The sequence below is a fragment of the Lutra lutra genome, chromosome 6 (assembly GCF_902655055.1).
Source record: "Lutra lutra chromosome 6, mLutLut1.2, whole genome shotgun sequence".
Lineage (NCBI taxonomy): Eukaryota > Metazoa > Chordata > Mammalia > Carnivora > Mustelidae > Lutra > Lutra lutra.
In genome coordinates this window covers 69983681-70227473 of record NC_062283.1, presented here as the reverse complement: position 1 = coordinate 70227473, position 243793 = coordinate 69983681, and the positions used below count along the sequence as shown (strand labels likewise).

Here is a 243793-nt window from a genome sequence, read left to right as displayed (position 1 = left end):
GGGAAAATATAGAGTTCTTAAGCTTGAATTTTTGACATTAAAACTTTTCCCATTTGATACCCATAGTCATCACCCACAAATAGTTTTGTATCATCTGCAAGGTACTGGTGAAGCAAGGGCTTCATTTTTATCTGTTACCATTTTATTTTCTTCTTACATTTATTATAGTGTATCTATTTAGAAGGTCTTGACTAAGAATCAGACTAAGAAACTGAAAATGTCTTAAACACAAATGTGATCTCAAAAGAGTCTGGAAATAGGTGGGCCCAGTGTTCATTCAATTTTTCATTGCTTTTTATCTTAAAACATGTAATGGAGTAAAATGCTAAACAGGCAGGAATTTTAAAGCCAAAATTGGAGACACAAAGAAAATTTGAGCTCATGAAAAGCTCAAAGCTCAAAACTCAAAGCCTAAGTCCAGTGACAGCCATCATCCCCATCTAACTCATTGATTCTGCTTTGCTATGGGGGGTTCTCCCAGGGAGAAGCTTCAAAACCACAGACAGGGCAGGGAGCTCTTCTGAATGTGGTGGTCTTCATGATTAGAATAGACTAGTGAGATCTAGTTATTTCACACATGTTAAAGCGATTTAATTGGATCAACTTTTCACAGTTCTAGAGACCAGGGAAGAACAATCTGATAAGTTCAACTGATTTACCTAATGACATATGTTTAGTTAAATAGGAAAACCCAAGTTCAAGTTCATAAGGACAATTTTAATTTCCAAACTAAAGCTTAGTATGCTGCCCAAACCTTATTCAGTCTTAGATGGCTGTTGGTAACCCCTTTGAAAAATAGGTAGCATATTTCATATATTCTGAGAAATACCTAGTACAGCGTAAATATTTATTTAAGGAATATTATGATTCCAATGGATAATAATGGACTTAAAACATTGCCATTGCCCCTAAGAACTTCATTAAAATTTAAAAAATTGAGAAATGATTAGATATGGAATGCCGTCTCCGTAGTTCAGGGATTGTTTCTCTCCTATGTTTGGTTATTGTTTGTTTTTGACAGGGGGTGGGGGCTACTTAATATTCAAATTGAGAGTGCTAAATAAAATATGTCTCTCCTAGAACCATTCTAGTTAGATATTCCAGTCCAAAGGGAGGAATGGAAACAAAAAAACAAAAAACAAACAAAAAAACCCCCCAAACAACAACAACAACAACAACAAACAAAGGGAGGTCCACTGAAAACTCTACCTAGTTAAAGGCAGCTTAATGTTAATGTTAAGGTCAAGGTCAAGGTTATGGACTTTAAGGTCAGACAAATACGGCTTTTTATCCCACTTCTACTCTGTCCTATCTGTGCAAACCCAAGAAATTTTTAAACTTTGCAGGCCTCAGTTTTCTCATCTATAAAATAGATAATGCCAATAATTACTTTATTGTGTCTTAAGAGAATAGAGTGAGATAATTAATACTCATGAACCATTTCTCAGTGTGTAGTACATGAACACTATTCATTAAGCGTGGGTTAAGAGGACATGCCTTATGTCTGTTTTACAACAGCTATGATTGTGTCAATTCAAAATGCTCAGTAGAAAACAGGACCCTTCTGAATTATACATGTTTTTCAAGGGAGGGAAATTAAACTGATATACATAAATATAAAATTTAAATAGCATATCTTTAAAACCCTAATTGCAGACTCTCTTTTCCTTAATGATTAGCTTTTAAACAGGAACCCTAATTTAGGCTCCCAAAGCAGTTCACCTCTCTCTTCTCAGGCAGGGAATGGCACTGCACACATGCTTGCTGGGTCGTGTTGCCGCGCGCCCAGTCTCTCCGCTGTCTGCTACCAACATTCTGAGGCCGGTGGTTTGAACTAACCTCCTTCTCTAAAGCCAATCTTTAAAATAGGAAAGTAAATACTATATGATTTTAAATTACATTGTTAAATGTATTTTCACTACTACTAAATTATACTATTTAACACATTTAATACTTAAGTATATCATATATTGTTGTTACAATTAGTAATATGTAATAAATTATGTTTTAATAATAATGAAAATATTTTAAAATTCAATAATTTTAATTTAAATATTTAAATATTAATTTAAAAATTCAATAACAGTTTAAGAATAACAAGAATTTTTTTTTTAAAGATTTTATTTATTGTCAGAGAGAGAGGGAGAGAGAGCAAGCATAGGCAGACAGAATGACAGGCAGAGGCAGAGGGAGAAGCAGGCTCCTGCTGAGCAAGGAGCCCGATGCGGGACTCGATCCCAGGACGCTGGAATCATGACCTGAGCCAAAGGCAGCTGCTTAACCAACTGAGCCACCCAGGCGTCCCAAGAATAACAATAATTTAAATAGATATCAATTATTCTCAATGTAAAATTATATTATTATAAATCCCCATTTTGGAAGGGCTTTGCAATAATTTTGCATTGTCAAATTTCTTTCTTTGTAGCAAAGGTCACAATTGGACCCTTTGTCTGACATATGGGTTATAATATTTGCAAATGCAGGTCAGATGACTTAAGGAGGAACTGTAGATCCTTGCTATCTGTGAAGTCATGTTTGCTAGTTCTTCATCCTCTCTGAGTTTAAATAGTGTGTCTATCAGCAGAATAGCCATGAAGAACTTCAAGAAAGCACTTTGCTCTCAGCTGTAATCTTTACTCGTAAGTGATCAAAATACTCTCATTGAAAATAGGTGAAGAGATTGAGAAACATTTTTTATTATATATTGTTAAAGAAAATGTTTGTACAAATATTTGTAATTTGTGAGCAGATAACCTCTTTTATATTAGCAAAGGCTCATTCACCATTCCAATTAAAATTACAATTTTATATCTCACTTAATAATAAATAAAATTATATAGAGTTTACATAATGCTATAGTATCTAAAATAGCAACTTGCAAACTTAGCCCTCAATCCCTGCAAACCTGTGCTTTTTTTCTCGTTGGAATTTATTACCATGTAATGACTTAGCACGTGTTTGAGCTGTGAACATCTGCTTTGTCCATCTCTGGCCGTCATCCAAATAAGGACAGGGATTTCTATCTGTTTGGTTCACTGTTGTCTTCATAGTGTCTTACAGGATCTTTGGTGAATAGTAGGTACTCAGTAACCATTGAGTATTCGTTCAACAAATCATTATGGCTAATTTAACTGGAACAACCTGAGTATATTAAGCGACAAGATTCTTAAACATGGAGAAATTGATTAAGAACTTACTACTGGGTAGATATTAGAATTTTGTGATTGAATCCATTATCTGCATTTACAGACAGGATCATTGAGATAGGAGGACCACAGGACTTCCCAAGGTCACTTAGCTCACAGGTGGAGCCTGGACTGGACATCAGCATAGCTGGTATGTGTTCTAACTACTGCACTATTTCCAGAAGACAGAAAGGGTGAGAGCTTTGACTTTAGCTACATGTGTTGGGGGAAAGAGAAATAAAAGGTACTGGAACCTATTACCAAGGCTACCCCCTCATAAACCCTTCATGCACATTGAAGGTCAAGAACCATTTCCTGCTATCCCAGGAACCTCTCTTTACCATTGCAATAATTTTTGAAGCAATGAAATCTTAAAGATTTCTGTTCTTCTCTTTTCTGAGTGAACTCTGATGTATTCTTGGGAAGATGTTTTTAAGTCTGAAGCAAAGTTAACTGATTTTGTGCTGACTACTTAGTCATAAACAGAATAATACAAGGGATGTAATTAGTGCCCCCCCCGGTTTATTGTTTTCTCAATATCTGGAAAAAGACCAATGTTGGAGTTTCTCTCACGTCACTTAGTAATTACAACTATGATCACATATTTCCTAAAATATGTGACTTTATTAGAAAAAGGAAGTTGTGGGATTTGGCTCTTCTGGGTCAAAGTCCCAGCCTTCCACTTCTGTTCCCCCCTCCCCTGCCCCCATCTCCCATCAGTTCCCTGCTTCTGTACTCTCCATGGGTGTTTCCCCAGACCTCTGCCCACTATCTGTACGTGGGCAATTGCTCTTTTCTCTGTTCCAGATTTCCTGGGTTGGGGGGGGGGCAGGGGGTGGGGTAAGGTTTTGAGCCTATAGCAATTCTAGCCCCAGAGGGTGGTGGCTAGGGTGGTGGCTGGTGGTGGAGTGTGTGGGGAGGTCTGCAGGGTCATTGGTGATGCCTGTGATAAGTGACTCCTGGGCCTCTGCGCCCCCACAGGAAGGAGAAACTGCAGTTAGGACAAAGGTCACAGCACTCCTGAGGGAGGAGAAGTGTGAAAATCTTCTGTTGGCTCTGGCTCCTTGACATCTGGAGGCTGGGAGAAGAAAACATTTTAGGAGCCTGACTTTGCATTTGAAGAACTCTGCACTCTATTTCTAAAGCGGTTTCACTCCATGGTTGGCTTTAGGTAAAATGTCTAAGTGGTCATCCAATATCTGGTCTCAATCACTGAAAATACTGTCCAGGAAGACCCAATGTCTTTTAACCTACAATCAGATTAAAAGTTTCAAAAATGCAAACATTTGAGAGAATTAAATAAAAAGCAATGTTTTTATTAAGAACAAGGGTTAAGGCACTGGGTGCCTGGAAGGAGTGGTGGTAAGCTAGACAGCAGGGTCAGGACAAACCTTAGGAGTGTCAGCACTCTGAACACTTATGTGAGCCCTGGGGCCTGGTGCCTGGGACTGGAGGATGTCCAGCCAGCAGTTACTGCATGGTGGGAACCAGGAGTCCAAGAGCATATTATTTATGAAAATACAAACTAAGAGATGTCTGTCTGACGTTTATGGAACCCCAGACTCTGGGCAGAAATTCAATAAATGGGAAGCAAGTCACAAATTTAAGGAGAAATCCAGGAAAAGTTGACTCCACGGGATCCCCATCTACAGAATGAGGGTGCCCTAAACTCTAGCCAATGGTAGGACTGAGAGCCCAACTTGGTGACACAGGTGAGTCAGCTGTTGAGAGTTCACCTGGGAGAAGTTGGAGGCCATGGACACAGGGAGTCAGGAGGCAGACAAGGGAGGGTGCTGTGAAATGCTTAGGAAGAAGCCTCTGAAGACTGTGGTGGAAGTGATCACTCCTGTTGTAGTGGACAGCTCATAGGCGATATGTGGAATAGAGAAAGTATCAAGAAACAGGTTTTCTTAAAAAACAAACAAAAAATCAAAAAACCAAAACACCACTCAGAGAAAAATACTTTAGTATTTCTATCCTTTATTTTTCTGTTTTATTTTTCATAGTTGAGCCAATCTCCAAATACATAATACAGTTTTATGCACGTTTTTCTGCCTAATATTATGGTGTAAATTCCCTCAAACCATTAAAAACTCTTCATTGGGCTGATATTTAGAATGTTCTTCTCTCTAGATTACTTCATCGTAAGAATACAGTATATAATACATATAATATACAAAATATGTGCTCATCAACTGTGTGTGTTACTGGTAAGGCTTCTGGTCAACAGAAGGCTATTGGGAATTACGTTTTTGTAGAGTTCAAAGTTACATGCAGATTTTTGACTGCAGCGGGCTTGGCGTGCCCCAACTCTCATGCTGTTCAAGGGTCAACTCTCCTTGTAGAAATCTAGCCTGTTTATTTATTTACTTATTTATTTAAGAGAGAGTGAGTACAAGCAGGGGGAGTGGCAGGCAGAGGCAGAGGGAGAAGCAGGCTTCCTGCACGGAGCTGGGAGCACCATCCCAGGACTCTGGGGTCATGACCTGAGCCGAAGGTAGACACTTAACTTACTGAGCCACCCAGGCGCCCCGAGATGATATTTAGTGATTATTCAATAGCTCATACAAAGAAAAAGCAACCACTTAAAACCTGCCTTCTAGAACTTCTGGCTTCTGAAAAAGCTCCAGACGTGGAAGCGCCGCAGGGGAAAGGCTCTGAACCACAATCGTAACAGTAACAACAGTCATGAAATCCCTGGAGCACTTCAAGGTAAATAAATACTTGAGAAGAGTCCAAAAAAAGACCCCAAATTATACCTTTACATTGTGCTTTTTATCTTTCATTATACCAAGTGGAAGGCACGCACTGATGGATGCCTTTTCCATCTTCCAGTCTCAGGGAAAGAATGCAGAGAACAAGAATGTTGGGGGCGTGGGGGAAGAATGTCCAGCAGTCCGCTTTTGCATTTCCCCAACCACCAAGGTTCCAGGCTGAAATAAAATTTTAACTTAATAATAGTGTAGTGAAAAAAAAAAAAATAGTGTAGTGAGACCAAACTGCAGACCAGAAACTGAACTTTGTGCTTTTAGCTTCCATTCCTCTAGGCTGGAACCTTGGCCTTTGAAACTCAAAAGCTAATTATTTAATATTTTCCTTCTTTGCCTACTGTAGCATCATCCCATCCCTGAGACATAAAGATGAGAAACACTGAGGGCAAGAGATAAGAGCACATGACAGTGAGAGACAATGCCCTCTTGCCCCCTTGATACCATCAAATGTCCCACCAGAGAAATAGTTATTGCCCTGGCGATGACCAATATATATCTTTTGGCCAAGTTCAAGGTTCAGTTTATGTGCTATGGCAGACCATGATCAGGTTCTAGTGGGTCTGATAAGCAGTAAGAGATGATGGCAGAGATATGTACATGAGGAAGAATTCGCTTGTATGACAAATTCTTCAGGCCTTGAAGGTTGGCACGGCCCCTCTTTAGTCTGCTAGTACAAAAGGGCGTTGTTTGGGGCTCGTTTTGATGACTATAAAGTTTCATTTTCCTGGAGTTATATGATACTGATGGAGTTCAACTGAGTCTGAGGATGTACATTCTGTATTTTCAATAACTATAATCTTAGATATATTTGATCATATCCAATCTATACTGTTGCTAATGAATTGTAAAGCTCATTCTGATAAAGAAATAGCAGAGAAGTTTGTTCTTAATGAAATTCCTCACAGTTAATATATCATGGTAACTAAACTTTGAATTGTATTGTTTGAGGTCTGGTGTTATTTAATGAAACTATGGTAACTAAGATTTCTGCCTTTCAGGGGTGCCTGGCTGGCTTAGTGGGTATAGAGCATGTGACTTTTTTTTTTTTTAAAGATTTTATTTATTTATTTGAGAGAGAGACAGTGAGAGAGAGCATGAGTGAGGAGAAGGTCAGAGAGAGAAGCAGACTCCCCATGGAGCTGGGAGCCCGATGCGGGACTCGATCCCGGGACTCCTAGGATCATGACCTGAGCCGAAGGCAGTCGTCCAACCAACTGAGCCACCCAGGCGTCCCGAGCATGTGACTTTTTGATCTTGGGGTTGTGAGTTCGAGCCTCATGTTGGGGTAGAGGTTACTTAAAAAAAAATTATAAAATTTCTGCCTTGGGGCGCCAGGGTGGCTCAGTGGGTTAAAGCCTTTGCCTTCAGCTCAGGTCATGATCTCAGGGTCCTGGGATGGATCCCCTCAACGGGCTCTCTGCTCAGTAGGGAGCCTGCTTCCTCCTTTCGCTCTCTGTCTGCCTCTCTGCCTACTTGTGAACTCTGTCTGTCAAATGAATAAATAAAATCTTTAAAAAAAAATTCTGCCTTTTAGAACCATGCAAATGATGACTGCCTCTTTGGTGGCAGATTAGAAATTTCCAAAGGTAGTGCAACAGTCTCTTCCATCCTACCTGTTCTTCTCAGACTTTGCTATTTTCACATCCAGAGGTGGGGCCTGTTTCCCTGTCCTCGAGTCAGGGCAGTTTTGTGACTCTGGCAACCAATAAAATGCAACAAAAGTAACTGTGATTTCTCAAACTGAGTCATTAAGGACAATGACTAAGCTTAACACTGGAACACTTCTTCCAAAGCTTGAAGCCACCATATAAGTTCTCCAATCATCTGAAGACCATCATGCTGGGAAGAAGCTCAAACAAGCCCATGTGGAGAAACCATGAGGAGGAAATGCATGAATTCATTGGCCCAGTATTATATTTTTGGTCTGTTAGGTTGTTTCCAATTTTTTGATATAATTAATTCTGTAACAATATCTTAGAACACAGTGCATTTTTCATGAGTGCAACTACGTGCCAGTTAAATTCCAAAAAACAGAAACAGCACAATATCTTGAAATTGGAAGGATATTTCTTTTTCACATTCCACCAATAAAGCTACAATAAGAAAGTGCTTAGCAGTCCATTTTGTTAGTGAAGTTATATACATTATTTGTGCCAAAAAGGCAAAAGACATTGGTAGCACAACGAAGGAGATAAATTTCATCCTGTAGGCAAGGTCATTTATTCTGATTTAAATGTATATTTTGTAGAAAGATGGCCATATTCCTCTGACCGAGAAATTGGAGAGTTGTCTATTCTTTAACCTACAATCCTAAAAATACAGAAAATGAGCAAAGATTAGGTGGACAATGGGAAAGTTTTTCATGAAACCAAGCTTTAGGGGTCGATTTTGGGGTCGATACCATTTGTCTTTATGTTGTACACCAGTTTCGTTAACATTTGCTAGAAGATGCTCAGCTCAGAAAACAAAACAAAACAAAACAAAACACACAAAAAACCCATGCCTGTATTGCTCACATGAGACCTCATTCCAATAAGGAAAGCTGAAGTTCCATTAGTACAATTTATTTAAGACCACATGGAAGTTTATTTGATACTTAAGTCATAAAAAAGGACACCAACACAAAACTATCTGGCCTGAAAGAGTTAATCCTCAGCCACCTAAAAAGTAGCTCTCCAGAATGACTCACTTCTGTAACTTGCAGATTTCAAATCCTTAACTTTATCTGGATGCAAGGCTAATTGAAATTTGTACAATATTTCCTTTTCCAGACAGCTACGCTTGCGCATGTATCAGGTCTGTGGTGGCTAGTTTCAGCTCTCTGTCTCAATAGACTTGATAAGGCGGTATATTGGTTAATATGTAGCAAAGTTCTCAAAGTACTCTAGCAAACTTCCTTGTCTGTAACGTACCCTTGGAGTATTTGTCTATTAATTTTGGCTTTGTTTGCTTTTTCATTTTGAAAGATGTATTGGTCTCAAAGGGTTCTGTTTTTCCCCTCTGCAGCATCGTTTGTTTTTCGGATGGGTCTTCATTATAATGGTGCCACTGTCTGCTACAGCAGAGATGGTCAAAAACCCAGTTGCCTGCTGAGCTGAACCAAGCCCAGAGAAGTGAAGCTGTGGACGGTCCGAAGAGCTCCAGTTTCAGGCGGTGCCAAGTGTCACAAACTTGCTGAAATGCAGTTTGCCTTTTCTACATCGTTTACTTCCCATGCGAAGCTCACTGCTAGGATCTAACCTTTAGATGCTTTCTGAGTAAAAGGAAACTCAGTATGAAATAGCTCTTATGTGACTATTACACGGTATCTAGGATTTAAAGGTCTAGAGTAAATGGTTTAAATGTTATTTTAAAAGGCAAAGATATTCTCACATGTCAAAAAAAAAAAAATACACCCAAAACTCCAACCTCCACCAGCCACTCTTTCAACAGAAACTTAAAGAACTTGATACAGTGGGATGGAGAAAATGAGAAGAATGGTCATCTAAAAATCGCCATCGGTGAAGTGATGAAGAACATTTGCTGGCTGATTCTGAAACTTATCAGTGTTGCGACTCTTGGCGGCATATGGATTTCTCTGATACATTGTACAGTTTTAAACTACTGCCTAAAGTCATGTGTAACTGACCTGGTAAGTTCAGCTGCTCTAATATTTCTCTTTGCAGGAACTGGATTGTGTAGAATTCAGCTTGTTAAAAATGAGTGGATGATTTTCTCATGAGACGTGGTAGCACCGCAAGAAAGATTTTTTTTTCCCCCCAAAATAAGTTAGGAATGTTTTTAATTACAGAAGTTAGGGAGGGCTATTTTGTTTCTTTAAGTTATCTGCTCATAGATTTCCTTTTTTTCCCTGTGGGGGAGGGGGCATAAGAATTGGCTTAAAGAGGCTTACATGCGGTAAACTGTGCACGTTTTTAAAATATCAATTTAAACTTGTCTATTTCCAAACCATTTGTTTTTATTGAAGCAAGAAATAGGGTTGGCCATAGGGCCATACCTCCTAGTTGCAGACGGCAGTAGCGTTTATGGTGGGGATGGAGGGCTGTATGGGGAGGTGGATGCCCAAGGGAGCAGATGCAGATAAAACAACGTTTTATTTGAAAAGCAAGACTTGTTTTTAAGTTCCTTTACTTCTACCTGTGCATTTGTAATTTTTTTCAATAATGAGTTTTCTGGATATTCTTCCCCTATAAAATGTTCCATATCTTTCAGTTATTGGGATGTGGTTGTGCTTCAAATAGCCCCTGAATCAATTGTAAAAAAAATATATATATATATATATTTTCTAGCCACGGAAAGATGTACTCTTCTTATCTAGAGACAAAGGAAATAGCTTGATAGCTTATGAGCTACTTATAGTCCTACTTTTTCCAATAATAAAAGTACTCCTTGTTATGCTAAAGTGTTGGGGGTAGAAGTCCCGGGCGGATAAAAGGGCTAATTATCTGTGTTACACTCTTCTGGCTTAATTTAAATTACAGATTAAAACACTAGTTAAGCTTTCTTTTCTTTTCTTTCTTTTTTTTTTTTAAAGATTTTATTTATTTGTTTTACAGACAGAGATCACAAGTAGGCAGAGAGGCAGACAGAGAGAGAGAGGGGGGAAGCAGGCTCCCCGCTGAGCAGAGAGCCCGATGTGGGGCTCTATCCCAGGACCCTGAGATCATGACCTGAGCTGAAGGCAGAGGCTTTAACCCACTGAGCCACCCAGGTGCCCCTACTTAAGCTTTCTATGGATAGTAGCAGTTTTTTAAAAAGTTTGGTATTTTATATAAATCACTGTTGAAGATCTTATTGCCATTAAGGTGGGATTGTATGCATTAGGCTTTGAGAGTCATAATCCAAACTTAAACATGGAAAAAAAGACTATAATATGTATTCTTTTTTTTTTTTTTAAATTTGACAGACAGAGACCACAAGTAGGCAGAAAGGCAGGCAGAGACAGAGGAGGGGGGAAGCAGGCTCCCCGCTGAGCAGAGAGCTGGATGTGGGGCTCGATCCCAGAAGCCTGAGACCATGACCCGAGCCAAAGGCAGAGAGGCTCAACCCACTGAGCCACCCAGGCGCCCCATTTGTATTCTTTATTGAATAATTTAAAAATTTCCCTGATTAGAATATATATTCGCTGCAAAATATTTATGAGATACAGAAGTAGAGAAGAAAAATAAAAATGCATTTTCTCTTCAAATATGTATATAATTTTACATACAGTTGTGCATCTGTCTTTTTCACCTAACATGACCTTGTAAGTTTTTCCTACACCCTGACGTTTTTATGGAAATGGGATCTTCAGTATATTTAAAATATTCCCATCCTATAAATGTCCACCACAATTTGTTAGTTTCCCCTTACTGTCAAAGCTGATGTTGGTTGTTTCCATTACTGTAGTCTCCGTTTTGTTTTGTTTCATTTTTTAGTTATGTTTAGTTTTGTCTTATCTTTGTGTGGGCTCTTGGGTTTCAGGCAGTAGGAACAGACATTCTGTTCCTTTGTTGCACTGCCTTCCGCTCACCACCCACAGACACAGGCCCCGCCGATGTGGTGGCCACTGGGACAGACATGGTCTGCCAATTTGCCGAGCGCCTCTCATCAATGTTCTCCATCTGGGCCTCCCACACAGGGCCTGGAGGGACAAAAGCTAGGTCAATGAACAGTGGATATAGCCATGGATCAAGGGAAGCATATGTAAAGTGCTCGAGTTTATGATACTGTTCGCATTGTTCATGTGTGCCATTCTTTGAAGCCCGGACGTTCGCTGCGAAGGTCATCTTTGATTTCACTGGGTGGTTCTTGACCCTGAGGCATCTTTGCTTTTTAAAAAGAAACACAGAGTCTTATACAAAGGAAAGTTTAGAATTGCTGTCCTAATGTACACAGATCATAGTTCTATGCTGAGCATGAACAATTTATATCATTTGAGGGATCTGTAGGTATTAGTTGAATGTAGTAACTGACTTAATATTTTTGAGTTATATGTGCCTGTGCTGCAGAGAACAAAAAAGAATGAAGGTTCTTCAGAACACTAGTATGGTGGCAGCCTTCGTGAAAAAGAGACAAATGACATCAACAGTCAAATAGTTTATGGGAATGCTTCTTGCCAGCTTTGTGTAGATTCACAGGGCACAGCAGCATATTAATGGCTTTGTTTAATCATAATTTTCTGATCTTCTTCAGCAATAAAACCTTTTTTTTTTTTTTTTTTTGAGTAGCAAGTCCCAACGACTCAGGAACTAGAGTTGAGAAATGTTCTGTTAGAAGCATCAATTCAATTCAATGCAAGGCATTAGAAACTAGAGTTCAGAGGTTATCCTGTTTTTGAAAAAAGAACAAGGGGCACCTGGGTGGCTCAGTGGGTTAAGCTTCTGCCTTCGGCTCAGGTCATGATCTCAGGGTCCTGGGCTCTCTGCTCCGCAGGAAGCCTGCTTCCTCCTCTCTCTCTGCCTGCCTCTCTGCCTACTTGTGATCTCTCTGTCAAATAAATAAATAAAAACCTTTAAAAATAAATAAATAAATAAATAAAATTAAAAAAAGAACAAGCATCAATATCTTTCTTGTATATCTATATATAACTTTATACCAAGATAATAGAACAGAACCAGAATCCAAAAATGCCACAAAATATCCAGGAATTAGCATAGTTTTTACTGGCGTAGGGGTGGGCAGATCAGTAAGAGGGAATACAGTGTGGGAGGGAAGCTGTGCACAGAAGGAAGTGTGGAATATGACAAAGACGGCAGTTCCAACCAAAGTGGGGCTGTTCGTTTACCATAAAAGATAACACCTTCCTTCAGTAGGTGAGTGAATAAACAAACTGTGGTACATCCAGACAGTGAACTATTATTCAGAGCTGAAAAGACATGAGCTTTCGAGCCATAAGAAGACATGGAGTGAACCTTAAAGACATACACTAAGTGAAAAAGCTGACCTGAAAAGACCCCATACTGGATGAGTCCAAACACATGACATTTTAGGAAAGGCACAACGATGGAGATGATGAAGAGATAGATCAGTGGTTGCCAGGAGCGGGTTTGTATGTGGTGGGGAGATGCATAGGGAGAGCACAGAGGATTGTTAGAAACGGTGAAAATACTCTGTACAATATCACGATGGATACATGTCAGTATACATTTGTCCAAACCCACAGAATATACAACTGTGAGTGCGCCCTAAGGTAAACTACGGACTTCAGAAGATTATTATTGTGTCCACGTAGATCTATCCTTGGTAAAAACTACCATTCTGGTGACTGATGTGGATAATGAGGGTGGCTATGCCTGTGTGGGGTCTGACAATGAAGTCTGTTTTTTTAGTATATGTGCTGCCGAAGCGAGCACATGTTTTTTTTTTTTTTTTAAAGATTTTATTTATTTATTTGAGGGAGAGAGAGCAGAAGGAGGGGCAGAGGGGCAGAGGGAGAGAGAGAGAGAGGGAAGCAAACTCCCCACTGAGCGCAGAACCTAATGGAGAGCTCAGTCTCATGACCCTGAGATCATGACCTGAATCAAAACCAAGAGTTGAACGCTTAACCGACTGAGCCACCCAGGCACCCCAAAAATAAAGTTTTTTTCTTTTAAGTTCAGGCAAATTTTAAAAAACCTAACTCCTTAACAATACTATCAGATTCACATAGATTCCAGGAGTTGTTAAAAATACTGCAATTTAGATAAAACAACAGAAACGAAACAAAACGAAATAAGACTTCACCCCATAGAGACGTTGGAATAAATTAGAAGTGAATATTCCTACAGTCTTGGAGTGGCAATGCCTTAAGAAGACTGTTTCAAAAATACAGAATCCCTACAAGAAATTATAAATAATTTAACTACTTAGAAACTTAAAATATTGGACAATAAACAGAGCACAAGAAAAAGCCCCCAAAATGGGAAAAATATTACATAGGATGAACAGAATTTTAACCAAACCTTATATATAAAAAAGTATTTAAATTAAGTTTAGGGGCACCTGGATGGCTCAGTTGGCTAAGCGGCTGCCTTCACCCCCTCACTGGCTCCCTGCTCAGCGGGGAGTCTGCTTCTCCCTCTCCTTCTGATGGTCCCCCTGCTTGTACTCTCTCACTCTCTCTGTCAAATAAATAAAATCTTAAAGAAAAATAAAACAAGTTTAGAACATGAAGCCCTACTTCACAAAATAAAAAGCAGAAATGGCTAACACCTATTGATAAGTATGCAGCCTCACAGAATTGCAGAATGACTGACTTTGCTTTTATCAAATTGGCAAAGATAAAAACATTCATAGTCGGCAAAGGTGGGATAAACCAGTGCTCTCATGCTCATCAAGAAATATATCTGAAGAGATTATTGCATCACTCAGCAGAGATAAGTTTGGGAAAGTTGTTTGCACCTCATATTACTAATAGATGCCCAGTGCCTGGCACTGTACTCTAATAGTACATTATTTAGTTGAATCCTCACAGAACTTTATGCACTAAATACTATCTTATTTATGTGTCAGATGAGAATACTTCAATGTCACATCAGGCGCAATCGTCCTATATGGGACTAAAATGCAGACCATATTGCTCTGTTTCATTTCCTAGGGTAGGAAGTAAAGAAATGAAAGCAGTTCCGGCTGAGGTGGGGTGGCGGGAGAGACAAACTTGTGCCAAGTGGCAGAAATGGTTAAGAAGATTTAGGATCCAGGGCTGGGATTGTGGGTTTCAAGCAGCTCATTGGAGGAGGTGGTGCTACGGTAAACTGAGGAGGAGTCTCACTGCAAAGGGAGGACTGTGGATTTGGTGCAGATCATAGGGAGCATCGTACTTTGGTTAAGAGGACAGGGTCTGGAGACAACTCTCAGCCTTCTTTACATTTTAACTCTTGAGCCCTTCACTAAACCTCCCTGGTCTCAGCTGTACAAAGGGGTTAGTAATAATACATACCTACTAGTGCCGTTGAGAGGTTGAATAAGATTTAGTGTAAAACATCTGGTAACCTGTCGGAACATAGGATCACTCGCTGAATGGTAGCTCTAATAATGTTGAGGATGACGGTTGACAGCATCTTCTTCATCACCCCATAGACCTGACTCCTGAAGCTACCTTGCTCAAGGCCCTGTGGTGGCTCTCTCTTCAGCCTGTTAAATTTAGTCTTGAGAGCTGCCAATGAAAGGACTCAGGACTGTTACAATGTGACTTTATGGTCACCAAGAAACAGCTCTGTTGGCCCGCTGTTCAAAATGAAATGCAGAAACTACCCAGCAACCTCTGTTTTGTTTTTGTGAGCTAACGGATTTTTGAAGGGATCTGAAAAAATTTAATTGCAAATTCCCTCTTAGACTTCATTGTATATGATTGTGGTTCAATCATATAAAGGGGAATCAAAAGCTTTTTTTTGAATGAAATCCTGGAAACAAAGAATTATTATGCCCATGGCTGCAAAATTAATCTAAAAGATTCAGTTCTGACTCTCTGAGTATTTCTTATCAAAAATCAAAACACATGAAGCATCCTTCTTTCTGTACAAATGTAATTAGGGAATGGAGGCAAGAGCAATCTTCATTCCCACATCAAATGGCAGGGGAAAAAGCCACTTTGGTTCTTTGGTTCCTGTGACTGATTACTTCCTAAGTGAAACCCCAGAGTGCAAGGCCATTGGAGGAGGCTTTCAAGAGACAGGGCTTCTGGAGCATTCCTATGTAATAGGCCATTTTGAGTTCATGGGTTTATTCCTTATGTATGTACTTATTGAAGACCTTTTATCCCTCTGGACTGTTCCAAGTACAGAGTGAAGGCCGAAATGAATGGCTCTTACCTTGAAGGGGAGAGAATGCTCAGTGAACTTAGTGTTCAACGGATCTTCTCTTCCCTCTGAAAAGCAAGGGCTATTCAGAAGCCCTCAAGAGAGGCTTCAACCACCTGGAGTGGGGTGTGCCTGGATGGCTCAGTCGGTTAAGCATCTGTCTCTTGGTTTCCACTTGGGTCCTGATCTCAAGAATCATGATCTCATGGGTCATAGGATCCAGCCCCACGCCCTGCACCAGGCTCCCTGCTGGGTGGGGAGTATTCATCAAGATTCTTTCCTTCTGTGCCTTCCTCTGCTTGCTTGCGCCCTCTCTCTCTGAAGTAAATAAATAAATCTTAAAAAACAAAAATGAAACTAAACACCTCCAGGGCTCCTTTGGATTTTCTATCATCTCCTGGAACACATCTTGCTTATAGTGCTGGGTCAGCCAAGGTCAGATGGCATGCTCCTGGCTGGATTAATCATCTCTTCAATTCAATGTTTCAAATCCTGCGACTTTTCAGGGGATATTCCAAGCAGTACCAATTAGAGGTACTAGGAGTATTCACTTAGTTATCCTCTACTCATATTTCTAAGTTAGTCAGTGAGGGATGCTGACAATTAGATCTATCCATAGAACACTATTGACACATACCTGATCATCATAGACCCAATATTGTCATCCTTTGTAAGCCTTTCAGTTTATCAAGGACTCTACTCACGTAACAACCGGGAGAGGATGGACAATTTATAAGATTTTCCCCCTTCGTTCCTATTTCTTTTATATTCTTCCAGCACAAAAAGTTCTTAAAATTTATGAAAATATGAGGAAAAAAACCAGAGTAATCTGATGTTTTACTATATGTGAAATTCTGAATTTATATTTTTTCACTATTCTTAGACTGCTTAAAAAAAAACAAAACCTGACCATAATTCGTCTTTAACCCCCGAATCCTTTGACTTGATGAATTGACTAAAGTCACAGGCTTACTTCATATAGTGTGAGAGAATATGTCCATGGTCCTTAACCACTCCTTACGGCCCCCCTGCTCTGCCTTGATAATTTCTGCAGAATTCTCAGGCATTCCATCTTATAATGTGCATTGACATTTTACCAGATTTCATGACTGATTTAATGACTTTAAAACATTGTACTTTATAGTTAGAAAACACTATTCCAGGAAGCTTTTTTTTTTTTTTTTTTTAAAATAGCTATGGTAGTTGTACTGGACACAAGATTGATAGCTGGTGTTTCTGATCTCCTTCTTCACTTCAGGGCCGACAGCTTGACGTTGGCGCGCCGTACAATCTGAGTGAACCGGTGAGTAAGCACTTCCACTGTCAGGAAGTTTATGGTGTTTGCCTTGATAAGAATGGGACCATGGTCAGGTTTTATTACAATAAGAATAATTCCTAAGTAGAGTCTCATTTCTTTGTCCTTGATGGAGGAAGTTCAACTGAAAATAGCAAGAAGTCTAAATTACAGAATATTCAAAAGATGAACCCAGGCACAGCGTGTCTAGGAAGAAGGAACACACAGGACTAAGCCAACTCCATGACTTTGATTCTACTTGGCTGTGTGGCTTGGGGCAAATTACTTAATATTTCTGAGACTTCGTTTTATTACCTGTTGTCTCAGAGGGTTGGATGAGATGGTGTCCAGTGTTTCTCCTAACAATTACATTTATGGTTTTATTACTGGTTTGCACCTGTATCCACTTACTCAACTACTGTATAGTGACTCAAAATGAACACACTTCTCCAACTGTGGACTTCTTCCGGTTTTGGTATGCTGCCTTCTGGTTGAGTCCCCAGTTTTGAGTTTTGCTTGTTGTGCGAGGACATGGCCAGGACCCATGATATGCTCGATGCCATGGTATCCAGGACTTTCTCTGCTGCCAGCTACCCAGGGGACGGGGTGCTCCTTGAAGTTTGGGTGATCTCTGGGTTCTAGGCCTGCCCATGCCACCTCTGCTCAGCAACCTCGCTGCCTTGCAGGGAGTCACCCCAAGCCCTACTCTGCCTGGAAATAGGAGAAGTCTGCTTAGGATTGCAAAGGTCCACAGGTTCCTGGGTAGATACATTTTGTTACTATGTGGCACTAATCAGGTGGCAAGAAAAAGTCACCTTTCTCTAGTCACCATTTTCTCTTATTATGTCTCTTGCAGTGCATCCAAGGATGTCATTTCTGGAACTCTGTAGAGCAGGAAAACTGTGCTTTAAAATGTGTAAGTATTAATTATATTTTTGTTTTGGTACTAATATCACTTTCCAGAGAAAAGTTATCTAAGAGGATTCCCATTTGAATTTCCATTGGCTTTCACGGAGTTTGCATGACTCTAAAGGAAAAGTATGATAGCCTGACTGGTACATAAAAATGTGGAAAAATTGAGATAAATGCTATTAATGCAACTGGAGACCCGGGGAAGTGAATGCAAACTGTGGAACACAGGAATACCCATAATTGCTCTAAACTATAATGGCCTTTTAGTAGAATGTCAGGCACTTGTCAAATTCCCTAGTCTTGTGCTTCTCAAATGTTGAAGTTCAGTTATCTAAGGATCTTGATAAAATGCTCATTCTGATTCTGAAGACCTGGGGCGGGACACGAGATTCTGTACTTGTAACAAGCTCCCAGGTGATGTGATGCTTGTAGTTCCTGAATGACACTTTGGCCAGCAATGCCCTAGGTGGTGTTGGGAGTTTCTCTGTAGGTAACATGGCAGCATTCTAATCCAGAGGTCACAAACCCCTTTGTTTACTCCATGCTATATAGAAAATACATCCCCAAATGCTTTATTTTTAATTTTTAATTAATCCCAGCTTTGCCACTTAGTGTGTAACTGGTTAAGGAACTTCACCTCTTGGTACTTTACTTTCCCCCTCAATACGTTAGGATAATAATAGAATCTCCCTCTTGTATTGTGCCTGATACACTGTCATTACTCTGATATAGTGAATAAGAATTTTGTCTTTTAAGAGTGGATTCCTTTGTTCAGGTTGTTCAGGTCTGAGGTTGAATCATGGTGATTTGGGGTAATCCTAATATTGTTTCCTATTAACAAGTGAAACTCTATTGTTGAGATTTAAATAAAGACATTAACTTCTCCTTCCAAATGGTGCTCATAGCTTTTCTTGTATGGTCTTGTGCTCAGGTCTCTGGAACAGGCTTAGGCTTACTCTCACATTTGTGACTATGTGCCCCATAAAATGGGAGTTACCAAAAAGTGGAGTGGGCATTTTCTGGATTTGGGAACTATAACACATTTAAGAATTCTTTTACCTTTCTTTGGTGCCATTTTTTATGAATTCCAATGGAAATCATCCTTTGGTCTGTGTTTGCTGTCTTTTGCTCTGACCTGTAAGCCCATCAGAAGGGGTCTCTCTTTCTTGTTCCCACTGTCTGTTTCTCAGAACACCGTGAGAGGCACACAGTAGGTGCTCAGACAGCACTTGCCAGGTTACTGAGTGGGAAGAACCATCTGATGCTGGCGACAGTCCAGGCAGTACAGTCGACACCAGAGCAGCCAGTCCAGACAGGGGCAGGGGCACCTTTGCTAGCCAGAGCTGTTGGTGGTTTCCATGTCAGCTTCTGTCTCCACTGGGCATCTGCCAATACCTCTTCATTTTCTTACCCCGACCACCGCAGATCACCTCTTGGTCAACTGGGATTTTCTAGTAGACATCAAACTGCATCATTTTTCTGGAGATGCAAACAGAAGGGGAGAGGGAAAATTTAAGCCCAACATGGGCTCCATCTCACAATGCTGAGATCATGACCTGAGCCAAGTTCAGGAGTCTGTTGCTTAACCAATGGCTCCCTGCAAACATAATTTTTACAGCTGTTCATACAGTGGCTTGCCTGGACTGAAGGCCCAGCTCTGGGCTCCTTGATTTTGATTGTTTTTATTGGTTATTTGTCAGTGGTGGGGCAAGAAATTAATTTGAAAAAGTGTCATTAAAATTATTTACAGACTTAAGGATTGTAAGTAATTTCACTTTTCTTTTTTCCTGTGCAGAATGAAACCTATGCCCCTGTTTGCGAGGTGAGTTGGCAAGCACAAAACAGATGTCATCAAACCCCATGTCTTTATCTCTTAGATTTAAAAAGCTATTAAAATAAGAATGAAGAAGCCACCTAAGCCTTCATAATAAATCACAGTAGTCTATCATTTAATATGTATATTAAAAAAGAACACTGTATTTACAATTTTCTTCCTTCTTCAACAAACTCCTTGAAAACATTTTAAAGCACAGCTTTTAAGATATTTTATTATTGTTTTTTCCCTACTATGATAATAAGTGTCTTCCTGCGGACTCTGGCTGCTCAGGTCTCTTTTCTCAGCTCCCCTCCCTCTGCTGGCTCCTCCCCTGCACTGGATTTTCTCCTCTTTTTCAGAAAGACCTTAGGGATTTTGATTTTTTTTCCTACTTGATCTTCTTCAACTGTTCTGGATTCTATGGTCCTCAGAATTAGTTTTAGATCAACCAGAGAGGTTTATGGAGAAAATATATTATTTCTCAGTTTAAAGCCCATGTTGTATTCTATTTAAATGTCCTTGAAACGAAAGGACAGAACTATTTTATTCTGCCTGGGAAAGGAATATAACTTACCATCCATTAGTAAAACAAAAAAGTTTCTTTCTACTAGAGAATAAAAATAAACAACACAAAATGTTACATTGGATTATTTTCTCAATAATCTGTGCTTTCTCTGTGCCTGAGTGATATTCCCCTGGGAGTAGATGGGGGGGGGGCTTGGGGGGGAGGCAGAATTTACTCCATATGTAAAAAAAACAATTGTAAGTCTTTCCTAATTGAAATTTAAAAAAATCAAAAACTGCCCGAGAAGCTTTTTATGTGGTTAAAGTAACATTGCCACCCTCCCCCACCAAAACCATCCCTCAGAAGATAGTGCTAAGAAAGTCAGGGATGATTCAAGCCTCTCAAGCTCAGAAGCAGCCTGAGATTGGATTGCTAATGCGGTAGTTTCCTGGTGATCAGTGTGCTGCCTGCCGTCTGTGTGTATATGACATAAAGCTTTTCTCTCTATTATAACTCACATTATTATTCTGTTCTTTTCTTTGTATACTGGGCTGTTTTACACTTTAAATAAAGTAGAACTGAACAGCAATACATGCTATAGAGGTACAGAGATTGAGATAGATCTATGGAGACTAGATGTTTGAACTCAGGTTCTGAGTTCTGAGTTCTGTAGGTGTGGGTTCTGAACTCAGAACCCATACCTGCAGGAGGAAATCAACTCTTCAACCATTAATGCTTCAACCTAGGAAGCTGGGAATTTCTGCACACATTCTTTGGAGGAAATAGTGTTGGAAGAGTTAGCAAACTATAACTTGGAAAATGATGTCAGCCAGTGAGATGGCTTATCCCTGCTAATTGAAAATGCAAATTAGATCATATTGTTCCTAAAAACCTTTCTATGGCTTTGCATTGCTGTTGAGAAAGCTTATGAACTACCCTTTGCTGGGCCCCATCTTGCACCCCCTGTCCCTTGTTCTCTGCCTGCCACACGGGCTTTTCCCTCTTTAGAATATAGAGGGAACATTCCTGCCTCCTAGCTTTTGTCCTTAAGACCTTTTATGAGTCCAGATGCTTGCAGTCACTCAGGTCCTGCTCCAGGATCCTCTCTGCATGGTTCTTCCTGAGTACCCTGAGAAGACAAATTCTCCTTCCTGCCTGGTCATGCCTTATGCCTTTACCTTGCTTTATTGTCTTCATAGCACTTCTTGTTACCAGAATGTATTTTATTTATTTATTTTTTTAACTCATTGTCTGTCTTCTTCTTCTTCTTCTTTTAAGATTTTATTTATTTATTTGACAGAGAGAGAGACAACAAGAGCAGGAACACAAGCAAGGGGAGTGGGAGAGGGAGAAGAGGCTTCCTGCAGAGCAGGGAGCCTGATGTGGGGCTCGATCCCAGGACCCTGGGATCATAGAACTGAGCTGAAGGCAGACAATTAACAACTGATCCACCCAGGCACCCCATGTCTGTCTTCTTCTAAGAGAATGTAAATTCCATGAAGGTGGGGAACTTATCAGTCTTGCTTACTGCTAGATCCTTAAAGCCTATACCAGTGCTTGGCACACACACAAAGTATGTACTCAATAAGCATTTTTTGAATGAATGAATGAATGAATGAATGAATGAATAGTTTTTAAGGAAAGGAAGCCACAATTCATGTGGAGAGGCTGTATTAGGGGCATCCCAGGATGGGGGTGGGCATGTCCTCCTTGGGTTACAGGAGTAAGAAAAGCCATTGCCAGCATGTGTACCTGCCTGATAAATATGGGGTGGAGGGGTGCCTGGATGTTCAGTGGGTTAAAGCCTCTGCCTTCAGCTCGGGTCATGATCCCAGAGTCCTGGGATCGAGCCCCTCCTCGGGCTCTCTGCTCAGCTGGGAGCCTGCTTCCTCCTCTCTCTCTGCCTGCCTCTCTGCCTACTTGTGATCTCTGTCTGTCAAATAAATAAATAAAATCTTAAAAAAAAATACAGGGTGGAGCTAGAGGGATGAAACTTGGTTTTACTACTATGGGAGAAATTGGAGTGTGGACTATAATAGAGACAGCAGACTGATGTAGCCCTTGGGAAGCATGAACTTGGCTTCTGCAATGGGAATGGTAGCTCAGTGGCCTGGGATACACTGTAAACATGCCTCGTCCAGGGGCTCTGGGCTCAGATTCTCTGATTTCCTTAAATCTGACCACCTTTAGATTCTCTCTAGGCAATTTGAGCACTGGACAATGTCATTCTAAGCCCAATGTTAGATGAGAGAGAGGGAGAGGGAGAGAATCTAATTTATAGTGTTGCCTCCACTTGATATAACATTTAAACTTCTTAGAATACAAACTTCCAGTTTTAATATTAACAAGTTCTGGTGAACTTGTTAGCTAACTTATTAGCTAATAGCTAATAATACTGCATTCAATGCCTGAATGTTGCCAAGAAAGTAGATCTTAAATGTCCTCACACAAAAAAAGAAATGGTAATTACGTGATGGGATGGAGATGTTAGCTAATGCTATAGTGGTAATCATTTTGCAATATATAAATGTATCAAATCAACATGTTGTATACCTTAAACTTACACAATTTGTATGTTAATTATATCTCAATAAAACTGAAAAAAATACAAGCTTCACAGAGTAACAAAATAGTTAAACACTTACATAGATCCGAATTTTATTATATATTTTCCTCTGAAAAGATGCAGGAAAAATAAACCCACAATTTACTGGATAGTCAGGACTAGCAATATTTTCAAATAAACTCTATTCTATTTCCTTTCTTCTTCCTTGGTTTTACTGCTTGGAAAAAAATTCCAGTTACATGATAATTTTGTTGCCACTTGGTATATTTATTCAACAAGCATTTTATTGGAGCCTGCAAAAAGAATGTGAAAAGTATACTAAGCCCTTAAGTTAAATAATCCTGAGCCCAGACTGAGGTATTTAAATTAATCCTTAACTAAGCAAACCCGAGTTTATCAGTCTGAACTTCCCTTGAGTGAATAGGTCAAACATTGTGCAGCTAGTATTTGCAAATTACTTGGGATGTTTAGGGCGAATGTATTGTGTCATGGTTTCCACTATCTCCATGAGAAACAATAGCATGTTGTCCTAGGTATTATAAATGCAAACTGAATGAAAGCAGGAAGATGGATCATGATTGTGTTATGGTCTTAAATTTGTGCCTTTTCTCCAAAAGTTTTATCTTTTCTTTTTCCTTTCCTTCTTTCCTTTTCCTTTTTCCTTTCCTTCTCCTTCCTTCCTTCCTTCCTTCCTTCCTTCCCTCCTTCCTTCTTTCTAACGAATGATAATGCATCTGTTAAGAGTTGCAGGAAGTTTATGTCTGGGTCATGAAAATGTTTACTCTTTTAAGTTAATGAAGTAAAATGCTAATCATTACTAGATTTTCGTAGACCTTAAAATGTAACATTAGTATTAAGATATTCATTAAAATGTCCAAATTACTATGAAATTTAGTAAGTTTTTAATTTCTGAAGCAAAGCATGAGTATATAAAATAAATAGACATCATTTTAGGCTAGAGTTTTTCGGGTTATTAACTCACTAAACCTTTGACCAAGATGGCAAACATTTAATTGCATTGTTGAACTCAGCGCCTTCTGACATTGTGGGATGTCACTCATTAGAGGATCATGAAATCAACTTAGTGAATAAAGAGTCACGACAAACAAAATGAAAGAACAGACTAGAACAGAACATGTATGATTGCATCACAGGTATGGGATTTTTTTAATGGGATGAACTTGTTCTAAAATTAGATGTAGCGATGATTGCACAGTTCCGTGAATATATTAAAAAACACTGAATTCTGTACTTTAAATGGGTGAATTTTATAGCATACAAAATATGCCTCAGTAAAAGTGTTAAAAAAAGGGGGAAAAAAGTAAGTACTGTTTCCAGATTTTTTTCCCCCCAACATGTATGTGTGTAATATGTTGTTTGTTAAATGTCTTTTGGAATTTGGGACGTGGTTGGAAAAGTTTGAAAGATGTTCTTCTAATCCCACTAGCAAATGGAAACTTAAAGGATTGCCGTTGAAAGAATTGATAGAAAGGTACACTTATATACCAGGCACTTGAATGTCACGATGTAGTTGAAATGTATCAGCAAAAGCAGGAGGAAGGCTACACTGACTGGGTTGGTACATGTCTCTACAGCGAGAATCCTGCGAGGTCGGCTGCAGCAGTGCTAAAGGTGCATTTGAGGAAGAAGTGCTAGGTAAGCGGTCATATGCAATGATTATTCAAAATACCGGATACCACTCTAGGGACATATGTAAGGAGAATGGGCCATCTCTTCAAATGTTTAGACTTCTACATCTCAGCCTTAGAAAAAATTATAAATAATATGATATGATATGATATGATGTGATTTCAAATGTGGAAGCCATTGTGATAGAAACTCAGGAAGACTCTTCTTCTAGGGGAAAATAGGGGGAACACAGCACCTGACTGAGGTTTAGAATTTGAGGTTCTGCCCTCAGTTCGGTAAGTGAAATCACTTCTATCCTAATGAAAGAAACGACTATGGATCCTAAGCAGATTGATGTCAGGAAATGCCACTATTTTAATGAACCCAAAACACAAGAATATTTTATTTAATGTGCATTTAATTGTTCGGCTACCAGGTAGTCAATAGAGTAGCTACAACATGCATAGATCCCTACAAGGCTCCGGGAAATTCACTGAATGTATAGAAGCTACACTTCTTGCTTTTAGATTTTGAGTAAGTAGGGTACTAAGCTGTATGTGTCCAGCTCCCTCTGTCTGATTTCAGAGCAGGTTGGGTGTGTCTAAATGGCTTTGTCCTAGTGTGTTAATTCTCTAGTGGTTTCTGAAGGACCAACTCTTTGATAAGTCACAACCTCGGTGTTACTAGTTTTCTCTTCCAGAATTTCCAGGATCTTCCTCCCAGTAAGAGATAGATAGCTCTTTTCAGATAGGGAAATGATTGATTATTCCATAAATTGTAGTCTTTGTTTCAAAGGCTTGCTCCTTGCTCTTGGTGGCCAGTAGAAATTGGGAGGATCTTGCCTTGCTGTCCTGATTTGCTTCTGTCCTTTAGACAGAAGCACCTTGACATTTCTGTGCAGAGATATATCACTATGTTACATTCTTTTCCTACTGTGCAGTGGGAGTTAGATATGGATAAAATTTGTGTTCTGTGGCTTCCAAACTGTGTACCGAGTTACCCCAGTGCATTTTATCTACCTCATAGGAAGGCATGGGGCATTTTGAACATTCAAGGGAAACAGGATAGTTGACATTTTCTGGACATCCTTGGAACTACCAGTTGGAGGTAGTTTATGGTATAAACAATGAAATGCAGTACATTCCTTTCTATAGCAATCTTTGCAATGCTGAGTTTTCTTTTTTTTTTTTTTTTAAGATTTTATTTATGTGACAGAGAGAGATCACAAGTAGGCAGAGAGGCAGGCAGAGAGGGCGGGGGAAGCAGGCTCCCCGCTGAGCAGAGAACCCTGATGTGGGGCTCGATCCCAGGACCCTGAGATTGTGACCTGAGCCAAAGGCAGAGGCTTAACCCACTGAGCCACCCAGGCGCCCCAATGTTGAGTTTTCTGATGATTGCTGTGATAAAAAGCAAAGACCATAAAAAACTCAGTCTGGAACAGGAAATGTTGATGATGGTGCCCAGTCTGATTATAATATTGAGAAATTGTGCCGTCCCCAATAGGAGGAAAATCAGCTACGTTTCTGTTTGCTAATAATGAACAGTCTGTAAAGGAAATTAACAAAGCAATTCCATTTACAATAACATCAATAAACATAAAATACTTAGGAACTAACTTAACCAAGCAGGTGATAAACTTATAAAATAAAAATTATAAAACATTTCTGAAACAAATTAAAGAAGACATAAATAGACATCCCATATTCATGGATTGAAAGAAAATACAGTTAATATGTCAATGCTTAAAGCAAAGCAACTTACAGATTTAATGTAATCCCTATCAAAATCCCAGTATCTTTTGCAGAAATAGATCCTTTTGAAAATTCATATAGAATCTCCAAAGACCCCCAAATCTTAAAAAGAAGAACAAGGTGGGGGCACCTGGGTGGCTCAGTCATTAAGCAGCTGCCTTCAGCTCAGGTCATGATCCCAGGGTCCTGGGATCGAGCCCTGAATCAGGCTCTCTGCTCAGCGGGGAGCCTGCTTCTCCCTCTCCCATTCCTCCTGCTTGTGTTTCCAGTCTTGCTGTGTCTCTCTCTGTCAAATAAATAAATAAATAAAATCTTAAAAAAAAAAAAAAGAAGAAGAAGAACAAGCTGCATTACCCACGCTTCCTGATTTTAAATGTATCGCAGTAATAGAGATAGACATTTAGACAAATGGACTAGAACAAAGACCAGAAATGAATCCTGTATAGATGGTCAAATGACTTCTGACAACGGTGCCAAGACTTTTCAATGGGGAAAAGACAATTTTTTTCAAGAAATGGTGCTGGAAAAACTGGAGATCCATGTGCAAAAGAATGATGTTGGACCTTATAGAATATCATATGAAAAAATTAACTCAAAATGGATTAATGACTTAAATACAAGACCTAAAACTATAAAATTCCTAGAAGAAAAAATAGAGCAAAAGCTTTTCAACGTTGGATTTTTCAATGACTTCTTGGACATGACACCAAAGGCACAGGCAATGAAAGACGAAATGGACTGGACTTCATGAAATTTAAAAAATATATACATCATCAGACACTACCAACAGAGCAAAAAGGCAACAATGGAATGGAAAAAATATTTGCAAATCATATATCTGATAAGGGGTTAATATCCAGAATATATAGAAACTCCTAAAATTGAACAACCAAGCAAACCAAACAATCCAATTAAAAAATGGGCAAAGGATCTGAATAATTTCTCCAAAGAATATATATGAATGGTCAATAAGCACATGAAATGATATTTAACATCACTAAATGATTAGGGAAATCCAAATCCAAACTAGAACTAAATACCACCTCACATTCATTAGACTTGCTACCCTTAAAAAAAAAAACAACCCAGAAAAATAAAAGTTTAGATGAGGATGTGAAGCAGTTGGAATCCTTGCCCACCATTAGTGGGAATGTAAAATTATACAGCCTCTGTGGTAAACAGCATGGCGGTTGTTCAAAAAATTAAAGACAGAATTACCATAGAATCTTGCAATTCCACCTGTATGTACATACTCAAAGTGGGATCTTGAAATGATATTTATACACTGATATACACCTCTCATTGAATTCACAATAGCTAACACATGAAAGCAATCCAAGGGTCCATTGACAGATGAATGGATAAGGAAAATTTGATGTATACATACATACAATGGAATGTTCTTCAACCTTACAAAGAAAGAAAATTGACACCTGCTACCATGTGGATGAACCTTGAGGATATTATGTTAAGTGAAATCAGCCTGTCACAAAAAGACAAATATTGTTTGATGCCACGTACATGATGTATTAGAGTAGTCAAAGTCATAGAGACAGAAAGTAGAATGGTGTTTGCCAGGGATTACAAGGAGGCAGAATGGGGAGTTAATGTTTAATGAAGAGTTTCAGTTTTGCAAGATGAAAAGCGTTCTGGATATGAATGGTGGTGACCATTGCACAACAATGTAAATGTACTCAGAACCATGAACATACTTAAAAATGGTTAAGATAGTAAATTTTATGTCATGTGTATTTTACCACAATTAAAAACTGGGGGGGGGGGGAGCAAGCTGAAGCATAGTATCGGTCACAATTTTGGAAGATAGAAAAAGTAGAGTAAAATAACTTCATCCCAGTGGAACATACCATTCCAAATTCTTGCCTTTTGTTCATGGCCCGGAAGTAGCAACAATAAGTGTGTGTTGCCAGTTGTAACACTGATGTAGGAAAGACTTTAAGGTTTGAAGCCAATGGCCAAGAAAGAATTCTTGAGGCATCTATGGTGCAAAAAGGTGGTTTTGTTAAAGCACAGGGATAGGACCTATGGGTAGAAAGAGCTGAGGGGTGGTGACTTATATATTTTCAAGTGGGGAGGGGTCTCGGGATAGCATAAGTCTCTCCTGAATTTTGGAAGCAAATTTTTCAGGACCTTGAGGAGGGTTAACTACTGTTGGGAAAAGGTAATTTATTACTGTCCACTAAAACCTTAGTTATGAGACCCTCCAGATATAGATCAGTGGGTCATATGCTTGGAGGATGAGTGCCAACATGTATCTTGGGGAGTAGAGATAAAGGAAGTTTCTAAAAGAATTTTTATACTTAAAGAAGATCTTCAGGTACCTGGAGTCCGGCTAAGACTGCCTTTTGCTCTTACCAAAGTGTCAGTATTGAGGCAGTTGAATCCCTAGAGGAATGTTACTCTGCCTCTTTCAAGGACTTGCCAATGGCCTATAAGTATTAAGGAAGTTTAATAATTTTTCTTCTGCCTTTGTTTCCCACATCAAGATTACTGATCTTAGAAGTCACAAAATATTTTATAATATAGAACAACTGAATATAGAATCATTTGAAGTAGAATTACTTGAACATATAAAAATAATTTATTGGGAGGCATCTGGGTGGCTCATTGCATAAGCCTCTGCTTTCAGCTCAGGTCATGATCCCAGGGTCCTGGGACTGAGCCCTGAATCCTACATTGGGCTCCCTGCTCAGCAGGGAGACTGCTTCTCCTTTCCCACTCCCTCTGCTTATTCTCTGTCTCTTTCTCTGTTAAACAAATAAATAAAATCTTAAAAAAATAATAATTTATTGACAAGATGAGCAACAGCAACAGGATTGTAGTGTAAAGTTTAACAAACGTCTTGGGATACATGTTCTGGAACAATGGATGGTTCTGATAGGTACCATCCACGCCCTTGGCACCTAGCAAGGAAGGTGTATTGTAAGAGAAAACTACAATATTCCATGTTGCTTACCTGTAAAAAAATGAAAGTAGTGAATTCCATGGGAAAACAAGATGCCAGACTGTCTAACTGATTTTTAAAAATAAACCAACTGAGTATGTGCATCATTTATTATTCTGGTAAGTTATTGTGGCAATATGTAGTTGTGACCAGAGACTCTTGAGAGCCCGACATGAAACAGACACCTATCTCCTGACTTGACAGACAGAGGGACTTGGTGAATGAAGTCCTGTTTTCTCCCTCAGAAAATGCCAATTTCCCCACCGCACCCTTTGCTTCTTCCATTGGAAGCCACCGTGTGACCTTACGATGGAAACCTGCCAACATCTCTGGAGTAAAATACATCATTCAGTGGAAATATGCACAACTTCCTGGAAGCTGGACTTATACTGAGGTATGAAAAGTTGCCTACGTACATGCACATAGATTTTTTTTTTTCAAATTACTAGAAGTTCCCAATTGCTACAGATTATTATAGGCATAAAGACATTCTAGAGAAGATTCAAGTATAAGATGAGTGGTTGGATTAGATGCACTCCTCTGTGGTCTTGAGCCACACGGTGCAGAGGGAATTCTATAAATGCTGATTACTAATCTCTCCCTGACATAGGCTGTGTCCAAGCTCTCATACGTGGTGGAGCCCCTGCACCCCTTCACTGAGTATGTTTTCCGAGTGGTCTGGATCTTCACAGCCCAGCTACAGCTGTATTCTCCACCAAGTCCCAGTTACAGGACTCATCCTTATGGAGGTATGGTGTGTCTCTATTGCTCATGAAATAAGGAGACGATTCCAAAGCTTAAGTTTAGTTTGTTTCTATTTTAAATAATGAAATAAATTATTCCTTCATCCGTTGACCCATCCAGTAATTGAGTACCTAACCATGTACCCCTTAGTGTTCTAGGGACTCAGCATGGCTCTGTGATCAGTACCACACTCCCTAGTCTTGTGAAGCTCACCTTTTGGTGGAGAAGACATGCTCTAAGCAGTTAACATAATATAATAACAAAAGTATATTGTAAGTGGGAAAGTGCTGCTCTGTACAATGGTAAGAAGGGCATTTTGAACAGGATCTGTCCATTAGGGGCTTGCAAATGGGGCACAAGGGTGACAGATGGTCAGGTCACAGTATTAAATAAAGTAGCAGAATAAGCCTCAATAAGCCATTAACAGTTAAGGACAGTTTGAAAGCAGAGAAGTAATTGTTTCACATGCTTCTGAAAAAGATAGTTGTGAGAGAATGAGACTGGGAAGCCAGGCGTACAGTAGCCAACCTGGAGGTTAGGATAATACTTGGACATTTTATCAGCCAGGATATTAAAAAAACATTGCATCTATCTTGGAGTGTTTCTGATTTTTTTCTTTTGAAGATGTGACTTCCACACCAGGTAAAGGGGTCAAACCTAGAGCATTTTAGGGGAATGCATGTCTGGACATTGCAGGAGTGTCCTGTGGTGCCCTTCCCCTCGAGGTTAGCTGACTGGACCTGTGTGGATGTACTCCAGGCCAGGTGTTAGGTGTCCTGACTGCTCAGTTCTGGAGATGCGGCAGTGAGCACAGAGCCTCACACTGAGCTAGGCTGTGGACCACTGAACTAGGCTGTGGACCTACGCACAGCTAGACAGCTGAGAAGCTGGTGATGGCATTTTCCCCTTTCCCTGATTTACGGTCCTTACTACTTATCAGATTGTAGGCTGTGTGTGGCCACCTCTCCTGATTACTCCCTGACCATCCTCCAAAGCTTGAGTCAGACACTGGCTAGAACAATATTTGAAATGTTCCAGATTGGAGTGGAATACATGGATCTTTCTTTGTTCAAAGCAATGCCTCATGTATTCCAATAGTGCCAGGAGATTTTCTGATTCTGGAGAGGTAATATGATCCAGGGCCCATGGCTAGTCAAATCAAAATAATAAGAAGGCAAATTTTGCTTTCTGGTTCCGAGCCTTTCTTCTGGATTCACAAGCCCTCATGTCCTCCAGGTATTCTAGACCTACACTGGGTGACATTTCCGTGGATAGATCTCATTCCTCAATTCCTTCTCACTTTTCTTTCTTTCTTTCTTTCTTTCTTTCTTTCTTTCTTTCTTTCTTTCTTTCTTTCTTTCTTTTTTTTTTTTTTAAAGATTTTATTTATTTATTTGACAGACAGATATCACAAGTAGGCAGAGAGGCAGGCGGGGGGTGGGGAAGCAGGCTCCCTGCTGAGCAGAGAGCCCAATGTGGGGCCTGATCCCAGGACCCTGAGATCACGACCTGAGCTGAAGGCAGAGGCTTTAACCCACTGAGCCACCCAGGTGCCCCTCTTCTCACTTTTCTAGCCACATTAAAACGTATAGTTACCTGTTTTGTGATCCACGCCTCATGGCCCTCTTCTCCTTTCATGATGGGAAATGTATGATTTAGGTAGTATTATTACCTTTTAATTGAGGCCCTTATGAAAATAATTTCTTAACCAAGTAGAATGGTTAATAAGCAAGGAATATCTTGCCCACCCTGACTGGCCTTTCGGGGAGGACTTTTGTGGGAGAGATTCGGACATTAATCACAGCTCACCTTGTGGGTGGCATCCAACTTGCTCAAAGTGGAGTGGATAGTATCCGAGCATTGACCCTAATGAATTGGGTTTTTTGACATCTTGATTTCAATTAGTGAAAGATGATTCATACCCGTTGGTTCGCCAAGGTGACTGAGTGCAGGGAGCCGAGAAGTGGACACAATGATGTTTGTGTTTGCCAAAGATTGGTCTGAGAGTTAAGGAGGAATCATACTGGAGAAAGGTTGACAGATCAATAAATGGCCTTTTTTTTTTTTTTTTTAAGATCTTATTTATTTATTTGACACAAAGAGGGATAGTGAGACAGAGAGCACAAACTGGGGAAATGGCTGGCAGAGGGAGAGGGAGAAGCAGGCTCCCCACTGAGCAGGGAGCCCTACCCTCTGGCTCCATCCCTGGATGCTGGGATCACCATCTGAGCTGAGGCAGAGCTTTTAACTAAAGACTGAGCCCCCTAGGTGCCCCTAAACAGGCCTTTTAAAAACTCATCCAATGTGAAGGCTGCACTGTCTTATTTCTACCAACTCTCCTGAGTCAGGTGTGGCCGACGGAGACTGTTTGCCAACAGTGCTCAAGGGAGGGAAGTCTACACAAGAAAGAAGTGACATCAGAGTGTGTCTTTCTACAGGAAGAGGAAATGAAAGGGTGTGGTTTCAGGGGTCTGCAGAGCTGATGTCTGCAAGAGGGAGGCACACTGTTTTGATTCAGGCTTATCTGAGCCCATATCTTCAGCTGTGACTGGTCAGGCTTTAGCCAGCACTCCAGTGAGTGAAAAGGCCCACGATTTAGATTTACTTCCTTCAACTCCTGTTAATCATTGACTCCTGTTTTGTTATAGATTCTCTTCTTGTTAAGAACTGGGTCCCACCCCACAGTTTCAACTTGCTCAGATCTCTGCAGACTTCAGATAACTTTGTTCTAGACCATTTATCCTCTTTGCATCCTTGCCCCTTCATAAATTAAATGCAAAGGAAATAACGTTCGGTAGAGGCCCTTAGGAAGGTAGCCAACTGGTCTCATTTAGGGAACAAGAGTTGCAGCTCCTAGCTGTAGTACCACCTTCTATCCCTTATTTTAAATATTAATAAAAATATTTAATTTACACTTCAAAAGATAAGAGTCTTTCTCCCGTGCTATTTACATTTTTTTGGTTGTACAGTTTCCTGCTCACCATGTCACCATTACCTCTTCTAGTTCCTGAGACTGCGCCTTCCATTAGAAATATTGAGAGCTCGAGTCCAGACACCGTGGAAGTCAGTTGGGCTCCACCCCAATTCCCAGGAGGACCTATTTTGGGTTATAACTTAAGGCTGACCAGCAAAAATCAACAATTAGATTCAGGGACACAGAGAACCAGTTTTCAGTTTTACTCCACTCTACCAAATACCACCTACAGGTAAGAACGAAGTAAGGCAAGGAAGACGGAGCCAGCATGGCTGTGGGCATGATCATTATTTAAGAAATATGGCCCCAAAGTCATTTAAATGTATTTGGAAAACTCTCATTGACTTTGTGCTGTTGGGTTGACGTTACTGTAATTTTCCTCAAGTTTGTATGTTTGTTGGACTACAGTGTCCTAAGCAAAAACATTCTGAAGTATTTCTTTTGTATTCAGAGGGTCCTTACAAATAGGCACGCATAAAGACATCACGAACACCATAAATACCATTTCTTCATTTAACCCGACAGGAAAAAAATAAAGAGGTGAAATTCTGTTAGTGGTGTTTTTTCATTAACCATTGGGGGATTATTTTATTATTGTTAGCTTTTCCAGCATTTACTAAGGCCTCTTTAAATTAGGGTAGGAATGGGGGTCATGCAGATAGCAGAGTTCAGTTTTTGACCCCTGTGACCCTGAGCTGTTCTCTGCGGAACGCAAACAAGGTCGTGATTGATGGTTATCTCAGAGCTGAGCCCTGGGACTGGGTAACTAGATACATACATTGCCACATTGTTCTTTAAATAGAAATATTATTGCTCCTTCTCTTTTTATCTCATGTTCACACCATGCCATGTGAAACACATCTCTCTAAATTGTTTTTGGAATAGGTTTTCCATTGCTGCTGTAAATGAAGTTGGTGAGGGGCCGGAAGCGGAATCTAGTATTTCCACTTTATCCTCAGCAGGTACAGCCTCGAGTGCCCCTTCTGTTACTCGGGAACTGGGGGTGTGGCAAGGGTGGGTTCCGATCTCAGAGTCCTGGCTCATCTGGTTTGTCCTAAGAACCCTATCTCTTCTCCCCAAATCAATACTGTCTTTTGGGACTTGGTAAGCTCCAATTTTAAATGAATCCCATTGAGTAGTTGACCAAATAGAAGTTATTGGACCCAAAGGTTTTAAATGAGCATGTAGGAATTTCAGAATTTGAATGAAAAATATAGGGATAAGAAAATGGCCTCATACGAATCCTTAGTTTCAGATGAAATCACTCATGATTATGACTTACCTTGAGTGCTTAGGGATATGTGTCATCTTTCTGCCCCTCCCCCATTTTGTACTATGTATCATCAATGAATACATATCAGGTACCTTTTTCTTCCATTCTCCGTTAGGTTTTTAAATGTATCTGGTCTTAATAATTTAAGTTTTACCATTTTAAATATTCAATCTACCAAGTTAGCTTTTGTTATTATTTTGTAAGTACTATTTTTTTTCACTTTGGCATATGAATGAGTGCCTGAGAGATTGAATACTTACTGTTTGATGTGTGGGAAAAATAATAAATGAAAATGCTTTCTAAGAAGCACTGGAAATATTCTGGAGACACAAGTAGGAGCCTTGAACAACACAGACAGATTCAGAATTCTAGGAATCTGTTTTCTATTTTCACCAGAATTCCTATTTGCTGAATGGATGGCCCTTGCCCCAATCTGCACACGTCTTTGGTATTGAGTGTCTGCTATCACCAGCCTTTGGTTTTTTGGCTGTTCCAGGACTCTAGGAAAGGAGAGGCATTTTTGTTATGCAAGAAGCATCCGAAGGACGAGTTAAATATAGAGCAGGTTTAAGGCTGTTGTTCCTGCAATTATTGCATAACTTTAATTAATTGCCCTTCATGGACTCACCCTGCACCAGTCTCCAGCTGAGTGGGACGTCAAGCAGAGTTCTGCAGTCCTCAGATTTCATTGCTCTAAGGACTTTTCTCCGGCCTCAAAGGGAGAGATAATTGAAGACCAAAAAGAGACAACTGATGTCTGTCTGGTGTTATGCAATAGCCCAGTCTGGCTGGGGCTGGACCACCTCCCTGGAGCACTCACATTCTCAGGGCTGTGGATAATGAGCTGAGCTCCGGGTGGCCCAACGACGTTGAGAATGGTGATCCCTTATGTGGTCTGATTTTGTCAGCGTTTAGGGACACATACATATAAAGCCTACTTGATTGACCCTATACTGCCTGCCCCCCGTCATGGAATGATGTGATTTATGCTGCAGTTGAAATGCCCCTGGTGCCTTCAGAGAAAAATCTGACCAGTCTCTTTTGAGCATTAGTTGCCTTGCTTTGAAGGGTGGTAATGATTTTTTTGTGTGTCAATGTGCATGTGGTTGGTCTGCCTATAAATCATGTTATTATTTTAGTTCAAGAAGAGGAACAGTGGCTCTTTTTATCCAGAAAATCTTCTGTAAGAAAGAGATCTTTAAAACATTTAGTAGATGAAGCCCATTGCCTTCAGTCAGAGGCTATACACCATAATATTACAGGTCAGTATGATTGAAAGAAATGTTTCCTTCATGAGAAAAAAAAAAAAAAGACCCAGACTGACTTCTATTTTGATCTCCTTATTGAAAATTAAAGAAATAAATTTTCTGTCACATAAAGTTCTTTTTGGTTGTGATATTGTAACACACATGTGTTTGCATGGCTCTTCTAGGAATATCCGTTAATGGTCACCAGCAAGTTGTCTATTTCTCAGAAGGGACTCTCATATGGATGAAAGGGGTTGCCAACATGTCTGATGTGTCTGACCTGAGAATTTTTTACAGAGGCTCAGGATTAATTTCTTCCATCTCCGTAGACTGGCTTTATCAGAAAATGTTTTTCATCATGGATGAACTGGTTAGTCTGAGGATTTAATGTGAATAATTAGATATTGACACTCACATGCATATCTTGATGTATCTACAGGGAAACATAGTTCTTTCACTCAGAAAATACTCAGTGAGTATTTACTGGGTTTTAGACATTAGGTTGGCACTGAGTCCTAGATCTGGTCTATAGGAAGGTCTGGACTTTGCCTAAGATGAGTCCTGACCTACTGTTAAATCATCTTTATTTGTGATTTTTCAAAGCCACAAGTTTATTGCATTAATGATAATTCATTTTTCATAAGAGTGGTACCTGTGCTATCACCAGGTAAGACCACCGATCATGAGGAAAATCAGCTGTAGGCATTTTAAATTATATAATAAACATGGGTAACTTCAGTAGTCTCAGAAAGTACCATATTACTGAAATCTTTGAGAAGACAGTCCTGATGTGTTTTAACGTTCCTTCTTTCAAAGGGACAGGCTTATTACAATCACCATGACTGGAAGTCTATAAACTTGGATACAGCTTAAATTTTAAAAATAGTTGAGGAGTGTCTGGCCAGCTCAGTCAGTAGAGCTTATGACTCCTGATCTCAGGGTTTTAAGTTTAGGCCCCATGTTGGGTGTAGAAATTATTAAAAAAAAAAAAAAGAAAAAGAAAAAGAAAAAAAAATCTTTAAAAAATTTGATTGGTTCCACAAACCAGGAAAACAGGTATTTGTATTTCATTGATATAAACAGGATGCACATCTGTTAGGATATAAGATATAAAACAGACTTTTATGAGGTTTTTTTTTTTATACTTTGAAAAGTGATCAGTGACTAGCACAATTCTAAGCACAGAACAGGTGCTCAGGAAATACATGTGCTTAGGGAGGGGATGGAGGGGTGGGGGACGCATTAAAAAAGAAATACTTGCTCGCCAAACTGAATACAGACAGACACTGATCTACAGATACATGCTTGATTCTCTAGGTGTATGTCTGTGATTTAGGAAACTGCTTGAACGTTGAGGAAATTACTCCTCCCTCAATTACTGCACCTCAGAAAATTGTGGCTGATTCGTACAATGGGTAAGTGTTAGCCTTATGAGTTCTCTTCCTTGGCAAGAATCTTTGGGAAACTTGCTTGATAATGAAACATCATAGAACCAGAGAAGGCAATCTATGTATCTTATTTCAAATGTAATTAAATCTAGGCAAAGTTTGGATTTGAGAGAGAGAGAGTGCAGAAGCTGGGGAGAGAGGCAGAGGGAGAGGGAGAAGCAGACTCCTCTTGAGCAGGGAGCCTCACACTGGGCTTGATCCCAAGACCTTGGGATCATGACCTGAGCCAAAGGTAGCCACTTAAGTGGCTGAGCCACCTAGGTACCCCAGCGAATTGATCTTAAAAGAAAAAAAAAAAGGTTGCTCATTATTGATCTGAAATCAAATTCTCTATTCACATTCACTCATAATTTACTGGGTACTTATTTTGTCTTACTTTGTCTTAATTTGTCTTGTTACTTAAGTTTGAATGAATCACTGATTCGAGAATATGTTTTACAAACACCATGTTGTAGGGTGAGTCCTTTGGACTCCCTGAATCTTGTTTTTCTCATTTGTAAAAGTGTAAGATCCTATGAGATGGAATTTGCTGCTGGCATTAACCCCAAATGATTTGTTGTATAAATAAACTTCACCCACTAAATAAATAATAATAAAAAAATATTATATATAATAAACATAATAAAGGTAATAAACTTCACCCACTAAATCAGTCATGTAAAATGCATCTCAGTGAGGTCTTTGGTGGCTCTTTTTTCCATTAGATAAAATTGATTTGTGCTTAGATTTTAAACTGTGACTAGAAATGATGATGATAATATTAATTGGTAATTCTAAGTGTATTACTTCCAAAAATTCATTTAATTCTTGTTCAACCCTATGAGCTAGGCACTTTTATTATCTCAGTTTTATGGCTAGGAAGGCACAGGTTAGTAATTGCCCAAGACCACACAGCTCTTTTGTGATGAAGCCAGTATTTAACCTCTAGGACGTCTTCTGATCATCTCCTTATACACTAATAGAGTTTCTGTAAGATTTAGCATATAACTTTTAGCAACACTTTGTATGTAGTATCCCTAAGGAATTCCAGATGTGTGAAATCACTTATTCTCCTGGCATTAGAAGTGGTTTCCTTTATGCTGTTATTTGCACCATTGAATTATTCACTCATTGAGTTTGTACTTACTCTAAACCTCTTTCTTTCTTCCCCACCCTGCTTCTTCTCCTTCTCACCCTGCCCTTTCCCCCACCCACCCACCCCAGCTCTGTGTGCCTTCCCTCTCCAAAGTGGCAATGAGGGTTGAAGACCAGCCTTCTCTCTGCTTTGGCGCAAGGGTTATAATCTTCACCCCAAATCTTCTTCCTCTTGTCTACTCTGAAGTCCATCTATGTTCCCTTAATAGCTTTGAAGTTGGAAAACTAAAGCAAACAATTAAGAGCCAAGTTCTTTCTGCTTTTTGCCTGCTATAACCCTCTCTTAAGGAAAAGGACATAGCTTCACATCTCAACATAAAATTTATATTTCAGTATGTTATTTTAGCACAGGGGTGGAGCATATTGCTAAAGATTTGGAGTAGTCATGGAGGAGAACAGGGATGGACTGAATAGGACAAGGAAAATAATTTGACAGTTGTGATGGGAGGTTGTAATCCTGTCAGTTCCAGGGTTGTGAGAAGAGAGATTTACTAAGAAGAAGTATACTTTTTTTTTTTTTTGAGAGAGAGAGGGGGATGGGGTGAGGCAAAGGGACGGGGGAGAGAGAGACTCTTAAGCAGTCTCCATGCCCGATGTGGAGCCCAATGTGGGGCTTGATCTCATGACCCTGAGATCTTGACCTGAGCCAGAATTAAGAGTCAGACGCTTAACTGACTGAGCCACCCAGGTGCCCCAGCAGAAGTGTACTTTTGTTAACATCTGTTTCCATTATCACAAATTCTAAATTAGCTTCAACCAAATTAATAGTTTTATGTTTTCTTAAAATATTATTTACAGATTTGGTTTATCAATGAAATATTTTGGTGATATTTTCTGTTTCATTATTAATAATGCACCTGCACCATTATCATGAGATTCGGCTCCAAATTAGGTAGTTTTTTTTTGTTTTGTTTTGTTTTGTTTTTAATTCTTCCACTGGCTGCTTCAAGCACCTGGGTGGTCCATCCCAGCTGTTTTGCTGTCTTGTGGGGTATTTCTTCATGATTTATAAAATGGTAGCTCTATTGCCCCACTTAATTGTAAATATTAAATGAGGAACGTAGCCCACTATAAAATGCAAGGTAATTTTGCTAGATATTTATAGCAAAATAATAACTGGTTTTGAAAAATGGGTTAAACGTTTTTGCTTTCTCTTATTTTATCCTTCACAGTGCTTGGGGAAAATGTATAGAAAGAATTAGGTTTCAGAATATGTGCATTTTGGAGAAAAGTGTTTTACAATAAGTGACATGTTTAGCCATGTCATTTTTATATACTATGCTTTCCTTTGAAAGCAGGCTTCATTAGAAAATCTTGAAGACCCTTTCTGTTCTTAAATTCTGATTCCTGATAAAGTCATGTATCTAATTGGAAGACAAAGCATTGTAAGCAAGGCTGAAATTTTCCAGTGTTCCAGCTTCTAACTTAATTGAATAGTGCATATCTTTAGTAAGTACCTTTACCCTTGTGCACCTTGGGACACCCTAGGCTTAGCAACTAGTGAGATAAATGGTTCTAATCACATCACAGGACAAAGCAGGGGGCTGAGGTTACTCATCTGCACTTGCATTGGATCACATCAGGCTTCTTTTGATCCCATGTCAGGTATGTCTTTTATCTCCTGAAAGACGGCATTTATAGGGTAGCCCTCCCCGTGCCATCTGGTCGGGACTCAGAAGCCCTACGTATTGTGGAGAGTTGCACGTTGAAGGACTTTGCAGTGAAGCCCCAGTCCAAACGAATCATTTACTTCAATGACACCACTCATGTCTTCATGTCGACGTTTCTGGACGGCTCCGCTTCCCACCTTGTCCTAGCTCATGTCTCCTTTGCTGATGTGAAGAGCTTTGCATGTGAAAACTACGACTTCCTTGTCACAGATGACAAGGCCGTTTTCCAGCAGGACTCTCTCTCTTTTAATGAGTTCATCGTGGGATGTGACCTGAGCCACATAGAAGAGTTTGGATTTGGTAACCTGGTCATCTCTGGCTCCTATGCTCAGCCACATCCCCTGCCGGGCCGCCCACAACAGCTCTCCGTGCTCTTTGGCTCCCACCAGGCCCTGGTTCAGTGGAAGCCCCCTGCCCTCGCCATAGGAGCCAGTGAGTGCCCCTCCCCAGCATTGCTGGAAGGAGGAAAAGTTTGAATTGCTTGACATTGTGACTCACTTTTGAGAACCTGTATGTGACTGATTATTCAGTCATCAACCAGAAGTGCTATTTAGGTCCAGAAAAAGTGCTTATATATTTGTTCTGCGTTTATTGGTTTCACACTAGGAGGATGTCTATATTTCTTGTGTATATCCCAACACAGTAGTTGCAACATTTATTGAATGTCTTCCAGGAGGCAGGCACTAACATTCTGGTCTGAGTGAATATGTTAGCCAGAGGGATAGAGCAGATGGATTAAGATTTGTATCCATCCAGACCTTGCATGAATTGGAACAACTTCCTAAAACTCTGTGAACTTGAACTTCCATCTCCAGACAGGTGGTGTGTGTGGAAGGTAGGCAGGTGGGCTTTGGAGCCAGCCTGCATGGATTCAACGGCTGGTCTTGTCCTTTTTTAGTAGAATAATCCATGGGCACATTACCTAAATGTTCCATGCATTGGTTTTCACTCCTAGAAAATGGGAGCGTTAATTCTATCTTTCATTGGGATTGTCACACAGATTAAATTAAGGTGCGTCAGTAGACCACGTAGCATGGTATCTAGCATAGAGGTCAGCAAACTTTTTCTCTAAAGGAAGGACTAGATAGTACATATGCTCAGCTCTGTGGACCATATGGTCTCTGTCATAGCTACTCAAGTCTGTCATTGAGTGTGTAAACAGCCCTAGATAATATGTAAATGAGGAACTGTGGCTGTTCCAGTACAATTTTATAGACAAAAACAGGCAGATTTGGCCTGTGGGCTGTCGTTTGCCAACTTCTGGTCCTAGAGTATTTAGCAAACATGGGCCATTTTTGACTTGAAGACAAAGCTAATTATGCCCGTTTGCTGTATATTTGCACTACTCTAGAGACAATTTTTGTTGTTGCTGTTTGGTTTTGTACAGATTGGGCTTCTAGGAGGAAGATGCTATGCAAACATTGAGAATTATATTAGAGATTCATCATTAAAAATTTGTTTATTAGGAGCATGACTACACTGGGGGTGTTATTTGACACCCCTCTGATTTTTTGCAGCCACACATCTAGCTTTGACTGAGCTTTGACTCTGATTTGTTGGAAATGGTGTCCCCTTCGAGGGAGCCCATACTATGGTGTGGCTGGAGCGGACAGTGTCCCAGTCGTATCATCAGACCAACCTAGCGGGGTAGCATGTTTTACTGGCCTGTTACCCTTCCACTCAAGATGAAGCTGTAGATGAAGTCACTGGTAACCCTTTGTTTGCTCTTGCCTGTTGCATCCTTGTGAGTATTATTGTTTAACTCTTCTGATTAGGCCCCTCTGCCTGGCAGAACTGGATTTATGAGGTGAAAGTATCAACCCAAGACTTTCCTGAAATCACTCATGTTTTCTCGAACATCAGTGGGACCACACTTCATGTGCTCAAGCTGCAGAGTGCTACGAAATATGAGGTTTCTGTGAGAGCCAGTTCTCCCAAGGGGCCAGGCCCTTGGTCAGAGCCCTCGGTGGGTACAACCCTGGTGCCAGGTGAGAACATGTTCTGGATTCAGGAAGTAATACTGACAATGTAGGTTTATTCCCTGTGTCCTTAAGACTCATCAACTCCAGTGTGGTAAAGCAACTGGAATAAGGATGCATGGATCTCTTGATTTTGTGTTTATTATCTGGATGAGGAAGGCAAATACAGCATTGTGTGATATTTAATTTATGTTTCTAAATTATTATCTCATCCTTTTCAAGATATTTTTAAGGAAATGATATAATTTTCTTCTTCTTTATGGCTTTCTTCTTTCTTATGGTTTAAGAAGCAATAATACCCCTTGAACTCTGAAGGTCATGGGGAGAGAAGTTGAGGGGTAGTGAAATATGCTGAACTCCACCCTGTTGGCTGAAAGAACATGGAAAGAGAATTATGCCATTTATACTGCTGTTGTTATCACAATGACTTCTGGGTGCTCTGCGTGGAAACATGGCAACCAGCAGCCAAAGGGGGAGGGGAAATTGTGCCATGACCATGACATTGCTATAGAGGCAACATTGCCACACAGTTCTCTTCACATTCAATTTCAATTATTTATGTAAAAATCAGAAAATATATTTAACATGACAGATAATTCTGTTAAAAAATGTAATCACTCATATCCTTCCACTGTATTTTTCGAAGTCGATAGTCTTTTACTTTATAAAGAAAATCTTAGGGTATGAGATGTGTGCCTTAAAATGTGTGTTTTCTGTGATATTTCTTTTAATTTCCTTTTCACCAAACAGCTTCAGAACCACCATTTATCATGGCTGTGAGAGAAGATGGTCTTTGGAGTAAACCACTGAATAGCTTTGGCCCAGGAAAATTCTTATCCTCTGATATAGGAAATGTATCAGGTAAACACCAAATCCTTGCTCACTTGGATGTCAGATTTCTACATATAAGGCCTCCTAAGCTCTTCAGTATGTTCAAAGAACTGAGTGTTTTGGTATTAGGTCAATAATGAAAGGAAAAAACATGGACTGAACTACATAGCCAGTGATGCCATTAAGAAAATGTCAGTTCATCCCATCTCATGGATGTTATTTATTATTTCATAAAATGTGAGGCTATTTATTGATTTATGCCCATTTCAGTATGGCTTTGATATAGTTCTCCTGTATTTGAACCTCTCAATGTTATCTCGAGGTAACAGCCTATCTATTTTCACTAAAACAGCTTGCTTAAGTACTTTACTATGTTTGCTATAAGACTGAAGCAAGGAATGGTTGTGTGAAGTTCTGAGTGAAGTAGAAGAAAAAATTCCTTGACAAAGAGGTCTACTAAATAATAAGTGGGTAATTTTGCCTAGAAGATCTTAGGATGAAGGAAAGTCTTCATTGTGAGATGATGACCAGTGAGCTTGTCTGCAGATGACATCTCTCTAATCGTGGGCATTATTTGTTCTATTTGCTGGGCCACTCAAAGTAAAACATTTCTGACCAGTAGAGGACAGTTGTCATAGCAGAAAGAATGATGCGTTGGAGTTGTCTTGAATCTGGGCTCCTACTCTTTTCATCTGGGAGGCCTCTGGCAGAACAGATGATCTCACTGAGTCTCAGGTTTATCAAGTCGAAAATGGGGATAATTCCTACTTCATATCTTTGTTTTTAGATTTAAGTGAGATATGTTAAGTGCCCAGAACCATGTTTGGCAAAGAGGAGGGGCTCAGTGAATATCAGTTCCTCTCCCTAGTCCTGGGGGTTGAGATTTTGAAAGAACACTATTGAAACATGGCTCACAGATCCCTGAAGTTCTAATGAGTATCATGTTAGTGTGTGCCTTAACATTATATGGAGGTGTATGTGTGATTTGTTGACTCACCGCGTTTATGCTGGCATGCACGAGAAATAACCGCTACCAAATCACTTTGTTTTGAGACATGGATTGGTATAACAACAGCCTCTACTACAGCGACATGAAAGGTGATGTTTACGTGTGGCTGCTGAATGGGACGGATATCTCAGAAAATTATCACATATCCAACATTGCAGGAGCAGGGGCTTTAGCTTTTGATTGGCTGGGTCAGTTTCTCTACTGGGCTGGAAAAACATACGTGGTAAGTTAAAGCTCAGCATTCTGGATGCTCTAGCACAATACTTATCCTCCAGTGACTTACATGTCATTTTCATGATTTTTTTTTTCATATTTGTATACCACCTGTGCTATTATTTATTTAATGTTCATCTTACTCAAATTTACTCACTTTTTAATTAAAAGGGATTATATGTAAAGGAAGCTTTCAATTACTATTTGGTACACTTGTTATGTATTTTTAATAATATCTTAAGTATATGAAAATGTTCATCTGTGGGTCAGTGTCCTGGAGGAAGGTGACACACTCCAAAGGCATGATTAAAGGAAACCCAATGAAGGGACTGTTTTCAAAGGTGTGGAGAGGGTTAAGGAAAATGAACAGAGGATGGTGAGGCATGTCCCCGGCTAGTAAGTGTGGGAAGATATAAGCGCCTTCAGGCATGTGGGGGCTGGAGGGGAAGAATCTGGTGAAGGCTGGAGCTACAGAAGCTGCTGACCTGAGAGCCAGCCACTGTCAGGAGGTATGGTCTGCCAAAGAGCGACCTGGGGGTAGAAGGACCCCAGTCCTTCTTTCCTTCTGCCTTCCGATCTTCTGCCGGTGCTTCCATTGGCCGAATGTCCTTGGAAGCCAGAGAATGAGTCCAGCTGATGCAGTCTACAGCACCAGCTCCTGGGGACACAGAGTCGGGCAGAGTAGGTGGGAAGTGTAGCTGGATGCAGAATGAAGACATCCTGCACATCGATGTAGTAGTCCACTTTGAAGAGACAGATGGTTAATGATGAGAATACTGGTCTGACCGATCAAGAAATATGGTACTGGAATCATTTTCTAATCCATTCATTTATTCATTCAACAATGATTTATCTATTACCAATGTGTTGAGAGCCATGAGGATAGGCATGGTAGGGAATATAAAGTGAATAGTAGACATGGACCTGCTTTAAAAAATTTAACCTTATGTGATACAATTCACATACAATCATAGTCACCCTTTTATTGTACAAAATACACTGTTTTTTAGTATGTTCAGTGTTGTGAAAACCATCACTACTTGCCGTTGTTCTTTTGATGAGAACAAATACATATATACAATAATAGAAGAAGTATACAAAGTGATGTTTAGAGACAAAGCAATGTGGTATAGTCTGTAAGCGCCAATGTTATGTGGGTGGAATGGAGTTGAGTGGAGTAAATCTGAGAATGCTCCCTGGAATGTATTAATTTAAAAATAGTTTTGAAGGAAGAAGTAGAAGAGTGGATGTAAAAACAGCTTTCAAGTATTTGCTCTGTCTCTTACAAATTGCTTAATTCCAGGAAAAATTACTGCTTTGAAACCAGTTAACTTGCGATAGAAATCCCTTATAATGTTAGGGTTACAAAAGCTAATATTTTGAAGATAAAAGCACACACCACCTGACACATAGTAGGTACACAGTAATGGCCATAACTACTATCAGGGAAATATATTGATAGACATGAGCAAGGAGAGAGGGCATCATTTATCAGGATGTGTACATCTTCTCAAGACTCCAATCAAATGCATTCTGATCTAGCAGTGTTTCAGTTGTCTGGTTGTATGATTAGGAAGAATAAGAATTTAAGGAAGAATTTTAACTCAAAATCAATTTGCTCCCCTTTTTCCTAGGGTCATGAAAAGAGATGAGCTCCACAAGGGTGTTCCTCATGACTAGTATGTTCCCAAGGGTTTGCACATTACCCAGCACATAGTGCTAATAAATATTTGTGATTGGATGAATGTAGCAATTTACTAATGATTGCAATAAACTACTCAGAAATAACCATGTCATGTGAAAATTATTAACCAATCATCTAATTATGTTTTATAGATACAAAGGCAGTCTCTGTTGACAGGGCACACAGACGTTGTGACTCATGTGAAGTTGTTGGTGAATGACATGGTAGTGGATTCAGTTGGAGGTTATCTCTATTGGACCACACTATACTCAGTGGAAAGCACCAGGCTAAATGGAGAAAGTTCCCTTGTACTACAGACACAGTCTTGGATTTCTGGGAGAAAGGTGATAAATTAAAAATAGGATCTGATCACTTACTAATATTCAGTAGTGCTACTGTGTAATTAGGACAATAGTTCAGGTAGAATCTGAAAGGAAATACTGAGATGTTGGTATAACCAAAATTTCTCTAAGTCTCATTTACTTGTCATAATGGATTAAATAAATTAAAATACAGTATGGAGAATTTTGTAATTTGCTTTATCTTGAATGGACTGACACTTAAAAGCATTTTAATTTCTGACTGTTTTTAGAGACCTCAGGAATTGTACTGAATATTTTAGAGCTTCTTGTTGGATAATAATTAGATGTTTTATTATTTTCCATCATTTTTGGGTACAGATTGCTTAGATATTTTGTTATAGTCAATCAATTTTGGGTACTGACTGCTATAAAAACTGTGTGGCTCCTAGGCAAATTATTTGACTTCTCTTTGTTTCCTTATTTGAAAAATGGGAATATTAGCAATTGTCCTACCTCTTAGAGTTATTGGGGTCTTGGGGAGTAGGGAGGGAAAAAAATGGAACAAGATGGGATCAGGAGGGAGACAAACCATAAGAGACTCTTAATCTCACAAAACAAACTGAGGGTTGTTGGGGGCGTGAGGGGTAGGGGTAAGGTGACTGGGTTATGGACATTGGGGAGGATAGGTGCTATGGTGAGTGCTGTGAAATGTGTAAGACGGATGATTCACAGACCTGTACCCCTGAAGAAAATAATACATTATATGTTAGTTTAAAAAAAGAGAAAAAGGGAAAAAAAAGATTAAATGAGATAATTAATGGGAGATACTGAGAATAGTTCCAGGGACAGGGTAACCACTCCATAGTTAAGTCCTTATCACTGTAACTAAATCTGAAAAATACACCTAATATAGGAATGTATCTAAACACATGTTACTTTCATTCTCTTGATCTTCAACTTCTAGAAGCAATACCTATTTTCTCAAGACCCTGTAGCTATTCATCTAACTATTTGACTTTTGTGTTTCCTGATCATGTTTACTATAGGAATTTAGAAATCACAGAAAAGCATGAAAAAGAAATAAAGCGTTCATACTATTTCGACCTAGGATATTCCTTAAAATTTTTCTTATTTTTAATCTTTTTTTCCTGCCAGTAGAGATAAAATACACACAATATAGACATACCAGATCATTTGTAAACACATTGTGAGTCACATGATCTCAATTCCAGCCTACGTGGACTGTAACTCCTAGAGTATTTAGAAGACCTTATTTGCATGTACAGATTATAAAACAGATATTTAAAAGAAATAAAGATTTATACACATATCCAGAGATTAGTCATTTCTGTCAAATCGTGAAAACATCCCTTAATTCTACTTTGGAGTCACTTGAGTCTGAATACAGGAGAGTATATTTTTTATGCCTCAATAATAGGTGAGAGGACAAAGCACTTTTATTTTTGTAAAGGCATATGAAAGATAATATTATCTCAGGAGTAACTTTCTGTCTATTCCTGGGACTTTGTCAGTAATGTCCCCCCACTGCTGCAATCTGGTCATTTGAGACATATTCACACAGGAAAGTTCTAAAATGGCTCTGGGGACTTTTCTGAAAAGGAGTGAGAAATTAGATTACTCAGCATGTTTGGGGAAACACACCATTCCTTAATCCCCACTCCAGATCCTCTCATTGGCTGGTGAATGTTGTTGCTTGTACAAATCTGTGTTCTGGGTCCATGGTTTGATGTCTTACTCATCTGCTTCCATTAATGCTAGTGGGTTTTTGAAGGTAACACATTTATACAGAGCAAAACTCTCCATTTCACTGTCATTCCTTCATACGTTACTCATAGATTTATCATGGAGTCATGAGATACTCTGCAATCAACAGATACAATAAAATAGACAATTACTTAGAGAAAGAATGGATATTTATATGATTCAAAGAGAGAATGCTGTGAGATATTCATCTAAAGTGATACCCTTTGCCACATTTGATGGATTGGGCCGGCTCCTAGTGTGTAGTACATTTTCCCACAGGATTAAACCTCCAGCTTTTAGTTTCGATCACAGGGATTATTCCCAAGCCATGGACATTATTAAATATAACAATGGTTACCAAAGACAAGTGGAACATCCTCTGGCTCTGTTTAAATATGGGCCCAAATGATTGATACCAAGGAATGGGGTAATGACCCAAAACCTGAATTTTACTTACAGCTCAAATCCTTTGTTGTATTCCAGAACAGGGAGTTGTAGAATATTCCTTTTCAAGAAATAAAAGAGACTTCCTAATTTGGAAAATTCGTGGGCATGTCATTATAAATAACCAAATAGGATTAACCTGATTTCACTCCAACTGAAACAATAGTCAATACATTTCTTTTAGCCTGAGGCAAGGACATGATACAACTCCGCAAAAGCTGGGGATTGCTCGAATAGTAGTTTTTTTATTTTTTTAATTTTTAATTTTTACTTTTTTTAAATGTATTTATTTATTTATTTGACAGATAGAGATCACAAGTAGGCAGAGAGGCAAGCAGAAAGAGGGGGAAGCAGGCTCCCTGCTGAGCAGAGAGCCCGATGTGGGGCTTGATCTCAGGACCCTGGGACCATGACCCAAGCTGAAGGCAGAGGTTTAACCCACTGAGCCACCCAGGTGCCCCTTTTTATTTGTTTTTATCTTGTGGGAAAGTAGGTTGAGTTTCCTTGAAGACAGAAGGCTGTTGTGTATGATAGCTGGGGTTCCTTGCAGTCATGTGCCTTGGTAGCAGGTCTTGGGGAACCTGTCAGCAAGGATTTTTAGTTCTTCGATACCTTGCTGTATTCTTTTTTTACATTTCTCCCTGGCTCATCATCTTTGTTTTTCTGCTTCAGCGTCTTGTTAAAGACATAGTCGTCAACTTTAATCCTTGATCCCTCTTAGTCCCTAGGTCTGTTCTAGAACTCGTCCATCATTCTGAGGTCAGGCGCCTGGCAATCTCAGCTTGTTTGAAAAATACTTCTAACACCAAAGAAAGAAAAAGAGTTCCCTTGGGTTGTAACTTCTGTCCATGCAGTCTATTTCATAGGAGAAGCAGTCTTTCTTCAGGCCTCACCTAGACAACTGAACATAAAATTAAGACAGGCACTATAACAAGAAGACGAGGGAAGTTTAGTAAGCAGTGGTTTTCAGATGTGAACTGGAAATAGAACTTCATATATACACGACTCTATTAAATTATAACACATAAAACCCCTGTGTATATTATATTTTTTAAATGTGACAGGATGTTTTGGTTGTAATGAACAGAAAATATAATTTAAAATGGCTTAAGACTTTGATTCTCAAGCTTGGTGACATATTAGAATTATCTGGAGAATTTGAAAACACACTGGAAATGCAGTTCTATCTCCAGAGGTTATAATTTAATGGGAGGCACTCTGGGAATTGAGGGGGCATTTAAGAACTCAGCAGGTGATTCTAATGTACATCCATGTTTGAGAACAACAGATTTAAATGAAAATGAAATTCATTGGCTTATTTGGCTGGGGTCCAAAGTTATGGCTAGCTTTAGGTAAAGCCTAACACAGTGACTCAAAATTCCTGATTCAGTAGGACCTGAAGTGTGGCTGAGAATTTATGATAAGTTTCCAAGTGATGCTGATGTTGTGGGTCCAAGAATCATACTTTGAGAACCACCAGTGCTGAATTTATAGAAGTCTCTGCATTTTGAGGGTTTTTAGGAAACTAGTGTCTATATCCAAATTGCATAGAACGAGGCACACTCATGTAATTTTTATATTCAATGAAAGGTAAAAATTACTGAGTTTATTATTCCAAAGAGGATGTTAAAGAGAAAGCTATAGTTTAAGTATGACTTATTCGCAAAGGTATCCTCCAAACATGTATTTGATTCATTTTCTCACCTTGTTTTCTATTTAGGTAATTGCTCTAACTTTAGACCTTAGCGATGGGCTCCTGTATTGGTTGGTTCAAGACAGTCAATGTATTCACCTGTATGCAGCTGTTCTTCGGGGGCAGAGGTAAATAATCTCCTTGAAAACAATTGGTTCAGAATGAGAACGAACTTACTTGACCTCAGTTATGTGATAATACACAAGAATTCATTTATTCTACCAATAAACATTTATGAATTATCCACTATTTTTGCAGGCGTTGTGCTTGTGGGGAAAGATAGGTTTGTAAACAAATACAGTGGAATATGGTGAATCCTATGATGGGGCAGAAAGAGAGTACAGTGGAGACACTGAGAAGGATGCTTCTTGAGAGCCCAGAAATGGATGGAAGTGTTTTTTCATTTTCTTAACAAGGCAGAGTGTATATGATAGAGTTAGGCAGAAATTATCTGGTTTTCAAAGGGTTTATACCATTTTACATCCCCCCCTCCCCGCCAGAGATGTATGAAAGTTCTGGTTCTTCCACATCCTCCCAAAAGTCGGCTTTGACAATCTTTTGTTTTATTTAAGATTTTATTTATTTATTTGACAGAGAGAGGGAGATCACTAGTAGGCAGAGAGGCAGGCAGAGAGAGGAGGAAGCAGGGTCCCCTCAATCCCAGGACCCTGAGATCATGACCTCAGCTGAAAGCAGAGGCTTAACCCACTGAGCCACCCAGGCACCCTTTGGCAATCTTTTAAATTTCACCATTCACTGTGGTATGTAGCAGTATATCATTTAATTTACAGCTGATAATGACAATAACAGTTTTGACTACTTTTTAGTTTGTTATTGACTATTTATATATCATCTTTTTATTAACATATAATGTATTATTTGTTTCAGGGGTATACAGGTCTGGGAATCATCAGTCTTACACAATTCACAGCACTCACCATAGCACATACCCTCCCCAATATCCATCCCCCAGTAACCCCATTACTCCCACCCACCTCCCCCTCCAGCAACCCTCAGTTTGTTTCCTGAGATTCAGAGTCTCTTATGATTTGTCTTCCTCTCTGGTTTCATCTTGTTTCATTTTTCCCTCCCTTCCCCTATGGTCCTCTGTCTTGTTTCATGATGTGGCCATTCAAATATTTTTCTCACTAATTGACTATATAGCTTTTCATTTTTGAGATGCAGGAGATATTTATGTGTTCTGTATGTAAGTCCTTTGTTAAATATATGTGTTGTGAATATTTTCTCCCAGTATTTGACTTATCTATATATTTGTTGGTAGTGTGTTTTGGTGAGCAGGAGTTTTAATTTTTACTTACTCAATTTATCAATTATTTTATGGTTTGTGTTTTCAGTGACCTCTGTAAGAAATCTTTGTCTATCCCAAGGTTGTGAAGGTTTTTTATAATGCTTTTTAAATTGTTTTAGCTTCCGTATTTAAATATATGACCCATCCAAAATTGTTTTTTAGATATGACTTTTAGATACTGGTTTTTAGATGTTTCTTTTTTATTTGAATATCCAATTGTTCTAGTACCATTTGTTTTTCTTCGTTAGAAAGGGAGAGCAAGAGTAGGGGGAGGGGCAGAGGGAATGGGAGAAATTTTTTTAAAGACTTTATTTATTTAAAAGGTTTATTTATTTGTCAGAGAGAGAGAGAGAGAGAGAGAGCATTCACACAACAGGGGGAGGGGCAGGCAGAGGGAGAGGAAGAAGCAGGCTCCCTGCTGAACATGGATCCCCCCCTCAACATGGGACTCAATCCCAGGACCCTGGGATCATGACTTGAGCCCAGGGCAGAAACCTAACTGACTGAGCCACCCAGGCTCATCCCTTAAAGACTTTATTTATCTCTTTGAGAAAGAAAGAGCACACAAGCAAGGAGGTCAGGAGGAGCAGAGGGAGAGCTAGAAACACACTTTGCTGAACCGGGAGCTCTACTCAGGGCTCTATCCCAGGACACTGAGATACCCTGAGATCATAACCTGAGCCAAGGCAGATGCTTAACCGACTGAACCATGCAGGTGCCCCAGAGAGAAAGAGAATCTTAAGCAAGCTCCGTGCCCAGTGTGGACCTGACACAGGGCTCTATCTCATGACCCTGAGATCATGACCTGAGCCACAATCAAGAGGCAGATGCTTAACCAACTGAGCTACCTGGGTGCCCCTTCGGTACCATTTGTTAAAAGGATTTGCCTTTCATTATTTAATTTTTTTGGTGCCCTTGTTCAAAATTATTTGACTGAGTATATTTGGGTCTATTTTTGGACTCTATTCTGTTCCTTTGATAATTTGTCTAGTCTCATGTGGATACTATATTTTCTTGATTACTATAAATTAAAAAAAAACAAAGTTAATATTAAGTCCTTAATTTGTTTTTCTTTTTTAATATTTTTGTTTTGGCTATTCTTCATCCTTTGCCTTTCCAAACAAATTTAAAAATCATCTCACTAATTTCTAAAATAAAGCCTGTTGGAATTTTTTAAAAAGATTTTATTATTTATTTATTTAGAATGCATACAAGCAGGGGGAGAGGCAGAAGGAGAGGGAGTGAATCTTAAGCAGACTCTGGACTGAGCACAGAGCCCGGTATGGGGCTTGATCTCAAACTCTGAAATCATGACCTAAGCCCAAACCAACAGTCGGTTGTTTAACCAACTGAGCCACCCAGGTGCCTCTAGCCTGCTAGTATTTTAAATCTCTTATCAGTTTAGGGACAATGGACATCAAAAATATTGAGTCTTCCAGTCAATGAAAATGATGCCTCTCACCATTTATTTAGGTTTTCTTTAATTTCTTTCAGCAGTGTTTTATAGTTTTCAGTGTAGAAGTGTAGAAGTTTTGTGCATCTTTCATTAATTAATCCTTAAGTATCTGATTTTTTTGTGCTTTGTAAGTGGTGTTTTTATAAAAATTGCGTTTTCTAAATTCTTATTGCTAGTATAGAGAAATTCAATTGATTTTTGTATATTGACTTTGTACCTTTATTCATTGCTAAATTCACTATTCTGGTTTCATGTAGAAAGCTTTAGTAAGGGTTATAGTAGTCTTTTCAAATGAATTAGGAAGCATTCCCTCTGCCTCAATTTTCTGAATGTTTCTATAGCATTGATATTAATTCCTCTTTAAGTTTTGATAGCATCCACCAATAAATTCATCTGGGCCTGGAGTTCTCTTTGTGGAAAATTGTTTGATTATAAATTTAATATATTTTAAGAATATAGGGTTATTTAAATTTTTATTTCCTCTTGAATCAATTTTGATAATTCATGTCTGTTAAGGAATTTATCCATTTTGAATGAGTTGTTAAATTAAATTTAGTAATAGTCCCATGTTATCACTTTAATGTCTATAAGGTCTGTAGTGATGTCCTCCTATAGCTCTGATATTTGTACTATTTTTTCTTGATCACTCTGCTTAAGGGTTTATCAAATTTATCAATCTTTTTAAAGAACTATCTTCTAGTTATGTTGATTTTTCTCTATGTTTTTCCCTTTTTCTATTTCACTCCTTTCCAGTATTATTTTTCTATTTTCTCTTTTACTTATTTTAGGTATAACTTCCTCTTATACTTCCAGTTTTTTAAGATGAAAGGAGAAGTCATTGTGTTCAAATCATTCCACTAATATTTTTATAATATTGACATTTAAAGCTGTGAGTTTGTTTTAAAGACCATGTTAGTTGTATTCTATAAATTTTAGTATGCTGTATTTCATTATCATTGATTTCAAAATATTTTCTAATTTCCCTTATTAGTTTTCTCTGACCCATGTATTTTTAAAATGTATGTTGCTTAGTTTTCAGGTATTTTGGGATTATTTAGGTATTATTTCTATTAATTTCTAATTTAATGTCATTGTGGCCAAAGAACATACTCCATATAATTTCAGTCTTTTGACATTTATTTAGGCTTATTTTATGGCCCACCATTGGGTATGTCATGGTGAATGTTCCATGTGTACTAAAGAAGAATATTTATTCCACTTTTGTTTGGTATAGTAGTCTATAACTGTCAAGTACATAAACTGGTTGACAGCATAGTTAAAATATTTGTGTCTACTTGTATTATTTGTCACTGAGAAAGAGGTGTTACAGTCTTCAACTATGTAGATTTGCCTGTAGTTCTCTTTAAGTTGATGTGTCTGGGTGCTTTGTGTTTATATTGTTATTTATATACTTGATTATATTGCCTTTTATCACGATAAAATACCCTCATTAATCTATAGTATTACTCTTCATCTTAGGGAACGCCTTTTCTGATAACCGCTATAGCTCAGCAGCTTTCTTAAGCTTAGTGCTTATACGGTACATCTCTATCCATCCCTTTACTTTCATTCAGCTTTTGTCTTTATGTTTAAAATACGTTTTTTGTAAACAACATATAGGCTTTTGTTTTCTTATGCAGTCTGATGATTTCTGTCTTTTAATTGGATGTTGGTTCATTTACATTTAATATAATTATTGATATAATTGGGTTAAAATTTATCATCTTGATGTTTGACTTCCCTTTGTCTCATTAGTTCTTTGCTGCATCTATTTATTTCCATTTTTGAGGGTGAATAAAATCATTTTTAGTATTGCATTTTATCTCCTCTCATGACATTTTAATTATGTCTACTTATTTTTTTTTAAGTTGCTTTAGGGAATACAATATTCATTTTTTACTGAAACCTTCAATTTATCATAGTCAATATTCAAAATAATTTTATTTCATGAATTAAAAATTTTAAGACAAGGGGTCCTTGGTGGCTCAGTTGGTTGAGCATCAGACTCTTGATCTCAGCTCAGGTCTTGATCCCAGGGTTGTGAGTTCAAGCCCTGCACTGGACTCCACACTGGGCATGGAACCTAGTTAAAAAAAAAAAAAATTATGACTGGGGTGCCTGGGTGGCTCAGTGGGTTAAAGCCTCTGCCTTGGCTCAGGTCATGATCCCAGGGTCCTGGGATCAAGCCCCGCATCGGGCTCTCTGCTCGCGGGGAGCCTACTTCCTCCTCTCTCTCTGCCTCTCTGCCTACTTGTGATCTCTGTCTGTCAAATAAATAAATAAAATCTTAAAAAAAATTATGACAATGTATTGTAATTATTATCCTTTGTGTGTTTGCTGTCATATATTTTACTTTTACCCCAGCATAAATCCATGTTTGTTACTATTTTTAGTTTAAACAACCAACAGTGGGGAACCTGGGTGGCTCACTCAGTTGAATGACTTTTAATTTTGGCTCAGGTCATTAGATTGAACCCTGTATGAGGTTCTGTGCTGGGCATGGAGTCTTTTTGAAATTCTCTCTCTCTCTGTCTGTTCTCTGTCTCCCTGTCTTGAAAGAAAATTGATAAACAGCCAACAGTTTTTTAACTTCAAGGGAGCAGTTATAGATCTCAAATTTAAATAAAGGATGTTAAATCATTAGAGAACAGCATTTAGAGAGATAATTTAGAAATCTTCTTTTTCCATAGCTGAAGAAACACCCAGAGATGTGCAAATTTGCATAACTAGATGGTCAGTAAAGGGTTAAAGTAAAACAAAAGATAATGCTTTGGGGCAGAGATTTTTTAATGGGAATTAAACTTTTTCTTATTTATTTTTTCTTTTCTTTCATTTTTTTAAAGATTTTATTCATTTATTTGACAGAGTGAGATCACAAGTAAGCAGAGAGGCAGTCAGATAGAGAGGGGAAAGCAGGCTCCCCGCCCAGCAGAGAACCTGGATGTGGGGCTTGCTGGGATCATGACCCGAGCCAAAGGCAGAGGTTTAACCCATTGAGCCACCCAGGCGCCCCTCTTTTTTTCTTTTTTTTCATTTTTATTAGGTTTTTAATTTTAATTCCAGTATAGTTAACATATTAATGTTATATTAGTTTCAGGTGTGCAATACAGTGATGTAACAATTTTATCATGGTGATAAGCATACTCTTTAATCCCTATCACCTATGTCACCCATCCCCCCACACACTTCCTGTCTGGTAACCATCAGTTTGTTCTCTACAGTTAGGAGTCTGTTCCTTGGTTTGTCTCTCTCACTTTCTCTTTTTTCCCTTTGTTCATTTGTTTTAATTCTTAAATTCCTTAATATGAATGAGATTATATGGTATTTGTCTTTTTCTGACTGACTTATTTTGCTTAGCATTATACTTTCTAGGTCTATCCATGTTGTTGCAAGATTTAATTCCTTTTATGGCTGAATAATATTGCATGATATATGTATCTTCTTTATCCATTCATCTATTGATGGATGCTTGGACTGTTTTCATAATTTGGCTATTGTAAATAATGCTGCAGTAAACATAGGGATGCACATATCCTTTTGAATTAGTGTTTTTCTATTCTTTGGGTAAATACCCAGTAGTGCGATTATTGGATCTTAGAGTAGTTCTATTTTTAATTTTTTGAGGAAACTCCATATGCTTTCCATAGTGGCTGCACTAGTTTGCATTTCCATTAACAGTGCCTGAGGGTTCCTTTTTTCCAATGTCCTTGCCAACACTTGTTGTTGCTTGTGTTTTTTATTTTAGCCATCTGATAAGTGTGAAGTGATATCTCATTGTAGTTTTGATCTGTGTGTCTCTGGTAAGTGATGTTGAGCACCTTTTCATGTGTCTGTTGGCTGTATGTATGTCTTCTTTGGAGAAATGTCTGTTCATGTCTTCTGCCTATTTTTTAACTAGATTATTTGTGTTTTAGGTATTGAGTTGTATCAGCTTTTTATATGTTTTAGATACTAACCCTCAATTAGGTAAATAATTAGATTATTTGCAAATATCTTCTCCCATTCAGTAGGTTGTCTTTTAGTTTTGTTGATTATTTCCTTCACTGTGCAGAAGCTTTTTATTTTGATGTAGTCCCAATAATTTATTTTTGCTTTTATTTCCCTTGCCTCAGGAGACATATCTAGAAAAATGTTGCTATGGCCAATGTCAGAGAAATTACTGCTTGTGCTCTTTTCTAGGATTTTTATGGTTTTATGTCTCACATTTAGGTCTTTAATCCACTGTGAATTTGTGTATGGTGTAAGAAAGTGGTCTAGTTTCATTCTTTTGCATGTACCTGTTCTAGGGTAGAGTTTTCTAATATTGGGTTCTTGGATCCCAGGGAGTTTGGAGGGCTTCAGAATGTGTATGAGTACTCTGAACTTGAGGATCCATGCTTTTCATCAATTTTCAGGGAGCCTAATCTTTTTTTTTTTTTAAAGATTTTATTTATTATTTATTTGACAGAGAGAGATCACAAGTAGACAGAGAGGCAGGCAGGCAGAGAGAGAGAGAGAGGGAAGCAGGCTCCCCGTCGAGCAGAGAGCCCGATGTGGGACTCGATCCCAGAACCCTGAGATCATGACCTGAGCCGAAGGCAGCGGCTTAACCCACTGAGCCACCCAGGCGCCCCAGGGAGCCTAATCTTAAAAAGGCTAAGAACTCCTGCTACATGAAGACAATGACAAGACTACTTTTAGATTAAAAGATTCATTTTTTTTGGTTACTGGAAAAAACTCTTAATCATAGAGACAATGAAAAAGGAATATACACATCTGAATATGTATACAAACATATAGTGTGTATAAGCAAATACACAACAATCTGAGTAACCAAGTTTTTCATATCTACTATGGCATTCAGCTTTGGCTTTTTTCCTGCCTGTGAGCCACAGAAAACTGGTTGTTCCTTTCCTTGGAAATGTAAGGTACTGGTAATCTGATTGCCAAAAGAATCTAAGATCATATATTTAAAGTGATAGTGTCCTGAAGGATTATGATTCATTCTGTGTCTGTATATCCTGGAGGGCTGGTTAGCTGGTGTTTGATGAGAGCCCAGCTCCTCGAGCATCCAGAGAATTGATATCACTGAACAGGTAGAGAAAGGAGGTTTCTCCTTTAAAAATACATTTCCTCATCTAAAGGTTAATAATGTTTCTGTGTATGCCTTCACAATCAAGTGCAGCAGTGCTTGGCCATGGATAGGGACTTTTGCCCTCCAAGTAAATCTTGCCTTTTTTAATCATATCAGGAAATAAAATTGTACAGAAAGAGAGGGATTCCAGAATGTCTTACAAGTAAAGAATTTTTTCTTATATATATTGCCTAGATTCCTTCTTCTACATTTTAAGTTCCTTTTCTTTAGTTTAGCTCAGCACTAATAAAAATATAATATGAACCACATATGTAACAGTAAATTTCCTGGTTGACTCATTGAAAAAAGTAAAAAGATACAGGTAAATTATTAATTCATATTAGTTCTTGAATATCCAGAGTGCATTTTACATATACAGCACTTCTCAACTCGTACATTAAGTTTTCATAGGAAATACTTGATCTGTGTTGAGATTTTATAAAATTTACAGTTGAAAAAGTTGGTTTATATGCCCAAGTTTTTCAAATACTTAAAATTTTTCTAATAAATCAAACATATGATTAATAATATATGAGTCAAATATTAGTTTTAAAACTTAACCTAAATTAATTGAAGTTAAGTAACATGAAAAATTCAGTTCCTCTGTCATATTCAGTATTCAGTAGTCACATGTGGTTTGTGGCTAGTACGTTGGGCAGTCACAGCTCTGGCTTGTAGTAAAGATCAGATGAGCTGTTGGCTGCGACTCAGTATATTCTGAACTCACCAACCGTAGTGGAGCTACTCTTGAAATTGCTCTTCCCTCTCCTATGTCCATCCATTCCCTTCAGTTTATAAAAGAATGAATCAGTTACAAGTATAACAACATATCTGACTTGGAAGTTCAAGAGGGTGCCTCTATCAAAAGTTCAGATGTATTTAGTTATGTCAGGACTGATTACGTTACTCCAAAGGAGCCAACGCCCTTGCTGTTCCCTTTGTCTGATATGTTCCCAGACTCAGTTCCTTTGGTTAACTGGTATTCCGTCTGCATGGCTCAGTTTAAACATTGTTCTTTAAGAAACACTTTTTCTGACCAGACCCTAGTAGGTCTCCTTGTTCAGGAACCCACTCCACCTTTCTTCTTACAGTGCTGTTCATCAGGGCTGTTGTTTGATCATCTTCTACCAGACTGCCTTTTCTGCTAGCCTGTGCATGCTGTGAGGGCGGGGATTGTATTTGTTTTATTTACCACTGCATTCTTGGTGACTAACACAGAACCAGGCACAGAACATTTGTTGCATGGATGAGTAAATGAATGAACCTTCAGCCTAGTAGCCTCAGCTGACCTCCATACACAACTTCATAGTATCATGGAAGATTTTGTCTTTTTATGACTTTCCTGTTGAGCTTTGATTTAAATCCAGCTTCACTTATTGCTGAAGACTGAAGGGTTTAAAATTTCAGGTGGAAGGAAGCCCCATACTGACCTCCTGAAAGTGAAGAGGTTTTGCTGATGTCGTGCTGTGAACATTGGAGGTCAAGAATTTCCTGGTTAGCTCAGGAGATTTTTACAGGGGAGGAGACGTCAGCTGGATATGAGGGGCAATCTAAGCCGGTAGCAACTGAGGGATATCTAGTCTCACCTGACAGGGAAATCTGTCCTGGGGATTATTTTGGAAATGTTGAAACAAAGAACCTGGTGAGCAAAACTAACACAAATGAGTTCACAGGATACAGGCTGCAGCAGCTCTGTGGGTGGTCCAGAGGAGGCTGGCCTCTTTAGACCCCGTGCATCCCACTTGGTGAGGTTCCTTCCATTTGGAATTTGGTTTTATGTATCACACAAGGTTGCTGGAAAGTTCTAATGAGAAATAAAAGTAACAAGGTGTAAAATTAGACTAGTGGGTGAAAGTCCAAAAAACGAATCAGATACTGTTTTCATAACTGTGTAGGTATAAATAGAGTATTTTACTAGAAAAAGAATGATGAGAATAGTCCTTGTGAATATACTTCTTTATAAGGTTCCCAATTTCCAGCTATGGTCCCCTTAGGTAGTTTCAGTTTTGTCAGGGAGGTATTGTGAAATTTACAGATCAAAATTTGTATGTATTTTGATTTTAAACACCATACTTCAATACTTTCTAAAGAAGGGCATGTCAATGCTAAAAAGCTTTAGAAAAATCATTAAAAGAAAAAAACGTCATTGAAAGGCTAAACATCATTGAGATAGTTTTTATTTATTGAGTACTAGGCAACTGGAGTAATTTGAGAAACCATCAAGCAGATTTTTAAAATAAAAATTGTAAAATTCTGTCATTAAGAAAAAAATTGTAAAATCAGTTTAAGTAATAGTCTGTTAACTTGAATCCCCCAGTCTGAAAAGGAGCATTTTGAATAAGCTGAAGAGCTTAATGAGTATCACTGAAGAACAATTGTGAATAGTATAAAGTGAAGGACCAAACATGCTAGAATGATGAATGGCAAATAAGGAAGGCAACTAACCAACTATAGGAAGGAGGCATGGCACAATGAGGAAAAAGCAGTCAATATTGAGGGTACTTCCAAGAATAGAAAGTATGTTAAAACCTGTGTATCATCTTGCCATTGCAATATCACTTTAAGAAGAAAAGTCCTAGAAAATTTGCTTTAGGTATACTTGAACAAAAATGCAAAAAAATCAATTTTCTATGGAACTAAAGATAGCAATGATTATTGTTGGAAAGTATTTCCTTTTTGTTTTTGTATACACAAACACACACTCTCACAAACACATATTCTCTCCCATAAGGCATGTACCAGCCTTTTCCCTTCATTTTAGGTACACATGCTAATTGGTTTCATGTCTTGGCAGCTCTGGGGAGACCAACATCACAGAATTTGCCGCCTGGAGTACCTCGGAAATTTCCCAGAACACACTGATGTACTATAGTGGTCGGCTCTTCTGGATCAATGGCTTTAAGATTATCACAGCTCAGGAAATAGGTCAGAGAGCCAGTGTTTCGGTTTTGGAACCAGCCCCATTTAATCAGTTCACAATTATTCAGAGTTCCCTCAAGCCTCTGCCAGGTACAAGATTTTATTCCTGCTTACGCACTCCCCTCTAAATTTTTTATTAAATAAATGTTTAGGTTGGGTTTTTTTTTCTTAAGAATTATGTCTTTTTTTAAAAAAAAGGTTTTATTTATTTATTTGAGGAAAAGACAGTGAGAGAGAGCATGAGAGGGGAGAAGGTCAGAGGGAGAAGCAGACTCCCCATGGAGCCGGGAGCCTTACTTGGGACTTGATCCTGCGACTCTGGGATCATGACCTGAGCCGAAGGCAGTTGCTCAACCAACCGAGCCACCTAGGTGCCCAAGAATTATGTCTTAAAAAGAAAAAGGCTTTAGTAGTTTCCATTGGTCAATTCACTCTTAACCAAATTTGCAGCATGTAACAGGTAAAGAATATTTTCAGGATATATTAAAGGAAAGGAAATTTCATTTTGGTACCAATTATTAGTAACTTCCATTATTTTTCCATGTTTTCTATGATGATTGAGAATCTTAAATTCTTTTCCCCTCTATTCTTTCTTTCATCCCATAGGCAACTTTTCCATTACCCCCAAGGTTATCCCAGATTCTGTTCAAGAGTCTTCATTTAGGATCAAAGGAAATGCTTCAAGTTTCCAAATCCTGTGGAATGCTCCCCCAGCAGTGGACTGGGGTGTAATTTTCTACAGTGTGGAATTCAGTTCTCTATCTAAGGTATAGTGTGGGTTCTAGTAGCTTCCAGTTCTTAAGCAGTCTGTACCATTTGCATCAGCCCTGCCTGCGCTGATTTGTGCTTCTTCCATTTAGCCAAGCCCGTCTATTTCCTTTGTTGTTCCCATACATTTGGTTATTTTTCCTGAGAGCCCTTGTTTATAGCCAGTCTCTGACCATTTTGGGGTTAGTGGTAACAGCTTGTTTGTTAGATACATTTTAACTGGTCTGTGTGGAACCACATGGAACTGACCAACATTAGCATTTCCAAAATTGCAGGTTTTGACTTTACATGTGAACCAGAGTTTGGGGATTTTAGTTAATTAGGAATAAAGGATTTTATGATTCTCTCACTAAGAAAATAATGTGTTTTTTTTTTTTTTTCTTATATTTTAGTTCCTGGCTAGTGAACAACAGTTTTCACCTGTATTTACTGTGGAAGGTCTGGAGCCTTTTGCCTTCTTTAATCTCTCTGTCACTCCTTATACGTACTGGGGAAAAGGCCCCAAAACATCTCTGTCACTTCGAGCACCAGAAACAGGTACATGGGTCAAAATCTCGTTTACAAAAGGCAGAACCTCACTTTCTATGACCTAGAATAAATAACTACTAATTTAAAAAAAAAGACCCTTTTAATGACTTTGGAGATTAGAATAGCACCATTAAAATAAATCTGAATAATTTATTCCAAAAGCACATATCAAAGATTTCTTAGATACTGCTTTACTTGTTTATCATAATATATCTGACGCAGAAATTTCAGGAAATTTGTGAAACACCTGATAAGGAAAATGGGCATATAACAGCAGAGACAGTTTCATGGAAGGCAGGCTTGCCGGTAGAAGTTCTCATGGATGGTAGCTTAGAGTCTTCCAAAGATGAATAACTGATTTGTCTAAATTTAATGTTTCTCTTTGGTATATATTTTAAAAAGAATACTAGTCATATCTTTATATGTGTATTGCTATAAAATATGCAAAGCACATTTATATGTATCACTCCTTTATTAAACATTTGTTGCATACCTATCATGTGTCAGAAACATCATTTCATCCTTTCGTTTGACCCTCACCCTGCTCTGAGGAAGGTAGGACAGGTGTTATTATCTCATTTATGCAAATGAGAAACCAGAATCCCTGTGGCTCCCCAATGTTGCATAGCTAGTTAAGTGGCAGGGCTGGGACTTAATCCAGACTTTTTGCTGTTGTTTGATCAAATCTCCTTTCGGTCATTTCTGCAAATGTGGTCAATGATAGTATCCTATTGATTTATTTAATATCAGCGTATTAGCACAGGACCTGGCAGGTAGTGAGAGCTCAGTAAGCATAGACATCCATTCACCATTGTGGGTTTTTGGTTTTTTTTTTTTTTAAGATTTTATTTATTTATTTGACAGACAGAGATCACAACTAGGCAGAGAGACAGGCAGAGAGAGAAGGGGAAGCAGGTTCCCTGCCAAACAGAGAGCCCGATGTAGGGCTCGATCCCAGGACTCTGAGACCATGACCTGAGCCGAAGGCTGAGGCCCAACCCATTGAGCCACCCAGGTGCCCCACCACTGTGGTTTTTTAACTGCAAAGATTCTTTAAATGATATTTATCCATAAGTCTCATAACAGGAACATAGTGGAGCCTGGGCAGGTTCTGGAGCAGTTAGCATTTGGATCCAGGTATGCTCTCTTTGAGATTGTCTTGGGATATCAACTTTGGTCGAATTCTTCTGTGGAAATGGCTTTGTCTGCCTCTGTCAGGGGATGCACAGGGGCTAGGGTCATCAGCACTCTGCTGGATGTTGGGGGCAATAAAATAAAAAAAAAAAAAAGAAAAGATCTGGCCTTTGCTTTCAGGAAATTTACAGTATAGTTGGGAAATTATTCAAATTGACAAATATTTATTAAGCACTTACTGTGTGCCAGTCTTATACTAGATTTGAGGGGATTTTTTTTTAAAGAGCGTGATATTGTGATTTTTCTTTTTTTAAAGATTTTATTTATTTATTTGACAGACAGAGATCACAAATAGGCAGGGAGGCAGGCAGAGAGAGAGGGGGAAGCAGGCTCCCTGCTGAGCAGAGTGAGCCAGATGCGGGGCTCGATCCCAGGACCCCGAGACCACGACCCGAGCTGAAGGCAGAGGCCTTAACCCACTGAGCCACCCAGGCACCCTAGATTTGAGGGGATTTAACAAAGAATAAGAAAAGATGCTTTCTCTGATGGAGCACGTAACACAGTTGAGATCAACACATGCTTCCAATGATAATAGAAATGAGACCGTGAAAATTGAGTTGCAATGGCACAGAGCAAATAGACAAGATGGAAAGGTTCATCTGTATCAAGCTTCATCTATACCATCTCCTAAGAAGGAGAGCGCAGTGCTCATGGACTGGTATGGTCACTGAAGGCCTTTGGGGATGGGGAATTCTAGCTGGGCTCTGCAAGATGATGCAAGAAAATGTATCCCATGTGAGCACAGTGTAAGCAGGCCTGGAGACTGCATAATGATGTGAGTGTCAAACATTGAGAAGTGATGTGATTGGAGTGGAGAGTGGAAGGGGACCTTGTAGAGGAGTCGGAAGACAGAAGACAGGCATCTTAGATGAAATGACAAAGGCATCAGGCAGGGGAATTTCTCTTGATTAAGAGGAAGATAAATTCATTGAAGGAGTGGGAGAGACTAAATTTCTTGGTTTGACTCTAGGATTAATGGTAACCCCAAACCGTACTCTTGGGGGTATTCCCTACTGCTGGGGAGGATTCAAGGTGAGAGTGCCTGGATCCGTCATATACTTCATGTTACATCCTGAACTGGCTAAAGGCTGGACCGAGTTCCTGCCTTGCTTCCTGGGACTGCCATTTCCACCACCAGCTGAATCACTGTGTCAAGATGAGAGTAAATATTGCATTTTATAAGGAGAATCAGCCACCCTCCAGATGAGGGTGATGAGGCACAGATGAGAAAGATGGACCTAAGTGCTGGCAAGACGGATTTGGGTTGAAGATAAAGATTTGATGAAATATCGGGATAGGTTCGTGAAGAAATCTGTGGAATATTCTCTCCTGAAGATCTTTAAGAACAAGACAGATGCACTCCAGTGGTCCGGAATGAGAAGTACTTATTACTAAGCTTCTCCACACCCTCACCATGAATGGTAAAAAGTCAACCTTTCATTCTTGTCTACCTTATCTGTGTCTCTGCTTTGCAGTTCCGTCAGCACCACAGAACCCCAGGGTATTTGTATTACCAAGTGGAAAGTACCATAACCAGAATGAAGTTGTGGTGGAATTTCGATGGAATAAGCCTAAGCACGAAAACGGTGTGTTAACAAGATTTGAAATTTTCTATCAAATATCCAACCAGACAGACACAAATGAAACATTTGAAGACTGGATCACTGTCAACACAACTCCCTCAGAGATGTCTTTTCAGCTTGAAGGCATGAGTCCTGGGTACACTGTTGCCTTCCAGGTATGAATAAAAACAGGGAAATGAGGGTCTTAAGATTGATTAAAGGACTAAGTTAGGAATTCGGCCACTCTGTCAATAATTTGGGGTCCACTGTGATCATGGAATCAAGTGGGTAATGAGGACACAGAGGGGAGAGGGGACAGCTAGGGTAAAGGACATCTTGACAACTTTCTGGCTTTCAGATTCAGAACAGACCATTATTTCTTTTGTGATCACTATAGGCCATGGACCACAGTAGATAACTTTTATATTCCTTATCTCATTTGATCCTCTTATGGTCTGTGAAGAAAAATCCAGGTCTCTGGGTGTATTGGTGAGTTACTAATGCTGTGTGGCTAGGAAGTGGTGTGCTATAGTCCAGCTTCTAGAGTCCTTTCCACCGGATGATTCACTATTGTGAGTCCTCTGGATGTCCCAACTTGGAGCTACCCATGGAAATAGAAACTGAGGGTCTAGGTGGTTGACATCTCAAAGTTACTTTTTGGCTGCTGATAGAGGAGAAAGTGAGAGAGAAAAGGAGGCAAGAATAAAAAGCTACCCCCACCTCATTTTTGTCTTTTAACTCTCATATGAGATAGTTTTCTACTTACAGTAGATGGCTTGATGATTTTCATATCTTCATTAAATAGAAAGTTGGTGACAATGTTGTACATATTTAGAGCCATTTTCCATTACTTCTTGGGGAACGTAATGCTTTGGGAAATGTTTTAGAGATCTGAGCTTCCTGAGGATCTAGTTTCTTTTTGTAAAGTCCTAATTTAATAATTATTTTGTTAACAAATTAGGTCTACATAGACAAATCAAAAAAGTTGTACATAAAAGTTAAAGATAACACATATTCCCACTGGTTAAGATTTATGTGTGTTCTGGTTAAAGAAATATCCTGGTTAAGTGTATCTGTCTGTTACACAGAGCTTCAGATCTCAGCCACCACAAAACCACGCAAAGTGATATGCATGGGTATGCATGAGTTTCACTTAACATGGCCTTGTGCAAAAGTGAAGATAGCTTGGTATATGTGTGTAGCATCATACACATGTATACAGAGAGTAGTATGTATAATATGGTAAAAGATATTTAACACTAGAAATATATAAAAACAATCTAATGCTTTGTTGATTGAAAGGGCACTTGAGGATCTTCCCTTTGGGTCCATCATTATGGACGTCAGTTTTCTTTACAGGCTATTGTGCATATGCAAGGTTTGGAAGGGGAAGTAATTTACTACACAAGAAAGACGTGTAATAAAAACTGTTTTTAAAAAGCTTTGGTACTAGGATGCAGGGTGGCACAGTGGGAAGAAACTATAAAGCCCTCAGAAGACTTGGTTTTTATGTCAGTTTTTGCACGTGTCATTGTGGATGAGTTACTTAGGTTTAACTGAGATTTTGTCTGGTTTCTGCTCTTAGTAGTTGTGAGGCTCGAAAGAGATAATGTATGTAAAGTGGTTTGAGATGCACAATTTATTTTCAAATGTAAGTTTTAATTATTATTTCTATTATTTATTTATATTTCTATTCATATATTTATATTTATCCTATTTATTACTATTATTTTCTTATTATTTTCCTTTTCTAAATCTCCTTTTTAAAAAGTATAGTAAATTTATTTAAAGCTTCTAGTTGTTTATTTCACAGTAAGTGGAAATTTGCCATAATATGCATAGTTTTATTTCTGTTAAATGTTCTACAGAAAATTTTGAAAATAGCTAAAACTTTTCTTAGAAATTCAAATCTTTTGCAGTGGAGATTTGTGCCATTACTTCATACTTTTTTTTTTTTTTGAAGATTTTATTTATTTGACAGAGAGAGGGAGAGATACCACAAGTAGGCAGAGGCAGCAGGCAGGGAGAGAGGGGGGCAGACTCCCTGGGGAGCAGAGAGCCGGGGCTCAATCCCAGGACCCTGAGATCATGATCCGGGTTGAAAGCAGAAACTTAACCCACTGAGCCACCTAGGTGCTCCTACTTCATACTTTTTTAGACAAAAAGATCAATTACAATAAAAAACAAACCACCAACATGAATGTGAGGCAATATTTACCTCTTAGTGATTTATTGCTTTATACTTGAATGGAAGTAACTATTTGAAACTATTCAGTCAGAAAAAGAAAAATGCCATATGATTTCACTCATGTGGAATTTAAAAACACAACAGACAAACATAGGGGAAAGGGGAAGAAAAGGAGAGGGAGGCAAACCATAAGAAACTCTTAACTCTAGAGGACAGACTGAGGGTTGCTGGAGGGGAGGTGGTTGGCGATGGGCTAAATGGGTAATGGGCACTAAGGAGGATAATTGTGATGAGTGCTGGGTGTTGTATGTAAGTGATGGGTCACTAAATTCTACTACTGAAAAATATTACACTGTACGTTAACTATCTGGAATTTATTTTATATTATTTATTTATTTCTATTTTAATTTAATTTTATTTTTTCAGTGTTCCAAGATTCATTGTTTATGCACCACACCCAGTGCTCCATGCAATATGTGCCTTCCTTAATACCCACCACCAGGCTCACCCAACCCCCCATCCCCCTCTCCTCCAAAAACTTCAGTTTGTTTCTCAGAGTCCACAGTCTCTCATGGTTTATCTCGAAATAACTGGAATTTAAATAAAAACTTGAAAAAAAAAACTATTCATAATCAGAATTATGAAGTGAAATCTTCAGTAATATCAGTTTCAGAATGGAATTATTATCATTGAGGACACCACTGAATGCCATTTTCTTGGTATCTTTTTCTTTCTTTAGGTTCGAGTCTTCACATCCAAAGGACCTGGACCATTTTCTGACATAGTAAAGTCCAAAACAGCAGGTATTTATTACCAAACACTGTGCAAAAAACAGCTAGTGTTTTAACAACATTCTTGACCCTGGGTATGCTCAGGATATGAATACTGTCTCTGAGCTGAAGTTAAAGTCAAATAATCAATTTTTATCATCCATGAACATGTTTAAATAAGCCTAAGCATAGGGTGCCTGGGCAGTGTTGACCAAGACTGGAACAGTAGATGACCCCAGAGGAGACCCATGGATTTCAGAATAGTCTGCTTGTGAATCAAGAGATTTTGCCAAACCAAAGATTTTTTTTCCTTATACATATTCTAAGTGTTTTGTTTCTTGTTTTCAGAAATCAACCCATTTCCATACCTTGTAACTCTTTTTGACAGCAAGATAGTTTTATTAGATATGGATCAAAATCAAATTGTATGGACATTTTCAACAGAAAGAGACATCAGTAGCATGGGCTACACAGCTGATGACGGAATGGGGTATTATGCTCAAGGAGACTCACTTTACCTTCTGAACATGCACAACATGTCCACTTCTGAGGTATCTCACTATGTAAACTATTCTGGAAGGAAAGACATGGATAATTTGCATACCACACTACCCTGTAACTAAAATGGCTGGTCAGTGGTTGAGCCATTAAGATTAGAATGGTTGATAAGGACAGATGTTGTCTAATTATTTAGCCACAGATAAACAGAGATTAGATTTTGGGCAAATGTCATTCAGGATTAATCTAGCAAATAGTTATTTGGTTTAAGGCACTGTGTTAAGTTCCTGGGATAGAGGGGTAAAAAAAAAATCACAGTCCTTGAACAAATCCAGTCTGGTATGAGTCTGACACTAGGAAGATAGTACTGTATAGTAATTAATGTGTGAGCTTTGGGATCTGAAATTTAGAATTTAACTGGCTTCCCCACTTACTAGATCTGGCCATCAGCAAGTTATTTAACTACTGATTATGTGGTATCTGGTCATATGGCTCCTGCGAAGATTAAATGAGATAATCTAGGGGAGGCTTGAGCACAATGCTGGGAATGTGGTGGCATTCACTGGATATAGCAGGCAGACGGAAGACAGCATCATACCAGGCTGAGAGTAGGATGTGGTGGTATTACAGAAAATGGGTGATCAGTGCAGGTTGGAGAGGTGGTGGTATAATGGAAAGACATGTGAGTACAAAGAAGATGATACAGGTGAAGGTGGGAAAAGATGAGGGGGTAGTAAGTGTAAAGACAGGGAAACAACAGAGCCATACCATATTTAGGAGGCTGTAAATAGAGTGAGCTTGGAATGGAGATGGGGGTGAAGGTGAGTGAAGGACAGGTGGGAAAGCTGGAGAAGTAGACAGGAGCCTCAATATGATGGGCCTCTTCTACTGTGCTAAGGTGTGGAGTGCCAATCCTGAAGACCACATCAAGCCATTAAAGAAACTTAGTGGGTCATTCACATGATCAAGTTATGTTACAGAAAGACCTATTAGTGATGTCAATAATGATTTAGAAAAAATTATGTCTTAGACAACAACTAGGAGGCCATTACTGAAACCCGGACAGGAAATGGTAGGCAGGAAATGAGAGGCAGTGAGATGAGAAAGGAGAGAACAACTTTGGGACATATTTTAAATGGGATTTATTCACGATGGGCAGTCATGATAGGAGGAAGTCCTGAATGAATCACATTTGTCAGAATTGCTCCTCAGGTGAGTGTTGGAAATCCATAAAAATATAGTAGGCAGGAGAAAAGAAGGTTTTGGGGGTGAAGTGATGAATCTATTTCCTGGGATCATTCATATGGAGATGTTCAGTATTCAGTTTGAATCAGTAACTCAGTGAGGGTTTTGCTACTGTTCTTGTAGCACTGACCTATGAATTATAGTTTAAGTCATGGGTAGTTGAAATTAACCAAGAGAAAGAATACAATGTGGGAAGAGGACCAATGATACAATGATACACAGTGCAGAGCTATTGAGATTTTGGATTATAAAGAAGTGCAGTAAATAAGTAATATGGTAGATTGCAGAAAATGCCTCAAATTTGAAAACAAAAAAAATGACCACTATCTCCTTGGCTGTGTTTTCTACCTGTTGTTAAGATTTTCCGAGGTGCACTGGTTTTTGATATCACAATTATTACAATTGACTGGATTTCAAGACATCTCTACTTTGTGCAAAAAGCATCACAAAATGGAATGCAAATATTTGATGTTGATCTTGAACATAAGGTGAAATACCCCAGAAAGCTGAAAATTTGCAATAGAAATTCAACAATAGTCTCTTTTTCTGTGTATCCTCTTTTAAGGTATGTAAAGTGTGACTATCTGTTTCTGCTTGATGAAATAGACATTTAATATAATATCTTTGGTTTAATGTTAAAAGTCATCGATGGGAAAATAAGATACTTAGGGTTCTTGACTAGCTGTATTAATTCATACTAAGTAATTCTACACATAAATTATGAGCCCAGAGCCACAAATTTGTAAATTTAACCCATACTGACAATTTGGCTAACCTAAAGTTATGGTAATTACCAACAGGAAACCAAAGCTTTGCACATAGCACCTCAAGGTCATTGTAGTCCAAGGCTTTAGTTGTAAACATAGTTATTGAGAAGTCATGGGAAAATGCTATCAACTAAATCGCTTGTGGCCAACTCTATCTCAGGAAGTTATTGGACACTTGGACATGTTCTCTCCAAATGCTGTATTTGTCTGTTTGTTAGGAATGATTAATCTTCACTGGAAATGAATATTCACAATGATGTGTTTTATTCATTAAGTTGGAGGGTCTTTTTTTTCTCCCTATAGTCGCCTGTATTGGACAGAAGTTTCCAATTTTGGCTCTCAGCTGTTCTACTACAGTATTATCAACCAGACCTTGAATCGCATTCTTCCACCTATAGCCACAAACCATTCAAATGGAAGGAAACAGTGTTTTTGTGGTGTTACTCAATTTGAGTTTAGTGGAACAATGACGATTGATACCTCTGACCTGAAGAAGCCACAGATATACTTTGTCAAAGGGCAAGAGATCTGGGCCATGGATCTGGAAGGATGTCGGTGTTGGCAAGTTGTCATGGTGCCAACTCTGCTTGGTAAGACATCCATGTGTGTACTTAGATGCTCATTTGTAATTGTAGTCCCTCCTGTTCCATTAAAAAGAATATATTCAAAAGAAAATACACATGGTATTTGCTCTGGACAATGCCAGCTGTTTCTGTAGAATATAAGTCAAGTTGTTTCCAGGAAAATTGTATATAAATATTCACAAAATTTTCTGGATCCGTGGGTTTCTTTGTTGCTGTTGTTGTTGTAGTTATTGTATAATTAACTGTAGAGCTACAATTTATTGAGCTTAACTGTATATTCTAAGCAAGCTCCCAAATGTACTACCTCATTTAATTTTCAAAGCACCTTGATGAAGTAGATGTTAGTGTCCTCATTTTATGGATGAGGAAACTGAGGCCGAGGAAGACTAAGGTACTTGTCCAGAGGGCCATGATTAGTGGAGGAGCCGGGGTTTGAAGCTAGGCCTGACTATAGTATCGATGATCTTATTACCAGCACCCCACTTTACTTCTGTTGTGATGGTCCCATTGTCTCCACCTTCAGCATGAGTTGGTCAGTACTTGACAGGTCTATTTGTTGAAATGCAGTGCATGTGGAGGAAATACTTAAATGTCTGAAGGGATTTGGAGGTCTTCTAATTAGGAGCAACGGCAATAGGAAAAAAATGCACTCTAGATACACTCATATATTATTATTTTTTTAAATTTATTTATTTCAGGGAGAGAGAGAGGGAGAGAGAGAGAGAATGTGCATGAGCAGAGAGAGGAGGGGAAAAAGGGGAAAGAGAGGGGGAGGGACAAGCAGACTTCTGCACTCAGCCTGGAGCCCTACTCTGGGCTGGATTTCATGACCCTGAGATCATGACCTGAGCTGAAATCAAGAGTTGGACCCGTACCCAACCGAGCCACCCAGGCACCCCTACTCTCATATATTCTTCAGAGTCTACTCCTCACTGTCCAATGTAGTAACCACCAGTCATATGTGATTTAAGTCCAAATTAACTAAAATTAACTGAAATTAAAAATTTAATTCTGCAGTCACATGAGCCACATTGTAAGTGCTCAAAAACACATGGTTATTGTGTTGGGCAGCATAGAAATAAAATATTTCCGTCATCAAAAGTGCTATTGAACATTGTTGGTCTATATAGTGAAGTTTTGAAATTGCAAATGAGTGTGTGTATGTGTGTCTGCGTTATAATTGCACATATGGTTTTGTTGATATGTTACCTAGAGCCTTTGAGAAACAATTCCAATATACTTTCAATGAGTTTTGGAGATAATGTTTTGAACTTCTCTTATTAGGAGACTTACTTGTTTCTGTTCAATCTGTGACAAAGACTCTTTCTTGATCAAACATTGGGTTCCTCTGAGCCCTTCCTCAACTAGACCTTGACATTGGTCTTCCATGTCTGTCATTGCTGAGTCTAGTTTTAGCAAGAACCCTTCTAAATCAGTTTAGAGATAATCCTCCACACCTGGTATTTGATCTAGTTTTTTATTCCCCACCTGTGATGTTCTAGGCTTGCCTTTAGCAAAAATCACAATAAGCCAGTTTAGCAAGAATCTTTCTATCCTTGCTGTCTCCTCTTAGTAATTTTCTATTCACTGATCCCCTCACTCTGCTAGTTGGCTCTGCATCCCCAGCTGACCTTGTTGTATGTGAAGTTGAGCACATCTCTCTCCTCCAATATATTATAGTATTACAATAGTCTTAACTAAAGTCTTCCTTGCCATTTAAACAATTGTCAGAATAATACACATCTAATCTAATCTATTGTCTAATACACAAGAATTATTTAGTGGGCCATTATCTTATAGGTATAGAACCGGTTAGTTGTGCAGGAATCCATAATTGAAGTTTATAACCCTAAAATTAGAAAATTTGAATGACTTTAGAGATCCTTTAGCTGGCATGATGTTGGAAGCAATCCCCTTTATGAAAACAGCCTTGCTTGAGCCCCTGCTTATAAAAAAAAAAAAACTACTTCTTTTTAAGGACGTTTTTAAACTTTTTGGAATAATTCTCTATATTAGATTTCCCCACTATATTTAGCCAAAGTTTTCTCCTCATTTTTCCCATTCACTGGTCTGAGTTCTGACCTCTAACTTTATAAAGAATCTACTGTCATAGCTCATGACAGTAAGTTGGAAGAAAAATTCATGTATCTCGAACTACTCTTCACATGATGTGGCTTCTAGATCTTTCTTTGCCCTAGTCACCCTCCTGTGGTTTCACTCCGGTTGCTTGATATACTCTTAAATGTCGCCTCCATAACAACTCCCTATACTCTCATTGTGATCTGGCTAGTCCAGGGAGCTTCTGACTGCCTCCGTCTTCTTTTATTAGAGCTAAAAGCGACTTTACGTCTTTGGGTTGCCTGCCATTTGAAAAACCCATAGTCTTTTTCATGTTAACTATTATTAAGCCAGATTTCTTTCATTTGTTATTTATAGAATTGATTTTAAGCTTGAATTTAGGTTATCACATTTATTCCTATTTCCTATTCCTATTTCAATCTATTTCTTGATTTTATTATCTTTTCAAATTTTAAGTCAGTGAGTAAACCTATTAGTGTCAGTAAGAATCATGTATCATGTACAAATTTGATAAGCATTTTTACTCTGTGTTATTTCCTAATAATTGGTAAAAAATATTGAGCATGACACTGAGCCCTGGGTCTGTCATCTAACATCTCTCTTCCAATAGGCATTGTTTGATGTGGAGTCACACAAGTTAAGTTGTAAATCTTGGCTCTCAACTTTACTAACTTTGTGGCCTTGAGGAGATTATTTAACTCCTCAAAGCTTCAGTTTCCACTTCTACAAAATGAGGCTAATAATAATAGTATTTACCTTATTGACTTAGGATGGAGCTAAATTGAGAAAACATCTATAAAATCTTTAGCTTCACAACATAAAATAAAGGTGGCATTTTTTCCCACACTGAAATGATAGAAAGATTCAAAATTTAGTGATTATAATACAGAAAAAGTATTTCACGTACTGTGTAGAGTAGAAACATATGTTATGTATATTTGTTCTTTGTGTTCTTTATTCTGTGTTTTTCATGAGCAGGAAGAACACTTGAAAGCTTAACTTTGGATGGGGAATTTCTTTACTGGATCTCCTCGGCAAAGGACAGCACTCAGATTTACCAAGCAAAGAAAAGCAATGGGGCCATCCTCTCTCAGGTGAAAGCCCAAAGGAGTAAGCATATCTTGGCTTACAGTTCAGTTCTGCAACCTTTTCCAGGTAATAAGATTGTACTCGTAATCAGCATGTTCTCCCAGTTTAGGGTCAGAAAAGTCTCAGACTTTCTTCTCCAGGCTGAGCACCCAAAGCCCTTTGTTACTCTCAGCATTACTCCAAATGGTTAGGATTGGTGCATGGTAGGATTGCTGTTTGCTCTGGATCATAATTTAGCTCCATGTGTATCCATGGCTCGGGCTGTGGTAGACAACTTTAGACATTGGAAACCCTTGTCTGTCATTCTCTCTGTCTTCTTCCTTTTCTCATTCCCATCATTTCTTTTCTTTCTGTCTTCTCCCCGCCTCCCACCCCGAGGATATTTTAGACCTCCCAGTCCATCAAAAAGCACCGCATTAAATTTCAGGACTTTTTCAAAGTAAAGTGCTGTATTTATTGTAGCATTTTGTAGGTCAACCATTTATCACGAGTACATGTGTGCTAAGATTTTTTTTTATTAAGTTCCTAACTTTTTTGGTAATGTGTCACTCGTTTTTTTAGTGCTGTGCCTAAAACTCTATCTCTTCCATAAACCCTGAGGGTTGGGTGTTTTTTTTTTTTTTTTTTTTTAGTATATGTGCTGCCGAAGCGAGCACAACCCTGAGGGTTTTATTATGCAGTTTTGTATGATGCAATGACTTTTAGGAATGTATGTCTGGCACTATGGCAGAACTAGCTATATAATTCACATTTCACTTTGAGAAACTTAAGAAATTTAGTAAGTCCGTGCAACATCTGTTTGAAATTGAACACACACATAAACCTGTACATCCTTAAAAATAAAAGCCCTAAAACGAGCATGAGTTTTTGTAACTGGAATTAATTTAAAAAATACGATTAATATAATGCTGTCATACTTTTTTGAAAGTAAAAAAAGGGTCAATTTGATTTTGCTACGATGTATATTATTCAGTGTACTTTAGCGCCACCTGCTGTATATTTGAGCAATGAGCACATCACAGAACTGACCAAGAGCTGCCCATCCCTTTTTCTGAGACTTTTAAGGACTTCAAAATGTATGCGGGGGAGAGAAACCACGAAACACAAAAAACAAAAAACAACCTTGTCTTCTTTTCCTGAAAAAACATACCCAACACTTCAGTATACCATACCTTGTCAGCTAGGTTAAAAAAAGATGTTGTTATCCTTGATGTTAAATAAGTCTGCTCTTCCTCTTTTATCTATGTATGTGTATATTCTTAATCTTCTTTTATTATTTTAGATAAAGCATTACTGCGTCTAGCTTCAGATCTAGCAGAGCCGACTATACTTAACGCCAGTAACACCAGCCTCACAATCAGATTACCGCCCGCCAGGACCAACATCTCGTGCCCGGGCATCACCAACCCAACTCCAACATACCTGGTTTATTACAAAGAAGTTAACAGCAGGAAAACCAGCTCTGAGCTGAAATATAAAATGCTGGTAAGATTGGACCTGGTGGTCTTTGTCTTTTCACAAGATACTTGTTTCTGATATAAAATTCTCATTCGGGACACCTGGGGGCTCAGTGGGTAAGCGTCTGCCTTCAGCTCAGGTCAGGATCCCAGGGTCCTAGGATCCAGCCCTGCCTTGGGCTCCCTGCTGAGAAGGCGGAGCCTGCTTCTCCCTCTCCCTCTGCTACCCCCCCCCCCCGCCTTCTCTATCTCTCTCTCTCTCTCTGTCCCCCTCTCTCTCTCTCAAATAACTAAAGTCTTTAAAAAATAAAATTATTACAGTACATTATTTTGTATATTATATTCTGAAACACGTGACTGTGCAAACTTTTACAGCTGATTCATTCATGTAGATAGTGTTCTAGTCTGGTCTGGGAATTAACCTTCAGGGAAGTATATTAACCCTGGCCAGTGGTGGATTGCCATAGTGACAGTTTCCTTAGTGTCCTGTAAGAACGGGGTTTATTGCCCTCCCTGACTAATTATCCCCAGAAAGTGATAGAGATGTGTTTTTGTGGCCTCTGTGGCAGACTGTAGGTTGAGGGATAAGAAATGATTAGATGGAAAGAACATTACTGTATACCCCTCCTCCATAGCGCATATTTAATGTAAAAACGGTATGTTCTATTGTTGTCTGTTATTTCCCATATGAGGTGAAATGCACCATTATGTAGGGATTATGTTTCTATTTATTCGTCATTGTGTTCTTAGCACCTAGCATAGTAGTGGGCTTTTAGAGGCTTTCACTAGATAGTTCTTAAATGGATTAATTAATTGGCACAATTCATCCCATCATTGGCATTGGTGTTTCAGATGTCCTTGTGATGGAGTCATTTGTGTTCAATATTTTGCTCTGTGCTTGTTATTTAAGCAAGTCAAAAGGTGAAATTGACCATCATCTGTTGGAGGTTAAGCACTATATACTTTTTCCGAAAGGACACATGATTCTTGTTAGTTCCTTTTATTTTGTCTCTTTTGACCTTTCTTTACACTTCCTGACATATCAGAGACAGCTTGGATCATTTCGCTGCCCCAGACTGGGCACTGGCTAGTTCTGTTACTGCTACTGGTTGATCCCATTGTCTTCACACTGATGAATATGGGTCCGAGGCAGTGGTTCTCTAACCTGACCACACATTGGAGTTTTAAAAATCTCTGGGTCCACACTTCACCTCCGACCAGTGCAATCAGAATTTCTGGGGGTAGGGGGAAGAGGCACAAGTGTTTTCTTAAGACTTTCCAGATGATTCCAAAGTACAACCAAAGTTGAGGACCGTTGGTCTAAGGAAAGTATTTTTACTTTCTGAAGAATTGCCTCTAAGAACGACGAGCTAAGCCAGCTTCACCTTTCATCATATTCACTTAGGAGTCACAACTTTACCAGACCATCTTGCTGAATGTGATGCAGTGCTAGGAAATAGTATCTCCTTCTGAGAACTGAGCTTCATACATGAAATGAGCACATCACAGAACTGACCAAGAGCTGCCCATCATTTGGCATTTATTTTTGGAGGTATTAGGCAACCCAGGTCTGGGCAGATCAGAACAGTGAACATGATCGTTCCCATGATCCAATATCAAATTAACTTTTAAAAATCCTTTAATTATTTTCTCCCTTTAGTTAAACAATTTCTTCTCCTTTGTAGAAAAAAAATAAGATCGGGTATTGATTTTTAAATATGAATTACAGGAGTTTCAGGAGAGGATAGTCCTACTTGATGGGTTACAACCATTTTCAACGTATGTGATACAGACAGCTATAAAGAATTATTATTCAGACCCTCTGGAATGGTTACCTCTGGGAAAAGAGATTTGGGGAAAAACTAAAAGTGGAGGTGAGTTATGGGCTTGGGACGGGTTTTTAGAGTGGCATTTCGTGATATATGTGACATATGTATCTATATATTTTTTTATATGGATGCTAAGTAATCTTGATTATGTGAAATTTTAAGCTTAATAAGAAAAATATATTGTTGAAAATACCCTGATGAACTGATCTGTGCTCTAACAACAAAAGAAGACTAATATTCCTTTGGAATGGAAAGCAATAAGAAGGTAAGGTATCAGCATCAATACTTTTGACCAAGAAACACATTCTCTGGTCTCACCACAGGGTGTCACCCTTTTCCTATGTAGCCACAGGTCTCTGTATGCTTGGAGACACAGAATTCAGCCTTTTTTCTGTGTGAATTTTACCGAGGCTACAGAGATTGAAAGTAAATAACATCATTGCCTTGGGTGCCTGGGTGGCTCAGTGGGTTAAGCCTCTGCCTTCGGCTCAGGTCATGATCTCAGGGTCCTGGGATTGAGTCCCGCATTCTCTCTCTCTCTGCCTACTTGTGATCTCTCTCTGTCAAATAAATACAATCTTAAAAAAAAAATAACATCATTGCCTGAAAGAAAATGGATCTAGAATTAAAGAGGTGTTCTAAGTGGTGGCGATGATTTTGAGGTGATGCCATTTCTTTCAGATGTCTCTGAGGACATTCCCCAAACAAATCTGAATGGGTTTATTCATCCTCATTGGCCCTATCATTGAGCTGGAGCCAGAGAATGAGTTAGTCCTAAGGCAAAAATAAGCAAGAGCCTTTCAGGCAGTCTGTTAACTTTCTATGTTACCGTGATATGAGAGACTGGCTTTCCTTTGGAACATCTGTCATTTGTTCTGCTCACGTAATATGATTATTCCACAACCAAGACCCCGTTCCTTCTTCCCTCGTTCCTTGCTGATGCAACATCCCTTGTCATTTGTTGCTGTTTATTTCAGTGCCAGAGGCAGTCAGGTTCATTAGCACAACGGTGCAGTCAGACACCAGCCTTGTCATATCCTGGAGAGAATCTCAGAAGCCAAATGGACCTCAAGAGTCAGTCCGCTATCAGTTGGCAATCTCACATCTGGCTCTAATTCCGGAGACTCCTCTAAGACAAAGTGAATATCCAAATGGAAGACTCGCTCTCCTTGTCACTAGACTGTCTGGTGGAAAACTGTATGTGTTAAAGGTACAGTGAGCATCTTGGACTCTTGTATTGGTGTTCTCAAGTGTGAGGCTCTGAAGAGGTTAAGTAATTGTTCTTTTTGTACAAAAAGGTTCTGGCCTGCCATGCTGAGGAAATGTGGTGTGCAGAGAGTCATCCTGTCACTGTCAAAATGTTTGACACACCAGAGAAACCTTACGCCTTGGTTCCAGAGAACACTAGTTTGCAGTTCGATTGGAAGGCTCCAGCTGATGTTAACCTGACCAGATTTTGGTTTGAACTCCAGAAGGTAGATCTCACCATACACTTTTCATAAAGATCTGTGTTTTATGCTATGGGATAAATTAGAAGACCTTGCTCATATGTCTAGAGTGTTCTCTTGTATAAATCAACAATATGTTTGACAATATTCACTGATTTAGGTTTGCCATATACAGAAGCTATCTAGACTCATTTCTGACAGAAACAATTTCCAGAGAGATTAGTTTGCTCTTGAAAGGCTCCATGGAAAAGGGTATGAACTATGGATTACTGGTTTTCATAATATTTCACTTAGTTTAGATATCATCAGTGTGGCTGTCCAGCTTAAAGTCCATAGCAATTTGGTGTTTTCTATGAAAAGAATAAAAGAAACGAACAAGCAAACAAACAACACCCAAAACCTTGTTTAGAAATGTTCTTTCTGTCATTTAAGGGCTGTGTAGCAACAGGAGAGAAGTAAAACATCAAATGAGTTTATTCTAAACTAGTTTTATCTTGGGTGATAAACTTTCATACTTTATCCAATTTAAAAATACCCACTGAATTTGAAAGCATCAATTAATCTAATTAATTCACTGCTGGGGAAAGTCTATGTTGATTTTCATATTGCCCCACTTAAAATGGATTATTTAAATAATTGCTACATTTCATTTTCAGCAGTATGTATTTTGTGTGTCCACATTTGCAAAGATTGGTTAGGAATCCTTTGTTCAGTTGTACAAAATGAAGCAGTATAGTCATGGCCTCGGTTTTTTAAAAAAACAAATGGAGTTGCTCCTCTGGATGTTTTTAAATTTTAGTATGTAAGATATATTTTTTAAAGATTTTATTTATTTATCTGACAGACAGAGATCACAAATAGGCAGAGAGGCAGGCAGAGGGAGAGGAAGGGAAGCAGGCTCCCTGCTGAGCAGAGAGCAATGCGGGGCTTGATCCCAGGACCCTGGGATCATGCCCTGAGCTGAAGGCAGAGGTTTAACCCACTGAGCCACCCAGGCGCCCCTGTAAGATATTTCCTATGAACTTGTACCCTTTAGATAAAATCTATGAAAACTGTGTAATAGCAGTGAATGTCAAATTGACAAAACCAACAGCCATAGTTTAGTTGGACTTTTTCCATTGAGCATGTTTACGATGATTTGTTGCCTATTTAAAAAATGGTCATCTTATAAAAATGCAATTAAATTGGAGGATCACCTTTTTTTGGACATCTGTTAAAGTAAGCTCAATGCACTTCAGTTTAAAGGCAAGGTGGGTGGTGTAAACTTTATTTCATATGTCAAAGAAAGGAGATGGGGAAAAGCCTTATAGTTGGTGATCCTAAGCCCCTCCTTCTACTGATGAGAAGTCGGAGAGCCAGACAAGTGCCATAGTGAGTCAGAAATCACAAGCCAGGCAGGGAAGAGCCCTGGGGGCTGACTCATCCTACACCAGTCCTACTTGGGTGCTGTCCATGGAAGGAATATGAGTCACTAAGGCACCCAACCCACTCCTCAAAGTTTGGGACCAGGACAGCTGACTGAGCCTGCTTGGTTCAGTCCTTGTGACTTTCATGCAGTGCTTTTTATTTCAAAACTTCCTCTGCATTTGTTGAAGAATCCACCACTTATAAAATTATGAAGCTGAGGGTGTAGGATACAGTAATTTTCACACTTGTGACCTGGTATAGCACTAACTGCTGATTCCAGTGGAAGGCTGTGTTCTGAGAGGGTTGATGAATACATCTAGTCAGAAAGTTCTGTATTTTTTGAGTAACTTGAACATACCTCATAATGATAAGACAACTAGGAGTAATGCTCTAACTCCATACTGAAACTCTGAGGGGTGAGAGCTAAGGGTGAATGTGTATCTTTTTGATTAATAGTTTTTAAAAAGAAAGAAAACAGAAGGATAAACTTCCTGTTTTCATTTTTGTTGTTAAAATTTCCTTCTATGGAAAATGAAGGAATTAGACCACATGGCTAAATTTCTACTAGTTCTTAAATTCCACAGTTTTTTTTTTTTTTAAATCACAACAGTGTATAGAAGAAGAACATATTTAACTTAAGATTGAGGAGAAACAAGTAGTTTCACTTTGGTAAATTATTTTCATGAAAGCCCATTAAAAGTTGAGTTTTTCTCAACTGTCCAGGAAAATTCTTACCAGACCAAACATTTTTGAAGTTCCATTCTCTGAGACATGATAGTCTGCACCATTTCCTCCACACCCCCGCCCAAATAATTTGAAAATCCCTCTGTGGTATTGAAAATCACCCCTGCACTTGTTGGCCTCTGACAAATGGAAGGTCCTGACTCCCTTGTGATTAACTGGGGTAGCCATGGCTCCTCTCCAAGTTGGTGGTCTGCCCAGAACATTCATTGCTGTGGTGAGGCCAGTACTCGACAGTTTTCCAGCAGAACCCTTGGTCACACATCTGACCTTCCAAGGAGCTTTGATTATTTCTGGGTGGTATGGAATGTTGGACCATCTAGACTATTCACTTATGATAGTTTCTACAGCAGATTATTAAGGAGCCAGGACCACAAAAGGCTAAAATTTTTGAGCCAGAAATCAATATTTATCTCTATCTCTTTCTGTTTCTCTCTCTGTCTCTTTTTCCCATGGTTCAGAGTAAATATTGTGGACACAGTGCATCTGTTTCTAAAGCTTGTATGTCGTAGTGGGATTGGTCCATTTATGAATTTAGCAGGCAATGGCTCAGACATCAGCATTTCTGTATTTTTTCCCATTCCTTCCAACCACCCTTTGCCTCTTTCTTTTTGTAACAAGGTGGTCTACTTCCTGAAGGTGCCATAGGAATCATTTCTAATTGAATAGAAACTAATAAAAAGTGTCCATCCAATGAAATGATGTGACCTTGTGAGTGTGAAATGAAAAACGAGATGTAAAGTAAGGTTTATTTATGGAAACTGACCTTCTTAGGAAACTCTACTGGAGAAAATACGCTAAGAACCCTTGACAAAACGCCATATCCTCTCTGTCTTTCCGTACTCATACACTGAAAAAAAAATCTCCATTTTCAAATAAGATACCAAGGGTCCAAATACACAGATTTTTAAAAAGCCATGCACAAAGCAAGTGTAAGATAGCTATAAATAGAGACCCGGTATCTACAGTGGAATGGAAGTAAGATTTCCTAAATTTAACTTCTAACCTTGCTACTTGGTAGCTGAATGATGATGGGCAGAAGTTTCCTTCTTTTCGGGAACTGGGTTTTGTATGTCTAAACATAAGGAATGCTGGTTAGAGGTCTGAAAGGAGATTGGAGGAAGAAACTAAACGTTTTCATTTATAAGTCATGGTGAACCTCTTGAAAGAATCAAAATATGTAAAAATATTATTAATTTGAAAATACATTATTAATTAGCAAATACACAGAATTGAAAATATCATTGCTCTGACCCATCATGGTTCCTCAGCTGTGAATTTGCGTTCTCAGCTATCCTGATTTAAGGTAGGTATCTGCCATTAGGGATAACAAAAAGATAAGCTTCGAATCTTCCATAATGAATATATATAGTAACAGATTCATGTCTTTCATTGGACTCATCCTACGGACCGTCCTTCAAGTCAGTTATAGCTTGTCAAAAAAGCAGAAAAACAAAAACAAAAAACCCCCATAAAAACAAAATGGGGGGCGCCTGGGTGGCTCAGTGGGTTAAGCCTCTGCCTTCAGCTCAGGTCATGATCTCAGGGTCCTGGGATCGAGCCCCGCATCAGGCTCTCTGCTCAGCAGGAAGACTGCTTCCTCCTCTCTCTCTACCTGCCTCTCTGCCTACTTGTGATCTCTGTCTGTTCAGTAAATAAATAAAATCTTTAAAAACAAAACAAAACAAACAAACAAACAAACAAAAAACATAAAATGGCTGTCAGTGGTAGAGATAATGTTTAAGATCAAACATTCATAAAGAAGCTCTTCTTTTTTAACAGAAAATATATTTGATTTAATTTTTTAATGGCTTGCCATAGACTTGTGAATTTCTATGTTGTTTTCTTAAAGAAACAAAAAAATATTACTTCTTTTTCCAGTGGAAGGACAGTGAGTTCTCCCGTGTTAATGCTTCATGTATCCAAGGCCCAGATTATGTGTGTAACATCACAGATCTACAGCCTTACACGTCCTATGCTGTCCGTGTAGTGGTGGTTTATAGGACAGGAGAAAACAGCACCTCACTCCCAGAAAGCTTTAAGACAAAAGGTGAGTCCTAACAGCCTCAGTATTAAAACAAAACAAACAAAACTCTAAGTTTCTCAATGCCTCTCTTACCACTCCTTTCACCAATCCTAGAGGTTAACCTTTTTTTTTTTAAAAAAAAGGTGTAAATTGCTATTTCTAGAGCTTGAGTGAAGAACCTGAAAAGAACCAGGAGTCCTTACAGGCATTAATGAGGTAATACTGACCTGGTCTTGTAGAACCCTGAACTGGGCAAGATTATTTCACCTTTCAGTATCCTCTGCTTTCTGTCTGGCTGTGACATTTTGCAGTGAGAACGAAATGAAAACAGTGTTATTGAGGTTCAACATATATTTACTCACTGACTGCTATCTTCTAGATGCTAAAAATAAAAATCCAAAAGAATGTCAATTAGTGATCCCTATAAGTTGATCCCTATAGAATCAAGGAAGAAATTCTCCCAAATTTACAGTAGTTTTCTTTGCATCATTTACTTTGTGGTGAGCTAGAATCCATCTAATCCATCACTTGTAAAAACTTCAGATACTCATTTAAAAATACACACTCATGGGGTGCCTGGGTGGCTCAGCGGGTTAAAGCCTCTGCCTTTGGCTCAGGTCATGATCCCAGGGTCCTGGGATCAAGCCCCACATCAGGCTCTCTGCTCAGCAGGGAGCCTGCTTCCCTTCCTCTCTCTCTGCCTGCCTCTCTGCCTACTTGTGATCTTTGTCAAATAAATAAAATAAAATCTTAAAAAAATACACACTCATATGAGAATATTTTTGAATATTTCTTTAATGTATTTGGCTTTCCTCTTTGGAAAAGTATTCTATAGAAAGATGCTATGCAGAATATTTTATATTTTATTTTATTTTATATCAGAAATATTTTATTTCTGACTTATTAGTCAGTATTTTCTTATGTTTCCAAAGCTGGAGTTCCAGGTAAACCAGGCATTCCAAAAGTATTAGAAGGGAGCAAAGATTCAATACAGTGGGAAAAAGCTGAAGATAACGGAAGCTGGCTTGTGTACTATATCCTTGAGATCAGGTATGTCTGTTTGCCAAAGTGCTTTGTAAACTACAAAGAACTAAGCAGTTAATTATAAGGTATTATTAGATTGAAATTAACTATATTTATGAACGTGTATTTATAAGTAAATACGAAGGGTCTTTAGTTGAAGGACCTTGAGGGCACCATTATGTTCTCTGCCTTGGCACTCCAATTATAAGGCAGATCACATCATTGTTCTTGGAAATCTGAAACTACTTGTCAGAACTTTATGGAAATAATCCAATCATTGGCACATGCAATTAATATTTATTTAATATCTATTCCGTTCAAGAAGCTGAGCTGGTGTTTGATATGAGATGATGGTATGCGTGTGAATTTCTGATGATAATTTGTTTTAGCAAGATAAATATTGTCTAGTGAGAACTGGCAGTGAACTAGGTATTTTCAGAATGTACAATCAGGTCAAGGTCTGAAATGGTCTGACCTGTAGAGATCACACAGGATTCTTCATCCATTGTGAAGATTACAGTTCGCAGTGTGCTCCCAAGAGTCTGAAAATGTGCCTTTAATGAAAACCGTGCAGCTGATGAACATAAGCAACCCCAAAGCTGGCCAGTATGGGGAGCTCTGTAAATGGGAACTGGCTCAGAGGGACTGATTTCATGCCAGCTTGAGGGGAGAATTCCAAATTTCACAGACACTCCCCTCACAGGTCTATGAAGCTATCTTTTAAGAAGCTCCAAGGACAAAAGTCACTTCCATAATTATAGTCCTGGCAACTTGAGCGTTAGATCTATTTTTGCTTCATCTTTCTCTGGTACTCCCATAACCTTAACAAATTTTCCTGCACATGGTAGAGAATTACATTGGCCGCATTTCTAACTGAAACCTCTTTGAAATTCCTATTACTGTTTTTTACGCAGAGTCAAATACATTCTAGTCTACTGAAACCTCTTTGAAATTCCTATTACTGTTTTTTATGCAGAGTCAAATACATTCTAGTCTACTGAAACCTCTTTGAAATTCCTATTACTGTTTTTTTTTTTTTTAAAGATTTTATTTATTTATTTGACAGAGAGAGATCACAAGCAGGCAGAGAGGCAGGCAGAGAGAGAGGAGGAAGCAGGTTCCCTGCTGAGCAGAGAGCCCGATGCGGGGCTCGATCCCAGGACCCTGAGATCATGACCCGAGCCGAAGGCAGCGGCTTAACCCGCTGAGCCACCCAGGCGCCCCTCCTATTACTGTTTTTTATGCAGAGTCAAATACATTCTAGTCTACTGAACTATCTTGGTGGTCTGTGACTATAATTATATTTACCAGTCCATCAACATCACCATCTTGCTAGGACCCTTTAAGCGTGTTTCCTTCAGTGATTCCTTAAGCCCATAGCGCCATACCTTTTTTGCATTTTCTTGCCCTAAGCCTCTACCATCAGGGCAAGGATGATGGGATAATGGAATGAATTGCTATACCTTTGGTATCTCAGAGTTCCATCTTCAGTCAGAATACGGGTATACCCAGGTTCTTGCTGATGGCATGGGGGAACAGTAGTAAAAGTGTGAACTTGGGAGCTGGACAGACTGTATTAGTGTCCGAAGACTGCCATGAGGAAGTACCACCAACTGGATGGCTTAAAACAACAGACATTTATTCTCTCACAGTTCTGGAGACTAGGAGTCTGAAATCAAGTTATCAGTAGGACCATGCTCCTTCTGAAGGTTCTAGGGAAGAATCCTTCCTTGCTCTTTCTTAGCCTCCAGGGATCCAGACTTCTCCAGCAATCCTTGGTATTCCTTGTAGATGTATCATGTCAGTCTCTGGCTCTGTCATCACCTGGTGTTCTCTGGGTGTATTTGTGCCTGAATTTCTCTCTTCTCAAGAAGGCACAGGTCTTGGATTTAAGCCTACTCTAATCCAGTGTGACCTCATCGTCACTTGATTACATCTAAAAATCCCTTATTTCCAAACCAGGTCACATTCACCAAGTCTGGGTAGGCATGACTTTTGGGGGGACATTATTCAACACAGGGCCCGCACGTTTAAATACTTGTTTATTCTTTTTTTGAATTAAAGGTTTCCCATCTGTAAAATGGGACAATGGTGTTTACCTCCTTAGGTTGTTGTGAAAACTCAATGAAATGAAACAAAGAGAAAAGCACCACCACTATGGTGGGTTGTAAACAGAAGATGCTCAACCAGTGTCAGAATTCTTTTCTTTCTCTGTGGCTGGTCACTGTGAAGAGCCATTTAATACATTTTTAAGGGTCTCTTTCTTTTGGATCAGAGTTGTTTGGGTTGAACAATGGAAGTGCCAATGCCTAACACAAGACTTCACAAAATGTACAAAAACATTGTATAAAGAGTCTTATGCAGAATGGTCCCTAGGACACTGAGCTCCTGGTAACGGTTGTGAGCAACTCTGCTGTCTTGGTCCTCTGGATGTTCTTGCCCATTCCCTGTCCTTCAAAGGCTGAGCCTTTCTATCCCTTTCAGGTGACCAGTTGGTAGGAGTAGAACTGGCTCTCTCTAAGCCTACTGTGGGCAGGTACCAAGTCCTAAAATGTTGTTGTCTGAAAAGTCCCAGACTTTGAGAAGTTCTTCAATGTCAGAGAGGAGGTAATTGGAAGGCCTCGAGCTTTCCTTCAGTTTATGATTCCATTAAAAGCCATTCCATTTACATCTTTCGAGTCCCACTCTTGTACTCTTTTGATCTTTCATATAAAGAATAATGTGGGTTGACGTGAGGTGGCATGTAGACCAATACAAATGGAAGCAATACACCTTGGAATCTCTGGTATAAGGATAATATTGGTAGTCCAACTATTATACCTTCTTTATCAGTTTCATGTCCTGTATTTTATTTTATCCAGCTATAGTATACATAAGCTATAGATGGCCTAAGAGACTGAGAATTAAGAAAAAAATAAAAAAGAATTCCAGGTTGGGAACTATGGGCTAATTGTCCTGTGTGTTTGAAATTCTGAAGAAAATTTACACATTCTAATAGTGGGAAGAAACCACTTTAGCTTTGTCTTGGCCATTGATTATTTGTTAGTTTCCTGATGGGCTGAGCTGGTTGGCTCCCATGCATTGCCAGAATGACTTTATGGGGTTATGCTGTGTTCTGTAGCCAAATCACGTGAGAAGAATGAGATCAAGGGTAAAGTGTGCCCTAGGAGATGCTCTGGAGCTCGGTCATTAAAATGATATGTGAGCATCTAGAAATAACACATATATTATCTCATATTTTTTATATTTAACGTTTTGCTCTTTTTTTTGTAGAAAGGGCATTTCAAATGGTTCACAGAAGCAGAATTTAATGTGGAAGATGGCATTTAATGGATCCTGCAGTAATATTTGCCTGTGGAAGACCAAAAACCTGAAAGGAACATTTCAGTTCAGAGTAGTAGCTGCAAATAATCTGGGATTTGGTGACTACAGTGGAATCAGTGAGAATATTATATTAGTTGGAGGTATGTTACCATGTCTGTATACTAACTGATAACGCAAAGGTTCTGAGATAAAGATAAGTCAATTCTTAACATTAGAAATAAATTGGATGACAGTGTATATCATCCAGACTATGGAACTATTCATTTCATCTGATCTGATCTTCCTAAAACATCAGCATCCTTGTGTCATTTTTCCCCTTAGCAATGATCAGCTACTTCTTAATGCCCAGTGCCTCAAGTCCATGCTTCTGGATAGGCTTCCCAGGCTGTCCACAGTCTGGTCTGGATCCAGCCTTATGTTCCTGCTCCCCATACTCAAATATTCTGCACAACTGGACTAAAATGATGCTTTCTACATCTTCCACTCTGTATCCCGTTTTAGATTATGAAAAATCATGTGTGGAATCATATAGGATAGAAATCTCAATATTTAATTTCGCCCTCTACTTGGGCACCAAGTTTTGTTGATTTACCATCTTGATTTCGGTCTGTTGAGTGTTCCTCTTCTTATTCCCACCTTGGCTTTCCACATTAAGTTATCATTTCTTGCCTGTGCTCTTGGCTTAATCACACTGCTGACAGTTGATCTAGCTGAAGCACAAGCTGGATTACTTAACCCCTTCTCTGAAATCCCTGAAATGGATCTCCATTCCCTGCCTTCAGTATCAAGCACAAACTTCTGTGTGGAATTTAAGGCCCTCCATGAATGTCCTCCAAATGCAGTTCATTGTTTCTAACATCTATCCCTATGCTATAGCCATATCAGACTGGTAAAAAGCTTTTCATGACACTAGGTCTTTAGCTTTTGCATCCCTCAGCCTAGAATGTGGGCTCCCACCATCTGCCATTCACCCCTCAGCTGGGTTTTTCTTTCTCTCACTTTCTGTCAACTGAGATTTTTGTCATCCTTCAAGGCCTGACTTAAATGAACCCATAGTTGATGCTTAACTAATGCTCCTTAAGCAAGATGAATTATTGCCTTTTACATACACACAGCCTATATTATTCTATGTAATATTTGTATCATTCTTATTTGTATTGTAATTATCTGGATAAAAGCTCAGCATTTTTTTTTCTGAAGGAAACCCAAAATTGTTAATATTTTAAGTTTTGCAGACTACATCTGATATCTGTAGCTGCTGCTGCTGCCTCTTCAAATAATATTTTAAATAGTTAAAAATCATTCTTAGCTCAGGGGCAGTAGAAATCAGACTGTGGCTAGTCTTGGCCCACACGCCATGCTTTGCTGAGCTCTGCCCTACATGTTTGCCTTCTCCTCAACTGAGACGACCCAAGAGAAGGTACCACGTTTCTATGTTTAATACTCATAGAACTGAAGGTATATCAAGATATTATGGAAGAAACAATAACCCTGATTATATTTGAAGATGGAGATGTCTTTGTTCCAAATTCCTTAAAAAGATTAAGCATGTTTCCTCAGCTATTTTGAAGTAAAACCTGGGTGGTTCACAATGGTGTATTGGTAAGCCAGATCTTTGGAAAACCAAACCCAACTAAACCTTGACTTTGATTTCCTGTGGGGTTAAACACTCTTGCTGTGGGTGATTTCAAACTACCAGTGGTTTAACAACTGGCTTGTGGAAATCTGGTAGGAGCTAGTTCAGGCATATCTGGCAAATACCTAGCTTTATTCTGCAAATTAACTTTTTTTCATTTATTTTATTAGATGGTTTTTGGATACCAGAAACAAGCATTGTACTTACTATTATAATTGGAATATTTCTGGTTGTTACAATCCCAGTGGTTTTTGGTAAGTATAATAGCTGTAAAAAATACAGGTAGTAACCTTGATCATATTAGTCGACTTACCACTTAGTGTATTTAACCTTCCACATGAAATAGATGCATAAATTTCACAGTTACCTTTGGTTATACTTTCATAAGCACTAACTTCTGTGAATTGTTTTCAGATCTTAGAGTAACTATTTTATGAAAAATATAATCTGTATTTACACTTGACGGTATATTTGTACAAAACTGGTATAAAACTAATTACAAAGGTGCCAACTTTTAGCTTTCTTTAAAAAGCTATATTTGTTTCAGATTGTCTTATAGTTGAAAATAAACAAAAGAAAAATAACTCCAGATGTTAAAAAAAAATGTAGGGTTAATAGGAGACCAGTGACAGTCCTTGGTTGGGATAGCTTGGGTCTCCAGGCAGGTAGACAGACTGGTTAGGAAGGAGCAGGGTTCCTCTCTTGCAGATGACCCATCTCTGGCTTGTAGACATCTGACTTACTTATTTCAAATCCTTGCTCATTTATAATGTCCAGGAAAGCAGAAGTATTTGTTAGGTAGATAAAAACGTAGCTATTTCCCAATCTTCATTTTATGCTAATGTGCAGGTCCTAGAAGTCTTTTTTTTTTAAGATTTATTTTAATGAGAAAATATAGTGACAACCCCAGAAATATTGGGGCCAAATATTGGGCTATAGGGTTATTTCAGTGATCATACATCCCAGTTCATTCCTGTTGTTTCAGTATAAACCTTAGTAGGACTTTCAGTGCCCCAAATGTCCTGGTTTGCATTATAAGGTATTTGGTCATCCTATCACTTACTGATATTATGAGTCCCTGACATACAAAAGCATTATGAAAAAGACATGATAGGGTGCCTGGGTGGCTCAGTCAGTTAAGCATTTGCCTTCGGCTTGGGTCATGATCCTGGAGTCTCAGGACCATTGAGTCCCCACATTGGGTTCCCCCCTCAGGGGGGAGTCTGCTTCTCCCTCTGGCCTTTCTCTCTCTCAATCTCTCTCTCTCTTTCAGATAAATAAATAAAATATTGAAAGGAAGAAAGAAAAAAAGAAAGAAAGAAAGAAAGAAAGAAAGAAAGAAAGAAAGGCATGATATTTACCAGAAAAGAATGCTCAAGTACATATTTAGGAAATTGTGGTCTGTTTTTTTCATATAGAAGGTAAAGTTAGAAGGGAAAGTTTAAGGAAAAGTTACAAACATAAAGCTAAACTCTCTTAGGATAAAGAAAGCCAGTATTTTACTAAGTAGTCTAAATCTTTATTCTTTCCCCAAACGGATCAGAGTTGTAAACTATCAGACAGCACACTGAAACTTGAATTCAGATTTCTTTTCACGGATTCCACCCAGGTGATATCTGGAACTCCTTCAGTTGACTTGGAAAGCTAAAAATTTCAGCTGACCCTGCCAGGATCTTAACCTGTGGTTCCAGGGAGTCTAAGTATTGCACAGCTGATGCTTGTGCCACTAAGCCAGCCCCTCCAGAATGACACGTATCACTGTAGTATATTTGGCAGTTGGCATATAGGCTTGACTGCATGTCTGGTTTCCTACTGGGTAGGAGAATTACATGAAGAGTCTTTCATCTGACCTTTGCTTGCCTACGTGTACATCACCGTTGTTCAAACCTGTCACTCTAGTGGGTGAGCATGAGATAATTTCAGACAACCTGTTGTGCTTTCAAGACATCCTATGGATATCTGACTTTCTCAGGATTTAAAGGTCTTTATTCCATTTGGAACTTAATGAATTTTTTTAATACAGCTAAGCTGATTTGCTTCTTTGCCTTTAGGAGCAGTGCATGTGGTTTTACTAGTAGGAGTGGGTGAGTGCATGAGAAAAGATTGAGTTTATTAAAATAAGGAAAAACAGTTGTTTAAACATATTTGTATTGCTCTGGGGCTCTCAGCAGTGGTACCTATAAATATAAAATTGAAACAATGATTTAAAAATAAACATCGACAGCCTTAGCTTTGGTGAGTGGTCGCATCTAACAGGCAGTATTAGCCTCCTGCTGGGAGCAGAGGGAAATATGAAGCTGTAACATACAGTTGCTGACCTTGGCAGCTTGCCATTTAATGAGGCAGGTAAGACGTACCTGTGTGAAAAAATAAATAGTGGGATATAGAAGGCAATATAGGACATGACATGTGCCGGGCACTATGGTAGAAATGCAGACTGAGAGCTACACTTGGTCTTAGACATTGAGAACTGAGAGATCAGCAGACTGTCAGGGTCTCAGAAGGGATCACAGGGGATGGGGGCCAGAATGGGCCTTTAAAAAAATGAAAAGCACTAGGGACAGCTTTTCTGGTTTGAAAAATTGCGTTAGCAAATGTATTTAAAATATTTCCCTGCGTGGTCCCTCAGGTGGAATTTCACTTGAATAAATGCTAACCTGTTGGATATAAAGGCTACCAAGGGATAAAATTCAAATTTTAATGATCATCTTAAAAAACATCCTTGATGTTTTCAACTTCTGAACCAATGTTCTAGTATAGATGGTTGATCCTATGACATAATTGTATTTTAATCTTCCAAAAATTGCTTATTTTTATGATGATGAAAATAGTATTTGCTCATTGTATGAAGAAGACAATATAAATCATCAATGATTTCACAACTGAGAGGACTACTACTAACATTTGGTGGGTTTCATTCTAATAGTTTTTCTGTAGGCTTGGATATGTGTGATGAACAACAATGGCATAAATTCCTGTACTCTGCATTTAAAAAAAATGCATGCTATTATAATTGAAAGCATTCCTCAGATCGCCTATAGGAGTAGAATGTGGACAGACCTGGACTCAGAAATAAATTTGTTATTTAATTATAATGCAAATAATTATTTAATAATTATAATGCAAATTTATTTTGGTTTATGTTGACTGTAAGGGTGGTTTCGAGAAATAAGTTCTGATATTAAGATTCTTCAATTCATTTATAACAGCAATAAAAGATGCATAAAGCTTTGGTTTGAGACGTGAAATAAGAAGTTACGTGGTATAAGTTATGAGTTTTTATAAGTCTTTGGACCTGATTTAATTAGTTTTTCTATTATGGACAGAGTTTTCAAACAAATTCTGTTATTCTACCCATGGTGTTCTTATATGTAAACACTTAAAGTGTTAACATTTCCTGAAGAAAAAAACCAATGTTTTGTTTTGTAAACTATGTCCTCTTCTCTTTATAGTGTGGCACAGAAAATTAAAAAGTCAAAAAACTCCCAGAGAAGGGCTGACGGGTCTCATAAACGAAGACAAAGAGTTGGCTGAGCTTCGCGGTCTGGCGGCTGGAGTAGGGCTGGCTAACGCCTGCTATGCCATACAGTATGTAACCTGGGCCATCACTACGGGGCACCTAGATGAAGAGTGGGCAGCTATAGAGAGAGTGCCCATGGGTCCCGTGCTGCCCATGATTGTCCTGGTCTGTGCTCATTATTCTGGCATGATTATTAATAACATCCCTTTCCATTTTCAAATGTGACCTAAGATCATTGGCAATCTATGTAGTTATTCTATCCTAAAGAAAATAAGCAAAATTCTATCATGTTCCAGTGTTTTGTCACATAGTTATAAAGTAAATGAAACAAGGACATAAATACTGTATGGAAGAGAACATGGTAGCATGATTGGTTCACCTGGAAGCATCCAGAAGAGAGGAATCCCAAGGGTGCCATGCCTGCACTGTTAAGTCCATCTGAGTCTGTTTTCAGAAGTTGTACGGTGATTGCCTACAAAAGCTCTTTAGGATAGTTGAGTTTTGAACTTATGCTGTCATCATAATTTTTTTTAAATTCAATTAGCCAACTTATAGTACGTCATTAGTTTTTGATGTAGTCAAAATAATTAAAGACAATATTTAAATATCTTCTTATGCAGGACACTGTATTGTGGTTTATGTAAGACACCATGTTACGGCCTCAGCTACAAGGAATTATGTAATCATAGGCCTTGAAGTTTATACAAATGGAAGATACACAAATGGAAGATTTGAAGTAGACACTGGGGTGATCTAATTTAGTGATTCAGAGGTGACTTTTCCTTGAGGAAATATTCAGCACATTTGATATTCAAGATTCTCTTTTAAGCACTCAAAGCATTTTGAATGCAGACAATTTTTTCCCTCTCATAATATTCCAAGTGAGAGCTGGCTTCTAAAAGTTTTGGAGAAAGAGTTGATTACTGTAGTCATACTAAATTTTGTTTTACACAAAAGATCAGGTGTGTGAAATGGTTAAAGTGAAAGTTTTTTTTTTAAGATTTTATTTATTTATTTGAGAAAGAGAGAATGAGAGAGAAAGAGCATGAGAGGGAAGAGGTCAGAAGGAGAAGCAGACTCCCCGCCAAGCAGGGAGCCCGATGTGGGACCTGATCCCGGGACTCCAGGATCATGACCTGAGCCAAAGGCAGTCGCCCAACCAACTGAGCCACCCAGGCATCCCAAAGTGAAAGTTTTTAGGCTCATAAACCCAGATGTATTTGTTACTAATTTGCAATAGCTTTTTACTTAAGTTGATTACCTGAAGAAACAAATAACTCATAATTTCAACAAAACAAGCTACAGTAAAAAGTCTTGAGGCTATGCACACAAAGGCATGTTTCTATCAAGATTATGGTACCTAGAAGTGACGTGATATGCTCTGTCTGTGTTTTGGAATAAGGAAGGAATATTCCTTCCTTATGGTGGAATAGGGAAGGAATAGAAACATAGGAATCCATGTCATTATATTACATTATATTACATAGAGCGGTGTTGCAAAATCAAGGGATATCTCTTTCTTTCTCATACTCTTTCTAAAACACTAACACTCAACACCAACTTGTAAACCAGTGCATTTTGGAACACCAAAAATATTATTTTCCAGTACTCTTCCAACCCAAGAGGAGATTGAAAGTCTTCCTGCCTTCCCTCGGGAAAGACTGACTCTGCGCCTCCTGTTGGGAAGTGGGGCCTTTGGAGAAGTGTATGAAGGGACGGCGGTAGACATCTTAGGAGCTGGAAGTGGAGAAACCAAAGTAGCAGTGAAGGTAACATGGAGCTTTTAATTCCTTGACGTGCTGGATCTTCACATTTATATGAGTTTACGTGGATAAAACTATAATAAAATATGAGCGAAAAGAGAGCTGAAGTTGGGAGTCCATGCATAACAACAGAAATGACAATGTTTCTTCCATTTCTTCCATAAGCTCTCTAATGCGTCATTACCTCTAAGGTTACTAATTAGCTAAGACTTGGCAGGTGGTTTTTCCCTTTGAATATACTATAAGAGGACCGGGGGTGTAAAGCACGTTCTCCATGTCTCCGGTACGAGGGCAGAGAGTAGAGAGCTTCCTGGCCATTTGGCATCAGTTGCAACTACACGGCTCTGCCCTCACGGAGTGAAGTGGCACTAGACCATATGTGAACTCAAGAGGGTGGTGATGTTCTTGTAAAACTCTGTTTATGAGGATTGAAATGTGAATTTCCTAACATATTCACGTGTTAAGAAATATCCTCTTTTCAACTTTTTTCCAACCATTTGAAAATGTAACGTGTCACTTATACCTCAGTAAAGCTGGAAAAATATAAAATTAAAACTGAGCAACTAATTTCAGAGCTCAAGCTGTACAAACAAAGTTACAGGCTGGCATCGGTCTCCAAGCTATAGTTTGCTGACCCCTGTGCGACATAGTTATTATTCCCATGGTATATGTTGAATGTAGTTTTAAGGAAGTGCTGGGTAGACTCTCATATTTGTCTAAAACCTTTTCATTGAGAGAGGATGAATCTTTTATGTAATTGGGCAACATCCTGACCACTGCTTGTTAGGAATTTGTTGCTTTGAGAGAGGGCTATACAACCAGAAATATTGGCAAAATCCTCTCCACTGCCAAATGGTGCGATCTAAAAGTGCTTTAAATACTTTAGCCTTACCTGGTGTAAACAAGTGTTTATTTTTCCCCACATAACTAGAGGACTGCTGGGTTTTGGTGCAGTACTGTGTTAGGTCAGAGCCAGGATATCTGAAACTCTCTTGACTTTGTACACGTGTGTTAACCTCATGATCCCAAGATGGTTGCCAAAGATCAGGCATTGGTTCTTCATTCAGGTCAGGGTAAGGGGGAAGAATGATTTTAGATGTGTATGTTCTAAAAAGTGGAAGTTTTCCACAAGCTTCTCTCCCCTTCAGCAGTTTCCCCCTTACACCTCACTGACCAGAACTGACTCAGATGATCACCCCTATTTTCAAGGGAGGCTGGAGAATTACAAAACACAAGTTTCTTGATTCATTTAGACCAAACTGTCTGGAACTGGGCATCTTGCCTTTAAGAGACAAATATAGTGTCATTAACAAGGAAGCAGGGAGAAATAGATATTGAGTAGAAAACTTTGAAAATTAAGAAACTGGCCTACACAACTACACTTCTAAAAATTTCTACATTTTTGGAGGGAATTTTGGAGGGAGGGAATAGTAGATGTTACTTGATCTTTTGTCTTTCAGGCTTTCCCACTTGAACACTAGTTCTAACACTGGCTAAGTTTTGAATGAGTTTACAGAACACATGCACATATATTAGCCATGATCTATTTCTAGCTTTGAGGGTGAATATTACAAAACAAAACAAAGATGGTCTCCATTAACCCACTGAACTCATAGAAATGTCTGCTATACTGATTCCTGGCTTATTTTTATATTGTGTAGACTTTGAAGAAGGGCTCTACAGACCAAGAGAAGATTGAATTCCTAAAAGAGGCACATCTGATGAGGTATTGAGGTAGTCCTGGCTTCATTTTCCCTTAAGAAGGGTAGAAAGCTTTTATATTTGATTGGTGAATTTTTAACATTCAGAATGACCCGACATCACAGATCATGCCTCAAATTAACATGGCTTAAGTTTAAACATAGATATGTCTGTGGTGACAAGGGCTCTGTAGAAACCAAACTTCCAACAAGCAGTCCTCGGGCAAAAGTTCTTCCTTTCTTTGACCTTCAACAAGCAGTGTGATGTCTGAAGCTGCTCGGCTTTGAACGTGTTTATGTTCTTCTAAACGTGTGGTAGTGGCTCGAATATCCAGAGTAAGGGAGCCAAGTCCAAGTACAGGGATGTCAGTAAAAATACCCTCAGTCTTTGTAAACTTGTCTTCAAGGTTAGAGTCAGTTGCTTGTCATGAAAAGTGCTCTGAGGCGTCTTAAAGGGAGGGCCTGAGGCAGAAGCCCCTGGGGGTCTCAGCTGTGGGTTCTAAACATTAGATCAGGGCTTCCTTGGTTTGATGTCTTGAGAAAATGGTGGAAGCCAAACCTGCGTGACTGAATTGTTTCTCCAAAAGGAAGAGAATTATATTACCTACTTGGGATGACTGAAAATGTAATTCTTTCAAGTATCTTCTGAAGGATAGTAGTTAAGATTACTTTCTTTACCAAAACATAAAATACTTCCTATAAACGTTTCTTCTAAAGATCACCTATTCCAGCCGTAGGAGCTGGCCACTAGGGGTTGCCGTATCATCTCTCTAAGGCAAGCACATGGACCAGTTCTTGGAAGAAGAGACTTTCATTTATTAGGGAAAAACCAAACAACCCCTGCCCCGGACCCAAACAGGAGTTTTGAAGGAAAATGGAGATAAAGAATTGCTCTATTTCCTGAAGGTCCTGGGCCAGGGTGCCTGTTGCTGTCATGTCATCCTGCCTGTGTCTTTCCACCTTGTAGCAAATTTAACCATCCCAACATCCTGAAGCAGCTTGGAGTTTGTCTGCTGAACGAACCCCAATACATTATCCTGGAACTGATGGAAGGAGGAGACCTTCTTACCTATTTGCGTAAAGCCCGGATGACAAAGGTAGGAAATGCGGTCCCCGTATTGGTTTTGTAATACAAAGGCCCTATAATTTCTCAGTAAGTTTCTTTTTTTTTTTTTAAAGATTTTATTTATTTATTTGACAGAGATCACAAGTAGGCAGAGAGGCAGGCAGAGAGAGAGGAAGGGAAGCAGGCTCCCTGCTGAGCAGAGAGCCCGATGCAGGACTCGATCCCAGGACCCTGGGATCATGACCTGAGCTGAAGGCAGCGGCTTAACCCACTGAGCCACCCAGGCGCCCCAGTAAGTTTCTTTAAATTCAGTAGGCTGCAGTTTGGGTTGATGGTCGAATCTCTGAAGATTTCTGTGGAAAGAATTCTTGTATTTCCTTCTGTTGGATTAGGACAGTTAGAATCCTGGGCTAACTTCTGGCATTTTCTGGTTATTTGAGGCTGTTTTTAATATTTAGTGGGAAAATAGGTACCTCACTCCCAAAATCATGTTTCCTGGAGGACAGAGATTGTGTGGCGTTGGAAAGGCACATCTTTCTCTATACTTAATCTATGTGCCTGTCTGTCCCAAATTGATACTTGCAAGCCCTCATGTCTTTACTGACTACTCTCTGTCCCTACCCAGTTGGCTTATCTGTTTGGATTTTCATAGGCATTTCAAACTTGTGTTGGTCACAAGTCTGTGTTGGTCTTCCCTGGTCTTCTCTCCTCAGCACCCACCTGCAAAGACTGTAGAATCAGGGCCAGCTGTGACAACACCTGTGGGAACTTACCTTCTATCTCAGATGAGAAACACATGAGAGGAAACAAGGCACTAATATTTAAATCTGTAGATTAAAAAAATTGGTTTTTATTTCTATTGAAGTACATGTTCTGTGACTAAAACACTGAAATAGAAAACACGGTTTATAGTGAAAGACTGCCTCATTCCCACATGGCAGGCATCTATACGTTTCTTCCGGTATTTACCTCTATGCTCCTGCACACTCCATGTATAGTGCTGCGCATGGATTTTTCCAGTCTTGGAGGAAATCTCCTGACTCCCTCCTATGAGAGGTGAGAATTTAACTGTCTTGGACTGACTCAGGACCAGACGACACCCCACCAGCCCTATACATTGGCAAGTGTGTTTCCCCATCCTCTGACCGCTATCAAAATTTTCAGATTAATCCATAGTGCAGACTTACATTGCTATGACTATTACTTACAGCTGAGTTACTCAAAAGCTGTGATTGTGTTTTCTTCCCCACGTTGGGCGAGAATAATAAACGCCTCTTTTGTTTTCCCCAGTTGCTTCATTTTTTATATACCTCCGCTCTGACCGAATTGTAGCACTTCTGTCACTGGGGTTAAATAGATCAGCTGATCCAGCACCTGACAGGTTTTTTTTCTTGGACAGTCTCCTCCTGGAGCCAATACAGGCGCTTGTCCTCTGGGCTCCCTGCATGTCTGTTATCCTTGGGGTTCCTTTCAGATTTACCCTGCTGATTTCTTTGCTGGACCTTAGTTTCCTCTATTCCATGACTTTTTTGTTCGGTTGTGGATGAGAGAAATCACAAGAAAGCATGCATGTGAGGCAAAAGGCTCATCTTTACCCCTCTTTTTGAAAAAAAAAATGTCCTTTTTCTTCCCTCACACTTGATGAATAAGTTGGGTGGATTCTAGGCTGGAAACCCCTTCGCTTTTGTTTTCTAGCTTGTACAGTTGCCTTTAGGGAGTGTTATGCCATTCTGACTCTTGGACTTGACTCGGTGACCTGCTTTCTGCCCCTTTCTGCCCCTCCTCTGCGGAAAATTTTAGGAACTTCTTATCTGTGGTACTTTTTACCAATCTGGACACTCAGTCTGGAAAATCACCCCTTTTAGTTCTGGGTATTTTTCTATATTATTTTTTGATAATAAATAAAATTCTTTGTTCCCTCTGTTTCCTTGTTCTCGAAACTCTATTAGCTGGATAATGGACCGCTTTGTTTTATCCTTTTGTTCTAGCAGTTTTCGTCTATTTTCCAACTCTGTATTTGTGCTCTCAACTGTGGGAGCTCTCTGTAATTTTTAAAATAGAATTTAAGATTTTAATTTTCCATGGAATCATTCTTATGTTTTGATTGCTTCTTAAAATATATTGTGGGTTTTTTTTTTCATATGGGCAAAATCTTCTCTAATCTTTCCTAGGACACTAACTATAGTTTTTTAAAGTATTAATTTGCTTCCTGCATTGTCCTGATTTCCTTTATCCTCTTTGTTCTGAGATCTGTTTGTAATGTGAGACGTTTTCTCAAGCAGTGTGGTGATTTCTGGCTGGTCTTCTTATTTAACAGTGAGTTCTAAGAGGCTGACTGGAACCTGTATGTCTGTCTGTGGTAGCTTCCTTTTGGTTGTCATGTGGGACCCTGCTTTTTCACTGGGGGGTTCCCAAATCCCCTAAGGACAGTATCTGGGTGTCTTCCCTGGCACACTCCACTTTCCCCAGGGAGGAATCTGCTGGTGTCCTGCCTGGGCTATCAGGGCCTAAGCCTCAGTTCAGGGAGGTGAGAGGAGAGAGGGTGAAGGTCCAAGGGCTGAGTATAGGGGCTCCCATTTAATTTTCCTCTCCATTTTCAGCACGGTGACTGAGTGTGAACTTGGAGTTGTTCTAATTCCGTGTGTGTGCGTGCGCACGTGTGTGTGTGTATGTGTGTGTTTTCTACAGTGGAAAGCCTCCTGCTGTGGTGGGAGGACCTGGGATCTAGTTAGCTCCTAAAATAAACTTCCAAACATTCCTCTTGCTTCCAGGCTTGCCCCGCACCCCTACATTCAGAGATGTCTGCTACCTCCAACTGCAGAGCCTGTAGAGAGTTTTCTAGGGAAACACAGCCTAATTCCTACCTCTCCCCCTACAGGCAGCCCAGCTGTCTCTCAGCTCTGCTGAAGGACCATCCCTCCATCCGCTTTGCTTCCCCCAAATGTTTCATGCACTAAACTTATTTTCCTGATGTATTTGTACTCGTAAGATTATAACCGTTTTCCTTCTACTGTCATCTTAGTAAGGTTTGGGGAGAGAGTGGGACTAAAAATGCACACACTTAGTCCCCATCTTTAACAAGACCATTTATCTGTAGATTGTGCTTTGTTTGTTTGGGGTCAAGAAGAGGGGGTGAAATGGAAAACATGGGCCAGCTCTTTCCAAATTATTCCTATTTAGTCAGGATCCTGATGGTTCTACTGATTGGTTTTCAAGGGTTCTTCCACGGCCTTTCCTGGGCAGGATAGCTTCTGTGCCTCACTGCCCTTACTCCCACCAGTGGGTAGAATGCTGGTAGGTGCTGAGTGCCAGAACACCACAGGCTCTAAGTCCCCATTATACTAAGTTCATTTGGAGCCAGCCTTTCCTCCACAGAGAATGCTCAGAGGCAACATTCCAGAACAGCTACATGCGTGTTTTCCCTATCCTGGGTCCAAGATGGCGGTGCTGGGTCAAATACACCAGGATTGACTGCATCTAGCCCCATACACCTTGGTCTGGTCTTTCATTCTCAGGACCTCAGTTTCTGCATCTATAAAATGGGGTCTTGAATTGAAAATGTTCTCAGGCTCTTCTTTCTTTTTAAACTCTGATAGCCTAAGATTCTATTAAGACAGAAGAAAGTAAAAAACAAAACCAAAACCAACCTATCAAAATAGTATAAATAGCTAGATACAATCAATTCATAAGTTTTTTTTGCTGCATGTTTATTATACAATAGTGAAGGATATGGCTCTTGCTTTCAAGGACTTTGCCACTCGGTAGAGAGGTAAGTCACATATAAATAACCTATCTAAGACAGAAAGCAGGAGGGCTTATTGGAGTGCAGTAGAGACTATATTGTGGAAGTCAAGAGGAGAGAGATGATTTCCAACTCAGGAGAACTGGGAAGGCTTCATGGAAGAGGTCTTCCATTTGAGACACAATGAAAGTAGGGGAGAGAATAGTCTCTGAAACAACATCTTCCCACATGAATCATGAAAATCCATGACCAGGAATAGACCCAGGTGGAGGCTCCGTATGTCTGGGGGCTTGGCAAGAGATGATAGGTGACAGCCCAGGGCAGGAGCATCTGGAGTCCAGGAGCCACAACATGGGGTGATAAAGTATCCTAAAAGGTTGTCACAGGGGCTATCAGGAGCAAGGGATAGTTAGACACCTAGGCAAGCAGGCAGCATTAAAATCTGTGCACAGGGACGTGATGCTAGCCATCAGCCTGAAGTTCAGAAGAAAGATTAGATTCTAAGCAAGGAGCATCTTCAGTAGAGTGGGCTTTGCCAAAAGCAGAACAGGATTCCACTCACAGAGGAACCGAGGAACCAGTCGGGATACCTAGCAGGAGCTCAGACCTAGGCCAAGAGGCCCGTGTCTGGTATCTGCTGGATCTGAACCGTGTTGCAGCGGGATTGATTCCTGGGAGTAAGATCAAGCCTCACTATCAGACTGAGGTGTGGTCGAGTGGGACCATGGTGATGTTGAGTCTGAGAACATGGAAGGTCTTCCTAGTTTGGGGACAAAACATGAGCTTGTTGGGGGAGAGAGAGGGAGCAGCACTTAAGAGCACTCATCTATGAGAAATTGAGGGATTTCAAGGTTGGGAATCATTTGAGTTGCTCAGTGAAGGATGTGGATGGAAATCAAGATTAAGTTTGGAATGTGTCAGATAGGGAAGATAATGGCCTGAGCAGGGTATTTGCAGGGAAATGGCAAGGGAAAGACAAGATATGAATGTAACCTTGGGGAAGGAACTTTAAACTTTTTTTCCAGATGGTACCAATAAAAACTTCCACTGGCTTTTTAATGTAGAAATCAGTGCAGCTGGCATAGGTTCAACCATCTAGGCATGCTGGCTCTCTGGAGGAGAAGAGTCATCTGTGACCTTGAAATAGAGTGCTGCTAACCATTTATGTGGGGGCTCATCTGAGGAAAAAGGCCATGGCCTGACATTACAGTGTGACACTGGGCCAATAATTAACCTAGCTAGTACTGATTAAATTATCATTCTTACATCTTCTGATGGAGCTATTATTTATTATGGGCCTGTTATATGTATATAATCTTATCTCAGATCCTATATGACCAGTCTTATTATTCCCATTTCACGTATGAGAAAGTTGTTTAGTGAATTAAGCAACATGAGCAAGTTCACACAACTCATACGTAGCAGAACTAGGCTTCAAATCTTGGTCTGTCTGAACTGACACACTGAGATCTTTCCAATAATCCTATATTGCCTCTGACTACTAAAAAAATCTTACTTATGTATATTTCAGTAGAAAGTAGTAAATCTAGCTCTTTCCTTCCTTGTTTGAATTCTTGTAACCCAAACTAAAAATACCTTTAAAACATCACACGTATATTTTGTACAAACTGGAAAAGTACTTGTAACTTTTCTTTCATTTCTTACAGTTTCATGGTCCTTTACTCACCTTGGTTGACCTTGTAGATCTGTGTGTAGATATTTCAAAAGGTTGTGTCTACTTGGAGCAGATGCATTTCATTCACAGGTATGGTGATATTCTAGATACAAGGTTCTTAACGGACATTGAAACAATAATCACCTGTGGTTTGGGTAGAACATACAAGATAATCAAACGTTTCGTGACTTCAAAATAGCAAAAATTTTTGTAAAAAGTATCTCTTCTCTAAAGACCTGCTAGGGTTCCTTGTCTGAGCTCTGAAACTTTGTTATTAGTATTATTAAATAAAGCTTTTGCCATAGGGATCTGGCAGCTCGGAATTGCCTCGTGTCTGTGAAAGACTACACCAGTCCATCACGGGTAGTGAAGATTGGGGACTTTGGACTCGCGAGGGACATCTATAAAAATGATTACTATAGAAAGACAGGGGAAGGCCTACTCCCAGTTCGGTGGATGGCTCCAGAAAGTTTGATGGATGGAATCTTCACTACTCAGTCTGACATATGGTGAGTTTAACAGTACACAGAGGTATTCAGGCAGACCCAGCCAATGTCAGAGCCAGAACAGAAATGAAAGGTCATCTAAACTTGTGGGACTAGTCCCGAGTCTCAGTATTTTCCTCCCTCACCCTCATCAGTTTTGATCCATTATCTTAATCATAAATGTGAAATAGATACATTTACTTCAAGGATTCTATCACTGTCCAAAAGCATAGTGGCTGTGACTAATAGGAATTCATAAATATGACCAGTGTCCAAGTATGTGTCCAAATGCCTACTCTTCTGGGAAGTGGGGGTCATTAATTTATAGGTAAGAGTTTAAATCATGGATCTCAAAAACAGTATGGCATTGGGGAGGTTTGGGCATCTCTTTATTACTAGAATTGGCACTCATGTTGGCTCGTGAATCCCAAATTTTGATTAGATCTACTCAGTAACTTTTAAGCTGGACTGGCCTCAGTCAAAATTGGTGATGAGAGAAAACTGGACCTCAGTGTTGCCAGTTCACATTCATGCCTTTCCTCTCCATGTTTACTAGCGTTCAAACTCATGGGGGAAAAGTTGAAATGCTTTCTTGCTTACCCCTACATTAGTCTGCACATCGATAACTATGAAAGCCTTAAGTAATAGAGGTTTGCAGCGCAGTTTCAGCTGGGGAGGAGGAACAAAGTGTGTGTTTGTGTGTATGTGTGTGTGTGTAGCCCCTAAAACTTCCTATCACCTTTGAAGTATTGCTTGTAGGCAGTTGCTTTTTCTACTTTTTCTTGAGGTCAACTTACTTTTAAGTCTCCCATTTGCCTTTTATGGGGCCAATAATGCCAATCACAAAGCAGACCCCAATAGCCCCAGGAATAATTACATTGGACAAGCTACTCTAAACATGATGTTTGTAATAAGTATAATTAAAGTAAACTCTTTAACATCCTTAGGTCTTTTGGAATTCTGATTTGGGAGATTTTAACTCTTGGCCATCAGCCTTATCCAACGCATTCCAACCTTGATGTTTTAAACTATGTGCAAACAGGAGGGAGACTGGAGCCACCGAGAAATTGTCCTGATGATTTGTAAGTTAATAATGCTAATATAAGCACCTAAAAGCCCAAAACATTTGCCAATGCAGTCTTATGCCTCACTGGCATGGTGTTTTAAAACAAAAACTTGAATTTATATATTTGTGTTGTCTACGTAAAATGTAAGTTGGTGGTAACATTTAATTTACTAAATACATGATGATGTCTTTTATATATGCATGATAGTTCACTTCAGAAACAAAATTTAGAAGAGTAGAATATATTTATACTCTTGATAGATGAATTCTGATGAAGAAATACACACATATTCATCTTATTTTGGAAGATCTAATTTGGCTAATATCTTGATTTGCGTATTAGGAGATTCTATTAAATAGGAATATATTGTTTAAATGTTGGATTGCCTCTGTTGATGCAGCTGATACTGGGACATAGTACTATTAAAAATTACATGGGTTGCGATCTATTTATGAACTTAACACAAAGTGACTAAGAATTAGTGACTCTATTAAACCAAACCTGGTGACTATTGAAGTCTAATAAATTCATGATTCTCAAAAGAGTAAGTGATTTTGATCTAACTGTAAAGAAAAATAAGCCCAGTTATTTTGTTGAGTAAAATCTACCTTCTTGTGAAAAACTTCAGCAGATACAACAAGTCTTGAAAGTTTTCCTAAGGGATGTTTGACCCAAAAAGTTTCGAAAGGAACAAATACTGAACAAGTATAGAGGCTTCTGTTATGTGCACAATACCAAGCCATATAGTGTATGGAAAACATGGGTGTTCAACCCAGAAGCCCAGCTCTTCAGCATCTCAGAATGTGTTTTGAAAGAAAAGAAATGCACCCGGAACAGTTGGATAACAAGCCCACATGTAATAAAGTGCTAAACTGTGTGGTACAGACAAGTGCAAAAGGAATTAGCAGTATGCGGATACGCACGAGGTTGTACTGCCTTGACCATGCTGTGTTATTTTAGAGGATTATTCTGCCCGGAGCCAAAGGATGATTAAGAACTGGGCACCTTGGTTGGATGTTCTACCGGTGAACATTTCTGTATTATTTAAATCTTGCAGCTAGAAGATGAAGAAGAAAAAAAAATATTTGAATCACTGCTTATTTCTGATTGAGTTTTTACAGACTCTGGGACATTTATAGGGAGATCAGATGTACACATACCCAATCATGTTTGGTGACCATGCTTAAAAAGGATTCATAGTCCTTTTGGGAGAGATGGAAAAATTCTGGAAATGGGAAGTCAGAAATTATACAGAATTTGAAAACCTTTGGTCTAGGGTTTGAGGAAAAACCCCAGCATACCTAAGCATGAAATGTTTTTTTATTGGCTATCACACTAATCACTTCTTTGTATCTCTTATGTATCTATCAAATGCTCAGAAGAAATTTTCCTCCGAATTTCAATTGTACCAAATTTTTGTTATCCTGTTAGCATTTTATCTGGCCTCTTCCCCCCTGCCCCGGGGGTACCATATACCTCATGGCAAGTACACAGTTTTTTGGTTTTTTTGGATAGGCACTTTAGGAATTAATCACTGAAGTAGATATTTTGATGGATGTGTTCATCTATTTTGGAGAGGATTACTGGGAGGTTGTGGAGCAGAAAAATATAGGTATGTTGAACTTTGCTCTACCAAGGTGTAGCCAAATATGCAACTGGAAAGAGGAGGAACAAGCATTGCTAGAAAAGTACTAGAAAAACATTTCTGTTTATAGGCAGAAAGAGATGCTCTATGTAACATTTGTATTCTATATTTATATAACATAAATTTCTATAACTTCTATAACTATATAACTTCATATTCTATATAACTTTATGTTGAATAATTCATTGGTTGGATACATTATTGCCCTAATTTTATAAAATCATAGTTCGCTTAAAGCCCAAATTTTCCACTGGTGGCTTTGAAGTTGATGTGAACATGTCATTAAAAAGTAAGCCGTGTTCCATCCCCCTGAGCGTTGCAACCTGTCAGAGCCCCCGGAAAGGTTAAGGATCCATTGCCATCCAGGAAAACACATGTGCTAGGAAATGGAGCTCTCAGCCATGCCATTCAATCTGGCCACGGCCTTAAGTTGTCATGATAAAGATTAACTACTCTCCTTAGAGTACAGAGGGAACTGATTTTTATTTGAAGCAGTTCTTGGAGATCACAGGCCCAGCTTAGAGGGTTGAAAGTCTGCACTGAGCCCCATAGCACCTTCTATTCACTGCCTAAATGCTCAGCACCTGGGTGCACTCTGGGTCAGGTGAGCACAGAGACGGCTACGCTGTGTTCAACTATTAATGGAATGCAGGAGTTCAGAGCATTCCTGCCCTTCTTTCCATAGCCTGGGATGTATGCTGGAAAGCCTGGTCCTCAGTATTCTCTTCAACTCTCGGTTTGCACAACATCCATGCCACTCTTGAGAAGAAACGGATCAAAGGGCAATCTACTTCAAGTGAGAGCTCTTTGGGGTTCTCTGACAGAGGTATCACAGTGGTAACGAAAACTACTGGAGAGAATCTCGAATGTAAGAGGCGACAATGGGAGGGTATGAAGGTTCACCATCTTTTCTTCACCTCTTTAAAAATATGTACACCTAGATGCTAATTGTCTCTTTGGGATTGGTTGTAACAAGTAAGGGAGTTCTGGAAAATCTGTATTTTATGTGCTTTGTTTTAATACCTATAGAAACTCATCCCCTTCATACTGAATGATGATGTGAAATTTTCATCTGTTAAATTTCAATTGCTTTATGAGTTCAAGGGCTATAATACTCACAGAGACCAATAATGAACATGGCTAACGAGTCTCATGCTATCTTAAAAAAACACTGAGGCAAAGAAGAGTAAAGGGTTGGCATGGTGAATTTAGGAATTTGAACCTGAACACTTAGCCAAGTGAAATATTTCAAGTATGAGTGAGTATTTTGTAGAGCTAGAAAAACCAGCCTAGGGAAATTTTAAGAAAGCGAATGACCTGTAAGTTTATTTAGAGTACTATGTTCAAATACTTGTAAGTCTAATGTAGTAAAAGCATGATATTGAATTGTGACAAGCACAGTATTGTAAGGGAAGACCCGATGCCAAAGATAGAGTTGTTGTTATTAATTTATCTGAAAGCTATGAGAAATGCATGTTTCAGGAATTGTTAAACTAATAAATGTCTTTTCATTCCATTGCCACCTCAATGCTGTTTAAGAGTGAAAGTTGCACTCCCCATTTTTAAATGACTGTTGCTTTCTAGAGCTCCTTTTTCTTAATCTAGGGCAATTCCCTGCTCATTTGCTCCTGGATGGTAGGAGAGAAAAATTTGGTTTACTATCAGGTCATGTATTTTTGCCATCTGAAATTAAGAATAATGATTGAACTCAAGGTAACAGAAAGCCCCTTAGACAAAAGACAATAGGAATGTCTGTTGAAATAAGTTACATGGATGAAACAAGAGGCTGGAATTTTGGAGGGTCATGTGAGTGGGTGAGAAACAGACTAAGTGGCTACTATAAGAAAGGCTTCTTCCTCCTTCCACCCTCCTTCCTTTTCCCCTTCTTCCTTCTCGCTCTTTTCTTTTCTCTCCTGAATCATCTCCGTTAAGTATCTTGAGACGTTTAGGGAAATGAAACAGGTTAGGGGTGCCTGGGTGGCTCAGTCCGTTAAGCGGCTGCCTTCAGCTCAGATCATAGTTCCCGGGTCCTGAGATCCAGCCCTGCCTTGGGCTCCTTGCTCAGCAGGGAACCTGCTTCTCCCACTTCCTCTCCCTCTGCCTGCTGTTCCCCCTGGGTGTACTCTCTCTCTCTCATTCTCAAATGAATAAATAAATAAATAAATAATAAATAAATAAAATCTTTTAAAAAGTAATGAAGTAGGTTGTAAACAAATTTAAAAAACCTTCATAATTAACATACAGCAAGTCTTGAGAGATTCTATTTAATTTTTGGCAATATCTTTGAATTGCAACTGTATTTTCAGAAGGGATATGATTTCTGTGGTGAAGTATACTTTCTCCTCGCATCTCTTAGGACAATCCTTAGGTGAATCACCAAGATTCTGCTTTAACTATTAGTTTAAATTGCATGATCAAATATAAATTATGATATTTTATTTCAGAGTCTAATCATCCTTCGTCCAATTCTTTGTGTCATCCCTGTTTTTAAATGAGAGGTACAAAGAAACATGTAAAAGATAGGTTCACAGCCTTGAGTCTCATTTTTAAGAAATAGAGCCAAGTTGGGCACTCTATATCAAGAATGTAAATTCCTGGGACGCCTGGGTGGCCCAGTGGGTTAAAGCCTCTGCCTTCGGCTCAGGTCATGATCTCAGGGTCCTGAGATCGAGCCCTGCATCAGGCTCTCTGCTCAACCGGGAGCCTGCTTCCATCTCTCTCTCTCTGCCTGCCTCTCTGCCTATTTGTGATTTTTGCCTGTCAAATAAATAAATAAAATATTTTTTAAAAATTAAAAAAAAAGAATGTAAATTCCTTGTAATGTATCTGAGGTCAGATGAATACTGGAAACTAGACCAATATTAGGTTTCCCCATAATACTCTGATACTGAGTACCAACTCTGACCTGAAGTGCTTGCCAAGAAACGAAACAGATGGAAATGGACTTTCCATTCCATACTCTAATGGAATGGAGGTTTTCTGTTATAATTTCTAACATAGATACTAGCTATTCCAAATACAATACTTATAATGATTTCTTGGTCATTGTCACCCAGGGATTGAATATATACTTACCCTACCACTGTTGCCATTACCTTAGTCGTCTCACCTTGTCTTCTTTAATAACTTCTTTGCTTCTAATTTACCCTTCTACGGTCCATTCATTCTCCACATATATCAGCTGGAACAATTCTCTAAAATTGTGAAGATCATGAAGATCATGCCTTCTTAAAAACATTCAACAGCTTTGAATCATAGTGCCATAAAATCCAACTCCTAGCCTGGCCAATGAGACCTGCGTGATCTCACCTTCCTCTTCTGATCTCCTCTCTTACATTCTCCCCCTCAAGGACAGCTCTTTGACTACACTGGCTTTTTTTCAGTTTCTAAAATGAGATAGCTCTTTCCAAATTTAGGAATTTATCTGTGCTTTCCCCTCTTCTAGTGTGTTCCCTGCATCCTATCCCCACCTGGTTCCCATGAATAACATCTTATTTTCCTACAAAGTTCCTTGGCTTAAATGTCACTTCTTCAGAGTACACTTCTGAAAGCAACATACTGAGAATGTTCCACCTCTATTAGAGCTCACATTGGTTTTCTTTAGTACTTTTTTTTAAAAGAACTTGTAATTTGTAACTGCATATTAATCTTTTGATATGGTAATGCTAATATTTTTATTTTTTTTAATTTTTTAAAAAGATTTTATTTATTTATTTGACAGAGAGAGAGATCACAAGCAGTCAGAGAGGCAGGCAGAAAGAGAGGGGGAAATAGGCTCCCCGCTGAGCAGAGAGCCTGATGTGGGGCTCGATTCCAGGACCCTGAGACCATGACCCGAGCTGAAGGCAGAGGCTCAACCCACTGAGCCACCCAGGTGCCCCAATGCTAATATTTTTAAAGATTGACTTATTTATTTTTAGAAAGAGTGAGGATCAGTGAGCCAGGGATGGGGAAGGAGAAGGGGCAAGGCAAAGGGAAAGAGAGTCTCCTGCAGACTCCACAGGGAGCACAAAGCCCAAATGGAACTCCATCCCATGACCCTGAGATCACCACCTAAGCCAAAACCAAGAAGCGGACGCTTAACAGAAGGCGCCACCCGCAGTACCAATATCTTTAAATACTTCCCAACTTATGCTTCTTCATCAGTTTTTCTCTCCCTGTCCCCAGTCTGCCCTCTAGGTCCAGGAAGTAAAAAAAGAAAAACAAACAAAATAAAATAAAAAAAAACCCCAAAACAAACAACCAAACAGATACTTTGACCTTTTTAGTAAATCAGTAGACTCAAAAGCCAGGTTTGGAGGAGGGAGAGGTTATCTAGAATCCTTTAGCTCCTTGTTAGTATGTTAAGTGCCAGGTTTGAGTAACTAAAACCTATAATTCTGTGTAAGGATAATCTAATTAAAAAGAGGGAGCAGTAGAAACCCCATTCCTTCTAAGCCCTGGGGAAGTGTAGGAACAAGAGACCTTGACAGATAGAGGTAGGAGGGTGATAATGTTGCATATCTGGGTTCTGAAAAACCTCCTGTAGGCTTCAGTTATGCCAAGTGTGGGCAACTGCCCACCTCTCCCAATTTGGGAGGATGGCAAGTTGATCCTTGAGCAGGGGACCTCTCCCCCATATTGACATGGAGACCCAGCATCAGGAATAAGGTAGAATGGCATGTGCAGACAGAGAATGTCAAGCTTGTACTCACAAGCTTACTTTGCTTTCCACGCAGTGTGAACATTTTGTTGAAAGCTAGATATTTGACCAAGGAACATCCTGTAGCCACACAACGGAAACAGGAAGGGATCCCCCTGGGCCTTGTGAGCATATACAGGATGTGAGGCAGCCTCAGAGAAGGTTATGGCTAGAGAAAGGAAAGGGAGGAGCACTTCAGTGGGAGCTGGGGGCAAAGGAAAGGTAAAGAAACCATGGGCTGCTTGGTGGCGGAACGGACCAGACTAGTCACTCCTCACCAAGTTCCTCATCATCCTACTCTGATAGAAGCAAAGATCTGGAGGGCACAGTGGGGTCCAAAGTGTTCTTTGCTGTGCCATTATAAGTCACATAAGACTTTTACCCAAAAGATATGCTGCCACCATCTTGTAGAAGAGAACAGAGAGAGTAGGAATAGCCTACAAACAGAGATTGAGTTATTAAGCAGAAAAGACTGAGCCTTACTTAAAAAGATTATTTAAAATATGAATTATACCAGGTTTTAAGCTCTATTGTACTTAATGAATTAATTGTTTTTCTTTTGGGTGGGGGGATCTAAGAAAGACCTAATTAGTAGCAGACAGTATAAAAGAGCTATATTTTTTCCTGTTCATAGGAGTGTTAGTAGGGTAAATTTTTGTTGCCATCTTACATTTACTATATATATCTCCCTGTGAGGACAGGAGCCACACTGCCACATTGTGAGCTGTTGATATACTGCTGGTATATAATAAGTGTCCAATAAATCTTTGCTGAATGGATGACCACAGTTAGGAGTGCTACACAGACATTTCTTAGACAACTGCTAAGGAAAAAATAATGTTTAACAAGCCAGCTATTACTGTCTGAGGAAACTGAGTCTCTTACTTCATCTGACAGTATAATGACAGTATAATGATACTCTGGGTTCTGACACTTAAGATCTATGCGGCTTGAAGTAATCTTAGATTTTGCTTGACATGTATGAATGTAAAGTCTTTCTAGTCTTCAATAATTTTTATAGCTGTTAGTTCCCTTAGGTGTTGAGTAATAATTTTCTAAGCATTCTATTTATTTATTTGGATTAACAACTGTTACAAATAATAGCTTTTCCAAAGAAATAGCTTTTCAAAAGAAAGGTGTAATGTAACAAAGTTAGTCATATTGCAAGGCACTATTAAACTAGAAACCAAAGATTTTGCTCTGTTTATTTATATTAATTATGGAAAACTGGAGATAAGTCAAATGTGTTGCCTTCTAAAATGACCTTCCATGGACTATCAGTCCTGGTTGCCTAATGATCTCCAATCACCATTTATGTATCCAGGTGGAATTTGTTGACCCAGTGCTGGGCTCAAGAACCTGACCAAAGACCTGCTTTCCACAAAATCCAAGACCAGCTTCAGTTATTCAGAAATGTTTCCTTAAATAGTATTTCTCAATGCAGAGAAGAAGCAGACCGCACTGGAGTCATAAATGAAGGCTTTGAAGGTAAGTTTGATTCTTTTTCAGATATTTTCTGGTTTTTCTCTCCAGTGTGAATTGAAGAGGTTAAAAATGGGATATACATAGAAGACATTTTATGGTAAATCAGAAGAATAATATATTGGCACCATCTTCATAATAATGAAGTGCTCGTTGTACTCCTCTTTGGAAATTATTTTGAGTTGTACACTAAATTAAAAAAGAAGAATTGTGATATGGCCCCTGGATTTATCATCTGAAGTAGTAAGGAGGAGAATTAATGTGTTAGACTGTTTTTGTGAGATCTGTTCTCCTTTCCCTCCACCCCTCATACTTGTTTCAACCTCAAGTGCAGAGCTGAGTTAATTATATATGGTTAGTTGGTGGTACATTATGATCACTGGTCTATGTGGGGCTTCTCCCTTGTTTGTTTGTTTAGTCCCTTTATCTCCATGTTCTTCTCCTGTTCTATTTCCTTGCTCCTCTGGCCGGGCAACCATTCTAATGCCTTTAATGTGTATCTTTTTATCTGTATGTTTTGCTGCAAAATGTGTATCGTTTTGGACACACAGATGCTGCTGCATTTGTAAAGCTTCTTTTTCTTTCTCACTGAGCACTGTTTTTAAGAGCCATCTGTGTTGCTATGTATATATCTAATCATGTGTCTAACTGCTGAGTAATTTTGCCATGATTTTTGGAGTGGCTCACGCCTTGTTAAGGTCTAGTCTGAGACCACAACTTCAGTAATTTGGTAAATAAGGCAATAATCTTCTGGAAGCTTTCTGCTATAACGGGCAGACTAATGGTTTTGAGTTCAATGAAAAGTACAAAATGAAATTAAAACCCAGTAGTCACTTAATTCATTTCCAAATTCAGATTTATAATACATTGGCCTACTTGGTTAAAATGAATTCTAAAATGATCCAGTTCTAGCTGCTCTAGCACTTCGTCTGGTTATTATAAGTTCCCAGGGTCCTTTGTGAATACAGACGCTTTTGCTTAGAAGGGAAGCTGGCAAGATAGACCACAAGTCAGCATCTCTCCGAAGTCAGTGACTGATGGAGAGGCTGCCGGCTGTCACGGAGTGCAGAGTGAGACCTTTGCCTGGAGCAATGCTCTTGACTAACAGCAGGGAAGAACACACAGCACAGGATGAACACCTGTTTGTCTTGCATGCTGTATATCTGAATATGAATTGGGGGTAACTTAGACTCCATGACATGCATGGAAATAACATGGATCATTTGGCTTCTTGAAATGAGCCGTAAGTGACAGACTGGAGAGGGCTGTGCTTGTCTTGAGCAGGCCTCGGGGCCCTCATCAGAGAAGCCTTGGTAATTGTCCCACACTGGCTCCACCTGCCTGCCCATTGCGGAACTCCGCTGGTTCTGAGTGCCGAGTGCCAGGCTGAGCCCTGAGGAGTGCCAACTGGGGCAGTGGCCCCATCATTTTGGAGGGTTCTGTGCATATCTGTGCCTGTGTGAAGATCACACAGGATAAGGAAAAGCAGACCAGAAGCCATTCTAGATACTATTGAGTCCTTCTCATTTTCTAAGTATTTACTTAATGTATTTCTCTAAATGGAATTTTGATAAAAGTTTTAAACAATTATTTCAGCAGTTATTGACTAGTCGCAAGGCATAGTGTTAAGCACCTAAATTTAATGTGTTTTAAGAAAAAAAAAAGGAGGCAAGAGTATTTCTTTCCTTTGAGCAATTAGAGTCAGTTTCTTTAATACAAAATTAAAGAATACAAAATATAAAATTTAATTGTGAGCACTGCTTTTATTGGCTGTCCTTGTCACAGGACTGCATCTCTGTCCCTGTTATTCTGTTGAAACCATTTGAATCTGTTCCTCTTGGCCTGGTTCTTATTTGTGATAACCTCACATAGGGAAACTTGAGAGAAACCACCATCGGGGTTGTTTGCCAATATGTAAAAGGAAATCTTTTGTTCCTAAAATAGATAAATGGCAGTAACTAGGTAGAGCCCACGGTGTAGACACGTGAATGGCAAGCACAGTGTAGCTTTGCTTGCCTGGTGTTGAAAGCACGTTTTTCTTACTAAATCACTGCTCCTACCTCTGTAAGCAGCACTTAACTGAGAAGACGCTGATTCAAATTTGTGACTGACCCTTTTGCAGACCTTATAAAATTAAGCTCAATTATTATCTTTTTTAAAAGCCTTTAAAAAGAGTTTCTATGTTATTTGACATCAGTCATAAAAATGACTCCTGATTTCTTTCCAGTTTTCTTTCAAACTTTCCCAGTAATTAATCTCGGTAACTGCTCTTGTTATGTTATTTTATAACAGTATCTACATTTTAAAGATCTTTGTTACGTTTATGTTTATGGTTAAAAACATATAAGATTATCCAAACAGAATAAAAGGCAAAAATCTCCTACTTCCTCTCTGTTCTTACTCTCAAGTGCTAGCCATAGTTAGCAACTTGGTTATATGCTTTTAGATATTTAACATGCATTTACAACCATTTACAGAAATATTCATTTATGTATTTTGTATACATATTGGCTGGACTCAGAGATAAAGGTGATGTAATCTAGAGGACCAAGTGGGAAGTAGATTCTCTGCTCAGTTCTATGCTATCTTTTTTCTGATAAGTGAGCTGATGTGTAAGGGTTTGGGGAGCAGATGATTTTATGCTTCATCTTCTTCAGGGAATAGGAGGCATTTTCACTTGCCATATACTGTGGAAGTCCAGAGCAAGGATGCCAAGTCCATATCATATGTCAGAGAGTCAATAAAAGCCACCAGAGAGAGGTAACTTCCAAGCTCAGTTTTGTAGGGAGGTGAGAAAAACAATATTTCAGGACAGAGGCACAGTATGTAGAAAGGCAGGATATAATAAAGAACGGGGTGTATATGGACCCGCATGTAGTTTATCACACAAGAGGGTCGGAGATGGCAAGGGAGGGAATTGGAGGGAGAGTAGTCATACAGAAAAATTCAGGTTAAAAAAATGAAAATGATGAAAGTTGAATTAATGAATGGTAACAGGTATAGAGAGGAAGGAATGAAGCCCAGAGGTAGATGTAGGATTTGGTATCTAACTGAGTGACAGAGAGAGGAGACAATGTTGAATCTTGGTGATTTGTGAAACTAGGTGAAAGTGTTGCTCTTCCCAGAGATGGGGTGCATCGGAGGAAGAACAGCTTTGCACAGTTTTGATTTGAGCAGGCTATGGGCAAAGTGGAAAAGCCTAATATTCAGTTGGAAGGTCTGTCCTCTAAATATAGGGAGTTGAAGTCAAGGGTGTAGATGAGGTCAGTCAATTAGAGTGTACAGAATAAAAAGAGTGAATGGTGGCTGGGATCTAGAGAACAGTCAAGATGTTAGGGACTGGCAAAGAAAGATGGCGGCACAGAGAGGAGAAGCCAGAAAGGGACAGGAAGGTCCTAAGAGAGTATTGTCAAATCCAAAGGAGAGAGGCTCATGAAGGAAGGAGTTGGTCAAATGCTGCAGAGGTAAAGAGCTCCAGGGGGATGCAAGGGTCTTACAGTTGATGTGTATTGTGTTTTAAAATCTATCTCTTTGCTCATGGAGTCCTTTACTTCTAATGTGTTCAGACACTTTATAAAAATCACAGAGGCTGTCATAAGGAGTTTAAGAGGGCCTGAGAGTTGACCTTTACCGTAGCCCCTACCAGAAGTCTCTATGAACCCTTAAGAAAACTTCTTACGGGGCGCCTGGGTGGCTCAGTGGGTTAAGCCGCTGCCTTCGGCTCAGGTCATGATCTCAGGGTCCTGGGATCGAGCCCCGCATCGGGCTCTCTGCTCAGCAGGGAGCCTGCTTCCTCCTCTCTCTCTACCTGCCTCTCTGCCTGCTTGTGATCTCTCTCTGTCAAATAAATAAATAAAATCTTTAAAAAAAAAAAAAGAAAACTTTTTACTACGTTGCATTACCTAGTTCATCTGTGAGGCTGAGATAAGTAACAAACAAATGCTCACATTAAATATAGAGAATAAAATCCTTTTTTAAAAAAAGATTGTATTTATTTGACAGATAGAGATCACGCATAGGGAGACAGGCAGGCAGAGAGAGAGGAATGGAAGCAGGCTCCCCACTGAGCAGAGAGCCCGATGTAGGGCTCGATCCCAGGACCTTGGGATCATGACCTGAGTGAAAGGCAGAGGCTTTAACCCACTGGGCCCCCCAGGCATGCTGAGAATAAAACCCTTTTTGTAAATGGCTTTTATTTATTTTTCTTATCTTTTTAAAATTAAAATTCAATTAGCCAACAGATAGTACATCATTAGTTTCAGATACTCAGTGCTCATCACATCACATGCCCTCCTTAATGCCCATCACCAGTTACCCCATCCCCCCACTCCCCTCCCCTCCAGCAACCATCAGTTTGTGTCCCATAGTAGGATCTCTCATGGTTTGTCTCCCTCTCTGATGGCTTCCCATTCAGTTTTCCCTCCCTTTGCCTATGATTCTCTGCACTATTTCTTACATTCCGCATATGAGTGAAACCATATGATAAATGTCTCTTTCTGATTGACTTATTTCACTCAGCATAATACTCTCCAGTCCAACTAATCTTATTGTAGCCTTTTTTTATGTGCCATTCGCTGTGCTATGTGGATTAACTCATTAAATACTGACCATAGCCCTATGACACGGGTATTTTTATATCACCATTTTACAGATAAGAAGACTGAGATTTTTGTCAGTGGCCATACTGCTGAGGCAGGGATGGAATATGGTTTCTGTCCTAGTACGCCTGGAACATGGCTTCTGCTCTCAGCCTTCACAGAAACATGGCTGTTGTAAGGAAAATACCCACACACTTTCCCCAATTTGTTGTTAATAGTGTGCTGTGCAGCTAGGGATAGTGATAGAACTTATTACTTCTGGCTTGCTAGAAAAGCTACCTTAACCTGTCCTGGTCATTTAGGTGCCAACTTTTTGGCAGACTGAATTAAAATTCTAAATAGTCAAAAAATAGTGAAGCAGACAAACGTGCAGAATAAGATGTAGAAAGTTTAACAGGGAATATAATCAAACTCTGGTAATTTAGAGAGCAACAAGCAATTCTGGGCCATGATAGAAATTCAATTTTAGCAAAAGAGAAATTCTCATTCTGTTATCTATAGTGAATGTAAATCCTGAAGGTAAGGAATGGAAAGAGATAGGGAAGTCACTAAAAATCTTGATTGTTGAGATGTGACTGGACAAAAAGGGCAGAGAGAAGAAACAGACTGGCAGGCAGAATTGGCATATTTGCAAAGGATAGAAATAATAAAACAGTCCCTTCAAGGGAAGCCTAAACTTAATTACTTTTTTAATAAGTGAGAATGTGTTTAATAATAGGTTACTGCTCTACAGGCTGGTGGGTGTATTTAGCAAAGCAGTGAGATGTCTGTCTTGACTGTTATTACTGGAGATACCTAAGAAGGTAAAAAAGTCATTGGAAAGACTTTTTTGAAAGGAAAAAAAAAGCCAGGAGATGGTGGGTATTAGGATTACAGGGAGCAATAATACCATGCTTATCTTATGGTCCTACTGACCTAATGGGGTAGAGAGAGGATAGAGAGAGATTAGTAACATATCTGGGCATCTAGTAAAAATATCCCAGTGACTTCATCCCAACATTTTTGTAAACATCACCTCATCAGTCCCAGAGAGTCCTACAGGAAACAAATCTAAATGCTCCTCTGCTGTTCTAAACATAGCCAGTCAGCCGGCATATGTCTCGTCTGTAAATACCCTGTCTTGCTTGGAAGTCTTTATTTTAATATTTCCCTCTTAAAGAAAGGGTTGCTGAGCACATGGTAGCTTTGTTCAGGATCTCTGCCTTAAGGTCTGACCTGCAGGCTTTCTTGTCAGTTTTAAACAAAAATAAACAAACAAAACACCCTCCTTCCCACTGTCTCTTTTAAGTTCTTTATGCAATAAGGAGATGTACTAATTGCTGAAATCTTGCCAGGGTCAAGTTACTAAATATTGCTCTAAGTACTCTAAACCAATGAAGTAGGTAGCTAATGATTTTCCTTTGACGTACGGTGCCAGAGTTAATAAAAAGAATTTATCTGCCTCGTGTAAAAGGTTTTTTCCAAATAACTTAACAAGAGGAAAGAAAATTAAATTCACATATGGGTAGAACTTTTCCAAATATGTTGTTTAATGATTAAAGGTATGAAAGTGAAGCTGCTGATAATAAGGGCAGCTATATTTTTATTGTAGATTTAAGATTTGACATTTTCTCAACTTTCCTTTAGCCTAATTTCTTTAAGCCTTTTCAGGAACGTCCTAATTTCCTCAATAATCTGGGCCCCTGGACTATTTGAAGTCAAATATCTTATTTCATCTTATCACCTTTTGATGTTGTTGATTGCTATCATCATATACAGAAAACTGTTCTTATGGGTGTTTCAATGGCTCTTAGTCCATGTTGACTATAATCCTAACAGCAGGACACTTCCAAAGATATTTAGCACTTAGGCATTAAGTAAGGTTGGCATCTGATTTCTATGGGGTAGGTATTTTATAACACTACGTGACTATCCATGTGGTTTGCAGTGGACTTTCATGATGTTTGAATGACAAAGAGGAACACGAAATAATGGCCAAGAGGCTGAGTCTGTCGCTCCGCCATCTTGTCCTTCCACAGTGTGGGAAGGTCAGCAAACAAATGTGCACCTCGTAAGATAGAGCAAGGCCAGTGGTTCACAGGCTCTTACAATAAAATAAGCTTTGAAGTTCAGGCGTATCATTAAATTCCACTGGCAAAAAATAGCTACAGTGGTGTCTCCCTCAGTCCTTTGAAATTGTTTCTTTTCCCCATATTTCCATTTAAATTCATTCCAAAGAAACCCAACCTAGGTGTACATCAGGACTAAGGGCAGAAGGTTGGCAGCACAGCCAACCTCACCTTTCTTAGTGACACACATTTGGATGCTTCTTGTTGGAAGAATGATGCAGACAAAGGAAGGGTCACCCTCTGTTGACTGAAATTTTTCTGATTTGTGAAATAATCATTTTGAAAGAGCAGTAATTCCCAAGTAAACCACTAAACAGTAATATTTCTAATCATAAATTTTTCATCCAGGTAATAACACTCAGCAATTGGAAAACAGTGATCACCAAGAAACAATCCCCATAATATACATTTATATATTTATGCTTATATTGTGCATTTGTCCCTTTTGATTACCTAGAATTTTGTGAAATGTTTCAGAAGCTCTGCTGTTAGGTTTCAGCAAGAATTCTTCTACTTTTCTATGTAAAAAGGTCAGTCTTTAAATAGAGAAAGACAAAATAATGTGAGCTTAATTGTGAGGAAGGCTGGTTACCCTCTGGCTGCCCATTTTTCTGCTGTCACTCTGGCCCCAAGCATGAGTGTCCAGAGTCTATGCCTTTCAAGGACTTCTTTAGGGCACACTGCCCACCTACTTGGCTCCTCACAGAGCACAGCAGCTCTGCCCTCCCATTGGGGAGGGTGAATATGGGGACACGGTCTGGGTTTAATTATAGCTATGTGACCTTGGGCAAATTACTTAACCCCCCTGTGCCTCAGTTTCCCCAACTGTTAAATAGGGATAATACTAGTATCTACTTAATAGAGGAATGAGTTAATGTATGTATATAGGTTAGAACAGTACCTGGCACATAGTATGTTCTCTGTGTTAATAACAACAATAATAATCACTGTTATTATATTTCATGTCATTTTCACTCTCCCTCAACTCAACTTTGTCATCAAAACTTGCCAGACCTATCCATTCCCTATCGGCCTTATGAGGTCATAAGCATGCTAGTTTACTTATTTGCTAAGTAGTACTAATGTGACGTGACCCAGGGAGACAGACAGCTGAGGGGGACCAGCCACACTAATTCACACTCAGTGCGCTCCTGCCTTGGGGTCCTTGTTCTCACTGTTCTCTTTTCCCTGAATGTTTTTCCTCAGATATCCATGTGTTGAATTTTCTCACTTAGCTCAGGTCTCTACTTGCAATTTGCCTCATTAGAAAGGACTTTGCTGACATTTCCTCCGAAGTAGCAACCCCCTTCCACCTGCACCATTATTTTCTTGCCCCCTTTTGCTGCCACTCATCGCCACGCAACACAAACTTAGTTGGCTGCTAGTTTATTGTCTGTCTCCCCTCATTAGAATGTAAACTCCAAAGAAGAACAACTTTGCTTTGTTCATTGTTGTCTCATCAATACTTGGAACCCAGCTGGGATGTGTTAAGCATCCAAGGAATATCTTAATAGATGATTAAATCATTGTCTTCCATAGTAATGTTTTTCTCCCCTACTAGACTACAGTAGCCTCAAAGACAAGAAGCATATCTTGTTTATCTTTGCATTCCCTGGTGGTCCTCATAAATGTTTGCTGAACTACTGTATATGGTTGGTGGTGTTATAATTCTTATACAGCCTGTATATTAGAGATATTGAAAATCAAATAGATACCAGTGTAACTTTTACACTTTTTTTCACAGATGAAGATGGCAGTGCAATCTGTTTGAATTCAGGTGATGTGATGTCAATAGCCTTAATGGAAACCAAGAACCAAGAAGGGTTAAACTATATGGTACTTGCTACAGGATGTAGCCAGGGTGAAGAAAATTCTGAGGGTCCTCTAGGCTCCGAGGAATCTGAATCTTGTGGTCTGAGGAAAGAAGAGAAGGAACCACATGTGGACAAAGCTCTCTGCCAAGAAAAACAAGTGGCTTACTGCCCTCCTGGCAAGCCCGGAGGCCTGAACTATGCCCGTCTCACTCACAGTGGATATAGAGCTGGGTCTGATTAATAGCTCTGTTTGGGAAATGCAGAGTTGAGATAAACCCTCCCATTAAGCAGTTACTGAAAGAAAACTCTAGTAGGATGATAGATGTGATGGTAGTCTATGATCCAAATTAACACTGGAAAGTTCCTGAATTCCTGAATTCTTGGTTTGAAGAGCCATTTGATTTCAGTTGTGACAATCCCCATAACAACTGCTTAACCTTCAGCAGAATTCCCAAGTAAACCACTAAACATTTGGAAAGCTTAGGAAGACCCAAGACTCTGGAAGGGAAACTGCCCCACCCCCACCCAGGCTCCTTAGTCCATTGCCCACCCTTCAGTCTGGGCTGTGCCAGAAGCATCTTGGTTAGATGGTGAGAGACAAAATAGCTATATACAGAAGGAACCAGAACTTAGGACATGGAAATCATTTGGAATGCTATTACTGCAATAAAATACTGTCTTTAATGATGACCCTAAAGTATTTTGTATTTTGGAAGCTTGGAAGAGCAGCTTCAATCATACTGAAAATAGGACCATGAAGAGAGCTCTAAGTCCTAAAGTTTAGCATTCCACAAACTTTGGGTTATGTAAAAATCGCTCTGTGACTTGTGTGCTGCAATGGAAATTAGCTAATATAAAGGTCATTTTCATTTGCCTTATCTGTCTTATACATGAAATACTTAAGATTACATTTAGTATCAATTCTCCTTAAAACTAAATATAGAAGATGATATGATGCTAATTTAAGCTCTCTGATGTTTAGCATCTACATGAAATAATAGATATCTAAATGGGATCTATTAAAAGTTTTCTTCGAAGAAACCCTCTGATATAAAGCCAATGATGTTTTTGTAGTCACTCATTTAAACCTGATTGCCTCAGTTGCTCTAAGAGCAATGCTAATGAAAGCATTCTGTATGTTATTAGTTGCAGTAGACAGGATGTTTGCTAGGTATAGAAAATACCTTGATTATACAGTTATCTAAAAACTACTCCTGGAAGAGGATCACGTATCCATTGGTACCGGGGATAATTTGGTTCATTTTTTAACTTGCTTATTGCCTGAGAGGTTGCATTGACGGTTGGCTGCCTGGTGAGGGACCCAGGCAAATCAAATGTGTGAGTTCTGTGCGGGACAGCCCCCAAGAAAGGTCCAGGACCTGTGGCCTCTGCTACATCTGTGATTCCATGGAACGAGGTGAGATATTTTCTCTCTGATCTTCTGAGGTTCTAATGGGCATTTATCATTCTTTTTGATAGCCCAGCGTATGACGTCCCTTGCCATGCTGGGGAATTCCTCCACCTTTATTTCCTGGGTGGGAGCTACATTCCATTTGCTTCCCCCAAGACCTCTTGCAGCAAGAAGGCAGGCATGTGACCCCCACCACTCAGACACACCTACCACAGGCTTCTAATGGGCTAGGACAGTCCTGAAATTCTGGAGGCCCTTGAAATTATGGAGAGCATATGCTAAGGGTGGCAATAATTTATTTTACCATTATCAGTTTCTTCCCTGTGTCAAACCCACTTTTATCCTCAGAATGGCCTTCAGGAATGTATCTAATGGCTACCTAAAATTTCTTAGGGTGGATATGCTATGGTTTACTGCTCCCTTGTAGATGCACCTATTCTTTCATTCTCTCATTCAGTAAATATTTTTTGAGTGCTTGCCATATAGCAAGCATTGTTACAGGCACTAGGAATGGAGTAATAAAGTCTCTTCCTTGGTGGAGGTTACATTCTAGCATTCCAAGTGGGGGAAAAGGCATAATAAACAAGCAAAAATATATATGATAATACACTAAAAGTATCTTACACTATGATGGAGTGGAACTTATTCCAGAGATACAAGGATGTTTCAATATACACAAATCAGTCAATGTGATATGCAACATTAACAAAATGGAGGATAAAAATCACATAAGGATATGAATAGATGCACAAAAACTATCTGACAAAAGTCAACATCCATTCATGGTAAAAACTCACAACAGAGTGAGTATAGAGGGAATGGACCTCAACATAATAAAGGTCACTTATAACCAGCCCACAGTTAACATCATACCCAGTGGTGAAAAGCCAAAAGCTTTTCCTCTAAGATCAGGAACAAGACAAGAATGTCCATTCCTACCACTTCTGTTCAACATCGTGTTGGATGTCTTAGCCAGAGCAATTAGGCAAACAAACAAACAAACAAACAAAAAACAAAAAAACCAAAAACAAAAAAACACCTAAATTGGAAAGGAATGAGTAAAACTGTCACTGTTTGCGGATGACATGATATTATATATAGAAAACACTAAACACTCCATCAAAATACTGTTAGAACAAATAAACAAATTCAACAATGTTGCAGGATACAAAAATCAATACACAAAAATCTGTTATGTTTTTTTACATTAATAACAAACTACTAGAGAAATTAAGTAAATCTCACTTATAATTGCTCAAGGAGATTAAGATAACTAGGTGTAAATTCAGCTAAGGAGGTGAAAGACCTATATATTTTAAACTACAAGGCATTAATGAAACTGAAGAAGACACAAATAAATGAAAAGATATTCTGTACCTATGGATTGGGATAATTAATATTGTTAAAATATCCATACTACCTGAAGCAATATATAGATTCAAAGCAATCCCTATCAAAATTTTAATGGTATTTTTCACAGAAATGGAATAAACAATTCTAAAATTTGTACGAAGCCACAGAACCCCAAATAGCCAAAGAAATCTTGAAAAAGACAAATCTGGAAGCATCATGCTTCTTGATTTCAAACTATATTACAAAGCTACAGAAATTAAAACAGTATGGTATTGGCATAAAAACATGTAGAGCAACAGAACAGAACAGAGAGCCACACATATATGGTTGATTAACTGATGACTAAGAAGCTGAGAACATACAATAGAGAAAGGACAGTATCTTCAATAATTGGCACTGGGAAAATTGGACAGCAACATGGAAAAGAATGGAACTGGACATCAACTACCTTTAGTCATATATAAAAATAAGCAAAGGTGGAGTAGAGACTTGAATATAAGTCTTGAAACCATAAAGTTCCTAGAAGAACATATAGGTAGTAAGCTTATTGACGTAAGTCCCATTGATAAATTTTTTTTTAATATGATGCCAAAGCAGAAGCAACAAAAGCAAAAATAAGCAAATGGAACTACATGAAACTATAAAACTTCTGCACAACAAAGGAAACAAATGAAATGAAAAGACAACATACTGAATGGGAGAAAATAATTGCAAATCATATATCTGATAAGGGGCTAATATCTAAAATATATAAAGAACACATACAACTCAATAACTAGAAAAAAACTGATTAAAAAAAAGGGCAGAAGTGGGGTGCCTAGGTGCCTCAGTCAAAGCATCCAGCTCTTGATTTCAGTTCAAGTCATAATCTCAGAGTTGTGAGATCAAGCCCTGCCTCAGGCTCCACTCAGCCAGCAGTCTACTTGGGATTCTCTCTCCCTCCTCTTGCTCATTCATTCTTTCTCTCTCTCTCTCAAATACATAAATAAATCTTTAAAAATAGGGCAGATGAATTTGCAAAAACATGTTTGAAGTTGGAGGGAATAATGCTAAGCAAAATAAGTCAGAGAAAGACAAATACCATATGATTTCACTTATACGTGGAATTTAAGAAACAAAACAAGTAAGCAAAGGGGGAAAAAGAAAAAGAGAGAAAGAGAGACAAATCAAGAAACAGACTCTTAATTATAGAGAACAAACTAACTGATGGTTACCAGCGGGGAGGAGAAGGGAGGGAGATGGGTGGACTAGGTGGTGGGGATTAAGGAGAGCATTTGTTGTGATGAGAACCTGGGTCATGTATGGAATTGTTGAGTCACTGTATTGTACACCTGAAACTAATATAACACTGTATGTTAACTCACTGGAATTAAAATAAAAACTTTTTCTAAAAAATGTGCAGAAAATCAGAATAGACTTTTTTTTTCAAAGACTACAGATGGCCAAAAGGTACATGAAAAGATGGAAAATCATTACTCATCAGGGTAATGAAACTCAAAACCACAATGAGATATCACTTCACACCGGTTAGAATGGCCATTATCAAAAGACAAGAGCTAACAAGTGTTGGCAAAGATGTGGAAGAAAAGGAACTCTTGTGCACTGTTAATAGGAATATGAATTATTACAACTCCTATGGAAAAGGGCATGAAGTTTCCACAAAAAATTAAAAATAGAACTACCATATGATCCAGCAATTTCTCTTGTGGGTATTTATCAAAAGAAAAAAATTTTTGAAGAGGTATATGCACCCCTTTGTTCAGGGGAGCCTTATTTACAATAGCCAATATATAAAAGACCTGAATGTCCATCAACGGATGAATGGATAAAAAATTTGTGGTATGTATATCCAATGGGCTATTTATTCATCCATAAAAAGAATGAAATTTTGCTATTTATGACACCATGGATTGACCTCAAGGGCATTATGCTAAGTGAAACAAGTCAGACAGAAAAAGACAAATATTGTATGGCCTCTCTTATATGTGAACTCTAAAAAAGAATAATAGATAGAGAGAAAGAGATTGAGAGAGAAAAATGCCAGACTTATAGATATGGAGAACAGATTGGTGTTTGCTGTGTTCAAGAGGTGGGGTTGGGGGAGCAGGAGAGATAGTGAACTATTTTATAGGAGAGGCTTAAAGAAATTGAATAATTTTTTTAAACAAAAACATAATTTTTCAAAAGAAAAAAGGAAATGAGGACCAAAAGGAAGCAAGTTTAGCAGTAAGCATTTTTTTTTAAAGGAAAAAAATTTTTTTAAGGAAAAGAAAAATCTAAGAGAAAAGAAAAATCTAAGAGACGATAAAATGGGGAATAAGTTTGATTTGAATAAAGATCTTGTACCATATTGAGGAGAGTCAAAAATGCAAATTAAAAATATAACATTGCATTTCAAAAGAACATTTCCTTGCAGATATTGTAGCTGACTGTATAGTCTACTTTTACCCTTTCTCTGAATGGCAAAGCAACAGAGAGGAATAGAATGAAGAAGCAGAAAATAACTGGGAGTGAAAAAAAAGAGAAGTCACATCAGGAGACCTACTCTCAGGGTCAATTATTATTATTCAATTACTTGATATACTTAAAAATGTCCTTTAAAAACATCTTTTTCTGTATTCAGTATATTCTTTTTGGGGTTTCATATTTGTCAATATTCTGATGCAGAGATTTTTGAATAATTTGACTCTAGACAATTTGAATAAAAGAATTTATTATAGTCTGTCAGATAGCTTTCCAGAATTACTGAGATGGTTGAATAGAAATCTGAGGGTGAAATTCCAGAATCTGTTTTCAAGTCTATACTGCAGAACCAGGCTGCCAAAGGAGCTGCTTCTCCTGCCATGATCTTGTCAAATCAGGAGGCTTCCCTTATTATGTATATAAATATAGGGCTGCCTCAGTCAGAGCTGGTAAATTAGCTATGGTTATTGGTCCTGGAACAGCACCACTGTGCTCCAATCAGGAAACCTTATGTGCAAAATTAGGAAGCTTCAGGGTCCCACATGATGCCACCTTTTCTAGTAGCTAGAAGCCATTTCTGCCAAATCAACAAGACTCAGAGATAAAGTTTGGCTGAAGAACTATGCTACCTTTGTTATAATACCTATTGATAAAATACATGCCCATCATCCCATTTATCTCAGTGCAAATTTCAAGTCTCATGTGATTGTGTCTGATATGGAACCTGAGTCAAACTTGGATCACCAGCTGAACATGAATTGGAGAAACGTTTGTTTTAGCTTTCTGCTCTCCACAGGAGAGGGAAGTCAAGACAGAACAAAATCAGAATAGATGTTCTGAGCAAAGCCTCCATAGCTGCAGTAGACCGCATTCTAACTTTTCCACATTTGTCTTTGAAAAGTTCATTTTTTTTGTCGTTATGCAGAGAATTACATATTTGGTCAATCTTTGAGCATAGTCTCCAAATCTAGAGTATTCCTCCTGTAAATAAGAACTTAAAAAATATCTACTCAATATACCTAAGTGACAAACATATATACGATATGTCAGAGGATGATGAATATTAATAGAAATAAGAATCAGGGGATGAGGCATAGCTAGAGACAGAGAGAGAGAGTGAGGACCATTGTTATTTTATGTTCAATAGCCAAGGAAGGTCACACCAATAAAGAGATATTTAGTGAAGACCTGATATGAATTAAAAAAAAGTAGTCATATGAATTTGTGGTAGAAGGAAAAGCAAGTTCAAAAGCCCTCTCTGAGATGGAAGTATACCTGGTCTGTGAAAGGAAGAGCACACGGTCAGGAGAAAATTGAAGGAGGGGAGCGTGGTAGTGTAGTTACATCATATGGGCCATTGTAGGCTCTTAGGAGGATGATGGGAAAACACCAGAGTTTTGAACAAACAAGAGATATGATGTGACTTGGGTTTTGAAAGGATCATTCCAGCTGTGTGGAGAGGAGCCTGAGAGTAGAGTGTGCTGAGGGAGAAGCAAGAACATCAACTAGAAGTTATTACAATCAACCAGGTAAGAGACGATGGTGGGTTGGCAGTGAAAGTGGTGAAACAGTGGCGGAACTGATGAAAGTGGTTGATTCTGAGGTTTTTTGGGGAGATTTCACTGACAAATTAAGTATGGGGTGTGAGAGAAGAAAGATTAAGATTTTAACCTGAGCAGTGGGAAGAATGGAAGTTATCACTTACTCAGATGCAGAAGACAGAGATGATTCATGTTGAGAGGCAGGGTGGCAAAGAAAGTTTCAGTTTGGGATATTAGTTTTTTTTTAAGTTTTTATTTATTTATTTGAGAGAGATGGAAAGGAAGCACGAGCAGGAGGAGGAGCAGAGGGAGAAGCTGACTCCTCGGTGAGTAAGGAGCCTGATGTGAGACTTGATCCCAGGACCCTGGGATCATGACCTGAGCCAAAGGCAGATGCTTAACTGGCTAAGCCACCCAGGCATCCTGGGATATTAGTTTTGAGATGGTTGTTAGATATCTTAGGGGAGACACTAAGTGTGCATTTGGAGAGGGAGGAAGGACCAGGCTTCAGGCTGAAGGGTTTTCCATATGGACAGAAGGCTGAGACTACCCATGAGATGGGCTCAGCTCAACCAGGTCTGCCTATAAATAACAGAGAACATCTAAGCATGACGCCAGAGTCACTCCATGTTTAGATATTAGGGAGCTAAGGAAACACTAGCAAAGACTGAGAAGGAGGGCTCAGAAAAGCAGTATGAAGACCGAGAGAGTAGAATCCTGGAAACCAAGTGAACAAGATGTTTGAAGAAGGATGGAATTACGAACTGTGTCAAATATGATTGATAGGCAAGGTAGCCATATACACCACTTTGCCCAGGATTGTCCCAGTTTATGCCTTTGTCCGGGATTACTACCATGCCCCTTTCACACTTAAAACTGATCTTGTTCAGACTATAAATTATATGGTCCCCTGTGGTGGACACCAAGGTGTGCTGTTTAGATCATCTCTCTAGAGCACCTGCTGTGGGGAGCATGGCTAATTGACATCTCCAGCTGCTGTATTTTCAGATCTACTATGACATTTATGCCAGGTTATGCTTCCCTTGGGCCATTTCCTTCCAATGACTGAATGCAAAGAGGTACTAGAAATGGGCCATTCCTTCCCGAGTGGATATTATTGGCTACTAACAGGCCATTTTGACTTGGAGGCTCCCTTTTGGTCTAGCTGAGACTTTCCCAGAATTGCACTGTAATCTGAGGCTCTTCCCCCCTAATTGTCCCTTCTCTCCTTAACAGGTGTCAGGTCAAGTGTAAACATCTGAAATTGCTGCCCTCCTCCTTCCCCTCCCCTAACCATTTCAAGACAAAGTCAACCATAACATTAAAACCCAGGGGTTTTATGACAATGGTTAGTGCCATCATTAAAGAGCTAAACGTTGTAGGGTTCATGACTTCAATCATATCTCCATTTAATTCACTGGAGCTCCTTCAGAAACTGCATGGATCCCAGAGAATGACTTGCATACCATGAGTTAAACCAAATAGAACTGTTATTCAGTTGCTCTGCCAGATGTAGTATCTTTACTAGAACATATTGGTACAGCTGCCAGTACACAGTATGTGTCTTGGCATCTGCTTATCAGAGAATCTTAACTGAGGTATCCCCCTATTGATGAGACAGATACAAGTAATACTGAGAACTGATCCTCGGTATCCTTAGACATACAGAGATAACCAATGGCTGTGACAAGTGTGTGTGTAGTGGAAGCTAAATTAGGGAGGATAAAAGGAAAATGGATACATAAATGGAGAGAGCAAGAAGATGACTCCTGTAAGGAATTTTGTCATTTAAAAGAAACAGAGAAGCAACTGGAGGGAGAGAGGTCAAAAGAGTTTGTTTTTGTTTTTTGTTTTTAAAGGCAGGAATATTGCAGGGTGTTTTATATTAGTGGGAATGACCCAGCAGAGCGGGCAAACTGATGATGCAGGAAGAGAGGCCAATTGTTGAAGTGATGTCTTGAGCACAAGGAGTGGGATACAAGTGCAGGAAAATGATATTTGACACTCACTGCATCCTACTAAAAGTGGAGAACCCCTCTCCACTCCTTTTAATAAGACGATTTTCTTTACCAAAGCAGGCTTCCAGAGAGTTTTTCTTTTAACTTTTAACCCAAACCTCAGCTCAACTTATATTTTTTTTAAATTGGTTTGCACATAATAAAATATAAAGCACTAATGCAATATTTTATCTGTGTTTTTCACAATAATTGGTGGTAACTCCTCAATGTATTTGGTATCCAGTTAAGGGGCTAAAGAATATTATATATCAGTGGTGAATGAGGCTTAGCTAGAGTTAGATTTTTTTGTAAACTATTCAGTCTTATTTATAATAACACCATTCCCTGGACATCAAATAACCAGATATCTCAAACACCAATGCTAGATGAAGGTATCAGTATTACCAAGTTTTTATTATTATTATTATTATTAACTACATGGTTTGGAACGGTTAAGTATAAAATTGTGACTAATTTTCCTTCTCATCATTTCTGATGAATACACATTCATTGTGGTTTTCCCTCAGGATATAAATCTGACATTTCCTGACTCTTCTTTTACTCTTTTAAAAAAGTGCAAGCAAAAAAATATTTTTAAGAATCTTTGAATGAGTATCATAAGCTATATTCCCTGTGTTTCTTAACAAAAGTCTGTTAATGCCTTTCTATCAGTTTCTGCGTATGGAAGAGAAATTGTCGGAAGTAAAAACAGGATTTCACACTTCACCAAGCAAGGTGGGATAACACTAATAATACAGAACTTTTCAGCAGTGTTTCCAAAGATATCAGAAACTTCCATTAAAAAAGAAGGTACAATATAAAAAAATGTCATATGATACTAGATGAAAAAGTATCCATTATTTTCTGGGATGCATTACATATTGGGTAAAATGTGGCAGATGAAGAAAAAAGAAATAAGATTGTACCTAGTGAAAATAAACAGCAACAACAACAAAGTATGTATTTTTGTTTTCCATCCCATTTCTTGATAGTGGTGTTATTGGCACAGGGCCAGTTATAGAGTTGCCAAAAATAAGGGCAAGCCTGTAGCAGTGAGAATTGGCCAGAGAAGAAACAAACTTATGACATCCCCATCAAATATAATTGTTGTTTTGAGCCATTGTGTGTGTAGAATTTTAAGATACGCTATTTGCTTCTCCTGAGTGAGAACTATTTTTATTTGAAGTATGCTAAAGAAATTTCCAAATTATAAGAGTATTTTACTAGTTGTAAATAGACATAGAGACCAAAGCATATACTCCATAAATAATGCTGGGTAAAAATTTCTGCCTAGTAACTTGGTCATCAGAGTCATGCAAATATTGATTAAGAATCAAAAAATTTTAACTCTTTAGTTTTGTTTCCCAAAAATTGAGTTTACCTTTAACTGAAATTTTCTAGCATGTATTAGTTACATATTGCATGTGTAATAATTACAGTGTTGATGGGAAATGGAACAGAAAAGGATAATTTGAACAAAGTCACGTCAGCCATTTGACACATTGGAAGATAAATAGAATCAGAGAGTCCTAGGAGTTTATAAGAACAAAACAAAGGAATAAGAAATATGCTGCTGTTGCTTTTCTAGGGGGAAATAAATGAATTCCAGTAAGGCAGTGGGAATTTGGACATCTTGTCTTTGTTCTAGAGGAGATTGGTACCATAAGAGTGCATCAGAAAACTCAGAGAGATAATATAACTTGAGATAGACATGACAGTATTGTGGAGACTTTTAGATTTTTCTCTCATTGAGTAAAAATTGTTTTTTAAAGTGAAAATTTCCAAACAAAGGGTAACATTTTACCAAAGCAATAATTATTCTAGTAAATTCAATATATTTATTTCTGTAAACAGTATGTTTCTCAAAACAGTAATTCTTTAGTAAAAATATTCTGCTCTTTCCCCCCGAAGAGAATCTGTCTCTCTTCTTAAAGTAGCTTGGATTAGCAGAATCACCTCTGGCGACTCTGCCAGAGTCCATGCTGCCTGAACTCCATGTTTCTGCTGGAGTGCAGGTCAAGGCTGCAAACAACTGGGAGCTGTTCCTGAAGGCTGCTTTGCCTTTTTAGGGTAAGAGGGTCTCTCTGTGTTTAGGATAACATGATTGACAGCTCCACTCCAGCTCCAATTAGCACCCTATAATTTATTAGCTTCTGCTTTCAGATTATGCGTTAACTTCACAAATATTTCAACCATGGAACCAGCAGCTATCAAGTGTCTCTTTCCTGATCCAGCCCTCTGGGGCTGGAGTGAAATATAAGGAAAGAGTGGTACAGTTGGTCTGTCAAGTGAGAATAATCATTTGTGTCTATGCCTGTCTGAGGGCACCATGTCTCTGATTTCCCTTTAGGCTTGCATCAGAGATAGAGAGAGAGAGAGGGAGGGAGAGAAAGAGATCTATAGATGGATTCTATTGTGAGGTACCATATTTATATTATTAGAGTTTCATTTATTCATGAAAGATGAGGGAAAGCTGGTGTTGAGAAATGTGAAATTTATGTTTGCTTAACCCCATTGCTTGTGTAAATGTCAAAACTTCAGTTATGTACATGCAACAAATCTAATAATGACACTGCCTTCAGGACATTTATTCCTTCATTCCAAATTTTAGGGTTATGTAATCGATAATGAATAATAATAAATCCTAAAAATCTTGCCAGGAAAGTGGAATATATGGAATATGGACTTTATTAAGTATGATCAAAATGTAAATTATTTGCAAGCATCTTGTCAACAGAATGTTAAGACAATTTTACAAAGGAATCCTATTTTTTTGGTTTCATTTAATTTTAAAGTCTTTTCAGATATCTTTCAATTTTCTTTTCATGCTTTGACATTGTAGGAATTACATTTAAAATGCAATTTATAGACATAGCATTTATATGAAAAGCAGTTTGTTTAAGTCTTTTTTTTTATCTCCTCCAACCCCAAAGTGATTAGTCCCTTAGTATTAAAAAAAAAAAATCCTGTTTATTTTGATAGAAAGGGTATGGGTGACCACACCTAAACCCAGGATTTATGATTCTGAGCAAATTGGAGGTTAAATTGATCTTAAGAGTTGTTTCCTCTGATAAAAAGGGCACAGAAAGAGCAGTACTTACACAGAAAGAGTGGCAAGAGAAGCTTCCCTTCAGGGGATTCAACTCCTAACCTCTACCACCTCTGCCTTCCTTCCCATCCAGGCTCAAATCAATCTTAAATCATTGCTAGAATTTGCCACACATTGAAATAGAACTTCAAAGGGGGAAATGAGACAGGATGGCAAGTCCTTTTAAACTAAAGGAGTAGAACAGATAGAGTTCCCTGAAGTTGGGTGACTGAGTTCTCAGCCAGAAGGCAATCGGTAGAAGGATTACTTGGTGGCGGAGAGCTGTCTCTCCCCTTTTCATCACCTCTCCCTCAGCTGAGGCCAAGCACACAGGGAACACTGCATGAGGAGGCCACCAGTGCCAGTGGGGATGAGTAGAGGAGAAGCTTATCTTTCTCTCAGGCCCCCCAAACAGATAGAACACATGTGAAAATGTCATGTTGGGCTTTCCCTGTGTCATCCTTCATTCCCTTGAATGTCCTTTTATCAACGATCAGGGCCTTCTCTAATCTGCACCATTTCATGGGTATTAACAAGACGGACATGGGAATTCATATTTTGCATGAATTTGGGGGAGGGGGCTAAAGCATGTCTGTTAGGATTTTTAATTCACCCAAGTTCTCTCCGATGCTTTTATGACACAGAATCATTACAGTTCTAGGACATCTTGCGTTTCTACTCGGGGAATGTCTAACATGGAGAGAAATGCTGTTATCCGAGTGTCCCGTGTGCCAGGTCGCTGGAGCCCGGCTTGGCAATCTGGATGGTCTGGTTAGGACTGGCCCAAAGGCCAGTTCCAGTGAATGAGTCTCCTCACCTGCAACCTGATATTCAGGTCAGATGCAGCTCAGGGGAGAGGCTTCGGGAGTCAGAACCTTGTGGCTGGGCAAATGCTCCCTGTGGGTTCTGAGCAGAGATCCTGAGAGTGCTAACACAGTGGAGCATGGGCACAGTGTCTCCCAGTGGGGACTGTCTGGAGACAATGTCCTGCAAAGAACACACCACATGCTTTCTTCTTCAATGGCATACTCAGCGGCAAATTCTCCAAAGCGAGCTGGGACTTAATGCATTTTATTTATGCTTGTATATACTAGTGATCCATGCCAATGGAACATGGATTAAAAAAAATCCACTGAGAAGTCCAGAGTTAATTTTAGTTATTGCTTCAGTGTCCAAACCTCAGGCTAACTCTTACACTACTCGGTCGGTTGGGTGTGAAGAGCTTCAGGGCAGTGAAGTCTGCTAAATACTGAAATGAATTAATAAGAGAAGCAGTAATAATTCCCTCCTGGAGGAGAATGGAAATGTGCATCTGACTGAATGGTCTATAGATAGTATCATTTGATGAAGAGGTGTGAAAATGTCCTATGATAGTTCCTTGGAGACTGGGGATTCTGTAAGGTCTATGGTATGTCAGCCTTGGCTGCCCTACCTCTTTCCCGGTCCTTCTTCATCTACTGTGGAGGAGAAAGTAAACCCAAAGTTGAGCCTCCCAAGATGAATCAGAAGAGGTCAAGCAGCCTGTGTGGTGGGTAACAGAGCAGTCTTTGCACGCAGGTGGCCTGGGTTGGCGTCCTGGCTCTGCCACTCACTGGCTATGGACTAGGCAAATTATTTCTCCCCTGAGAGCCTCGGTTATCTCATGGGTAAGAAGGGGATTGTTATAATAAATACACATGGAATTGCTGTGAGACTTAAATGAGTTAACCTGCATACGAAGCCCTCAGACCAGTGCCCGAGAAACAATCAACATCAGTTATTACGAGTGCTGTCACATCTGATGCAGCATAATCATCGGGTACCTTCCATAGAAGCAAGACCAGTAACAGGTTCTCGTAATAGTCATAATCTACTACACACATGCCTAGATGATAGAACAAGGCGATGGCTACCTCCACTGAGCCATATTCCGAGTTAGGTCCCTTACCGTCCCCAACTCTTAAGACTATTATCCAAGAAAAACTGTATTTGTTTCTCATGTTATAATGAAGGTCAAGATTTGAACTAATATTTTTATGCTTTAACAATCTAGAAGGGCAATTTGAACATGACACAAAATATTGCTTTCAGGTATTTCAGTGAATGAATACAATTTTGGCATCAAGAGAAAATTAAGAGAACAGACCCCTAATTTCCTAAATATCAGTCTCTCTCTCTCTCTCCTCTTTCTTTTTTCTTGCCTCATAGTAGGTTTGTTTTCTTAGCCTACCTTATTAAACTGTAATATAACCAATACTTCAAAAATGCTTTTTAACTGACTACTGTCTTAAGAGTCTAGAATGGAAGAAGCAACAGTAATTCTCTTCTGGAGAATAATAAATGTGACAGGTAAGCCCTGGACTTCTGTGGGCCACAATTTTCTCATTTGTGAAACAGAGGTGGGATACCTAACTTCTCATTCCCAGGGTTGATGTCAAGTGGAAAAGGGTTAAAGGCTTTCACAGAATGGCAAACACTTTGGAAAAACAAGAAGCACTATATACATAAAGTAGTATTAGTCACTGACATCAGATTGTACTACTATAAATTATTTTATTCTACTCAAGAAAGACTAAGACATTTATTTTCTTTTCATGAAATAACACAGCGACCCTGTAGTAAAGAGACATTTTTACTGTTCATTTCTTCTTCCTCATCACCTTCAGCTTTGCCCACGCACAGACCCCTTCCCCTGTGCCAAAATGAAAGTGACCAAACGGTAAACACAGAGACTGAGAGGAATATACGAGGTATTAGAGACTCTGTGGACATTTCTTCCCCTTATGTTGATTCTTGGTTCTTCTTCATGGAGACAGTTCGGGTTTCTTGCTGCTCCCCCCCCCCCCCCCCCCCCGCCACACACACCAACCCAGAGGAGGATGAAAGGAGAGATGGAATTTGTGGGAGAGAAGGCAGAGAAGGGTTTCTTCTTTCATCGTAAAATGTTCCCCGTAAAAAATATGATATATCCACACACACACACACACACACACACACACACACACACACACACACACACATAAAATAGATCCAGTGCAATTGCAATTGTCGTGCCAAACACTGGGAAGTGCCACCTTGGTCGATGTATTTCTGGAGTTTTCAACAGTTGTCCTACAACAGCTGCATTTCAGTAAGACTTGGGCAGATGGCTCCAGATAAGCCACTTGCCACTCACATTTAGGCTGAGGCTTCCATGTTCACAGTCCAAAGGAAAAGAGTGTGTCTTTTTGTGTCTGGAGTGGGTGTTGCTGGGAGTGGGCACGAAGGGAGCTGGAGGCCTTGAAGTGAGGAAGAAGGAATTGGCCTCTTTTACTTCTCTACCACAGTCTTCGATGCAAATACAAATACATTTTAAATGTGAGGATACAGACATCAGGAGAGCGATGGTCACACTACTTAATGACATAATTCACATCAGCATAGAAAATATTCACACCAGAAAGTCTCTTTTTTTCCTCCTCTTTCCAAGAAAACTTACGACAACATATCACCTAAGTGAGTTCACCACAGGTATTTCCAGTGATTTGCCCAAAAGTCATTAAACATGAGTCAGAGTCTTTGGATCTGCTCTTTCCGCAGAAGGAATATAGTTAGACAAAGTTTCTGAAGATGCATATTTTGGTTTTCCCAACACGTGGAGATGTCTGAAGTCTCTGCCTTCCCCCACATCCTCATCCATGAAGTGAGAGGTCCAGATGCTGAACCTCCGTGGCTGGTCAGAAGGGAAAGGGAAGGGGAAACCCGGGGCCATCAGATCAGCTCAGGAGGGATGTGCCACAGAGGGAATAACGACGAGCTGCAAACCAAGATCAGAAGCCATTACAAACCCACTCGATTTCAGCTCTGAGCATCAGCAACTGGCGCTAGGCAGAGACCTACAGGGAACAAGGTGGGCAGTCTAAAACCAGTGCAGATCCTTGCTTTTATCCTGACGCTGGAAACCTGACAACAGAGAGAAAACAAAAGAAAGAGAGAGAAAGAGGGAGAGGAGAAATAGAGAGGGACAGAGAAGGGGTTGGGGGCAGGAAGGCACAGGTATTTAAGGAAAGAGAAAGACAAACACCACTGTTTTATTGTGAATGTCACAGAATTCACTTAAAGGGCATGAATGAAAGTAAAAGCCAAGCCAACAGAAATGTCAAATCTTCACCTGAAGAAAGGGCGCGTGGGCAAGACTACAAGCCAATGATTATGTTTATAGTATAAACCATTTTTTGGTTATGCCCTAAAAATAAAGGAAGCAGAAGAATGTACTTTTCAAATTCAACTCGTTAAGCCAGAAACTCAATATAGTCATTGAAACCACATTCTCTTTAATTTTTACATTTTAAGAGACCTATTTAACTTGGCAATTAGTTTGATATCAGAAGCACATTTTTCTTTCCTTAAAATTGTCACTAGGACACAGTACGCCCCCACCCCCCAAGCTGTAAAAGATTTTGAACTACACTTTTAGCTCTAGGTACTCTAGATCCGCGCTGTCCAATAAAAACACAATGGGAGCAGCAGGCATAATTCTAAATTTTCTAGCAGCCACATTGGAAAAAAAGTAAAAAGAACCAGGTGAGAATTCATCTTAGTAATATATTTTATTTAACCCAATATGTTCAATACGCAATGTGTCGAAAGTATTCCAACATGCAGTCAACATAAATATCAGTGAGATGAATTGTACATTTTTTCCTTGTACAGTTTTGAAATCCAGTGTGTCGTTTGCGTGTACAGCACATCCCAATTCTTCCTAGCCACATTTGAAGCGCTCAACAGGTTCGTGTGGCTAGCGCTTACAGAATTGAACAGCGCAGAGCTAGAACCGTTTTAACTGTTTGCTTGCTTGCTTGCTTATTTAAATTTGGGGGGTGGGGGAAATCCTTTATTGTATCTACTAGCCAGGTTAGGGCAGTGTCTTTCTTTCTCTTTCTGCCCACACCGACGACACTGCGTCATCTGCCTGCTGAAGCGCAACCCTGACATGCAGACCTTTGGGCCAAAATCTCACTGGGGTCTCCAAGGAGAACTAAGGGGGATCCGGGGCTCAGCCCAGGGTCGGACACAGGGCAGGAGGGGTCCGGGGAGACCAAGCTCCCTTTCCCGCTTACCTGAGTCCACGCTGAGTCCCAGACCCTGGGCCACGTCCCCCGCGGGGCTGGCGAAAGGTCCTCCGGGCGCGGCCCACGCGGCGCCGGTCGGCTCGCCCTTGGCGGAGAGCTCGCAGGGCGGGCTGCCGGGCGCCGGCGCCGGGGCTGGCGCGAGGCGGGCCGCGCGCCCTGAGGCTGCGGGCATCAGCAGCGGCCCATAGCGCGGGTCGAAGTGCGGCGCGTAGACCTCGTGCACCGCGGCGGGCCGCGGGTAGGCGGCAGCCTGGGCGCCAAGAGCGCTGCCCAGCGCATACGGGTGGTGCGGGTGCGGGTGCGCGTGGTGCGGATGCGCGTGGTGCCAGGGCTCGGCCGCGCCCTGGTGCAGATGACTGTGCAGCGCGGCCGGTGAGTAGGGGTCAGCCGCGGCGAAGGGCAGCTCCGAGTGCGCGGCGGCCAGCGGGCTGCCCAGCGGCGCGGGCACCGGTGCCTGGTACGCGCTGTTCCAGAAGGAGGCGGGGAAGCTGCGCTGGCTCATCGGGAAGGAGCCGTCTGCAGGCCGGCGAGGCGGAGGGGAGGAAAGGAAGAGAGGAGCGCGTCACCTCGGGGGAGATGGAAGCGCCAACCCTGCACCGCGGGAAAGCTGAACGCGCCGGGCGGGCACCCGGCGGGAAAGCAGCGGCGGGGAGAGGACCTGTAGCCCGGCCTCGGGGGCGGCGCCTTTCTGGAGGTGCTGCAGCCTGCGAATACGAGGTTGAGGCACCGCAAAATAGGGGAAACCCTTTGGGAAGGAGGACCGCTTCCTCGGAGTTTGCAGACGCGTCTCCAGTGCGGAAACCCCAGGACAGACTGGGAGAGGAAGAAAGGAGAGACACTCCCTTCAGTTCCAGTTTTGGGGCGCAGGGAGCTTCCTCCGACTCCAGGTTGCTCTGCCCCGGCGGCCTCGGGGTAGACGCGGCCTCCATGTCCCAGCCCGCATCCTCTTCCCAAGCTAAAGATACCTCTTCTCACTCTTGGTCAGCCGCCTAGCGATTTCACTACCCGCTCTCGCGCTTCAGCCTCCCCAGCTCCAGAAAATGTGCCCCTCCAAGGCCTCTGATAGACTGGAAGTCCATCGACATATTTCAAAGTCTTGCTATTATTAGCCTCCTTTCTAGAAACCTTCTTTCAAATATTTTTTTTCCAAGAACTCAAGCGAAAGAATAAACTGGACATATTAAAGGAGCAGTTGTATTATTTGCAGAGGGACACAAAGGGACGATCTTTAAAGTTTTAATTAGTAATATTTGTCCCTTGAAGTGTGGACGCCAGGAATAATAATAATTCTTATGGCCAGTTACCACTGTTGACCCCTAGCACTGGGAAGCATTTTAAGAGAACAACAGCATTTAGATAAAATTTATTGTGTTTAGTGAAAAGGGAGGGAAAAAAAGCTATATAATGCCCGTGGGCTTGATCCAGGACCTCCTCTAGGGAAGGCATCTGTCCCACATACTAGAGAATTAAAAATGTGTTGAAAATGCATTCTAAGTAGCAAACAGTCTTCCTGTTAAAAATATTTAGGCAACTGGAGAATAAAAAGAATGTTCTGTATTCCAGACTAATGATTTGGGATCTTATTTAGGCACAAACTGTCAGACACTCTTAAGAGAAAAAGGGAGGGTGAGGGTTGTCATATCCCCCCCCCATGTAATATTTGTTTTCTTTTTACAAAATCCTCATTTCTCATCTTAATACAATACATCAAAAATTAAGTTTAGTGAGAAAGCTTACCCCAAAATAGTTACCCCCACCCTTTCCCTGGGACTAAAAGGAGATTGAGATTTCAGAATAGAAGGGAGCTTTAGTTGACTTGACCAATAAATCATTGTCACAGGCTAGATAAAGCAGTGCTTTGTGAGAAGGGTAGAACAATAAAGAGGGGATGTGTTTGGGGAAAACCCTTAGAGATGTTTTGGCTGTACCTAAATTTTTATTTCTTTGGTACTTTACTTGCTTACTGAAAGACATTTTCTGCATCAAGTTTTGCTAAGCAGCTGAAGCCTGGCAAAAAGCATCCATACATACGTTTTAAGAGACATTCATCAGCAGGTTTTGCTTCCAGTGGAATCTAGGACTTTTTCCTCTGGGCAAATTTTCAGGAACTGCTAAGCACCCTGGAGGTTGTTGTAGGTGAAGACCTTCCTCGTGGCTTGGGACAATGCTAGAAGCTTCACATTCCCACAGCACTTTTACATACATTTTTCTATTTGCCGGACAGCCATCTCCAGGTACAGTTAAGAGGGTGAGTATTATTCTAATTTGGGAGACCGATAAATAGAGTGACCTCAAAAGGGTTAAAAGACTTGCCCAAGGTCATATTGCTAGGATATGCAGGGCCCTTGGGAAAATGCAGGTCTCTCAGTTCCAAGGCTAGTGGTTTTTGTAGGTCACTGCTCTGCTCTGCCTCTTCAAAGGAGAGATTTTTTCCCCCTTCCTTCCTTTTACCTACCCTCTCCACAAGCCCCATTCTCACCTCCTCTCTGACACCTAGTATTCTTTTGGCTGCCTTTCCTAGATGGGCTCAGGCCTAGAGGGCTCTGTATCTGCCCTTAGAAGTGGGCCTTTCACTCACCCCGCCAGGGCCCGGAGCTCCTGGATGCTTTGTTGCTTGTACAGCTCGGGGAATAGCTGCTAGGCTGGCTCAGGGCCCTACTGAAGTGCTCGTCCACCACAGAGCTGATGTCCCCCTGGAAATAGGTGAAGAGGACGCAGCGGGAGTTGATGTACTCGGCCTCGGGTGGGCGCTCTTTCTCTGGGCTGCCTTCTTCCTCTTTGATACTGGCTGGAGTTTGGCTGGAAAAGGAGGAGCTGCCACTGCCCGTGCTGTTGCTGGGGCTGGCGGTGCACTCTTGGGCTTCCTGCATTTTGGAGTAATAGGCTAGTTTCTGCTCCAAGAGAGAAAGAACAGAGAGGTCAATTTCAAAAGAGATGGCAAATTGGGTTCCCACTTCACTCCCTCAGATCCCTAAGGTATCCAGGGGGAAAAGTGGCATCCAGGCCCTAAGCCCTGTGCTTCTTGAGCCGCCAACTGCCCTTCTTGGTGTCTCCATCTCCCCAGACTTGCTGCCAGGCCACAGGGAAAGTTCTCTGAAGATGTTAGGGAAAAAGTCCCAGAAGATGCCAGGATAGCAGAGTTTAACCACAGAGCCAGGCTCGGGGCAGATATATTTTTTTAAATCAGGCTCCAGGGATAAAGGGCACCCAAGTACAGTTAGGGCCTGACTGTCCCCTGCCTAAGATTCCAGGACAGATGCACAGGATGCAGGATTTAAGTATTGTCCCGAGAGAGCACGAAAATGCCAAAATCCACTCCATTGCAGCCAGAAATGTTAAGGAAGAACTGCTATAGAGGTCAGAGATAGTTCCATTTAGAAAAGAATCTAGTGGGGTAACAATGTGGTGTAACATTCTGATATGGATCATGTGAATAAACGCAAGCTGAAATTTGTTTGGTAATCCATAAACTGTCTACTTAAAGGTCTATCTCAGTTTTTAAAGAGCTCTTCTTTTGAATAAGAAAAAAAACCAGTGGACTATGAGCATTTCGACCCTCACCATCTCTGGGCACATTGAGGAAACAAGTAATAACAAGGAACAAAGAAGATCTTGGCTGTAAGGATTGGTAAATTGTGGCTGTCTTGTAGTAATTTTAAAAACCAAATGTAGCTGCTGAAATATTTTCTTAGAAATGAGCAATAGACTGAATGCCGGGTCAAGACATTTATGCAGGCGGAGGTGGTCTTGAAGCCAGCTGATCACACAAAAATGAGCAGAGAACTGAATGGCATAGGTTGGGTTGGTCCAGGGTCAGGGAGGAGAAAGGACCAAACAGAAAACCATTCCCATCTCTCCTCCTTGCAATAGTGCCAGCCTGGGAAGGAGCCATCTCAGACGCTGAAACCAAAAGACTGGAGTTACTTAGTGGTAAGTATCGCCAGTTCCACCACATTCCCCGCTTGGCTTATAATGAGGGACTCTGATGATTCCCTAAATTAACATCGTGAGACTAAACAAAGTCCTAGATGGAAAGTTTAAAAGGGGGAGGGGGTTAAAAAGAAAAGGCAAAAAGCAAAACCTACACCTGCCATTATTAATGCATCAGGAAATTTTCGAAGGGACATTCTGAATTCGCAGTCAAAATTGGCAAAAACTTGGAGGGGTGGAGGGAGGGTGGGATGTATTTCAGTCTCTCTTGAACAGGAGGAGTCAGGCCCTCACTTTGGAACCTGCTTCCGACTCCTAAGTCTCCCTGGGTGTGTGATCTTATTCTCTTACTGGACTACGGTCTTCAGTTTCGACAATATCGGCTGAGACGCGGAAAGAAAAACTGGTCTACCAGACTCAGCCCGGAGAAGAGAGGAATTGAAATAATTAATCGAAACTTCTAGAGTTTGCCGAAACGGGGTAAAGGGGTCTTCTTACAGGTGGGTTTGTGGACGACAGGAGAGCCTGATGCAGCCACTCAGGCTCTAGAAAGGCGAAATACTATCTCCGACGCTCGCACCCGCCAGGTCAATTGCACCCCAATAATAATCCCCATAACTTTGCAGAGCAAAGATTATAAAACCCACGCTTTCACGCAGTTCTCTTTGTAACGAATTCTCTGTTTCCGGAATTAATTGGCCTGATCCCTTGAGAATTGAAACGGGAAAAATGTTACTCCCTAGATAAACTTGCAGGGGTGAGAACGCAGACCTTTGTATTTTAGACAGAAAGAGACCGGTCTTTGCTTTTGTTCTCGTCTCTCTCACCTTTGAGACCAAAGTTAGGTTTTCCCCGCGCGAGCTTTGCTCTCATCTCCCCTCGCCCGCACCGAAGAATCTGTGGAGTCCGACAGATCGCTCGCGCGATCCTCGTGTGATCGTTCCCCGGAAGCACCGGGCACTCATTAGCAGGGTTTAGCTGCCTTCCCGAGAGAGCAAGTGGACAAGCTAAGGGTTAGCTCAACCTATCGTGTGGCAGCGCCGGCAATCCCCGCATCCCTGGGGCTCCCGCCGCTGGTAGGACGCCCCGGACCAGTGCGGAGGTGCCCTGGACCCCGGGGTGCAGGCGGTGCTCCACGAAGCAGGGGCGCGCCACCCGTCTCCAACGTCCCGGCCCCGGGAGAGACACTTACCTGGTGGTAGGGGGTGTAGGCGGCTGCAAAGTAAGGCTGCGGAGGACCATAGACTTGGTACATAACATCCAGACAGCTCATGGCTCCCCGCTGCGAAGACGGCTAAGTGTTTTTTCATCAACTCTGGGTCGGTGGAACGCAGTGATACTGCATGGGCGGCGCCTGGACCCGAGCTCCGGAGTCATCGGCGGCGGAGCGGTGGCCAGCGCGCTCACCGGCTCGGGATCCCGCTCGCAGGCTCCCCTCCCACCCCGGCAATTTCAACCCAGACCGCGCTCCGAGATGGAAGCGCCCGGGCTCCCGCTAGTGGGCATTTAAACCCCACGCTGGACTGGCGTGCTGACGCCACTCCCGGCCGCGGAGGGGGCGGGGACCGGGGGGCCAATGGGGAGCCAGGGACTGGGCCCGAGGGGCTACCGGCGTGTTTCCCCCGGCTGCCCGGCGGCGAGCTGGTAGCCAAGGGTGCGGTGAACTGCTCAACTCCGAGCCTGAGCCCTGAGGCTTCGCACCAAGAGAAGCAGGATTCCCTGGCTAAAGCTGGACAGGGAAGCAAACCAAGACAGAGACAGAAAAGGCAGAGAGGGAGGGAGGAGTGCAGGAGAGGGAAAGTGGGGGTTCTCACACTTGGGGGGAGAAAGAAGTTTGATGCGTGGTGGCAAAGGTCCCGTGGGAGAGCCCCGGCCTCAGACTGGAGGGTTGAGAGTGTGTGAGTCCGGGGGTGGCCAGGTGGCGCAGATTATCTGCTCTCAGCTTCTAGTGAGGGCCAGGAGGAACAGCGCGCTCCCCAGGAATCCCCTAGGGTATCCGTGTCACCTCAGACAGGAAGTCAAGGGAGTCGGGAGACTCCTGCCGGGCGCGGAGGAGCTTCCTCTGCGGGGGAAATGGCAATGGCTGAAGCCGGTAATGACCGCCCTGATGCGCCTCCTCGGACCCAGCCCGCCCGCCCGCCGCCAGCCTCCACCCCTCAATTCCGCTCACTGGGGTCGGTCCCTCCTGCCTCTTTAGCGTTCCATCCTGACACTTTCTCTTGGAAGTCCTCCACCCAAACTCGCTCCGTCGGCGCTATTCGCTCCTTGCCTCCGGTGGCTCCCGGTGTGAGTTGCTTTCGAGGAGTCCAGGAAGCCCTACCCAATCCCTTGCAGCCCCGGGTCTCCACGGCCTGAAGTCCTTTTAAGCTACCGCAACTTTTTGGGACGAGGGCTTATTGACTGAAAGAGGAGTCATTAGGGAATGCAGGAAGTCAGAGAGGACTTTTGCTGCCTCTTCAACCAGTAAAACGGGAGCTGCGATTTTATGTTTTATTTTAGACGGTTGAAAGGTTGCGTTTCAATTGTGAAACGTACATCGCTGTTCTCTTTCCTGCCGAGAGCTCTCCTGGTTCGAAAGGGCTTCCTGCGACGCTCTTCATCCTTCCCGAAGCACTCCGCACTTCCAACACAGCCCCTGGGGAGCAGGGTTTCACAGTGGAGTCCTCCGTCCCATAAGTTTAGGGATGAATCGAGACCACACTGTCGGTGTGGCTGGATCAGGGGGTGGAAAGGGCATTGCAGGAGTAATGGTGGGCCTGACTTGAGAGGGCGGCGGGGGCAGAACTTGGGAACACTGAGAGCCCAGAACCAAGGGAGAGGCAGCGTGCATCACGAACTCCAGTTATTACCCAGTTTAAAAACAACAAAAATTCTGACATCGATTCCCAGGTTGTAAAACTGCCAACAAATGAACCCTTAAAGATATATTTGTCTTCAAAACGAGAATATTTATGCCAAATTGTTTTCAGGTTGAGGTTTTGGTTTTGCCCGAGTAATAAATGCGTAATGGCTCCAAGTCTCAGTTCGTTTTATAAATGGTGCGGTGTCCCAAGCGACCGAAGAGTTTAAGTACAATGTCGACTTTTTTTTTTTTTAAGATTTTATTTATTTATTTAACAGAGAGAGATCACAAGTAGACAGAGAGGCAGGCAGAGAGAGAGAGGGAAGTAGGCTCCCTGCTGAGCAGAGAGCCCGACGAAGGACTCGATCCCAGGACCCTGAGATCATGACCTGAGCCAAAGGCAGCGGCTCAACCCACTGAGCCACCCAGGCGCCCTACAATGTCGACTTTAAAGAAAGTTAAAATAAATGAAAACAAAACAAAACAAAGACACCACTCAGTCCAGTTTTACGCAAGCCTTTTTAGGGTCCAGATTGCCTCCTGCTGAGCTGGGCGGGCTCCTAGACCTTTGGCGATCTAGGTGCACGGGTGGAGCAGAACACCCTTCCCGCCCCCAACTCAAGCCTCCCGCCCACGGTGTTCCGGAGGAGTCGCCTTTGTTTTCTCTGGAGGCTAAAGAGCGAACCTTCATACAAAGAGCCGCAGTGTGCCCTCCTGGAGGCGGGACGTGGTCGTGTAGGTCCGAGTCTTCCTCACCGCCTAGGCGTGCGGGAGCTGCGAAGGGCCGCTCCGCCCTGCCCCGCACCTGGTTCAGGCTCCACAGGCCGGCGCTCGCGGAGTCAACTCTGAGTGGGAGCGGAGGTGCCCACGCAGCCGCCGCGCCCACGACAGATCACGGCCACTTGGCGCGACTACGAAGGGTCACACTCTCCCCTTCTGCACAGGTCCTCTGTCTATCTGTGGACACAGAGTTTCTACTTTGGCTTCCTCCAGCTAGAGCATCTCCGGGGGCGGGGGGGACTGAGCGTCCTTCGCCGCAGCGCACTCCTTTCCGCGCTACCCAGGCTCCGCGTGGTGGCAGGCGGCCCGCAGTACCGCGTGGTTAAATCGCTGGGACGTGAGTGCCTGGTCGCGCGCCTAGAGAGGGCTGGGCATCTCCATTCTTGTCCGGGCTCACCTTCCAGGGGGTACCTCCTATCCCCCCGTACCCATCACTTTGATATTTTTACTTGACTTTGACAATGGGACCAGGGGAACTTTGGTTTTCCCACAAATTCAGGAGAAAATAACGACAACCTCTTCGCATCCAGCGAGGTTCAGCAAAATGGTAGTTATGTTTGAAGAGGATTACAGGAGCGGTGACATCCCACGTTTCCAACAAAGACAATGAAGCGAATGTTATGCCAGTTGCCTAAGGCTGCTTTCTTTTCACATTTCTCATTCTCCCGTACTTGAACCAATTTTTGAAAACCTTGCTCAAGCTAAGTAAGGCTACTGGTTGCTCAGGAGTTTAAAGGAACACAGGGAATTGGGGCCAGTAAACATCTATTTGAATTTATTGAGGAAAAGAGTTGCTTCTTCCCAAATCCAAGGTAGGGAAGAAAAATGAAGAGTTGGAAGCTTTACAGTACGTCCACTGATTGGAGCAAGGTCAGTTTTTTTCGTGTACCTGGAAAGCTGTCCTTTACACAAAGGTGGTATTTCTCTATCAGAGGAGATTGTGTCTTGGTTACATGCCGAAGTAGGAAAGTAAAACTAAATGTAATCCCCTCTGCCTCCTCTACTCTCGCAGACCTTCAGACCACTAGGACATGAACTCATCAAAGAAGTGACAAACCACCAGGACTTGAACTCAACGAAGTTGGGATATTTTGATTCAGAGCCTTAGAAATGGACTATGGAAAACGGGAGGAAATTCTCTTCCTTCCTTCCCCTCTCTCTCTTTCCTCCAGTTATGTTAGAAGAGACTACACACAGACAGTTATATGTCCCTGAATTTGGCTCTCCTGACAAATGTATCAACATTCTCAGAAAGGTCCACTATTACCATGACAGCTATCTAACTGCCTTTTAACATCCTAAAGGGGCAGAGGGAATATCTTTTAGAAATGAATATTCTTTTAGAAATGACTTCCACTTATGATAGCTTCATGGCAATTTATTGAGCATTTGCCAAATGAAAGTAGTTAATTCCACCAAAATTTCCTTTTGGTATCCCATTTTAGGGTTCGATTCTTTTTTTTCCCACTAGTGTGCAATTCTAACAATATCTAGAACTGTGAAAATAAAAGATGCCTTTACTCTTGAAGTTAACAAGTGAAGTTAATTGCTTTTGAATGATTACATGTTTCAAGATATCACAATGAAATACTTTATTTTGTCTTCAGGAGGATTGTCTATCATTTTCCTAAGCAAATTGACTTCAATACCTTCAGAATTTTTCCATCCACCTGTGTCATCTTATTCTGAAAACTGCAAAGAAGCAACTTTAAAGGAAGGATGTCAGAATAGAACAAATTTGGAGAACTGACCTGCAGCCATCCCAGGCCCTCCCTCACCCATGATTTATTTGGATCATTGACTGTTGGCATTTTATGTTGCCTTATGCTGCCAACCAAAGGAGATGAACACAGTGGTAATCTCATAGGCTTTTGTTTAACCCCTAAACCCATCCTGGCCTGTTTTACAGAGCAGAGATGTGTTTGGAATTTGAGAGCAGCTGACAAGATTTTTTTTACAATATTAGTTGAAAAGATGTCTGTGAACGTTAGGTTTTTGGGGGCACAGTGTATTATTTAACACTGATACACTGGTAACTAATAGGGAATCTGAATGGTGATTTTATTTTAAAAAAGAAAGAAAGAAAGAGACATTTCTGGGCTAAAGCTCACTAAAAAGCTAAGTAGAGGAATTCCAGTTGGACTTAGTGAAAAACCAAGACAAAGAGGATTCAACTCTTTTCTTTTCTTTCCTTTTTTTTTTTTTTTTTTTTTTTTTTTTTTAAGAGCCTGATGTGGGATCCATCCCAGAACTTGGGATCATGACCTAAGCTGAAGGCAGACACTTAACCTCCTGAGCCACCTAGGTGTCCCAAATTCAAATTCAATTATTTCCATACAAACTTAGAATAGTTCTTAATGTTTTCAAGTAAAAACCTCCATGGTCTATCCTAATGAATAGAGGAGACTACTTTGTAACTATTGACATACATTTAATTACTATAATATTAAACATTTCCTCTTTCATATTTTAAAGACTATTTTCATGTTACATACAAATCAACTTCAGCTTAGGTGAAATCACAACTTTCTGAATTTAGTTTTCTCTTAAGTTCTTATTGATGTCAATGACCAGTTCTAAGATTGAAAAATATATTTAATATCACATTCATCTTTTAGAAGTAAGTTTTTTTTTTTTAAAGATTTTATTTATTTATTTGACAGAGAGAAATCACAAGTAGGCAGAGAGGCAGGCAGAAAGAGAGGAGGAAGCAGGCTCCCCACTGAGCAGAAAGCCCGATGTGGGGCCCGATGTGGGGCCCGATGTGGGGCCCGAACCCAGGACCTGGGATCATGACCTGAGCCGAAGGCAGCAGCTTAACCCACTGAGCCACCCAGGCGCCCCTAGAAGTAAGTTCTTTTTAATGAGTCTCTAGGAAGTGCTTAGTATAAAGATATCATTATACAAATTCATATGATTCATACCTTTCAAAATGATAATGTACAAATGGCAAAAAGAGAGATTTGGAATAGCGGTGTGTTAAATATTTTGGCTTGCTATGTTTTTACAAGAGAGTAAATGAAGGAAATTTACATTCTCTGATTGTCTGCTTGGACACAAAGAGTTAAGTCAAAGAGCATGTATCAATTACATCTTAATGGGGAGAAGTTTTCATCTTTACTTGCCTGCAAAAGTCACTCTAATTGTCTTTAACTTCTGATAATAGTGAAAAAATTACTTTTTAAAGACACACAGTCCGGTGATAACCTAGAAGCTAACATAACTGTGAAACTTCTTTTGTGAGATACAGGGACATAGAGGAATTGCAGATTCAGAAGGTGGAAGTAGACTGAAGGGTTTAAACTGGAGACTTAGATATTTGACAGTATTGGTGTTGATCCATTCCCAAACTTCTGTTTATAAACTTCATTTCAGCAGGATGCTAAGGGGATTAAAAGGACACCACAGCAATAACAGACAGAAGGTGAGGATATCCATTTGAGTGTGACGTCTTGTCACATGTTTCAAGAGGTCTTGAAACAGCTTCCTAGAAATTCTCTCATAGGGAGTTTCTCTTGGCATGTGTGGAAGAATTTTTAGCACAGACTGCTAGACTGTCATTGACTGTCTTAATTTCATTGGTTGTTGTGACTGATTTTTAAGCAGATTTCATGAAGATGTAAATAAATTAGGTTTAGCTATCCCTCAAGTACAATACATAGTATGAAGTTTGCTGGCACACCAGGACACTTAACAGCTTCCAAAGCTCACTCTATTTTTAATTTTTGTTCTTAACTTTATATTCTAAATCCTCTACATTATATTTTAAAGTGGAAGTCCAGTTGTTAACTATGAAATTTAAATTTTTAGCAGCTGATATTATTTTTTCCATATTTCTTTACAAAATGTATGAATTGATCAATTTGTAAAATAATCTAACCTTTAACATTATGTAAGAATTTTTTTAAAGTTTTTAGAAGTTGAAATATTGAATTTTTAGAATAGTACATCATCTTATATGTCTCGTGCAGAATATTGTTACACAGAGAATCAAAGTAGAAATTTGGCAGTTGTCCAGATAATTTGGAATGAAAACCAGCTAAATATGACCATGTAATAAATCAAAGTGAAAAATTCAGGTCTCAGAGTGGGCCTTCACCAGGGCAACTCCTTCCCATATTAGTAAACTAATGCCCATACCCCTAAACATAGCTAATTCTTTCCCCAAATATGTATACTCAGAATCTGGTTGTGACCTTAATAATATCTTTGATTTTGTAAATATTTTAAGACAGCGATTCTGAAATGGTTAAAAACGAACACATATTTTTACCCTGTGGCTTTCTTTTTCTCTGTAGGTACTGAGTGGCAAAATAAATTTGAACTCCTAATACGCATCAATGTATATAGTTTTGGCCCTGGGTATTTGAGGGAGTGGCTATTGCAAGGCACTGCCTATAATTATTTTTAGTAATGGTTGTGTTAAAACAGCCTTTCAGTAAGGCAGTGTAATGATTCCATTGCAGCTAGAAAAATAGGTTGTATCTGTACATTTAAAATAAAGCATTAAATTAAGGCACCATACCAACAAGTTGAAGAGAAACAACGATCCTTTTTTTTTACCCCTGGTAGTAGGCTTGAAAGCTAGACAGAGTTATTTCATCAGAAGGGAAATCCCAAGAGTAGGTGTCTAAAAGAAGATATTTCAAAGTGCACGTTGTCAAATACTTATCTAGCTAAGTAGCTGGAGAAACTGGAGGGAAACTTCAGCTCTCCAAAAAGGAGGGGAAAGGTGGAAGGCCAGGCTGCTGATTGCCACCTTTGTAACACATGAGGTGGCATTCTTAATTCCTGGGTGCCTCAAGCTTTAAAGGTCACATACTTTGGGAACTCAGCCTACCGACCACATTTCCTGGGGCATTGCCCTGCCATCTCTGTGAAAGCAATACAGCTTAATCCTGATGACATTATCTTAGTTACTTTCTTAAGAATGGAGAAGGCTGATGAGTAACATGGAAGGAGTGATGAGCTGGATATCAGGACATAGCGTTCTGACCCATAGTGTGAAGTGCTGTCACTGCCTCAGCCCGTAGTTTGTTCATTTATACAGGAAAGAAACTGGACTAGACAATCTCTATTTAAGCATACTGATGGCTCCAAACTCTGCAATCAGAACAAATTCCCATTTGATTTGAAAATAGTGCACAATACTTATACTCATTTCTGAAACAGGTGTTATTTCCAACCTAAGATCCTTCTTAGGTTTATAAACTTATAAACTTTACTTGAAAATGAATACTTTTGTGTTCCCAAACTCTTGCCGAATAGAAGCCTAATCTTAATGGTTGGAGAGAATTAGCCAGAGATCCTTTAGAATTTCAGGGAAATGTAATATAAAAGGAAGCTGTGTCTTTCCAGCATTGAGAGCATGAATTTGAGATGTCTTGTAGGCAGGACTGGAAGCAAAGCCGCCCTTCTGTGTGCTTTCTGTGGGTCCTAGTGCATGTGTGTACATCCAATGTCTGCTCCTTGGGAAAGTTCTCTGAACCTTCATCAGACCAAGAACCATTTTTTAATTTGTAAGGTTGGGGTTTTGAAACTAATACTTTTTCCTTTTATTTCACATTGCATAATTGCTGAATATTTCAATGTGCAGTAATATGTAGCTTATTTATTAAAGGAAATAAGCTTACTGGAATGATTAGTCATAACATCTTGCTTGGTGATGAGTACTGCAAATTCTCCTGCCCTTCAGGACAGGTGAATACTTAAATAGATTTCTAGAAGAAAATGAACAATTTCCCACACTATGTTAGGAATCCGAGCATTGATAAGAATTTTAATGCTGTGTTTATTCTTAGGAATGTTTGAAAATCACTTCCTGTAGAGATGACACTAAGTTTACCATTAGACTCAGCCCTTTTGTTTCACACCGGCAGAAATAATTGAGAAAATGTAGAAAGAGATAGAAAACATGACTGAGCTCCAAAATAGGATAAACATTCTAAGGCAAAAAAATAAAATAGAAACCCAAGCCATGAGCAGGGTTGATTGCCATGGGCTTATTGGGCTCTGGACTGGAATCCAGCATTCAGGTTCTAGGCTCCTATGGGGAAATTGGATGAAAAGTTCTGGGCTAGACCCATAACCTAAAACCAAGGTTTGTTCTGGGACTCTTATGCCCACAAAGGAACCCGAAAAAAATGGCTTTGACTTGTTGCTCCGGCTGTATCTTCATTAAAGCTCTCATCCTGGCTTGGCAGGTAAACAGCTTCATGAGCCCAAACTGGGCTAGATGGCCTTCTGACTCCATGCCTGGATTTGCATAATCTTTGCTATTCCAGTGGAGCAGGAGCTCTGAAATATACACATAAGAACAGGATGTGGACTAAGATGTGTACAGTGATGGTGGGAAGGGCAGAGGGAGGCAACTGGAAGGTGTTAGGGAGGGTGAGGGAATAAATGCTTATATACTAAAATACATTATTATTATTTAGTCAAAACTTATGTGACAAAACAAATATATATACATATATGGCTTATGTGTGTATACATAGTATATATATGTACATAATGTAATATATGCATATATGTGTATATATATAGTGTGTGTATATATGTGTGTGTATGAAAATATGTATGTGTGTATATATATATATATATATATGTTATATATTCATATATATATATATCTCAACTTCCAACAAATTAGGGGTCTCTCAGTAAGAAAAAAAAGGGAGGATGATATTGGGTAGACAACTAAAAATATTTTGTATGAAATAAAAAGATATTTAAAAATTGTATTGTTTCATTCAAAAGACAACATGTTATATTGTTCTACAGAATCTAAAGACAAACTTTACCTAATTTTCTGTTTCACAGAGTGTTTGAGAGAATAGTAAATGTCTTGATAATGAAGTTGGACTAAGGAACAACAAAAGAATAAAGTCATTGAGTAGTATCATTTGGAAATACTGATGCAAAAATTCTGAAGAGAACACTAGCATTTTGGTTCCAGCAGCACGTAGAAAGATACATGGGGACTGGGTAGGAGGGTCTTATCCTAGGAATTCAAGTGCAGAAAATCTATTAACTGGGTCATATCACATTAACAGATAAAAGGATGAAGATGAAGAAGGAGGAGGAGGAAAAGAGGGAGGATGAGGAGAAGGAGAAGGAAAAGGAGAACCCACACAATTATCTCAATGGACATAGAAAACTGCACAGTGAGATTTAGCCCTCATTCATTATAAAAATTAAAATAGATGGGAACTTCCTTAATTTGATTAAAAGTAATCATCGAAAATATGCTGCAGAAATTATGCATAATAGATAAATTTTAGAAGCTTTTCCACTAAAGATTAGAACAAGATAAGGATGCCTACTATCATTACTTCTAGTCATAATATTGGTCATGCTAGCCAATCTAATAAGATAAGGGGGAAAAAACAGCATGAGAATCAGAAAAAAAGAGACCAAATATTCCTATTTGTAAATAGCATGATTGTATACTTAGACACTTTGAGATATTTAGTCTTATAAAAAATGGTAACCAGAATAATGAAAGTCACCAATATGATACCTTTTACAACCACCTGTTTTGGAAAAAAAAATATAAAAACTGACAATACCAAATCTTGCCAATGGTCTGGAACAAAGGAAATTTTCTAACTCTTTTTATGGGAACATATATTAATATGGTCAGTTTTTAAAGAACTTTGATAATATGTAGTATATCTTAAAGATTACTATGTACTTCAATCTAGTACTTTCATTTCTAGATATATACCCCAGGGAATTTCGTTGATATAAGCACACAGAAATATTAAAGGAAGTTTCTCTGAAACATTTATAGGCATATTTTGGAGATATTGTGGACTCAGTTCAGGCCACCACAATAAAGTGAGTTTTGCAATAAAGTGAGTGAGATGAGGGCGCCTGGCTGGTTCAGTCATTAAGTGTCTGCCTTCAGCTCAGGTCATGATCCCAAGGTTCTGGGATCGAGCCCTGCACTGGACTCCCTTCTCGGTGGGAGCCCTGCTTCTCCCTTTCCCACTCCCCCTACTTGTGTTCCTGTTCTTGATATCTCTCTTTCTCTGTCAAATAAATAAATAAATAAAATCTTTTTAAAAAAGTGAGTGAAATGAGTTTTTGGTTTCCCAGTGCATATAAAATGTACATACCTGAATTAAAAATACTTTATTGTTAAAAAATGCTAACCATCATCTGAGATTTCAGTGAATTGTAGTCTTTTTGCTGATGGAGGGGCTTGCCTCAGTTGTTTTTCTTTTTTTTTTTAATTAACATATAATGTATTATTTCTTCAGGGGTACTGGTCTGTGAATCATCAGTCTTACACAATTCACAGACCTAACCATAGCACATACCTTCCCCTATGTCCATAACCCAGCCACCCTATCCCTCCTCCCCCTCCCATCAACCCTCAGTTTGTTTTGTGAGATTAAGAGACTCTTATGGTTGGTCTCCCTTCTCACTCCCATCTTGTTTCATTTTTCTCTCTCCCTACCCCCATGACTCCCCACCCTGCCTCTCAAATTCCTCATATCAGAGATATCATATGATAATTGTCTTTCTCTGATTGACTTATTTCTCTTAGCATAATGCCCTCTAGTTCCATCCACGTCATTGCAAATGGCAAGATTCATTTTTTTGATGGCTGCATAGTATTCCATTGTATATATACGTCCCATCTTCTTTATCCATTCAACTGTTGATGGACATCTAGGTTCTTTCCATAGTTTGGCTATTGTGGACATTGCTGCTATAAACATTGGGGTGCACATGCCCTTCCGGATCATTACATTTGTATCTTTCGGGTAAGTGCCCAGAAGTGCAATTGCCAGGTTGTAGGGTAGCTCTATTTTCAACTTTTTGAGGAACCTCCATGCTGTTTTCCAGAGTGGTTGCCCCAGCTTGCATTCCTACCAACAGTGTATGAGGGTTCCCCTTTCTCTGCATCCTCATCAACACCTGTTTATTTCCTGACTCATTAATTTTAGTGATTCTGACTCATGTGGTTTTCATTTGTATTTCCCTGATGCCAAGTGATGTTGAGCACTTTTTCATGTGTCTGTTGGCCATTTGGATGTCTTCTTTACAGAAATGTCTGTTCATGTCTTTTGCTCATTTCTTGATTGGATTATTTGTTCTTTGGATTTGAGTTTGGTAAGTTCTTTATAGTTGTTGGATACTAGCTCTTTATCTGGTATGTCATTTGCAAATATCTTCTCCCATTCTGTATGTTGTCTTTTGGTTTTGTTGACTGTTTCCTTTGCTGTGTAAAAGCTTTTGATCTTGATGAAGTCCCAAGAGTTCATTTTTGCCTTGCTTCCCTTGCCTTTCATGATGTTTCTAGACAGAAGTTTCTGTGGCTAAGGTCAAGGGGTTGCTGCCTGTGTTCTCCTCAAGGATTTTGATGGATTCCTGTCTCACAGTGAGGTCTTTCATCCATTTTGAGTCTATTTTTGTATGTGGTGTAAGGAAATGGTTTCATTCTTCTGCATGTGGCTGTCCAATTTTCCCGACACCATTTATTGAAGAGACTATCTTTTCTCCATTGGATATTCTTTACTGCTTTGTCGAAGATTAGTTGGCCATAGAGTTGAGGCCATTTATGGGCTCTCTGTCCTGTTCCATGGTCTATGTATCTGTTTTTGTGCCAGTACCATACTGTCTTGATGATTACAGCTTTATAATAGAGCTTGAAATCTGAGACTGTGATGCCACCAACTTCTTTTTCAACATTCCTCTGACTATTTGGGGTCTTTTCTGGTTCCATATAAATTTTAGGATTATTTGTTCCATTTCTTTGAAAAAAAATTGATGGTATTTTGATAGGGATTGCATTAAATGTGTAGATTGCTTTAGGTAGCATAGACATTTTCATAATATTTGTTCTTCCAATCCATGAGCATGGAACAGTTTTCTATTTCTTTGTGTCCTCCTCAATTTCTTTCATGAGTACTTTATAGTTTTCTGAGTACAGATTCTTTGCCTCTTATTTAGGATTATTCCTAGGTATCTTATGGTTTTGGGTGTAATTGTAAATGGGATCGACTCCTTAATTTCTCTTTCTTCTGTCTTGCTGTTGGTGTATAGAAACACAACTGATTTCTGTGCATTGATTTTATATCCTAACACATTACTGAATTCCTGTGTGAGTTCTAGCAGTTTTGGAGTGGAATCTTTTGGGTTTTCCACATAAAGTATCAAATCATCTGCAAAGAGTGAGAGTTTGACTCTTCTTTGCTGATTCGGAATCTTTTGGGTTTTCCACATAAAGTATCAAATCATCTGCAAAGAGTGAGAGTTTGACTCTTCTTTGTTGATTCAGATGCCTTTTATTTCTTATTGTTGTCTGATTGCTGAGGCTAAAACTTCTAGTACTATGTTGAATGACAGTGATGATAGTGGACATCCCTCCCGTGTTCCTGACTTTAGGGGAAAAGTTCTCAGTTTTTCCCCATTGAGAATGATATTTGCTGTGGGTTTTTCATAGATGGCTTTGATGATATTGAGGTATGTACCCTCTATCCCTACACTTTGAAGAGTTTTGATGGAGAAAGATGCTGTACTTTGTCAAATGCTTTTTCAGCATCTATTGAGAGTATTATATAGTTCTTTTTCTTTCTTTTATTAATGTATTATATCACATTGATTGATTGCGAATGTTGAACCAAACTTTGCAGCTCAGGAACAAATGCCACTTGGTCGTGATGAATAATCTTTCTAATATACTGTTGGATCATATTGGCTAGTATTTTGTTGAGAATTTTTGCACCCATGTTCATCAAGGATATTGGTCTGTAATTCTCGTTTTTGATGGGGCCTTTGTCTGGTTTTGGGATCAGGTAATGCTGGCCTCATAAAATGAGTTTGGAAGTTTTCCTTCCATTTCTATTTTTTGAAACAGTTTCAGGAGAATAGGTATTACTTCTTTTTTAAATGTTTGGTAGAATTCCCCTGGGAAGCTGTCTGGCCCTGGGCTCTTGTTTCTTGGGAGATTTTTGAGGACTGCTTCAATTTCCTTACTGGTTATGGGTCTATTCAGGTTTTCTATTTATTCCTGGTTCAGTTTATATGTCTCTAGGAATGCATCCATTTCTTCCAGATTGTCAAATTTGCTGGCGTATAGTTGCTCATAATACGTTCTTATAATTATTTGTATTTCTTTGGTGTTGGTTATGATCTTTCCTTTCATTCATGATTTTATTAATTTGGGTAATTTCTTTTTTCTTTTTGAGAAGTCTGGCCAGGGGGTTATCAATCTTATTAATTCTTTCAAAGAACCAGCTCCTAGTTTCATTGATTTGTTTTACTGTTCTTTTGGTTTCTATTTCATGATTTCTGTTCTGATCTTTATTATTTCCTCTTCTCCTAGTGGTTTTAGGGTTTCTTTGCTGTTCTTTCTCCAGCTCCTTTAGGTGTACGGTTAGGTCATATATTTGAGACCTTTCTTGTTTCTTAAGAAAGGCTTATATTGCTATATACTTTCCTCCCAGGACCACCTTTGCTGTGTCCCAAAGATTTTGAAGAGTTAATGTTTTCATTTTCATTTGTTTCTGTGAATTTTTAAAATTATTCTTTAATTTCCTTGTTGACCCATTCATTCTTTAGAAGGATGCTCTTTAACTTCCATGTGTTTGAGTTCTTTCAACTTTCTTATTGTGATTGAGTTCTAGTTTCAGAGCATTGTGGTCTGAGAATATGCAGGGAATGAGCTAAATCATTTGGTATTGGTTGAGACTTGATTTGTGACCCAGGATGTGATCTATTCTGGAGAATGTTCCATGTGCACTAGAGAAGAATGTGTATTCTGTTGCTTTGGGGTGGCATGTTCTGAATATATCTGTGATGTCCATCTGGTCCAGTGTGTCATTTAATGCCTTTATTTTCTTCTTGATCTTTTGCTTAGATGAGTTGTCCATTTTAGTGAGGGGGATATTAAAGTACCCTACTGTTATTATATTACTGTTGATGTGTTTCTTTGATTTTGTTATTTGTTGGTTTATATAATTGGCTGCTCCCATGTTAGGGGCATGGATATTTAAAATTGTTAGATCTTCTTGTTGGACAGACACTTTAAGTATGATATAGTGTCCTTACTTGTCTCTTATTAGAGTCTTTGGCTTAAAATCTAATTTATCTGATATAAGGATAGCCACCCAGCTCTCTTTAGATGTCCATTAGCGTGGTAAATGGTTTTCCACTCCCTCACTTTAAATATGGAGGTGTCTTTGAGTTTAAAATGAATTTTTTGCAGACAGCATATTAGTGGGTCTTTTTTTTTTAATCCACTCTGATACTCTGTGTCTTCTTATTGGGGCATTTAGCCCATTTACATTCAGGGTAACTATTGAAAGATATGAATTTAGTGGCATTGTATTGCCTGTGAGGTGACTGTTACTGTATATTGTCTCTGTTCTTTTCTGGTCTATTTTACTTTTGGGCTCTCTGTTTGCTTAGAGGCCCCCTTTCAATATTTCCTGTAGAGCTGCTTTGGTATTTGCAAATTCTTTTAATTTTTGTTTGTCCTGGAAACTTTTTATCTCTCCTTCTATTTTCAGTGATAGCCTAGCTGGATATAGTATTTTTGACTGCATATTTTTCTCATTTAGTGCTCTGAATATATCATGCCAGTCCTTTCTGGCCTGCCAGGTCTCTCTGGATAGATCTACTGCCAATCTAATATTTCTAAAATTGTATGTTACAGACCTCTTATCCTGAGCTGCTTTCAGGATTTTCTCTTTGTCACTGAGACTTGTAAGTTTTACTATTAGATGATGGGATGATGACCTATTTTTATTGATTTTGAGGAGAGTTCTCTGTGTCTCCTGGATTTTGATGCTTGTTCCTTTTGCCAGATTAGGGAAATTTTCTACTATACTTTGCTCCAATATACCTCCTGCCCCCCTTCTTCTGGGATCCCAGTTATTCTAATATTGTTTCATCTTATGGTATCACTTATCTCTTGCATTCTCCCTTCGAGGTCCAGTAGTTGTTTTTCTCTCTTTAGCTCAACTTCTTTATTCTCCATCAGTTGGTCTTCTATATCACTAATTCTCTCTTCTATCTCATTTATCACAGCAGAAAGAGCCTCTAATTTTCATTGCACCTCATTAATAGCTCTTTTGATTTCAACTTGTTTAGATTTTAGTTCTTTTATTTCTCCAGAAAGGGATTCTCTAATCTCTTCCATGCTTTTTTTTGAGCTCAGCTAACACCTTGATAATCGTTATTCTGAACTGTAATTCTGACATATTACTTATATCCATATTGATTAATCCCTAGCCATTGGTACTGCCTCTTGTTCTTTTTTTGTGGTGAGTTTTTCTGCCTTGTCATTTTATCCAGATAAGAATAGATCAATGACAGAACAAAATATTAAAAGGGTAGCAATGACCCCATAAAAATATACACTAATCAAATCAGAGGAGACCTGAAACTGGGGGTAGAAGAAAGGGAGAAAAAAAGAAAAAAAATATATATATTAGACTGGTGACTAGATCAGAGTCACACATTTGATTTTGGGTGTATTTTGGTCTGTTAGAAGAAACTACCTCCCACAATTTTAAAGAAAGAAAAACTTATATATATACAAAAATAAGGGTAAACATGATGAAGGGATGGAATATGACCATAAGGATGAAAATTTAAAAAGATTCTAAAAAAGGAATTAATAGGATAAGAAGTTGGTTGAAACAAAAAGAAAAAGAAAATGAGCAAAGAATGTGGTCAGGCTGGAGACTAGAACAAAGATATGTGCTAGATCCAGGGTATATTTTTATCTATTAGAAGCAATTGTATCCCAAAATTTTAAAGTAAAAATAACTATATGTATACAAAAAACATGGTTAAATAAAATGAAGGGTTAAAATATGACTCTAACAATGAAAATTTAAAAAGAGTTTTAAAAAAGTATTGGTAAGATAAAATAGTTAAAAAACATTAAAATAGGAAAGAGAAAAAATTTTAAAAAATAGAATAAGAAAAAAATAAAATTAAAAAAATTTAACTTTGAAAGACTAGAGGATCATGGGAAAAAAGCTGTGTATTCTATGTGTTGCTTTCCCCTAGCTCTGGAGTTCCACAGTTCTCATTGATTGGTGAACTTGGTCTTGGCTGGATGTTCTTACTCATCTTCTGGGGGAGGAGCCTGTTGCAGTTATTCTCAAATGTCTTTGCCCGAGGCAGAATTGCACCTCCCTTGCCAGGGGTCAGCCTATGTAATCTGCTGGGTTTGCTCTTGGTAGCTTTTGTTTCCTGAACACTTTCCATAGAGCTTTGGAGGACGGGAATGAAGATGGTGGCCTCCAATCTCCAGCCCAGAGGAGCCAAGAGCTTGGCGCCCCACTCTTCAGTGCGCCCTCAGAGAAAAACAGTCAATCCCTCTCTTCTCCCTAGTCTCTGGCTGCACTCTGTGCTCACCTGGCCTGTGACTAGGTGTTTTTAATCTCTGGTGCATGGCCCCATTTGGAGTCTCCAAACCCAGAGGATTCCCGCAGTGCTCCCATGCCACTCCCTCTGGGAGAGGAAGGTGAGTCTTCCTGGATCTGCTGCTTGTGGTGTCTCTGCTCAAAGCGCAGTGGCCCGACTGTGCCTTGGATCATGGTTTAAGGTAATCTCAAGCTGAAAGCTCACTTCTCAGCTCCATCTCTACAACTGGCTTCCCCACTCTGATACCTGGGAGCTCTGCCACATTCAGACACCCCTGGTCTTTTTGTGTCCCTGCGAGTCCTGAGACCACACTGTCCCTGTGAGGGGTCCACCTCACTGCCTAGCCTCTGGAGCAACATCCCTCAATGGAGCAGACTTCTAAAAGTTCTGATTTTGTGCTCCATTGTTCTCTCACTTCCTGGGAGCTGGGCCCTACCCCCATGGTCTATCTTCCCGTCACTTCAGATTCACTTCTCCACACATTCTACCTTCCAGAAAGTGGTTGATTTTCTGTTCCTAGAATTGCTGCTCTTCTTCTCTTCTATCTCCTCTTGAGTTTGTAGGTGTTTAAAATAGTTTGATAACTATCTATCTGAACTTCTGGGACCTGATGATATTTCAGTCTCCTACTCTGCCACCATCTTGCTCCTATCCCAGAATCACAACATTTGTGATCACAGGAATCACAGCAATGTGATTCCAGGCAACGTGATTCCTGTCTCGGAACCACAAACATAAGATTAATGGCATCTTAGAATAATTAATCCTTTCTAGAGGGTGTTCAATTTATTCAATTATCAGAGGAATCACTATTAATGGCAGCTGTAGCCTTTTGAAATGCATTTCTTAAATAATAAGACTTGCAATTTGCAATTATTCTTTGATCCATGGGCTGCAAAATGGATGTTATATTAGCAGCACAAAACAACCTAATCTCACCATACATCTCCATCAGAGCTCTTGGACTACCAGATGCATTGTCAATGAGCAGTAATATTTTGAAAGGAATCTTTCTGTTTTGGGCAATAGGTCTCAAAAGTGGGCTTAAAATATTCAGTAAACTTTGTTATAAACAGATGTGCTGTTATCCAGGCCTTGTTATTCCATTCATAGAGTACAGGCAGAATAGATTTAGTATAATTCTTAAGGGCCTTAAGATTTTCAGATAGGGGGGCATCTGGATGGCTTGGTGGGTTCATCCTCTGCCTTCAGCTCAGGTCATGATCCCAGGGTCCTGGGATCGAGCCCCACATCGGGCTCTCTGCTCAACAGGGAGCCTGCTTCCCTCTCTCTCTGCCTGCCTCTCTGCCTACTTGTGATCTCTCTCTGTCAAATAAATAAATAAAATAATAATAATAATAAAAGATTTTCAGATAGGTAAGTGAGCACTGGCTTCAACTTCAAGTGTCCAGCTGCATTAACCCTTAACAAGAAAGGCAGCCTGTCCTTTGAAGCTTTGAAGCCAGACATTGACTTCACCAGCTCTGAAAATTTCCAGATGACACCTTCTTTCAGTAGAGAGCTGTTTTGTCTACGTTGGAAATCTGTTGTTTAGTGCAGCCAGCTTCATTAATGATCTCGGTTAGACCTTCTGGAGAACTTGCAGCTCCTACAGCAGCCCTTCCTGCTTCACCTTTTATGATAGTGTTACGGAGATGGCTTCTTTCCTTAAATCTCAGGAACCAAGCTCTGCTAAGCTCAAATTTTTCTTCTGCAGATTCCTCACTTCTCTCAGCCTTCAGAGAATTAGAGTTAAGGCCTTGCTCTGGATTAGGCTGTGGCTTAAGGGAATATTGTGGCTGTTTGATCTTTTATCCAGGTCACTAAAATTTTCTTCACATCAGCAATAAGGTTGTTTGGATTTCTTGTCATCCATGTGTTCACTGCGGTAGCACTCTTCATTTCCTTCAAGAACTTCTCCTTTGGACTTGCAGTGTGCCTAACAGTTTGGTATAAGAGGTCTAGGTTTTGGCCTGTCTTGGCTTTTGACATTCTGTCCTTTCTAAATTTAATCATTTCTAGCTTTTGATTGAATTTGAGAGATGTGTGACTCTTCCTTTAATTTGAACACTCAGAGGACATTGTAGGGCTAGTAATGGCCTAATTTCAGTATTGTTTAGTCCCAGGGTATAAGGACGCCCAAGGAGAGGGAGAAAGACAGGAACAACCAGCCAGCAGAGTGGTCAGAACATATATAACATTTATTAAGTTCACCATTTTATATAAATGTGGTTTGTGCTGTCCCCAAAACAATTACAATAGTCACATCAAAGATCATGGATCACAGATCACTATAACAAATATAATAATAATGAAAAAATTTAAATATTGTGAGAATTACCCAAATATAACACAAGACTTGAAGTGAGCAAATGCTGCTGGAAAAATGGCGCCTATGGCCTTGCTTGATGCCACAGATCTTCAATTTGCAAAAAATGCAGTATCTGTGAAGCACAGTATAGTGAAGCTCAATAAAACAGGTATGACTGTATTTTGAAACAGCAGAAATGAAACAAAATATAACAAACAACAAGAAACCCCCAAAGTAAGATAAAAACCAAACAAACAGAAGTGAAAAGAATAAATGAATTGTGATACAGTAATACAATGAAATATCCTATAGCAGATAAAACTGATGACTTATAACTACAGGTATCGACATGGTTCAATCTAACAGTATTATCAACAAACTGTTGCCAAAATTGGGTGATATTTTTTCTATAGAACTTAAAGACCTGTGAAACAATGCTGTCTATTTTTAGGGTTTCATATATAGGTGCTAATAACGTGAAAACAGCAAAAGAGATATGTGTCAATTTTGGGATAAGGCTACCACTGGGACCTGGGAATGAAGAGAGTACACAGGGAATTTCTATGATTTAAAAGAATCTGAGACAAATACATGAAATTTGCTAGGGCTGGGGAGTAAGTACAAGAGTGTTCTATTATGGTTTTTCTCTTTCTCTGTCCTTTGGAATATTTTACAACAAAAAGTATATGCAGGGCGCCTGGGTGGCTCAGTGGGCTAAAGCCTCTGTCTTCGGCTCAGGTCATGATCCCAGAGTCCTGGGATCGAGCCCCGCATCGGGCTCTCTGTTCAGTGGGGAGCATGCTTCCTCCTCTCTCTCTCTGCCTGCCTCTCCGCCTGCTTGTGATCTCTCTTTCACTCTCTGTCAAATAAATAAATAAAATAAAATCTTTTAAAAAAAAGTATATGCAAAAATTATTGCATATCTTTAGAGACAAGTTTGGGTGCTTCCTTAAGATGAAGTAATATTTTTCTCTAAGTATTGATTAAGGTTTGAAAATGCATCTTTTTGAGAGATGGATGGAAGGCATGTGTCCCTTGGAGTTTCTGAAAACAAACTCTATCACTTCAAGCTATACCTCCACATACACATTATTTAGGAAGCAAAAGAAACAGGTGAATTTTCCAGTTAACCAGTTGATTAATTTGGACCTCTATTTTGTTTGCATAAAGAACTTCTAGATCAATGAACTCAAATAAGAAAAACTTTTATAACTCAAACAACAACAAAAATGTCTTTTGGACATTCTAAATGTTAAAGGCTCCAGATTAATTTAGATGTTACTGATATAGCATTTTAATAATTGCATTAATAATAGGTAACATTTTTTCATATTTTATTAGCACTTTACATGTATTTTACTCAGTCTTTCTAAATAGCCCTGTTATTATCTTCATTTTATGTGTTAGGCAATTGATGTTTAGGAGTTCAGTAACCCTTCTGAGGTCACAGAGCCAAAAAGTGGAAGAGCCTGTACTCACACATATATGTTACTAGTTCTGTGACCTCTTCTTTAAAAATGGATAAGCAGAGTTTCTCAGAATCACAAGAAGGATTTACCGTAGATCTAGGTTTTGTCTAGGGAATTACTACATAAATGGTCAATTAAGACCTTAGTGGTTGTATAATGTTCTTATTTTACTTAGCAGGGCCTAAGGATTAAACATCTACTAATATTTTATATCTTGATAAACACAGACCTGTACAAATAACTTGAAGGTACTAACTAGATTTTTTTATTATCCTTTTTTAATTTAAGTTCGATTAGCCCACATATAGTGCATCATTGGTTTTTGGTGTAGTGTTCAATGATTCATCAGTTGCATGTAACACCCAGTGCTAATAGATTTATCCCAGCAGCATTCTTTGCATTTACTTCTTTCTTATGTGTAAAGTATGCCCTTATTAGAGTCTGACAATAAGAAACTTGAAATTTAGAAACTGCTTCAACTACATGAAGTTAGAGGCTACTGGCCACTTCTCTTAGGTTTATTTTGAACCACATATCCTTATATTTTGTAAACAATACTATGGGTCAGAGTCTCATGGGATAAGTATACAATTCATAACCTAACTCCTGAGACACTGAACTGAAGAACTGCTTATAAAATTTAGAGCTTTAACAGAGTAAGGAAAACATCTGATTTTAATGTATTTCTTTACCCATTACCCTCAGTTTTACCATTTGTGATGGGGTTAAACAATATATTGTTTAGTTTTGTCTGTCTGTGAACTTCATGTACATTGATTCATAGAATGTATTCTTACATGACCTGCTTTTTCCCTCAAATTTATGATTTTGCTATTCATCCATATTGAAACGTAAGGCTGTAGTCCATTCATTTTCTGCTGTCTACATTGCTGTGTAATAGTGTGGGACAGGGAATAAAATGATAGTTTATTCCTTCTATTGTGAAGGGACATTTGAGTTGCTTATAATTATTTTTGACATTGAAAAATGCAGTTATGAACTTCTTTTTTTGGTGTATTAAATGGACAAGGATACACTCTCTACAGTATACACTTGGGAATGAAATTGCTAGTCATGGGGTTTATGCATGTTCAACCTTACCAAGGAATGCCACAATGTTTTTCTAATTTATTGTATCATTTATACTCCCACTAACAGGGGATGAGAAAGTTTCCACCTCTAAACATTCTTGCCAGCAGATGGTCTTATTGTTCTGAAATTGTCCAATGTGTTAGTATGTGTTGGAAATTTATATTCATTTTCATTTTCCTGATCACTGTTGACAATGAGCTATTAATGTTTACTCTTCTGTGAAATGTCTGTAATGTATTTTTCACATTTTTTTTAGTTGGTTGCTTGTCTTCTTATAGATTCACAGGTTTCACGTACATATTGATTACTAATCCTTTGTTATAGATGATTTAATCATCTTTTCCCATTTGTGACTTGTATTTCTGCTCCTTTATAGTTTCTTTTAATGAATAGAAGCTCTTAATTTTAATGTCAAAACATTGTCATTTTTTTTCCTTTTTGGTTTTGTTCTGTTTTGTTTACTGAATTCTCTTCTTTCCCAAGATTATAACAATATTGTTCTATGTTATCTACTTAATGTTTTGAATTTTTCTTTTCACATTTATTGTCTAATCCCAGAAATTGATTTTTAATGGTTTGTAGTAGAGTGTGAGGTAAGGAATCTTTTTTTTTTTAAAGATTTTATTTATGGGGTGCCTGGGTGGCTCAGTGGGTTGAAGCCTCTGCCTTCGGCTCAGGTCATGATCCCAGGGCCCTGGAATTGAGCCCCACATGGGGCTCTGCTCATCAGGGAGCCTGCTTCCTCTTCCCTCTCTCTGCCTGCCTCTCTCCTACTTGTGATCTCTGTCTGTCAAATAAATAAATAAATAAATAAATAAAAAGATTTTATTTATGTATTTGACATAGAGAGAGTGAAAGAGAGTAAGCACAAGCTGCAGTGGCGGGGGGCAGAGAGGGAGGGGGAGAAGCAGATTCCCTGCTGAGCAGGGAGCTCAATGTGGGGCTCAATCCCAGCACCCTGGATCATGACCTGAGCCAAAGGCAGATACTTAATCGACTGAGCCCCCTGAGCACCCCTGTGAAGTAGGGATTCTAATTTATATTTTTCTATGTGGATAATCTATTGTCTCAGCAGTATTTATTGAATGGTCTGTTGTTTCCTTACCTACCTGATATCTGACGAGAATCAAGTTTTTATATGTGCACGATTTTATTTCTGGTATTTCTCTTTTGTTAAATTATTTCTTCTTTTGAAAATACCATAGTATCTTAACAAGTATGCTTTATAATAAGTCTCTTTATATGGTAGGGCATCCTTGCATGATTTTCTTTATATTTAGAGTAGCTGGCTATTTTTGGTTTCTGAATTACCATTTAAAAAAATTTTTAAATTTTTTTATTTTTTCAGCATAACAGTATTCATTATTTTTGCACCACACCCAGTGCTCCATGCAATCCGTGCCCTCTCTAATACCCACCACCTGGATCCCCCAACCTCCCACCCCCCGCCCCTTCAAAACCCTCAGGTTGTTTTTCAGAGTCCATAGTCTCTCAAGGTTCACCTCCCCTTCTAATTTCCCTCAAATCCCTTCTCCTCTCCATCTCCCCTTGTCCTCCATGCTATTTGTTATGCTCCACAAATAAGTGAAACCATATGATAATTGACTTTCTCTGCTTGACTTATTTCACTCAGCATAATCTCTTCTAGTCCCGTCCATGTTGCTACAAAAGTTGGGTATTCATCCTTTCTGATGGAGGCATAATACTCCATAGCGTATATGGACCACATCTTCCTTATCCATTCGTCCGTTGAAGGGCATCTTGGTTCTTTCCACAGTTTGGCGACCGTGACCATTGTTGCTATAAACATTGGGGTACAGATGGCCCTTCTTTTCACTACATCTGTATCTTTGGGGTAAATACTCAGTAGTGCAATTGCAGGGTCATAGGGAAGCTCTATTTTTAATTTCTTGAGGAATCTCTACACTGTTTTCCAAAGTGGGTGCACCAACTTGCATTCCCACCAACAGTGTAAGAGGGTTCCCTTTTCTCCACATCCTCTCCAACCATTTAAAATTTTTAATTAGCTTGCTAGATTCCTTGAAAAATCTTCTAGATCTATTTTAGGGTAGCCTTTTGCTGTGGGTCTTTCTGTGAAAGAACATGAACTAGCTCTCTATTCATTTAGGTCTTTGAAAATATAGGTTTTTCAAGATACATTCCTAGGTGCTTTACATTTCCTATTGCTCTTGTTAGTGGTATTTTAAAAATTACATTTTCTGATTATTTTTGCTAGTGAAGAGAGTACAACTGCATGTTGATTGCTTTTATTTCTAAATTTGCTTATCAATAGCAATAATTTATTTATAGATTGTTTTTTGTATATTCTATGTGAACAGTAAAATCAGCTGTAAACTATGGCAGCTTTTCTTCTCACCCTGAGGTCATTAAGATGACCAGACAAATTTTCTTCTTAATCTGTGAATGTGATGAGTTACATTAATTGACTTCCTAATATTAACCCATAATGGTTGGGCTGTCTCATCTTTCTCATACTTTTTTGGATTTGGTTGCTAATATCTTGTTTAGGATTTTCATTTATGTTCATGAATAAAATTGTATTACTGTTTTTCTGTCTTGTATTATATTTAGCTGATTCTGTTTCCAGGACTATGCTAGCCCCATATAAAGAAATCTGTAGGTTCTTTTTTTTCTTTTTTTAAAGATTTTATTTATTTATTTGTCAGAGAGAGAGAGAGAGAGTGAGCACAGGCAGACAGAGTGGCAGAGGGAGAAGCAGGCTCCCTGTGGAGCAAGGAGCCCGATGTGGGACTCGATCCGAGGACTCTGGGATCATGGCCTGAGCCGAAGGCAGCTGCTTAACCAACTGAGCCACCCAGGTATCCCAGTATGTTCTTTTTTTATATCCTAGCAAATATTCCTTTTGAGACGTCAATACCAAAGCAGCCAAACCTATTCCTAAAGTCACTTAGAAAGACATTGCCTATGTAAAGGCATTGCATATGTCTGTTTAAAGGAAATTGAAATCTTTTCATCTTTAAAAGATTTAAGTTTGGGCAATTATAGCAGTAAAGAAAGTAAATGCATGGGTGGGATCTAGTGTTGCTTATCTTTTTCCTTTTTTTTTTTTTTGTTATCTGGATTCTTATTTATGATGGAACTAGTTCACATATGTGCTATAGGGCAATTCACATTGTATAAAGAATCTAACCAAAGTCAGATATAGGGAAAATAGGAAGATATTAATTGCCTATGGTGTCTAGTAAAAGTTATATACAGGGGAAAAAAGAGATGGTGAATTACCATCTCTTAACTGGTCAGTCATCTTGGAAAGTATCCAGCAATTTGAGAAAAAAAAAAAAGCCTGCTTATTAAAATTCAGGGATTTCTTTCCTGGGGAGGGTGAGTAGATTTGAAAGTTCTTTGGGAAAGAGGCTTGGGAAAATAATTGCCCCTCAACTCTTATGATCCTCAGCTGCTGGAAAAGGAAGGAAATCCACTTTACTATAGGTAATCAAATACATTTTCCTCTGAAAGTCTGAAATTTTCTCTGAAAATAATTGTCTTCTTCGGGAGCAAGTGTTCTTTGTTTAATTACAGCATGGTTGGGGCCCACAGTTGTTAAATTGGGTCACGATACCAATTTATTCCAATGGATTATTATGGCAACAAATTCCAGACACATTTCCCATAAAATTTTTATTATAAAAATTCAGCTCCTTTACAACTGCCAGAAGATTAGGTTACTGTTTGTAGTAACTGCTCATTTATGTTCTTCAGTCTCATAACAAGGACTTCCAAAACGTTTTACTTAACACATTCCATTTCTACACCAACAAGATAGTCTTCAAGTGAGATGCCTTTCTATTCTGGGTTATATCTGAGACGTAAGTGTACTTCAGAATTTAGATGGAGGGACACCTGAGTGGCTTAGTCGGTTAAGTATCTGCCGTTGGCTTAGGTCATGATCTTGGGGTCCTGGGATCGAGTCCCACATGGGGATCCCTGTTCAGTCTACTTCTCCCTTTGCTCGCTGCCCCACCACTTGTGTTTTCTCTCTCTCTCTCTCTCTCTCTCTCTCTCTCACACACACACACACACACAAATAAATAAATAAAATCTTAAAAAAAACATTTAAATGGAATGGAATAAACAAGTGAACTGTCCAGAGTGATCTAACTTGCATTTGCATTTCCTTTCTGTCTGCTGAGGTTTGTCAAGAGAATCTGAAAATAACTATTTACACTTACTCTTAACTTCCAACTTGTAGTTAGGATTTAACTAAGTTTCACAGGCAGTGAATAGTGTCTCCAAAATCGAAGATGCTGTAAGTTGGAGAAAAATTACTAACCAAGCTGCAGCATCGCAAGATTGAACATATTTTCTTTCTTTCTCTAAATCTTTGGGCATATTAAAACAAAATTTTAAATTAAGGTATAATTTTCATACAGAAAAGTTTACCTTGATGTATAGTTATATACATTTTTGTGAATGCATACAAGAATATAAACCTCACCGCAGTCAAAATAAAGAACAGTTTTTTCATGTAAAAAGTCCTCTCACACTTCTTTGTAGTCACCTACTTCCAGACTCCCTCCTACTTCCTACTTCCAGACTCCTCCTACTTCAAGACTCTGGCACCCAATGATATCTTTTCTGTCCCTGTGGTTTTGCTCATTCCAAAATAGCATATAAATGGAATCATGCAGTTTGTAGCCTTTCTTTGTGTAGCTTCTTTTTTTAGCTTCATACATACAAGTTATTATATGAGTTAATAGTTCCTTCCTGACAGGTGATTTCCCAGGCACACAGTGGGTCTCCTTTAGGCCTAAGTTGTGAGCTGCCCTCAGATACGGTGCTGAGCCTTACTCTTCCTGCTTTTCTTTGGTTCTTCACCTAGTTTAATAGTTTCCATATTGTGCTACACTTGAGACTGCCTTTTCAAATCTTTCCATATGTTCTCAAATTCACTAACCTTCTTTTCATGGAAGCATGGCTTTATCTCAGAACTCAAGTTGAGATAATATATTCTGTGGTATGAACATCTGATCAATGTGTATGCTTCCTTCTTGCTTTTAGACTCCATAAGAGGGGGACCATGTCTCCTTTGGCTGGCCACTATTACCCCAGGACTTAACACAATACAGAGCCCACAGTATCAATATGTATTATTGATACATATCAATATGTATTATTATACATATTGTTAATACTTGCCCTGTTACTCTAAGTAGATGATTTCTCTTTATGAGTTTCTGAGAAAATTGAGTTAGTCTCTTCCACATCACAAAATTACTCATTTATCTATCATCTATATCGATCTATCTCATCATCATCTATCTATCTATCTATCCATCATCTACTAATCTATCATCTATCTGTCATCTATCATTGATCTATCATCTATTTTGCAGAGGAAGAAATGCCTATCATTCCCTCTGTAACTAATCCCTTCTCTCATTTGCTCCTTTACCCTTCTCACTCTGTCCCTCACTTCTTTAGCACCTTTAAAAAAAATCATCTCAGTCTCCCCCCACCCCAATTATGGCCTGGCTTCACCCTGGAAGTGTTCAATATTACATCAACCAGGAGTCATCACTCCCACTACGATCATCCTTGCATCCTCAAGTGCCTGGCCTGAGGCCCAGAGCCTTGAGATAAGCGGGAGTGTGGGTGGGAACATAGGTACAGATGTGCACAAGAAGTGCACAACATTGGGTGATCTGAGAAGCAGTATCTGAAGGATAAATAGGAGAAAAAAAAATCTGGGGAGATTATTGATGTGATCCCTCTGAGTCTAAAACAGCAGCAAGAAAGGAAAGAGCGAAACCTAGGGCTCAGCCCTTCTTTGGGTAAAATTGTGTCTGTTCTCAACATTTGTGGGGGCCAGGGCTAGAGCATGAATGGAAGCCCACATATGACTTGTCTGAATATTTGAGTTAAAAATGGAAGCTGACAAATAAGCTCTCATCTGACCTTGAAAATATCCTTTATGACAGATAGAAAATGTGTGAAGTCATATATTTATATGGCTTAAATTAGGCAAAAAATAAGTGACAACTGGATATAATTATTATTGCACATGTTTATTCCCCTGCATTTATTCTGGTATTCTATTGATGGGTTGGTGATGTTTGCATATGAAGCAACATAGCAAAATATGACAAAACATATTTTTCTTGCTTTCGCTCAGCAAAATTCCTAATTATGTTGTTTCATGAAGATAACAGATTGTTATCTTTTAACAATCATGTCAAACTAAACAGATTTCCTTATGTTATTATAGTTCTCTGATAGTTTTTATTAATTTTGATTTGGAGAAAAATTGCTCTACCAAGGCAGTATCTACTGGATTGTCAATAAGATTATGAAAAGAAAAATTAGCTTTGAAAATGAACCATGAATTTTGTAAATCAACTTCAGACATTGTTATGGGTTAGCATATGATAAATTATTGTTTATAGAAAATATTAAGAGATTTTAATTTCATATAAATCACTATCATTTATATCATAATTATCTGTCACCTTTGAAAGCAATATCTAGGTCAAACACAATATTAAGTTATTTTCTTTCAAAAATTTTAATATTGATACATTCCAAAAGAAAAGAAAAACAATATATTGATCAACTATAACCTGACCTACAATGGCCAGAAAATAGTATAAATGGAAATTCTTTTCAAAATTATTTATATGTGAATCATCTGCTTAAAAGTTGTGAGAACTTTTTATTCATGTTTTAATTTCCATATAATTTTTTGGAATGTTACTTTTGTAACATATTACATATAGGTGTGTGTATATATATATACATATATATATAAAACACACACACATACATATATATATATGTATTTAATTATCCTTAAATTTTTTAAAGGTTTCATGTATTTATTTGAGAGAGATAGAGAGCACAAGTAGGCAGAGTGGCAGGCAGAGGGAGAGGGAGAAGCAGGCTCCCCCTGAGCAGGGAGCCCGTTCTGGGACTTAATCCCAGGACCCTGGGATCACTACCTGGGCCAAAAGCAGATGTTTAACCGACTGAGCCACTCAGGTGCCCCTAATTATCTTTAAATTTTTAAAAAGTTAAAAAATCCTTTACAAAGTAAAACTGTTAAAATTATATCTTTGGGTTTCTGTGGGGGTTCTTTTGGGTAAATATTGCTAACATTATTAATAGCAAGCAACAGTTCATACCAATCACTGTGGCTACTACAAGTTCAAAATTAATTTCATTTCCTGCCAATGTCCATGATTCACTCTCTGAGAATCTTCTGTGGTTTGGCTTAACTCTCAGTCTGCATCTTATATCTTGGCTAAATTAAGTTTAATTGCTTTGACAACATTTAGTCAGGATTCCTGTCATGTGTCCATGAGTAGTTCTAAAGTCACATTTGGTGTGTTTCATCAAGATGTTCTCTTTTGAGTGGATCCAGAATACGTTGTTTATAATTGTTAAATTGTTCCACAAAAGTCATTACTATCTGCATAGTTGAGGCCATGTCTCTAAGGAAGACATTCAAAGTATGCATTATAACTTGGCAGAAAGAGTCTTTTCTGGTTTTCAGCTAAAATTGTGGCTTGTATACCTTTTTCTTAACTAACATTAGTATCATTATCTTAGGCTTCTCTTCTCCAACTTTTAAAAATTAATGTCTAAAATTTGAAGTCATTGTTTCATTCTTCCCCTAGTCAAAAGCTTTACAAAAAAAGAAAACTTTATTATTTACATTAGGTATAAAACCCAGGAAACACCAATTAATTATGGTAGTCTTGTTTTCTTCTTTAATAGTTCAACAATACATAAAATCAATGTTAATTTTTCAATGTGGCTTTGTTTTTGGTACAAGGTAGATAAAATGAGTAACATTTGCTTTTTCAGATTTTATCTATAACTTTTTTTTCATTTTATTACTCATTAAATTAATCCCACTTTGAAATCTTCACACTAGACAGTGATTCATTGCTTTATTACTTTCACCTATCTTAAATGTTTAGGCATTCTAGCACCAAATTTTGGAATCCTTTCTATTTAACCTAGAAAATCTCCACTGCTTTCTGTATATACCATACTGATAGCTGTAGCATTTGGCTAAATCATGTTCACATGATATTTTTCTTTTAGTAACAATATAATAATCTACATTGACATTCACTTGGTTGAATGAAGGTTGGTTGTGAAACACATAACTGCAATAGCAAGATACATTGTATCTGGACTTTGTTATTCCTCTGCCTAGAATAAGCCTGCAGTCTTCCCAGTCATAGCTTCCTTCCCCATTAATTCAAGCCCTTGGACAATGAGGTTCTTCCCAAACACCAGATCCATCATTTTTGTTCATTTATGCCACTTCATTTTTCATTTTTAAAAAAGTTGTATTTATTTATCTGAGAGAGAGAGAGAGAGAATAGGAATGTGAGCTCCTAGAGAGAGTGGCAGAGGGAGAAAAATCTGAAGTGGACTCCCTGCTGAGGGCAGAGTCCCATGCAGGGCTTGAGGTGGGGCTCGATCCTAGGACCCATGACGTCAGGATCTGAGCCAAAAGCAAGAGTTGGACGCTCAACCGACTGAGCCACCCAGGCACCCCTCACTTTTCTTTTCTTTTCTTTTTTTTTTTTTAGATTTTATTTATTTATTTGACAGAGAGAGAGAGAGAGATAACAAGTAGGCAGAGAGGCAGGCAGAGAGAGAGAGGGGGAAGCAGACTCCCCGCTCAGCAGAGAGCCCCATGTGGGCCTCGACCCCAGGACCCTGAGATCATGACCTGAGCTGAAGGCAGAGGCTTAACCCACTGAGCCACCCAGGCGCCCCCACCCCTCACTTTTCTTTACAATACTCTTGACTACCTGCTTATCATGCTTCTCCTCCATTAGAACATAAGCCCCAGGAGGACAGGGATCCTGCCTGTTTTGTTTACCACTGTATCTCTAGTATCTAGAAGAGTTACTGGCCTATAGTGGGAAATTAAAATATTTGTTGAATGAATGTACTATCTATTCTGAGACGACTTCTTTTAGCTCATCAATAAATTTCTTTGGCCCAAAGCCAAAGGCCCTTTACTATTTCCTGTTTTCCTTATTCCTCTATAACAATTTTATTCAAAGAATGGTCCTGAGACCAGCAACATCAGCAGAATCTCGTAACTTGTTGGAGATGCAAATTCTCAGACCTACTGAATCAAAAGCTCTGGGGGTATGACTTGGTGATCTGTTTTCACAAGCCTTCTAGGTGATTCAGATGCACGATAAAGTTTGAGAACCAGTGCTGTATGAATATAGGAGTTGGTGTTGTGAATTATTTTTTAAATTTTACAGTCCCACTGTGATTTGTTTTAAAGGCACATTGAATGATAGAATGTTTTTTCTTCTTTTTTTTTAGTATGGGCAATTTGGATGACATTGATCACATTTTACTCTAGAAGTTCTACTTAATTTTATTCAAAAATCAAACATGAAGACAACCTTTGATTATACTTAAAGGAATAGATTAAAATTATTGCTTCTGCCTGCTCCTTGATAAGAAAGTAAATGATATAATTGGTTCAATACATTTTATAGTTTATTTGTGCTTGTAGGAGGTGATGGTCTGCTTCAGGTCTGTGGTTTTTAATTTTTCCCTACTTTTTCCTATTCCTCCCTTCTTTATTTCAGCTCCTACAACTTGAGAGGAAAATGGATTTGAGGGTGGAAGAAAAAGTCTGTCCTGGGAGCAAGTTAGAAAAAAGATCAGAGCTTTCATTGCTTTTCTAGTAGAGAGTATAATTAGGATCTTAGTAGAATTTCCATTTTTATACACTCTTAATGGTCTCATCCCACATCCCTACTCTTTATGATAGCTATCTAAAAAAGATCAAGAATTGTTATTCTTCTTTGTTAACTGATATTCTTTGTGGATTGTTTTTGTGGGTGTCATGCACTCTAGGGTTAATGAATCAAAGTTTGTTAAGAGTTACTCTGAGGGCTTGTGAGAGTCTGTCCAACCAAGTTTCAGTGTCTAGTCCAAATCTCTTAATTAGTGTGGAAAGTCAAAACAGCAAAAAGATTGTCCTCAAAATAATGAGACGCTGGTTGATCATGCTGTTTCACTTTATTTAGTTTAAACTAGCAACAGAATTTTTTTTCTTACATATTTTTTGAAGGATCAGGGAAAAAATTTTATTGTCATATATTTTGTTTCAATTAAAAGAGGTAGAGGACAAAGAAAAGAACATTTAAAATTAGGGATCCTGAAGAAGAGAAACAGAAACATCATCTATTGGAAGTTGGCAGTAGTTTGAGGACGCTAACTTTCTGCTGTGTATGCTCTGCCATATCTAATGTTTTTCTGCATGTATTCTACTCTTAAATGTTAGAGGTTGTATTCTACAGGCTAGTAAAGTGAATCATATTGTTTTAAAAATATATGTAAAAAATATATGTACACACACATGAGCATGCAGAACTCTACCTTTCAGATTTTAATATAAATCAACTGAATTACTTTATCAGTTACTTTGTCCCCTTTTCGGTTCCTAAGGATTTGAGCAAATGATGCCGAATCTCAAATAAGACGTGATGTTCTTCATCAAAGCACCGAAACTATTTAATGACTCCATTTTAGGAGTCATTGATCCAGAGATAAGAACATTACAAAGTTATTACATGGGCGTGCACATACACCCACACACACTGGTGACATAGGTGTGGCTTCTTCTATGGAAATGGCATCATGACAGAAACACACCCCAGACAAACTTCTAGGTGCTATGTAGTTCACCTTGCCCCTGTTTCTGGATCACAGCTGACTGGCATTACTTGAGTTGCAGACAGGGCCGATGTAATGTGAGCCACAAGTGTGGGAAGGGCCCTGGACTCGGAAGCACAACATCTGAGGTTGAATTCCATCTTGGCCTCTTCTCAGCTCTGTTACCTGGGACTGCTCACACCTTTTTTGATCTTTTTGGTTTTCATCTCTAAAGTGGGCATGATACAACACACTTTCCTTATTTCTTAGGGTTTCAGGTGAAGTCATCAATGTGAAAAATCTTTGTAAATGCTGTGCATGGCTCAGAAGGGAGGTATTACCACTAATAATAACCATAGGCTTTTGAGAAACAGGACATGAAAATAGTGATGAAAGGAAACCACAGAAGACACACATTGATCCATGGCTCCTCACTGAATTTCCTGAATTAGTCTTGAAACGAGGAGGAAACGTCAAATCTCTTCTGGGGGCTGCCACAGTGCTTTCTCTTTATGAAGTTTGCCCTATCACTCTCCCAAATGCTATATTGTACAAGCATGCTGAAACCTTGAACTCCCCAGTGAAGGGATGGGGAAAAAGGCTGCATGCTGGAAAATGCAGGGCATCGGGAAAGAGTGCCCAGACGCTGTAATGTGCCCCAGTGACCAACTGGCTGACTGTATCCTGTTCTCTCATTCTTTTATTCCCTCCAGGCATCCTTGGTTTCTTTTCCAGCCCTGAGTAGTAATGACTTCTTCATCTGGCACAACCACTGGAGAGGGAGAACGACAGCCTTCCCAGGCCGCAGAGACCATTCCCTGTTTCTATTGGCCAGAAGGGATGATGGACGAGCAGCAGATGCTGCTGTCAGCCTCGCTCTGCACTAGGCCTGTGGAGATTATTGATACTCAATAGACACCAGTCAGCTGTTCAGTGGAGGTGCCCTGGGGTCAATATGGGTCTCAAATTCAGAATATTGGTGCTCTTAGAAGGCAGTAGGTCCTCAGCCCTAGGCAAGAAATGTTAGTATCCAGACAGTCATCACCTCAAGATTTGAGGTTAAGTATACACCCCAAAATCTGCACTCTCAAAAAAGCAGCTGGGTAAAATTCACTGAGCTCTTTGTTCTAGGGTCCCTGAGAGGTCCTAGGACCGTGGATGTTGCCTGTTTCTTGTCCCACTTCCTCCTGATCACATTACTTCTAGATTTAGTGACTGCGAGTTCCTAAGACACACCTGGCAAGTATTATACACCTGTTTGGGAAATACTATCTATAGGTTGGTGTCAGCCCAGCTCCAGAATGCTTGGTCAAACCTTTTCAGTTTGCCTACTTTTTTCTCAGGAACTAAGGCTGGCCTACTAATTGCCAGTTTGCTCACAAATGTTTGTAGTCGGGGGCGGGGGGAATGGGGGTAGGGCTGGATACCATTTTTTTCTATGAACCAGACCTCTTAGAATCAGTTCACGTGTAAGGACACAACATGTTGGCCCTCTCAGTGGGTTCTTTCATGAACAGTTGAGCGGTCTCTGATGCATTTCAACCAGTGATGTCCGCAGGCTGAAGGGGGAACCTGGACCTGCCAGAGGCCGCAGCTGCTTCTGTCCATCACTCTCCTGGCCAATAGGAAAAGGCAGGACCTGCTTGTGGGCAGGGTAGGCTGATGGCTGCAGACAAATGAAGAAATCATTGCTTAGGCTTGCAAGAGAAACTAGGCAATGCCATGATTGAGCATATGAATATGACAGGGCTCCTTCGATGGGTCAAACCCTTGTCACGTTCAGAAATATTGCATCTGTTTACAGTGTGCCATTGCACAGGAATTCCTTATTATTCATCTGCATGGTTTAGGGCAGAGTGTTATTTTGGGGAAAATGACATAGACTCACACAGCTGCCTAAATATATACTTAATGTTAGGGATTTGAGACAGGAAACAAATTGTTACAAAATGCACCTGACTTGTAAAAACAGTACCGGATTAATTTACCCTTTAATGGATTATAATTCTGCTAAAAATTGGATATTTTTAAAAATGGCACAGTAATAAACTTTTTTTTTTTTCTAACCGTGACCTCTCTGAAATGTGCAAGTGAATAGAAAAATGCAATGCTGTGAATTTTGCTGCTTGTCTTTTTCTCCTAGTCTTCCTAGAGATTTGACAGCTAGGACCTCATAAATATGTGAAAGGGGGCGCCTGGGTGGCTCAATCAGTTGAACACCCAGCTCTTCCTTTCAGCTCAGGTCTGATCTCAGGGTCCTGAGGCAGGGGCTGGGCTCCATATTCAGCAGGGAGTCTGCATCCTCTATCCCTCTCCTTTTGCCTTTCCTCCTGCTTTTACATTCTCTCTTTCTCACACACACATACGTAAATAAATCTTTAAAAAATTGTATGAAAAAAGTTTGATGTAAATTAAATGTTAATATAATATTTTATTTATAAAACTGCAAACATTTAAAAATCAGTAATGCTTGTTCTTTCAAGAATGTGGTAAAATGGTGGGAATAAATTGGCAAACTTTTTTTTTTTTGAAGATTTTATTTATTTATTTGACAGAGAGAGAGATCACAAGTAGGCAGAGAGGCAGGCAGAAAGAAAGGGGGAAGCAGGCTTTCTGCTGAGCAGAGAGCCTGATGTGGGGCATGATCCCAGGCTGCTGAGATCATGACCTGAGCCGAAGGCAGAGCTATAAACCTCTGAGCCACTCAGGTGCCCCAAATTGGCAAACTTTTATAGAGGATAGTTTAGCAGTAAGTATCAAAATCTGTAAAAATATTCTGGACTCCCCTACCCATGGGTAGTGATGAGTAGCAACACTATTAACCCCCAGAATAAAAGCAGAAGACTGTTCTCTACATGGGAAAATTTAGGGTTTTAAATGGCAATTAGTGCTCCAGAGTAAACCTGCACTTGTTTTGACATTTGTAATGGAGGCACCTAGAATGCTCATGTGGATCCCTCCAGATCACCTGAAGAGAAACCTGCCAGTTAATATCACCACTGGCTTGTGGTTAATGCTCCCAATTAGGAGAAAGACAAGCTGTCTTGGGAAATAGACACAAAAGAGCAGCAGATTCCCATGCGAATCAACACAATCTTTTTTTTTTTTTTTAAATAAAGAAAATTCTACTCCCAGTGTGGGGCTGGAACTCACAACTCCCAAGAGCAAGAGTCTTAAGCTCCATTGACTAATACAGCTAGGCGCTGCCATGGCATTTCATTCTTAAACAACCAAGAAGCACTATATTTTGAGGAAAACCAGTGATACCAAAGGAAAAAAAAAAAGATAAAACCAAAATGGACAATTAGGGTCACCGAACTTAAAAGAAACAGTTAATTTAAGGAACAGCAAGAATATTCTTAAAATTTTAGCTAGCATTCTGTGAGAAGGTGAAATACATACTGCAACATAAAACAACAGTGGTCTACTATGAAAAAGGAGTAATTGGAGAACATAAAGGTAGTAGACTCTGTTGGTATACTGCCCAGATTTCTTCTACTAGAACAGAATCATTTATTCCCCAAACTTTATAGCTCTTAGATGAGTTCTCTGAGCTTCACTACAGGTGAAGAGAGTCAGTTGTCCAAAATCACAATGGGATCCTCTATGCTAGTCAATAAGTGTTGGTTCGGTGCTGAAATCTCATTTTAGGGTCTGCATTCTCAGTCATTGGGAAGAAAATTTTGAGGCAAAGATTTGCATTCAGGAAATTACTGCAGAGGGCTCATAGGGCCAGTGCCTGTAGGGGAGTGAAGGGAAGAATGCAGGATTAAACAGAGGGAAAAGGTAGAATGAGGAAGTTGTTAATAAAGACCTCAGTGAATCCTAGAGGGAGCTCTGGAGCTAGGATGGACATTCAAAATTATTCAGGAGGGAGGAAACTGAGTCTTATATACTGTTTATTGACCACCTGGATATAGGCTGCCACTGAAGCTGTAAGGTCTGCTTTGGTGGGAGGGTCACCAGCATCAAGGAGAATTTCAGTTATAGCTATTCTTTGTAGGCCAAGATGAATGGTGGAAGATGTGATATCAGAACTCTACTCACTGATGGTGATGGAAATGATAGGATACCAAAATAATAGAGGTCAGGTGGTGTCACTTAACCATCAGATGCAAGGTGGGTGCTAGTCATGCAATGAACACCAAGTTCAAACTGGCAGCCAAAGGGTGCTGACCTAAGAGAACTATGAAGATGGTTCACAGAGCACAGTGTTCCTAGGAGCAAGATGTTTGGGCAGCCACCAAGGATACTGCTCAATTTATATGATAAAAATAAATCAAAGATAGATGATCAAGTAGGAGAAGGAACTGGTACAATTAAAAATTATAACCCTTTGTCCAGTTGCTAGCCATAAGCTAGTTTTCAGGCCTGGAATCCATTAGGGTGAAGGATCAGTCAGGTCTCTAGGAGGAAAGACTACAACATTATAGCATATGGTTCCTCAACTCTTCCTCAAAGGAATCTATGGCTATTTAGTCATGTAATCAGACAACAGGGAAAAGGAAATAAGTTCATTTTCCAAGAATTGTTGGACAGGGGTTCCTAAGTGCTATTGATCCCAGGGACCAGAAGCATTGTGATGGATCCTCTGTTAGAGTGGAGGTCAGATATAAACTCCTGTCCCATGATGTACAATTGGAATGTATTTACAATTTGAAATTGTTCCTTGGCATGTGGGATATGAGTATCATATTGAAACAGAACAAAAATAAACCTCTGGTTAAGGGAGTAAATTAAAATGGATATTCAGCCTAGGGGGAATGGCAGAGATTATTGCCTTCATTAAAGACCTGATGGATCACCAGTCTGGTTTCCACAAAAATCAGGTGATTTCTGGAAGATAACAGTAAATTTCATCAATTAATGGTCTTGATTACAACAGCTATATCAGAAGTAATATCTGTGCCCACTGCAGATAAACAGCCTCAGGTACATGTATGTGGTCACTGATCTGATGACTGTGATCTTTTCTGTCCCTATCAGGGAGGGTAAGGAGGGGGAGGAGAAAGATGGCAGATGAGTAGGAGACCTAAATTTCATCTGGTCCCAGGAATTCAACAAGATAGTTATCAAACCATTCTGAACATCTACAAACTCAACAGGAGATTGAAGAAAAGAATAGCAGCAATTCTATGAACCACTTTCTGGAAGGTAGGACATGCAGAGAAGTGAATCTGGGGTGATATATGGGATGATAGACCATGAGGGGGAAGGATCTTCTGTCAGCCCACTCTCAGCAAGTGACAGAACAGTGGAGCACAAAATCAGAACTTTTAGAAGCCTGTTCCACTGAGGGACAATCCCTCCAGTGGCTAAGTGTGTGTGTGTGTGTGCATGTGTGTGTGTGTGTGTGTGTGTGTGTGTAGCCTTCACTGGGACACTGTGGTCTCAGGACCTTCAGGGTCACAAAAAGACAGAGGATGCCTGAGTGCAGCAGGGCTCCCAGGTATTGGAGGGGGAAGCCAGCTGCAAAGACAGAGCCAAGGAGGGGACTCTCAGCTCAGGGTTGCCATAAACCTTGATCCCCAGCATAGTCGGGCCATTGTTCTTCAGGCAGGGACCCCACAAGTTGCAGATGTGGGGAGACCCTCCCCTTCTTCACTGGGAGGAGTGGTGCAGAAGCATCGTGTAGGAATCTGTTGGATTGGGAGAGTCCAAACAGGGCCATGCACCAGAGATAGAAATGTTTGGTCACAGGCTGGGTGAGCACGGATTGTGGCCAGAGAGCAGGGAAGAGAGAGCAATAGACTGCTTTTCTCTGAGGGCGCACTGAGGAGTGGGGCCCTGAGCTCTCGGCTCCTATGGGGCCAGAGATTGGGAGGCAGCCATTTTCATTCTGGTCCTCCAAAGCTATATGGAAAGTGTTCAGGGAATAAAAGCCCCTGAGATCAAAACCAAGCAGATTGCTGAGCCTGGCCCCTGGCAAGGGCGGTGCAATTCTGCCTCAGGCAAAGACATTTGAGAATCGCTGCAACAGGCCCCTCCCCCAGAAGATCAGCAAGAATATCCAGTCAAGATCAAGTTTACCAATCAATGAGAACTGCAAAGCTCCAGAGGTAGCACATAGATTCATGTCTTTCCCTCCATGATTCTTTAGTCTTTGGAAGTTGCATTATTAAAATATTCTTTATTTTTTCTTTTTCTTCCTTTTTTTAAAAAATTTTCCTCTTTCCTATTTGAAGCAACATCTTATCTTGTCAATACCTTTTTAAAAAATCTTTTTTAATTTTCATTTTTACAGTCATATTCTATCTCTTCATTGCATTTAACTTTATATATATATGTATATTTATTTCTTTAAAATTTTGGGATACAGTTTTTTCTAATAGACTAAAATATACCCTAAATCTAGTGAATGGCTTTGTTCTACTCTCCTGCCTGATCACATTCTGTCCCCACTCCTTTAAAAAAAATTTTTTTCTTTCTTTTTTCAACCAACTTCTTATCTTACCAATTTCTTTTTTAATATCTTTTTAAATTTTCATCTTTAAGTCATATTCCATCCCTTTATCATATTTACCCTTACCTTTGTATATATATAAGTTTTTCTTTCTTTAAAAGTTTGTGAGGCAGTTTCTTCTAACAGACCAAAATACACCAAAATCTAGTGTATGGCTCTGTTCTATTTGTCAACCTGATCATACTCTTTTTTTTTTTTCCTTTCTTTTGTCCCCAGTTGTGGGTCTCTTTTGATTTGTCTAGTGTATATTTTTCTGGGGTCATTGTTACATTAGCATTTTGTTCTCTCAGTCATCTGTTGCTCTCTGGACAAAAGGACAAAACAGAAAAACTCACCTAAAAAAAAAAAAAAAGGAACAAGGAAGTACCAACGAGGAAGTACCAGGACCTAATCAGTATAGACATTAGTAAGATGTCAGAACTAGAGTTCAGAATGATGATTATAAAGATACTAGTTGGGCTTGAAAAAAGCATAGAAGATACTAGAGAATCCCTTTCTGGAGAAATAAAGGAACTAAAATCTAACAAAGTTGAAATAAAAAAGGGTATTAAAGAGATACAATAAAAAATGGAGGATCTTACTGCTAGGATAAGTGAGGCAGAAGAGAGAATTAGTGATATAGAAGACTAAATGATGGAGAATAAAGAAGCTGAGCAAAAGAGAAAAACAATTAATGGACCACGAGGGGAGAATTTGAAAGATAAGTGATACCATAAGATGAACAATATTAGAATAACTGAGATCCCAGAAGAAGAAGAGAGAGAGAGGCAGAAGTTATATTGGAGCAAATTATAGTGGAGAATCTCCCTAATTTGGGGAAGGAAACAGGCATCAAAATCCAGGAAACACAGAGAATCCCCCTCAAAATCAATAAATGTAGGTCAACATCCCATCATCTACTAGTAAAACTTACAAGTCTCAGAGATGAAGAGAAAATCCTGAAAGCAGGTCAGGATAAGAGATCTGTAACCTACAACAGTAGAAATATTAGACGGGCAGAAGACCTATCTACAGAGACTTGGCAAGTCAGAAAGGACTGGCATGATATATTCAGAGCACTAAATGAGAAAAATATGCAGTCAAAAATACTATATCCAGCTAGACTATCACTGAAAATAGAAGGAGAGATAAAAAGCTTCCAGGACAAACAAAAATTAAAAGAATTTGCAAATACCAAAGCAGCTCTACAGGAAATATTGAAAGGGGGCCTCTAAGCAAACAGAGAGCCCAAAAGTAAAATAGACCAGAAAAGAACAGAGACAATATACAGTAACAGTCACCTCACAGGCAATACAATGCCACTAAACTCATATCTTTCAATAGTTACCCTGAATGTAAATGGGCTAAATGCCCCAATAAGAAGACACAGAGTATCAGAATGGATTAAAAAAAAAAAGACCCACTAATATGCTGTCTGCAAGAAACTCATTTTAAACCTAAAGACACTTCCATATTTAAAGTGAGGGGGTGGAAAACAATTTACCACGCTATGGACATCAAAGAAAGCTGGGTGGCTATCCTTATATCAGATAAATTAGATTTTAAGCCAAAGACTCTAATAAGAGATGAGTAAGGACACTATATCATACTTAAAGTGTCTGTCCAACAAGAAGATCTAACAATTTTAAATATCTATGCCCCTAACAAGGGAGCAGCCAATTATATAAACCAATTAATTACAAAATCAAAGAAACACATCAACAGTAATAGAATAACAGTAGGGGACTTTAATATCCTCCTCACTGAAATGGAGAGATCATCTAAGCAAAAGATCAACAAGAAAACAGAATACACATTCTTCTGAATGCACATGGAACATTCTCCAGAATAGATCACATCCTGGGTCAAAATCAGATCTCAACAGGTACCAAAAGATTGGGTTCATTCTCTGCATATTCTCACACAATGCTCTGAAACTAGAACTCAATCACAAGAAAGTTGGAAAGAACTCAAACACCTGAAAGCTAAAGAGCATCCTATTAAAGAATGAATGGGTCAACCAGGAAATTAAAGAAGAATTTAAAAAATTCATGGAAGCAAATGAAAATGAAAGCACAACTATTCAAAACCTTTGGGATGCAGTAAATGTGGTATTGAGAGGAAAGTGTATAGTAATACAAGACTTTCTCAAGAAACAAGAAAGGTCTCAAATATATGACCTACCTGTACACCTAAAGGAGCTGGAGAAAGAACAGCAAAGTAACCCTAAAGCCACCAGGAGAAGAAAAAATAGTAAAGATCAGAGCAGAAATCAATGAAATAGAAACCAAAAGAACAGTAGAACAAATCAATGAAACTAGAAGCTGGTTCTTTGAAAGAATTAATAAGGTTGATAAACCCCTGGCCAGACTTATCAAAAAGAAGAAAGAAAGGACCCAAGTTAATAAAATCATGAATGAGAGAGGAGAGATCACAACCAACACCAAAGAAATACAAACAATTATAAAAATGTATTATGAGCAACTATATGCCAGCAAATTTGAAAATCTGGAAGAAATGGATGCATTCCTGGCAACATATAAACTACCAAAACTGAACCAGGAAGAAATAGAAGACCTGAACAGACCCATAACCAGTAAGGAAATTGAAATAGTAATAAAAAATCTCCCAGCAGACAAGGGCCGAGGACCAGAAGGCTTCCCAGGGGAATTCTACCAGACATTTAAAGAAGAATTAAAACCTAGTCTTTTGAAACTTTCAAAAAATAGAACTGGAAGGGAAACTTCCAAACTCCCCGAACCAGACAAAGACTCCACCAAAAAGGAGAATTACAGCCCAATATCCCTGATGAACCTGGATGCAAAAACTTTCACCAAAATATTTGCCAATAGGGTCCAACAGTACATTAAAAGGATTATTTACCATGACCAAGTGGGATTTATTCCTGGGCTACAAGTTTGGTTCAGGATCTACAAATCAATGTGGTACACTACATTAATAAAAGAAAGAACAGGAACTATATGATACTCTCAATAGAGAAATAGAAAAAGCATTTGACAAAGCACAGGATCCTTTCTTGATTAAAACTCTTCACAGTGTAGGGATAGAGAGTACATACCTTACTATCACCAAAGTTATTTATGAAAAACCCACCACAAATATCATTCTCAATGGGGAAAAACTGAGACCTTTTCCCCTAAGATCAGGAACATGGCAGGGATGTCTACTATCACCACTGCTGCTCAATATAGTACTAGAAGTCCTAGCCTCAGCAGTCAGACAAGAAAAAGAAATAAAGGGCATTTGAATCTGCAAAGAAGTCAAACTCTCACTCTTGCAGATGCTGTGATACTTTATGTGGAAAACCCAAAAGACCCCACTCCAAAACTGCTAGAAGTCATGCAGGAATTCAGTTGGGGCAGAAGAAGACATGAAGAGATATTTCTGCAAAGAGGACATCCAAATGACCAACAGATGCATGAAAAAGTGCCCAACATCACTTGGCATCAGGGAAATACAAATCAAAACCCAGTGAGATACCACCTCACACTGGTTAGAATGGCTAAAATTAACGAGTCAGGAAATGACAGGTGTTGGTGAGGATGCAGAGAAAGGGGAACCCTCCTACCCTGTTGGTGGGAATGCAAGCTGGTGCAGTCACTCTGGAAAAGTATGGAGGTTCCTCAAGGTTGAAAATAGAGCTACACTACACCCAGCAATCACACTACTGAGTATTTACCCTAAAGATACAAATGTAGTGATCTGAAGGGGCATGTGCACCTGGATGTTTATAACAACAATGTCCACAATAGCCAAACTATGGAAAGAACCTAGATGTCTATCAACAGATGAGTGGATAGAGAAGATGTGGTATATACATACAATGGAATATTATGCAGCCATCAAAACCCCCCAAATCTTGCCATTTGCACTGCCGTGGATGGAACTAGAGGGTATTATGCTAAGCGAAATAAATCAGTCAGAGAGGGACAATTATCATGATCTCACCAATTTAAGGAATTTGAGAAATAAGACAGAGGATCATAGGGGAAGGGTGGGGAAACTGAAAATAAGATGTAACCAGAGAGGGAGACAAATCATAAGAGACTCTTGGTGTCAGGAAACAAACTGAGGGTTGCTGGAGTGGAGGAGAGTGGGATGGATTGGGTGGCAGGCTGTTGGACACTGGGGCGGCTATGTGCTATAGTGAGTGCTATGAATTGTGTGAGACTGAAGAATCACACACCTGTACCCATGAAACAAATAATACATTATATGTATATAACATATATGTTAATATGACATATATAATATATGTTATATGTTATATATGACATAAGTAACATATGACACATAATAGGTCATATATTGTGATATATGACATATGGCATATATAACACATATACAACATATATAACACATATATGACATATATAACATATCCACCATATTAACATTATATGTTAATTTAAAAAGAAGGATAAGGAAGGACAATAGTACATATTTATAGTTTAGCCCCAGGCTATGTTAATTCTCTGCTTTCTGTTATAATATAGTCTGAGGGGATCTGAGCCATCTACAAACCCCCCAGAAAATTACATGGTTCACTGCATTGATAATAATAGTTTAATCAGACCAGATCAGTAAGAAGCAGCAAATACAACTGTGCACCATAGGGTGGGCAGTGATAAACCCTATGTAGATACATGGGCCTGTTACCTAATTGAAGTTTTTAGGAGCCCAGTATGGGGCTTGCTGGGGCAACCTCTCCAGGACAGAGAAAAAACGTTGCATTTTGTACCTCCTACCACTAAGGAGGAAGGACATTGTCTTGAATGCCTTTTAGGTTCTGGAGATAGCAAGTTCCATACTGTGAATACTGTTCTGAATTACATATTGATAACACAAAAAACTACTAAATTCAAGTGGGGGCCTAAACAGAAAAGGACTTTTAGCAGGTTCAGACCATATTGTAAGCAGCTCTACCTCTTGCGCCATATAACCTGGCAGACTCTGTTAGATGTATCTGTAGTAGGAAAATATACCATGTACAGTTCATTGCAAATGTCAACAGAAAAATCATAACACAGAAACATAACATGTTGGCATCTTTCTAAAATCACTTCTGATATGCTACCGAGCCTTGGGAAGCATGGAACACCTCACCATTAAATTGTCTATCATGAATTGCATTTTGTCAACTACACCAAATTATAAGGTGAGGAATGCCTAAGAGAATTCATGATAAAATAGAAGTGCCTCTGGGATTGGGCATGAGCAGGGCTAGAAAGCACACAGGAGCCACATAATTAGATGGCTCTGAGGTCCATGTCATCCTTCACTGTGGAAGAAAAGAGAGAAAAGGGAAGAGGAAGTAAAAAAAAAATGGAAAGAAAAATTCCTTGGAGGGTGCAAATCTTTAGATTGAAAATATTCCACTGAATACTCGGCTGGATGGATAGAAAAAAAGTTTCACCTTTAGACACATCATTATTCAATTTAGAACATTGAAAAGAAAGGGATCATAGAAGCTTTAAAAATAAAAAGAGATTATCAAAGCAGAATCTGAATCAGACCAGCATCTGTTGCTTTCTTCTGTCAAGCTGGATAGATAGAAGAAATGAAAATCCCTTTGCTTGTAATATTTTGTATCATTCTTCTCTAAGTAACACAGATTTATGGAGATATAAATGACATGTCCTTCTTTTTTTTTTTTTTAAAGATTTTATTTATTTATTTGACAGACAGAGATCACAAGTAGGCAGAGAGGCAGGCAGAGAGAGAGGAAGGGAAGCAGGCTCCCCGCTGAGCAGAGAGCCTGATGCGGGACTCGATCCCAGGACCCTGAGATCATGACCTGAGCCGAAGGCAGCAGCTTAACCCACTGAGCCACCCAGGCGCCCCGACATGTCCTTCTTTATGGGTCCATCCACACTCTTGTTTTTACTTCAATACTTACAAACTCTTACTGCTTATTTTCCTCCCGATTTTTAGAATCATTTTATAAATAAAACACTTATGAGTTTAGTATAGTTGCAGGTTGGAAAACAAATATTAGAAACACAGACTAGTTGTAAAACTACTAATATAGTAGTTGTAAAACTACTAATACAACTTTCAGAGGTTGGGACATGGAGGTGGGGGAAATGTGGAGGCAATGATAGGGGTATGAATTTGCTTATCTGACAGATTCTGGTGGGAAGATATACTCTCTCAGATTAATGAAACAAGAAACAGAATTTATGTGTTAGGTTACAAAGGAGAATTGAAATAATATTAGTAGCAAAAGGGGGGAGGGAAAGAGGTGAGATGAAACATGATGAGAAAAACCCCATACCTAGGTGTGGAATATGTATATTATTGTTATGGATAGAATTATGTCCCCCTCTCCAAATTCATGTTGAAGCCCTAACCCCCAATGTGACTGTATTCGGAGATAGGGCCTTCAGGAAAGTATTTATGGCCTAAATGAGGCCATAAGGGTGGGGCCCTCAGCCAATAGAAATAGTGTTCTTAGAGAAAGAGGAAAGGGTGCCAGAAGATCTACAGAGATCTTTCCATGCACACAGAAAAGAGGCCATGTGAGGACACAGCCAGAAGGCAGCTGTCTCTAAGCCAGTACGAGAAGTCTCACCAAAAGCCAAACCTGATTGTACTTTTATCTTGGATGTCCAACCTCCAGAAGTGGGAGAAATTTCTATTATTTAAGCCACCCCAGCTGCAGTTTTAAAATTTATTTTTACTTTATTTTATTTTTATTTTAATTAATTAATTAGTTAGTTAATTAATTCTGTCTGGTTTTTGTCATGGCAGCCCTAGCAGACTAATACAATTTTTTTGGCATTTTATTATTTTATTTTTATTTATTTATTTATTTATTTTGCCTTGCAAGGTCTTACAGAGTTAAAAAAAAAAAAGACCAATACAATTACTATATAAATGCATATTATTAAGTACATACTGTCATTAACTTAATTAAATTTTAAGTAAACTACTAAAATATGTGTGAGATAACTGGTGTTTTTGTCTGAAAAGTCAGTGGAATACATTGAAAATGCTTTGTTGAATGCTTTGTGAAAGGCAAGTCACTACAAATACTAGTGTTGCAATAGATATGGGAAGGAAATATTAAAAGATTGGAAGAAAATGAAAAGCAATCTACACTGAGTCTGCACACATTTGCTTTGTAAGTGGCTTTAACTCTTCACCCTACTTTAAAGAAATGAAGACTAGAAATCATAGACAAGGCATTCAAGTTGTGACTGATATAAGACAGACCACATAACATTCAAATTGGCTGCTTTGCCTCTAATAGAAAACAAGACCTTGGGTGTGCATTGGTGGTCTGTACGTGTCATTTATAATTCTGCATGTTAACTGACTTTGCAATTAAATGATCAACTACTTGTCCAAAAGCTTCTACTTTACTGAAAATTATAGTGCTAATCATCAAAATAACAACAAAAAGAAGAGGGTGGGGGAGGAGGAGGAGGAAGGAGGAGGAAGGTTTGACTGTCACTTCTAGGGAGTAGGACTTGGGAGGAGAGTGTGGAGCTCCTTTATTTTCCATTTAATACCACTCTATACTGTTCGGACTTTCATCTACTACTTGCAGGAATTATTCTTATATAACAAACACACACAAAAATTCTCTGAAGTATTTGATTCCATGTAATTCTATTGTCTTCGAAGTTAAAGAAGACCTTGGCATACAGCTCTTTGCATTTGATTCCTGACTCCTCTGTTTTCTTCCAGTGTGAGTTTGGACAGTTTACTTAACTTCTTTATGCCACTCATCACTGGAAAACAGTGGTAATAATAGAACCTACCTCAGAGAAATTTGTGAAGATTAAATGAGATAATACACAATAAGACATTTAGCTCAGGGTCACCCAGAGAATAAGAAACTGGCAAATGGTAGCTGTTATTATTATATGAAAATAGACATAATGCATATATGAAAATAGACATAATGCACAGCCAAATTTATATACAAAATATTTACTATGGTATTATTTTTATAAAAACCTGAAACAACTCAAATGTCTGGCAATAGGAAAAGACTTAAATCAGTTATGTCAGTCAGCTGTTTAAAAGATCTTTTTTCAGGGCGCCTGGGTGGCTCAGTGGGTTAAGCCTCTGTCTTCAGCTCAGGTCATGATGTCAGTCCTGGGATCGAGCCCTGCATCCGGGCTCTCTGCTCAGCAGGGAGGTTGCTTCCCCCCCCCCACCGCCCCTGCCTGCCTCTCTGCCTACTTGTGATCTATCTCTCTCTATCAAATAAATAAAATCTTAAAAAAAGATCTTTTTTCTAAGAATATTCACTGATGTGAGAAAATGGTGATTATATAAAATCTAAAATGAAAAAAGACACAGAACTATCTATAGCTATAAATATGTAGATATAGCTATAGCTGCATGCAATCCACATGTATGTTATGTGTATGTAGTCACACACACACACACACATATATGTTTGGAAGAAAATGTCATAAAAATATCTGGAAGAAAAATCACTGAAATGTTAATGTTGGTTGTCTCAAGGCAATGGGCTTACAAGCAATGTTTACTGTCTTCTCAGGGCTCCCACCTCAGGGGGAGGAGGTCGTTTGAAGAGAGTACTTGCCTATAATGCAGGCTCCTGCACCACAGCTCAGGGTCACCTGTCAGACCTCAAATGCCTGCTGCAGCAACCATGCTGGTGTAACTGAAGAAAGTGCCAGAGAGGTGAGGAGATGGAGGACGGGACGGGTAGAGTGGGCAGGATGACAAGGGACACTTTTCAGGGTCATGTCAGATCAGCAGGAGTAGTTATGACACAGTGAGATGTGGGATCCAATATGAATGAAAATAATCTTCTAGACATTCCACAAGGGTTGGTGAGAAATGAAGAGTTAGTAGTAGTGAACAGATATGTGGCTTAGGGGTTGGCTATTTCCCATAATGCCAGTCTGCCTTTCAAAAGATCAAGCAGGTATTTTTGACTCTACCTGGTCCTTTTTTTTTTTTTTTAATATTTTTGTATCTACTTGAGAGAAATAGTATGAGCTGGAAAGGGAGAGGGAGAGGGAGAAAAAATCTCAAGCAGACTCCTCACTGAGCAGGGAGCCCCACTCTGGGCTTGATCCCAGGACCCTGAGATCATGATCTGAGCAGAAACCGAGATTGGGACTTTTAACCGACTGTGTCACCAAGGTGCCCCCTGTATTTGGTCCTGCTGATCCTTCTGTGTGGTCCACTCTCCTCCCTGTGTAGGACACACACATGTCTTTCAGTGCTGTCCTCTGCTTCCAGCCTACACTTGCCAGCCCTCCTTAATCTCCTGCCTTCCAGCACCCTGCACATCCAGCACTCCACACATTCCACTGGGTCAGTACTCAGCTCCCAGGGCTCTTTCATCATTGGAAGAGCAGACGGTTTTTGCTAAGCAGAATATTTAGGGCACAACTGTAGCCAACTTTTAAACTCAAGCTAATTCACAGTATTTCTCAGTTTTGCCTGGATTATCAGTGGGGGAAACAAAGATTTCCCAGTTTACTATAAACACTGATGTAGCTTGGTGACCTGTTATGAAAATGATACTTATGTTCTGTGACTACTTTTCCTTAAACCCCAGGGAGCAACCATTTATCCTGTTTATATTATTTGCAGCATAGTGATGAACTCAGCAGGGAATGAAATCACAAAAGAAATATATGGCTAGGTTTGGGGGATTTGTGTAGAAATGTGGAATGACTACTAATGGTTATTGGGTTTCTTTTTGGGGTGAAGAATATGTTCTAAAATTGATTGTGTGATGGATGTATAATTGTAAGTATACTAAAAACCATTGAGCTGTGTAGTTTAAATTGGCAAATTGTGGGTGTCTGGTGGCTCAGTCAGTTTGGTGTCTGCCTCTTGGCTGGGGTCATAATCTCAGTCCTGGGATTGAGTCCGGCTGGGCTCTCTGCTCAGCGGGGAGTCTGCTTCTCCCTCTCACTCTCCTCTGTGCTCTCCCCTCTCCTCTCTCAAATAAATAAATAAAATCTAAATTGGTGAATTGTATAGTATGTAAATTATGGCACAACAAAGCTATTATAAAAGATAGAAATAGATGGCACAAAGCCTCTCTTAGATAATAAGACCACATATTTTAATTGGGACACATTCATGCTTATGTGCTAGCTTTTTGTTCTACTTAATCAAGTGACTGGAAGTAAATTGTGTATGCCTGTACAGCTTTTTTTTTTTTTTTAAAGATTTATTTATTTATTTGCGAGAGAGAGAGCATTCCAGCAGGAGGGACAGAGGGAGAGAGAGAGAGATAATCTCAAGTAAACTCCAAACTGAGCTTGGTGCCTGACTCGGGGCTCATCTCAAGACCCGAGATTTTGACTGGAGACAAAACCAACTGCACTGCCCAGGCACCCCTTCTCGTACAACTTCTGACCTCTGATGCATGAAGTTCACTTGAAAATAAATAGAACTAGAATCAAATTTTGGCTCAACTTTATACTTGTGCTGTGATATGTGGTCGATTACTTCACTTCTCTGAGTCTCAATTTCCTCTTCTGTAAAAGGGAGATAATTATATGAGGACATGTGTAAAGGGGCTTCAGTGTATGCTACAAGGTTGTTGCTCAGCAAATGCGAATGTCCCTCCCTCACCAATAAATGTCTATTATTATATGCACTTGAATGTATAGCTGAACTTTGTTTTAATCTTGGAAAATGACTAAACTGGTCAATATTTATTTCTTAAGGAATAATATCAAAGGAATGGTACAATAAGAAATAGAATGATCATTTGAATAATTTCTAAAATAATTTCTGTTCTAAAACAATTTCTGACTTACTCAAACTGATAGTAACTAAATGTCATAAGTTGTGGAGAGCTGGCCCAAGCCCTGATGAAACAACTCAATGGGTCTCATGCTCTTAGGGTTAACATACGTGACTAAATACAATATATTCCAACATCATCAGTTTCCAAGACTTTAGTGGTTAAATGGATGGGAAATATCAAGCATGGTGTCTTTGTCATAGTAAACATTCAGTACATTTTTTTGTTGATGGATGAATGCATAGTGACTTTCAGAATGAGGCTGTGACTCTGTTTCCCTGTGTGCAGGCTGGGGATGCTCACTATGCAAGAGCTGTCAACTGCTCTGTAATAGGTAATAGAAGAGCTCTTTAACGATCCTTCTCTTGTGGCTGACAGGCTGTTGACATTTATTAGATGATGCCTGGGTGTTAATCACTTCACTCATTTACATCCTTATCTCTTTCATTTCTCCCAGTCATGTTCTCTCCTTCCCATGGGCTGTTCCTGAACTGAATGAGGGTAATGTTTCCAAAGCTTGGGAAATACACACATTTCCCATGGTCTTTTGGGCAAATTTGCAATCATTGGAGCTTGATGGGGCTAGGTAGGGTACAAGCAGGGTAGAAAAGGAAAAGGAAAAACCTAATCTAACCAAATCTAACCAAACTTGAGCACTATGGGACCATTACTAAAGAAGTAGTAAGAAAAGGAAAGGAGTATTTATATTATATATTATATATTATATTATATTATATTATATTATATTATATTAGAATGCCAGGTACTTATTATGCATAGAATGCCAGGCACTATGCACACATGACTTGGAAGAAATCTATTACAAAGTCTGGTTGGTCCTCTTAATTTCATAGGATCTTTTGAAATATGCATGAATAACATGGGTAGCTGGAGGACTTTGGAAGGTGTAAGATGGAGAGGGGAAATTTTTAACGGAATCTCTGACCCTTTCCTCTCCCTGAAGCTTTGGATAGATATGTCTCCACATTCTGGAGCATTCTCCTTGAGCTCAGAAAAGGTGTGTTTTCCAGTGAGGGGAGGGTGGGCTTAATGCTGGTTTTGCTCTACTCACTGTATGATTTTAAGTAACTAGACCCCAATGGTTTCAGCTGCCTCAGGTGCAAAATCAGGTTAATGTGCACCTTACAGTGTTATTACAGGATTAGAAATAATGTTTGTAAAGTGCCTAGCACATATTTACTACTCAAAACACTGTGGTTGTTCCTTACATCTGTTACCACTCCTAAATCCAGTCTCTTAAAACTGCTTGCTTAGATTATATAAATGTTTTAGTTGATCTGCTGGTCTTGTTATCTGATTAGACACCAGAGTGATCTTTCTGAAATACAAATTTAATGTTCTTTTCCCACTTCAAAATCTTTAGTGCCTAAATCTTTTTCTTAAAACATTAAAGTACTTTTTCTTAAAGCATTAAAAGAGATTTAAAACTTGTCCCCACAATTTTATTTTATTTTATGTTATTTTAAAAAAGATTTTATTATTTATTTGACACAGAGAGAGAAAGTGCACAAGCAGGTGAAGTGGCGGGCAGAGGAAGAGGCAGGCAGAGGGAGAGGGAGAAGCAGGCTCCCCAGCTGAGTATGAAACCTAGCGTGGGACTCGATCCCAGGATCCTGGGATCATGAACTGAGCCAAAGACAGATGCTTAACTGACTGAGCCACCCAGGTGTCCTGTGTACCCACTATTTTAAAAGACTTTCCTTTCTGCTTTGCATTCTTCATCCCTTAGGCAGGTTTCCTAGACAAGTGGCTCCTGTGAAGTCATCCCCAGCCCTGCTCTCGAAAGGGACCCCACCCTTGGTTTAATGCTCTATTATGGACTTGAAATCCTTAGTGACTTTATCTTTGAACTTAAGGTTTCTAAGTGAGGTCACATGTAACAATAGAGTGAAGGTGTGAGCAGTGAGGTGGCAGCTTGCAGGTGCATAGGCTCAAATCCACTGCAGTGAATGGCTGAGCAGTTGGCATGGCCTCTGGCACTCATGTACCTGGGGCAGTCTGGGATGCCTTGAGTCCCCAAGGGGGCCTTCAGGATTAGAGCCTGGACCCAGATTTCAGTGACAAAAGATGCAAAAGTCTAGACAGAGTAGTGGCAGTAGGTAGCTTTGGGACAAAGGGGGTACTTTACATGCAGTCAGTGCCTGTGCTTTGGTGGGAGGTGGACTTCCTGTCCATCCCTTGAGTGCATCCCTGTATATCTGCTAAAATATGAACTCTCCAGCCTGAGTGCAGGCTCAGGAACTCTGGAGCTGAGATAATAAACTTTGTCAGTAAATTATTACAAAGTCAAACAGATATTGCATTAAAGCATATCAAGAGTTTATTAGAATTGTTCAAAGAGATTTGAATTTCTGGTTTTGAAAACTGCTGTAACATTGCAAAGCAAATACCTACAGCATTAGCAATACAAGTTTGATTTAAAGATAATCTCATTTGATAGAAAAAATGCCATTTTCAAATAACACTACACATGAACCATTAAAAAGAAGTCAAATTTGAATCAATTTTTCCTTATAGTTAAAGACACTTGCTCATATTGAATGATTCTTTTAATGTATTGTTAGATTCAATTTGCCAGTATTTTGGTGAGAAATTTTTGCATTTGTGTTCATCAGGGATCTAGGCCTGTAATTCTCCTTTCTAGTGGGGTCTTTGTCTGGTTTTGGAATTAAGGTAATGCTAGCCTTATAGGAGTTCAGAAGTTTTCCTTCCATTTCTATTTTTTGGAAAAATTTGAGAAGAATAAGTATTAACTATGTCTGGTAGAACTCCCCTGGGAAGCCATCTGGCCCTGGACGTTTGTTTATTTGTTTAATTGATTACTGATTCAATTTCTTTGCTGGTTATTTGTCTGCTCAAATTTTCTATTTCTTCCTCTTTCAGTTTTGGCAGTTTGTATGTTTCTAGGAATTTGTCCATTTCTTCCAGATTGACTAGGTTGTTAGCATATGATTTTTCATAATATTCTTTTATGATTGTTTACATTTCTGTGGTGTTGGTTGTGATGTCTCCTCTTTCATTCATGATTTTATTTGAGTCCTTTCTCTTTTCTTTTTAATAAGTCTTGCTAGGGATTTATCAATTTTCTTAATTCTTTCAAAGAACCAGCTCTTAGTTTTGTTGAACTGTTATACTCTTTTGTCTGTTTCTAATCACAGGGATGTATCTGGATGAGGAAATCCTCTTCAGTTCCTGGTTCTCTCCTGCTTCTGGGCCTTTACTCATGGCATCCCTTCCATTTTTTTAATATTTTATTTATTTATTTGACAGACAGAGATCTCAAGTAGGCAGAGAGGCAAGCAGAGAGAGAGAGAGGGGAGGAAGCAGGTTCCCTGCTGAACAGAGAGCCCGATGTGGGGCTCAATCCCAGGACCCTGGGATCATGACCTGAGCCGAAGGCAGAGGCTTTAACCCACTGAGCCACCCAGGTGCCCCATCCCTTCCATTTTTGATGCTGTGTTCTTCTCTCCCCCCATCTCCCACCTCCCAACCTCACCCCCATGCTCCTTGTAGGATATAAAATAAAAATACAAAAATCTTTCTCATTTCTATGCGCCAATAATGAAGCAGCAGAAAAAGAAATCGAGGAATTTATCCCATTTACAACTGCACTCAAAACCTTAAGATCCCTAGGAAAAAACCTACCAAGAGATAAAAGATTTGTACTTTGAAAACTATAGAACACTTATGAAGGAAATTGAAGAGGACACAAAGAAATGGGGGGAAAAAGCATTCCATGCTCTTTGGTTGGAAGAACAAACATTGTTAAAATATCTATACTACCCAAAGAAATCTGCACATTTAATGCAATCCCTACCAAAATACCACCAACATTTTTCACAGAGGTAGAACAAACAATCCTAAAATTTGTATGGAACCACAAGACCCTGAATAACCAAAGCAATCCTAAAAAAGAAAAGCAAAACTGGAGGTATCATGATTCTGGACTTCAAGCTATATTACAAAGCCAGTATGGTACTGGTATAAAAAGAGACACACAGATCAATGGGACAGAATAGAAATTGCAGAAATGGACTCCCAACTATATCATCAATTCTTCTACAAAGCAGGAAAGACTATCCAATGGAAAAGAGACAGTCTCTTCAACAAATGGTATTGGGAAGACAGGACAGCAACATGCAGAATAATAAAACAGACCATTTTCTCACACCATACACAAAAATAAATTCAAAATGAATGAAAGACCTAAATGTGAGACAGAAGCCATCAAAATCCTAGAGAAGAACACAGTCAGCAACCTCTTTGAGCTCAGCCTCAGCAACTTCTTATTAGACACATCATTAGAGGCAAGAGAAACAAAAGCAAAACTGAATGATTGGGACTTCATCAAGATGAAAAGCTTCTGCACAGCAAAGGAAACAAGCACCAAAACTGAAAGGCAGCCTACAGAGTAGAAGATATTTGCAAATGACATGTCTGATAAAGGGTTGATAGGAAAAATCTATGAGGAACTTATCAAACTCAACACCCCTAAAACAATCCAGTTAAGAAATGGGCAGAATACATGAATAAACACTTTGCCAAAGAAAAAATTCAGATGGCTAACAGACACATGAAAATGTGCTTAACATCACTCATCATCAAAGAAATACAAATCAAAACCATGATGAGATTCCACCTCACACCTGGCAGAGTGGCCAAAACTAATAACACATGAAACAACAGGTGTTGGCAAGGATTCAGAAAAAGGGGAACCCTCTTGCACCATTGGTGGGAATGCAAACTAGTGTAGCCACTCTGGAGAACAGTATGGAGGTTCATCAAAAAGTTAAAAATAGAACTATCCTATAATCCAGCAATTGCAGTACTAACTACTGGGTATTTACACAAAGGATACAAAAATACAGATTTTTATAACAGCATTATAGACAATGCCTAACTATGGAGAGAGCCCAAAAGTCCATCAACCAATGAATGGATAAATAAGATGTCATATATATACACAATGGAATATTACTCAGGACCCCAAGATCATGACCTGAGCTAAAAGCAGATGCTCAACCAACTGAGGCACCCAGGCTCCCCAGAAGGAATGCTTTTTGACCAAGAATTATAGGATTACTGTTCTCACCTTCCAGTCTTCATATAAGCTTTTAGGATTTATCTCTATGTCAAAAATAATGATAGTCAAATATTTAACAAAGTATTTAATGTAACACATAGATTTTTCCTTATCACTGAAGTTTGGAACATTAGATATGTCCCTGGATCCTCTCCATCTACCAGCTCATTAGATAATTAGTGATGTTTTTGGTCTAATTTTATGGTTCACTAAATTCTTTAGCTTGTATCACAGAAGTTCATTTCTGATTATGGGATAGATGAGGATGACAGGTTTGCAGTGAGATAGGGTGTCCTTGCCCTCAGTGTCTAGTTCACAATGGGAAACGGGTAAGAAGGAAGGATCATGGCAAGTCCATTTTTACCAGCACAGGAAAAACACTTCTTAAAGTCCATGCCCTTTGCTTACAAAGGAGAACCCAAGACTGTTTTTCTAAATCCAATGTGAAGGCCATATATCTCTTTGGGTGAGACACAGTTAACATGCCTTAAGAGTTCCCTAGAGTAAAATGTCCAGAACTTTAATTGCACCTTAAAATATGGTAGTTGGTTGTATTATGCATCAATTCCTTGATTTTAGCAACTATAGGTAACTAGTAACTTCAAAATATTCTTCTGAAAATATACTAAGGTTTTTATGCTAAATGAAGTCAAGGCCTTCTCTGTCTTTTCTGATCCTTGAAACTGCTTTGTTCTTTTTTTTTTCTTCTTTAAGATTTTATTTACTTGAGAGAGAGAGAGAGAGACAGAGGGGAGAAGGTCAGAGGGAAAAGCAGATTCCCCACAGACCTGGGAGCCCAAGGCAGGACTTGATCCTGGGACTCCAGGACCATGACCTGAGCCAAAGGCAGTGGTTTAACCAACAAGCCACCCAGGTGCCCAAAACTGTTTTGTTCTTATATATTCTTTCTTAATTCTTCTAAGGAATCAGTCCTAGAAATTAAAAAAAAAAACCCCAAATTTATAAATATGTTATTTCTGCTTTCACTCCATAGATGACTTAACATAGAGCAAATTTTCTATGAAAGAGTATGAACGCCTCAGAAATGAACATACAGCCAAACTTAGATACCCTAAAAATACAAGTTATGCTTACAAGCTTATAAATAATTTCCTTTGTCAATATGCATCAACTACCTCTTGTAATCAAGAGAAGGAAAGGGAGATGCAAATATGAGGGATCATACTTGATACACGCACAAAAAAATCCACATGAAAAAGAGTAAGTGAAAGAGGAAGAATAAGGAGTTCATTTACTACAGTAAAAAATGTACTATGTGCTATATCTGAAGATGTCTAAGGACTTTAAAGATGTATACTGTGAAATTTTAGAAGTCATTGATGAAATTGTCCACCAAAATAAACCATATTAAAATACTTTTTTCAACCATTCCAGAAATCTTAGTCCAAGTTGGCATGTCAAGGCTGGTAGGTCATGCACTTTTGACTGTAGATCAGATTGCTGAAAGACACATCTTCCTCATTAGTTTCAGGTGACAGCTCTGCTCACTGTAAAGGAGAGATTCACTCATAGAGAAAGAGAGAAGAGAGAGAGAGAGGAAGATTTAACACTGCATTTTCACAGGGCAAGAAATTCCACCCTTGTTCCAATGTGTGTTGGCCTGATGCCTGGGATCTTGTTAAACACATGACCATCACTCTTCTGCCTATTTCTGGCCCAGATTTGGAGCTTTGTGGCTCCCTTCCCCTTCTATTAGATACTTGTCAAGTGAGAGAGAATCCTGTAACTCTCAGACTCCAAACACATTTCTCTCATGATGCAAAAGACTTCCAAACTTTGATATCTTTGAAATCATGAAACTACATTAATCCAGAAGATATGGCCAGATCTGGTCACTCTTGCTTTTCACCATTCATGTCAATAGTGTTTTGCTCCTCCTTAAATTTTCCCCCAGCTAAATAAGCATTTACAACATTCACGACAGAACTGGGGTGCTGTGGTGATAACAGAGAAGCCAGAATGCAGTCAAGGTAGTTGGTCTATTTTGGTTCAGATTTTGTATGATAGAAACAGACTGCTAAGATGCATGTGACTAACATTAACCCATTGATAGAGCCAATCTTTCTTTCTTTTTTTTTTTTTTTTTTTTTTCTGTGGGAACACAAACACGCTGGGAGCCAATCTTTCTTAAATAGTCATCTCTCCTTTGTTGGAGACAAGTATGTCTTGTCACAATTTGGCTACCTAATTTTAGCTTCATCTAGGGTTTGCTTAGCCACAAAGCTAACTGTTTTAAGATTAACTTTGAAGATAGTCTTCCCCACTAGTTTATAAGCTCTATGAAGTCAGTTTCCTCTTTATCTCTATTTCCTTTCCAGGTTCCTCTTCTGCTACCCATTTGGATCACTTGGTGTGGTGTCCTGGGCGTTTTCTCTTGTAATTCTACATACTTTCCTTGGATGAACCCACCTTTTTCCATGGTTAAATTAACTTCTATATGACCACAAGTCCTTCTATTTATCATTAATTCACCCATTTGTCCAACATTCCACTGGAAGTCTCTCAATGTCTCACTTGCACCTCATAATGGCCATTTTCCTATTTCTGCTCTCCCAGAGTTCCTTAGCCCTAGGAATTGTATTACCATCTAGCAAGTCACCTAAGCCCCTATGTCAGGATAGAGTTTTTGTCCTGTTAGTTTCTTGTCACTTTCAGTCCTTGTATCTAGGGAGGAAGAGAGCTAGCAGAATAACACCAAAGTTACAATCTGAAGCAAGGAGGGGAAGGAAGAGATGTGCCTGTGATGTGAGTGCTGTACTCTGAGAAATAACAGGATCCAAGACTGCTCCCCCAGGATGGAGCCAGAACTGCTTCTGACAAAGGGGAATTGGAATCTCACTGGCCTCAGCCACAAGAAGCAAATGTAAGATGGATCCTGAACTGTCAGAATAGGAAGAGAAAGGAAAGAGGTGCTGGACATCTATCTGAGGCTAACTTTGATTTGAAACAGAAAAAAAAAATGTTTTTCACCCTGCTTTGGACTTCAATCAGATGACTAACTCAGTAAGGCTAGTTTCTTTTTGGTAATGGACTAAGCCTGCTTGACTTCCCAAATACCAGGGAACGTGTCAGAGCAGGGTTATATCAGAATTCTCTGGGTAACTGTTGATCCTTCCTTCTTCCTCATTTCAGCATCCAGTTGGCTACTAAAATCTATAAATTCTTTCTCTCAAAGATTTTTGAAACAGTCCAACTCTTTGCAATACACACTAACAATCTCTTAGTCAAAGGCAGAATGGGCTCCCATGTAGATTCCTGTAATAACCTGTTAACTGGCTTCACTTCCTTTAGCTTTGATCCCTTTGAACTTATCCTCTGCAGGACAGCTACCACCACTTCTGATCAGGCCATTCCCCTACTTGAAATTCTTCTGTAGCTTCCTGCTACCCTCTAGATCAAGTACATTCTGACCTCCTTTTAGGTTGTCAAAAGTGCTCTGCCTCTTCTCAGAGACTTTCAGTATTTTCCCTTTTTTAGCCCAGAAGACAATTCCCTGTTTTTACTTCACCAACTGCAACTCATCTCTCCAGTATATTCCTGTAACCACCTTTGAGAGACTTTCCTAATACCTCCCATTCCCTGCCCCAGATGAGATTAGATGGTGTTGTTTCTATAGCAACTTGTACTCAATCATTCCTCCATACATTGTACCCATACTTAGTTTTAAATTAATTTTTAAGATAGTCTTCCCCACTTGCTTATAATCTCTATGAAGTCAGGATTCATGATATCTTGCTCACTAAGCACAATTCTTGACTTAAAATAAAAAATGAACACATATTCTACTAAATCCAAGGGTGATCTCATTAGTTACTGTCAAGGAAATGTAGACCATAATAAGATGAGCTTTGACATTACCTTGTAATGACTTTTAACATAATAATCAAAATAATCTTATCAAAGGACCAAATAAGGTGTTAACTTCTACTAATCTTGCATATTTGATGTCACCCTGAACTAAAGTATTCATATATTCCAGACTCTCTCGGGTGCACCTGCATATGCCAGGTTCTGTACTAGGTACTGGGGAACAGAAGTGGACTAAATAAGATTTTTCAAGTAACTATTATTTGTGCTTTCATAGGACTTCCATCCTAGTTAGGGTAGACAGATAATAGACTAATAAATATAAATGAGAAAATTTTATTAAATAAGTGCAATGAATAAAACACAATAGGGCACCAGAGTAGAGAAGGGGGGAGTTACAGTATTATTAACTGAGAAGATAGTATCAGAGTTGGGATCTGAAAGACAAGAAGACGTTAGGGAAGATCAGGCAGAGGCAAGAACAAGGCCTCTTCCCAAAGAGGAGGGTACTATTTTTAAATCTCCATTTATAGATGAGGAAACAGAGACTTAGAGAATGTTAAGTAATTTGTTCAAGATCATGTAGTTAACAAATGTCACAGCCAGACTAGAGAGCCTTTGATTTCACTACCAGCCTGTGCTACTGCCACTGGCTTTGGCACTTCCATATCCTTATGACCAGGGTCCTTGGATGGCCTTTGGCTGCTCTCTGTCACACTGAAGTGTCCTGTGACATAAAATTGCCTCTGATTTCCTACCATGTCTCCTCTGTCCTTGGAGCTCCCATTCCTTTATTATGCTGGAGCTCAGCTAGGAATCTTAGAGAAAAACAATCTGATTAATTGAATTCTTACAAAGTTGTGAGTGAAAGCTCTTACTTAAAAAATGTGTTTTTATTTTAAAGGGGGAATTTTATTCAGGATGTGTCCATGGTTTTAGAATTTTCCCAGAGATCTTCTGTTATCAGTTGTCTCATTTAAAACTCCCTCTCTGGGGGCGCCTGGGTGGCTCAGTGGGTTAAAGCCTCTGCCTTCGGCTCAGGTCATGATCCCGGGGTCCTGGGATCCTGGGATAGAGCCTGGGATCGAGCCCCGCATCGGGCTCTCTGCTCAGCAGGGAGCCTGCTTTCCTCTCTCTCTCTGACTGGCTCTCTGCCTACTTGTGATCTCTGTCTGTCAAATAAATAAAAAAATAAAAATAAAAAAATAAAACTCCCTCTCTGCAGTAAATTTATATCCATTATTTAGCTCAGGGAACTGATGCTCAAAGAAACTAATATTGGTAATACCAATAAGCATCTTATTAGTGGAAATTCAAATGGGCAGAATGAAGATGATATTATCAGTGCAGGGAAGTGGATTTTAGGAATATGGTCTATTCTGCCTGTGCATATACCAGTTCTGTTAGCGCAATCATGTTTTCTACACTTCCTTGTCAGTATGTGCTTTTTCCTGTGGTCAGGACTATTTCTTCACTAATCCCCACATGCTCTGCATTGACTCTTCCCTGATGCTGTTGCTCATGCTGTTTCTCCATCACAGGAACTTCTCAGCCATCTTTACCACATTCTTAAAACCAGGTTTTCCCGCAAGGCCCTGCTCAAACACAATGCTGTTACGAGCCTTCCCAAACATGCCTAATAAATTAGAGTCCACCAGATCAGTCAGGGCCCATGGCAAACTGGTTAGCAAATTATTTTCAATATACTCTTTCCTCCTAATTTTTTTTTTTTGCCATTTCTTCCCCATCCTCCTTTTCTATCAAACTCTTCACTTTGAGTCGATAGCACATTGACCAGCACTTGATCACATGACATTAAATTATTTTCTTGTTTCATATGTTTTTGGTTCACTTGCCCAGTTCAGCTATAGGTTACGGTACTTTGCCTTATACTTAGTTCGCTAGGTTTTTTTATTTCAGGACTCCTTTACATCCTTTTTTCTTTTTTAAAAGATTTTATTTATTTATTTGACACAGAGAGAGAGAGAGAGAGAGAGAGAGCAAGCACAAGCAGGAAGAGTGGCAGAGGCAGACGGAGAAGCAAACTCCCTGCTGAGCAGGAAACCCAACATGAGGCTTGATCCCAGGGCCCCAGATCATGACTTGAACTGAAGGCAGACACTTAACCAACTGAACAACCCAAGCACCCCAACCCCTTTATATTTTTATATGCTGTTAAGAACCTAATGATTCTGGTCACCAATTCCAATGTGTGGAGTGGGGTTTCTCAGCACCACCAAGTAATTCTCTGACACCAGTTGGGTGTCTTACAATCCAACTTAACTGACACTACATGGAGATGGCATCAGATCACACAGGTTAAGAGTTCAGTCCTACAAGATTCCCTCCCCTTCAGATGCCAATTTCAAGTTATCACCTGTGCCTCTGATTGACTGGCTGTATGTTGGACATTCAATTAATTTGCTGGCATGGGCTCAAAGAACACAGTAAAACATTTTACTTACTAGATTACTGTTTTATTATAAAAGGATATAGCTCAGAAACAGCCAGATGGAAGAGAAGCATACAAATTATAGGGAAAGGACGTGGAGCTTCCATGTTCTCTCTTAGTACCCACTCTTCCTAAATCTCCATGTGTTCACCAGTCCAGAAGCTCTACGAATCCTGTCCTTTTGGGTTCTAATGGAAGATTCATAACATGAGTCATTAAATCATTGGCCATTGGTGATTGAACTCAACTTCCAGCCTCTCTTTTCTTCAGGGGTAGGACTGAAATTTCCAACTCTCTAGTCATGATTGGTTTCCCCATCCTTAGGTGAGGTCCAAAAGTCACCTCATTAATATAACAAAAGACATCTTTATCACTCTCATCACTTATGAAACTACAAGGGTTTTAGAAGCTCTTTGCCAAAAATGAAGAGAGCAAAAATACATATTTCTTATCATAATTCACAATATCATGAACCCTAAAGAGGTTTTTTTATGTAGTTATATTTGTTGATATTTATCATGTTAGAAATGAAAACTGATAAATAACACTCATTTATTAATTTACTAAAAAATAAATCCACTGCATGTTAACATAAATAATATATTTTTATGAAACATAACGGTATTTTCCAAAACACAGTGATTTCAGTGAGAAGAGTGCATTATTCTATAGTTTCTCAAGTCCCTTTAATATCTGGCTTAAAAAAAGACAGCTAGATTCTCATAGCTGCTTCTGCTTTCATTTAGTGCAATATCATGTGTTTATACCCTCTGGAAAACTCCACTGTTTGCTTTTACAAGAGTAAGAGTAAAAAAGGCAAATAGTATCTTAATAATAGTATGAAAATAGTTTTAACTTAATGGTCCCTCCCTAAATGGTTTGAAAGCCCTAGAGTTCTCTGAAGCACATTTTGAGAACTACTTCGTTATACTTATTTCTCCCAGAGTAGTAGAAGCAAAGTAAATGTTCAATATATACTTATATAGTTATTGAAATTGAAACGTGGTTTAACTTTTTTCTGGTTGTAATGTTGTTTATTTGTTATCCTTGCACATAAAAATATACAGAATTCCATCAGTTTTCAGCAAATTCAGAATTACAATGGTTTACTTTGTGAAGGAATGCAGTATCAGTGTGTGGAGGAGTGGGGAGAATACAGAACACATATGCTGCACTGTGTCACATGGACATGGGAGTGCATGCTTGGGTGGGAGAAATTTGGGACTGCAGGAATTTCAGGAACCTGAGAGAGTGCAGAGGAGTTGATGTGGAGCCATGCTTGGCTTATTAAGACAAGAAGTACTTAGTCAATGTGATTTTAATGCTCTAGAGGATGAAGTTGGAGTTGATGACAACTCATGGGTCATGAAAAATCCACTTGTCAGGCTGTGATGAAACCTTGTAGATTGTAATTTCTATTCTACTAACTCATAAACCTCACATGATAGGACTTGTTATTAAAGTATCTTTAGTTTGTGTGGCAAAGAGTGTAGGTTTAGTAAAAAGCAGATGGAGATAGATGCCAAAAAATTGGGCATACCTCAGCTCCCTTACAAGTTACCTTTGCAGAGGAGCTTACCAATCTGATCTGGCAATGACAGAATCACATAACCAAAGGGCCATGTTGATTTTGACAGTGTGAGCTGTGCCTCTGGGGGAAGCTTCTCAGCAAGGGCTTCTTCTAATATCCAGATGCGAGACTTGCTAACTGAATAAGGTGCTTTGAGGGGACTTCTCTAAATTTCTATTAGCAGTAATGAAAAGTTCCATAAGTAAAACAGTATAATATTGGCATTAAAAATAGACACGTAGATCAACCGAAGTGAATAGAGAGCCCAGAAATACACTCACACATATATGTTGATTAATATACGGTAAGGAAAGAAAGAATATACAATGCAGAAAAGACAGTTTCTTCAATAAATGGTGTTGGGAAACTGGACAGCCACATGCAACAGAAGGAAACTAGACCACTATCTTATACCATAAACAGTAAGTAACTCAAAATGGTTTAAAAATTGAATAGAAGGTGTGCCTGGGTGTTGCAGTCAGTTAAGCACCTAACTCTGGGTTTCAGCTCAGGTCGTGATCTCAGAGTTGTGAGGTCAAACTCCATGTTAGGCTTCACACTCAGCTTGGAGTCTGCTTGGGGTTCTCTTTCCTTCTCCTTCTGCTCCTCAGACCCTGCCCCCCACCCCTGTGCTTGCTCGCTTTCTTGCCCTCTCTCTCTAAAATAAATAAATAAATCTTTAAAGAAAATTGAATATAAGACCCAAAACTCTAAAACTCCTGGAAGAAAATGTAAGCTCCTTGACATAGATCATAGTGATGATTTTTAAAAAAAACTGACACCAAAAGCAAAAATAAACAAGTGAAACTACAACAAACTAAAAACTTCTGCAGAACAAAGGAAACCATCAACAAAATGAAAAGAGAACTTGTAAATGGGAGAAAATAACTGCAAATTATATATCTGATAAGGGGTTAATATCCAAAGCATACAGAAAACTCATAACTCAATAGCTAAAAATGCAAACAATCCAATTTAATGGGCAGAAGATCTAAATAGACATTTTTCCAAAGCACATCTACAGATGGCCAGCAGGTACATGAAAGGATGCTCAACATCATTAATCATTAGGGAAATGCAAATTAAAACCATAATGGTGTATCACCTCACACCTGTTAGAGTAGCTGTTATCAAAAAGACGAGAACTAACAAAGTGTTGATGAGGATATGGAGAAAAAGAAATCCTTGTGCACTGTTGGTGAGAATATAGGTTGGTACAAATACTATTGGAAAGACAGTGGATGTTCTCAAAAAATTAAAAATAGAAGTAACATAGGAACAGGCAATTCCTCTTTTGGGTATATATCCCCCCAAAATGAAAACACTAATTAGAAAAGGTATATACATCCCTATGTTTACTATATTTATCACAACATTATTTATAATAACCAAGATATGGAAACAACCTGTGTCCCTCAATAGATGAATGGCTAAAAGTTTGTAAGATCTATATCTTTTTTTAAAAAAGATTTTATTTATTTATTTGACACAGAGAGAGAGATCACAAGCAGGCAGAGAGGCAGGCAGAGAGAGAGGGGGAAGCAGGCTCCCTGCCGAGCAGAGAGCTCAATGCGGGGCTCAATCCCAGGACCCCGAGACCATGACCTGGGCCGAAGGTAGAGGCTTAGCCCACTGAGCCACCCAGGTGCCCCAGATCTATATCTATATCTATATCTATATCTATATCTATATCTATATCTATCTCAAATCTATATCTATAAAATTTCACAATCTTGTTATCCGTATATATACATATATATAACATATCCTGGAATGTTACTTAGCATAAAAAAGAATGAAAGCTTGCCATTTGTGACAACACGGGTTGACCTTGAGGGAATATGTTAAGTGAAATAAGTCAGACAGAGAAAGACAAATATTGTATGATCTCTCTTAAATGTGGAAAAAAACAGTAGCAATAACAACTAAGCTCATAGATACAGAGAACAGGTTGGTAGCTGTAAGAGGTGGGGGTCTGGGTGGGTGGGAGAAATAGGTAAACTGTTTTGGTTTTGGTTTTGGTTTAAATACATTGAATAAAATTTAAAAAGAAAAAAGAAAAGCTCCATCCCATTTAAGGAGTATGTGATAACTCTAAGTGATGGAGGGTTTTAGTCACACTGTTTATAGGGAGGACACCTGAAAGTAAAGGCCCTCCTTAAGCTTTAAAAGCGTGTGTGAAAGTATACCACTTGATCCCCTAGAGCACCAAGACTGTTACTTCAGAAAAATATCAAAAAAGACAAAGGAGGAAAACTGAGGCACCTATGACATTTATAGGGAAATTGGTGGCCACCTTTCACGCAGGGTCACAGGAATGACCATAATTTTTAGTCAAAATTCCGACATCAATATTAGGAAAGGAAGGAGTGTCAGATTCTAATGGAAACTCTTAAGGATCAAAGAATTTTCCTAGTAAGGATGCAGAGTTGGCCTTCTATAAAGAAACTAGAAGGCAGGTGAGCTTGTCTCCTGATGCACATTCATATTGTTCAATTCAGATGTGGCCTTGATATTGAGAAGCCAAATTGCTCTGCTTCTCTGAAGTCAGCTGTTTACACCAGAAGTGTCTTGATGAAAGGTAAATGAGATTGAAGGCGAAGGCAGGCCAAAATGGAGCAAAAGGGAAACGATTTTTTTGAACAGGAGGTAATTGGAAAATAAGGGACATTTAATTGGCTCCAAGACACTGTTGAAAAGTGCAAAATTTATGAATCACACAGTTATTCTGATGTGACTGACTTTTCCATATTGACCATTTGCCTTCCTTCATTACATTAACCAGACTTATGGGTTGGTATTAGCTGACTGTAACCTTAGGATATAAGTATCCTTAGCTGATTGTTGCAGAAATTTTTGAATGAATTTAAATCCAGTCGCAGGATGAAGACCAATATTTTCTTAGATTATGCAAAATAGAATTTTCACTGTTGTTCTTTAAAGAAATGACAAAGAAGACTCTTTCCTGGTTTGGGGTCTCAAGGAACTCCTGAAATGTGTTCTTTGAGTCATTAATAAATTGAAATATAGAAAATGTCTGTAGAAAATGAAACAACATTCCGTCCCAAACCAAACAATGAAGGACAGCTGCTGACAGGGAGATTGGATTAACAAAGGAGCAAGTGCATGAAACACAGCGTTATTTGCCCAGACACTGGGTTTCTTTCAGCCTCCCGGGCTTGCGGTGGTGACAGAGCCATCTGTCCTATCGTTTTGCCCTCTGTAGTCAGCCATTAATTTTCCACAAGGGCTCTCAGTGACAGCTCTCTCATAGTGACCATACTTGGACACGGGGTGTATGACACACTTTAAGAGAGTAACTTCAAGGATTTAGGCTTATGACACAGAATCTGTGGAGAAAGAGAAACAGAAGAATTTGTAGAAAGCTAAAGTTAGATGAAAAGTTAGAGAGACATTGCCTTACTTGAGGAAACTGCTCTGTTTAATTGGGCTACATTTTGCCTTGAAATCCTATGTCATGTGGGCATAACTCTTGATCACATATATTGGGGCTTGTAAACAATGGAAGAGTTATCTGAGTAAGTAGAAAGAGATGCTAATAGGTTGTTCTTGAAAGCCTAAGAAAGGACAAAAACACAAACTCTCCTGCACTTTACTTTGAGATGATTTTCCTTTTTTACAACAAGATCCACAAGATTCTCTTCTATTTCCCAGTATTCTCCCTCTCTCTCTGTCTCTCCCCCTTCTCTCCTCCTCTCTTTCCTGCAGCTGTTCTACCCTCACTAGAAATAATATGCATAAAAAGATTATTCTACAAATATGCATCAGAATTGTCATGCTATTTTCCTTCTGCTTGCACTGATGCTAGAGAGTACTCAAGTTTGGTTTTTAGAGATCTAGGTTTCATGAGGTAAGATTTCAAAGATACATTTAAAATAATCTCCTTGAAATGTTATTCTGATACAAGAGCATGAGGTCATTGTGAGTATTCCTAGAAAACTAACATTACATTTTAGGGAGAATTCAATAACCTGTTTGGAATTGTCTTTGGCTATTCTGGAATTTTATCATCTCCAATGCTGCTCGTAATAACTGAGCTACTTTTTCTGGGGGAAAAAAAAGGTCTTTGTGATTTTGGAGGAAGCAAAATGTAGAAACTTGGATTCAGAATTAAATTTTTCTGTGTGTGTACTATAAAAGATGAAACTTTGTATGCCTATATCACTTACAAAATGTCTTCTAAAATTCAGGCTTGAAATTAGACTAAACTCCAATCTGGGAAAGAAGTTTACTAATTGGTATGCTTGATTCTAGCTGTTGAGAAAACAATTCTTAGAACGAAGTGTTTTAGATGACTTTTTAATATAGCAGCAAATCATAGAGAAGTAGGTACAGAGAAAAATTGAAAGAAAATGAAAATTACAAAGTTATAAAAACAAAAGGCAGATTAGGAGAAAATACAGTGTGACAGAAATAAAAAAATTCTCTGATTATACAGGGATCCCACAAAAAAATAAGATGAAGCAAACATGAAAATGAGCAAAGAAAATGGTTAGTCAATTCACAATAGAGTAATAAAGGGCAAATAAGCATATGACAATATGTTTAAGCTCATTAGTAATTGGGGAAATTACTACAGTAAGTAAAAATATAACTTTCCCTTTGTTTGGAATGTATTAAACCTACATCTAGTGTTGGTCAGGGTGTGGAAAAATAACAAAATGTATTATTAAGACCTTCTTTGGTCTAACTTTAAAAAGATACACCAATTGTAAAAGTAAGTCTTTGAGACAAGTAGGGAAATTTTATTTTATTTATTTTTTTTAAAGATTTTTATTTATTTGACAGATCACAAGTAGGCAGAGAGGCAGGCAGAGAGAGAGAGGAGGAAGAGGCAGGCTCCCTGCTGAGCAGAGAGCCAGCCCGATGTGAGGCTCCATCCCAGGGCCCTGGGATCATGACCTGAGCCGAAGGCAGAGGCTTTAACCACTGAGCCACCCAGGCGCCCCAGTAGGGAAATTTTAAACATGGGCTGGTTATTAGAGGCATTAGGGGATTGTTGTTAATTTTGTTAGGCGTGATGTAGCTTTTAAACGTGTAAAAAGTTCTTAATAGAGTTGTAAAATAGCTGTAGGTGAAATGACAAAGTGGTCTGAGACTTGCTTTAAAAATACTCCAAAATAAAAAAAATATGTAGGTATGGGATAGATGACACTGGATTGGCAAAGTATTCATAACTATTGGATGTGAGTGTATTAGTTTGCTAAGGCTGCCATAACAAATACTGTGGACTGGTGGCTTCAACCATAGAAACTTATTCTCTTACTCTTTGGAGCCTAGAAGCCCAGATCTCCTTGGCTTGCAGATAGCCACCCTAATGCTGTGTCCTCATGTGGTCTTTCCTCTGTGTCTGTACATTTCCTCTGTGTGTGTAATCCCTGGTGTCTCTTTTGGGTGTCCAAATTTCCTCTTCTTACAAGTACAGCAAAGACCTTGGAGTAGGGTCCACTCTAATGACCCCATTTTAACAAAATCATCTTTAAAACCCCTATCTCTAAATACAGCAACATTCTGAAATCCTGATGTGTTAAGTCTTCAACATATGAATTCTGGGGGATACAATTCAGCCCATAATAATAGTGAATAATGGGTATATAGGATTTATTATAGTGTTCTCCCTACTTTTGGTAGAGAAAGGGTGAACATTTCCACAACAAATATTTTTAAATTGTGCTACTTAGAAAAACAGAGGAAAATTTTTAAAAATGAAAAAATTTTTAAAAAATGAAGAAAAACCTACCTATTATCTATTTACCTGTTTTACCATCTACTATATCTATGTAATTGCATAAAAAAATGGGTGGAAGTACACAGACCAAACTGTTAACAGCTATTAGCTCTGGAGAGGATAGTAGCATAATGGGAGGTAAAGGGGTCTTTTATGTTTACTTTATATTCAACTAGATGTTTAAGATATGCTTTTTGTTCTCTCTCTATGTTGGATTGATAGTTTTCTTTGCTTTTTCAAACGCAAAATGAAAAAATTTATCTTTTATTATAATTTAGTGGTTTAAAGGTGATTTCTAAGAGGTATATACCCATTTTAGCTAAATATATCAAAGTCTTCTAAACAATGTTAGATCTATTATTTTTATTATTTTATTTACTACTATAGAATTTTAAAAAAATATTCTTTACTTTTTAGAGTGGTTTTAGGTTCACAGCAAAATTGAGCAGAAGATAGAGAGATTTCCCATATACTACTGGCTGCACATGCATACGCAGTCACCCCAATATCAAAATCCTGCACCACAGGGGCATGTGGGTAGCTCAGTTCGTTAAGCATCTGATCTTGCTTTCAGCTCAAGTCATGATCTCAGTCATAGGATTGAGTCCTGCATCTGGCTTTGTGCTCTGTGCAGATAGATTAAGATTCTCTCTCCCTCTGCCCTTTGCCCTCTGCCCCCTGCTTCTACTCTCTCTTTCTCTCAAATAAGTAAATAAATAAAATCTTTTAAAAAATCCTGTATCATGGTGGTATATTTGTTACAATTGATGAACTTACATCGATATGTCATTATCACCCAAAGTCCCTAGTTTACATTACATTCTATGGGTTTTGTCTAATGTATAACACATATCCACCATTATAGTGTCATACGGAGTAGTTTTTAGTACCTTAAATATCTCTGTGCTTCTCCTATTCATCCTTCCTTCCCCATCAACCCCAGACAACCACTGAATGTCTTATAGTTGGAATCCTACAGTGTGTAGCCTTTCAGATTGGGTTCTTTTCTTTATAATAATATGCAATTTAAATTTCCTCCATGTTTTCTCTTGGTAAGATAGTTCATTTCTTTTTAGTGCTCAATAATATTCCTTTGTCTGGAAGTACCACAGTTTATCCATTCACCTAATGAAGGACGTCTTGGTTTCTTCCAAGTTTTATTAGTTATAAATAGCACTGCTATAAACATTCATGTGCAGATTTCTTTGTGGAAATAAATTTTCAACTCCTTTGGGTAAATACCAACAAGTGCAATTGCTGGATCATATAGTGACCATATGTTTAGTTCTGTAAGAAAATGCCAATTGCCTTCCAAAGTGGCTGTATCATGTTGCATTTCCATCATGATTGAGGGTTTCTGTTGCTCTAAATTGCTGTCAGCATTCAGTGTTGTCAGTGTTCTGGATTTTGGCCATTCTAATAGGTATGTAGTAGCATCTCATTGTTTTGTTTTGCATTTCTCTAGTGACATAAGCTGTATAGCATCTTTTCGTGTTCTTGTTTGCCACCTGTATAGCTTGAATTGTGTGGTGTCTGTTTGAGTGTATTGTCCATTTTTAAAAAGATTCAATTTAATTATTTGACAGAGAGAGATCACAAGTAGGCAGAGATGCAGGCAGAGAGAGAGGGGAGGGGAAGCAGGCTCCCCGCTGAGCAGAAAGCCCAATGTGGGGTTCGATCCCAGAATTCTGGGATCATACCTGAGCTGAAGGTAGAGGCTTAACCCAATGAGCCACCCAGGTGCCCCTATTGTCCATTTTTTAGTTGGATTGTTCATTCCCTTATTTTTTTTTTAAGATTTTATTTATTTATTTGACAGAGAGAGATCACAAGCAGGCAGAGAGGCAGGCAGAGAGAGAGAGGAGGAAGCAGGCTCCCGCTGAGCAGAGAGCCCGATGCGGGGCTTGATCCCAGGACCCTGAGACCATGACCTGAGCCGAAGGCAGTGGCTTAACCCACTGAGCCACCCAGGTGCCCCTCATTCCCTTATTGTTGAGTTTTATTTTTGATTCTCTCTTTCTCTAGTGTTTTGGATCTTATTATCTCTAAGTTTAGATCTTATTTTCAATCTTCTGATAGTTACTATTAATATTTTAATACATATTTTTTTATTTTAATACATATTTTAAAAATTGTTGTCTAATATTTACCTGTATCTACATTTTTTCTATAAACAAATAAAATATATTAGCATAGCTTTAGTTATCTATCTACATCACCATACTTGTCTCACACCTTGCAGGCATTGGTATTTTTAGATTCATCTTGTGTATCATTTTATTAAACAGTATTTATCAACCATTATTTAGACTTGATTTTTATGATTGATTTATGTCTTTGTTCACTAGAGTTTCTTCTCTGGAGTTTTTCCAAGAAAAGGTTTGTGATGAATAAAAGTTCCCAATTTTTGTATATTGATATTTTTATATATTGATTTTTGCCTTTGCACTTGATGCTAGTTTTGCTGGGTATAGAATTGTAGTTTAAAATTGATTTTCCCTTGGATCTTCAAAATATTACTCTATTGTCCTCTAATATCCATTATTGCTTGTTTAGATGTCCCATACCAATTGGAATCTTCTTCTTTTTAAGTATTTTTTCTTTTCTTTCTGGAAACAGAATTTTCTCTTTATCTTTGGTATTTTGAAATTTCACAATGGTAAGTTTAGTTATAAATCCTTATTATTTATTATTTATTTATTTTTCATGGCTGGTATTGAGGGAAACTTTCAAACTGAAGTACTTTTCTATAGTTCTTGGAAATTGTCTTTGAGTAATTCTGTATTTTCTTTCTTTTCTTTTTTTTTTTTAAAGATTTTATTTATTTATTTGACAGAGAGATCACAAGCAGGCAGAGAGGCAGGGAGAGAGAGAGGAGGAAGCAGGCTCCCCGCTGAGCAGAGAGCCCGATGCGGGGCTCGATCCCAGAACTCCGAGATCATGACCTGAGCTGAAGGCAGCGGCTTAACCCACTGAGCCACCCAGGCGCCCCTCTTTCTTTTCTTTATGGAAGATCTACCAATGCACGTATAGACAGTAGAACTTCTGGATCTATCTTTGAAACTTTTAATTTTTTTCTATTTTTATACCCTTTATATTTTGCATAATATTCTGGAATAATTACCAAGTTTGATGGGTCTGACCAATTTGATGGTCACATTATTGATTTACTTTTAATTTGTGATTGTTCTGCTAGTTAACTCATGTGTTGAATGTTTTAAAAGACAAAAATCAAATTTTCATTTCCAAAGTCTTTAGTAGTTCCTTTCTCAGGGTGTCCTGTTCTTTCAAGCCTCTGAGAATGCCAATAATACTTACTTAAAATTATTTTTGTTTGTCCTGCTTTGTAAAAAGTATATTTATTATAATATCTTTCCCTTAGATTATTATACCTTTCTGTTTTTTTTTCAAATACTTGGTGTTTTCTGCTTGTGTACTCAACTTTGATAATTCTCATTCATATGTTCATAGAACCTCATTCCTTGTATATATATATATAAATGATTTATGGGGGGTCATTAGATGGAATATCAGATGTTTATATCTTCTCTGAGTGAGGGTTTCCTGTTCTTCTGAGTATAACTGCTAGTTGGAGCTTCCACCCTACCCATTGGAGCTGAGTTCCTATACCTATAAATATTTCCTCCTATACTACTTTGACCTTAAAAACAGTAAAAATAGGGTGCCTGGGTGACTCAGTCAGTTAACCTTCTGCTATGAGCTCAGGTCATGATTCCAGGGTCTTGGGTTGAACCCCATGTGGAGCCTCTCTCTCTGTCTGCCACTCCCCCTGCTTGTGCTCTCTCTCTCTCTCTCTCTCTCTCTGTTAAGTAAATAAAATCTTTAAAAAAAGCCAAAAACCAAAGAAACAGTAAAAATAAATTTTAAAGAATTAAAAATATTAAATAAATTTTAAAGCATTAAAATGCAATGTCAGTGTTTGATTGCAATGACTCACTTCTTACTGTCAGTATCTAGCCAATACACCTTTAAGTTCATACTTCCAAAAAGTAATCAGAGTGTGATTACCTCTTAGAAAACAGTGTGAAAATTGGGAATAGTCATCTGCTAGCAAAATCCTTAGGGAGAATTATTTATATCCTTGTATATATGTATTTATTTACATTGTATTATATATATATATATTATATATATATATTTATTTACATTGTATTATATATATATTATATATATATAATATATATAACTGTATATATGTCTATATAAAACAATTATCTTTTTTCCCCCAAATCAGTAATATATGTGTAATCACTTCTATATGATATATGTGATGGCAATTTTAAGCTAAGACAGTCAGGAACAAATATAAACTCTCAGTCATAGCATATATAGGTTTCCCTTAATACCATTTATTCTGTTTAATTTGAAGAAGATCAGAAATATAATGCTAGTGATATGCTTAACTGATAACTACTACAGCAGAGATGAACAAAGTCATTTTACAGTTAGAGGACTTGGGGCTCAGACTGAAATATCCTTCTTACCAAAAACCACATACAGTCAATTAAAAATGTCATCAGAAAAGAAACTTGGATTCTATATGAGTAGTTTTGTTATTCTCTGCACTAGATTGATTGACTCATTCCTTTATTCATTTAACCACAATCCACTCAACTGACTACCTGACATTTAATGTTAAAATACCCACTAACAACACAGTTCTACACTTGTATGATGGCTATCACAATGTAAGTGGCTATTAATTCCTTGAATAAGTTAAAAAAAAGATTTACTAGAATTTAAAGCTTTGCTTTAGCATGCCTTAAAATGAATCATGTCAAACAGTACTTTCACAGAACTTTCCTTTTATTTATTTTTTTTATTTTTTTTTAGATTTTTTAATTTATTTATTTGACAGAGAGAGATCACAAGTAGACGGAGAGGCAGGCAGAGAGAGAGAGAGGGAAGCAGGCTTCTTGCTGAGCAGAGAACCCGATGTGGGACTTGACCCCAGGACCCTGAGATCATGACCTGAGCCGAAGGCAGCGGCTTAACCCACTGAGCCACCCAGGCGCCCCAGAACTTTCCTTTTAAAGAGTAACGCTAAGTGAAACAGTTAAATAGGGACTTTTCAGACCCTTTATTGAACTAATAGTCATTGTTAATACCCTAGTGGGGATAGTATGCCAAATTTCTTGAACTTATTTCATCAATAAGTAATTTTTTCTCCCCCAAGGGAGGGAAATGTGCATTAATGTGCCCCACAGAACATACTTGGCTTTGCTGGTTTATTTTAAAATTACTTTCTTCTTGTTTCCATCTTGTGTAACATGCTTTGTTTTCTCCTCTTAGTTACTTCAGTGATAGACTGTAAGGAGAATCAAGAACTTTCTTGTTAGTTTGTTTCTGCAAATATGCTGTTCTCTAATTTACCAAATAAGTACAACTTATCTATGGGGATCCCAGTGTAGACATTGTTATGAAGGTAACCAATCTTGCTTGCTTTTTTCTCTGGTGGCCACATGAGGGAGCTAAAAAGAATAAAAGATTTCTTTTTTTCTTTTAATAGGGAATTTTATACACTTTTAAATAGCCATCAATTTGAATAATTTAATGGTAGTTTCTACTATTTACAAATTTATTTACAAAACTCCTATTAATCTGATAGAGAAACAAAACAAAACAAAACATCCACAGAGCATCAACTCCACTTTGCCACAAAAATTCAGGAGTTGTATGTGTGTGTGTGTGTGTGTGTGTGTGTGTGTGTGTGTAATTCTCTTATCACCAGTGGACCAGAGGATATAAACTTTCAGAAGGAAGTCTGTTTATTTATTTATCTGAGAATTTTTAGGATTGTGTGTGTGTGTGTGTGTGTGTGTGTGTATGTGTATTTATTTATTTTTAGGAATAATCATAAAATTAGCTTTTTTGATTCTAATTTCTAATATATGGACCACAACATTACCAGGATCCTTAAATGTACAAGTATACCTTTTCCAAACACTCTTCCCTGTCTCCTCTCCATAAACCAAAAATAAATATAATCTTGGATCACATCTTCCATAATAGTTTTTAACACATATGTATACTTTCCTAAAGATATATTCTAAAACTTTTTCTTGTTATTGAACTTTATAAGATTGTTCAGAATTAGTCTACTAAGCCATTTTTTCCCCATACAACATAGTTTCCACTGAAGTTCATGGAACTGTAGTTCACTTCACTGCTATGTAATGTTCCTTTTTTGGGGGGGTGCTGTGCCACAAATTATTCATCCATTCAGTTTATGTATAGTTGTATTTTCTTTCTGTTTTTGTTCTTACGTAGCATTTTCATATGGAGTCTCATGGATAAATTCAAAGGAGTTTCTTTAGGATAGTCCAAATTTCTTTTTTTTTTTTAAGGTTGTATTTATTTATTTGTCAGAGAAAGAAAGACAGAGAGCACAAGCAGGGAGAGAGGCAGGCAGAGGGAGAAATAGGCTCCCTGCCGATCAAGTAGCCTGATGCAGGACTTGATCTCAGGACCCCGAGATCATGACCCCAGCTGAAGGCAGACACTTAGCTGACTGAGTCACTCAGGCATCCCAGGATAGTCCAAATTTCTTTGACTAGAGTGTGCACATGTTTGTATTAAAAAGATAGTCCCAATTTTATTTCAAAGTTTGCACCAGGAATGAATAATTACATAGCAATTGCACTACTAGGTATTTACCCAAAGGACACAAACATAGTGACTTGAAGGGGCATTTCTCCCCCAGTGTTTGTAGCAGCAATGTCCACAAAAATAGCCAAAATATGGAAGAAGCCCAGATAGCCATCAAAAGATTAATGGATAAAGAAGATATGGTATTCCTATGGTACATATTTATATATGGTATATATTTATATATAGTATATATTATGTGGTATACATGAGGTATATAGTATATACACTATAGATATATACCATATATGATATGTATTATATATCACATATATACTATAATATTACCCAGCTATCAAAAAGAATGAAATCTTGACATTTTCAACAGTGTGGGTGGAACTAAAGGATATTATGCTAGGCAAAATAAGTCAGTCAAAGACAAATACCATATGATTTCACTCATATGGAATTTAAGAAACAAAACAGATGACCAGAAGGGAAGGGAAGGAAAAATAAAAATAAATAAAAAATAAAATAAAATAAATAAAATAAGATGAAAATTGAAAGGAAGGCAAACCATAAGAAATGCTGAACTCTAGCAAACAAACTGAGGATTTCTAGAGGGGAGGTAGGTTGGGAAGGGATAATTGGGTGATGGGCATTAAGGAGGGCACTTGATGTAATGAGCACCTGGTGTTATATGCAATTGATGAATCACTAAACTCTACCCCTGAAACTAATAACAAATAAATAACTAGATAAACAAGCAAACGAATACATAATCCTATTGCTCTATACCCTTACCAACACTTGTTTTTTTTAACAATTTTTAATTTTTACTAATTGAATGGGTTTTAAATCTTAAATTATTTAGGTGTTACATACATTCCCTTAATTTCTATTGAAATTGAAAATATTTATATACTTATTGGGCATTTGTATTTTGTGTGTGTGTGTGTGTGTGTGTGTGTGTGTGTGTGTGAAATGCCAGTTTATGACCTTTGCCTATTTTTCTTTTTTTTTTAAAGATTTTATTTATTTATTTGATAGAGATCACAAGTAGGCAGAGAGGCAGGCAGTGAGAGAGGAAGAGAAGCAGGATCCCTGCTGAGCAGAGAGGCCGATCAAATTTTCTGAGCACACAACTCGATCCCAGGATCCTGGGATCATGACCTGAGCTGAAGGCAGAGGCTTTAACCCACTGAGCCACCCAGGCGCCACCTAGGTGCCCCCCATTTTTCTTTTAGAGTGCTTATGTTCTTATGATTGAATTTCAAAGTCAGGTTTTATATTCTAGGTATGAATTTTTCTTGGTCATATGTACATCTTGCCTTCTCATTTTTTATGGGGTATTTTGATAAAAGGATCTGAAGTTTAATTTTGAATTGATCAGTTTTTCTTGATGGTTTGTACTTTTGATGCCATGTTTAAAAATCATTCCTTATATGGAGCTCATTAAGATAAGATATTCTTCTATATATTCTGAATGTTTAAGTATTTTGACTTTCACAATTGTTATTATTATTTTTTAAATCCGGAGTTGATTTTTGGGTAGAAGATGAGGAAGGGATCCCTTTGATTCTTGTATTGTTAATCAATTATAACAGCCTCACTGGTTCGATAGCCTATTCTTTTTAATAACCAGCTCCCTTTGTTACATTCTCTTATTAATTCTGATAATTTCTTGGTTTTTTGGAATTTCCTGTATTATTAATCTGCATATTATGATATTTCTGTTTCTTCTTTTCCAATAATATTACTTTTTTGTTCTTTCTATATTCACATGTCACATATTATTTATGGTTCCGTATTAAATACAAACAATAATGTCAATATTCTTGTCTCATTCCTTATATTAATAACAATGTTTTGATTATTTCATCATTAAAATAATTTGGTTTTTGGAGGTTAACTCTTCACCAGATTAAAGTATTTCCTTTCTCCTCCTGTCTGGTTAAAATTTTTACCAAGAGTGGGTACTGAATTTTTTGATATCTATTTAATGTATCTATTGAGATGATTATAAGTTTTCCCCCCTTTACTCAATCAATTAATATAATAAATTACATCAGTGCCTTGCTGGATTTGGCATACTAATATTTGCATTCATGTTTATGAATGACCAGGAAAAGTACTTTTTTTTTCCTTGTGCTTTCCTTGTGTGTGTTTTTGTTTTTTGTTTTGTTTTGTTTTTTGATACCATGTTATGCTAGCCACTTGGAATAAATAGGAGTAGATTTTCTCCTCTGTTGTTTTCTGGAAGAAGTTGAATAAGGTTGAAATGGTTCATTCCTTGAAAGTTTTGATAAAATTTGACTGTAAGTTACCTAATCATCTGATAGAATCTGATGTTTTTTTTGTAGAATAGCTTTCAAGTACGATAAAATTTCCTTAATAAGACTTTCTTTTAAAGACTATACAGAATAACTATTTCTTTTAGAGTCGATTTTGATTTTAAAATAGGAATTCAATCATTTTATCTTAGTTTTCAAATTTATAGGAATGAATTTGTGGTAGTTTATCTTTTCATCTGTACATCTCTACTGTTTCTGTGGCAGTGTCTTGTTTTCTAACTTGTATTTTTGATATAATAATTTTGATTTCTCTTCCTCAATTAAGCTTGCCATCAATTTGTCAATTTTATTAGTCATTTCAAACTTTGGCTTTATAATTGTCCTTTCTTGTATTTTTGTTTCCTGTCTTCAAAATAAAGTTTAACTTTATCGAATTTTCTGAGCACACAACTTAAAGAATAAAATAGTTTAAAATTTTAATTTTTATAAAATGGCAGTGACCTGCCTCCTTTTTCTCATTTCTTCCTTCCCAGATGCAATTACTTCCATTTCTTTTAGTTGATTATTTTGATACTGCAGATACTCCAAATGATGTTTTAACTGCTGCTTCCTAAGTTTTCAGTTTTAATCATTGGTTTTTGAACTCTGTGTCAGGTTAAAACTCTTCTTTCCTATCACTATGTATCTTCCTTCATAGCAAAAATCACAACCACAGTTTTATATCTTTTTATACAATCCTTTTATTAATACTTGTTTTCCCTTTTAGAAGCCTCATGCAGTCACGAAACTTGCTTCCTTTTAGTTTCCATAGATTTTCCCAATGTCTTCTAACAAGGTGGACACTCAATTATTTCTTGAGTGAATGAATAAATGAATGACATAAATGTGGAAAGAAGAACTATAAAGAATCATGGGTTTCTTTGGGGGATAACTTGAAGAGGGTGAGGCAAATCATTATCTGTTACACCAGCTCATCTGTGGCCAGACCTAAGAATGTCAATATCTGCTTTGTGCAAGCCAGTGTTGGTCCTTTCTCCAAGTTGTTTTTATTCCCTTTTTCTTTGTCTTAGGGTCATAATAAAGACAATTAGAAAATGTTCTGTTTCTACTGAACTAAAGATAAAGAACTATGGAGTTGAATTTCAGCCCATAGACATGGATGATGGTGGTGGTGGGGATTTGTCCTGGAAGACTGGGTTACCAAGTGCCAGGGAAGCAAATAAGTAGAGAAACATAGTGCATGCATTATGCTAAAAACATACATGTTTTTAGTTTAGTTTTGTTGTTGTGTTTTTCTTTTAATGTACTCACCTAAATTTGTAGTAATATAAATTTTCAACAGGCACACAGTATTAAACAGAGTAGTATAATGGACTCCTTCTCTGTATAAAAATGTTCACTTTTCCAGTCTTGTTTTATTTATTCTCATTGCATTATTTAAAGTTCTATAGAGAAGCAGAACTAACAGGAGATTTTTAGTTTTATTTCTGTTTTTTATAAATACATTTATTTGTTATTTATTATGTAATAGATTTATTATAAGGAATTGGCTCATGTGATTATGGAAGCTGAGAACTCCCAGATCTGCAGTATACAAGGTGGAGACCTAGAAAAGTTGGTATAGTTCTAGTCTAAGTGCAAAGGCCTAAGCACCAGGAGAACTGATGGTATGTTAGCAGGCCTAAGACCCAAGAAGATTGATGTTTCAGAGTCCAAAGGTAGGAAAAAAGTGATTTTTTAAAAAAATAATGATTTTATTTATTAATTTGACAGAGAGAGACACAGCCAGAGAGGGAACACAAGATGGGAGAGTGGAACAGGGAGAAGCAGGCTTCCCACGGAGCAGGGAGTCGAATGAGGCGATCCTCATGACCTGAGCCAAAGGCAGATGCTTAATGACTGAGTCACCCAGGTGCTCCCAAAAAGTGATTTTTGAGGTCTGGTAGTTAGGTAGGAGAAATTCCCTCTAGCTCAGCCTTTTTGTTCTATTCAGGTCTTCAGCTGATTGGATGAAGCCTACCCATACATTAGGAAGAACAATCTGCTTTACTCAGTCTGCTGACTCAAATGTTATATCCAAAACACCTAGTCAGGCTGCTGACTCAAATGTTATATCCAAAAACACCCAGGAAAACATTTGACTAAATGTCTGGGCTCTCCATGGCCCAGTCAAGTTAACACATACAATTAACCATCACATTTACCCATTTTAAAAAAATTAAATATATATTTTTTAGCAAATCTTAGACAGCATGCTATTTCACATGTAAATGCTTCAGTATTTACAGTTATACCTTAAGAATTTTTGTAAAAATAAACTTTGGTTTTTAGAACAGTTTTAGATTTACAGAAAAAAAATACAACATAGTACATACAGTCTTTATGTACCTCCACCCAGTTTCTCCTACTATTAATATCTTAGACTAGTATGGTACATTTGTTTTAATTCATGAACTAGTATTGATATGTTACAGTGGACCAAGGTTCATAATATATTTAGATCTTCTTAGTTTTTACCTAATATCCTTTTTTGGTTCCAGAATCCCATCCAAGATACTATGCTATATTAGTTGTTACGTCTCCTAACACTTCTCTTGTCTGCAATAGTTTCTCAGTGTTCTCTTGTTTCATGACCTTGACACTTTTGAGGAATACTGGCTACAAGAAGCCTTGTTTTCTTTTACTGGAAAATGGATCTAGGCACTAAGTGTGCTCACTGCTAGCCATTGTCATTAGTTCTAGACGTTTTCATCTTACAGAGCAAGGAAATATATGAGTGTATGCAAACCCATGCATATATGGGTATCTATAAATATTTGTATATGTAACCATCTGTATCTATATTAAATTAAGTATGAGTTTGGACTGATGTCTCCAATTTAATCCACTATAAAATGGAACATTCTGGCATCCTACCCTTGCTTATCTGTAAATTAGCAGTCCAAGACTAAGAAATCTGGCTCTTACCACTTGCCACATTATTTAATTCTAGTACACATGCACAGTAGTAGGTCATGTGTAGGATGTCCCTATATTGGAATTTGTTTGATGTTTTTCTCATGCTTATACTGGAGTTCTAAGTTTTTGGGTGGAAGACCATAGTAAAGTATCATTCTCATCACATCATAACGAGTATATGTACTACCAACATGATTTATCACTGTTCGTGTTGACCTTGAAAACCTGGCTGAGACAGAGTTTGCCAGGTTTCTCTATTGTGAGGTTACCCTTTTTTTCTCTTTCCCATACTGTCGTCCTTAGAAGAAAGCCACTACGTGAAATCCACATTTACAAGTGGGGTGTTATGCTCCCCTACTTGAGTGAGGAGATTCTACATATATTATTTGGAATTCTTCTTCTTGGAAGGTGTTTCTCTTTTTGTTTATTAGTTTATTTGTTTCAGTATGGACTCATGGATATTTATTTCACAGTTTCAGCTATTATACAATCCTACTTTTTTTTTCCCCTCAAAATTTTTTCATCTTTGGTTCTTTGGAGCTTGACTACTTAGAGCTCTTTTAAGTTGTCTCTGGTATCTGTCTAGCACACCTCCATCAAGGTAGGTTTATAATTTTGTAATTAAGTTTTAAAATTTCTGAATACTTCCTTACTTTCTGGTACCATAAGCTTCTCCATGCTTATCCTGTATATTTTATGCCACAGTCTTAGCCTCAGTCATTTCCCCAAGAAGCCTTGTTTTCTTTTACTGGAAAATGGATCTAGGCACTAAGTGTGCTCACTGCTAGCCATTGTCATTAGTTCTAGACGTTTTCATCTTACAGAGCAAGGAAATATATGAGTGTATGCAAACCCATGCATATATGGGTTTCTATAAATATTTGTATATGTAACCATCTGTATCTATATTAAATTAAGTATGAGTTTGGACTGATGTCTCCAATTTAATCCACTATAAAATGGAACATTCTGGCATCCTACCCTTGCTTATCTGTAAATTAGCAGTCCAAGACTAAGAAATCTGGCTCTTACCACTTGCCACATTATTTAATTCTAGTACACATGCACAGTAGTATCAGAGTTGTTCATTTGTAGCTTCATGGGAAACCACTTTATCAACTAGAGTATACTACTTACGTGCTATTCCTTTCATCTTTAGTTTCAGAGATTCCACTCACTTCGTTTATCTTTATTTTTAATTTTTAAAAAGTTTTTATTTATATTCTGGTTAGTTAACATACAGTGTAGTATTAGTTTCAGGTAATTCAACACTTCCATACATCACCTGGTGCTCATCACAACTCATTTCTAATGCTACTGAGTCAGCACCTCTCCTCCCAGCCCCCCAACTTCCGTGAGGTTGTTTCTTACATTTGGAATAGATTGATTTGTCACATTATGCATTCTCTTGTGATGCCTCTCCACCTTATAAATAATTTCTAAAAGCTGCATATTAAGGTTTACTCTTTGTGCTATAAAGTTCTGTGAGTTTTGACAATTATAGTCTCATACGGAATAGTTTCACTGCCTGAAAATCACCTGTGTTTCTCATTTCAACCTGACCTCCCTACCACCAAACCTCTGGCAACCACTAATGGTTTCACTTTTGCCCTTTTCAGAATATCATATAGTTGGAACCATACTGTATGTAGCTTTTCCGATGCTTTCTTTAATTTATCAACATGCATTAAGGTTCATGTATGTCTTTTTGTTTGATAGCTAATGTCTTTTTAACACTGAATAATGTTCCATTATATGCATGTAACATAATTTGTTTATCCATTCACCCACTGAAGAACAGTTGGTTGCCTACAGTTTTGGGAGATTATGAATAAAGCTATTGTAAATATTTGTGTGCAGGATTTTGTGAGGAGATACACTTTCAAATTAAGTGGGAAAATATCCAGGAATATAACCACTGGATTGCATGGTAAGACTATGTTTATCTTTGTAAAATTACCAAACTGCTTTCCAGAGGAGCTGTACTGTAATTTTGCAATCACAATAGCACTGAATAAGAGTCCCCGTTGCTTTCTATCCTTGCTAGCTTTTGGCAGTGTCAGGTTTTTTTTTAAGCCATTTTAATAGGTGTGTAGTGGTATCTCAATATTGTCTTAAAATAATTTTAAAATGGTGAACCAAATCAAATAACCATTTGTATTAGCTGATTAGCTGATGATGGAGCTGATGAATGCTTGTTTTTAAAATGACTTGACTGAATTTTTAAAAAATATCCTACTTAGGGCGCCTGGGTGGCTCAGTGGGTTAAAGCCTCTGCCTTTGGCTCAGGTCATGATCCCAGGGTCCTGGGATCGAGCCCCGCATCAGACTCCTTTCTCAGCGGGGAGCCTGCTTCCTTCTCTCTCTCTGCCTGCCTCTCTGCCTACTTGTGATCTCTATCTGTCAAATAAATAAATAAAATCTTAAAAAAAAATCCTACTTAAATTATTTTGAATATCTATGCATGTTTAATGAAATATTGACAATTATAGTATAGAAAAGTACAACATTCTTCTACACAATATATTTAGATTATTTGCTTCTTATAAAGTGCACAACTATCACAAAATTTGATTTTTAATTTTCTTTTTTTAAAAAGATTTTATTTATTTATTTATTTGAGAGAGAGAGAGAGAGACAGAGTGAGAGAGGAGGTCAGAGGGAGAAACAGACTTCCCACGGAGATGGGAGCCTGATGTGGGACTTGATCCCAGGACTCCGGGATCATGACCTGAGCTAAAGGCAGTTGCTTATCCAGCTGAGCCCCCCAGGGACCATATTTTTAATTCTTTATATGGTATGTTGATAGTTTATTTAAAAGAGACTTAAATTATTATTTTTCATTTTTATATGGAAAAACTTTAATTTCTTTTCAAAGATCAAACTCATGAGGGAGGGAGCCAACGAATTTTTATAGTCTCCCAAAAAAGAAAATCTTGTGGAAGTGAAATGGCCCAATAATTAGGGAATGGAAGAATGCAGATGAATAGAAGAGCCTGTGTACCACATTACTTATTAAATGTTTTCTGGAATGTGAATAGACTCATTAATTCAAATCAACAAATATTTTTTTTTTAGTTACTTCTGTGTAGTAAACAGCTGGGAACACAAGAGTGAATAAAACAGACAAGATCCCGGCTCTTAGGGAGCCTCTGTGCTAGTAAACGAAGTTGGATGATGAATGACTGAGTAAGTACTATAACATTCTTCTATGGTCATGTCACATACTCTTGCGGTCTTAAATTATTTGAATGAGATATTTGAAATTTCATTTCACCGGATGCTACTGGTGCTTCGACTGCTTATTTTTGTTTCTTTATAGATTGATTTTGCCCTAGAAATCCCCATGCTTGGTCCTGTATGTGGCTGCTATCTGTGCAGTAACATCCAGACCGCTTATTACATCCATTCACTGGGGAAATGGGAAACATGTTTTGGGATGAGTGAATGATTTTTCACTTCTGTCAGAGAGATCAAATTATCAGCAGGGTTGCTAATCTGCCTATCTGCAAAAATAGCCAGAAATATGCACAAATGTAAACATAAAAGGAGACGCTCATAATTTGCATAGCTCTCGTGTTTGTTCGTCCGTCACCCTAAATGCCTGTAAGCTGTTAGGCTGGACACAAATGTGCTCTATCGTGAGGAATTGTCATTTTATCTTCCAATGAGACACTTTATTATCACCATTAATTGATTAAACATTTTCAACACTCTCTGAGTAAACCGGTCATGCCATCTATTTCTACCTTGGGCTTCTGTTTATGGTCTGAGTGTGCCAAACATCCAGACTAAATGAAAATATACCCTCCAGGAACCACGCGTGGCATCTCTCATAACAAGCTGCAGCACCTCTCTGAAGCACGGCTGCTATGCTGTGGGGAATCCAGGGAATCTTTAGCTTAACTCGCTGTGCCTTGGAGCCTCTAAGGAGGAATGGAAAGTGAGTGGTGCTGGGGGAGTCATGTGTGCAGATGATTGTCATACTTACATCTCTCATTCTGAGGCAAAAGAAGCAGTGTCAAGGAACAGGTTTTGTATCCCTTGGATAATTGGATTTGTGGGAGTAATCTGGGCAATGTGAGTCCCAGCCAGACCTCTGAGGCTGCCCCAATACTGAGCTTCTGTGGTTTTGTGGATCAGGGGAGGGTGCTGGGTCCCAGTGGCTTGTGCCTTACTCATTTTACATTCTCTATCAAATCCAAATAAAAAGAGGAGTGATCCTTGTTTGCCTCTCCATTTCAAAGATAGCTCTAAAGCCTGGGAAGGACAGTGGTGGTGGGGGAAGGGGAAGAGCTTGGCTAAATGGAAAGTGTTGAGATGATTCAAAGAGCTGGTGCTGACAGAGCAGGGGTGGCTTGACCTTCTCTGGGAGCCACTAGGCAGCCTCCTACTGGTGGTTATTTTTGGTGCTGGAAAGCCTGCCTGCCCCAAAATATCTCTCCCTGCCATCTTGCCAGGCTCTGTAATTCCCCACAAGAACCATCCTCCAGTTAAAAGCACTGCGTCTCTAGAAGGCCCAGGCTACAGTGCAGCCACACATAGGCAATGCCACCACACATTTAACCTGTAATCGCCCATAAACCCGGAATCTGATTGCAGAGTACAGCTACCAGCTGTTGGTAACCCAATACTGCCTTGCTAAGAGAAGCTTTTGACAGCCTCTTCACATAAGTGGGGGAGATGGGCACCGCAAAGCTCTGGATGAGGAGTGTAACGGCTTCCATGGGAGCAGCCAAATCGCTGCAGTAATGGCGTCTCCACTCCCTCCTAACAGGGCATGCGCAGGTGAGACTGGATACGAAGAAGAATGTGGAATTGCAAATGGTATCAAGGGAGTGCACATTAGTTCACGTATGATGGATCTAACTGGAATCGGGGAATGCTGGGATCACACTCTTCACCAGGACTTATCTCTCATGGAAGAAGACAACTGTCTAACTTGATTTGATGCCCCCCAATATCCTGTCACTGGTCAGTCAGGATATCTGAGGGTTTCACCATAACTATTTCTTTAGGTTTAAATGGCAAACATGTTCTCAGGGAAGGATAACCGGGCATTTTTCAGAATTGAGAGCATTCATGAGAATTAGACCTTCTTATCTGATAGTGTAAGGGAAAGCATGGAAGCTAGGTATGCTGCAGCTGTGCGTGAGAAAAAACATTCTTCTCTCAGGGCTGGAACTACTGTGCATACCCACAGCTTGTTCTGGGGGGTGAGTCAGCCTCCTACTAAGTGTGGTTACAGGGTCACATGTTTTCTTCATAAAGCTAAGTTCTTAGGATGGTATTTGTGATTAGCTTTCTTTTCTCCCAGCCTTGCCTTTATTCTTTCTTGGTCTGGATTTCTCTCTTTGCATTCCCTGTGGGGTGTGGAAGGTTAAGGCACGTAACCCTCTCTGGTTTCCTCTCTTTCTTTTGGGGGCTCATTGCTCCGCTCAGAGCCCAGCTGGACAGAAGAGTGCCATTGCAGATGCAGGCAGCCTTCCCTTCCTGAGAACTTCTAGGTTTCTGGAAGATGGTCTGTACTTGTGCCTCATAAGACAACCCATTGGCCATGTGGCAATTTAAGAGCAGACTCCCTGAAATTTTTTCTGTTGGTGGATCTACCCCAAAGGCAACAACTATGGGTCACCAACAGAGAAGTAGTAGAGGGCAGCCTCCCCCAGTGTGACAAGCAATAGCCTATGAAAAAGCCAAGAAAGGAGACTAGGGAATCTAAAGTCAGTGAATATCTGGAAGATCGAGTAGAACTAGATATGATAACAAGTCAGATGAGAGGGGTTCAAAGCTCAGTAGCTGTGCCAAGTTCAAGTTAATGTCTTTGATCCTGAATTTTCTTTTACAAATGATGGATTAATAAAAGTATTTGTTTTCCAAGGTATGACTAAAAACAGATGAATCATCAGCACAGTGATTCTGGCTTATAATAGGCATTTTAAGATGTTAATTATCATGATTGTTATTAAAAGCATTTTCAGTAATGAATAGAGTTTGAATGGGAAGTAAGGAAGTAGAAATCTAGGTGGGAAGAGAAAGAGAGTTACATACAGTGTTAACTTTTGGCTTAGGTGGGGTTGAATTAAGTATTTTATTAGGTTGAAAGAAAAACATGAGCGTGGATTCAAAGAGAAGTTAAAGACATGCTATTGAAGAAAAAAAAGTAGTAATTTACAAATCAAATTGTTGAAGGACTTAGAAGGTAGATGTGATATCAAGAACAAATTATCATTGGAAAGGAACAGAAATACCTCTTACTCTGAAAGAAAGAGAAGCTCTATAAGAATGGATAAATATTTCATTAGTTCGGAAGTGGTAGAAACAGAGGATAAAACAGGGAATTTGAAGATTCATAACTAATGGATTCTGAGAAGGCTCAGAATGGAGAACATTGGTAGTGACCACAGGATCACGGCCAATGGAAGAATAATAAAGCCTGGAAAATTAACAAATCTATAAGCCAATGCTGTTCATGATCCACTGCCCCCTACCTATCCAAAACCAGTTTGTTCTCAGTCTGAGACAACAGAAGGAGCTTGCACCAGAATGTAAATCAATTTTTTAGTATCACTAAGGGCACCAGTTAGTTCAGCCAATTCTTTTTTTCTTTAGCAAGACTTTCTCAATGATGATGGAAACAGTATGTTCTTTTATATTCTTATGCAAGCTCCTAGTCTTGTCTCAGAATGGTAACATAGTTAACACACTTAGTCAGCACACTACTAAGTAGACTGGCTACCTAGAATTGCAGTGGTCTAAACCACTGAGTTTGGGGGGGGGGGGTTGTTGTTTGTTGTAGCAGCTGAAACTGCCTAGCCAGTTGTTATGGTCTGAATGGTTGGGTCCTCTCATAGTTCATACTTTGAAATCTTAACCACCAAAGATGATGGGATTAGGAGGTGAGGTGGTTGGGAAGTTCTTAGGCCATGAGGATAGAGTCCTCTTGAGTGCAGTTAGTGTCTTTAAAAAAGCTCCAGAGAGATCACTAGCCCCTTCCATTATGGAAGACACTGCAAGAGGGCACCAGGTATGAACCAGGAATAGAACTCTTAGCATAACACAACTATGCTGGTGCTTTGATTCTGGACTTCCCAACCTCCAGGACTGTGATAAATATATTTCTGTTCTTTAAAATCCACCCAGTCTGTGGCATTTTGTTATAGCAGCCCTAACAGACAAGGTATCAATACAACAGGTTTGAGGAAATAAGAAGAAATGGAAGGATAACTAGTTGTAGTCAAAGAGGGAATTTTCAGAATTCCAAGTATCAGAGGATTTGTGGAGTGCTCTTTGTGTCATAGGTTTAGGGAGGTCCAAAGGTGGTTGTCAGAGAGAAAGCCCATGAATGGGGTGTGATGGCTTTAGGATTCCAACTGGAAATTTGGTTTAACATTCTGTTATTTTCCAAATGTTCTCTTTTCAGGTCTGGAGAAACAGTTGTCTATGTCCGTGAGAGGTTTTGGAGTTAAGATTGCCTTGATTTATATCTCATTTATGTCACTGTCTTGTTGTTTTCCTTGGGCAGGAAACTGCTGAAACTCAGTTTCCTCAATTGTGAACATGTGCATTACAGTGTGTCTGGTATAGTTTATGATTAACTGAGATAAGAAGTGTAAAGCAAACTGTACATTGCTGAGCCCATATTGAACACCCAAAGAAAATTACTTTCTCTTATTTCTTAGTGTTTACTGCTACAGCCAGAGTGGAGGCCCTCCTGATTTTGCTACATGAACATTCTCTACTAGAACTTTCTGCAATGATAGAGATACTCCATAGTCTATACTTTCCAATATGGTAGCCACTAGCTTTGCATGGCTAAATGAAAATTGGAAATGTTGGCTAGTCTAACTAAGGAAATAATTGTTTAATTTTATGTAATTTTAATTAATTTAAAATTTAATTCAGGTAGTCACATGTGGCTAGTGGCTACCATGTTGGACAACATGAGCTATTGGCATTTCTGTTCCAGCTATTCCAATCTGTCTTTTTCCAGTCCATCTTCCACATTACTGTCTGAGTTAGATTCCTGAAGTATGAATCTCGTAATTTGATTCATCTAAAACATCTAAAATAAAATAAAGATTTTATTTATTTATTTGTCAGAGAGAGAGAGAGAGAGCACACAGCCAGGGGGAGTGGGAGGCAGAGGGAGAAGGCGGCTCCTTGCTGAGCAAGGATCCCCAATGCTGGACTTGATCCCAGGACCCTGTATCATGACCTGAGCTGAAGTCAGATACTTAACTAACTGATCCACCCATGGGTCCCATCATCTAAAATATCTTTAATAGTTCTGTTTTTACCAAACAAAATGAGGTATGGTGTGAGCAAGGGAGAAAGAAGCCAAGAGAAGAAAGGTACATAGAATTAACATGTGCTTTAAATATCTATACTTAGATACATTATTAGGGTTCTCCAGAGAAACAGAACAGGAGATATATTATAGATGGTATAGATAATAGATACAGATTTAGAGAAAGGAAGAGAGAGAGAGAGAGAAAGAGATTGGTTGATTGATTTTAGAGAATTAGTTCATATGATTGTGGAGGGCATCAAGTCCAAAATTTGAAGTGAAGGCTGGCAAGCTGGAAACCCAGGGGAGAGTTGATCTTGTGGTCCAGAGGTCATCTGCTTGCAGAATTCCCTCTTCTGGGTAAGTTAATCTTTCTATTAATACCTTCAGCTGATTAGATAAGGCCCACCCACATTACCGGGGATAATCTGATTTATTCAAAGTCTACTGATTTGTCAATCTTACCCAAAACAAAACAAAATGAACCTTCACAGCAACCTTTAGAATAATGCCTGACCAAATATCTGAGTATTTGGCTTAGCCAAGTTGACACAAAACCATTGTACCTGTTAATACCTATGTTTAGATGTTTATCACCAACTCTTCCTGTCAAAGAAGAAACAAATAGGGCTTTCCATTGAGAGGATGGCTATTTTTCTGCCTTGTCCATAGGGTGGGCATTTTAAAGCCTTCTTGTACCTTCAGATCCTCTACTCCTGGCTCCTTGACAATCTCTATTGACCACACCCAACTCTTTGGACCTTTCCTTGTTTATAAAGGCACAACACTTAGCCTTGCTGTCTTCATGGTTTTGCTGATGTGGATTTTTATCTGGCTGATTCTGAGAATGACCCCTGGCACTGCACGTGCAAAGTCTTGGGCAGCAACATGAGCAGCTTTAGTCTCTTCTGTGCTGGATCTGGTCTGATTAAAAGCATGGACCTGGAAATGAAAAGCTTTATATCTTGTTATCAGTTCATTGAAGCACATTGTCTCTGCCCAACTCAGTAGATGTGACAGTGTTACAGCTTGAGCCCAATATTATTTATTGGTGAAATTAAATTCTATACTTCCAGAATGATGTCAGTACTTCCTGGGTCTTAAAAAAATAAATTAATAAATAATAACCAAGACAAACAGCAACTGTCAGCTTAACTGCTTAATTCATAAGTTGTCCAGGCCAGTTGCTCTCTACATGTCAGGAGAGCAGTGTACTGCCCACTCTGCTCTGGTGAACATAGAGAGAAACCTTTCTTGAATATTTCCAGTACAGTCAAGACATTAAATACTCTGTCAAATCACTTTTGGAAAAGATTGTGATTTGCATTTCTGAGTGTCTTTTAATAACATGGTTATTATTAAAGCAAGTTTTCTTTCCCACAGAATGTGACAGAATTTTTATTTTTATTTATTTATTTTTGAAGATTTTATTTATTTATTTGAGAGAGAGAGCAAGGAAGTAAGAGAGAGAGCATGAGTGGTGCGGGGAAAGAGGCAGGGGCAGAGGGAGAAGCAGACTTCCTGCTGAGCAGTGAGTGCAACTTGGGGCTCTATCCCAGGACTCTGGGATCATGATCTGAGCCAAAAGTAGATGCTTAACTGACTGAGCCACCCCAGGGTCCCAGAATGAGACAAAATTTTTAAACAGAGATAAATATTCGAAGTACAACTTATTATTGTTATTATTATTATCAATATTAAGTTGGCAAATTTGTCTATATAACAATATGAAGATAATATGTTACCAGTGTGAAGATCAATAAATTAGTGTGAACATTTCTATCCTTTGTAAAATCATTTCTATCACTCTTACATTCTACTTTAGGAAAACTTAGCTGGGGGAAAGAACCATTATGCAATCAAATAAAACACTATTAATATAATGGCAACATTCATCTCAAAACATAGACATTGGAGGAAAGACTCGAATAGTCCATTTTGTGGGCATCACAATCCACCTGCCTGATAAGTGGAATTAATGGGGAAAGATGGGATTCTGAAATCTGAGCTTCCATTGTCTCCAGAAACTTAGGTTTTTACTCATGAAAATAAGAAGGGACCTAAACATGTAAGCTTTCATGTAAATTTTGTCATTTTGTACACTTGAGTGTGACCCTCTTGGCCTCATTTTTTGTTTGTTTTAAATTGAAATTGAGCAGCCTGTTTAGATTGAGGGACTTTTGGGAGTCCTGGAAGATTGTGGTAAACTGACTTTAACCTGGTATAGGTATCACTGTTGAGACATAATCTCAATAATATAGAATAATTTTGTAAAAAGTGTCCAGTTGCAATTTGGAAAGGACTTTGTGGACCATAGGCACAGATTAAAGAAGCACAAATTAAATTAGTATTGTACATACATGATCTTGCTTCTGACTGAGCAGCTGAATATCTACCAGGGATCTGACTGCCAGTTACCCAGATCTCCAGAGGCATCTGGGACACACATAGAAGATGTTTCAGTCCCTCAGTGTTTGGGCTGAAATGTTTTCAGCCTTTTAGCCATGTCAAACAGGTGCATTGATCCCTACAAATGAGAATTATGACCAAATGATTTAACTCACCAGTTCCCTATGATGCATAGGAAGCCCATTCTTTGGGAATCTGATGGGAAGAGAGTCAATGGGAGAGTGCTGAAGTGAGGTAGAAGTTGGAGCCAGAGTAAATGGACCAAAATACTGGATTGGATTGGGATGTGTATTTGTTTAAGGAAATCTCTTTTGCTCCAGGAGGTTTGGACCCAGATATTCTCACTGAACTGTTGCTATAGGGAAATAAATTTCTTAGGTCAAAGTCAATTTTTTACTTTGCTTTTATGTTATGAATGTACTTGGAAAGAAAACGATTTCTTAGAGTTGTTATGTTCTTCAACAGGATGGCCTTTGTGTGTGCTGTTTAGAGCTTGTTCTAGGCTTGATTGGGGGAATCTCCAATATGAGATAGTATTCGAATTAAAATTTAAAACTAGAAGTTCAGCATTTCAGGAAAGAAATAAGGAGAATATAGACTATACATGCCTGTAAGACCAGAGATAGTGAGGCCGTACATTATACATAAACTCTGTATATGTATGTATATCACTGAGCACCAGTTTACATTGTATGGAGTTACTATTTTGGAATCTGGGTATAAGTATATAGACTTTCTCAAGTTGCCTCTGTTGGGCTACTTCAAATATATGCACAAATTAGAGGAACTTAGGATAAATTCTTCTTTATTTTGTTTACTTACATATTAAATTACCTATAGCTAAAACTTAAACTCCTTCATTTGAAAGGCAGCCCCAATTCTCTTTTTATAATTGAGGTACAGTTTACATCTAATACAGTGTACAAATTAAAGCAAACACTTAATGTGTTTTGACAGTGTTTGCATCCATGAAACTATCACGACAATCAGTATGGGGAACACTTCTATAACCACCAAAAGATTCCTTAGGATTCTTTGCAATCTCTCCCTCAGCCACCAGCCCCAGGCAACCACTGATCAAATTCTGTCACTGTGTATTAGTTTGCATTTTCTAGGATTTATAGAATCATACAATATGTACTTTTTTGGTTCTAGTTTTTTTCACTTCATCATGATTTTGAGATTCTTCAAATATTGTTTGTGTCAATTTTTTTATTGTTAGGTAGGAATTTCATTGTATAGATATCACGTCTTTTTACTTAGTAACCTGGTGGGCATTTCTCCCCCAGTGATGTGGGTTAAATTGTGATCTTTAAAAAGATATGTTCAAATCCAAACCTCTAGTATCTGAAAATATTTGGAAATAAGGTTTTTGCAGATGTAAAATTAGTTAAATTGAGGTCCTACTAGATTATCATGAGCCCTAAATCTATTCACTGGTGTCCTTAAGAGGACAGACACACACAGACTCAAAGGGAAGAAGACATGTGATGACAGTGGCAGGGATTACAGTGACATAGTTATATTCCAAGGGAGCACTAAGGACTGCCCAGCAACCCCTGGAATTTATAGTGAATCAGGGAACAGATTCTCCCTTAGTGCCTCCAGAGGGAACCAACCGGGACATCTTGATTTCAGACTTCTGGCCTCCTGAACTATGTAAGCATTCTGTTGTTGAAGCCACCAGTTGGCAGTAATTTGTTACAGCAGCTCCAGGAAACTAATACATCCAGTTTTTGGCTATTTAAATAAAGGTGCTATCAGTGTTCACATATCTTTGTGCAGACATACATTCTTATCTTTTGGGGATAAATATCTAGGAGTGGAATAGCTGGGGTATATTTAACTTTTAAAAAAATTGCCAAACAGCTTTCCAAAGTGATTGTACTATTTTTGATTCCCACCAGGACGATATGAAAATTCAAATTGCCTCATCTCTTTGCTGAAATGTAATAGTGTCAGTATTTTAAATTTAAGTCATTTTAATATGTATGTGGTGATAACTTATTGTGATTTTAATTTGCATTTCCCTAAAGTCTGTTAACCTTTTGTATATCTTCTTTTCTTTACTCAAAACTGCTAGGAGTTTTGTCTTATTATTCTGGATAAAAGTCCTCCTGATTATCTATCTATCTATCTATCTATCTATCATCTATCTGAAAGAATTTTATTCAAAGTAACATACACAACATCCATATGTTTCAAGTATCTTCTCTCACCTGATGGCTTGTCTTTTTATTTTGTGATGGTGTCTTTTGAAGAGAAAAAACTGTAACGTTTTGTAAAGTCCAGCATCATTTTTTCTTTCATGTTTCCTATCTCTTGTAGCCTTTCTGAGACCCTGTACCCCCACAAATATTTTTCATCACACTACTACTGTGCTTTAGAATGCATAACATTTTTCATTTCAGTGTTACATCACATTATAATATTTTAAAGATATTTTAAGCCTATTTTAAGTTAAATTCAAATAACTCAGTCAAAGTGGCAAATGAACTGACTCATTTGGCAAATCCATCACTAAACTTACATGTACCTTGTATTCTCCTACTGATAGGAGTTGCCCTGCAAGTGCTGGCATTCATTCATTGACTCATACACATGCATTCACTGCTGATATGTACCCACCCTGCAGCCCCAGTCCCTGCCTGGTGAAGGAGAGAGGAAAGCAGAAATAAGGAAGATGGGTAAGGAGTAGTGAGGAGTAGTGAGTAGTGAAGGACTTTTTGCCCAAGCCACATCCCTAGTGAAAGTCAGTTGTAATTTTAATATAAATATGTCTGCCCTTGTCAGGACAAAGCACTTTCCACTTAAAGAATCTTCTTTTGACTCTAATAGTTGTTATTATAGATTATTAAAAATATGCAGCAGAGAAAACTTTTTTTTAAGACTGAGCTTTGTGTTTGTTGGTGTGAGAATAGAGGGAGGGTTTAATTTCAAACTATGAGAGAATAGAAAATATTTGATCATTTCTACAAGAATGATCAAATCTAAAATGACCATAAAGCTAAATTAAGGAGGTATGATATAACCATATTCATCCAGAATTGGTTATTTAAGTTTGTATCTCAAGCAAGAAAATTTTCAAAAATTATTATTCCCTTTGTTTCAATATTATGCAGCTCTTTTCTCTTTCATTCCCAAAGTCCCTGGCACCCCTCGAACCTGGATTAGGGGGCTGAGTGACCAAGTGGGAAGAGGTGTGAAAGAATTTATATTTTCAGCCATATAAGACAGCAAATGTGGTAGAGCTGGGAGTTAGGAAAATTGCTGTCTTGTGGAATTCCAGAAGGATTTAGTCAATTTGATTTTGTGTTTGACTCCCAGTAATGGGAGAAATTCCAAACCCACTGCTTTTTGTGGATCAAATGTATTGTTTTTTGGCCACCCAGCTGGGTGGCTGGAACTCGGCAGGAGTGAGAAATTGTCTTGCAGGGAGTTTTGAGAGCCTGGAGGAGGGTTGAGTGCTCCCACTGGAGTTTGCGTTATAAAGGCACTGCAAAGAAATGTTAGAGGAGAGCAAAGACACCTGCTCTGACGTTCTCTGCAAGAATGTCATGCTCCGAGTAAGAGGATGCCTTATGTGACTTGGGATTTGAAAGGTTCTAAGCAACTGAAAGGGAAATGAAATGGGGAACAAGGAGTCGACTTGTGCCTCAGCAGCACTGTAACTCACAATCTACAAATGCAACAGCAGCAGCCAAGGAAAAGTTTGTGGATCCTTGATTGCTAGTCTTTCATGGCACCCACTCTCATGTATCTATCGATTCTATCATTCATTCAACAAATATTCACCGAAAACACACCATGTTGCCAGGTGCTATCTTAGGCACCAGGGGTGCAGCTGTGAACCAAACAAAATGTCTCCTCGTGAGGAGCTAACATTCTAGGTAGGGGACACGAAATGTAAACCCGACAATCAATCAACCAACCAATCAATCAACCAACCAACAAATATTCTATGACAAGTAGTGATACATACTAGGGAGAAAAAATAATACAGTGTTAAAGGAATAGAGAGGCAGTTTTGGAGTAACACATTTTGGAATGTAAACACGTTTTTCTGTTCACAATGTATGAAGGCAAACCAAGATGCATAAGAGAGGTACATTCCTTTGATGTCCTATTTATAGAGTGATATCTATGAATATTGTGTTTTCACTTGTATTCCTTGATCAGTCATCATGCCATTTCTGCATCAGAAGCAGAACAGGTATGTTGCTCCTGGAATACTGAGGCTCAGAGAGGTTCGTGATTTGCTGAATGATATGCAGTTGGTTAAAAGTAGACTTTATATTTAAATAATATCTTATACCATGTTTGTATCACATTATATTTTTTTCATTCACTCAGCAAATATTTATTTAGTGCCTAGAACGTGTTGGGTCTGGGTATGGCTTTAATATTAATGACCAGGTAAGAATAGTGTCTACTATCCCAGAATCATGAAGCTTAGAGTGTAGTAGGGGAGACAGATATTAAACAAATTATTACAGGTGAGGTAAATGTTGGGAAAAAGAAAGGTTTTATGTAAGGGGACCTAACTTTGGTCTAAAAAATGCAAAAGAATGAGTCACCTACAATCTAAATATGGTTGAGCAAATACAATGTAACACCTCTGCATTAAAAATTCCTAAATACAGCCTACTTCAAGTTAATTGGTCAATCAGACTTGTAATTTTTTTTAAAGATTTTATTTACTTATTTATTTGACTGAGAGATCACAAGTAGAGAGGTAGGCGGAGAGAGAGGAGGAAGCAGGCTCCTTGCTGAGCAGAAAGCCCGATGCTGGGCTAGATCCCAAGGACCCTGAGATCATGACCTGAGCTGAAGGCAGAGGCTTTAACCCACTGAACCACCCAGGCACCCCCAGACTTGTAATTTATGGGTGCACCATTTTAAAGATAGAACTTCTGTTCTCCTGTATTTGTGTATGTACGCAGTTCTTCCTTAGCCAGGTTTTGTGTTGGTGTATGCCGAGGAAAGGACCACTGTTTATGCATCAACTCTTTTTAGCCATATCTGTGATAATTACCTATCGTACACCATTCTAAAATGATGGAGGAAAGTTCTATTCATATTTTATTATTATACTGTTTTATGCAAAATTTTAAGGACCTGAAATATACCCATTAGAGAGGCAAGAATGAGCTAGACAGGGCTATTACCCATGAGATAATGCAGAAAGAGGACTGTGAATGCTACACAACCTAGGAGAGACCTTTCCAGTATGGCCCAAGCCAGCATAAACAGAAAGGTAGTCAGAGTTTCTCCAAAACCAAAGGGTTATAGGTGGGAAGACAACATTGTGCTGAAATGTGAAAGAAATAATAGTAATAAAAATAGAAAAACAAGTAGTGAAGTTGGAGTCAGAATACCAAGAGTAGGACAAAAAACCATTTATGACAGAGTTCACCAACAGAGAACAAGCATGTTTCTATATTGTAGGCCACACATGGCAAATTATGGTAGTTCAAAACAGTCATTCTTTTAAGATAAAAAAGTAAAAGGTTTAGACTATTTGATAATTTTGTCTCATATCGCTGTTGGGCCCATTAACATGTATTCTGGGAAATTTTGATGCTCAAAAATGTTGATTGATCTGAGTTATGGAACTACTTTTAGAAGTAGCTCTAATTTTAAAACTTGTCTAATTTTCTTTACTTTCTTCACCTATTGAGTGGGATTTCACTCCCCAAGTTCTCAGTATTGTCCTCAGGAACTACATATAATAAGTTCATTTTTCCTTTGAATTATATATATATCTTTAAACTTTGAAAAATAATTGATATGTTTTTTTCCAAGGTAGTTCTTTCTTCAACATCAAGAGAAGCATGTTCTGGGGCACCTGAGTGGTTTAGTTAGTTACGCATCTGCCTTTGGCTCAGGACGTGATCTCAGGGTTCTGGGATTGAACACCGCATCAGGTTCCCTGGCCAGTGGGTAGTCTGCTTCTCTCTCTTCCTCTGCCCCTCCCCATGCTTGTCCCCTCTCTCAAAAAATAAATAAACTCTTAAAAAAGAGAGAGAGAGAAACATACTCTGTTCCTTCAACCATTCCTCAAAGGACCTAGTTTCCACTCTTGCTAACTCTATTATCTTCTAGGCACTATCATATGTCTTAATGTGCCTCTTAAAATGGGTCACCTGGGGGGCTCAGCTGGTTAAGCATCTGTCTTCAGCTCAGGTCTTGATCTCAGGTCCTGGGATCCAGCCCTACATCAGGCTCCCTGCTCAGTGGGGAGTCTGCTTCTCCCTTTCCCTCTGGCTGTCTCCCCAGCTTGTGCTCTCTTTCTCTCTCTCTTTGAAATAAGTATATAAAAATCTTTTTTAAAAAAATGTGCTCACAAACTACATGTGGTCTGTCTGACAGGTAGAAGATGAAAATAATCTTTAAACTGAGCTTACAGTCACAAAAAGTCTTTCTGCGCTAAAAGATTACTTAGAAGTTCTAGAAGACTATGTGTGGGTAATATATAAATATAAACAAATATTTATTGAGCACTTGCGTGCTTGGATCTATTGCAGGTGCTGGAGATGGAGGACTGAACAAGATTGTCAAGTTCCCCGTGGTCATTGAGCTGATGTAACAGAGGGGCTGGGGGTAAACAAATACACTAATAACTCTCCTACAGTTCTGACAGCAGCCAGTATTTTAAAGACAACTAAGTAAGAGGATGTGGTGGGAGCATGACAATACAGTGTAGGGAATAGGCTATCAGGGAAAGTCTCACAGCAGAGATATAAGAGATATGATTGGAAAGAATTAGCCATGGCAAGATCTGGAGGACTAGCATTCCAGAGGAAGGGCAGATCAGCTCACTCTTCCACAGTTACCCACTCCATTACCTCTTTCCACAGGCTCATGAAGAAGATTTATCCTTCCTTCTCTCAGCTGAGTCACTTGGGACTTTTCTCCCTTCTTGTTACCTCCCCATTGTGTCCTTTGAGGCCCAATGAAGAGAAAGTTTCATGAAGATAGTTTGTGCTACTTTTCCGAGTTTAGTTGTTGTTTGTTTGAGAGTTAGTATTGAAAGAGATAAGTGAAAACTCTTTTACTAATCCTGCTTTGCTCTTCTTGTATATCAAATAATAATGGTTGACTTCAGTGGAGCCCTTTAGTATGAGCTAGTCACTGAACTAAGCTCTAAGCATGCACTATCTATGAGGTAGACACCATTATTATTATTATTATTTTGGTTTCAAGTTTTTATTTAAATTTGTTAACATAGAGCATTATATTAGTTTCAGGTATAGAATTTAGTGATTCACCACTTACATACAACACCCACCGGTCAACACAAGTGCCCTTCTTAATACCCATCACCCATTTAATACATCCTCTTGCCCACCTCCCCTCCAGCAACCCTTATTACCTCCCTCTTTACATATAGTAAAATGGAGGCACTGAACAGCTAATTAAGTTGCTCTGGTCATACAGCTGGTAAGAGTGGGAGGTAGTAGGCGAGAGGATTTGAACTCTTAACTCTTGTGCTATTACAAATGAGTAAAAGCAAAGCTATAAACATTAAGTAAAGTTTTGACAGTGACCACAGCTGTTTATATAGAAGCAGATCCCAACTAATCTGTGCTCAATCAGGACTGAACATATACTAAGTTTTTATGGGCATATCTGGAGGACATCCATTGAGACGCTGAGCTGACAATGGGAGAAGAAGTCACCCAAAGGGAAGAAAGTTTCAAGAAACAACAGTTTGGGACAGGACAGTGATCAGCTTTGGGAGGACATGTAACCCCAACCAGCTTCATGGCTTTCCTCTGAGTGTTCTCTAGTCCTCCGGCCTAATCCTATACTTTCCTGCATGAATTTTGAGGTAGTAGTGAGGATGCTGGGGAAGGGGAAAAGATCCAGGGTGGCAGGAAAAGAGTGTAAGAACACTAGAATATCTGTAGGAAGTGTAGGTTGCAACAGGAACATTGGCATCAGTGGAATTAGGGAAGGAGAATGACATTTGATGCCAGGAAGAACATTCAAACACTGATAATGGTAATGTGTGGAGAGACTTCTCTTGGCTTATCCAATTCAAATTCTCAGCTCATCTCCAATCCCACCCATGAGGCTGAGAGATGGGATAAACAGCCTTCTCTTTTATATCATAAACTTTGATGTATCAAATGATGTATCAAACTTTGAATGATGCATTGGTATATTACACATAATTATTATAAATGGGCATCTTAGTGAAATTTCACAAAGTAGATACCACATGGAGCTCAAGAGGCACAACTTAAATGCATCCCAGGAGTTCCCTTCATCTTCTTCCACCTCACCATCTTGTCTTTTTTTTTTTTAAGATTTATTTATTTATTTAAGAAAAAGAGAGAGAGAGAAAGAGGGAAAGCACAAGCAGAAGGGGTATGTGTGTATATATATATATATATATATATATATATATATATATATATATAGAATCTCCAGCAGATTCCATGCTAAGCATGGAACCCAAAACAGGGCTCAATCTCAGGACCCTCAGATCACAAGCTAAACCAAAATCCAAGAGTCAGACACTTAATCAACTGCACCACCCAGGTGCCCCTCACCATATTGACTTCTAATAGTATATGTTAGGGGAATATATTGCATTTTTTGTATTGTTAACAAATTGGTTCAAAAACCAATGAAATTCTTCAACTGTGATCCTTTTAACCTGGTTTTTATAGGTGATAAAATAATTTTTGGTGATTTTAGTGAGGGAAACACTTCCAAAAATTGAATTCCAAAATGTTCTTTTGGTATCATGAATTTCTTTCCCAATGCAATTGCATTCTCCTTCTTCTCCCTCATGAGAGACTCATCCCTAAGTTTCTGACTAAGGAAGTCTGGGGTGGGGCTTAGAATTTGTATTTCTAACAAATTCTGAGGTACTGCTGGTGTACCTTGAGAACTTTGAGAACCACTGCTTGAAAGTAAGGGCTAATGTGCAAAAGATGAATAGGTTTACAAGACTCCAGGCTGGAAGCCAGGATTTATTTTAGTAAGGAGTCACTTTGCCTTTTCTGAGTGAGGAATATGGAAGGCTGCCTATGCCAAAGGTAGCCACATTTGGCAGGTTTTTTTTAGATGCTGAAAGTGTCTATGAAGAGTGTCACAATCACACATCTCCTTGAGACTACAGTCATATCACATCCATACATCTTAGGAAAATGTTTAGAGGGTATCTCTTATTGACTGTATCTTAGGCATCTACGTGAATCGTTATCCTGTTCTTTCTTTGTATCTTTTCTTACATACACACACACATACACAAACACACATCCTTTTAATTTCCTCCTCTTTATTATAAGTTTCATTAGGAGACATGATGTTTATGCTTGAATTTTAAAAACTATATTGCCATAACCATCTACTACTCTAGGATTTTTATTGTTTAACTCTTCTAAGTACATCATTTGCATGATGGTGCTGATTGCTTTAATATTGTAGGTCCCATATTTGTTTGCTGTACATCCACACTGAGGATACAAGTTGTAGGTCAAGGATTAGAAGGTGAAGACATCTGAAATGTGACACCAGTATTGATAAAAGAGTTATGTAATGTTAATAAGATTGTCTGTGTACCACATTTTCTATTTGGGTTCACTCAGAGCTAGGGTCAGACTCATCTATCCTAACTGCTAGCTAAATGACCTGCTGTCCAGAAGATTCTATCTCTCAAATGTTACGCAAAGTTGACTCACTGAAAATGAACCATGAGCAATTAGAACTCAATCTAATTTCGATTAGAAAACCAAGCTCTTTCTAAATGATGTTATTATATAGAAAAGAGTGTGCATGGGACCACAATCTCTGCTGTAAATGTTCTGCCAGTCATAATGAGAAGTGTTACACTGGCTATGAAATCCTACAATTGCCTGCAGCTGTTTCTTCTGTTCTCACTTTGCACTACAGAATGGCCACTGAGAACAAAATGCTAAGTATCTGATGTTCTGGAAGTTTTGACGTCTTCTGGGATCTTATGCTAGATTACATTATTGACCTCAATTCTTCACCCTTCCTAGTGTTCATAAACCTTTGCCATCTTTCAGAGTCTTCTAACTATGAGAGGACTGTCTCTGTCTGTATTTTGACTTTGGGTTTAGCATATGACTAGTTTGGGCCAATAGAACAGGGCAGAGGTAATAGTGTGCCAGTTCTGAACTCAGGCCTCAGGAGAGCTGGTATTTTTTTTTTTTTTGTCTGTCCTCTTATACTTCCCATCACCATGAAAAGAACCTGTCTGTGTTAGCCTAGCATGAGAATAAGAGACACATGGAGTAGAGTTGCCCTTGCCAAGTTGTATCAGCCAAATCCAGTTTACAGCAGTTTACAGCAGGGCCACCATTCAATCTTCAGATCATGGGCAAGCTGAGCCAACTTCACTTGATTCCCCAGGTGACCAGTAGATGTATGAGCAAACCTAGGTGCTGTCAGCAGAGACAATCAGCTGAGCCAAGCCTAGATTGTCTAATCTCTGGCCAACCCAGAGATGCATAAGCTATAATAGATGATTACTGTTCTAAGCCATTGAGTCTTGGGATGGTTTGTTATGCAGCTATAGCCAACTGATACATTCATTTATTTATGCCAAAGAAAGCACCAAAATATGACAAAAAAGAAATAGAAATTGATTATATGGAGAACTGAAAGCAATATGTCATATATTTCTGCATAAAAGATATTTCAGTAATAAAAGGAAGGGGATTTCAAAATGAATAAAATATTTAGAGTTCACTTTCAAATATACAAGGATGAATCAAAGGCAGAATAAGTTAGACATATTATTGAACAAATACATACAGAACAAATGCATAGTACATGATAAAGGGAATGCTGTCTGAAGGAGTCTGAAGAATCTTCAGGCTTCTTATTCTACGCTAACTTTTGGACAGAAAGATCACTTAAAGGACCTAGAAGGCAAGAATGTTGAAAATTTTACTTAAAAATAGTAGTTCACATATTCAGCCCAATGACTGTTAATTTCTAGGCATTAG

The 243793-nt window shown here is 38.9% G+C and overlaps 2 protein-coding genes across 6 annotated transcripts; one reads left to right on the top strand and one right to left on the bottom strand.

Annotated features, from left to right (window-relative positions):
- Window positions 1–8887: 8887 nt before the first annotated feature.
- On the top strand, window positions 8888–122321 carry ROS1 (ROS proto-oncogene 1, receptor tyrosine kinase). 3 transcript variants are annotated; one of them, XM_047734437.1, is made up of 44 exons: window positions 8888–9587; window positions 16973–17017; window positions 17865–17924; window positions 19716–19742; window positions 24403–24463; window positions 29395–29543; window positions 29760–29898; window positions 32898–33099; window positions 33753–33829; window positions 35280–35402; window positions 35573–35757; window positions 36705–36802; window positions 39575–40071; window positions 41415–41627; window positions 42369–42479; window positions 43503–43681; window positions 45508–45699; window positions 49586–49686; window positions 60231–60445; window positions 60962–61122; window positions 61516–61660; window positions 64321–64583; window positions 67335–67398; window positions 67714–67916; window positions 69468–69673; window positions 70179–70465; window positions 73517–73693; window positions 74910–75112; window positions 76814–76958; window positions 77891–78123; window positions 78212–78388; window positions 82391–82559; window positions 83468–83585; window positions 86832–87022; window positions 88689–88772; window positions 91971–92106; window positions 93645–93807; window positions 95463–95527; window positions 96469–96598; window positions 101977–102074; window positions 102290–102493; window positions 103417–103551; window positions 111187–111350; window positions 119795–122321. In XM_047734437.1, exons 1-44 carry the CDS (start codon window positions 9465–9467, stop codon window positions 120103–120105), a joined length of 7029 nt encoding a protein of 2342 aa, XP_047590393.1. In that variant the 5' UTR covers window positions 8888–9464; the 3' UTR covers window positions 120106–122321. The 3 variants fall into 3 exon arrangements, 2 of the variants coding, with proteins under 2 accessions (XP_047590393.1, XP_047590392.1); XM_047734436.1 differs by having other exon boundaries at window positions 73514–73693; XR_007128215.1 differs by lacking the exons at window positions 101977–102074; window positions 111187–111350; window positions 119795–122321 and having other exon boundaries at window positions 73514–73693.
- Window positions 122322–134224: 11903 nt separating this feature from the next.
- VGLL2 (vestigial like family member 2) lies at window positions 134225–142232 on the bottom strand. Of its 3 annotated transcripts, none has more exons than XM_047734775.1 (4): window positions 141930–142231; window positions 139386–139698; window positions 136796–137323; window positions 134225–135492 (listed from the first exon to the last, which is right to left on the bottom strand). In XM_047734775.1, exons 1-4 carry the CDS (start codon window positions 142008–142010, stop codon window positions 135452–135454), a joined length of 963 nt encoding a protein of 320 aa, XP_047590731.1. In that variant the 5' UTR covers window positions 142011–142231; the 3' UTR covers window positions 134225–135451. The 3 variants fall into 3 exon arrangements, with proteins under 3 accessions (XP_047590731.1, XP_047590729.1, XP_047590732.1); XM_047734773.1 differs by lacking the exon at window positions 134225–135492 and adding an exon at window positions 135511–135638 and having other exon boundaries at window positions 141930–142232; XM_047734776.1 differs by lacking the exon at window positions 134225–135492 and adding an exon at window positions 141565–141719 and having other exon boundaries at window positions 135989–137323; window positions 141930–142232.
- Window positions 142233–243793: the final 101561 nt, after the last annotated feature.

Coding starts and splice junctions, on each gene's coding strand:
- ROS1 (XM_047734436.1), top strand. CDS start 9,465: ATGAAGAACATTTGCTGGCTGATTCTGAAACTTATCAGTGTTGCGACT. Junction 41,628..42,368: donor GGGTACAACCCTGGTGCCAG/GTGAGAACATGT, acceptor TTCACCAAACAG/CTTCAGAACCACCATTTATC. Junction 92,107..93,644: donor AACGCCTGCTATGCCATACA/GTATGTAACCTG, acceptor ATTATTTTCCAG/TACTCTTCCAACCCAAGAGG.
- VGLL2 (XM_047734773.1), bottom strand. CDS start 142,010: ATGAGCTGTCTGGATGTTATGTACCAAGTCTATGGTCCTCCGCAGCCT. Junction 139,699..141,929: donor CCTACACCCCCTACCACCAG/GTAAGTGTCTCT, acceptor CTCTTGGAGCAG/AAACTAGCCTATTACTCCAA. Junction 137,324..139,385: donor GAGCTCCGGGCCCTGGCGGG/GTGAGTGAAAGG, acceptor GCCGGCCTGCAG/ACGGCTCCTTCCCGATGAGC.